The sequence below is a fragment of the Sciurus carolinensis genome, chromosome 5 (genome assembly GCF_902686445.1).
Source record: "Sciurus carolinensis chromosome 5, mSciCar1.2, whole genome shotgun sequence".
NCBI lineage: Eukaryota > Metazoa > Chordata > Mammalia > Rodentia > Sciuridae > Sciurus > Sciurus carolinensis.
The window spans coordinates 11,773,790-12,062,147 of NC_062217.1; the positions used below are offsets into that span (position 1 = coordinate 11,773,790).

Sequence of the window (288,358 nt, forward strand, 5' to 3'; positions counted from 1 at the left end):
CGTCCAGCAGCCTGAAGGTGGGTTTTTCTCTTGGCTCATCGGCCGTGCCCAGCATGGTGCCTTGAACAGGAAAGGCGCTTCCATCACAGCTGTCGACCGGAAGAGAGGAAGAAGAAGTGATTTGGTTAAGTTCGACTTCCTTGGAAGGAAGGGTGGCCGTGGTTGAGGCTAGTCGGTGGGAGGTTCTCTCTCTCCCTGAGCGTTCAGGGCAGGGCTGGCTGGTACCCCACACCTCCTTTTCCTTGAAAAACCTTTGCTCCAGGGCGTAGGTCTCAGGATGCAGGGAGCCTGGCTGACTGTGGGCTCCTTTGGCCTCTCTGGGCCTCTGTTTCTTCTCCTTGGCATGGGAGGTGTAGACAGGAGCACCCATGGGTTCCTGTGAGTCTATGAGGCCACGGGAAGGCCCAGGGTGGCTTCTCATCTCCAGCTGGCATCTGCATGTGGCGCACCATGTGGTTCTCAATGACACGCGGGCATCTCAGCTTCCGCTCAGCCCCCTGACTCTTTGTAGGCCATGTTGTGTCTTAGACCCTCCCTAGTGGCTGGCACAGGGTTCAAAGGGGATGCCCACTGCCCTCCTGTGGGAAGAAGCTTTGGGGGAAGCGGGGAGACAAGCCAGCTGGAGGTGTGGAAGGCAGGGTTGGGGTAGCATCGCCCCCGGCTCCTGCATCGGTCCATCGTTCACCAAGCACCTCTTCTGTGCGGACCCCGGTGCCAGGCCTGGAAGATGGAGATGGGGGAGAGCTGTCAATCCGTGATAGGGCCCCCAACCCACCAACAACATCGCACTGTGGAGACATCGTGCAGGGTGCCGTGGGGCTGTAGGAGCGGCCACGTGGCGGGAGGGCTGCTGGGAGGAGAGCTGACTCGTGAGTGAGGAGACGTGGGCAGCGTGGGCCAGGATGCACGGGAAGGGAAGTGCATGCCATGCAGGGAGAGTAGCAAGTGCCGGGTCAGGAATCAGGATTGCGTTCTAAAGAAAAGGCAAGGCCATCAGAAAATCGTAGGCCGCAAAGGTCACAGTCTGGTGAGTGTTTTAGCAAACTCAACCTCATAGCAGGATGCGGCATGTAGAAGGGATTGGAGGGCCAAGCTTGGAGGCCAGGAGGTGAGCAGCTGCAGCTCTCGTCCTGGAGAGAGAGACCGAGGCCTGGACGAAGGCCACAGCCTCCAGCGTGTAGTGGAGGAGATGGATGAGCGCACAGAATGGAGGGGACGTGGGGGCGGTGGTCCGTTGTGAGAGAGACGGGGAGGGTGCAGGAAGGGTGCAGAGGGGCTGCAGAGACGGTGAGCTCACCCGGCATGGGTGAGCGTGAGCCCAGATTCCCAAGAAAGGATTTGAAATGTTACAAGAGGTAAAAATTCTGTAGCCTGGGGGAAACGTGAGGCATGAGACCAGTCGCAGAGTTCCCCTGACCTGGCACAGCAGGTTCCTGTGGCCTTGATGTCGTCAATACAAATAACCCCACCAGAGCCTTGCCCTGCTTGTGCCAACTGCCTGGATCTTAAGTGACCAACAACTGATCAACGTCCGGTGCTATTCTCATCGACCCAGGCAGTTGCAACAACCTGTTTGCTGTATCTTCCTTCTTTGGCGGGAAGGGGATACTAGGGATTTAATCCAGGGGCGCTTTACCGCTGAGTTACATCCCCAGGCCTTTTAATGTTTTGTTTTGAGACAGGTTGTCGCTAAGTTGCTTAGGATCTTGCTGAGTTGCTGAGGCTGGCCTCACTTGTGATCCTCCTACCTCAGCCTCTTGAGTTGCTGGAATTACAGGTGTACACTACCACACCTGGCTCTACCTCCGTCTTTTTCTTTTCTTTTCTTTTTTTTAATCTACAAAACCTAGTGCTGTAGTTTGAATAAGTATTTCCCCCAAGTCCTGTTTTGTTGCCAGTCTATGGCATTGTTGGGAGATGTAGAATTTTTAGGAGGCATGGCCTACTGGAAGAAAGTTAGGTAACTGGGACCATGCCTGGAAGAGAGCTATTGAGACCTCAGCCCCCTCCTATTTTCCTTTCTTTCCTGCCATGAGGTGAACAGGCTTCTTCCACCATGTGTTCCCACTATGATATACTTCCTTGCCACAGGCCCAAAGGAATGAGGTCAACTGAACACAAACTGAAACCTATAAAACTGTGAATCAAAAAAACCTTTCTTCTTTGTAAGTTGACCATCCAGGTGTTTTGTTACAGCAACAGGAAGCTAACACCTAGACCCCTCAGATGCCATTCAGGAGCACTTATTGTGGAAAACTGGAGTTTGTGTCTTCCTCCTGTATCATCATCCTCATTTGAGCTCGAATAAAGTCTGTTCTAACTTCACAAGTGTGCTTCAACTTGTCTAAAAGTTGACGTCTGATGACCTTGAAGGAAACCCAAAGTGACTTTTCTTTCTTTTCCAGGTGGCTTTCTCTGAACTTAGCTCATATTACCGGAAAACAAACCCATTGTATTCTCAGATTCTAGGGGTTTAGCTGGAAGTTGGGGTAAGTCCTCTCAGGATCCCAAGTTTCCCACAATTTTGGTGGAGACTATGCTTTATTTGAACTGTTTTCTGACCCTACGTGAGAATTGGGAGTGGGGTTCTATCTCTAGGCCTGGCTACTGTTTTCCGCCTTCCTTTGCAGAAGATTCAGGCTTCAGATGAAGTCGTGCTGTTTGGATGGATTATGGGCACTGCTTTCTGTCTTGCTTTGGAAAGGTCAGGTCTCAGATGAGGGCAGGGTTGCTTACCAGCAAGGCTCTCAAGTTTTGTTTTGACTGATTTAGTGTAAGTGCTTTGTAAACTGCAGTTGCTATTTAACTTTGTGATTTGGATCTGCCCTTGGCTGTGACCAACCTGTTTAGCCTGACCCAAAGAAAACACGTGGGCGTAATCTTGCTGTGAAGGGGCGATGTGAGAAAGACAGACGGACAAACAGGTTATTCCCTCCAGGCTGAGAGCCTGCTCTAGAGAGTTAGCACCTTAGCAGCACAGTGAGTGGCCGTGTCAGGACATGGGTGGGTGATGGGCGGTGGTCTCATAGGCATTGCCACCAGCAGAACATTCTTAGGAGACTTTCAGCTCATGGGAGGAGCATGTGAGGCTAGTCGCCGGGCACCCTGAGCACCCTACTTTACATAGTCGTGTTTCCAAGACACATAAAAGAGCAGAATTGACTCAAGGTTGACTCCAGGACGCTTACAAGCAGCACACCCACCCCGGGGGGGTCACACTGTCATAGGACTGTCAATCATGGGGACCCTCATCAAAGGCTGTGTCTTCCCTTAGTATCTCCAGCAGGCTCCACATACAACATTATGCAGCCTCATCTGGCAGGTGCCTCGGAAAACAGTCTCTTCAGACCCAAAAGGATCTAAAGTCCAGTAGCCAAGAGGGTGATCTTTGGAAATTCTAAAATTGGTATATTTGCACATTTAATTGGAAAACCTCAGTTTTAAAGTCAAACAAGAGAGGAGGTTTATTTTCAAAGATACTCAAATGCTTTGAAAAGTGGGCCCGAAAAAGATTGCCTGCCTCCGAAAGGTAAATAAAAAATGAAGAGAGACCGTCTCCGGACTGAAAATCCTCTAAAGCTGTGCGGCCTTCTTTCCCACACGGCTGGGCCACTGCAGCTCCCCGTGGGGGAGAGGTTAAGGTTTGGTGGTCTCGGCATTGTGGCCTGGATTCAGTTCTGGCTGGGAAACTGTGACACTGTTGTACACCTTGTCTGCACCAGAGGACAACCACCATCTGCCCAGCACGACCATAAGGCACAAACGGAAGAATTATGTTAATGAAAATGATCACCTGTGAACTTACCAGGTTAAATCAGAAGCGCAGGGATACAGGGGTGTTTCAAACTCCTATCAGAGAAACCAGGCCCATGAGCTTATCAAACGCACCAGATGTAACCTCCCCACCTGAAACCAGCAAAGAAGCAGCGCCCAAGGCCGGTCGTGGTGGCACACACCGACCGTCCTGCCGTCTGGTGAACAGACTGTGAGGTCAACAGGTGACAAACCTCGGAGATCTGCCCGGGGCTCCAGCTCAGTTCCATCTCCCCGCCTGAGGTGACCTGCTTTGAAACTGCCTGATGTCTCGTGTTCTGCTCCGACAGCTCTGCGACCTGAGCGAGGTCTTCTGCGCCTGGTTCATAATCTCGCCAATGGCCTGCAGTGCCTCTTCTGCATTCGCCTCTGCTCTGTACCCTGCTCTGCTGAACCCCGCGGCCGTCTCAGCCCTGCCTCAGCCTCCCCGAAACCTACACTTCCCGGTGTGCGAAGCCTGACGTGTGAAGTGAGCGTTAACAGATATTAGTAATTAAGGTCGGAATCCAAGCTCTTGTGATTGCTTCAGAGGTGACACCAAGAGAATCCCGAGTCTTTCAGGCAGCCAAGTCCCACGAGCTTATTGTGACTTAGTGGATCTGACTGCAAAAGACGAAGCGTGCTCGGTCTGTGTTGGTGGCATGCTCGCCACCGCGGGCTGCTCCGCTCTCGCCCCTTTTTCTTGTCCAGTCTGCATGGTTGCGTCTTCTCAGTGGGAATTTCTGAGAAAGGCAACATGCACGTTTTCTTCTCTCCAAGGAGGAAGCGTTTTGGAAGTTAGAGCTACAGAGTGACCAGGACAACTAAAGAGCCTGGAGGCCTCTGCAGCCCCTCCCCCAAAGAGTGTGCAACTTGTGAGATACACAAGGAGAGCTTCGCAGAGCTCTGAAGGTGCTTCCTCCAAGCCAGCCAGGCGAGAAAATGCTCTGATCATCGAAGGGATGTACCCCAAAGTCAGAAATCTCATTAAAACCAGCCACCCGGGCTGGGGATATGACTCAGTTGGTAGAGCGCTTGCCTCACAAGCACAGGGCCCTGGGTTCAAGTTAGCACTAAAAAAAAAAAAAAAAAAAAAAAAAAAAAAAAAAAAAAAAAAAAAAAAAAAATACAGCTACCCTAGAAGTGCCTATTTTAAAATTCTTTATAAAATAAATTCATAGCCGTAAAGGAAATTTCCATTGATAAGGGGTCTCCTTCTCTACCGACCAAGACACTAATTCATTTCTGCATAGCTTTACCTCTTATTTTCTCAGCTGGTCTTTGTCTCCACCCTGCTCTGGGTCAGCAAATAGTGGTATCTAGAGCTAAGTTCTGTTTCTTTAAAAATGTAAATTCTCTACCTTCTTACATCAAAGCGTCATTCCTTTAAGAATGCACATTTAGGGTAGCCTGGCTGCTGAGCAGAGCGCAGGCTGTGTCCCGCTCTGAGCTGCTTCCTGGTGTTTTCAGGCTGGGCCTAACCTTTGTCACCCCATTTTGAAAAGTAGTACTTTGCCAGAAGCTACTCCACTTTAAGTTTAGGTGCTGAGGAAGAACGACTCCACACCCTATTTGTACAAGAAAAAAACCACCATCTGCCTGGCACAACCACAGGCACACACTGATAAATAGCAACCCTGTGGTGGTGGAGATACCAGGTTTGATTATAAAATGAAATGATAAGAGCATTATGATGAATGTGATTAGGGGCACAATGCCTGGGGAAAGGGTTAACCCCTCTCCCCGCCACACACGCCTCTCTCCAGGGAACCTAAGTCACCACGGGTCCCTCCCTAGCGGGCTGTAAATAGCTATCTCTAGGAGCCTGGCCCCTCTTTCTTGATACATAATCATCCCTGTGTCAGGTTTTCAAGGCTCGAGATACAACAGACGCCTGTGAAGTTACTTCTTAGATGTTGTCAACTTTTTAGGAATGCAGCTCTATCCCGTGCTTGGACAGCCCTGCGCTCTGAACAGGTTCTTTGGCTGGTTGGTGATCTCCACCACCTACAGTGACAGTTCACCTTCTTCTCTGCTCCCTGCCTTTGCTCTCAGTTCGGCCTCCCGAACTCCTGCAGCTGCCTTAACACCCTTTCTTCGCTTTTTGGCCATATAAATGTAAAGTGTGATGTCTGATCTGAGTGTTACAGATCGTAGAAATTAAGATTGAGCCAGGCTTGGGAGGCTGAGGCAGGAGGATCGTGAGTTCAAAGCCAGTCTTAGCAAAAACGAGATGCTAAGCAACTCGGAGAGACTCTGTCTCTAAACAAAATACAAAAAACAGGACTGGGGAATGTGGCTCAGTAGTTCAAGTGCCCCTGAGTTCAATCCCCAAAAAAAAAGAAAAAAAGAGAGAGAGAGAAGAAATGAAGAATTAAGATTGGAATAAAAGAACCTGTGATTGCCAGACTTATGACTACCAGGTGACCCAGAAGTACTCAGTGGATTGCCACCTGATGAAGTGGTGTGACCTGCGAATTTATTGTTATTCAATAAATCATAGCATTGTGGAAATACACAGACATGTTTGGTCTGTTAATGACAGCATGCTCATGACATGAGCTATAAAGATCTGTTACCAGTTATAATTCTAATCACAAAAATCACAGTATTCTTCAGAAATGACTGAATTTCTTTTTCAATAGTGGACAGTCATCAGATTTCTGCCTACAGCTATTTTAAGTCTTGTTCACAGTGAAACTGTCTTATCCTGACGATTTTCTGGAAGCTTTTGCCAAGACCTATAATCCTCCAGTGTTGTATCTTCAAGGAGTTTCCTCTGACAAGACCAGTTCTGATAACTTTTGTCGCGTCCCCTCTGGCCACAGAGAGAGACACGGCAAACGTCTGAAGCTTTGGAAGTTTATTGTGCACAGGTTCTTTCCTACGCTTCTCTTACCCCTAGCTTCTTTGCACTTTCAGCTTTCCTTTTCCCAGCTCCTTCCACTCCCGCGTACTTCCTCCTTCCAGCTCCGCTCCCGCTGCTGCCGCGGCCGCCGTCGCCGCCGCCGCCGCCGCCGTCGTCGCGCCGGTTCTTCCGCTTCTTCCTCAGCTTCTCCCCCTACTCTCCCACCCACCAGGCTTATATACACTTCAACCAATCAGGGGAGAGTACACGAGATAAACGCGGACAGCTGCAGGCACAGGATGGGTACACGAGGGGGGGCATGCTCTAGCCACATCGTTAACTAGCCAATCATTGGAATTCGCTGGTTGTTTACTGTATAGCTGGCTGCTTTTGGCTCAGCGTCAGGCGCCATCTTGACCACGCCCGAGGCTGGGGTTCCCGGAAAACCCCACAACTTTGAGTTCATTCTATTGGACTATAAAGATTTTCAGATCACTAATGAAGAACCTGATAGGTTTGCAAAACTACTAGACAAAATCAAGCAGATTAAGAATTAATTAACACAAGACTGAATGAGAGAGAGAGAGAGAACCACAGATTTCTGTGACCCTTGGTTAACCTAAACCCACTGACTCAATTTCCTGAAGAAAAATCTGATGGACTTGCAACTCTGAGGAAATGAGGCTGCTTCCCTCATCCTTTAAATTCCTGGGAGGGAAACATTCACATGGGACCCAGCTTTCCCACCGGGTCCTCGCGGATGCTGGCGCTCCCTCTCTGCCTTGAGCCCCCTGCATGCTCCTGAGTGCACCTCGAGATCGGGGCTCACGTGCTGGTGGTCTTCAGGAGCAGGGGCTCCCCAGGATTGCAGATGATTCTTTGGCAGGTTATCATTACCGGTTTTGTTTTGCCTTGTTTAAATTGCTAGTCTTTTGTGCATCCCCATGTTTCAGGACTGTGGGAGGAACTAGAATCCTGAGGCCCCAGGACACTTCTCCAAAGGCTCAGGAGCTTGCCACGTGTTCGTGACTGCACCCAGGCACCCGTGAGGCCCATGTTGCTGTCCATGATTCGGTCCCGGCCTCGTAACTGCAGCCTTCTCTTTCCTTCCCACATGGGGCACCACCACCGAGGAGTGAGCCTTTCTAGCGACGGGGGACCTTCAGCTCTTGTCCCGGGAGAGCCCTCTGTCAATCATCAATGCTGGGCAGAGAGTGATTCTGATCAAGAGGGGAAAATGAGAAAAGGATTTGAAAATGTCCTAAATATGAGGTGACAAAATTCTTCAGTCCAGAGGAAACATGAGGCATGAGACCCCAGTCCCCTGGGTCATGTTGACCCAGCAGGGCAGGTTTCTATGGACTCCCTGATGCCAATAAAATGATAAATGACAGCTGGCCTGCTTTTCCTGTTTAGTGCAGTTCTTACCTGGGTTATATAATGTAAGTGACCAATGAGCATCCTGCCCATTCTTGTCAACCAGTGCAATTGTAACAAAGGTTTGCTGCAAACTCCTTGTTCTTTTTTTAACCTGTAAAAACTCAGACCCCTTGCGTGCCGTTTGGGGGGCCCTCGTTCTGGGCAGCTGGAGTTCACGCTTCTTTCCAGGTGGCCGCCCTCATTTTGGCTTGAGTACATTCCTTGTTCTCACACTCAGTGTCCAGACTGGCTTTTTAGGTTGACACCCATGGGTGTGTGGGGACACAGTGAGCCCCCAGTGCTTGCCAATGGTGCTCACACGTGAACTTAGAGCACGTGCCTGGTTCGCAGTCGCCGCTCAGCAGAGTCCTTCTGGATGAATCACAGGTAAACCCAGGGTCAGGGACCAGTCTATAATTTCTTGTCCTTCTTGGTCTCTCCTTCAAACAGGGGACATAAGGGACAATTCTCCAAAGGCTCCTGATCTGTGTTTTGGTCAGACATCTCCAAAAACTGCTTTGGCTCTTCCTTTTGGGGCAGAGGGAGTAAAAATCTATGGTAAGACAGGACTTGCTAACCTATCTCCAGCAGACCTGGAGTTTGGGGGAATGTCTTTCAAGGCCCAGTTTACAGGTGGGAAAAATGGGACTCACTGCCTCTGTCGGTGGGAGGCCGGCTAGGGGTGTGTTGAGTCCTAGACTGGGGAAAGAGGCAGGGGGGCCTGTCCTGCAGTCGCAGTGGAGGGAAAGCACAGTTTCAGACCAGCCTGGAGAGCTGGCTGCTGAGAGACTCAGGCCTCAGGGTCGGAGAAAGCCTTGGAAGAAAGGGGTGTGCTTATGGCGCAATGGCGACTGTTTCTTGATTGAGGCACAGCCTTGATCAAACACTTGCAGACGCCTCATTCACTAGGCAGTCATGTGGTGGGGAGCAGCATCCTCCCGTGAGGGCCAGCTGCAGTCCCTGGTCTTTCCCTGCTGGGGATCGCCCGGGCTTAATTTGCAAGGCAACCAATGCACTCTGCAAATGCACCTTCGGACTCCATTAAGACCCTTTGCCCGGGGAATCCAGAGCCAGGGCTGCCCCTCTACTTGCCTCCTTGGACCTGAGCACATGTGTGTCCCCAAATACCCCTCTTGCTTTGCCCGGCTCATGGGTCCCAGTCGGGGCAGAATATGGCTGCTTTCAAATTTCCTGATGCTGGTAGCTTGATCGTCCTATCTGTGGTCTGATCCTAGCCTGTGGGGGGCACAGATCTAGAACAGAGAGGAAACGGGCCTCCTGGGTGACTTTCCTCCTCGCAGGGGCCTCAAGGTGGGGTGAGCATCCTGTGGCAGGGAGATCACCTTGGTTGATACCCTGGGGGTTTCTTTTTTCTTTTTTCAGCAGGGCGGTGGAGGGAGGAGGAGAGTAGAGTCTAGTCCCCTGAACAGATTCGGTTTCTGCCCAGGAGAGGACACAGGCACCCTTCCAGGCTTCGTAGCCCCCGAGGACGGCAACTGACTGTGGGACCGGGCTCTGCCGGCCTCCTCGTGCTTTGGTTGCCCTTGGTGAGTGAGGTAAGCCGGCCTGGATTCTTCTCAGAGCGTGAGAGAGGCCCTCTGTCCGTAGGCAGAGTAGCTGCCCCTCTCCCTGCTACCTGGCATCTCTGCTGCTCCGGTCTGGGCAGAAGCCAGGGCGGGCCTGAGCCAGCTTCAGGCCGGGAGTGAAACCTGCTGAGGGCTCGGGGCTGGCTCGCTGCGTTGTGCCCTGGGGGGCACCTTTCAGAGGCCTCCGGAAGTTCCCACGTGGTTGCACAAATTGATTCTCCCTGAACAGGACGAGGCAGAACTGCGCCTGGCACTCCTCTGTCACACCCCTGTGACACAGGCCGATCACCTGTGAGAAGGGAAAGAGCAGAGAAGGTCGCTTCCCTTTAAGGCTGAATGACCAATACCAGGTCCTTTCCTGGGGGCAGGGGCGTGTTGGGGAGGGATGCTCTGCGCCCCTGGGGAGAGGACCTAGGGCAGGGGATGCCGAGAGGGGCTGGGGAACCACCTCTGGCCAGTGTGGGGCAGGAGTCTATGACACACAAATCCCATACCTGGTCCTGGAGTTGGTCACTTGGCACCTCACTTTCTGAGGTTTGTACCCGTGTCAACGACACTAGCTGGGAGAGCAGATGGCCCAGTCTGAGGTGTTGGGGCTCACGGACTTGGTGGCCCCTGTTGGGGATCCACGTGGAAGTCTAGCCCTTGCCAACCTCCCTAGACCACTACCGCCGTGACACCCTGCCCGCTCCTCCTTGGGTGTGACATTTCCGTGGTCTCCAGCAGGGCCAACATGCTGAGCACTGGTTTTGTGCCAATACCAAGGAAAGAAGAGGCCTATGAAGGGTTTCAGGGGCTCAGGTCTGCTGGGGGACAGAGGTGCGATGAGTCCACTGCATCCCCAGCAAGGGCCAGGCCAGCACTGAGGGGACGGGCTTCATGCGTGTGGCAGGGTGGGAGGCTTCTGAGGGGAGGGGCACTTAGCTGCCTCATGGGGGATGCAGTGAGCGGCAGTGAAAGGGACACAGGAAGGCCAGGCTGAGGAAGCAGGTGGTACCGCGTGAACTGAGGACCTGGCAGAGCAGAGGCTGGGAGGTGACGGGTCCTGGGGAGGAACCCCGGGGTGGGGGCACCATCGCCAAGCGTCGAGGTGCTTGGGAGCCAACCCCAACGCTTCGCACTCTGAGCCCTGAACAAGCCAAGAATCAGACACACAAACTCCCAGCAGGCATCACTCTGACGGCTCAGATGGTGTGTTGACCTGTGGCTGGGACCCTCCTGAGCTGAACTTGCCTCTTTGTGGGCTTGCCTTGCCTGGCTCAGGCTCAGAAGTCCCCTCCCCGTGCATCCCACCCCGCATCTTCCTGGGTCCCTGCAGCTCAGCAGGGCTTGGGACAGGATGGTTATGGGGGGAGGGGAAGAGGAAGAGGCGCCTCCTCTTGGTTCAGGGCTGGTTGGACTGCTCCCCAGAGGGTGGTGAGCTTCGTGCTGTCCTGTCCTGAAGGAGTTTACCCTGACGTGGTCACTTCACTCGGGAAGTTGTTGGCCTGACCTTCCCTGGGGTTCCCAGTTCACATTTACACAGGGTGTGTGAGAGTGTGTGTGTGTGATTAAGAAAACCAGAGCTGGAGAGTAGTTAGAGTGGTAGAAACAGATTTTATCCAGAAATCATTGCAAACCCAGCACAGACAAGTGGGGGGTTACAGGCGGGGAGTGGGTGGGAGGGGGCGGAGGGAAATAGGAAAAGGAAACACGGGTGGGGGTGGAGTTCTTGCTAAAATGCCCCCGCAGGATTCTCCCTAAACGCAGGCCAGGGTGCTCAGATGTGGAGAGTGGGGCGAGGAACTTGCCAGATATTGAGGGTGGTGAGATATCCTGGGTGGGGCTCCTCTCTAAGTGGACTGAGTGGAATTCTCTCCAAGGCTGGTGATGCTGGCCCTGCAGGAATGGCAGGGAAGCCCACACTGGAGGCCTTGGCAAGAAGTGGGCTTGGTGTCTGACGGGAGTTTGGTCCAGGAGTGTGTCTGTCAGTGTGTGTGTGTGTGTGTGTGTGTGTGTGTGTGTGTGAGAGAGAGAGAGAGAGAGAGAGAGAGAGAGATTGAAACATGAGTTTGGGGGTTTGGGCTGGCCCTCAGGGAGGAGGGACCAGCCATGGCCACCTCCCCTCACCTGCCTTCCTACCTGTAGGCTCTGGGGGCCGCAGGCTGAGCAGGAGGAGAGGAGGGCGGCTGCTTTTGCCTGAGGGAATGGCTTCTGCAGGCTGGCTCTTCCAGGGAAGGCAGGGCACCACCCTAGGCACTGTTCCTCCCAAGGCTCTGAGCAGATTTAGATCTCCGAGCTCAGAATCCAAGGCAAGAACTTTGGGAAAGACCGTGGTGGGCCCGAGGAGGGCCACACGCCCTCGTGGTGCCTTAGTGCTCACGTGTGTACCAGGAGGACAGTCACAGCGCTCCGACTGGCTGCAGGAAGAGCCCTGGGGAGACCCACCCAGCGCTGCCTCTTACAGTCTGGGAACTAAGGATGCAGGATGATCACAACACAGCTGGGAGAAATGGAGGCCGGGCCCACTTAGACCCGGAACAGTGGGTTTGAAAGAGGAAATAGGAGAACACGAACAAGCTTGTGACAGACAACCCAACAGAAAAGGGACGACATGTTTGTACAGGTGAAGTCGGGAGGAAGAGATGGGCCTGGGCAGATAGGGAAATGGGCCCCGGGCAACTTCCTCGGCAGCAGAGCACAAACAACAGCAGCTGCTGGGTTTTGCTGAGAGACTCACAAAAAGGTTATTTTTAAACTGGGACATACGTGACCTGGAGTCCACAGCCTCTCCACAGAAGGAAAGGGCCAGATCAATACTGTGATCACACTCGAGGCTGAACAAATGCCTCATGGACAGAGTGCGATGGCAGAACCAGACCTGGTTGTGAAATGAAATTACAGGAACGTTATGGAAAGAGTTCACTGCTGGGAGGGCTGAGTCTGCTCCCCTCTCTCGGCCTTTCTCCAGGAAGCCTAATTAACCACGGGTCCCTACCTTTTGCATGGTCAATAACTGCCCTAGGAGTCTGACTGCTCCCTCCTGAGATGGAATGGAGTCTGTGGAAAGAGCCCTTTCTTTTCTCATCTGTCCTGTGAGCATGCTTTATGTTAGAGGCCCTGCACAGGCCTTCAGCTGCATGGATCAGGAATATTTCTTAAAAAAGAGGAAAAAGTCTCAATGATAGGATGGGTCGAAGATGACGTCAAATGACCTATAAATATTGTGAGAAACTGGATCAGGGCTGAGAAGTTTGAAGCGCTAATCTCCTCTGGACCCGCTGGTGTAAAATGAAGCTTGGTTTCTCCTACTTTGCGAGTGCCGTGCTGTCGTTTCCACAACAGGAGTGCCTTACCCAGGATTGGGCAGGGGCTGACGTCCTTAAACCACAGACTCCTAAAAACCCTGCACAACGGCCATTCCTGGCAATCCTCTCGGGTCCCCTCCCAGCTGCGGGAGCTTCGCTTCACTTCGCTTTAATAAATTCGTATATTTTGCTTTCACTGGCTGCTGTCTGTGAATCTCACTCTTTGAACTTGTGAGACAAAGAGCCCACTGGACTCCACGCTCCACGTCACGTGGGCACTACACAGAAGAGACACACATGGCCAAGGAGCGGGTGAGAAGGTGCTCAGCATCGGAAGTGGTCAGAGAAATGCCCGTTAAATCCCCAAGACACCCTCCCACACATCACCATGGCCAACCTGAGAAAGACTGACGAAGACAAGTGACAGCCAGGGTTCAGCCACCACGGGGGCGGGGGTGTGGGGGTATTAGGACAACTACTTTGACAAAAGCACTGCTGGAACCGACTAAAACTGGACCTGTGCAGAACCAGGGCTTCACCTGTTCCCCTCTCAGCTAATGCTCAGCAAAATGTATACATTTGAACATGCAGAGCTGAACTGAACCCGATTCCCCCCAAATTGGCCCCAACTTCAGTGGAAAGGATACAGCTCCGGTGGTGCATTCACACAATCAAGTCCCATTCTGCCACAAACTCCAGTCACGTCCAACGATATGGGTGAAACTCACAAACCATCATTCAGCCAGAGAAGCTACCTGAGAAATAATATGTGGTGTGACTTTATTATGCAAAGTTCAGTGGCAGGCAGGACAGAGCTGTGATGTAGGAGGGAGGAGAGGGGTTAACCTGGAATGGAGGTAGAGGTTGGAGGGGCTCGGAAAGCTCTGGAAGGCTGATGGGGTTGTGACTCCCAATCTGGGTGCCAATCACAGGGATGTGCCACTTTGTGAAAATCCTCAATCTACTTTTTAAAATTTGCATATTTACATGTGTCCGTGTTGTGTTAGAAGTGGGGACAATTCCACCTTCCTCTGGAATCGGGGTGGAGTCGTGACTTACTTGACTGATAGAAAGTGGTAAAATTGATGACGTGACACTTCACAGGCTAGACGAGAAAAAGTGACCCAGTGTTCTAAAACAGTGTGTAATAGAAATCTTGAATTCAATGAGGCCAACAGATCAGCAAAGGATTGCCTTTGAAAAATGTGTTGCTTACAGTCCCCGGGAGGAGGGGGTATACCAGGCCGTGCCAGGTCACGCGGGGAAGCACCACCGCGGTAGTCAGGAGGCAGAGGGGACAGGGGAGAACGTGAGCAGCAGTCTTTTCTTGTGGTTTCCTGGGAAAGCAGGCTTAGGACTGGTTCTTTTGAATCATTTCGGCGGGCTCTGAATTCCTATCACGGGTGCTGTCCCTTGTTGTTGGGTTCCTGGCCTGCAGTGCGAGAGTTTGAGAAAGGAAGTGGTTGATGGGAAGGGCTCTGAGCTGGTCGGTTTGCATTTGAGGTGCACTCACAGCGAGTTGTTGACTATCTCTAGGAACTGGCTGATCCTGAGAGGATTGGTCTCTTCAGGGTCTGCAAGTCGGTAAATGTCAACGCATCAAATGCAGAAAAGATGGTTAGTACATGCAGCTTCCACCATTTGGGGGGCCTCGAGTTGTACGTTAGAAGTCTAATGATCCGCAGCTGCCGTGCTGGGAGGGCGCCCAGGTCACGTGGACAGGACATGGGCAGGTGCTTCCATTGTAGCCCCAGGTGACCTTCCAGCCAGCTGCTGGCATCAACCACCTCACAGGTGAGTAAAGTCAACTCTGGACAATTCCAGCAACTCCCAGCATCTGAGTGTTCTCAGCTGAGACTCTCAACACCAGGGAGCACAGAACGGTCATTCCTCTGGGCCTTCTCCAGCATCCAGGTCCCCAGAACTCCTGAGTGCAATAAAATATGTTTTAAGCTGCTCTTTTGCAGGTCATGTTTTACACGGTGTTTTAGTCCGTTTTTTTTGCTGCTGTGACCTAAAGACCCGACAAGAACAAATTTAGAGAAGAAAAAGTTTATCTGGAGGCTCACAGTTTTAGAGATCTTAGTCCATAGACAACTTCATTCTTTGGGAGCATGAGGTGAGTCAGAACATTGTGGCAGAGGAAAGTAGCTGGGGACATGTCACCAGGAAGCAGAGAGAGAGCAAGCTCCACTCAACAAGGCCAAAATAAAAACCCCAAAGGCCGGCCACACCCCACCTGCCTACAGTTACCACCCAGTTAATCCTTACTGGGGGATTAATGCACTGATAGGATTAAAACTCAAAATCCAATCTTTTGGCGCATCGTCTCACACTTGAACTTTTGGAGGACACCTCAGATCTAAGCCATAACCTGCCGCCATGGTAACAGAGACAGCACGTTACACTTCAAGGACAGTCGACTTTGAAAATAGAGGTGTCTTTCATGGGCATGTTGCCCCAACAAAAATATCAATTATTACCATTCCAGAGGCATAACCCCACTGATGCAATATTGCACATTTATTTTTTGTGTCTCCCCAGGGACCTCTGAGATGGCTTCCAGCATGGCTGACCCAGGCAGCCTCCCCTACAGTTCCAACTCCTGCCTTCCCCACCTCCCACCCCGGGAGGCCAGTGTGGTGCTCTCTCTGTTCTACACGGCCCTCTTGGTCTTCAGCGCCCTGGGAAACATCCTTGCCCTTTGCCTTGCCTGTCAAAAGGACAAAAAGATCAACTCAACAGGTGTCTACTTGGCCCACCTGGCCGTGTCTGACCTCCTGTTCTCCGTGGCCCTGCCAGGAAAGATCACTTATTACGTGCTGGACTTCAGCTGGCCGTTTGGGGACGGACTCTGCAGGCTGACAGCGTTCATCATGTACCTGAACACCTACGGAGGGGTCTACCTCATGACCTGCGTGAGTGTGGATCGGTACCTGGCTGTGGTCTGTACCCATGAGAGCCAGCGGCTGCGCAGCACGGGCCGGGCCAAGCTCGTCTGCGTGGCTGTCTGGGTCTTGGCACTTCTGCAGACGGTACCCTTGCTCTTCATCCCTATGGCCAAGCCCCTGGCGGGCAAGCTGACCTGCATGGAGTATGTCAGCGTGGAGCCCGTCCTCGGGCTGCCTGTCATGGTCCTGGTGGCCTGCGCTCTCAGCTTCTGCACGCCGGTGGGCGTCATACTGTTCTGTTACGTGAAGATCGCCTTGAAGCTGTGCAGCACAGCCCGGGGGAACCCCCTGGCCAGCGGGAAGGGGCATCCCCGGAGGGCCTGCCTGCTCACGCTGGTGGTGCTGGTGGCTGTGGTCCTGTGCTTCAGTCCCTACCATCTCAACGTCATGCAGTTCATGGTGAGAGAGTTGCTGGGCCCGCCATCCTGTGCCGAGCAGAGGGCGTTCACGCTGGCTCTTCAGGTCACTGTGTCCCTCATGAATGTGAACTGTGGCATCGACCCCATCATTTACTTCTTTGCCTCTACCCGTTACAGGAAATGGCTTCTTGGTATTTTGAACCTCAGCGCATCCTCTTCCTCCTCCTCCTCCTCCCCAGGAAGAGCATCCTCAGAAACGCAGACTGGAGGCTCTGTCACCGTGGTGGAGAACCAGGTCTAACCTGGCACTGGCTGTAGACTGTGTATAGAGCGGGCCAGGGTCACATAGGCCTGGAGCTTATGTGATTTTGTTTATGGGGGTGGGTAGACTCTTTAAGAAAAAGAATGCAAAAAAAGAAATACAGGCCAAGTACCCCTTATTTGAAATGCTTGGGACCAGAAGTGTTTTAGATTTTGGCTTTTTGGGAAATTTTGGAACATTTGCAGATACATGTGATATATCGGGGATGGGACCCAAGTCTAGACATGAAAGTCCTATACCTTTCATACACAACTATATAGAGAACGCAAAGGTAGTTTTATCCACTATTTTAAGTAAATTTGTGCCTGAAATGAAGCTTTATGGTGTGAAATTTTCTACTTGTAGCATCATATGGCACTCAAAATGCTTCCAGTTTTGGCCAGGTGAGGTGGTACCCGGCGGCTTGGGAGGCTGAGGCAGGAGGATTGTGAGTTCAAAGGCAGCCTCAGCAAAAGTGAGGCACTAAGCAACTCAGTGAGACCCTGACTCTAAATAAAATACAAAAGAGGGTTGGCCGAGTGCCCCTGAGATCAACCCCAGGTATCCCCACCAAAAAAAAAAAAAAAAAAAAAAAAAAAAGTTTCAGATTTTGGAACATTTTGGATTTCAGATTTTCAGATTAGGGATTCTCAATAAAGTAGCTCCAGGCTCTTGAGTGGACTGTAGGTGAGGTGCGTCAGCCTCGTGAAGAATGTGCCTCTCATGCTCTCTAGAGACTGACGACAAAACTCCCCAGCCTTCGACAACATACGTGGCTTTTTTCTAGGAAAGGAGGGTTTCCATAGTAAGCACTGTCAAGTGCTTGGCTGAGTCCTGGGTCAACAATGTAGAATGTTTCAAACTCGGGGAGGTGAAGTGTTGTGAAGTGTTGTAAAGTGTTGTAAATTCCTTCCGCCTCCCCGCAGAACCTCTACAGGGTTAGAGTTCACATTCGCTGAAGTGCCCAGGCTGCTCTGCCAAAGTCAGAAGCAGCAGGAGGAGGTCCGCCAGGGGGTCAGCTGGGCGCCCCTGGAGAGGCCAGGACGCGCCGCCCTGGAGAAGGGCCCTTGTGGATTTTTTGCGTGGCTCAGCTCTCGTGCAAGGACAAAGCCTTCACGTGCTGCTCACGTGGCTGGGAACAACGTGGGTAAAGGCAGAAGCCACGAGAGCAGACACAGCTGGTTTCACTTTGTTTCGTGTGTCAGACTGGACGAAGCCATCTCGGCGTCCTTCATGTTAGATGTCAAACGTCCTTGCAACCTGGAGTCTGCAACACTCCCGGAGCGTTGCACCTGGGCGACTTTGCTTTTGTATAATGGAGTGTGTTTCAGCCACATGTCCCCAGTCCTTCCTGTTCATTGCCCGCATGGCCATCCCCTCCCCTGGACAGCCCCTCGTTCACCTCTCTGTCTCCCCAGCCCTCAGTGTTCCAACAGGGTCCTCTGTGAAGTTTCCCAGTCACTGTCCCCTGGGAACTCTCTCCTGGTCCTGGAGATCTCTTCTGTGCATCTTGAAATTTTTGTCTATATTTTGGACCCTTGAGTCTCTTTAGTGTGCTCTTTGGAGTAGGGAATGTTTTATCCTGTGATGTCGTGATATAAGAAATATATGCTTGGCCTTTGTCCTGGTGCCTGGCACAGAGTTCCTAGAGTCCCTGGTATCCAGAGTGACCGAGGAGCCTCTTTTGTTATTCCAGCCTTGTGCCTGAGTTGATGCTGATGAGGTGACTCTTGTCAGGACCTCGAGGAGGGGGGCTGGTTGCTGGAGGACCCAAACCCCATGATCTGAGGATTGGACCTCTTAGTCCTAGCAGCTGACCCTCAAAGGGCAGGGGCGGTAGGTGGAGGGGGAGAGTGGGAGATTGAGTGCTGTCGCCAGCGGCCAGTGATTTCGGCCGTGCCTCTTGGTGCTGGCAGGTCTCCGAAGGCTCATGTGTTAAAGGCTTGGTCTGTAGTGCGGCAACACCCAGAGGCGGGGCTTCTGGGACCACGAGGGCTCTGACCTTATGGGAGGATCAACTCACGGTTGAATTCCTAGCTGAATTCCTCTCGGGAGGAGATGGAAACTGTACAAGGTGGAAACACTGAAGGGCGTGTGTCCTTGGGGGCGTTCCCTTGAGGACTATATCTCGTCCTTGGCCTGTTCCCTTCCTCTCTCTTTGCTCTTTGGGCAGCTTTGTTCCACCACATTCTTCCACCATAATGTTCTACCTCATCACACTCCCAAGGACTAGAGCCAGCTGACCAGGAACTGAAACCACTGAAACTGTGAGCCGAAATAAATCTTTCCCCTTCTAAATTGGTCATGTCGGGTATTTTTGTCACAGCCACGAAGAGCTGACTAACACGCCAAGGTAATGGAACCTCCATAAAGCCCCTTTAAGAATGATCTCAACAGACTTAGAAGGCAGGAAGAGCAGGCACCTGCGGAGGGTCTGTGGTTTGTTGGACTGTGGACAGGGGAAGGGTTCTGCTTCAACTGGACAGGAGCAGGGTCAGGACAGAGGAGAAGGTGAAGGTGGAATGGAGGAAGCATAATGAGGAGTGGCAGAGAGGAAGACGTCATGCAATCAGCTCTGACCAGCCCACAGAATACTGCTAGAGGGCCTGGCCAGGCCAGAGACAGGGTCTCAGAGCACACACCACCGCGGCCCTGCCCCTCAGCTCTTAACCAGGCTCAGACCCTCACCACCTGGGTTCTTCTCAGTTCTTCCACCACAGATGTGGTTGCTGGTCTTGATGGGCTGCTGAGATTTACAGATGACACCAGTCGCCCCTGTCCTCATGACCAGCTCCTGCAGCCACACGAGAGCTGAATAGAAGATCCGAGGGCGGAACTCTCAAAGCAACAATGGCACAGAAGCTAAGCATGCACAGACGACTTGACTCAAGGCCATCGCTCTAGGGGACAGAGGCCAGAGCTGGACAGAACTCCACTCCGAGGAAACAAAGGGCAGGAGTGTTTTTAGGTGCTGGGGTGAGTTAGTGGGAAAGTCCTGGAGAGTAGCAATGGGAGCCAAAGGCTATCTGTTTGCTAGTTGGCTTTCTCCAAAGGTGAACTAAGCACTCATATCGTTATGGTAGGAGGGGGTTTTGGAACTTGGAGCAGTGTGCCCACCCTCCCACAGGGACTGGGAGATGGGGTACGATCTTCCCTGATAAATGCATTTCAAAGAGGTGCCCACTGTCCTTGAGAAAGTCTTTGCTGGGTCGTAGAGGATTTACAACTCAAAGGGCAGAGGCAGAATTTATTAAAAAAATTGCAGGTTTTCTAAAGTAAATGCACCGAGAAAGAGAAGGTCAGGGGCCTAGAGTCAGGAAGAAGCCCGTTGAAAGCTTAGTCAAGAGAGCCGGTGTCTAAGCAAGCAGTGAGTAAGAGAGGAATTGAGTTTGGTTCCAACAAGAGGATTTTATTCGTGCAATACACACTCAACTTACCATTCCCAATAATAGCAAGTCAACTTACCATTCCCAATAATAGCAAGTCAACTTACCATTCCCAATAATAGAAAGTCACGAATACATTAAAGATTCACCCTTTTATTCACCTAGAGTCCAACCCCCATGGAATTAGTCAATGCAACGTCTCTTAGCCAAGAAGTCAGTCAACAGGACCGAGGGGATTCTTCTCAGCCATAGCCTCTCTCAGCTCCTTGGATGTCCTTGGGTGTCTGATGAATCGGAGGCTGGATGGCAGTCGTCGTCGCTGGAGCCGTGCTTTGTCGTCCGGATTCATTGACAACGGTCGATCAGCAATCAGTGATGGAGTGGACAGCAACCGGGGCAGTCAAGAGACAGAGCGACATGGAGTCCTCTGGTCACGGTGCTGCTGACAGTTTGCTCCAAAAGTCCAGGGGTTTAAGTAGTGATTTTCAGCCAAGTTATGCTCTGGTCCTCATTGATAAAGACCAGAACACGATTGTACTAGGAGCCCCCACTCAAATCACAGATAAAGGTTCATATCAGCCTCGTTCAGGAGTGTCATCCCGCCACACAGCAAGTTTGTCACCAGGTGCCTGCTGCATTTTATGATTTTAGTTTTACAAGTCCAGGCAAATGCCCAATATAGCTTATTATTACTATATAACACACAACTACAGCAATTCCTATCATTTCCTTGTCTCATCACAGTGGGAGGCTCGGGCCACGGGTCAGGAACTCTGCAGCGTATGTCGGCACCTCCAGGACGCTCCGTCTTGTAGTAGGATCAGATGGTGCTGCTCATCAGTTGCCAACAGCAGTGTGTTCAATTTTCCAGGCCCTGGACCAAGCTATTCACAGGAATGATGTTTTTGTGTTCTCAGGATAATTCACATAGGCACGACTGTTATTGCTACTCAACAGCTTAGGAAATGGGTTTGCCCCTGAGTTGCACAGGGAGTAGACAGCAGAGCCGGGGCTCAAAGCCAGGTCTGTCTAACGACTAAGCCCATGTTCAAATTCACATCCATCACTACAGGTAGTATGAGCAGGTCCCCAGCTCATGACCCACACTGGGTCTTGCCCCGCAGGTTTTGTGGGGCTGGCTCTGTGACAATCTGCCCAACACGTAGTCGTTTTGGTAAGTTTTGGAATAAAGCCTCTCTGACTTTTCTGTGCATCGCTGCCCCTCACCTGGGTGGTTGGTAAAAGACAGATTCTTCTCAATTAGGTCTGGGTGGCCCCGAGATTCTGCACTTCTGACAAGCTCCCAGGTAATGCTGATCCTGCAGCTGAGGGACTGTGCTCTGAGTATCAAGTTTTCAGAAGACACGACATTCAGATCTGTTGGGCTTGTTTCCGTCCTTGCTTTTTTCCCACACCAAACCATTGTTCCTCAATTTTGTGTGCATGTTGGAATCATCTGGGGAAGTTTTTAAAATCCTGGTGACTGTTTGGGTCCCATTCCTAGAGATTCTGACTTAGTTGGTCTGTGGTGTGCCCAGGGCATTCGGATTTTTCAGAGGTCTCCACTGGTTCTGACATATGGCCCATTTTGAGAACCGTGGCAGTAAAGGATGGAAGAGATTTGAGAGACATTTTGAAGGTGAAACCGGAAGAGGAGTCCTACCCATTATTTATATATATAATTCATATATATCACCATATATATAATTTATACATAAAAATTGAGGAACAATGATATGGTGTGGGGACAAAGTAAGAAAGGAAACAAGCCCCACCAGCTATAAATTCCAGGCTGGAAACCTAGGCAGACTGATGTTTCTTTAGGGAACAACTGTCTTTGCTCTTAATGCCTTCAATTGATTCGATGAGGCCCACCCTTTCCCCAATTATGGTGAGCACCCTGCTTCACTGGAATTCTACCAGTTTAAATGTTAATCACATATAAAGGGTCTGGGTCTGGGGATATAGATCACTTGCCTAGTGTGCACAGGGCCCTGGGTTCAATCCCCAGTTCTGCAAAACCAGTCAGAGAAATTAAGAATCCCTTCATTATGACATCTGCACTGGTGACAGAGCCAACACTGGGCGCTATGACCTGGCTAACTTGCCTTCACGGTCAAATGCTTACGGTAACAGACAGACGGGCTTGGGGAGAATGCGAGTTCGGTTTTGTAGACTAGGAAGTGGGAGGAGCTGAAATCCGAGAGGTGGTGTAGGGCGGAGGTGGCCCTCCCTCCCTCTAAGCCTTTATCCTATCCCCAAATGACCCAAATCAGTGAGTTGTCCACGGACTTCCTGGGAAAGCATCACCTTTCGCCTTTCGATTAAATTGCTTTGCTCGGTTGGCAGACTATGCCCATCTGATCAAGCGTGGCTCAGGGTCAGCCAGGCTGCTCATCCATCCGTGGAAAGCCACGGCCTCCACGCGCATGGGCCAGGGGCCTGGGGGCCGCCGAGGGGCTGCACCCGTTAGTCGCCGGGGTCTGGTCTTGGCCCGCCTCCCTGTGAGTGGTGAGGGTGCGCCCTGCCCTGGGAGCTTGATGCCTGGTGCCGGGGGTGCCGGGACCCACTGGCCTCCCTCCGCGGGACTCAGCCCGCTTCACCTCTGCTCCTCCTCGTGGCGGGTGGGCTCTTGGTGACGCGGACGCTCCGTTCGGGGCCTGGCAGGCGGACATTCCGTCGCCCCGAGGGCATGACATCTTGGTCATGCTGACGGGCATGACTGGCTTGCACCCTGGCTAAGGAGCCCGTGTTGATGGCGGGCAGGGCCGAGCCAGCGGCTCCCAGGGTCTGCAGGCCCTGGGCAGTGGGCCCGCCCTCGCTGGGCCGCGGGTCAGTGTGGGCTCTTACGCCCCGTCTCCTCTGAGCTGCTCCCAGGAGAAGATGTGCCCTTCTTCCAGGCCCTGGCCAGCCTCTGATTCCGCTGCCCGCTGTCTTGGATTCCCAGAGCTGCTCGGTGACACGTGGCACAAACCTGTGGCTTAGGACGCAGAGACTTACCGTCTCACGGTCCCGGGGCCACAGATCTGCACCTCCGCTGTTCCTAAGCCTGCGGCCCTGCCACCCCACCTGCCTCTGTCACCATCTGGCCTGTCCCCGTGAGTACATGTCTTCCCATGACCTTGACGGCTTCCCGTGAGGACACCGGGCCCTTGGGTCAGGCCCACACTGACGACCTTACCTTCACCTGATCACATCCGCCAAGGCCCTGCTTTAGTCGAGGCCACACTCACAGGTACCAGGGCTAACGACCTCATCAAATCCTTTTGAGGGGCCAATTGAACCCATAACACCCCCCCATTTCTGAACACCCCTCTTTCCAGGACGTCCTCTTTCTGAGTCTCATCTGATCACCCTGGCTCTCAGCCTACTACACAGGTGAGGGAAAGAGGCAGTAAGGGGTGTCTATTATCATTATTATTTTGATGCTGGGTATTGAATCTAGGAGTGCTTTACTGCTGAGCTGCATGACCACTTTTTTATTTTATTTTTTAAATTGTGAGACAGGGTGTTGCTAACTTGTAGAGTCCGGCCTCAAACTTTCAATCCTCCCGCCTCAGCCTCCTGAGTGGTTGGGCTTATGGGCATGTGTTGCCGTGACTGGCAAGAGGGGTCTGCTTTAAACACTAGCTGACTAACCCATAATGTCCTATGGTCCCACTCATGGAACATCTTCAAAACTCAAGTTGACCAACAAATACACCTCTTAAGATAGCATCGAAATAAATATTTTTTAGAGTTCTTTGAGAAAAATAATAGGTGAATGATTAGCGACAATATTTGTTCATATTATTGATATGTTAATATTCTTAATGATAATGAAGTATATAATAATCTCCAGGATATGATTTTCAACCTATTTTAATGCACTGGTATTGGTTCTAATAAAATATTTGCAGAATATTTTAATATTCTGGAACTTACTGGGTTAAGAAGAGTTTAACCTCCGTGGTCGTTCCTCAGGTCCTGTCCAAACAACCCCAGGACAAAATGGAACCATCAGAGTGTCCATGTCTCAGGGACTCTCTGACCTGTTTTGTGAGCTCAGAACAGAGGAAGGACGAAGGCCAAGGGGGCCCTAGGTCCAGGCCTGTCATGAGCTCCAAGTCCCATTTCCTGAGACAGTGGCCACCCACCCGGCAGAGGGGTCCCGGGGATTCTGCCGTTGGCTGCAGGGGTGCACGATGACTTCCAAGAATTTTAATCCTTGGCGTTTCAAAGGGGAAGAAGTCTCGCGCATCAGTGTGTGGATCCTGGAAGGTTCCTCCGGGCTCTCGGCTTTCTCCAGAAAGCACGTGTGTCCCAGCAGCGTGGCTTCTGGGCATTGCCACACCCCACAAGGTGACCACGGCCGGCTTTCACTACAGTTTTCTGTCTCACTTTGCCAAGTGACTGCGTATGGGACAGGCACAGAGATCCGCAAGTTCCTCATGCGTGCGATGGCTGTGGCAGCCAGGCAGAGGGACAGGCCACACCGCCCAGGGGCACATCCACCTTGTGGTACCCGGGTCAGATCAAGCCCAGGCAGCAGGACCGCCTCATGAGCTTGTAGTGGGTCTCACCTCAGGGATCCTGCAGGCCAGCAGGCGACAGACAGCTGCCATCCGGCAATCTCAACGGTCACGTCAGGTGTGTTCTGGGCCCAGCAGGGACTGGTTGACCTGGGGAAGAGGCTGGGCGGCCGACTAGGGGGCCCCTGGCTTCAGCTGGATGGCTGCCGTGACGGTGCCGTTTCTGAGATGCAGAGTGTGGGGCAAGATGCAGTTTGGAGGTAGAAGCTGGCTTGCTGCCTCTAGGCGGCTGTGGAGGTGTCCAGTGTAAAGCAGGACACAGCAGGCAGGAGGCCTGGGAGGGAGGTTAGGGGCCGGGTACAGACTTGGCACGAGGGGTCACTCTTCCCCGGGATGGCCTGTTTCAGACTGTGGGTTTCATTATGATTCGGGAATGGCACGGCTGACAGATCGGCACAAGGTAGATGAGGAGGGTGCGCCATGGCACGGGGCCCCTCAGGGAGGGTTAGGGTCAGGGGCAGAAGGGGACCGGGAAACTGTGGGCGATGGCCTTTACTGTGGTTTCAGGGAGCGCCACCAGCAGGGCGGGGCCAGCGTGGTCGGGGGAGTTCGAATCACAGGCTCTGGGACACGGGCTGGCCTGGTTGTCTAGTCCCTGGCCCTGGTGTGATCAGGGCAGGGGACAGTGGCCTGGAGTGTGAGCGCCCACTGAAGCAGGCGGTGGGGTGTGGCTCTGGGTCTGCTTCCGGAGTGCCCCGGGCGGGCCTCTCCTCCCTAGGACGGGCGAACCCTGGGGTTGGGGTGCGGACTCTGCAGGGTCTCCCTGCGTGGCGTGGCTCTGCTTTCTTCCCTAGATCCAGTCGATGACCCAGCCTGTCTGGAGGAGCCCTGCCTGCAGCCTGGAGGTGACGCCCGTCCTGCTCCTCTGCGGCGCGGGCGAGCACTTCTGCAGAAGTCTGCTGGCCTTATCTCGTTTCAGCCCTTTGCTCATCTTTTATATCCGCAGCGGCTCTGGCGTGCGTGTGGGAGGGACTGAGAAGACCCATAATAAGCAGTCCTTTCCCTAGACGCCATGCTCACCTGCCCTGGTGAGCTTGTGAAACCAGGTGGCCCTGGAGGAGGGCAGAGACGGGTCGAGTTCCTGTGAACAGCCTTCCTCGTGAAGAGCCATCTGCCTCTAACCTGCCAGGTGAGTGTCCACTGCAGGGGGACATCACAAGGCGTGGGGTCCAGCAATTCACTGGCAGCTCTGGAAACTGGATTCATCTGTGAATGGGGACGTTAGTCAGCAGGGCCTGTGATGTCGTCCAGCTCTGAGAACTGAGGGCTTTCTGAGCAGGAGACCAGTAAGCATGTCAGAGCCCTGATTTCCCCAAGAGTTCCTGGCTTTGGCCTTGTCTGTTTACTGTGTTGGTGGCCTTCTGATTCTGTGTGGGTGTCCTGCCCGTAATTGCCATGTGACCTGTTGCTGGTGTGTATCTAGGAAAACTCATCCAGCAACACAGCAGCTGGAGGTGGGCCTGTGACCACAAGGTCAAAGGCAGACACCCAAAAGAGGGGGGAGCGGGGGAAGAAGGCCACAGCGGGGCAGGCAGGACCAGGGATCCCCCTGCCTAGATGTGACAGAATTGAAGGCTCTGGGTGGAGCCCTTCCCTGCCCCTCGATGTGGGCACAGGAGCTGGGCAGCTGAGCAAGAAGAGCCCCCAGTCCTTGGCACCAGGAGCTGGTCAGGTGCTGCTGCTACCAGTTTGCTTAGTGAGGTCTGGGGTCACCTAGGGAGCAGGGTAAGAAATGGGGGCAGAGGCCCCTCAGCTTCCTGGCCACTGTCCTTCCAGAGCCCCTCTCCTGATCCTCCCAGCCTGAGTGACTTGTTCTAGTCCCTCACCGACTGTGGCTGCCATGGGAATTCTAGCAACCTAACAGGCAGCTGCAGACTGAAGGAGCAGAGCTGGCCTCAGGTCACAGGTGGTGGGCAGGCCCTGGCCCCGGCCCCGCGGCCCGGTATCTGCACTCTCCTTCGGACAGCTGTGCTAGTGGCCAAGGCTTCCTCAACCCATCTGCCAACTGCTCATGGAATTAAATAATGTCATTATTATAAAAACTGATAAAGTGTAAAGGAAAAAAAAAGAGTGGTTTTCACAGGAACTGAGTTGGATGCATGGGTGAAGGGGTAACAACACCTGATCTGCTGCTGGCGGGCGGGGTGCCGGACACCCAGGGGAACGCTCCCCTGTCTCCACCAAGTTCTCCCACAACCTCGGTGCCAGGAATCCAAACGGGACTCGTGCATCCTGAGCTGTGGGCGTGGACTCTGAAAGACGGCGCATGTCTGACCTTTAGAACTGCACTTCTTTAGGAAAGGACCTTGAGCACATGGACACCAGAAGATGGGTGAATGAATCACATGGACGTGTTTGAAATCTAAGTACTTAAGCCGTGGGTAATAGGTGACATAGTTCTATACTTTATTCACTTTAAAAATATTAATTGACTAACTGCCACGACCAGCTGAGGATAAGAGAGCTTCCAGCAGGTTCCTTCTGTGTTGAGAGGGTGGCGGTCGCCATGGGGGCAGGGATCACGCTTTCTTAACACTGGGCACCTGACTTGCTCGCTCACTTATGGGGCTCCGGACCCGCAGGCACGTGCTGGAAGCTGGGGTGGGGTCCAATCAGCACAGCCCTTGGCCACAGGAGCTGCTGTCCACCCTCGGTATTCAGTGGGTTCCAGTGGAGAATCACTGGGCAGCAGAGTCCCTGGGCTGCCTGCTGGGCTTCATGGTCAGCTTCTGGGAGTGTCCCAGGAGGCCTGGAGCTTGTCCTGAAATGCTGCACTTGGTTTCTCAGTTTGGTGCTGGCCACAGACACCAGGAGTGACCCGCTCCCTCAGATCAGGGGACTGCACGGGGACAAAAGTGACTGACCACCAACCAAACCAAAAGCCTGGTTTTGCCACCATGCAGGTCAGCTCAGGTCAAGACCGCTTTGAGATATCTATCCAACTTGGACAGGAAGGGTAAAGTTTGAGATCACACAAGAACCTTCCTGGGGGGCTGGGGTTGTGGCTCAATGGTTGAGCACTTGTCTGGCATGTGTGAGGCCTTGGGTTCGATCCTCAGCACCGGATATAAAGAAATAAATAAAATAAAGGTTCATTGACAACTAAAAAAAAATTTTTTTTTTTTTAAAAAAGAACCTTCTTGGACGTGTTAGAATCTGTAAGTCCTAAGGAAACGCTGTGCTTCCTCCTGGGCCCCCGCAGGGCCTCAACACTGGAGTGAGGGGAGTGATACTTGGGGTTCCCAGTCTGGGTCCTTCTGACCTGGGCTGGAGCCCTTCACAGCACTGCGGGTCTGGCCCCTGCTCTCCAGCCCCAGGGGTCCAGAGCCTTCCAAAGGAAAGTCCTCTCATGCCTCATGTGCCCCAAGCAAGTGGATCCTTGAGTTGGTTTTCCTCGTTTTGCAGTGACTCTGAGCTCCAAATTTAGAAATCTTGCAATTTGAAATTTGTCATGATTTGAAGGTCATTCACACAATCACAAATAAGAGAGGCTGAGAGTGAGTATTTGACTTTATTCTTTTTACTTTTTTAAAAAATATTAACCAAACCGTTGTTTGGTTCAGGGTGCATGTTCTCTGAGCAGGAACATCATCACTTCTCTCTGCAGGTGGGAGAAGGGCCAGGCTTGGAGGGCCACTCTGCTTGGGGTTGGCTTTTTCAATTATTCACGGGACTAAATTTTTATGCTTACACAGGTGAGTTTAGGTGCGCCTTGCCCCTTGTTAATACAGGGGCTCCTGCTGAGAGGAGGCCAGGAACTCTCCAGACTTTTTCTTTGCAAAAGCCCCCCATGGTCCTGACAGCTTTATTCACATGGAAACTGAGGGTCAGTCCTAGGTTACACAATGGGGGGTTTACAAAATCTGCACAGATGTGCTACGCTGATCAGCTTTCTGATACAACCGGGTACTTTCCTCTAATACCACACTGGCCCAGGTTCTCAGTGAACAAGTGAAATGAAAATCTTCTCAAAACCAAAAGACCTCTTGGGCCTGAGCTATCCCTGGTGGGGCAGGGCTGATCAAAAGAGTAAGGAAGGGGTGGCTTTGAGGTCCCTTCTGATACCACCTCCCAGGGCCCTCACCCTTGGCACCCGGCTGCCTTCTGACAGTTTGTCCCTTGAGATCAGGGCCAGCAAACTCGCTGGACGGAAGCCAGGGGATCGCAGGTACTCCCTGGCACCCACAGCTCTCGACTGAGCCTGCGGTCCTTGGTCAACCACTGGGGATGTGCAAAGGCTCCCTGGGCGACCCGTCTGGTTAAAGACCTGGATATTGAGTACAGTTTTCACTGAGATTGCAACTGGCCACCTTTGTGAGGGTCCAGTGTCCTTACTGCCTAATCTCAGGGGACATTGCATCACCTCTAACTCAACTTAGGAAGTTGGGGCACACCATCCTCAGTGTTGGGAAAGCAACTTCGTCGCCTGTTTTCCACTCTGCCTGCAGTGTCTCATGAGTGCATGTGCTGGGGACAGCCTGCTGGACATGGCTGGAGGCAGAGCTAGTGGGTTTGGAAGAAGACTCTGGCCTCACTGGAGGAGTCCTGGCCCTGTTTCCTGAGGTGTCCCTTGGGGCTCCCCTTTTGCTGCAGACAGCAGGGACAGCCCTCTGTGGAGAGGGGCCACCAGGACTCCTGGACCTGCTGTGAGCAGGAGTAAGGGACCAGGACAGCCTCAGAGGACTCTGAGTTCTACCCCGGAGGACCTTCCTTCTCTTTCCCCATTGCCAAGGTGTGGAGTAGCCAGAGTTAGAGAGACAGCAACTATGCGAGACCAGGAGCCGCCGAGGGAGGGGCCCAGGGCAGCTGGCTTTACCCTCAAGGTCAGTGGTGTGACCCTGTCTCAGGAAAATGTGGGCTTAACTAGAAGAGGGCTCTTCCAGCCTCGACACTCCCTGGAACCTAGGAACAGACTGCACCTTTGGGAGGAGGGTCTCAGTGGGGCTTGCAGGAGCCTCGGTCCTGGGCAGGTAGAAGGTGGATTCTGAGGAGCTGTCATGTGTCTGGGCTGGAGAAGGACTTGGGAGGTTTTCTCTAGTTTTACTGCCTGGGCGGGGTGGGGGGCGTCACATGATACTTTTGCCGGGTTTTTCTGCAGAGACCCTGGAATGTCTGGGTCAGGCAGCTCCTGCGTTCGTCCCTTAGGGGGGCTTCTGTGTTTGGCCGAGGACCAGGTGGGTTTCCAGGAGACTAGAAGCACAGGCTTTAGCCAGGGAGATTTTATCAAAGACCCCCTTTCCCATACTCCTTAGGATTCCTCTTTCTTCCCTTCTACTACAGTCTACTCAAATTCCCAGGGCAGCTCAGAACATTCCAGAAAGGCTGCAGAACTATGAGCTCCCCGGGGAAGCTGTGGGTCTGCAGATACCAGGAGAAGCTGCAGAATCTCCAGTTTCTTGAGACTATTTGAATTCCTGTCTGAGACTCCGGGAACTTTGAGATTTTCACTGGGCAGATCACAATACTGGAGAGTAGATCAACAAAAATGGTCAAAGCTCCTGGCCATGGAGACCCTGCGGGCTTGTCTCTTGTTTGCAGGCCTTTTATCCACTCTTCTTGCTCCCAGCCCTTCCTTGGGCCCCACCTACCTCCCTTCTCTGTTAAGCATCAGGAAACTGTAAGAAATGAGCCTCTTCACCTCCCTCCTCTCTGTTTTACCCTTGATCTTCTCCTTCCTGGAGTCCTGGAGGTCTGAGGGGTTTCCTGCTGGTATCCAGGTCCACCCCTCCTCACGGTTCCTGCTCAGCCCCTGTTCCAGGCCTGCTTCTGAGTCTCTGGCCCTGGGTCTCCCCTTGCTCACATTTCCTGGATGAACCCCTTCTAGCACCTCCACTTTCCTGTGTTCCTCACCTTCCAGCCCTTGCCCTGGGAACCTGCCACTGCCTGGCCACCCCACCTTGCCCTCGCCCTTCCCGAGTCTTGCCCTCCTGGACAAACTCTCCTCCCTGACTGGGGCTGCCTCTCCCTCCAACCCAGGCCTGGGAGCGTCTCAAGAGCCCATTAATCCTGTCTCCTCTCTCCATATTCCCACGTTCCCAACCTACCCCCTTATCACCAGAGCAGGACCCCATCTGGCTGGTCACCAGCCTCTCTTCAGACTGATGTCCTACACCTACTGCCCACTCTCCCAGCCTCTGCAGTACAAACCTGCTCCAGTGCTTCTGTGATGGAAATCCCAACTCTAAAGGGAGCGTCATCAAAATTTAGCTATTGGGGTTGATTCTCCACCAGACATGGCTGTATCGAGCAGGTTGGTAAAGTCAGGTTGATCCTAGCAATTTTTCCCACGTGTAAGATTTCAGTTGCAGAACTAAATTTTTAGTATGAACCAAATCGTAGGGCTCTTTGTCCATCCCTTTATAGAAACACTGTATCAGTTAGGAGACTGGAAAGGGAAGAAAATAACCAAATTTCACAAATCAAATGTCATTAAATCTAACTGGCTAAAAGATCCCAAGTTTGTGGTTTTAGACACTTACATTTCAATTTATGAATTGTGGGGACATAAACTTTAGGACCCAGGAAGTATTCTGAATGACACTGAGATACGTCACAATTTTGTGCCCCATTTGCCTAAAATCTTCCCCTTCCTAACCTCACACCCAGTCCGGGCTTCTGCATCAGAACCCGAGGCAACATCTTATTTGCAGAAGGGAATGTCGCTTACAGACATTTTCCTCCTCTTTCTTTCTCAGTTCACGATCTGGAATCTTCTTGCTGAAAAATCAAGCCCAATCTGTGACCATTTGCATAAAATCAAAAACTTTCATCTTTTCTGGACCTTAGGAAATGGAATCAAATGGCTCACCGATGCCCCCCTCTGGCAAGGTCTTCCTTCGGGGGTGCCAACTCCACAGGCGGCGGGGCGATTCTCTGGTTCTGAATCCTGAGTTGGGCAGCTGAGTTTTGTGTCAATATCTTCAGGAAGCATGAGTGGCCAGCAAAGGGACCCCAGGAAGGCAAAGAAAAAGAGCCCAAGAGTGAAAGGGCAGACTGCATGTGAAGACCTGGAAGGTGGTGATGGAGGAGGAGAGTACAGGCCACCCTGGGGACGGACGCGTGCAGCTATAGAGGAACAGGGAAGAGCTGAACGGGTCCAGAAGAAACCCCGCGGCTGTCTCCACCCCATGCTGCCATGTATTTAGTCCTCAGCTCCCATTCTCTAAGTTCCCAGTCTCTAAAAGACTGAAACAGAGGGCCACTGAGGTTCCTTTGGGAGGACAAAGGTCTTTTCTCTATCAACTGAGCTATATCCCCAGCTCACAAAGGTCTTTGAAATGTGATCACATTCAGGTGGAATTTCTCCTCTTGAATTTGGGCCTCTCATCTGTGATCCTCACAGCGGGGTCTGGTTCGCCTGACCCAGGGAGAGCCAGGATGTGGCCATGGTCTGTCTTGCTTGGCTCAGGGCTCTGAGGCTGGGAAGGAGCAGCGTGGGGGCTGTGCTTTGGGGTGCAGCTGCTCTTTGCCTGGGAAAGTGCAGAGGGCGGTTTCAACCTGCCTTGGAGCTCACACCATCTCGGCTTCTTCGGCACTCCCACGGGCCCACACGGGGCCTTGGTCAGGGCATGAAGGTGACCAGAGATGACCATCCAACTCTCTACTATTCTTCGCCAGCTCAGATGGGAAAACCAGATTCAAGTAAGGGCTGCTGCTTGGGACCAACTGGGCGACCACAGTCACCTCAGCCACATTCTGAGCAGCTTGATGGCTCCAAGCAGCCTAAGGTTGGGGTCCCACTGAGCCCAAAGTGCCTTCGGAAAGGTGATGGCACCGATGGGCGTCCTACAGGAACCGAGTGCTGTGTTCACTTCAGAAGGCACCCCAGCCTCTGGAGAAGCATGAGCAGCCTAATAAAAAATAGAGAGAACCAAGATGGCACAGTGGAGGAAGGCTGCACTTCCCAGTTGCTCAGTGTTAGGTACTACTTCTCAAGTGAGGTGGGTGACTGAGGGAATTGACTGAAATTCAATGTTGGACAGTCAGAGACTCAGAGAGACCCAGTGATTCTGGTGTTTTGAACAAAGAACAATAAATCCGTTGCAGCGAAGCCAGTGGTGGCGGTAGCACTGGGTCACCACAGATGGAAGGAGTGACACAAAGGGAAAGAAACAGCACATGAATTTAGCATGAACACCTGTAGAATAGAAAGGCACTCTGAAGTTAGCTGGTTCAGAGGCTGCGCAGCAACCTGGTGTCTGAAAAGTGTTCCATAATTCTCCATTCATGAGCAGAGAGCTCTAACAGGGAGCCATCTTGGGAAGGTCATGCTGCAGCCTGGTGCTGTGGGAACCCTAAATAGTAAATGTTGCCATAGTGTCCCAGCCAGTGCCTACTGGGTGGCCTAGGGTGCATCCAGAGGAATGTAATTGAATCAGGCACAGAGATTATATTCACTTCTCTTTGAGTTCAGTGGCTCTTGCCATCAACTAAAGGTTAGGAAACCCAACAGGTGATGTGACATTTGGGGATTAAGCCTTGGAAGGCCATGTTCGTGGGTGTTGGAGTGTGTGAGACCTGCTGTGCCCCCTCCATCCAGGGAGGTGTGTTAGCCTGCACTATTAGTGGTATTCTCAGGAAGTCCCAGAGAGCTCAGGAGTGATCAGTATCTGCCTAGCCCTGGGGAAGTGCTGATCTAATCTTTCTGGAGTAGCTACCACCTGACAAAAGTTGTGAAGTTCCAGAGTTAGACCCAGCTGCTGGAACTTCACATTTAGAATTCTGCATCAGCCTTGCCTTGTGGGTGCATCCATCTAGTCTGTGTGGACAAAACTCCAATAGATCATATTTCCCATTCTATCCTACTTTGTACCCGTGAACAAGGAAGACTAGAGTCATTTCAACTAGCTTTGGGCCACTACCGTCCCAGGCCACTGTAGTCAGCAGCTTGGTGAGCAACGTAAGAGGAGAAAGGGCTTATTAGCCCTCAGCTCTTGGTCTCTCTAAGGGGTGCACTGACCAAGAAGAAATGGGAAGTGACAGTGTGGTGTAGGCAGTGAATATTTATCCTTGTCCACAGTTTCAACACCTCAGTGGAGACAATTATTTTTCATTAGCAATTTTTTTGTTGTATTTCCTGATACGTAGGTACACCTCTGTGTGCACTTGTGCACATACACATTCACATGTTTATCATTTTTTCTCTTGCTGTTGTTTTTTGAAGGTTAGTTTTTTGCTGTTGTTTTTACTCTCTTCTCCCTCTAAATGCTGAATTTTATTGCTTTTTCTCAAATTCTTTTTCTCCTCTCTCTTTATGGCCTTTACTTGCTACCTTTATTTTCTTTTCTCCTTTTGAATATTCTGAACTCTTTTGCCTTACTACTCCATTTTACTTTAATGAACTGTATTTTTACCACCTTTTAATAAACCATTTAGTTTATATAATTTAAGCCCCCACCATTCATGTTGTTGCAGTTATCAGTATTGTGGATGTCACAGTTGACACCTGCTGTTTACTTTAATGCTGTATCTAGTTCATGGTTGTTGGGTGCTGTTGCTATCTGCTGACCCAACCATTCCTGTTTTTGTGGTAATAAGTGTCATACATGTCATAGTAGGGAGATGGTATTTATTTTAATGCTGAATATTGTTCATTGCTGTTGTTACTGTTATTTCCTTCTTTTCTGTGAGGTCCTGGGAATCTAGTTTGATTATACAATGAGTTCACATGGTAGAATCTTGGATAAGGTACCGCAGGGTAAAGTTTATGGATACCACACCTATAAAGGGTCTCAGCCGAGATCATTCCCATATTCTTTTAGAACATACAGATTTAAATCCAGAAGAGCAATAACAGAGGATATATCATATACCATGCTAAGACCATTACCCCAATCTTGTGAGACCTTACAGAGAAAGTGGAATCCTTAAGTTTTGACATAATACACATTATATCAAAGTACACTAATTCTCACCAAAGAACTAGTAGGGAAACTATACTATGAAACCCATCTAGAAATATATTCGACAATTCACAACAACCTGATATCCCAGAGCACTTCCCCAAGAGAAGGCTGTTCCCTAAAAAGGCCTTCACAGAAAAGTAGAAGAGAAGTTCATCCCAACAGATGCACATATCTCAACATAGGAATACAGAAATGTGAAAAAGCAAGGTAACATGACATCTCCTAAGGTTCATAATTCATCAGCAACTGACTCCAAAAATACTAAAGTGGTTGAAGTACCAGATAAAGAATTCAGAAGAATGATTATAAAGAAGAATCAATGAATTCCAAGAGAACCCAGAACAACTGAATAAAAATAACTGAAAGAAAATAACTGCCAAGGCTGCTATATCCAGCAAACCTATCCTTCAGAATTTAAGAAATAAAAACCTTCCAAGACAAGCATACACTAAAAGAATTTATGAACACTAATTTACAGGAATTATTTAGATATATAATATATAGAAGGAATTAAAAACAAACTCCAGAATTCACAAAGGAATACATCTTATTGGAAAAGTAGCTAAGCAAATAAGAAATAAGACCAAATTAAACATTAGAAATAAATCAGAATGGCAAGAATAAATATATCTATAATAACACTGAATGCAAATGGTCTCAACTATAATTAAAAGACAAAAGCTGGAAGAATGGAATAAAAAATGAGATCAAACAATAAGCTGTTTGTAAGAGACTCATCTTATAGGCAAAGACAGCCTGAAAGTGAAAGGATAAAAAATGATATTCCATGCAAATGGAGCCCCCAAACAAGCAGGAGTAACTGCTCTCATATCTGACAAAGCAGATTTCGAGTCAAGATTAATCAGAAGGGACAAAGGGGGTCTCTCCGTATTGGTAAAGAGAACAATCAAACAGGAAAGTAAAATGGTACTAAATATTTATGCCCCAAAATGTCACCAAACTAACCAAAACAGAAGACCCAAATTAATAAAATTGGAGATGAAAAAGGACATATCACTACAGACATCACAGAAACTTAAAGGATCATGAGGGACTATTTTGGAAACCAATACTCCAATAAACTGGAAAAATCTAGAAGGAATGAAAAAATTTCTAGATACACATGACATACCAAAATTGAGCCAAGAGGATATAGAAAACCTAAACAGACCAATAACAATGAAATTGAAGCAGTAATAAAAGGCCTTCCAACAAAGAAAAGCCCAGGACTGGATAGTTAATTCTACCACATGTTTAAAGAAGAACTAATGCTAATGGTCCTCAAATTATTCCATGAAATAGGGGTGTGAGGTAGGGACACTTCCAAACTCATTCTACAAAGCCAATATCACCCTGATACTTAAACCAAACAAGGACACACCAAGGAAAGAAAGTTACACATCAATATCCTTGACACAAAAATCCTTATTAAAATATTAGCAAGTCACATTCAACAACAATTAATAAGACTGTGAATCACAATCAAGTTGGTTACATCATGATCAAGTTGGTTTCATTTCAAAGATGCAAGGATGGTTCAACATATGCCAATCAATCAATGTAATTCTCCACATAAATAAGACAAAAATCACATAATCATCTCAACAGATGCAGACAAAGCCTTCAACAAAATTAAGCTCATTTGGATGAAAACAATGAAGAAACTAGGGATAGAAGAAACTTACCGCAACATCATAAAGGTTATCTATGATAAACCCAAAGCCAACTGCATAGTGAATGGAGAAAAACTGAAAGCATTTCCTCTAGAATCAGGAACAAGATGATGATGTTCATTTTTACTACTCATATTCAATATAGTACTTGAAGTTTTAGCCAGAGAAATTAAACAAGAGAAGGATACAAATAGGAAAGGAAGAAATTAAATTATCACTGTTTGCAGATGACATGATCCTACACTTAGAAGATCCAACAAGTTCTACCAGAAGATTTTTTGAGTTAATAAAAAAGTTCAGTGAAGTATCAGGATATAAAATCAGAAGCTTTTCTATACACCAGCAATTAATCCACTGAAAAAGCAATCAGGAAAACAATTCTATTTGCAGTAGCCTCCAAAATAACAAAACCAAACCAACCAATCCACCTAAGAAATAAATCTAACCAAGGAGTTCTGAAGACCTCTACAAGGAATATTACAGAACTCTTAAGAAAGAAATTAAAGAAGGCATGAGAAGATGGAAAGACCTCTCCTGTTCACAAATAGGCAGAATTAATATTGTTAAAATGGCCATATGAGCCAAGCATGGGGGAGCATGCCTGTAATCCCAGTAGCTTGGGAGGCTGAGGCAGGAGGACTACAAGTTCAAAGCCAGACTCAGCAATTTAGTGAGGCCCTAAGCAACTCAGTGAGACCCTGACTCTAAATGAAATTCAAAAAAGGGCTGGGGATATGGCTCAGTGGTTGAGTATCCCCCGGGTTCAATCTTCAGTACTCCCACAAAAGGCCATATTAACAAAAACGATCTACAGATTCAGTGCAACCCCCAATAAAGTACTAATAAAATTCCTCACAAAACTCAAAATTCATATGGAAGAATGTAAGATCCAGAATAGCCAAAGCAATTCTAAGCAAGATGAGCAACACTGGAGGCATCATAATACCTGCTTTTACATTATACTATACTATAGAGCTTGGTAACAAAAACAGCAAGGTACTGGCATAAAAACAAATGCAAAGACCAACAGAACAGAACAGAAGACACAGAGACAAAGTCATACAGGAACAATCACCTGATTCTTGTCAAACGTGCCAAAAACATTTGTTGGAGAAAAGACAGCCTTCTTAACAAACAGTGCTAGGAAAACTGGGTATCCATATGTAGACGTCTGAGACTAGATCCATACCTCTTACCCTGCACAAAGTCAGTTCAAAATGGATCAAACATCAGAATCAGACCAGAAACTTTGCAACTGCTAAAAGAAAACATGGACTCAACACTTTAACATACAGATACAGGCAATAACTTCCTCGACAGGACTTTTAAAGCTAAGGAAAGAAAACCAAGAATTAATATAAGGGATGGCACCAAATTAAAAAGCTTCTACATAGCAAAACAAACAAGTGTGAAGAGAGAGCCAACATATGGGAGCACAACTCCTTCCAAAGAGGATTGATATCCAGAATATATAAGTAACTTAAAAAACTTCACACACACACACAACCCAACTAATACAGGGCAAATGAACTAAACAGACACTTCTCGAAAGAAACACAAATGGCCAACAAATATACTCAACATCTTGAGCAATCAGGGAAATGCAAATCAGAACTACACTGAGATTTGTCTTACTCTAGTAAGAAGGGAAATCATCAAGAATACAAATAATAAATGCCTGTAAGGATGTGGGAAAAAGGAACACTTACACACCATTGGGACTGTAAATTAGAACAATCACAGTGGATATCAGCATGGTGGTTCCTCCAGCGACTACGAACGGAACTACCATGTGACCCTGCTATATCTTTCCTCAGCATTTATCCAAAAGAATAAAAGTCAGCATACGATAGCAATCCAAGCATATCCTTACTTAGAGTGCAATTCACAACAGATTATGGAACCAGCCTAGGTGTCCATCAACAGATGAATGAAGAAAATGTATATATATATGTACAGTAGATTTTTTTCAGTCATTAAAAAAACATAATTATGCCATTTTGCAGGAAAATGGATGAAACTTGAGAGCATCATGAAAAGCTAAATAAGCCAGACTCAGAAAGTCAAGGGTCATATGTTTGCTCTCATATGTGGAAGCTAGAGAGAAAAAGAGGGAGGGGTGGGGCGGATTTCATGAAAACAGAAGGAAGGCCAGTAGAGTAGAGGAATGGGACCAGAGGAGGAACTGGGGAATCAAACTGACCGAATTATGTTATGTGCATGTATGAATATACATCACCATGAAGCCCATTATTACATATAATATTAATGTGCCAATAAAAATTAATTTAAAAATACTGAAAAGTAAAACACATTAAAAATTTTATTGTAAGTATCACACATCTAAATTTGCATCAATTTGATACAGTGCTGCTCATTTTGCGGAACATACCAGTTGCACAATTTGCTTACATGGTAATAGTCAACCTGTTCTAAAGCTGTTCACACCACGGTAGGCCCCCCTGCCTCCCCATCTCCCTGACTGCATTTCTGCAGTCTGCTCTGCCTCACCCACCACAGAAGCCAGGCCTGGGGCAGGGAGAACATTCTGCCAGAGGGGCTGGCTGTGAGTGCAGAAGGCCAGACAGGTTAGCCCTGCAGTGCCCTTAGGGTTGGGCAAGGTTTTTCTCTTCTCTTCTGGGGCTGAGCCTGCATCGTGCTTTCTGGTAAGGCCCTGCAAGGCTCCAGAAAGCAACTATTCCCTTTGTTCTATGTCACCCCCTAGCCTGAGTGGCTAACTCTGAATTGTCTGAGCAAAATTAACCTCAAGTGTCATGGACTATTCCGGAACCTCAAGTCAGTACTTGATTATTATCATTATTTTCAGTCAAAGTCAGGAGAAGGAGCTGGAGAAATTTCCTAGACTGGAATGGGCTGGAACAGTGTGGAGTGGGTTGGGCTTTCATTTCTCCCTCATCACTGAGGCCTGGTGGATACAGCTCTTCCCCTGGGAAGTGTGGACACCGAACAGCCAGTGGGATACGAACATAAGTTCAACAACAAAAAAATCGTGATTAAAAAAGTCCATAAAGAATAAGTTTACGTCCTTTCTGAAGTAGCATTACCTGTCCCCCTTCATGGTGACGATGATCAGAGAGAGGGTGTACAGGAAAACTCACTGCTGTAAAGACATTACGACAGCGGTGATTCCCCATCTGGACTGCTTTTCGACTGCCCACGGTAATCTTTAATTTTAATGTATTTGAACACATTAGGAATGAGTGATGATTCTCCAAACTAAGGAAAATGCCCAATAAAAAAATAAAGATAGAAAATACATGCTAATTTAATGGCAAACTTATTTGGTACTACAACGGTAACCATCTCAGAGACAGGGAGGAGGTGCAGTGGGGACCACCCTCTCCCCAGGAGAGCATCGCTGCCAGAGCCTTCGTGGTCCTCGGGCTGAGGTGGTGGCGGGGACCGTGCCACTGCCATTCAGTGGCTCCACTGGAACATCAGTGCTGCAGTAGGAAGTTGGTGGCCACATTGAGGTCATTGTTAGAAGCTCTTAAGGCTTCCAAAGCGTCACCTCTGGAGAATCCCATCTCCATGAGCCGGGCCACCTGTGAACAGAGAGCAGAAGCCTGAGAGGTTGGTGGGAACACTGCTTATCCTCCGATCCCCAAGATGTTCCTTACATGAACTTTGTGGGAAGGGTCAAAACTGAAACGACAACCACCCCCCAAAAGAACACACACCAAACCAAATGGTTTCTGTTCCAGTGTGAAATCTGATGTTCTAAAAATTGTAACAGGTACAAACTTACTATAGATGGTCAATAAACACGCATTACCTCATACAACCTTCATTTTGTAGGCGAGGAAACGGGGCTTCTGAGGGCCAGGTGACCCACTGGGACCAGGGCTGGGGAGCAGCTTGGCACAGGGGGCTGGAACTCACCACTGGCCACACTGCTCAGAGCCAAGCTTCAGCTCTGAGAAAACCCGGGACAGCAGGTGTCCGCACGCACGTGAACGGCCTCCCTGGACCCTTGTTCCTGGCGGTTGTGACCGCTTTCGGCCCGGGGCATGGCACACCAGCGTCCCGCCTCTGGGGGCTGAGGCCTCTGCAGCCGCAGTGCTTGCTGAGGCCGTGTCTGCCCTGGCTAATGGAGGCAGCGGCAGGGGTGGCCACGCGCACGGAGGCCGAGCTTGGCGTGAGGCAGATGAAGTCCGCGGGAGGGCGCCCCACCATCCTGGCGCCAGGAAGGCGCGTGCCCTGCACTTTTGTACAGTCTCCAACGCCCAAACTGGCAACATTACTCAAGTTCATCCGCAACCTACTTTCCCCAATTAAGAATGGATTATAAAAATATTTATAGCCTTGGATTAGCTACAGGAATCCAGCTTTTGTACTTATATTAAAATATATTAGGGCTGGGGCTGTAGCCCAGTGGGAGAGCACTTGCCTGGCACGTGTGAGGCACTGGGTTTAATTCTCAGCACCGCATAAAAATAAATACATAAAATGAAGGCATGTGTCCATTTACAACTAGAGAAAAAATGTTTTAAAAATATACCTATAACATGGTAAAAGATGACACTCTTATAAATGTTGATTTTCGATGACGCATGCGTTAAAGAGGCTTTGTGGACTGACCTGAGGACTGAGCCACCATTTAACATTTTCTCTCAGATAGAAAGTGATATGCTGGTTACACAGGGAAGAACAGGTCCACCACTCTTCTCCTGCCCCTGCTCAGGGACTCTGGGTGTCACTGAGCAGGGGTGAGATGTGCAAGCACGTGGCTGGAGGAGGGGCTGGCAGGCCCTACGTGACGCAAGGCCCCAGCCAGGAGAAGAGGGTGTAGGGCAGAAGGGACTCGGGTGACCCTCAGGCCCAGACCCCACCTCCCCTAATGAGCCCTGGGGAAATTGCTGAGAGGGCTCGGGGACACACGGGGTGGGGGGCGCTTCTCAGAAGCGAGGCTAGCTGGTGTTTCTCAGACTGAAGGTGTCACTCATTTTATTAGGGGGCTGTGAACATGCAGAGGGCGAAGACTAGGACCTAAGGCTGCAGTCGGCAGCACGCTCCTCCCCACATGTCCACTCCGGCCCACGCTTGCGGAAGTACGCCGTGCACTGCTTTCCCACTGTGGCTGTCGATGGGAGGACTGGCCTGTACTGTGACAGGGGCTGGCCCAGGTAGAGGTGGGCAGAGGAGAGCAAGGCGGTGCCCACGGGTGTCCCTTGGCGTGACAGACAGCCTGGAGAGAAGGCAGGAGTCTTCTAGCTTCGTTCCCCTCCCAAGGAAACGCCTTTTCTAGGATATCAGCCTTGGCCCAAGGCGCTCGTCACCCAGAAGACTGCAGGGCCTCAGGGCTGCTCTGATATCCAGGTGGAAAGCTCTTCCTCACAGGAGCAGAACCCAATCTTCACGGGACAGGGACGTCACAGGTCCTAACTCTGCCCTATGAAGTGGCAGAAAGTGGACCTGCCTCCCCTTCCTACGTGGAGGGTGTGACAGCCACTCTCCTTTCTCCCTGTCCCTTTGCTTCTCTGGGGAATACCCTGGGCCCCCACTGGCTCTGTGGCCCCGCACTCTGCTGGGTGCAGCCTCTGCCCGGGAGGGGGTCTCATCCCTTGGTCCTAGGCCTGTCAGCTGCCCTTCACCTGCTGGCTCTCAGAGTGCCTGCCCTCCCCCACGTCTCTTAGTCCAGAGGACCCAGAGTAGAAGTCCTCGGGGGCCCACCCTCCCCTGTCCTGGGCTCGCTGAAGCTGTGTTTACGGGGCCATTTCACAGTCCCCACCCCTGGACTGTAAACTCTGAGAACAAGGCCGTGGCGGCTTTTGTTCATGCCATGTTTCAGGATCCAGCAGCTTCCAGCCTAGTCCCTTCTTTTCCAAGCTCTCATTTATGTGTCACCCCAAAGTGCGCCTAGACATTTGCAGGTAAATGGATGGAGCTGCAGAATACCATGCTGAGTGAAATAAGCCAATCCCCAAAACCAAAGGCCAAATGCTTTCTCTAAGTGGATGCTGATGCATAGTGGGGTGGGGGGCGAGGGGAAATGGAGGAACTCTGGATTGTACAGAGGGGAGTGAGGGAAGAGGTGGGACCGTGGGGATGGAAAGGACAGTGGAATGAGGCAGACATCAACCTGTATACACTATGATTACACCGCTGGTGTGACTCAGCACCATGTACAGCCAGAGGAAGGAGAAGTTATGTTCCATTTGTGTACAATGTGTCAAAATGCATTCTGTCATGTAGAACTAATCAGAACAAATAAACTAAAATGTGCCTAGACAGAGCACATCCCCGCACACACGGGTGACCTGAGCCCTCGGCACTGGGCGGGCTGCCCTCCTCTGACCTCGCCTTCCACCTAGGTGAAGAGGCACAGGGAAGCTTCAGAGGAAGGCAGATGTGCAGGAAGGCAGATGTGCGCACACACGTGCCTCATGCAGGGAGCCTTACCCAGGGCTTGGTGTGCTTATCAGGTAGAGAAAATGACCAAGCAGAAATAGTTAGCATAGTTCTTTTAAAAAGTGCGTATTTACACTGAAAAGCTTCAGGAATTTTCACTGAAACTCTTTCAGACCAGGTTTCTCAAATCCTTACTTCTATCTCTGCCTGTTTTCTAGCCGACAAAAATAAATTACTTTTGATTTTAATTTTGCTGTTGACTGGGTAAGTTATCTCCCTCAAATTTGCATCATCTTGAAATTTGCTTATTAAACCGCTCAACTTCAATGGCATTAAAATGACAAGGCCAAACAGGCCCGATCCCAGCTGTGCAGAGAGCTCACAACAGCCCTCCCTCTGTTCAACTGGCCAGTGAGCATTTTTGATCAGTTTTAAACCCACTTCTGATTCAGCAGGTCACCAACAAAGCATCTTGGTGACATCCTGTGCCAGCAAGATTAGTTTGGTGCCCTTGGATGACAGCAATCTTTTTGATGTTCCCAAATCACCTGGTTTAGGCTCTGCCAGGTGCCGAATATCCATTTTGCCATCCAGTTTTTGGGAATCGCTTTCCCCTTCCTTAGCTGCATTTTCAGGCGGCATGTCACTCCCTGTCTTTTCTGGAGTCCGTGTGGTCCAGGTGGGGACCATGCACAGGAACGAGAGGGAGACCCCTGGACTGGGAAGGACTGAAACGAGCTCCTAAGTTGTTGGCTGCAACGGTCTGCATTTCGGGAACTCTGTCTTAGGCCCGTGAGCAGCTGGGCAGCCACCTCTTTCCATCCATTATCTCTGAGAACCACTTTGAACAGCTTGGAAAAGGCTCCCTTTACTATCCCTCTCTGAGGACAGGCTGCTTCTGTGCACCGGGCCAGCAGGAGCACATCTATTTGCTGTCCACAAGCACAGCTCTGGGGGTTGGCAGCTCATGATTCACTGGAGCTGGCAGAGGCCAGTTCAACAGAAGTTAGGGCACCTGACTTCTCCTCCACTGGTGAAGATGCTGATGGCAGGTGGTGACACGCAGGCCACCAGAGCAGAGCAGCAGCACAGGCTGCAGAGGCCCCGCTGTCTGGAGTAGCCACTGTGTCTCAGTCACATAAGCAACGTCCGGTGTGAGAACCAAAGCTTTTCTTCCTTCTGAGGCCAGTCCCTCTTGGACACCTACAACCACACGCACGCTGGCGCTGATTTCACAACGAAGCCCGGCTTTTCACAGGTCTTTGCAGAAGACTGCCATCTGAGCAGGCAGTGGGCTGGCACTTCAGGCTGAGGCTGGCCACCAGGCCCACTTGGGACAGAGCTGGTTTTGAACCTTGCACGTTCTTTAGGAGCGAGAAGATGAGTGTGACTAGGTAGACTGGGTATGTTTATCAGAGAAAAGGACTAAGTAGAAATAGTTAGCAAGTTCTTTAAAAAGGTGAGTATTTACATTGAGAAAGGGTTCCTGTCAGTCTCCTCTCACACGCAGGACACGACCTGGAAGAGTGAACGTGTGTGCTGGGGCTTGGGTACGTGGTGAAAAGCAGCCCGCCCAGGGGCACAGTCCTGCTGCCCCTTCTTCAGGCCATCCTTGGGTTCAGTCCAGGTGGTAAGAACGGGAGTAAAAACTGGTCACACAGAGAATAGACACCCTGGCTTTCTCCGGTGGGCACTAAAAATGACTGCTGTGGCCCTTAGCACGACTGACTCAGAGATGTCCTGGCTGCCCGATCCTAGGGTGTCTCATTCCTGCCTCTCCTGTGAAGGACTCGCTGGCTCCAAGAAGCAACTCCTGTGTTTCAATGGCAGAAAGACAAAATTGAGGCCCCTGTAGACTTGCAGTCAGGTAACCAAAACAGATGGGAAGCAGGGGTCCACACGTCCTCAGCAGAGACATCAGAGGCAAGGCTGGTGGCCAGGGTGGCTCTGCTGAAGTGCAGGACAGACGGCAGGACGTTTGGGGTGGGGTGGGGAGGGAGACCAGTGCCCTGGAGTAAGTCCTGGGTATGAGTGCAAGAGGCCTAGAATGGACACGAACAGGTGCCTGGTCCACCCACAAGAGCCTCTGGGCCAGGAGGGTGGTGGGCTCTCCCTCTGAACCTCGGAGGCCTGGTTCCAGCCCTGGGTGGCCCGCCTGGCATTTGTTTTCCACATTCCCTTTGACTTGCTTCCACTCCACTAGATTTATACACTTTGTTCATCAAGGACTGATGTGTCCTTTACAACAACAAACACACACGTACACAGTCATGGAACAAAGCCATCACACTTAGAAACCAAGAGGGCCACAGGTTGCCCATTTCTAGTGTTAAAATGACATAAACAAGAACTGGTCTATGAAATCTAACATGACGAGACCAAATGAAGCCAGAGGACGGGGATAGCCTCTTTTAAAAAGGTGAACGTAAATTTCTAACAAAAAGGCCAGCGTTATTTTAGTGACTCTTGGAAATATTTATCTTTATAGATTCTAGCAGATAATAATCCAGTGATTATGTAAAGAATGATATTTATAGGTACTCAGTCCACTTCCCGCCCCACCCAAAGCACATATTTTAGCTTCCACATGTATGACATCACACCAAAGCCTAAGCTAATTGGTTTTCTCTGGGGGCTGTTTCCTATCTGTGCAGTCTGGCTACGGGGTGAGAACCCTCAGATCTAAACACGAGGACCTGACCAGATTTAACCCCATGGGAGGGGACATTCTCACGCTCATCTCTCCATTAGATCTGGCCAGATGACAAAAACACATCATGGCCAGTTGAAACCGAGTGGTTCAAGCCCAGGATGAACAGGTGCAGTTGGCCCCCTGCTGTCTGGCTCCCGGGTGGGTGGTGACCTCCCTGATTAGGTCTGTCCACCCAAGGGAGAGGCCGGTGCACACAGTGCTCTGGCTGCAAAGCCTGAGGCTGGGGCAGCTGAGTGGTGCCAGTTCTTTAAGAAAGTCGTGGTCCTCTGGCAAAAATGGTCATGAACATCGAGGACAGACCAGAAAAACCTTCCAGAACAGGCATGGCAGACAGCAAGGCCACGCACACTCCGTCCAGTCACTGTCCACACTGCACTGTCCCAGCAGTCTGTCTGGAACACTTACACAATGCCCACGGAGTTTCCCAAAGTCCTTCCCTCAACACTGGCTCTCAGGGCGCAGTGACTACTCTCCTCCCGCTCCAGCTGCAGGGCTTTCATTGAAAATCCTCACCACAAAACATCAGCTTCGAGTGCAGCTTGGTTCTTAGTCCAAAAATCAAGACATGTTTTTCTCTAACTTTGTTTAGAAACCAGTGGTGGTTGGTTAATGTCCAAACAGGGTCCTCTACTCCCCTGTCTTACAACTATTTATTCAGACTCTACAGCTTCCCAAATGTACTATCCAATGTCTGTTTCCTGTGACTTTCCAGCGGTGAGGAGCCAGGAAAACTTGACTTTAAGGACACCGAGCACCGGCTGGGACTGCAGCAAAGGCAGAGCCTGGCGTCCCCTTGGGGCTGAATGTGATTTGTGGGCGTGTCCAGGGCACCCCACCAGGGGCCACTTCTGGATCAGCTGCCTGTGTCATGGGCCATAGGCCACAGCGTCAGTGGCTCTCTGCAACCCCCTGTGACGCAGTCTGTGGCAGGCTGACCCAAGGGAGGGAACCCAGACAGGAACAGGCGCCGCCACAGAGCACCGTCACCATCAGCTGATAACCTTCTGAAGGAGAACAAGGTGGAATGCACTTTTTCCTCTCATGGTTTCAGAGGGACCACACTGAACACGGAAAACCCTATAGAGATGGAGATAAATCTGTACCACTTTTCCTTTTTAAAAAAAATTTTTTTAGACATCGATGATTGGGCTACCTAGGCATCTCTACCACCTTAAGATAATTCTTATCAAGGAAACTACAGAAACCCCACTTGGTCCTCGCAATTCAACCCCTCTTTGTAACTAGTAAAATGGGACATCCATTTCAATGAGATTCACTACCAACTCCCATCAGGGACATCGGGGCTCTGAGACTGTGGTTTTATTTCACTTCCTTTTAGTTAAGTGTCAAAAACACATGGTGTCTGGAGTTCTTACTTCTCAAATTCTAAAACGTATAGAAAGCAATACCCACCTGACAGTGGCCCCCACCTGATTCCCAGGGGTCAGTCTTGTAAGGGGGTTGCCCTTGTGTGGCAGGTCACGTGCACACCGACAGGATACGGGGACCCAGCTGGCTCTGCCTTCACTCACCTTCATTACAACTGGCATCCGTTACCTGTCAGAGCCAGCTGCCCCTTCCTGCGTTCTGATGCAAGGTCCCTCCAGGATTCAGTGTGGTGTGGCTCTTCCCTCCCTGTCCTCTAACCTCTCTCTTCTTTCTGAGAACAGTTAATGTCACTCTCTCACACATCCTGGGTGAGGAGTGGTTCCAAGTTATTTTACATTCCTGCTTGGCCATGGGCTGCCCAGGGACTCTTCTCTTTGGCCACTGCTGCCTGGTTCTGTGTCAGGGAGGTAGGAGGTCTCCATAAGGACTGAGTGAACTCCTTCTCCACAGCTTTTAAACACCCAGCAGGGGTAGGGACTGCATCAAAGATGGTTTAATTATCTGACTGTTACCAGAGATTTCATTATAACAGGTCTACCTTTGGTCTTGTGAAGAAGCACACTCCCAGTCAACCAGATTCGCGGAGATGGAAAGATCTGACCCAGCATCCCTTTCCAGCACACCTCTGAGTGAAAACTCAAGTTCTGAAAGGGAGCCAAGGACCACATCTCCTCTGTCTGATGCTGAGCGTCTGCATAGGTCAGGCTTTGCAGGAGGAAATGGGGCTGACCCGGCCCCGGCCCTTGGGGAGCTCCTGTCTGTCAGGGAAACTAGGTGAGGCACAGAACCAACCCCTGCTTGCAGCAGCTACGAATGTTCAGACCAGAAGTAGAGGGTGCCCTCGACAGGTGAGCATCAGCGAGGGCCCTGCTTCCAGAAGCCCAGTGTTTAGGTGGGTTTTTGGAGACATGGCGAGGAAGCCTGCGTTGAGAGAACTTCATTAAGATGATGTTCTGATATTAAACACATTTTGCTAGTTTATCAGTTAAGACTAGAAGTCTCCTGTGGGCTTAAAATCATTCTCTCTCTACTTGGGCTAATGGAAATCTCAGAGGACATAAATGGAATCCACGGGACCTGTGTCCTGTGTTACAAATGTGTCACTAAGGCACTGAGTGGCACTTGATTGGGTCAGAGTCTTCCAAGCACCCAGGTGCACCATGTTTCCTGGACAGCCATGGTTATGATTAGGAGCCACCCCTTTTTCTATGTCTAGTCCACCATCCAGGGAACCCTGATGATGTCATTTCCTATTTAATCTTCCTATGGTTCTTAGTGCCTGGAGCCTAATAGCAGAGGTGTGTCAGGCCTTGGCGACCTGTCCTGTCCTGCCCACAGGCCACCCTCCATGCTAACTTCACCTGAGTCTGGTGACCTTCCACTGTGTCCCTTCCCTGTGAAGGTCACTGACCTGACCCTCACAGTGCCATTTCAACAGCAGATGAGCCTTTTCCTGGCGGTGGTTTCCTTGCACTAGGCTCTAAACTCCTTGATGGCAGGAAATCCTGCTTTATTTACCTCAGTATCAAGACATGAATGGAAGAGAGGAAGCAGAAATTTGTTTATCTTCCTTTTGTTAAGTCCTAGCTTTTTTTGTCCTGTTTAACTTCCTCGTCTGATTTCATCTGAAGGGTCATTTTTTAAAACTTGCAGAGTTCAAAAGAGACACACACTTGATAATTTTTTCTCCTTTGAATTAAAAATCTGATGTATGTCTGTCCACATTTCATCACTTGTTAATTTTGAGTATTAGTGTAGTATAAAAATATCTGCTTAAGAAAAAAGGGCAAAAAGAGAAGCTGGGTGTGGTGGCACATGCCTGTGGTCCCAGTTACTTGGAAGGCTGTGGTAGGAGGATTGCAAGTTCAAGTCCAGCCTGGGTAACTAGTGAGATCTTATATCAAAATACAAATTTTTTAAAAAGGGCTGGGCGTGTAGCTTAGTGGCAGAGTGCTTGTTTAGCATGTGCAAAGGCTCTAAATTCAATCCCTAGTTCTGCAAAAAAAGAACAAGAGCAAGAGGTGGACAGATACCCCTATTTTTAAGACAGCAGACATCTGAGCACATCTGATGGCTGAAGTGTGTTCACTGGCTGGCTCTTGGTTGGGGATGTGCTCCTCCTTTCTTTGACAGTCTTTACTCCTCCTCTTCCCCCTCCTCCATCCCTCCCTGGCAGGACCCTCTGCACTATCCGTCCCCGTTAGGCCTGGAGTGGTGACGCCCTCTGGTCCTCCCTGGCAGCTCTGCAGCCTCGCTGCTGCATAGCTGCTTCTCACTGTCACTTGTCACTCCACGGCTCACCCGGCTCCTCTGCCACGTCTCCCACCCCTTGGCACGCTTCTCGGAAAGTTCTGTAAGATGGACAGTGACCTCTGTTTTTTTCCCTCATGCTCCTCTCTGCCCATGCGTGTGCACAAGGATGGCCAGAGCAGGCGTCCTGTCCTGCAGTTCCTTGGCACTGCCTTTGGCCTGTCTGCCTGTGCAATCTGCCAGTCTGGGCAGCGTGAGGCCAAGGTACAGCTCAGGGCTGTGCGGCCTGGCCTAGCTTGTCTCCATGGGAGGGGACCCACCTTGTGGGCATATTACAAGGGACAGGAATGGAATCTCTGAGGCAAAGGTGCTGTGGGCGTACTCACAAAAAAATAGGAGTGGATTTTGAGGAACAACAAAATCCAGAATCTTAACAATAGCAAACAAAGCAAAAGTTGAAAAGGTAGCAGATGTCTGTGTCTGTAAGTTAAACTAAGACTGGATTTATGAAAGGGGGTACACTCTTTCTAAGAATATTCTGCTTTCAAAATCCATGGCATATATTTCTCATCTACTAGGTTTTCTTAAAGAACACTCACTAAAATATCTGAAGTGTATGCTTATAGCAGAAAACCTCATATAAACATTTCTATTTTTCTGGGTTTAGAAAATCATGAAGTTTCTTTAATGAATTATATGACTCTGATACTTAAAATACAAACACATTTAATTGAAAAAATAAGGATAAAAAGAAATTAAGGCTATCTTAGTATTTTATTAACATAATATTTTAGACAGTGGCTGGCACTAACAAACTAATCAAGAGCTCATACAATAACTTATTAAACTCCATCATAAACATCTTGAGAGCAAGATCAGTGTCTTTTCATCTTTTACACTCACTGTAGCACCTACCCACAAGTAATATGGAGACTGTATGATAAGTAACACTTGTGAGCCCTGTGTCTTTAATGCCATCATGGTTTGTATCTGTCATTTTCAGGATAATCAAGAACCACAAAAAGCCAGACTTGGAAAAAAATCAGTGAACAAGGAAGCATAAACAACCTCCTGTAGATGTACATCTTCTCATAACTCAGAGCAAGGAAGAATTAAATGCTGCCTTAGACTGATACTGACATCATGTTAACCTCACTGTTGTCATTTGGGGAAGATCAAGGACAAGTGATTCATTTTTTAAAAAACCCTGAAGACTTCAATTACACACATTCTCTGTGTTCTCTTTTTTTGACACTTTTCCCCAAAGTGCCAAAACCAAAAACTAGCTCACCTTTAAATACCTCATGCCGTTAACGGCTGTGTGAAGAATATGACTCATTGTTATACCAAGTAAACAGTAAGGGAACAGAAGTTTGATCTTTCCACCTGGATTTGAGACTATTTTCTTACTTTTCCACCTGTTACTATAAAGATCTTATCCCAACAGGTGGAGGAGAAGTGCCCTGGCTGCACAGTGCCCCCGCCCGCCTGAGCCAAGGGGCCGACAGGCACAGTCTGTCAGGCTTAAAAGCATTTACCTAACCCAGAGGTGCCAGCGAGCCCTGCCGAGGGCCGCTGCTGAGGACACAGCTGTCCACCAGGATGGGTGCCTTGCTATTTGTTATTCTAGGTACAAGGGATGAGGAACATTCAGGCAGTGGCCTGGACAGCGTGGACAGTTGGAAATGATAACCTCAATTGTTTTGTTTGATGAGAAGAAAACAGTATATGGAAGAAGAAAATTTTCCAGTTTGAAATAATTTCAAACTTGGAGAAGTTTCTGGAATAGTACCAAGAAACCCTGCTTACCTCTTCATCTAGATTTGCAACTGTTATTTTGTTAACCATTTTCCCTGTTTCTCAATCTGAACAAACTCGTGAGCATGCACACATTCTCTCTCACTCACGGACTGTTTCCTGAGCCACCCAAGGGCAGGCTGCACACAGGTCCCTTCAACCCTTAATGCTTCAGTGTGCACTACCTAAAAACAGGAGTCTTCTCCTTCCTAACCCGTCAGTATGGACACCAAATCCTGCAATTTAACATGAATGTGATACTACTGCTAATTTATAGTACAATTTCATTCTAAAATGTCCCCCCACCCCCCAATTTTCCCCCAAATGAATCTGGTCCAGGATCATGCATTCCATTGAGATGGCGTGGCTGCCCTGGCTCCTGCAGTCTGGAACGGTCTGCAACGTGAGTATTCCTGAAGGTATTTCACATTGCACTGGCGAGGCTGTGTCCTGAGTGTAGCCCCTCGCTGCCCTGTGCCTCTCAGGGAATGAGCATGACGCCTTTGTTCTGGCACTGCTAATGTGACTTTGGTAATTTGGTTAAGGTGGTGTCTGGTTGTTCCACTATAGTGTTATTGTTTTCTTTTTGTAATTAAGTAACGTGCAGACATACTGTGAGAGTGTATCAATTGCCAAGTCTTTACATATTGATGATTCTTCCCTGAACTGATTTTTATTTTGACCATGATGGTTACAAAACTGATTTTCCAATACTGCCATGCTTTCTGTAGTATGTGACATTCTACTAAAAAGAAAAGCATTTCCTTTCTTCTGTGTATGTATTTATGTAATATTTATCTATTAACATCAGTTTGAACTCATCCCTCCTCAAATGGATTATATCATACTACCCTCTTTATTTAGAGGCTCAAAGCTCGTGACAGATGTGGCCAGAGGGACCCTCCACTGGCTCGGGAGTCCTTACAACATGCCCCACCCGTTGCTGAGCACTTCCCCACTACCTGGCACAAGATGTTCCAGGTTATGCTGCCCCTCCCCACCTGGGCCTGGGTCCACCATTTCTCTAAAGAGGCCTGGTTCCGTTCAGTGGGGAAAACTACCTGCAAACAGATGTGGGCACTGGGTGTGTTCAGTGCTACTAGGACGTCATCGGTTCCTGATCCCTATCAGTCAGAGCCAGGGCAGGTGTGTATAAGTACACACACACACACACACACACACAGGATCACGATGTGTGCAGACACTGCCAGTTCCCACCCGGCCCCGAGGGTTCTTCCTGCTGTCCCGTGGTCTATATTTGTTCCTTCCTTTCTGCACAGTATGACACCTATTTCCTGGTTTGCCAAATCCACAATACACGTGGCATAATTTTAGAATGCCCATTTCCATGCTACTATGAGAAATAAACCTACCAAGAAGAGTTAAGATTTGTTTGCAGCTTTTTTCTTTAGTCTGTTCAAAAATTACTGAAATTATTTCCCTTTAATATGATGTTATTCATTTGAAATATAGTTCAACCATGTGTTTTTTCTTTTCAGTTTACCTTGGTGCCTGTCCTTATCGATTTGCTTTTCAAATATGTAGAATATTAGTATGATTTAAAATCACAAGTCAAAACCATACCAAAAGTGCCACTCTCTCCCCATCTGTCCACTTCTCTCCCACCTTTTGTAGGAAACCAACTTCATCAGTTTCTTGAATATATAAAGTAAAACATATTTTAAAATAAGTCATTACAATGCATTTCTTTTTCCTAAATCAAACCTTCCTCAAACATGTAAGACCCTACCATAGCTGCTAATAAAGTTATCATCACTGGGGCAATTTAGCTGCCTTAAAAATTTTTGCATTAATATGCTTGATTTCTTTCAAAATCAAGCTTTTATTTCTTTTTTCCTTGCCATTTTGTTCCCTTCTTTTTTCTTCTTCATTTTTTTTTTTTTTTTTTTTTTGTTACTGGGATTGAACCTAGGTTCAGCACTCTAAACACTGAGTTAATCTGCAGCCCTTTTTATTTTGAAACGGGTCTCACTAAGTGGCCCACATTGGCCTTGAACTTGTGATCCTCCTGCTCCAACCTCCTGAGTAGCTGGTATTACAGGCATGTGCCACCATGCCAGGATACAAAAACCAGGGTTTGACTTCTTGGCTAACCTGTTTTAAATCTGAAGCACAGATTTAGGCCGATTACCTGTTCCTCAGAAACCTCCAGAGGAGGGGAGGCCTGCTGTTCCGACCCACGACCATCCTGATAGTTTATATTTCTCCGCTGACGTAAAGGAGGGAAAAGACGATTCCAGTTGATCATTCCTCCCTGAAAAGAGAATAACACAATCATCAGACAGCAGGAGCAAAACCATTACAAGGTCTAGAGGTTTCTCTCTGGGCGGCCAGGTCAAGGCATTGAAGAATGGAGTGCACTCATTCACTCCAGGCAAGCAATACAAATCCTAAAGTTTCCCAGTATCCTTCAAACAACAGGATAAAACCAGCAGCCTGGTCCCAGTTGCAGAGTAACAGGAGGCAGAAAACTCGTTTGTGCAACTGGGCATGAAAGACACACCAGACATTCCAAATCTCAGCCTGCAACCCACTGATCCTGTCCCCACAATGATCAACCTAGGAGATTGGGGCTTTGCAGGGTGTGCCAGGGAAGCAGACAGGGAAAGGCAGCCATCTCACTACAGGCAGAAAGCTGGGTTTCTCCAGCAGCTCTTAAGGTGCCACTCCTCCTCCACACCCCCCATCTCCTCCTGTCCTATTATTTAGGGCGACTCTGAGTGTGTTCAGTGGAAGGAGACTGCAGGCTGTAATAAAACCCAGGTTCAGCAACAGGCCAGAGAGGAAAGAGCTGTCACACAAACAGAGCAAAAGACTCAGAAGTCAGGATCAGTGACCACCCTCTTGAGAGTAGCTTCACGGATACCTAAGAGTGATGGTAATGTCCTTTCTTGCTTAGTCTACATCACCAATGAAAAAAAGGTAAAACTATGTGAAAAAATGCATTACGTGATGCTTTTAAATCTACATTTTTAACTATGTGTCAATTTTTGAATTTGCTAATTTAAATTTCTAAATATGTTCTAGTTATGGCAAAACCATAGGCTAATACAACCTGAAAATCTGCCTATTATCAAGACCTAAAAACAGTAGATTAAATATCTGAAAATATTTTATGTGTACATGAACAAAAAGGAAGAGGTGGAAGGTTCCATAGTATGAGGAACAAATGGACATGGGGAACCAGAACAGAAACCAACAGGTTGCCTCGGCAGAGGTGTGGAGGTGAACATAGGCCCTGCTCCCACAGACCCACAGGTCATCCCTAGTAGGTTCAGGGGATATGGCCGTGGGTTTGAAACAGGCAGTGACCAGGACTCACTGTCTGCCTAAAAGGTACAACCTTTAACTGGCAGCTCCCCAGGGAAGAGAGGTTCACAAAAATCAAACCCCAACCTGGCATGTGGCACACACACATGATCCCAGCAGCTTAGGAGGCTGAGGTGGGAGGATCACAAGATCGAGGCCAGCTTGGCCAACTTTAGGAGACCCTGTTTTAAAAAGGGTTACATGGTAGATCCTTGCTGAGCATGCACAAGGCCCTGGGTTTAATCTCTAGCGCTGCAAACAATCAAATAAAAACAACGTAGAAACTGGCTCAGGGATGGAGATGGATGTATCCAGGGGGCCAACCAGAAGCAAACATGGAATTACACTGGAGAGAGCTGGGAGTGTAGCTCAGTGATAGAGCACTTACCTAGCAGGTGCAAGGTCCTGAGTTTCATCCCCACACCTCCAAACAAAAAGCCTTCAAAATCACTTTGGAGAGATCCTCTCTTGCCCTGGGATTACATGGGCTATATTATAGATAAGCCTCCAGTGGTAAAAGATCCAGAACCCAGAAGCACAAAATCCACAAAGAGACAACCATCTTTAGTAAGAATCAGCATGTATAACAAATAGGACAAGATCCCTAAGGACTTCAATAGAGAACACCTGAAAATGATTACAAAATCAGAAGTTCTAAAAAGACGAAGGTATATGAAGATGACTTAAGAAAAGAATAAAGTATCATGAAAAAACTCAGACAGATTTTGGGGAAAAAAATAAGGAAACTGAAACCATTCCCACCTCCCCTTCAACTAACAAACGTAAAACCTAAAGATAAATAACTTAATATAAAGAGATGGGAAACGTCAGAGAAGTATTAATCAAAGAAAGCTGATGTTGCTATATTCCTATCAAATAAATAAACCTCATGTCAAAGAAACCAGGCCCATGAGCTTATCAGACACACCAGACCAGCAAATAACAACCCCCCACCCACCTGAAACACATAAAAGAGCCACCCAAGCCAGGGTACAGAGGCGCACACTGATGGTCTTCTTAGACCACCCCAGGAACAAGCTGAGTCATGAGGTATGAGGCAACAGACTCCTGACTCTGTCCCTGGGACTTCAGCTCAGCTCGATTCCCTGCTCGATGTGGCCCACTTCAAAACTGCCTGCCATCCAGCCCCTCACCTACAAGCAGCTCCTCATCCTGAGCAGCTCTGCACCCTGAACAACTTCCCACTGGCTCATACTCAGTTAAGCACCTGTAGTGACTCCTCTGCTCTCTGCCTCTGCTCTCAGGGCCGCCTCTTAAAACCCAGTGACTACTATGAACCACTAACACTATTAGCCATCCTGCACTGGTGTGCCACTGTGTGAAATGTGGAGTGTGACTTGAGTTCTACACAAGGTAATAAGTGAGACTGGAAGGGCACAAGAGGACCCAGGGCTGCCTAGTTCACGGCCACCAATGACCCACGAATATCTGGTAAATTAAAGCTGAAAGTGATGTGGCTTGTCAATTTGCTGATATTCAGTAAATTCTGATGTTGTGGGAAGACATAAACACAACAGAGTCTGCTGTGTGTTGATGGCATAGCTTGCTCACAAAAAGATGCAATAGAGGGGATCAATAAAACCCAGTGTTGACTGTAAAAAGGTCAAATAAAATGGATGAACCTGGCAAGCTTGACAAAAAAGACAAAGAAAGAAGCACAAATAAATAAAATTAGGAATAATAGAAGGGATAAATGGCAGATTTTTTAAAAATCTAAGAATATTTAATTCATACCAATAACTGATAAAACAATTTTCCAGAAAAATATAACTCATTAAAACTTACTCAAGAAAAAATAGAAAATGGTAATCATTTCTGATATATAATCAGGAGCATTTGCTAAAGCTCAACGATGTGTGTGACTCAGCAATTCTGCCCCTGGACAAGAGAAATGCAAACACATGCTAGTCAAAGGAGGCTACCTTGAATGTCCTCAGCAGCAGTCTGTGCAGGAGTCAAAGACTGAGACCACCAAAAGGCACATCAGCTGTAGGTTGGGTACTGTATGGAACATTGCTGAAGTGAACCAAACAACTCCCATTTTGCTTTCTGACCCCATTTTGTGAAACTTATAAAAAACATGTTGTTTGCTGGGATAGATCAAAACAAAATGTGTGTGTAGCGTTAAGATAAGTAAAGTCACGAGCAGTGACGCACACAGTGACTATGCAGTCACTGAGAAAAACATTTGGCAGTTTGTTTACACCAAATTTACATTAGTTTTAATGGTAAAACTGGTAAAAATATTTACTAGATGAATTTGCAGAATTCAGGACTTGAAAAACAAATGAGGTAATGTGTGAACTTGTTTTGATGTGACTATATAAACTGCAGACTGACCAGGAGCGAGTGGGCACTACTCCACCGACAGAGTCTGTCACTATGTCCCGCTGACAAGTGACAAGATAGTGCTCCCCAGCTCGAGGCCCCTGGTCGCTGCATGCTGTTACTCCGATGACTGATTGCCGTTTGCTGTGAACCAAGCATCAATAAAACCTCATCTGAGGACCAACGACCGGCTACGTGAGTGTTATCTTATTCCTACCCGGTTCCCGATCCAGTACAGGCCGCAAGTGTTACGACGTGCTCGTGACAGGTACATTACCTGCAGTCACAAAATGTAATGCTCTACAGCAGTCAGAACAAACAAACTTCAACTCCAACTTAGCATTGAGCAAAATAAGTCAGCAAGAGAAAGTTTGTGTGATTACTAGCATATAAAGCATACTTTTTCCATGTATGTGATACATTAATTGAATAATTGAAATGGTACTTAAAAACCATCCCCCAAAATTCTATGAAACCTTTAAGGGCTCACTATCTTAGACAAACTGTCTACAGAGAACAGAACAGGAAGCAGAGACCCCACCTAGCCTAATATCTTGACACTGGTTTGCTATATGGTCTCCAAAACCAGACCAGCCCATTCTGAGAAAGAAGAATTATGGAAAAATTTGTTTTTCACTTGCAGGTACGTACAATAATCCTAAACAAAATATTAGCAAATTCAAACCAACAGTACTTACAAATAAGCATTTTATCTGGTATGAGGTATTCAGAATATATCTCAGTAAACTTAGAAAATATGTAATAAAATTCTCACACTGAGAATGAACCAAATGCTCATCTCAAAAGACAAGAAAACAATGTGATAAAACTTGGAACTCACTGAAGAGACAAGAATGCCTACACCTCCTGTACTCAGCACAAGTCGTAGCATAATGAGACTAAAAACCAAACCAAATGAAACCACATACAAGGATGGAAAGTGAGAAACAGTCGCCAACATTCACAGATGGTGCCTGACGACAAACAGGCCGGAAGGGCTGGATGTAGCGCAGTGGCGGGAGCTTGCCTGGCTGGCGAGTGTGCGGCCCTGGGCTCTTCCCCAGAGTCTGGGGAAAAGGCAAGAAATGCTGAAGACAAGTGAGGACACTGTGCTAGTTATCAGGACTCAGGGTTAGACTGTAGGAATTGTGGTGCTAACCCGAGACAGGCAGAGTGCAAAGAAGCAGAAGAGGGGTCTCGAAATCAGAGGCAAACCCGGCTCGTGTTCCGGAGACAGGAGACGTTACAGGCCAGCAGGGAAGGGTGGTTTTGTTTTGTTTGTTTTTTTTTTTTTTTGGATAATACTGGGGACTGAACCCAGGGGCACTCTACTACTGAGCTACATCTCCAGCCCTTTTTATTTCTCATTTTGACACAGGGTCTTGCTAAATTGCTCAGTCTGGTCTCGAACTTTTGATCCCCTGCCTCGGCCTCCTGAGCTGCTGGACACATTACAGCCATGTGCCACTGACCATTAAATGGTCACGGGTGTGTGCCACCGAGCATTTAGTAATAAACAGGATTGGAATGACTGGCCACAGACATAGCAAGAGACAAAATTAGACTGTTACCTCATACCGTGCACAAAAATAAACTCCACAGATTAAAGATTTAAATGTGAAAATCTGAAATGTTAAAACATTTAGAAGAAATGAGAATATTTTTATATCATTGGGATAGGAAAGGATTTCTAAAACAAAAATATAAAGCATAAATCACAACAAAAAAGATGGCTAAAAATTATTGCACTACCAGTTAAGAACTTTTTAATTAAAATTCAGTTGTTGACTTATATAGAACATTAATGAGAAAAGAATAAATGACGAGAGAAAAGTATATCTACTTTTCTTATCTATTTACTTATATAAATAGATAATTCACGGAAGAGGAAACCCTGAATTAATAAATATTTGAAAAGATGTCTAACTTCACTATGAGGGAAATACAAATGAAAACAATAAGTTATCTTGTACCCACAAGACAAAATTAAAAAGTCTAACAATACCACTTGTGGGAATAGTGTAAAGGAAATGTGAACTCTATAAATTGCTGATGAAAGTAAAAATCGAAAGCAAAGTCTTAAGATCTAGTAAAACTTCTCCATTCTATGATCCAGCAGCTTCAGCTGTAGGTAGTTACAAGTGCTAAAGGGGCAGTTTATGAGAATGTCCTGTGATACACTTATTATTATAATAGTAAGAAGATGTAAGAAATTCAGTTGTTCCTAAATAGGGAAATAATCAGTGTTTCTGTTACATAAAAAGACTTATAGGAATAGCTAGAATAAATGAAGTAGGTCTACATGGAGAAAACCAAAACTACAATGTTCAAGAATATGTAATACCATTCACATAAATGTTTACAATACTCGGGACAACAGTATATGACTTTAACCTTTTTTATGGACACATAATAGTGGCAGCTTTGCACTCTAGAGATATTTAGCAATATCTGGAGATAGTTTGGGTTGTCATGAGAAGAGTGGGGACAGGATGGGGTACTATTGGCATCTACTGGGAGAGGCAGGGACGCTGCTGAATGTCCTGAAATGCACAGCGCAGCCCCAACAATGAAGACAGCCTGGACCAAGCTATCGAGAGGCCCCGACAGGGACATGCAGTACAGATGCTGTGTGGGCACCACTCACGACACACCAGCCACGGGACTGTGGGAAGGGAACGAGTCTTTAGTTGCTCTGTAACATTTCATTTCTTGGTAAACCCAACCCAACCCAATCCTTCTGGCTCCTGTGAGATTTCAAAAGTACTTAAAAAGCAGAAGGTTTGCGGAAGCTCTGGGTTCTGGGATGTTTTGACATCAAATTGCTCTTCACATGGGGTTAAATACGAGCCTCCACAAACAGGAAACGTTTCCTTCACCTTGTCTTCTTCAAAAGCAATAACCACATACTTTAAAAAGGAGGAAGGAACAGCTTGCATTTTGTACTGACATTTTGTAAAATATTTGTTATTAGTTAGCAAGGAGATTTTCAAATGAAGTAAAAATTCTCGAGAAAGTAAATAAATGATGAATTTTCCAACAGGGAAGCAGCCAGTTACTATCACCTATGGAAGAGAAGTTATGCAGAGACACACCCATGCTCCACAGGCTCTGGGAGGTTTCTGAATGGGGAAGCCAGGCCAGGAGAGCGCATTGTGGCTTCCCTGGGTGCTCACAGCTCCTGGGCAGGGAGCACAGACTCATCCTCACTCACACAGAACTCCTGATCTCCTGGGGGAAGGCAAGCTGTCCAGACACAGAGAAATCACAGCAATTCGAGATGGCATCAATTGAGGAGGAAGCTCTCCTGTGAGGCACCTGTTCAGAGGGCTAGATAAGGTCAGAGTAGGCACTGACCAACTGCAGCCAAAGTACAGGGTAAGATTCCAGAAAGGATTCCGACCCTTCCAGAAAGGGTTTAAATATTTTCAATTTTAAAAGGAGAGAATAATTTCAACAATGGAAAAGAGCACAGACAGTTTTTCAAGGTGTTTGAAGATATGTACCTATTTCAAGGAACAAAGCAACGCTAGAGAGATTAGGGACAAAAAGGTAGAGGAATGGAAATGGTCAAGAGCATTTCCACAGGGTCAGAACACCTGGGTTCAAATCCCAGCCCTGCCTCTTGCTGTGGGACCTGAGGCATGTTTCTTTGTAATGTGACTCTCAGTTTTCTTATCTGTAAATGGAAATAATAAATGCACCCACCTCATAGGGACACGATGACAATTAAATGAGTTAGTAAAGCAATTAAAATGAGTTAGTAAAGCAATTAAAACAGCCTGAAAACAGCTTGCGGAATGTTTTAGACTGGCTCTCTAATACCGGCCTAATACTTACAGGGTTGTTTCTGATCTTCCTAGACAGACTCTAGGACCCTGGAGGGCTGTGATGGGTGCAGGATCTGTACACACTCCTCAGGTGGCCAGCACACCCCAGCTCAGTGCAGCCTGAGTCGATTCCTCAAGCAGGTGCACACGGAAGAGTGAAATGGAGAACAGGTACAGATGGGCACTATGTGACGTCCTAGGAACGTGAAAGTTACTCCACAGAGCACCCTGACCTTATTTTTAAAAGGTTGCCAACTGGGTGAGAAGGGTTTTGCTTTATTCTCTGGCGCTGGTGCCCAGTAAGTGTTTATCGGCCAGTCACGTGACGAGTGTAGAGGAGGCGGGTGGGTCACCTGCAGATCACCATGCAAGGGGCGTCCCAGGGAGCAGAGTGACGACAGGACTTCTTGGCCATGTTGTGCTCGGGTCCAGAGGAGGCGAGGCGGAACTCGTTAACCCTGCTGTAGACCCAGGCTTTCCAGTAAGTTTCACCTCATGGCACAGATGAAAAAACAGATTTGCATGATGCACTGGGACAGCCCAACCTGCTCATGACCGGCCTGACAGCTTTGGGCCCTTCCCAGCTGCCCCCAGGGACTGCGGGATCAACCTCTCAGCCCATCTGTGGCCATGACTCGGTGGCTGGAAACCTTTAACCCAGAACATCAGGGGATGCCTGTGTGTTCAGGAATGTCCTCATTAATTGGAGTATTCACAGTAGGGATGGCCTCTCATGGGACTCAAGGGTAGGACAACAAACAAACAGATTTAGATGCATCAGTTGGAAGCAAAAATCAGAATCACGGAGTCTCTACTAATACACCTTGTAATACCTTCAGCAATGAAGCTAGAAAGAGAAATACGACAACATTCTTATCTTCTAGAAGGCAAAGGTCCAGTATTCTAATCGATAAAGTGTTTCCTTCAGTACTACCCTTCACGCATCCAGTGGGCTCCGTCAGACTTGATCGACGGCAACAGGAATGCTGACCATTCCTTGACGTGGTCTCTTCTCCAGGTTTTGGCGGTACCACAGTCTCTTGGTCCTTCCAGCCCTATGCCAGTACCTCCTAGTGTCTTCAGAGTCCCACTCCAGCTTGTGTCCTTCATGTCCTTAAACACTGGTGTCCCTTCAGGTTCTGTTTCAAGGAGTATTGCTCTTCTGTCCATGGGTGCCCATTTGCCCTAAGGCTTTAACCACTGTGTACACAGTGAGACTCCCAAATCCAGATGCTGGGCCTCAGAGCCACAGAACCAACTCTCCCTGGATACACTTGCACCTAAATGTTCCAGAGACATGGAATGTGCCTCCAACCCAAACTCATCTTGGATCCCGTCTTCCTGTGTCCTCAGTCTCAGGGAGTGAAACCTACATCCATCCTTGGCATGAGCCCCACCGCTGGGCTTGGTCACTTCTAACTCTCACATGCCTTCTCAATTCACTCGTAGCTCCACTCTCACTGCCTGTTTTAGACCACTGTCGAGGGTAGGGGTAGCTCCAGAGTGATTTCCAAAGACACAAGTCTTATGTTCCTCCTCTACTTAAAAATCCACCAATAGCACCCTGCTGCCTTTTTATTAATTTAAAAATACTTACTGAGTAACAAACACAAGCCTCTTACTTGCTAACTTATTTTAAAATAAAAAAATAACCATGTTTTCTAAAGTAGAAAAGGAATAGATGAGAAAAGTGGTATTGTTCTCTATTTTTGAAAATCTCTTTCATGTCTGAATAGAGAAGGGCTGGATCTTCGCATCTGCTTCTCATTCATGTCTGTTGCTACCTGGTTACTGAAGTACAGGAAGAAAATCCACACACAGATGGGGGCAGTAGGTAAAAGTCTTTTCTGACGACCACAGCTATCCATCCTTCTTTGATGCTACTCAGCAAATCCCCATTGCTTTTAGGACACAACTGAAACATCTCCAGGGCCTACCAGCCTCCTGCTTCCAGTGGCCTTTTACACCGCTGCTCTCACGTGCTCGTACACGACCCTGGACCTTCTGAGTACGGCACTGAGCACATCTTACTCCAATTGCATGTGATCTGGCCTCTCATGGGGCTATGAGCTCATGAGGGCTGAGACTCTCCACCTGTCCTATGTGGAGACTCAACCTAGTGTATGACCTGGCCTGTGTGGGTACTCAGGAATCCGCTGAGTGGACAAATGAATGGACAACACGCAGCAAAGCATGCTGCTGAGTTACATTCCACAAGGTTTTCTCAGCAAAGGCCTCAGTGAGTTGTAGTGTGGAGACCAAATGACAGGTCAGTGACGGGTGGGAAGGACAGGCAAGGAGGCTCACAAAGCAGAGGCTGACACCCCGGGGCACTCTACCCCTTGGCTACATTCTGTCCTTTCCTTCTCTTTTAAAGATGGCTTTGACCTTGTGATCCTCCTGCCTCACCCTCCAAAGTGGCTGGGTGCCTGGCTCTGATTCATCCCTAAAGTGCACGGGGACTCTCCTCCTTCTCCCGAAAGACCAACTGTTATAAGAACCACCATGGGAGACTGCGGTGGGCAACAGCGAGGCCTCGGACATCTCCTCATGGAAGAGAGTTGTTGGTAACTCCCTGCACTGCTTCCCAAGCTCTGTGGAAGCTGCAGCTGTGGTGTAAGTGTGAATGTGCTCAGTGTCACTCATTTACCTCCTGTGAACAGCACACTGCCCTGGGGCTGGGTGAGGAGGGTTGCAACCCAGAGAAGTGACTAACTTCCGACAGCTCTGAAAGGCTTAGCTGAGTTGACAGAACAAATGAACATTAGAAACGGAACAGAGGCACCTAGGATTAGGTGAGAGGCACCTCCTTAGAACTAAAGGCAAACGCTACCGGTGCAGAGCAAAGAAAGTCACTGAAGTCAGCAAAGGCTTCCTGGCCACACCTTTAAAACTCAGAAGGGAAAACAAAGCCCACCACCACCACATACACACCAGCAGAGTGCTCGTCACCGGGGTGAGACGTGGCAGGGATGATACGAGGTGCAGAATAAACCCTATTTCCTATCTGAAAAACTCACTCCATTGGTAAGGCCTCAAAACCATGAGCCGTAAGAGAAAAGCTCGGAGGGCTGAACCTCAGCATGCCCTCACACTTGAACCCAGCCCCACAGAACACCATGTTGTGTCTCTGTGCTGCTCAGCAGCAGTCTGGGCAGGTGTTGGAGGAAACAACACACTGGGGGACGCTGGATGACCACCTGACCAAAACCCCAGGCCAGTCTGACAGTTCTGTGGCACCTTTTGGTGTGGTTCATTCTGCTGGCCACTTTGGGGACTGCGAGCCTTCAGATCACGCTTGTTCTCGGCCAACAGAAGCAGAAGGCAGTTTCCACCGCGGTGAGGCTGAGACGGCTCATCCTGCTGCTCAGTTCTCAGCCTCTGGCTTGGGAGATGGGCTTCTGATGATTCCGCTGCCCTCAGCACGGATCTCCTTCCCCTTTCCTGCTCTAGTCGGCCAGAGATCTAGAGGTCGCGGGTCTCCCTGCCCACTCCATCCTTGGATTGGCAGGGCCAGAGCCAGGGGCACTGTCCTAGGGACTGAACTGGGGGAAGCAGTGAGGAGGGGGATGTGGAGGCCTCTAGATGGTCTATCAGAAAGCTGTGCCACAGCCCAGGAGGTCACTTGCCAGTCCCAGTGTGGGAACTTCTGATTGTGTGCTAGCTGGTGGACTTGTTTATTTTGACTGATGACATTTTTCTTAGGAGGTTGAACACTGAACACTCTCCTGAGACAAGAGGACCATTTTAGAACCAGGTTAAATTAGTTTTAACATCAGATGAAAATTCAGGAGACATATATATTTTCCCTTTGATTCAACAAGCAGGGGACCGGGAAAATTCCTGTGTGGGGAGTCGCAGTCTTAAGGGGAAAGGACTCGAATTCAGACTGGTCCTTCATCTTGGCCACAGGCGTTGGGCACACGCCTGGGCTCCTGTGGGGGAGGGGCTGAGCCCTCCCTGGCCGTGACAGCTGAGACGCTCTGGATACTCTACAGCTGGGTGAGTGCTCCTGGGCTTGGTTTGGAAAAGGCTGGCCAGTCAACCAGTCTCCTCCAGTGGTGGCCCTTTTCTTCTGGGGAGTGTGGGGACCGGAGATTGGTTTGGTCCTGGTAGGGAACAGGAATGCCCAGTCTTCTTCTGAGGTGTGAGGGGCCCAGAGCTTCCCACAGTCCCAGCTTGGCTGGGGCCATCTGCCAGGAAGATCACAACAGTCCTGTCTTCAGGCATCTTTACCATCTTCTTTTGATTTACACACTCGTGACACTGAACACAAGTTACGTGAGGACGGCATAAGGTGAGGATTCGACATGGTTCCCTGAATTCTCGTGGATGAGCGTGACCTCTTGGAGAGCACAGCCTGACTGTGCCTCGTGTCCTTTGTTTCTCTTTCCTTCATCTACCAAATTTTTGGTCTTTTTTTTTTCTTACCTCTACAAAAAATTATTAAATGTAAGTCAAAATTAAAACGAGTTCTGATATTTGTTACCAGTAAATGTTTTGACACAAGAGAAGTGAAACTCATTATTAAAACTGAGATTGGGCATTACTCAAGATTTCCTCTCCTTTTGTATCAACTCCCCAGAGTTCGCCCAGCTTCATGTCTTCAGGGATCGGCTCTCATTCCCATCTTAGACCCCCAGCAAGCAGCGCCAGGGCACAATCGGCTTTCCCAGCTCCCGTCGGCCCGGCATGGCCCGCATCCTCTGCACAAAAATTCCACCGACTCTCAAAGACTGCTGATTCTTCCTTTTTGGTGGGGGGTGGGGAAGAGGTCTGCCCCTGTTTGTTGTCATCCCACTTGGAGATTATGCCACGGCTTCTTGGATGACATAACTACTGCTCATGTCCCCCAATCCAGCACTGCAAGAGCCTCAACCGAAAATCTTACAGCATCATATCTGAAACATTCTGTCCTGTATTGAAGCTCGGCCCAACCAGCCCATCCTAAAGGATTTCTCACCTTTCCCCAGCATGTTCCTTGGCTATGTCCCCCCCACTTCCTGCAGACTGGGAAAGCCCAGTTCAGGTGCTGTCACCCTGCATGCCCTCCCTGGTTCCCAGCTCATTTCATGTGTGTACTTCAGCTAGCCACATCCTCCCTGCCCCCCCCCCCAACAGTCAAGTCACCAATTCAGCACCGAAGAAGAGTCTGAGCCTAGGTTTCCCCATCTACAGAATGGAACTGGAGTCGATGATCCTCCAACTGGTGACAAGCTGCCTCTTTCTTGCCAGTATACTGAAGAGTGTCTTGAAAACCAAGCAGTTATCTCTCAAAAAGAGGTCTCTGCTGAGCTGGCAGGAGCCCTGTGACCCTGCAGGGCTGCGGCAGATGGGGTTCCTAGTCAGGCTGCTGGTGTGACCTCTCCACCTTCACTCAGTCGCTCACAGGTATCACCACGTCCATCATGGATCTGCCCCGAGACCTGAGCACCTTGGGTGCCCGACCCTACCAGAACCATGGCAGCGGAAAGTGGGGCTGAGGAAGGCGGCAGTGGGGGCAGGGCGGGGCAGTGCCTCTCGGCCTACAGCAGCGAGAACACTACTGAGCCTGCAGCCCGGGAACAGGCACGACCTGTGCATCTCGACTGCTTCATCAGGAGGATTTGAACGAATCTCAGCACAGCTAATCTGTGCCCTAATATCTGACAAGAGATCATGGCCCACAACTCTGGAAAATCATGGCCTCTGGCTGCTTTATTCACAAAACCATGTTGGTCACCCAGAGTTCCAAGATATGAGCTCTGAACCTGGGCAGTGGTGGCAGCAGGGTTTTTCCCAGATGATCAGAAGGATTTTGCCTCAGATATTAACAGATACTCCAATGGTCTGTTCTCCATTACAAATGTTTTCTGTTTTTGAATGCCTTTTTATGGGGGCGGATTTCAGAAATGATTATGAGAATATTTCTAAAATATTATATTATATCTATAAATTCATTCAAGGTTTTAAAAAGTGATTAATAAGTGGACAAAGGAAAAGTCAGGAAAGAATTAGAATTTCTTACAATTTTTATCTCTAAAATGTGGAGTACATTTACATTCGTTTTCTTATGTACCATGAGACTGTACTACTCTCTTCTTTCTCACAAAGATACCAAGGCAGGATGGAAAACAGAAATGATCTTCTCAAGGTCACTTAATGAGTCAGTCTTGGAAAAGGATTAGAATTTTGATTGAGTCTATCATTCTGTGCTGAATTTTGTCAAAAAGGCCAATATGAGCAACTACAAAGCACCAAAAACATAACAGTAGTTCCTGCACAGAGGTACAGACAGAGATAAGCAGCGTGGCTTTAACCTTACTTGAAAACAGAGTTATTGCACCTAATTTTCTTTTAATTGCAGATTTTTATCGACTAAGCACTAGTAACTTATTCCACATCTGATGCTACACATTTACATGCTTCTGTAAAAAGAGTCATAAAAGAACTCGTTCTCACTAATTAGACTGCTTTGTTGACAAAGCAGCACAGCAACTTGACAAGAATGGTTTTCAAATCAGATCGCATCAAAAAGTGAAAGAGCTCAGCAGAAAAGGAAAAGTGCTGAGAACGTGCCTCAGGCCAGCTGCTGCCACCAAGGCTGCCCTGGCGGTTCCTGGCTGGGGCCAGGTGAGGTCTGCTCCTCTGGATTCCAGGGATCCCTCTGTGACACACGCAGGCACAGGTGGAGGTGTTCCCAGCCGGTGCCTCCTGCAGACGCTGCTCTCTGCTCCCCCTGGCTGGGTCAGGAACTTCTCCAGAAGTGCCCCCCGTGACCCGTTCCGCGTTCCCCTCTCAGCCCAGGGCGAGGGAGATCACACTGCCTGGTTCCCGGAGGCCTGGCCCAGCACATGGTGGGAACTACGTGTATTCTGTGGCATAGATGCTGGAGGGAATGACACTGTGGGTAGGTCAGGGGCAGTGAGAAGCGTCCTCTGGAAGGTAGGCAAAGGGGCAATGCCCGAAACGTCCCTGCAGATGGCCCCTGCCAGCAAAGCTCTGCTAAGTGAATCGTATTCTCTAAAACACGCCGAGGGCAAATCATGCATGCTGCAACATACGCGGGCCTTGAAAATGTGATGCAAAGTGAAAGAAACCAGTCATAAGGAGCAGCTGGCACAAGCTTCCCTCCATACTGTGAACAGGCAAATCTACAGAAACCGAAAGACTGGCGGTTGCCTGGGACTGGGAAAACTGGGGAGTGACTGCTAATGGCATACTTTCTTTAAGGGTCTAAAAATGTTCTAAAATGGATGGTGGTAACGGTTGCTCAACTCTGTGAATATATTAAAAAACACTGAATTTTACATTTCAATTTCAACCTCAGGAACTTAACAAGACCCTGCCTCAAAATAAAAGACAAAAAGGGCTGGGGATGTAGCTCAGTGGTAAAGTGCCCTGGGTCTAATCCCCAGTATCAGGAAGACAAAACAAAACACTGGAACCTGAGGCCACTTTTCATACACTAGAAGTATTTTACTAAATTATTAACACTTGATTAAAGATAGGAGCTCCTATAATGTGCAAGGCAGATGTGACTCATAATGGACACGTCAGATGGTTCATAACAACTGTTGCCAGGGTTGGGTAAAGAGAGAAACAATTTTCACAGCCACAAAATGTTACCAAGGGCAGGTGAGAATGTAGTCGATTCACTTCAAATGCTGAAAAAAATCACTGAACTGCATGTGTGAACAGTGTATTGACACCTTCTGTGCTCACAGGTGTAACAGACTGTTCATTACTGAAAGCAGAGCTGGACCCAGGAAACAGGGCTGCCCACTGCAGCGAAGGGCAGAGATGACACAAGCAGATGCACTGCTGGTGGCAAATGTCCCACAGGGCTCACAACCAAGCACGGTTGGGTGGGTTTCATGTTAATTCTGTTCTAAAATAAATGGAGATGTTACAGGAATACCTTAGGGTAAGTTTTATCCTCAAGACTATGTTGTGATATATAATGACATTTTCTTCATCAGCCAACAGAAAAATGATGGTTCACGAGAGTAATGGATTACTAAGACCCAGAGAACTCAGAGTTGCTTTGAAAGCAGCTGGCTACATAATCTTCCAAAGAAGTTGCTGGCATTTTCTTTTTTCTGTAAGGAGCTAGATGGTAAATGTTTTAGGTTCTGAAGACCAAGAGGCAAAATTGAGGGTATTAACAGGTACATATGTTTAGTTTAAAATTAAAAAACTATTCTTAGCTTCAGACTATGCAGAAACGGGCCATTTGGCCCAGGGGCCACCGAGTGTTAACCCTTGTTGTATAAGTCAAAACTTTTAAGAATAACTATCAGCTTAGTTCCCAAATCAGGACTACCTCTCAAACTTCCTGGGAGCCACAAAACAAATGTCTAAGCTATGAAAATAACTAATACTTAGTAGATTCTTCTGGTTCATAAAGTAATTTTACCTAATTTTAAGCTCTTCTCATTATATTATGCTGCTTCGTACTGTGAACATCTGTGTTCCTGAAGGAAAAAACAAGCTGTTTTCCTTGACACTTTCACACACCAGTCAACGTGCTTCTCTGACACCAGATGCACCGGGGCAGGAGGGTTACTCACACCCCAAGCAACTGTCCAGCAGACACTATCCAGATGTCTCAAAACTTAATCCCAACATGATGTACAAGGAGTTGGTATCAGATCCAGCCTTGGGCTCAGTCCCACCAGATTACCCCTTTATCAGGTGTGATCCAAGCCCCAGGTTCTTCTGCCTGTCTATGGCCTACTAACTATAAACTGAGGTCCCACAACCCTCTCCTCAGTTTAATTAATTTGCTAAGACAGCTCCGAGAACTCTGGGAAACACTTCTATTTATCCTTTTATTATCAAGGATCTCACAAAGGCTACAGATGAAGAGGTAGACGGGATGGTGTGAGCTTCATGCCCTCTCCGGGGCTGAGCACAGGAACTCCCGTGTTCAGCTCTCTGAAGCTCACCCACTACGAAGGCACAGATGATTCCATCAGTGGCCACTGACCTGCTCTACCTTCAGCTCCTCTCCCTGTGAGGGCAGGTGGGAGGGGCTCTAAGTTTCAACCCTCTAATCACAAAACTGGCTCTCCTGGCAAACAGTTCTTCATCTTGAGGCTGTCCCGAGTCTCACTAGGATACAAAAAGACACTGATCCCTAGGGAGATGCCAAGGGCTTTAGGTGCTGTATGCCAGAAACTGGGGCAGAGATCAAATAGATATTTCTTATCATATCACAGCAACCCAGGGTTTCTCCCATCATGACCATGGAAACAGGCACTGGAAGCCGTGGAGGCTGTGGTAGGTCAGCCACCCTGCAGGTGTTCTCACAGGAGATCTGGGTCTGCCTGGCTTGCCTTGGTCATTTCCTGACCCACTGAGCTAGGTCAAGCTCATCAGCACAAAACCCTGAGGACACAAAGAGCCTCCCCTGTGTCCTACTGCTCTTCTTCCCTAGCATCACGCTCGTAATCCACCTGTTCAGCCAAGGCATCTTTCTTAAAGACAAGTCTACAGTACTCTCTCCAGTTTCAGAGGCCTCACTGACCCACTGCTTCTTGCAGGATAAAAGAAAACACAATTCTGAGACAGGTGTAAGAGCCCCTCTGGTGGCCTCTACTCCATTCCCAGCCTCTTCTTTCACTGTCTCTTCCTGCAGTCACCCCTGATCTTAGGCAAATGCAATTCCTTGCTGTCCTCACAGCTGTTCTGGGCCCCTGCACTTTTCCTTATGGACTGCTCTGTGCCTGAACTGCCGACCCCAGGGTTGGTCCCTTTAAGATTCCCATGGCTGGGCTGGGAAGTGGGGAGGACTGCCACGCTCGCCGTTTGTGCTTCAGGGCTGCACACAAACTCCAGTAGAGGCCTGTTCCTACTCTACTGCCTCACCTTCCCCAGCAGCTGCAGACTTTGGGGGACCTCGACATTGTCTCACAGACTCACCAGGGCAGCACACAGCATTAGAGCCAGAAAGTAAGATCCACGCTTCCCGAACTTCGAGAGTTCCCATGCTGCTGCTGGACAAGTTAAAAACAGAACCACGGAACATTATGTGACCGTTCGGTAGTAGAGAGATGGCTCAGCTGCAAGTACCCAAGTGACTGCAAGGTCGCCCACTCAGGAGCCAGCAGCTGTGTTGGGGTGAAGTGTGAGTCAGGGGACAAGGAGCCAGAGAGCAGAGTTAGCATGCCTGATAAGCAGTCCCTGCATGCATCCCAGAAAGAAGTGACTGTGCATGTGGAGACAGGGGCCACAGACAGCAGTAATACTCGTTGGTAGGCCCAGTTTTCGCCACTTGCCATGAGACAATCGGCCAAAGGCTTTTGAATAGTAACCACTTGTGGAAGTGTCCAGAAAGATCTGAGAGATCAAAGAACATGTGGAACATTTTCACACGGCTGGGCTGATGAACATAAGGCCCCAGCTATAGAGAAGAGGAGGACTATGAGAGTTGTCACCCTGGCCACAGTTCCTCAGAGCTTGAAACTGCGGATGCTGCACGGCTGAGCAGAAACGCTCTCAGTAGTGAAGGTCAAGTCCACTTTCTGCAGTAAAAGTGACCCTAACGAACATGGGGGTAAGCACCCGGCTGTGCTGGAGTGAGTGGTGACCTCGAGCAGGAGAGACGCCCGTTCTCCCTCCACCAGCAGCTCTGCGGAACCTCTCAACACCCACTCCTCCCGAAACCCTTTCCAAGGAAGGGGGCGGTCTCCTCTCTCCCACTCCCGGTCGGGTGGGCTCTGAAGTGCTGCACACGCACCCCTCCTCCTGCAGACACCTGCGCCGGCTTCTGTTCAGCAGCTCAGGCTCCTCCTTCCTCCTCGCGCTGCCTGAACAGAGCAGGGTCTGTCCTTGCCACTCATCCTTGCAGAGGACACTGTCCCACCTCGATTGCTCATCTGTATCAAGCTGCCCTCAGGACAAGAAGTAATTCTGCCGATATTTATTGTTCACATATTTACTCATTAGGTTCCCAAATATGTACTGAGCTCCTGCTACATGCGGCGTTATTTACGAATTAGAGCTACAAAGAAAAACGGTCTCAGCATCTCGAGCCACATTGGGCGGGATGGGGAAGTCAATTCATAAAGAGACTCAGGCCGGTGCTCCTGGGCAGAGGAGCCTTGGCAGCCCTGTGGAAGCCTGTCAAGGGCTTCCCAGAGGAGGGGCTGTTTGCCAGGAATGCTGTGGAGGGAATCGAAGTCAGACAAGCAAAACAGGTATCTGTGGTGTCAGGGGGAAGGTTGCACAGGAAGAGTTTGTGTCAGGCTGAGGAAAGGGCAGGTGTGAAGGCAGGAGAGCATGGAGCAAGCTGCAGCCGCCCTAAGTGCGAACAGCTGGGCGTGGCTGGCTGCAGCTGCACAGGGCTGGGAAGGAGGGGCGCTCAGAAGCAGGCAGGGGCGCCACTGAAGGATGTCAGCGGGAGCAAGAGCCTAGGCTGGGGTTGCAGAGAACGCTGGCAGCTGCTGGATGGGGCAGGTGGGGAGGGAAGCAAGGCTGCAGAGAAGGGGCAGAGGTTTCTCTGGGAACCCAGGCAAATGATGACATGGGCCTGGACCATGACGTGGGGGTGAGGAGGAGACACCACGGGTCGGGTGAGGCAGACGGATGGGTGCGAGTGCGGCGTCTCAGTGGGGCCTCAGGCTTGGGCCTGAGTGGAGTGTGCAGAAACAGAGGCAAAGAGGCAAACTGGGAGCACCTGGGGACACTCCGGAGGTGGCAGGACGCATGGCGTCAGAGCCCAGGGAGAGGCAGGGCCAGTCCGGAAGCCCAAATCCAGAAGCCTGGGCTTAAGGAAGAGAGCACGAGGGCTGTGGATTGGTGGTCCCTGCAGAGGGTGGGGGAGGGCTTGGCAGGGGAGGACTGGCGCTGGAAACAGCCTGTCGGGGGAGAGGGGAAGAGGGGCTGGACAAACGGCAGCACCGTCCTGATCTGAGGGCTGGACTCGGAATCGCCTGCTGGTCTGGCAGCTCCTCTGTGGTCGCTCCCCTTCCCATCCACCTTACACGTTACTGAGAAGACCTCCTGTCACAGTCACAGCCCCCAATGTCAACACCAAAATCCGCCATCAGGTTTAGCAACACCCCTCCATTATCAGCTGCCGATACTCCTCCCCACCCTTAACTCCACACCTGCCACATTTCTCTCAAGCAGGGTTCCTGGAGGTCTCTCCGGTCCTCCACGCCAACTCTGGTGCATCTGCCCCGAGTGACGTGCTTGTCCTCTCCCCCAGTCCTGCATGGCAGTACCAGTCCCCACCTGAGTCCCTGACTCTCAGGGGACTGAAGGACGTGTTTCACTGCTATGGACTGTGTGTTTCAAGTGCATCTGCCCACAGTCCCTGCAGCTGATTGCAAACTTATTAAGGGGAAGGACATGTCCTTTACTTCTTTTGGGTCATGGGGACCCCAGTCTTGGTCCGAGCTTCTCAAGCAATTGTAATACAACCCCAGAACCAAAGTGAGAGGCTTGGGGAGGGGTGGAACAGAGGGCAACAGGGAGCAGCTCAGGAGCTGCTGGAAGGAGATGAGAGAGGACAGAAGCAGGCAAAGACACCCACAGGGACAGCTGGGACAAGGTGGCTGGGTTATTTGGGAAGCTCAAAATGAAAGACTGGGAACAAATGATCTTTGACATATAGTAATTAGTAACTGAATGACTCTCTGACCATGTAACATCTGGGTTCTATGGAAACATCTGAAAACCAACAGCCTTTGTTTTTATTTTTATGCATCACTAAGGATCGAACCCAGGGCCTCACAAATGCTAGGTGAGCGCTCTACCACAGAGCCACAGCCCCAGCTTTTAAACAAATAATGGATTTATTTTTAAATGGAGAAACACTCTGAGGCTTCCTACAAGGATGTTAAAACAAAAAGATACACTTGAAACATTAAGGAGATAGAAGTGAAAGTTCTGAATTTGGATTAAAGAGTTTCTCTGACTGAACCTTAAGTCTGGCATTGAGTTTCCTGTCAGCCAATGCAAAAAGGGGGAAAATCACCATGGAGCTCTTGGTGTTAGTAGCTAGCATGATGTAGGGATCTGGGGCAGACACCTTGGATTCCCAATCCAGAATCCCCCATCAGCAGCTGCATGTCCTTGGCAAGTAAGCACCCCTCTGAGCCTTGAGGGTAAAGAAAGAAAACCTGTACCTCTCTAGGCTGACACTGGAAATAAATGAGATGATGAGAGATGCCAAGTACTTCCACATGATAGACACCGCAAATGGTGGTCCTTTCTGACTGACAAAGAGGGAAGCACGGTGATTCTGAAGGACAGACAGGCCCGAGGCTCCACCACGACCAGGACTGGTGGCTGTCCCTTTCACAGCTGCACCCTCAGTGGCTAGCTGTAGACCCAGCATATACTAAGGACTGAGTCCTGACTGGCTGACAAATAAATGAAATAACTCACCATGCCATATACAGTTCTCATGCACGCACGCACACAGTAACTTCTTCAGTGGTGTTTTAACACGAGCTCTCTATGTGGTGACTTACCAGGTATGACGGCAAACACGACTCAGTGAAGAAGTTCAGCAGGATGCTAAGCTAATGAGTTCAGATGTATACATGAGAGAGCTTATGAAGCTAAAGGATAAATAAATAGTATGCTCTTTGCTGTCCAGCAGACCATCCCATGCAAGGGCCCCAGCAAGAGCCCAGGGCCTGGTAACCCTCTCTGAACTTCAGACCTGTGGAAGGAAGACCAACCTATGAGTGGAGGGGTCTGGCAGGCAGTAGGAAGAACCACAAAGAAAGGCAGTGGCTCCAGAAGGGCAGGGGATTGGGTGACTCATTCACCGAGGCTTGGGCTAGCAACCTGGCAGATCCTGTAGTGTTAAAAATAACTATAGTGGAGAAAGATACTGTGGCATCTGCAGCCAACCACAAGGGAGGGGCCACACGCAGACCCGAGGACCCTGGGCCAGGCACGCATCTACCCCAGAGACGTACACTCCTGCACTACCAAGTGCCTGTCCGAGGGCCAGAGAAGCAAGGTGTCTGCAGAGGGAGACCCTCATATGAGCAGGCCAAGTGGACCCAGCATATAGCCACTGTCGGATGGAAAGGAACACCTAGAATCAGCGTGGGCAAGGCCAGGGGGCACAGATGGGCTGCAGAGGCAGGCATGCCACATGTTGCACTGAAACTTTTCCCCAGCTCACACCTTTTCCCACAGGCTGGTGAGTCCTTGAAGACCAAGTGACAGAGAACAATGGCCCAATCTGGTTGAGAGTCAGTTGGTGGAAAGGGATCATGGCTACACCATGGCTCCACTCAAGGGGGACCCCCCAGACAGCAAGGTGGGAAAATTCTCCAGTGGGCAGAGCTGGGTGGTGCATTTGGTTGGCCACTTGGTGTGGAAAGAGAAGGGCCTGAGGTGACGATATACAGTATATGGACCTACTGGATGTGGTCAATGACTTTGTGGGTTGGTCAGTGAGCTGGACAGTAGTGGACAAGAAAAAACCTGAGGAAGAGGCAAGTAGACACAGTCAAAGGAACACGCAGGAGTATGATGGCTTTGTTCTACAGATTACTGCCAACTGTGGTCATCCATCACAGAAAAGGGACCAAATAGGAGGCAAACAGAATGACCTGGCAACCCTGTCACTGGATCCCAGTGTTGGCACAGGAACAGGGTAGCCAGGGTGGCAGGATGCAGGTTATGCAGGGGCCCCACTCACCCAGGCTGCGCTGGCGACTCCACTGTGAAGTATCCAACCTGCTACCAACAAAGACCACACAGCCCAATACACCAGTGTCCCCAGAACAAACAGGGCCCTTTACGCTCTGAAAGGGGCGGTGTTCTGGACAGAACCATGACCTCCCACATTCATGTGCTGAAGCCCTACACCACACCATGACTGTATCTAAAGATAGAATCTTCGAGGAAGTAATGTAGGTTAGATGAGGTCATTAGGTGGGCCCTAATCAAACAGGACTGGTATGCTTATAAGAAGAGTGCTGGGGCTCAGAACATGACATCCCAAAATATGATACCTTGACCAGCTGAGTACTTTGAACTGAAGGCATTGGAAGGTCTCCAGAAGCAAGGTCTCTTTGACCTTCTGTCAGCCTATCTCCTATCCCTTCTCCCCTGAAGCAAATCCTGAAAACTAGAATTTCTCTTCCCCAAAACAGGTTACAGAAACTGATACCCTCCCCCTCAAAGCAAACCAAAAAAACTAGAAAGGTCATCGTCTCCTTTCCAGAGGCATCTGAGGAGAAAGGAATCCTAACAGTACACAGACCAAGAAGAATATGAGCAGAGGCCATGCTGGGTTCCACATCTACTACCGTTAGGTCATGCTTTTTGCCCTTTCTTTTCTTTTTAAGTACGGAGTGCTCTACCACTGAGCTACACCCTCAGCCCATCTTTCCGTTCTTCTTCCAGTTTCCTATAGGATCCACCTCCTCGTGCCAAACACAAAGCTTCCCCTACAGCCGTGTTCACCTTGACTGCAGCTCTCCCTTACAGTTCATCTAGTTTCTCACTCAGCTTGCTTCTATGTAGAGTTGACTCCTTCACCTGTACCTCCAGCTCCAAGAGAGAGACATCCATCCTCCAACCTTAAATACATCATGGTTACCTTTATGGTATGCTCCAGAGTCACTTCCAATTCAAATATGTCTTTAAGAAACAACTTCTGCTTCTCTTGCTCTCCCATGCCCTCCTCCTTCCCCAGATCTAAATGCTGGGACCTGCACCCACAATGGCCCCCAACAATTTCTGAGTTGACTTCACTTCTCCAGGCTGCTGTGAGACCTGCAGCTGCCTCCTGCACTCTGGGCTGGTAGAAGACAGGGATCCTGCAGGAGAGAATCGTATGTCTCTTGCTGCTCTGAAGGGTGATGAAGACGGAGGTAAGGTGTGAAGAGCCCAGTGTGCTGGGTGACAGCCACGTCCAAGCACGAGTGGGCAAGGATCTGGCTTGATGTACAGCACCTCTCTCTCCTGCCTCCCTGAAGGGCAAGTGCAGCATCAGACTGCCTAGGCACTACGGTGCTTCGCCATACACTTGCAATGGTTCCTGATGACAGTTAAGACAACATTGCATTTATTTGGTTTGCTCATTGGTTATTCCCTTAAATTTTCTCATCTTCACATTCTCTTCATTTCAGCTGAGGAAAATCATGAAGCTTTACGATTGTTCTTCATCCACAGCACACAAGGAGCATCTTTCACAGGAAGACACTGTGGCTTTTACAAGATTCTAAACACAGATAAATATCCTATCGTGTTAACTAGGTTGGTGTTTCTCTAAGAAACAATGCTTATTTAATATAAGTGGAAAAAGAATGTCCAGTTTGGTCAATTGTTCAGCTGCATTTTTTTTATCTTTAAAAAAACACTAAGAATAGCCACTATCAGAGACCAGTGTTCTATTTGGAAACATGTCAAATCCACATCACAAAGCAAAGGAATAAAATGAAGTTGCTATCACACATACGATCACAGGAGAGAAGTGTGCTTAGACCGTGGCGTATTTACACCTTTAATTACCTGCTGTTGTCTCTGTCGCCTCACTTGTGCAAACTGGGAGAGCATCAGCTGTCGATCAAGCTGCTCCATTCTCTGCTGCCTCTGGATGTCCACTGTGGCTCCCATGCCAACTCTGGCCTCACTGGTGGGTTCTGAAGATGAGAAGATGGGTTCAAGTGTCCAAGAGAAGAACTGGGCCACCCAGTTGGGGATGCAGAGCACCTGGTGAACTTGCAACATTTTGCGGTCATAGCACAAACCCGAGATCTAAAAGAAAAAAGTCCAGCTGGATGTTTAAATATAATAACACTTTAAAGAGTATATTTAGGATAGAATTCAATAACCATAAAACATTTCAGATGGCCTTTTTCTTACTTTTAGCAGTGTTAGATGATAAGCAAAACCCCTATCATGTTGTGGAATACTAAGTAATACAAACCAACAAAAATTTAATTTACTCAGTGAAACAAAATTGTTTTTATTAAATTAGGAGATAGTAAAATTCTAGCCATTTAACATTCAAAGTACAAACCAAAATTTTTTTAAAAAGTCCTCATTTTTAAAAAAGTCATAAATGTGAAAATCCAAACAACTTCATACTATACTGTGGTTATCCTTGTTGGCAGATGGCCATCAGAAAAAGACACCAGTAGAAGATAACTCTGATGAGCCATCAGCTGTCCCAGTCACTCATGAGAAAATAAGGACAAGCGAAAACCTTGTCTGTTATTTATATAGTATTTTGATCAATTTTTCAAGTACTGATTTTTCTAGATGCTTGACTCCTCATCAATATTACTTAGCAACTGATGGTTCTTTTTACAAACAAAACTATTTTTTATCTTGAAGGTCATTTATATGGAATGAAAAGTCTCAAGACTATGTTTTTCTAGGTAAAAACAACTGGTTATTACTTTGTAAAAACTTTAATCTTATGAATTTGATTCTTAGGATAAGAAGTTCTTCATGCCAAATAAAAGCACACAGCAAATGTCAGCTTACACAACAGTGCAGTTTAATGTTTTATTAATGCCATTTAAGTTAAGCAGGCAAGGGCTTGCTCAGTTCCTGTGCTGGGAATGCTGCTGAGGATAAGACAGATCTGGTCCTGTTCTTGTAGAACAACAGTGGTCACTATGGAGAAAAGACAATAAGCAAGTCTCACATGAGTTCTATGAAGGACACACTGACTTGGAGTGGGATGTATTTCAGTCTGGGTGGCAAGAGAAGTCCTGGAAGGAAGTGATACCTGAGAAGACCTTAAGGAGGATGGTGCTAGTGACTTGAAGAATTAAGGGAAGACTACTTCTAGGTAGAGAAGACAGCAGACGCTATGCAGGACTGAGCCTGGGAGTATCTATTAAACATTTCAGTGAAGCTCCCGGTGGACAGTTGGAAGTACAGATTGGAACTCGAGGAACAAGACAGAGGTAAGAATCTGCAAGTCTCTGGATATTACATGACATTAAACTAGTGGGACCAGATAACATAATATGGGCAGAGAGTGTTCAACAGTACTAACAAATGAATTCAGAGTACACTGATATTTTATAGATGGATGGATAGACAAAATAGAAGATGCCAGAACAGAAATCTGAGAAGAGAAACGAGAAGAGTTTTATATGAGTGAGGCCAAGAAAGCATGTTTGTAAGAGGGGAATAGTTGGCTACGTTCAGTGCAGCTGACCACGAGTTGCCAAACAAAGCAGTGCCTCTGGATGTGCCCACGGAGGCCTCGGATGACCTCACAGGAAAAGTCTGGAGCAGTGGCCGGAGCAAAAGCGCCGAGGGGGTTGAAGAGTGAATGGCAGTGGGCTTTTGGTGTCAAAGTGTTTCCAAGCACCTTCTCTCAAAAATAGTACAAAACAACAAAGAAAATGAAAACAGAAACAAACTCCACGCTCAGAAACTAGAAAGCATCTGTGATCCTGAACCACACTCAACAAAATGGAAAGTACGATGCACACTTACAAATCACTGGGCACGAAAGGGGTGTCCTGGACCACGGGCTCTGGGCTGAGCCTGTGAGAAGCCCCACTTCCTCCCACAGCCAGCAAGCCCTGCCTCTGCCCTCCCTCTGCCACAACAGAGTGAAAGACTGGGGGGGCAGGAACCCACGAGGGTCTGAGCAGGCAGGGCAGGCAGAGCGCACACGCAGTGTGGCCCAGGAGACGAGAGTGGGAACCAGGGGCAGAGAGGGACTACATTTAAAGAGATGACAGCTGACCAAAGCAATCCTGGGCAGGAAGAGTGATGCAGGAGGTATCACGATACCGACCTTAAACTCTACCACAGAGCAATAGTAACAAAAACGGCATGGTACTGGCACCAAAGTAGACAGGTAGACCAATGGTACAGGATAGAAGACACCGGGACGTACCCACATAAGTACAGTTATCTCATACTAGACAAAGATGCCAAAAACTTAACGGAAAAAAAGATAGGCTCTTCAACAAACGGTGCTGGCAAAACTGGAAATCCATATGCAGTAAAATGAAATTAAACACCTATCTCTCACCCTGTACAAAACTCAACTCAAAGTGGATCAAGGATCTAGGAATTAAAGCTAAGACCCTTCACCAAACAGAAGAAAAAGTAGGCCCGAATCTCCATCACTTTGGCTTAGGACCAGACTTCCTTAATAAGACTCCCATAGAGCAAGAAATAAAAGCAAGAATCAATAAATGGGATAGATTCAAACTAAAAAGCTTTTTTTCAGCAAAGGAAGCAATCAATAATGTGAAAAGAGAGCCTACAGAGTGGGAGAAAATCTTTTCCGCACACATTTCAGACAGAGCACTCATCTCCAAAGTTCATAAAGTACTTAAAAAACTTTACACCAAAAATACAAAGAACCCAATCAATAAATGGGCTAAGGAACTGGGCAGACACTTCACAGAAGAAGGTATACAAGTTATCAACAAATATGTGAAAAAGTAATTAGAGAAATGCAAATTAAAACCACCTTAAGATTTTATCTAACTCTAATTAGAATGGCTATTATCAAGAACACAAGCAATAATAAGTGTTGGTGAACGTGGGGAAAAAGGCACACTCATATATTGCTGGTGGAGTTGCAAACTGGTGCAGTCACTCTGGAAAGCAGAATGGAGATTCTTCAGAAAACTTGGAATGGACCCACCATTTGACCCAGCTATCCCACTCCTTGGTTTATACCCAAAGGACTTAAAATCAGCATACAACAGTGATGCACCCACATCAATGTTTATAACTGCTCAATTCACAATAGCTAGACTGTGGAACCAACCTAGATGTCCTTCAGTTGATGAATGGATAAAGAAACTGTGGTATATATACACAGTGGAATATTACTCAGGCACACAGAAGAATAGAATTACGGCATTTGCTGGTAAATGGGTGGAGTTGGAGAATATCATGCTAAGCTAAATAGATGAAGCCCAAAAAACCAAAGGCTGAAAGTTTTCTCTGATAAGTGGATGACAATACATAACGGGGGGGGGGGAGGGGAGAAGAATGAAGGAACTTTGGATGGTGTAGAGGAAAATGGGGCAGGAGAGGGTGGGGGAAGGAAAGATAGTAGAATGAGACAGACAGTAATACCCTATGTATATGTATGATGACATGAATGGTGTGAATCTACATTGTGTACAACCATAGAAATGAAAAGTTGTACCCCATTTGTGTACAAAATGAAACAAAATGCAGTCTGTAAAAATAAAAAAAAAAAAATTAAGAAAAAAAAAAAAAAGAGGGATGATAGTTGAGTTTTTTCCAGAAATTAGTAAGGAATATAAATCCTTAGATTTAAAACAAAATGAAGTCTAACAAAAATAAACTGACTTCTAGATCCACTGTAGTAAGGTAAAAAGAAATCCTTAAAAGCAACCGAGGTGAAACAGACTTCCTAGAAGGGAAAGACAGCTACGAGATGCTCAGAATAAATAAACAGAAATTTCATGAGGCCTTGATAGAACAAACTTAAATGTTTGTATTAAGGGATAACTTGAGAAAACATTAGTAATAACTAAAGATACCATCATCCATGAATGGGAAGATGCAGAATTAAGATTCCAGTTTTCACCAAGTATATATCAATAGAATGTATTTCAAAATAAAATCTCAAGAGGGTGTTGAATTGGAATGTAAATGTCAATCTTCAAATTCATATGAAATATTTAAGTTTAAACTGTAAAAACATCATGCTGGGAGAAAGAAGTAAGAAATAAAAGAGTGCATGCACTATGATTCCATTTCTGTAAGCTGACCAATCTCCAGTGTAAGCCATGTGATAAAACAGTGAAGTGGAGCCACGTGTAATCACATGTGCAGGAGCAGTCTGCAGGAGGGAAGAGTCACCCATCCCTGCCTCTGTACATCAGCACAACCTTAAGTTGTCCAACAAAGACAGCACTACTTTAAAATGTTTTGGATATTCACAAAGGATTAAAATGTGTAGAGCTTAAAAGTTTAGTTTCCCATAAACATTTGATAATCACACCACCCATTCCACAACATCATGGGGTCAAAGTTTGATCTAATCTCTAACAAAAAATTTCAGAGTATCATGTTATCACTACATTACATTTACAAATTACTTTTAACTTGAATTTTTATTATCTCAACGTTTCTTGTATTGAGGCTTATGAATGAAACTGTTTTCTTGAAAGCCACACAGCTTGTCAAAAATAGGCTTTAAAAACAGATCATGGGCTGGGACATAGCTCATTGGTAAAGTGCTTGCCTGGCACAGACAGGCCCTAGCTTTGGTCCTTCCCCCTGGGGGCGGGAACCAACACAAGTAAAACCCAAAACAAACAAACAAAAAACCCAACCAAAGAAAAAACAAAACAACAAAACCCCAATGCTGTAATTTGCATGTCATAAGACCAGGGGGAACTATCCAGGGACATGTGAGGCCCTCCAAAGGTCAAATGAAGGGTCACTAATAGTGAAGGAGGCAATCGGTGAACAGATAAGCAAAAGGGAATGGAGGATGAATGTCTGGGAAGGCCAACTAGAGTTGGAATCTGAGCACTCAGGTGCAACAATCAGAACTCTAGTTAGGAAAAGGGACACAGAGATCAGGAGACCAGAGAACATTCTGGCCCATATCCCAATGAAAGCGTTAGCTAAAGACTGAGGCTAGGCTCAGGGCTGGAGGGAGGAGTGCCCCATATGCCGACGGTGGAAGCTATTCCCTCCTAAGTCTAAGCACCAATACAAAACACAGGAAAGCATTTTCTTTTAAGCCACTAAAGACCATGGGTAACAAGTGTATGCTTATGCAGGTTTTTCAGACTATTAAGTCTTTAGAAAGGGAATAATGAAATAATGCTCATTAGGCAAATTAAGAACTGATTTGCTGGATGGAAAATATGAACCCTCTTGATTACAGAGTCAACTTCAATTGTCCTCTGTTCCAGTTTAGTGTAAACCTGAAACAACTGCAGGCAAAAATGAGAAGCCATGACCTGGCATTGACACCACCAGGTGCTGCTCTCTTCTCCAGCCAGATGTAGCTGAACAAAACCTGCCAGGCAAGCTGCACAGCTTAAGTCCCTGTGGACCACAGTCCCTACATTCAAGAAACCTTCCATCTTAATGGTACAAATGCATAAACACAAAGGGCTTCTTTCCTTGGAGAATGGCATTGCTTCTGCATGACGGGAACAAACATTCCCTTCTGCCTGGGCCTCAGCAAGCAGTCTCCATGTCCTTCTGTACTGAAAACATTAAAAGAAAGAAGGACCTCTGGAAAGTCCTTAATTTATCACTCAAAGAATGTGTATGCAAATTAGGGATGCCCGAAGTTATTTCTGCCATTTGCGATTGATTTTGAAAAGATTGTTCTTTTCATGACACAAAGAACCATGAGGCTTTAGTGTTTTGAGAGTTTGGCTGTCTTGTTCTTCAAGTGCAAAACTTATTCCGACAGAACTCTAGATGGCTGCCCTGCTCTTTCATGTTAGGGGAGATTTTGAGGCATCCAATTAAAACACTGATATCCTTCCGATTGTTGGAATTCTGAATCGGAATGCAGTTAGATTTAGACTGGCCACAGATTATTCATTTCTAATAAACAGTCTTATCTGCTCTAAACTTTCTTTTTTTGGCAAATCAGGCATCAGGAGGATTAAGTCAGTTGCACAAAGCAGAAAATCTCAAACAACAACAACAGTGCCTTAAATACAAAAGAATTTTATTTCTCCCTCATATTAAAAAAACTTCAACCATCTTAATTGTACTCTAGGGAGTAGGAAAAAACTAAGGAAAGAGAAAAAGGGTGAAGGCTACTTTAAGGAAGCCTTTCCAGAAACTCAACCAACTTACTGGTCAGAATGCCAAAATTTAGTCCAATGGCCATACCTAGTTAAAAGTTAAGGGGAATTGGGCTTATGTTGAAACCTATTTCTTATATCAGACTAAAAATAAACCAAATGTGAATAGAAAGATTTATAGATTTATAGATATAAATTCAATGGTGAAAAACTCAATTTTTCAATCTAAGGCTAGGAACAAGGCAAGATGTCCATTTATCAACTTTATTTAACACTGTACTAGAGGTCTTAGCTAGTGTAGTAAGACAAGAAAATAAAAGGCACACACTGAAAAGGAAGAAGTAAAGCATACAAATAAAACTTAGGTCTTTTAAATTTTTTAGTTGTAGATGGACACTATGACTTTATTTTATTTATTTTTATGTGGTGCTGAGGATTGAACCCTGTGCCTCATTCATGCTAGGCGAGCACTCTACCACTGAGCTACAACCCCAGCCCCAAAACTTAATTCCTGATGTTATAATCATGCATGTAAAGAATTCGCAGTAAAGCTACACAGAAATAGTAAATGAATTTAGCAAAGTTGCAGAATATAAACAAATCAACTGCATTTCTACATAACTAACAACAAATAGTTGGAGAAAAATTATAAAAATAACTAATAGTATAAAAATCAGAATTAGGAATACATTTTATGAAAGATGTGCAAGGTCTGTACATTGAAAATTCAAGAATTGCAAGGAGGAATCAAAGAACTAAATAAATATGGAGGCATACCATGTTCATGAACTGGAAGACAACATTGTTGAAATGGTTGTATAAGCTATTAATTACTGAACAACAACTTACTTAAAACTCAGTGGCTTAAAGTATTCTTGTGAGAGGAATATTAGAGCAGCTTAGTTGGGTGGTTATAGCTCAAGGTCTCTAATGAAGCTAAAGTCAAGATGTAGTATATTTGCACTCATCTGAAGACTCAGGTAGGTCTGGATGATAAGATTCTAAGATGGTTCAAAAACACACCTGGCAAATTAATGCTGATTGGCAAGATGCCACAGTTCCTGGCCATGTGGACATGACCATAGGTAGCTTCAGTGTCCTCTTGTTATGACTGCTGGCTTCCTCAAGAGAAAGTGATTCAAGGGAAATCAAGACAAAAGCAGTTGTGTCTGTTACGACCCCACCTTGGTTGTCTCCCTCATCATTCTTGCCACATTCTATCAATTACAGGTGGGTCACTAAGTACAGTCTATATTCTAATGGAGGGGAGATAGACTCACCTTTTGGAGTGTAAAAGAATTTTTGGACATATTTTAAAATGATCACTATGGCAGTTCTTTCCAAGTTGAACTATAGTTTCAATGTAAAACTGAGTAAAATTTCACTTGTTTTTTCTCTTTTTTGAAGAAATTACAAGTTTAATTAAAAGTGTATACAAATAGTCAACATTCCTAAGACAGGTAAACCAGAGTGGTTGTACCATTTTACATTTCTTGAAAAAGAAGAAAAAAGTTGGAGGACCTATGTTGCTTGATATTAAGACATCATAAAGCTACTATTATCAAGATGGTATGGTACTGGTGTAAAGATAGATTGGTGTAAATCACTAGGATGGAAAAGAGTCAAGAAATACACCTATATTGGTCACAAAGGTTTTCACAAAGGTGCCAGGATAATGCAAAATTCAGGAAATAACGATGGAACAATTGGATAGCTATATAAAATAAAATAAATCTCAACTCTTACCTCACAAGCATTACATTTGAACTTTATCAGAGACCTAAATAAACAGCCAAAACTACTAAATTCTATAACAAAATGTAGGAGAAAATCTTTGTCATAGACTTGCAAAAATTTCTTAAGTATGACATCAAAAGCAGAAACTTAAAAAAATTGCTAACAATATAAGAGTCAGCACTTAAAAATTTTGTTCTTTCAAAGACAATTAAGGAAACAGGCAAGCTATATATTGGGATACATTATTTTAGAAAACATGTCCAACAAAGGGCATTCATAATACAGAAAGTGTTCTTTTAACTATAAGATGAAAAATAACCCAATGGAAAAAAATCCGTAAAAGATCTGAAAAGACACTTCCAAAGTAGATATGCAGATGACAGATAAGCACATGGAAAGATCCTTACCATCACTAGAGAAATGAAAATTAAAACCACAAGATACCACTACACACCCACTAAATGAAAATAAAACCACAAGATACCACTACACACCCACTAGAATAGCTAAAGGTAAAATGACTGACAATACTAAATGTTGCCAAGGATGTGGAACTACTCTCCTGCATTGATGATAGAAATGTAAAATGGTATGAACACTCTGTAACATAATATGGTAGAACCTCTTAAGGTTAAATATTCACTTACCATATGAGCCAATAATCTCGCTTACGGGGAAGTGAAAATATATGTACACCCACACATGAACAATGATGTGCACAGCAGAATTCTACATAAAAATTAAAATGTGGGAGCAACCCAGATGTTGATCAACTAGTGAATGGATAAATAAATTGTGGCATACCACAGATTAAACTTAAGATAACAAGGAATGAACTATTAATAAAAAATAAATGAATCTCAGGACACTGAAGCAGGAGGATCACTTGAGCAGAGGAATTAGAGGCCAGTTTGGGCAGCAGAGCAAGATTCAGTTTCAAAGATGAACAAACAATCCCCCCACCCAACAAACAACAAAAAAATCTGCAAAGAAATATGTTAAGAAGCAAAATGTAAAAGACTATAAGATTCCAAATGTACAAAATTCTAGAAAAGGCAAAATTATAATGACAAAAAGAAGATCCATGTGAACCTGGGTCTAGCAGTTAAGTGAGAAAATATAGAGCAAATGGACATAAAGAAACTTTTCAGGGTGAGGAAATGGCTTTCCATCTTGAGAAACTGTACACTTCAAAAACCTGCAAATTCAACCAGGCACAGTGGCACACTCCTATATGAGGCAGGAGGACAGTGAGTTCAAAGCCAGCCTCAGCAACTTAGTGAGGCCCTAAGCAAATTAGTATGACCCCATCTCTAAATAAAATATTAAAAAAGGGTTGGGGATGTGGCTCAATGATTAAGCAGCCTGGGTGCAATTCCTGGTACTAAACAAAAACAAAAACAAAAAAACTTTGCAAATTTTACTGTATGTAAGTAACATCTTAATAAACAAAGAGAAAAAGAATCTTTTAAAATAAAACAAGTGAGTATGAAGATCTAAGTATTTATAGAAACACAATTTTTAAGTTTCATAAAAGATATGGAGTTATTACAAAAAAAATTTTAACAATAAAAAACTTTTGATACCTTGAAAATGTTTCCACCTGACAACATAAACTAATGTAAGTTACAAATGTGTTAATTAAGTCACATTTCTAAAAAACTAATAAATTCAAAATAATATTTATTGATAGTACCATAGTCCTTTCCCAGAGGCTATTATCAAGACAGAAGTATCAACCGTCAGCCCCACAGAGGAAGGAACACCAGAGTCTTCTATTAAAACACACACACACACACACACACACACACACACACATTATCTTTAAGAGATAATCAAAATTGATTCAAGATTTGAATCTTTTGAGAGGAGGACATCATAGGACCCCATGGGAAAATGCTCTGTGCTGCAACTGACAGGCTAATCAACCAGCAATCTCACCATGGGAAAGCACGGGTCTTCGCTGTAATCAGTTTAGTTCCATTGTTTTTTTTTTTTTCTGTAACAAACAGCACCACTAAATCAGCCTAATATTTTAAAATCATATTTTCTCTAAGCCATTCTTTATTTCAGATTCTTGTACAGGACAATGTGAGAAATGCAGGTCAAGAGTTTGTTGAAGGTGAGGTACTTAACCCAGCACAGGGAGAGGACTGGTTAAATATCTGGACACCTCTGAAACACGGCCACAGGCCAGATTCTTTACATCAGGAAGAAAACAGACTGTCAAAGAGACAAAGTCGTCTTAGAGACTGGTCATCCCACAGAATGCACAATGAAGGCTGCAGAAAGTTGTTGATGATGTTGTTCCGTTCTTGGATACTTTAAACCTTCATATGCAAGACCACTCTTCAGAATCCTGTCTCCACTGATGATCAACAGGTACTCATCTTGTGGTGTGCTGAAGGGAAAAACAGAACATCTTTGTGTGTAAGCATCCTGTGGCTGGAACAGACCTGGACAAGAGCTTCAAGATGTGCAGTGGAAGGTGCTGGACTCATTGGACCAGGATGCAATACTGGCCTCTGCCCTAGCTCAACCACCTGAACCTCAGCAACATCATCTCTAAAATGGGAAATCCAGGTACTTCACCAATCAGAAAACCCAGGAGGCAGTACAGATTGAAAGCATCCTCACACATAGTATTATAGCATTTTCTAGCATAGACTTTTCTCTTTTGACAATGTGAAAATTTTAAAACTCAACATTTATAGAATGTATACCAAATGTCATATATTATGCTAGGAACTGGGAATTATAAAGAATAATTTATAATTCCTAAGTTGAAAGAGGGCTCTCCTATAACTCAAACGTAAAAAACAAAACAAAACCCTAATAACCTGATTTAAAAATGGGCCAAGGACTTGAATAGGCATTTTTCCAATGAAGACATAAATGACCACCAGGTACAAAGTAAAACACTCAACATCATTTATCATCAGGGAAATACAAACCAAAACCAGAAGAAAATATCATTCCATACTTGTCAGGAAGGTTATTATAAAAATGAGAATACCATAAAACAAGAATCAAGTGTCGGGAGGATGTGGAATAATAGGAACCCTGATGCACTATCGGTGGAAATGCAATTGAGGCAGTTGCTATGAAAAACAGTATTGAGGATCCTAAAAAAATTAAAACTAGGATCACTGTACTGACACAGCAATCCCACTTCCAGTTACACATCAGGGTCTTGAGGAGACCAGAGCACTCCCAGGTTAACTGCAGCATTACCCACAGCAGCTGAGACATGGGAACCATCTAAGAGTGCACTGATAGGTGAATAATAAACAAAATGTGGTGTATATATACAATTAAGTACCATTCAGCCTTAAAAAAAACAACTGCAACAGTCAACAACATAAATGAAGTGTGAGGATCTCATGCTAAGTGAAAACAAATCAGTCACACAAAGACAACACCGCATGGTTTACATGAGGAATCTAGGATAGTCCAACTCACAGATTCAAGGAGTAGAATGGTGGCTGCCAAGGGCTGGGGGCGGGGAGGGGAAGGAAATTGCTAATCAACAGGCATGAAGTTTCAGTTCAGCAAGATGACAAGCTCTGGAGAGCTAGTGTACAACACACACACACACACACACACACACACACACACACAAAGGGATTAAACCCAGTGCCCCACAATGTTAGGGAAGTTCTCTATCACTGAATTACACTCCCAGTCCTTTTTACTGTTTTAATTTTGAGACAAGGTCTCACTAAATTTCCCAGGTTGGCCTTAAACTTGAGCTCCTCCTGCCTCGGCCTGACAAGTAGCTGGGGTTATTGGTATACAACACCATGCCTAATAATAATGTATTTTAAACTTAAAAAAAACAAACTTGTTGAAAGCGTAGATCTCACGTTAAGTATTTGCACTAAACTTGTGAATATATATGTGCATGTATACGTGCATGCATATGTATGTGTATGCATGTATATATGAAGGTGGGTGTGGTGGCACAAGTCAGCTACTTGGTAGGCAGAAGCAGCAGGATTACTAGTTTAAGGTCAGCTGGACAACTGAGTGAGATCCTACTCAAAATTCAGAAAAGGGGCTGGGGATGTAGCTCAGTGATCCTTAATAACACATGCACACACACAAAGGATAGGACTGACTGAGTAAAGGAGAGAGTCAGGACTTGAATAAGATTTTGTTAGAAAGGGGATATGTGGGAAGAAGGAATTCAGTTGGAAAAAAACTACATGTGATTATGCAAAGCTATTTTTCAAGAATATAAACACTAAGGCTATACGGTTTCAACAACTGTCTACCAATCAGCTAGTGGGTTTGGGAAATTACTTAAATTTCTTTGTGCCTCAGTCTCTTCATCTATGAAACAATCATTCCTACTTCATAAAGTTGGCTTTTTTTTTTTTTTTTTTTTTCTGGTGCTGGGGATTGAACCCAGGGACACTCTACCACTGAGCTATGTCCCCAACCCCTTTTATTTTAATTTTTTTTAATTCTTAATTGCCCAGACTGACCTCCAACTTGCAACCCTCCTGCCTCAGCCTCCTGAGTTGCTGGGATTAGGGTGTATGCCACTGCATTTAACTTTATCTGATTTTTATGAGAACCAATTAAGATAATATTTGTAAATTGCTTAGAAAAGAGCTGTTGGTCAGTTTTCCCTAGGTTACACCGAGGTAATGAAGCGTCTTAAATTCCATCAGTTTATGATGAAGACGCACTTGTTGTCATGTTACATGTATCATCTGTATTTGAGGGTCGCAGGAACAGCCCCTCCCGGGCCTGGCTTTTCTCATGGCAAAGGGAACAGGCAATGGCGGAACCACACGCGGCTCTTCAGGCTGCTGAGAGGATAAAGCTCTCGGCACTCCTTTTCCGTAAGACACAGAACACAGTCTGATGTCAAGAGGGCGGGCTGTGCACTTAGGGAGTGCCCAGAAGACAGGGGCTAAACAAATGTTAAGCGGATGTGTTTGAACAAACAAAAACATATGAGCAAATAATATAATCTGCTACGAGTGCCTGGTACATAGTAAGAGCCATGTGTTTATTAAAGAAAAATAAGTGATGCACCACAGCACAGAACCTGAGGGAGGCTGAGCCATCTGGGAAGAATGAACACCTGCACTGTTGGAGCATGGGACACACAGGGTGAGAGAGCTGGCATGGAGGCCAAGCCTGGACAGGCTCCGAAAGGAGGCTGCGCTGTGGCCTCTAAGTAAAAGATAAACTGCAGAAATAAATATATACTAGTACAGTCTATAAGGCACCTCTGTTTTCTAGCATTTCTAGCATATTGGCATCTCATTTATCTTGCATGGAGCATTTTAAAACTACAAGTCCTCTAGCTGCTGCCTCCCTGTGTAAGGCCTGCCTACTGGGATGTCACCCACCAGCCTTGGACTCTGCTGCACCAGGCTGCCTGAGGTCAGGATGAAGGAAGGGAAGTGCAGAGGAAGGGAGGGATGAGTGGGGAGAGAGCACCAGTGAGTCACCATAAACCAGTGTGAGCACGTGTGAGGGACCAGGGACCAAGGAGCACTTGACTTGGCCATGGGAGGGTGGAGGCTCCTCCACGTGGGGATGCTTCCTGGGGGGCTGCTGCTGTCTTCCACTTCCACAGGGTCCTCCACACACCCAGCAACCTTACAGCTTTGACCAGTCCTGACTTCTCCCACAGCCCCATCTGCATTTCCAGTTCAGTGCCAAGGAGCAACCTAAATCCCTGAAGTTTAAAGTGAGGGCCTTGAGCAGCAGATGAGTTACCCTGTATCCTTGTTTAGTTGGATCTGGAGAAGAAACCTAAGGGAAATGAGGGTAAACAGAAAAAAAGGAAGCATAAAGAGAAGAGAAAGACAAGGAAGGCAGGAGAAGGCAGAGGACCCAAATGCCACTATCACTACTGGGAAGCAGCTTGGGTCCCAAATTTACTCCAAAGGAAGCTAAACTTACCACAGTACATGATGCTACTTCATTTTTCCCAGTTATTATAAGGCAGTGTTTTATTTTTTGTCTTTAAAATGAGACAAAGGCAAATTGCAGCCCACCCACAAGTCATCTGTCAACTCCTTCCAGGAGCCTCTTCCCTTCACCCTCCTACGATTCACAATCTGGTGAGACTGCTATAATCTTGCACCATCTCAAGTGTGTTCAAAAAGCTTTAAAGATGTTGCCTACAGAAAAGGATCCAAACTCAAACCACATTCATAATTTTAAATAATCTGCTTCCATCTACATTTCTAATCTAATTGGGTAGAAGAGATTTTTTTTCACACAAGATCACTTGATCACAAGATAATTGTACCAAAGAAGGAACAAAGGCAGCATTCGCTGTGGGAACAGGGTAGGGACATGCTGAGGCACAGAAGCCTAGAGACTGAGAAGTACTGGCCGGACTGGTAGCTTGCTCTTAAGAAGCTTGAGAAAGGACCAGATGATGATAGATATGTGAATTGTAAAACAAGAAAAACTGCATAAGCAGCCCCTTTCTATTTCAATCACACCAGAATCAGATCAGGTGACAAGACCTCAGCTTTTAGAATCTGGGGCACATCCCAGTGGTAATGACTCATTACTATGATTCATAAAACTTCGGAAAATGAAGAAGTGCTGGGCCATAGATGTCTTCAAGGCTCTCTGGTAGAACCACAAAAAGAATTTAAAGTTCAATAAATAAGAAAAGTTTCTTTAAGGAAAAAAAAAAGTATAAATGTGTAACAAGACTAGCGGAATTATGCATGTAGAGAGTGGCTTCAATTTTTGAAAGTCTTCCACCAAAGACATTCAGAAGAACAACTGAAGCAATGGTGCGACCATGATGGAAGCAGGAGCTTTCCTGAAAAACCTGAAGCACTTGCATAGACTGTAATATTTCACGTGGCTGCTACAGCCAAGCTCTCCAATCACAAGTTTGCAACCTTTCCTGAAAACTGTCAATTTAAAATATTAAATGTTGTATTAAAAATCAGAACTGCCAAAGGAAGGACAAGGCAGCAAAATAACAATAATGTGTGTGGATGATATCAAAGTACTCATGCAACATGAATGACTGTCCTGCAACATTCCTGAGTAGCAGGAGGAATGCCCACGGGGTCACAAAGTGGGACTGAAGAGAGTCAGCCATGCAGGTGAACTGCAGTCCTACTGCTCCTGGAGAAATAAAGACAGCTTTCTTCCGGCTCCTACCTACAGCCCTACAGTGTCTGTATTTCATCTAACCACTGAGGTATCATACAAGAGATATATACATATGTATTACATATACAGAGACATCTATGCTCATAGAAGAATGAGTGATACAAGGAGAGGCTTGCCCAAAGATATCAACCAATAACTAACCAAATAAAATAAATTCAATTCAAAGTTGGCAGCTTTCCAGGAAACCATGAGTACATTTTTTGGTTTCTATGACAGAAGATAACAAATGACTTATTTTTACACAAAATTTTTTTTTAAGTTCTTTCTCTTAAAAAAACACACACAAGAATTGTCAGAATGAAAAAAAATTACTTCTGTGTATGTTAAGTGAACCACTGGTTTTGATGCTGAAAGATGAAATTTCATCAACAGGTTTTGTAACAATCCCCCCAAATACTGAATACCATCTGTATTTTCTTTTGGTAGTATGAATTTGATTTTTTACTATTTTACTTAGTATGAAACCAAAAGAAAAAAGGGAAGTCAGTTGATCTACATGGGAAGAGAAGTCATATTGAGCAACAGACATCTGGAATAGGCACACTGTGGCTTTGTGATGGCAGACAGGGACCTTGCAATCAGTGTGTGGCAAACCAGGCATTCACAGATGATTTTCATATCCTCCTTTATAATCACCCTTATCAAAAGCACACCATGTTACACAAAATATTTCCTAACAAAAATGTGGATTTGCTAGGCACAAACAGAAAAAATAAGTTCAAAACAAGCACAAAGGGAAACCAGCCATGATTATCACTATTATCAATCATTTCAAATAAACATGGCTAGAATTGTCTAATTATGGTGGAATAATAATAAAGAACAAGGTTAATATGAAAATTTATTCAATTTTTGATCATAGTAGGAGTCAGTAACTTTGGTTGAGTTGATTACTGTAAAAGGTGAAAATTAAATTGGCTTGGAGGTATTAGTGAGACTCTCTAATATGCCAGATCATCATGGAATTACATTTCAAATACAGTGCAATAGGATTTCTGTGTTGAAAATTCACTAATCTTCTGATTACTTTTAAAAAGTTAAAATGGGCATCTTACTACCTGTCAGGAGGCGTGCTGGAAAGACTGATCACAACATGCATATTTTAGTTTCTAAAAAGACAACAAAGAGATGAAAAGTGCAACCTCCAATTCTAGAGCATCAAATGTCACAAAATGAAACTTTCTGAGGTGATAGCAAGCACTTAATTGAAAGCCAGGTGTCTAAAAACAGAATAAGGAAAGAAAATGGGATGTTTTAAAACAAATGAATCACATAATAAGTTATCAAAGAAAGGAATGGATATTCAGAGTAAATTAATCTATAATAAACCAATACAGTGAAACAGCATACAATAAGGTAGTTCTGAAATTCTTTTAATGCTTTAGGAAAATAACCATAAAGAACTCAAGATCACTGCTAAGAAGTCACTGTCAATCAAGCTGGCAGTTCAAGTGGTGATGAACTTAGATTGGGGAGACCTGACAACTGTGCCCAAGAATCAGTCTGATCCCAGGATGTTTCAAAGTCACAACTCTAAAGAATAGCAGATGGGTCATGCAGGGTGGCACATGCCTATAATCCCAGCGACTCAGGAGGCTGAAACAGGCAGATCACAAATTCAAGATCAGACAGGGAAGAGCCAGACTCTACTGCAAAATGAAAATAAATAAATAAATACAAACATAAATAAAGGGCTGGGATGTAGCTCAGTGGTAGAGCACCCCTGGGTTCAACCCCTACTACTGGGAAAAAAAAAAAAAAAAAAAAAAAAAGAATACCAGATGGCTTGGATGGTTTGAAGACTTCACAATGGGATCCTGGGTAAATGAGAAAGTATTTAGGGAGAGGAAAACCAACTGACTTCAATACCCAGAAGCACATCAGCTGAGGGGAGTAAATGATCAAGTTCTAGATGAAAAGCATGAACACAGAGGAGGAACAACTGAGCTGAAAGTGAGGAGTGAGGTGAGCAGGCTAAAAGGACGGCACACTGGCCCCAGACACAGCCGCTCGGGAACCAAGGGCAAACAGCAGCAACTTCTGTAAAGGGTCTGCAGAGGGCTGCAGTATTTCCAAGTCTCTTTTCTTTGATGATACACATGTTCATATGAATCTATTCTATACTTTTCTTAGTTTTTTCCAAGAAAGAAATTAAAAGTACACTCCATATACACTACTTATAAATTTATTTTCATAGATTTGAGGGTTCATATTCAAAGGATGGAATAATAAAATTCAACTTCATGGTCTAAATTTCCTTTAAAATACCCCCTGAAGAGTTTAAGGCAGACAATTATTATTAAAATATAACAAAGTTCCACGGGTGTGGGACAGAGATGGAAATTCCAGCCCACAGGAGAGGACCCGAGTCCTCCAGTCTGCTCCCCTCCTCCCTCTCTGGCCACAGCTCCGATGAGTCTGCTGTCAGTTCCAACCCACCTGACTTGCTGGTTGGGTTTATTTTCTTCCCTCATACGCAGTCTCTTTACAAAACAAGCACAACAGTTCTCCTTATTTTTAGTAGGTCCAACTTTGTTTTCTGTCATTTTTTTTTTAACCATGAATTAGACTATGAATGTGATGTAAAAATAATACTGATGAAAACAATTTAGCTAAAACATTCATCAAGTTACTTTGAAACCTCAGACCAACTGGCCTCCTTTCCTCAATTTTCCAAGTAACTGGCCCTTTTTAGTCACTAATGTGGTAGAACTGAGCCAGCCCTGCCATGGGTAGGAGAATGTCAGGAACAAGTGAGTGTTGCCCACAGGTTCAGCATCACGCTTCCCCCCCCCCCTTTTTTTTTTCCCAGAAGAGAGGGGGAATTGCAGGGAGGGGAAATCAAACTTACAAGTCCACTTATGGCTACAATCCAGATGTAGGAACCAGAGGTGAAAAGCTATAAAAGAAAAAAAAGGCAACTAAAAATGAAATTCAACTGCCAGCCGCAGGATACTTATTTTTACACAATTATGACCATTTACAGTATCAATTATATTTGCTATAATACAGATAAGCAAATAGAAAGTTAATAAATGGAAATTTTGGTTGATAATAATGTTATTTTTTTTTAACCAAGACTACAGACTTCAATGCTGAAAACACATTGCTTGAACCTGGCCCACACCCATACGAAGAAAAACAAGTGAAAATCAAGCATATTATTATTTACAAATGGGTATTGACTTAAATTATTAGAATCGACAATGTAAAAATATGTCGCCATCCATGCTTGGTGCTAATGATGTGTGACACCTGTTAACCTTTCTCATTCTAATTGTTTATTGTTTCTCTAAATTTAGATGGGAAGAATTCTGACAGCTTAGCGGCCTGTACCCAATGGTATTCTAGTTCACCTAAGGAAGAGTAAACTTATAATAACAATGTTACTTAATGGCAAAAGTAATTATTATTAAGTCTGAAGAAATCTCTCCTTTTGCTTTCCAAATTATATCTCAGACTTTGTGCTTAGGGTAAAAAGAAACAAAAACAGCAACACCAAACAAATCTTAAAGCATCTCGAAGTGTCCCTGGAAGAAAGAAATGGTTTATGTCCTAGTGTATATTTGGGAAGCTTGGGCTGGGTGGTCAGGACTTCTGATCTTCGAGGATAAAGCAGGGCACTGGAGCAGAGCAGCAGTGTTCACTGCAACTGCGAGATGAAAACCCTGGAGTTCTGCACACTTCACGAGGACACTCAGAGCAGACAGACATGACGGGTAAGAGGCCAAGGGACAGGGAGAGGAGGCTGGCGGGCTGTGTCCTGGTGCAGGCTCCCAGGAAGGAGTACCAAGTGCCACTTCCAATTTCATCTCTGATCTGGCATGGTGGCTTCCTCCATGTAAATGACTTTGATAATAATAAGGTCAAGAATTATGCAGAAAAGTATTTTGCTGTTGTTCTCCTCTAAAAATATGAAGGATAATAAACTAGCTATCACTTTCTACAACTGGGCATTTCTCTCAAGGCTTTCCATAAACTGAACTCAGGCAATCTTCCTTATCACTTGAGGAGGAAGCTCTATGAACTCAATTCTACTAGTGAGAAAACTGGGTCTGTGTGATTTGTACCCCCATCAGATAGTGGGGATGGTGGAGTTGGGCCTGTGTGCAGACAGGCCGGCTCTGCAGCCCTGTGCTCACCACCCTGCTCAGATACAAGTAGAAGGAGTCCAGCATCCTGCCAGTCAAAGCTGGTTTCCTTTGGACCCTCAGGTCTCTCCTCCTACTGTGCCTTCGGTGCCAACTATGTTGCTTGTGTTTTGACAGGTACAGGGAGTGAGTTTTCCTAGCCTCTGGGTTCCTGCAGCACAGGCACCTCATGTTGTATTTCACTCCATCCTCCACAGCTCCCGGCACAGGGTAGGCACCACAGGGTTGGCTCTCGAGCCATTTGATACGTACATGTCCCTAAATAAGCATTTTGGCTTTTTCTGGTAAAGATTAAAGCCATTCATTCATCCATTTACTCATTCATTGAAGAAATGTCCCTGGCTTCATGTAGCTGTGGTAGAGAAAGTGAATGGCACAGAAACATGCAGAGGCCCAGAGGGAAGGGAGGCAAGGACAGGATGCAGACTTCAGCCACCCTTGCTGCAAGAAGGGGAGAGCTGATGCTGGAGAAGCAAGAAGAACCCTGGATGTCATCCATGGCAAAGACTAGACTGCACCAAGAAGCAGAGAGGCCCCTCCACTTCTACCCTGATATCCACTTCTACTCACAAAGTTATTGGAAATACTATGACAATATTAGAACTTTACACTACTTTGATAAACTGTGGTAGCAAATCTTCATTGTGTCTTTGAGAAAGGTTATGAGTTACTTTCTTTTTTTTTATTTTATTTATTGGCTCTTTTTAGTTATACGTGACAGAAGAGTGCATTTTAAATATAATTATAAAAGCATGAATATATCTTATTCCAGTTAGGATCCATTCTTGTGGATGTACGTGATGGTGGGACTCACTGTGTTGCTTTCAGAGACTACTTTCATTGCAGGCCATGTAACTGCTGAAATAGCACTAAACATAGAGGCTCTTGTGACAGAGGTTATGCAGTGCCTCTTTATCCAACAGAGGCCCTTTTCTTCTGAGAAATGAAACATATTACTTACTTTGCTTTTTGTCAAAAAAAACCCAACAACAACAAACAAAAAAACCCCACATAGTATAACAATACATTTACAATGTCAGAAAAACCAGTGGGGTTAGTCATAGAAATAAATTAAGAATTAATAATAAGAACCAGCTGACTTAGCTATTTTTATCTTTTCAGATACATCTCAACACTTAAGCTATGATAACTAATCGTTAAAATAATCTTGTAATACAGGCATTATTATCTTCAATTTACAGGTGGGAAAATGGGGGCTCAGTAAAAATAAGTGACAAAGCAAACTGTCAACAGACCCAGTCAGTAATCCAAAGTCCACTGAGCCCCGAAGACCTTCCATAGTGCCACACAGAATTTCTACCCGATAATTAAGGGAACAACGTTTTTCATCCTCAGTGATGCTATACAGCTCTAGAGTTGGAAGGAATCAGAGTCAAATGAGGCGTGAAGGGTCGTGACCTGACTCGCATCCCAGAGCCAGTGAGGGACAGGCCAGAACGAGGGCCAGTGTTCTTCTGTGGTTTCATACTGCCTCTGTCACAATGACTTCAGGGGGAAAAAAAAAAAAAAAAAAATCGAACCTGCTACAGCAAATCCTAGCCATAAGAATAAACTGCAAAAACAAGTTATTTGGTTACGTGAATATTAGGTAGGCTAAGGGGGAGTTTCTGGGGGCTGAGGGATGAAGAATAACGTATTTCATGAGAAATGGTTGTAAAAGTGCTAGGGAAACAGCCGCCCCCATGAGCCACTGGTGAGGCAGGGCAGCAGACCAGAGAAGTTAGAGGAAATGCTAAAGGTTAAAAGGGGAGGGGGAGGGCCTCGCACTGCGACACTAGTATCCGGTGTGATACGTGTGGGATAAGGAATGCTGTGAGTGTCGACTAGTGGATCAAAAGGCCACGCCACACATGGTGCCACAGGAAGCTGCAGGAAAAAGCTTGACATCAAAAGCCAGGGGAGTAGAAGAAAAGTGACAACACAGTTAGAACACTGAAAATCCTGTGTCTTCCAGTGCAGCGCCTGGAACCCAGCAGGGAGCCACTGATACTCCCTGAGTTATTAGCAAGGACTCGGTCAAGCTCAGGTTTCTAAGTCAGACAGTAAGCACTCCCACCGTCTTCAGAGCAACCCACTTAGCGAACAATGACACTATCAGCGTAGGTGCACAAACACAGAAGTAATTACATTGCCAACGCTTCTTGAGAACACCAAAGCTCAGGTGGGCAAAGTATATTGGGTTTCTCCTTCAGAGCTTTCTTTGTGACCTGTATTCAATAAATTAATTTTGACATTGATTTTTCCATTTTCCACTGTTCTCATGTGTTTCCACTTCGAGCTATGATTTTTAAAAAGCACTTACACAAAATTGTACAATTAAATGAAAATATTTTCCACTGATACAAATTACAGTGAAAGCTCTTATCAGATTTCTAAAGGCTATGAAAGTATTCTAGTACCTTCTACACCTTGATGTTCTTGTTCAGTAACACTTCCTTTGAACATTTGATATAGATCATGAAGCCAAACTTATGGGAAAAAAAAAAATCATTGTTTTCAAGGAGATCAAATGAGAAAAAAAAGACCAAAAAAAAAAAAAGATTTGGTTAAAGAAATGTGAACATAAAATGCATACTGTACCTGTAGTCCCAATATATAAATCAATGTCTTGTTTGTGATGGACAACGGGCCCAGAATTTGTGCCACTTGGACTCTCGGTATGGAGCAGTAAAATGGTACAAACAGAGCAAACACAGGTGCCAAGCTATGCAAACAAACAAAGAAAAATCACTATAGTATAAAGTTGAATTTAAAATACCAATGGCAGATGGATATTTGAAGTAACACTGCTTATAACTGATTTCAGTCTAAAAGCAAGATTCTTCAATACACAAGTTGGTTTCCAAACATAGATCATAAATGAAAAAATTTGTAGTGATATGAAACACTTTATGAAAACTCTAATTATCCTATCCTGTTGACACTCCCAAAACACCCCGCAAGGAAGTGGTTCAGCATCTGTTGATTGATAGTCAAGCACTGTGAGAAAATTTAAAGTGGATAGTGTTTTCTTCCCATGAATGACTTAAAATCAAATGAAAGAGACCAGATGGGCCTTTAGAAATCCTCCTGGTCAGACCCAGAAGCTTCTTCTCAGTCGCTGGCCAGCAATCTGTCACCTCAGCCCCAGGCACTACTTCCCGCCACCCTCCCTCCCTCACATTCCCCCTCTTTGCATCTTAACTGTTTCTTGCTGATACCAATGACAACTTTTCATGCCACTCTGCCACCTCTCATGTTAGCCTTTCCTTGTTCTAGTCTCTCCCTGAACAATGGCAACCCCTTCCGCAGCTTCACCTAGGAAAATGAGCAAGCACTCATGCTGCCTGCCTGTCCTCCGCTCTGGCTCTGAAACTTGATACCGTCAACCTGACGTGTTCCTGTTCAGAAGTCACACGTAACCTTCTACTCTTGCTTCTCTCTAATCCACCTCTCACACTGTTAACAGTAGTCTTCTAAAACAAGAGGTTTTCCCTGCGAGGTTCCAGGCCCTGTGCTAGCGGACGGGCATCCAATCACATTACTCCAGTGCTCAAGACCCTTCCTTCCACAAGCTCCCAGCATCCACAGATCACCTACCATGAAACAGCAAAGACCTGCACCTACCGCCCCCACCCTTCCTGGGGGACCGAACACGCTAGGAAAGCACTCCACCCCTGAGCTGCAGCCCCAGCCAACCTGCAATCCTGTCTTATCGGTGTAGCTTCCCACAACCGTCTCCTTTCCCTTCCCTGCATCAGGCCATCACAGGCAAAATGCACTCCCCTCCCAAGCGCGCACACACACACACACACACACACACACACACACACACACACAGGGCCGCTCCCTGGACACATCAGTCTCCTTTCACTATACACTGACACAGGTTAGTCTTTGAACCCCAACAGTCCTTTCCACCTTGCTGCTTAGGAAACGCATCTTGCATGGCCCTGATCAACTCTTCTTAGAAAATGTCTCTGACTCTTCCTGGCATTAGCAGCTTTCTTCTTTGCCCACGCCCACAGCCGCCCAAGCCATTTTGGTGTCAGTGTTTCAGTGAATCAGCTGGGCACTGACTATGCCAAGTCAAGATGCCCAGCATAAGGGCTACATATCCATAAGGCCCAACCTCAAGGGACTCATCCTGGGATGGCAAACTCACACTCCGTAACTACTGAGGCTGGGCGGGTGAGAGGACCACACCTTTGTACCCATTTTTCATTAAGCAGCTGACTTAACTGGTCTATCATTATCTTCCATTTTTTTGAGGAATGGCATCAATATAAAGAATTATTTCATTACTGTAAGAAAAATGCAAGAACTAATTTTCGTATCTATAAAGAAATGTCCTTACTGCTATTTTTAGGAAACACAGGAGCATCTTGGCCTCTTGTACACCTTCTCATCTCTGGTGGAGACCATGCTATAAAAATCATCCAGTGTCCTCTCAATCCTACTACTCTACTACTACTACTACTACTACTACTACTACTACTAGTACTACACACACACACTCCACAAAACTGGTAACTGGCCGAGCATCAACAGACATGTAGGAAAGTGTAGCAAGAGCTGGAAATAAGGAAAACCCAGGCAGGAGACACCCAGTGTCAGCAGTGTGACAGGGCTGTGAGCTAAGCTGGCTCCCCACCAGTAGGAGATGGCAGGGGGGGAGTAGCAGAGGAGCTCGCACAGCAGGCAGGGCACCAGCAGCCTGGTCAGTGGCTGGTTCCTCACTTGCCCATACTCCCCAGGTTGTGCAGCAGGGCAGGGCGGGAAGGGAGGGCATCCTTCTAGTCCTCCCAGCATCAGGACTGTGCTTGGTGCGGCTCAGGAGTTGATTAAGTCGGGGAAAACAAAATGATCCTTACTCTTGAACAACGGTATGGCCCACATTTTAATGGACTATATAGGGTTTTAACAATCTCCCAATAGATTAAATCTAAAAACAATTCAACCAAAAAGACCCCACTATAATTTTCTTAGTGTTGCATTTCCCAAGTGCCTAATATGCAGATTCTTACACATAATTCACCTCAGTATTTGTTGGATTAAAAAAAAATTAACAAAGTAATTTCTGGCTGGGGAGATAGCTCAGCTGGTAGAGTGCTTGCTTGCCTTGCAAGCATAAGGCCCTGAGTTCGATCCCCAGTACTGCAAAAAAAAAAAAAAAAAAAGTAATTTCTAAGCATTACACAGAGAACTGGTTTTGTGCAATCCCAAGCCCCCACACAGTTGATGAAACAGTTGTTTTCTTTTTATTGAAAAGTATAAGTTATTCATTCCTGGGCGGGATTTACTCCAGTGACTTCCCACCTCAGAGAAAAGGCCAACGTCACTAGACTACGAGACCCCTGCGTACAACGTGCTCGTCTTCCACTCCAAGAACGGCACCTTCCCAGCAATCCTTAGTAAGAAAGCGAAGAAACAAAGGCTGAAGGTTTTCTCTGGTAAGTGGATGATTATACATAAACGGGGTGAGGGGGGTGGAGGAACTCTGGATTGTGTCGAGGGAAATGAGGGAAGCAGAGGGCGAGGGAAGGAAAGATGGTGGGACTGAGACAGACATCATTACCCCATGTACATACATGATTACACAAATGGTGTGAATCTACATCGTGTACAACCATAAAAACGAAAAGTTGTATCCCATTTGAGTACAATGAATTAAAATGTAGTCTGTAAAAATGTTATACTACATAGCCGTAATAACAAAAATGACATGGTATTGGCACCAAAACAAACTTGCAGACAAATGGTACAGAATAGAAGACACAGAGACAAACCCACACAAATACAGTTATCTCATAATAGACAAAGGCGCCAAAAACATACGTTGGAAAAAAGATAGCCTACCCAACAAATGGTGCTGGGAAAACTGAAAATCCGTATGTAGCAAAATGAAATTAGACCCCTATCTCTCACCCTGCACAAAGTGGATTAAGGACCTAGGTATTAGATCAGAGACCCCATGCCTAACAGAAGAAAAAGTAGGCCCAAATCTCCAACATGTCGGCTTAGAAAACAATTTCCTTAACAAGACTCCTAAAGTGCAAGAAGTAAAATCAAGAATCAACAAATGGGAAGGAATCAAACTAAAAAGTTTCTTCACAGCAAAGAAAACAATCAAAAATGGGAAGAGAGAGCCTACAGAGTGGGAGAAAATCTTTGACACCTGTACCTAAGAGTATTAATTTCTAGGATATATAAAGAATTCAAAAATCAAAACACTTAACACCAAACAAACAAATAATCCAATCAATAAATGGGCAAAGGAACTAAATAGGCACTTCACAAAAGAAAATACAATTGGTCAACAAATACATAAAAAAACGTTCAGCATCTCTAGCAATTAGAGAAATGCAAATTAAAACTACACTGAGATTTCATCTCACTCCAGTCAGAATGGCAATTATCAAGAATACAAGTAACAATAAATGTTGGTAAGGATGTGGGGAAAAAGGTACACTCATACATTGCTGGTGGAACTGCAAATTGATGTAATCACTCTGGAAAGCAATATGGAGATTCCTCAGGAAACTTGGAATGGAACCACCATTTGACGCAGTTATCCCACTCCTTGGCATATACCCAGAGAACTTAAAAATCAGCATACTATAGTGACTCAGTCACAAACAATATTTATAGCAACTCAATTCACAATAGCTAAGCTATGGAACCAACCTAGGTGCCTTTCAACAGATGAATGAAGAAAATGTGGACCCAATGGACTATTACTCAGTCATAAAGAGAAAAGAAATTATGGCATGTGCCAGTAAATGGATGGTACTGAAGACTATCATACTAAGTGAAATAAGCCAATCCCAAAAAACCAAAGGTCAAATGTTCTGTCTGATATGTGGATTGCTAACTCACAAAAAGAGGGATGGGAGGCAGGGGAAAAAAAGAAGTACTTTGGATTAGACAAAGGGGACTGAAGGCAAGGGGTGGGGATTGGAAGTAAGAAAGTTAGTAGAATGATTCAAACATACTATCCTATGTTCATATATGTCCATATATGAATGCATGACCAATATAATTCCACATTGTGTACAACCAGAAAAAAGGGAAGTTGTACTCTGTATATGTATATGTCAAAATACATTCTACCGTCATATATTTTAAAAAAAAAGATTAAATTAAATAAAAAAGAACAGCACCTTCTCTGAGCAGCCCTCCCTGACCTCCCGCAACCCACACACCTCACAACCCTGACCCACCCCACATTCTGCTTCTTTCACTGATCAACTGTCCCCACAGCACCCATCGCCCTGTACTCTACTGAGTGACTCATGGATTTATCATCTCTCCAGTTGGAGTGGAGGCTCCACGAGGCTTGGTCTGTTTTGTTTGCTGCTCTATCCTCCCTGCCACACTGTCCTTAAAGAAGAGTGCTCAATGAATACTTGCAGTACAAATAAATTTTTCTTTAAACAACAGAATCATCTAACAGATTAAAAAATATTTCTTAAAAAAGTCCCTTTCCTTATTTAGCATTTTAAATGGGATGAAAGCACATGGTCTCACATATGTGCTCAATATGACCAGGTGGTTGCTCAGTAACACTAAAACCCCACTGTGGTCAGCCAAACTCAGTAGACCCTCTCACCCCACAGGACCCGCCCCCTGAGGTACTCAAATTCATAGAAGTTCTTCCGTTTACAACTGCCATAAAGCACAAAAAGTGATGTTATAATTAAATAACCTGAAGCAGAATTCTTGTTTGAGGTTATGTTTCAATATAAACAAAAGACACTGATAGAAATTTTAATGACCATAGTTTACAACTTATATGCTAATAGAAGAAGTTTAAAAATTCCTTAAAATTTATTAATCTGTACACTTTTAAATGATGACTAAATACTAGACCACAAGTACACACAATACAGAAACACACACTTTAGATCAGGATTATATGGGTTGTTTTGTAAAAAATTTCCATTGCTATTTCTATACACATGGACTTCACAAAATACCATAATGTTATTAGTCACCAACCAGCTTTTCTCTTTTCCTTATTTTATGGCAACATCTGGTCTTTATCCTTGCAACAATGGTTCAATTTGACCTTTCTCATACTGTAAACAGCTAAGTGCCAGCAGCCTGATCTTAAGCATGTGAGATCAGAGGTACAGAAAAAAAGGAAATCAGGTTATAAAGAATTCACTCATTTCTTTAACTAACCTTACCACTAACAGCAACTGAGTACCTACTATGTGCTCACAGCTGTACTCAACAGAACAAATAATGGAAACAGTTAAGATCTCAAATGTCAGGCTGGGGTTGTGATTCAATGGTAGAGTGTTTGCCTAGCATGTGGGAAGTACTGGGTTCGATCCTCAGCACCATATATAAATAAGTAAAATAAAGGTTCACATATATAAAAATCACAAATGTCAATCTCACCTCTCCTACAGAAGGGATAGTCAATCACAGCTAAAGAAACCCTGGTAACTTTCAACAAAAGAAAGAAGGTATGTGAGCCCACGAAATTATCTTACATGAATCTTCAATGGCATCACAGGATACCACCTCTTCTTTACACACTTGACTATGTCAATGGCAACAAAAGGATGGAGCCGCTTTGTTAGAGGAGCGACTTCAGTTGAGTCTTTCATTATGTAACAATGTTCGACTTAATAATTATTAATATTTCCAAAATTATAAGCCATAAGGTCTCAACAGGATGACCTTCCAACAAATTGAAAAATTTCTCAACATTGTCAACCCATGGTTTGGTTTGGTTTGGTTTTTGGTGGTGCTGGAGATAGGACGTGGGACCTCATGAGTGCCAGCAAGTGCTCTGCACTGAGCTGCACCCCGGGCCTCAGTCCAGTTCTGCATGAACTAGTTCTAGAATACTACACCATGTCCACGGAGTCTTAAAATCTCCGCACTCTCCCAAGGAACAGTCTTGGAGATCACCTTGTTCAATACTTTTATTTTACAGACACCAACACGAATTTAAAGAATTCAGCTCATGTGTTGCTCACTCTTCTGTTTGTCAATGATCCTCTGCATATTCTCAGCACTGAATAGTTTATAAGGACTTAATGACACCACAGAGAGGCTATGGCCACATGTCCAATTTTACAGAATCCTGGAGCAAAAAGTCCTCTTCCTCTTACTGGTCCTCCTTCTACTCTCTGGAGTTAGGAGAACAGACAAAAGCCATCTAACCCCTTTTCTGTGACACAGTTTCCAAATGCATAAGGATGACTATCCCACCCATGCAAAGCCTAATAACCCTTCTCACTTTACGCCATCAGTTCTCCTCAGACCAGCTCTCCAGCACCTTCAGTACCCCAGGCACCATCTGAGTGACCTCTGCCCTTCCTGGGAATGGCCAGGTTGATCCTGGGCAAGGATGAACACCACCCACCTCTTCTGTTCTGAGCAAATCGAGTTCTCATCTTTAGTCTACAAATAAACTGCACTTGACAACCCTCCATTATTGGTTCAGATGGAGTCAACAAGGACCTCAGCAGGACCCTCTAAGATGAGCAGCACAGGTCCCACTCCCCCTTTTCTGTATTTTATTTATTATTATTTTTTTTTAATTTTATCCTGCACATGAAAGTGGGTTGGTCTTCGTGTAGAAGTGCTGCTTCACCTGCTCCTCGCCCCTCCAGTGTCACGCAGTCACTGATGCAGTCAGTCGGCCTTTGGCGGGAACACCTCCACTAGCCCAGTCTGACGAAGAGACCTCTTCCCCAACTCACCACAGAAACCTGCTTCTTTGTCATAAGCTGATAAGATTTCAACTGAGTAAATTACATTGCCAAAGTGGACTTTTTTCCTTAAAACATTTAAAAACCCATACTTACACAGAATATCAACAGAAAACCTCAGTAACTATGATGATGATGATGATTTTTTACTTAAGGTTTACTACTTCAAAGATTTTTTTTCTTGATACTTAAATCTTTATGGAAAAATTTATAAAGTTCCAAAGATATCAACAATTCATAAATTCCAAGGGGCTTTTGGATAATTTTTTTTTTAAACAGTATCAGAAAAATTTCACTTCCCATTTTTTTAAAAAAAGTGCACAGGCATGTTTGAGGCTAACTGATCATCTCTACCCTCAATCACAGGGCGACAGGAAGAAAGGCGGGGCCAGCGGCTCTTAAAGCAACAGGCTGGCTTAGCTGATTTCAGTCTGAGCCAACACCGGCTGCTGCTACCCAGGCCAGGCCAGGTCACTGACAGGTAAGGTAACATACGCTCTTAAGAAAAACGCGAAAACCTAACATTTGGGTAAAAGGTAAAGGAAAAGAATCTGTTAAATAGCTGTAAGCATTACTAACAAAAACCATGTTATTAATATAGATTAGATTCTCTGGTTACTGGCACTTCTAATTAGCTATTATTAAGTGAGATGAAAGCAATGAATGGGTCATGCCGGAAAAATCACGGCCAAAAAACAGGGCTTATTTTGGATGTTTCTGTATGAACTCAGATGACAAAAAACAGTATCACAGGTAATCTGCAAATAATGTCAGTTTTTCAGGATACATGAACATGGAGGGAAAGAAGCATTGTTGCATTTGAATGTATTTTATATACAATATAATTAGCTCTTCAGCACAATTTAAAGTAAAAATCATGTTTTCCTATGTGACCATGTATCTACGTATATGTCTTTTTTATACTTAAGATTATTTCTCAGGACAGAATCCCAGTAGTAGAATTCCTGGGGCAAAGAGTATATTTTCTAAAGCTTTAGATACAAAATAGTTAGTTTTGGTTTACAAAAACATTTTACCAATTTACCCTCCCATTAGCAAGGAGTAACAGCACTCTGGGCTTTACTGCATCTCTGTGAGCGTGGATCTTTTAGTTCTAAACTATTGATTAGATAAGTGCAAAAATATCATCTATGTTGGTTTGTGTTTATGATCTGTATAAACATGCTTCATATTTTTTCCTAGAACTTCTTGCCTCTTTTAAAACAAAATCACAAAACAATGCAGTGATTTGCCAATATTTATGTCCATGTCGAGAGTGGAGGTAAAGAAAACGGCAAAATATGAGTCGTGAAGAGACTTCTTCTAAAGAAGGGTGTGGATTTTTTTGTTTTGTTTTCCTTGTTTTGGGTGAGGGTTCTGTCTTGCTGGTGTCAGTCTGAGCACAATATAGTGTAATGGTTAGGAGCAGGGGCTCCAGGATCAGACTCAGGCCTGGGCTCCCCTACGTGCAAGCTGCACAGCTTCGTACAAGTTGCGTGATGTCTCTGGCTTCAGTTGCTTTGTTTGTAAAATGGGGAGCAATATTTCTGCCACATCTGTCTAACACTGTCTCTCATGGTGAGTGTGAGACAGTGTTAGACACCCATTAAACTACCAAAGGATGAATCCAAAAGGCAAAATTTCCTAGCCCTATTATTTCTGTGAAGACTCTTTTTTGAACATATGTGAAGACCTTTATTCTATGGAATATTTTACATAAGCGTTTGAGTCTCTAGGAGATCATACATCTAACTGTGCTTTCTGGAATTCTAGAGCATTCTTTGTCTTTGGGGGGTAAATTGTACTTTTTGAACCTAAAACTGCAATTGCACCTGGCTCTGTAAAGCAGCCTCACTCACATGCTCACAGGTTATGTGGCTGACTGTGGTGAGGATTCCTTTTAAAAGTCACTTTCAGCAGGTTGCCTAGAGTTTATTAGTATCATGATCAGTCATTCCATGGAATAAATGCCAACTCAGGCCACTACTGGACTTCGTGCACATATTTTAGGCATTTGCTAGATATACTGCAGGCTGCTTTGTAGCAGTCTACGGGATAAAGATGGTGATTCAGTCTTCATCATTAAAACATCTGTATCTAGAAGGGAGCTCAGCCCTAATGAAGGAGTCCATCAGGGGGCCTTTCTCTCTGCCAAGGTTAAGGCCTGCCGGGGTGGGTGGCTCCAGAGGGTGGCATGTGCTGAGGACAAGCAGCATCCCCCAGTCTGCACAGTCTATCAGCTTCCTAAGAAGTCTGTGAGATACCGGGGGTCCGTACAAAATGAGATAATACATAAGAACATTCTCTGCAGAATATAGAGGTAAGAGATTTTGTGGTATTTTGGAAGCCCAAAAGAAATAAAAAAAAATATTTTGCAAATACCTACAAATACCTTAAAAGCCGTATAAAAATAAATTAATAGTATAAAAGCTATGCTGGGTGTTCACCATCTGTTTTCAATTAAAATTTCAGCCTAAACTGTTATTAAAATGTAGATTAAAACAGTAAAATCTAAATGATTTATACAACCTTTATTTTAAAAATATACTACAAATTAACGAACTCCACTGAAATCCACATATCTCCCTACTTCCCCCAGCCCTTGCCTCTCTGGTTCAGACAGGAATGAGCTGGTATATGTTACAACTTTGAGATTCCTTCCTGTTTTACTTGTTTTCCACCCACATCAGAGCATGCTGGAAACAGGAAGAGGGATAAAACATACCAAATGTGATTTCTGGAGTCAAAGAGCCTGAGTTTGAACCCTGACACTTAATAGCGATATCTTTAGGCAAGTCATTTATGTGCTCTGTGCCTCAATTTCACTATCCACAAATGGACCAGTGGAAGTTTTTTGAGCAACTATGTAGGATTCCCTGGGCAGTGGCTGGAATAGTCTGCTGAACAGTATGGGTATTATTATCCATCCAGGGCTTCCTGTCGACTCAGAAGGAACCTTTCAGTGAGGATTAGGAGGGCCAGATTTGACTATTCTTTAGCAAATGAGTATTTCCTGAATGTCAATTATTGGACATCAACATCACCCATAGGTGGCAAAACCAAGAAAATCTCAGTTTCCCAGCAAAGACCCCAGCCCTGCCTTCTCCTGGGGCATGGGGTAAAAATCAGGAAAGCTTCCAGAACAACTGGTTTCTAAGCAAGTGTCAAAGGAAAGTACAAGCTGAGGTTGCAGGACAGGGGCAAGGGGGGCAGAGCGCCAGAGGGCACCCATGTGTGAGGGAACAAGGGGCATCCAAAGACTGCAAGTGGGTTAGTGTGGCTGCAGCCAGTGACCCGAGGAAGAGGGAGCAGAGCCCCATCAAGAAGGACACTGCGACCAAGGTTTCAGCTTGCCTGGGGCAGACAGTCACCATCTGAGTGCTCTTGAGAGGATGCTGCACAGCAGCAAAGAGGGAGGAGGACACAGAGAGAGAGACAGTCACGCTGGGAGTGGGTGCGGAGGTGAGCACAAAGGCCTGCCAACTACAGGAGGACCAGAAGGCTGGCCACCTGCATGACCTGCCATAGAGGACCCTGAGCAAATGACTGACTTCCCCTGGAATTCAGATTATCCATAAAACAAGGAAATTTAATGTCCTGCCTAGTTTACATGAGAGAATAAAGATAAAACTTGAAACTCCCCTGAACTTTGAGGAAAGGTACATACTAATTCTAAAAACATTCTGGATTCAGGAGAAAGAGTGTACAGACAGCCCTTCACCATCAAGAGCCTTCTGTGTTAAGATGTGTGATCCCACATTAAGGACCCCAGAGGCATGCCACATACAAGCAGAAGGTCTTTCTCATGCTGGAATGAGTGTCCCTGAGAGGTGGCTTCTTACAGTTCTCTAAATGTTATCTTCATCTTCTATCCTTCGTAGTCAGCATTAAAGCCACCAAAAGCCACACAAGAAATAATAATCAGGTAAAGATGAAAGAAAAACAGTCGAGATACATAAAACCCCAAGTGTGCAAGCGGGTGTCACCAAACAACCCACGCTCAGGCGCCTTTCACTTCCCATCAATGCCCTGGGCAGGTCTATGAGCTGAAGCTGGTCTTCACAGAGGGCCCACCAGGCCGGGACACTGTGAGTGGCACAGAGAAGGAACTGCAGACTGGGGAACCTGTTGTTCTACCTTGAAAAACTTCTTTGTGTTTTGTCCTATCAATGACCTTCTGCAACCCACTGAAAGACAGTTTGAATGTCATGGGATCAGCAGCATCACAGAGCTAAGAAGGTCTTGGGAAGGCTGCCCACTGCGGCCTGTCAGTCTGTCACACCTCCACAGGCCAGAGAAGGGTAGACCCCTGGGAGGCAGGGGAGGTCACCCTGACAGACTGACCAGATCAACTCTGCTGATATAGTCACTCTTGTATTTTTGATTTTTTAAGATACAGGGAATGCTGAGAAAATGTTCAGTGGATTATAGGAAGCTTACCAATTTAGGACTCAAAATGTGGGGGAAAAAAAATCACCTATACAAAGATTTATTTAACTAGGTAATAGGGCAGGTGCTGACTTACAGTAGTGGCTCAGCAACACAGTGGAAGGGACAATCTGACTCTACCCATGCAGTGGCTGCGGCTGTGCCTCAGGTTTCTTCTCCACAGCAGGAATTAAGGTCTCCCACCTGCCCATTTTACAGGCAAATGGCACACCCAGCAGCTCGGGGATACTTGTTTAGTCAACTAAAGAGAAGGCAAGAACAAAGCTGACTGAGTGCTAGGAACCTATGTGCATGACACCGGACCAAACTCGGATGTCCCTGTTTGAACAAGAACAAGAATATTTTTCAATTACTTGAGAAGGGCTTACAAAACTAGGTAAATGGAGAAAGAAGTCATGAATGATTTCTGTCTTCCAGGGAGCATGTTTGTTTGTTTCTAAGAACAGAAACAGCATCATCTAGTGACCTGGTCCACCTGCTGATTTTTGTTTCCGCAGTTAAGACCACATCTCTGTTACTCCACTTAACCTTGAGCCTTCATCTTCCCCCTCCTTTCTCAATGATGCTACTTCTCCCTGCTCTGGAAACATTTCCTCAATCTTACCTTTCCTCGGGAAAACAGCCCAAGAAAGTATGTCAACAGAAATCAGAGAAAGAATCGAGTCAGACACCATTCATCGTTTAACAATAAAAATATAACGAACATCTATCTGTACAGGCACATTTTGGTGGTTCCCATGGTTGTTTCTAAAACAAGTTTCTGGAACTTCCTTTTGGCTCTTGGAGCCAGGTCACCTCTCTGTGTGAGGTGGTCTGGACCAGACCTGACCTTACAGAAAAGTCATCTCACTTGATGCACTCAAATCATTGATAAAGCCTGAATTTAAAGAAACTTCCTAGCAGTTTAGTCCTACTAATCAACACTGAAGGTATTATTAAAATAAACATTAGTGGATCACGGTGCCATTTCAGAAATCTTAAAGCAAAAACCATTCTAGTATGAATTAAATCTTTGGATAAAAACAGCTTTTATTCTGTTTTTGCCACGAATAAAAGCTAAGAAGACACTTTAGTTACCAAAGCATGTAACTAGGACAGGAGAAGGTGCATGTGTCTTTCAAAAGTCCCAAGTGCCTTCAAGTTGGTTTCCAGGGCTAACATTTTCCAGAGCAGAGATCACACTGAAGCTTAAACACTATTTTCTTAAATACTAAGAAGATGAAGTTTTCGTGATTTTTTTATTGGGGCAGGGGGTGTTTTTCCACTTTTTTGTGGCCAAAAAAAGAAAACAAAAAAACCCTGTCAGTTCATGTCAACATGTCCGGTTATGCAAAAATAAGGTGATAATATCTCAAGAAATGTTAGCAACCCTACTGGCAATGAAACAAATTTTACAGAACACACACACACAGGCCAGTTTCCAAAAATGTAAGTGAAAATACTTTGGAAGATATTTTGATGAGGAAGAAATTTATTTATTTTACATGTGTTAGGATTAGAAATTTATTATTTTGCATGTGTTAGGAAAACAAAAAAGTTAAAATGATCAAATATCTCATTAGAGAGGCAAAACAGGGATTGAGTCTTTTGCTTATCAATAAAGAGGACAGCACAATGGCCTCCAGGTAGCTCAGCCCCTGGATGAACAGGTGTTTTAGAGGCCAGTTGAGGCCTGTTCTTCAGGTCAGACCTGAGTAAGGCCTAGTCACTATCCATGCCCACCCTGACTCCTGTCCCTACGTGTGGAGCACGCAGGACAACTGAGGGACCAAGCACACCTTTTAACCAAAAGCATCATGAGTACACTGCAGTTCTTACAGCTATCAGTGTTCTAAGGAAAAATGATTTAGGACCAACACTTCTGTGGGCTTTTCCCTAGGCAATATAATGACGAGTTCAGGTACTTTCAAGCTTAACTCAGAGATAGATAGACAGATATTATATGTACACATGTCAGAATCTGCTTCCTAATAATTAAAATGCAAAATATTTAAAATACAACCAAGAAGAAACAAGTTATACTTGAAAGTGAATAAAATGGAATTTATAATCCAAAGGCTGCCCCCAGCATACTGCAGAGCCAAGACTGAACAGAATCCTGGTTTGCAAGAGAAGGAACACAGCAAAGACTGCAAGCCCCCGACAGGCAGCACTACGTCCCCAGCGTGCTCTGTCCTTCCTTGTGCTCCAGAGGCTCTGACATAAAAAGGCTTCATTTCTGTAGCCGGGATCTAGCATGTGCAGGCCCTAATGGTGAGGTTGGCAATAAAAGAGTGGAGCTATTCCAAGTTTTGGGAAAATAATCCATAAAATGATTAAAGGAAGGTATAAAGTAGTATCTCTAAGAGATTATAATAAACTGGGGATTGGTTAATATAAGAATGGCAGAACAATTGTTAAGGATTCCTTAATTTGGAGCATAAATTATAGCATAAATAACATGGAAGAGATATTGGCAAGAACTAAAGTAACATTAGAGTTATCATATGAAACCAGTCCTCCAAAGAGTTTACTAAATATCCAAAAGGAACATATTTCAAAACAACCTTGAGTTCTTTTACCTAAGACCAGTCAGTTTTGTTTTGTTTTTCCATTTCAAAAATATTTATTGAAAGTTTTCTGTAGGTAAGGCATTGTTCCTGATGTTTGGATACCTCTGTGAATAAAATGGAAATCTCTGCTCTTATAGCATTTGTTTTCTTTTTCTGAAATATTTTTTATTTGTTCTTTTTAGCTGTACCAGACAGTAGAATGGCATATCATACATACATGGAGTATAACTTCCCATTTCTGTGGTTGTACATGATGTGGAGTTGCACTTGCTAAGACTAGTTTGACTCATCTCATTCACACGTCCATATTCTGCAAGAGCCTTCTTCGGCCAGTTCAGGAACCAGAGTAGTCAGTAAGAGGGCCTCTCAATAGTCTTCCCCTCGGGGCTGGCTTTGTACCTGGAAGGCAGCTCTCCTGGAGGCAGGACTCCCCTTGCCCTTAGGAAGAGTCACTCATCTACTCTGGAGAGGGGAGTCACTCCATGACCATGCTGTATTTTGAAATCACACATTCTTCAAGGGTTGCATGAAACAGCTGCCCCTGCAAATGACTGGACAGAACATCAGAGAAGGACCAACATGACCTGTAGCCTCCTGGGCTCTCAGCTCCTCACCTGGAAAGCAGGGGGGGGGGGGGCACCAATGCTTAGCATGTGGGTTTTCTCCCTCAGTTAAAAAAAAAAAAAATCATTTACTTATTCATTTCAGTCAGTTCATGTTCGGTTTAGGCTCTATGGATGAAGTCCTCAATTTACTTGCACCATATTTTACTTGGCATCTATAACATCCACACAGACATCTTTCTTAAGTACTATGTTGTGCAATCTGCTTTCCTTAGCATAACTCAAGAAGTAGACTTGCACACTGCCATTTTCAGCAGCTGCATGAAACCCCATTTTATGGCTGTACCATAAAATATTCAACCAACTCCCCCAAGGGAGACATGGAGCTGTTTGCAGATCTTCACCTTTGTAACGAACACGGGTGCTAAACACTCCTGCTGTTCCTGGCTCTATCAAGTGGTGTAGTTCACTCTGGGAAGCAGTCAGCCTTCATTTACAAGCTGCAAAGAGCAGCACCTTCTTTGCCGAAGGTGAAGTCACGTGAATAATCTCTATGATAATAGTTATTCTCATGTAGGCTTCTCAGACTCCATGGTGCGGGGTTAAAGGCATCTCCTATGACTGATTTGAAATATGCCTCAAAACTTTTATAAATTGAGATTTTCAGGAGAAAAGAAAAAAAAAACCACTTTTTTCATGGATGTTAGAAAAATAACAATAAAAGAAGTTCTTGATGCCTAATCACCGCTGCAACCCTTGCCTAGAATTTTCAACTCCTGTGTCTGGTCTTGGTTCCTGGAAATTTGCTTCTTGCAGAAAGTGTTTCCCAGAGGAATAGGTAATAGTTTTTTTTCCACTTTATTTCTACAATGTGATTCCCATGACTTCATATTTAGGAACTACTCCATTTTTCCCCCCACACAATATACAACGTCTGTATTTATTGTCTTTGGTTTACTCTGTTGTATCTTTATTTCACTCATTTCCACAACTGAAAACTCAACTCTTTCCTAGCTTCTTGAGCAGTATATTCAACTTAACTATCTTCATTCTTTTCTTTTTAAATAATGCACTCAAGGCTTTGCCTTTATCTTGGATTAACTCCTTAGGTGCACTGCACAGTTTTGGCAAGTATTATTTTCGTCATTTAGTTCTAAACATTTCAAAATCCCCACTGTGATTTCTTTTTTAATCCCAGAGTTCCTTAGAAATGTATCATTTTAGTTTCCAAATGTCTCCGTTACCATGTTATTTCTGGTTTCTAATTTAACTGCACGGCAGTCAGACAATGTCATCTGCTCAATCATGGTTTTCTTGAAAGCTGAGGCTCCTCTGATGACCTACTATGTAGTCAAATTTACAGACATGCTTACATGCCTTCATCAGAACTTCTAATAGCCTTAAATAATGTTGCGTAAATCTTCAAAGTCTTTAGTCTCTTTTTATTATCTGTCATATTTCAATAGAAATGTGTAAGATTTCCCACAATGACTGTGGATTTGCCCATTTTGTTTTCAAATTTGGTCAAATTTTGCTGGAACACACATGCATCGTGATTATTTTTATGTTCTGTGTGGTCTGTTCTTAACTTTTGTAATAACCCTCTGTTTCTATTCCTGTTAATATTGAAATAGTCTTGCAGTCTGGTGTTAAGATTGCTACTCTACTTTTTCAATCATTGAGAGTTGTCTGATATGCCTTTATTTTCTATCTTTCTGAGTTACTTTGAGTTATATTCTCTTCTAAGTAGCATACAGTTGTTAAAAAAAAAAAAATCCAAACTGATACTATTTTCAACAGGTGAGTTGAATCCATCTAAGTTTGTTGGGACACGTTTCTACCCCCTTTTTGTTTTATACTTATCATCCTCATTTTTGTGTCGTTTCGCATAGTGTCCTTTCTGATCTTCTTGTAGATAATGAAATCTTCTATTTCCATGTCTGTTCTCTTTTGTTTTAGGGTTCATTTACATGCTATAAGGATTCACCTATCTACACTACACTCAATGCACAGCTAGGAGGGCAATCCTCTGATACACCTCAGTGCCTGTGAGTCCCTGTTTCAAGATTGTTACAATGTTGGCACAGACCCAATTCACTCTTACAGCAGGCAGACAAGTGGATTTGTAGTCCGTTCTTTCATTTGGAGTAATAAGGATAGTGTCCTTTTTCTTTAAAATATAGCAAACACAGCATGACTAGAAACATTAAAATTTTTTCTTTAATTTTGATGATTTCACATGAGATTTATTCAGATAATTCAATCAGAGAAATAACTCATTTTCTAAAAATAACCACATACAGGTCTGGGTTGTGGCTCAGTGGCAGAGTACTTGCCTAGCATGTGTGAGGCACTGGGTTCAATCCTTAGCATCACACAAAACAATAAATTAATAAAGTTATTAAAAGTGACTTAAAATCATAATAATCACACAATTTACTGCTCGGCTTTTCCTGCTTTTATCAACATTCACCCTCTTATGTGGAGCTTACTGCAGGAGTTTTCAATTTAGGATCTGAAGTTTCGGTCTCAACATCATTTATAACAAGAAAGGAACTAAACGTGCATGAAGTGGGGGCTGTACGAATCATGCATCGACACCCCGGGACACTGCACAACACCTGTCAAATACCTACACGGACTCTACCATACCAACACACAGCACCCACACGGGCCTGAAGCAGCTCAGCGGACACAGCAGGACACGCAGCACCTGAGCGGACGGCAGGACCAGCGTGGGCACCACACATGCACCAGTGCTGTGGACGCAGCTTAAAGCTTATGATTTCCAAAGCCCCTGAAGCAGCTGCAGTCTTCTCCCCCGTCCCCCTCGCCTTCGTGTCCCTGCAGGCCTGGTAGTCAGGGGCATCGTCATCTTCCTCCTCTTTTTTTTAAACCCTAACTTTCAGTTCCTAGTAAGGCCTGCACGTATTTCTCATTCTTTTCAGGTTGACACAAATCAGATCACTGTGGTACGTTCACATTCACTACACAAGTGACTAATTTCATTTCCTGGCAGTGATATACACTTGGAAAACAATAACGACAACAAAAAGATTCAACCGAAATTCAATTTAGAATAAAATTAAATGTGGGGTGCTTTACATGACTTTATTCTTAATCAGACAATGATTCAGTAAAAAGAAGGGGAATTTCTTCAAAAAGTTAGCGCATCCTCTCTTCTCACAAAAATGCATTTGTCCTATTTAGATGGTTCCTGTTCCTTTGCCTGGGCTTTACCAAAGCCACAAATTGTGAGAACAAAAACATACATTTTATTCTCTGTTCTTTCTGTTATCATATATGTAACCATATGCTGTATCATAGATTTTTAAAAACAATATCAATAGTGAAACTTTAAAAACTAGATATATAAGTGGCAGATTACGTTGCCTTAAGTATGCTTTTAATTACACAGAGCCTTGTTTTCTCCTAGAGATCCTGCCTGCCACCGCTGGGTCAAGAAATGGCTAGCAATTTCACTACCCTGACACCTCTGCAGGGAAATGACTGTGACCTTTACGCACACCACCACACAGCCAGCATAGTGATGCCCCTGCATTATAGCCTCGTCTTCATCATCGGGCTGGTAGGAAACCTACTGGCCTTGGTCGTCATTGTCCAGAACAGGAAAAAAATCAACTCCACCACCCTCTATTCCACAAATCTGGTGATTTCTGACATCCTTTTCACCACGGCTTTGCCGACGCGGATAGCCTACTATGCGCTGGGCTTTGACTGGCGGATGGGCGACGTCTTGTGCAGGATAACGGCTCTGGTGTTCTACATCAACACTTACGCAGGGGTGAACTTCATGACCTGCCTGAGCATCGACCGCTTCGTGGCCGTGGTGCACCCTCTCCGCTACCACACGATGAAGAGAATCGAACACGCCAAAGCCGTGTGCATATGTGTCTGGATTCTAGTCTTTGCCCAAACTCTCCCCCTACTCATCAGCCCCATGTCAAAGCAGGAGGCTGAAAGGACCACTTGCATGGAGTACCCCAATTTTGAAGAGACACAGTCTCTTCCCTGGATTCTCCTGGGCGCGTGTTTTGTGGGATACGTGCTTCCCCTCATGATCATCCTCATCTGCTACTCGCAGATCTGCTGCAAACTCTTCAGAACTGCCAAACAAAACCCACTCGCGGAGAAGTCCGGTGTGAACAGAAAGGCGCTCAACACCATCATTTTCATCATTGTTGTGTTTGTGCTCTGCTTCACGCCCTACCACGTGGCAATCATCCAACACATGATCAAGAAGCTTCGCTTCCCTGACCTCCTTGAGTGCCACCAAAGACACTCGTTCCAGATTTCTCTGCACTTCACAGTGTGCTTGATGAACTTCAACTGCTGCATGGACCCTTTCATATATTTCTTTGCATGTAAAGGGTACAAGAGAAAGGTCATGAAGATGCTGAAACGTCAAGTCAGCGTATCGATTTCCAGTGCAGTGAGGTCAGCCCCCGAAGAAAATTCACATGAAATGACAGAGTCGCAGATGATGATACACTCCAAGACTTCTAATGGAAAGTAAAGGGACTGCATCCTCCTGGACTCAGCATGAACTCTGCAGGACTTCTCTCCCAGAGCAAAACAACTATGCAGTTTCCAATCAGGATTCCTTTCAAATGGACACTATTTCCCACTGCCAACTTGGATGAATTGATTGAGAAACATCAAGCTCGAGCTCAAGAGAACAGCATGAAGCCAGTTCTAATTCATAAATGAAATAATACATCAAAAGGAAGCTCTCTAAATAACTCTTGAAGAAAAATTTTACATTAATACAAACTCAAACATTATTATTATTTCCTACCAGTAATGTGCCAAAGAGACTGATTAGATTGTATATTGTCAGTGTAAAAATGTTAATATTGTAATATATTTTTGGTAACGGATTTCTTAAATACATACTTCCTTCAATTTTAGATTTTTGTCTCCTCAATAACATGGTTTTTCTTTTGTTCTGAGTCATAACCGTTTCAAAGAACACTTCTGGAATAAAGAGCAGGAAGCTACAAATTATGAATATGTCCCTCACTGTTCACCACCAACTACCAGCAGAAGGTAAAGGCAGAGTAAAATTGGGAACAGACAGATTTGAGGAGCAACACTGTAAACGTTGATGGTGACTAAGGCAACACAGGTGTCCACCCTTCCCCACACAGCCAGGGTGGTGTTTAAGGGCACTCCTTAGGAATATGACAAGGGAGGTCCCCACTGGGAGAAGGGGTCACTTCCTAAATTCTCCTTGCCGGGAAAACATATGCATATATACTTGTCTCCCTTTGGGCTCTTAGGGAACCATTCTTTTTTATTCCCAGATTGGACGTCCCTTATATCTGTGTTTCTGTAGTTTGGTTTATGAGAAAGGGTTTGGGGGGTGAGCAGCAGAGGTATGGCTGATACTTGCCTAAATAAGACAGGAGTAAAATATAAAATTATAAGAGTTCTCAGGATTTTTTTAGTATCTTTTTTTAAAATATTTTTTATTTGTTCTAATTTGTTTTACATGTCAGTAGAATGCATTTATACATTTTGATAGATCACACATAAATGGAGTACAATCTCATTTTTCTGATTATACATATTGTAGGATCACATTGGTCATGCAGTCATATGTGTACATGAAATAATAATGTCTGTTTCACTCTGCTATTCTTCCTACCCCCACACCCTTTCCCCTCTTTTCACATCCCTCTACCTAATATAAAGTAACTCTATTGTTCCCTATCCTCCCTGCCCCTTATTCTGAATTAGCTTCCGCATATCATTTGGCCTTTGGTTTTTTGGGTTTGACTTATTTCACTTAGCGTGATATCCTCTAACTCCATTCATTTACTAGCAAATGCCAGAAGTTCATTCTTCTTTAAACCTGATGAATATTCCATCATGTATGTATCTATGTATCACATTTTCCTTATCTATTCATCTGTTGAAGGGCATCTAGGTTGTTTCCATAGTTTAGCTATTGTGAAATGAGCTGCTATAAACATAATGTGGTTGCACATCACTGTATTATGCTGATTTTAAGTCCTTTGGATATAAACTGAGGAGTGGAATAGCTGGGTCAAATGGTGGTTCCATTCTAAGTTTTCTGAGGAATCTCCACACTGCTTTCCATAATGGTTCCATCATTTTGGATTCCCACCAGCAATGAATAAGTGTACCTTTTCTCCCACATCCTCATCAACACTTATTGTTGCCTGTATTCTTGATAATTGCCATTCTGATTGGAGTGAGATGAAATCTTAGTTTTGATTTGCATTTCTCTAATTGCTAGAGATGTTGAACATTTTTTCCTATATTTGTTGATCAATTGTATTTCTTCTTCTATGAAGTATCTGTTCAGTTCCTTAGCTCATTTATTGGTTGGGTTATTTGTATCCTTGGTGTGAAGGTTTTTGAGTTCTTTATACATCCTGGAGATTAATGCTTTATCTGAGGTGCATGTGGTAAAGATTTTCTCCCAATCTCTAGGCTCTCTCTTCACATTATTGTTTCTTTTGCTGAGAAGAAGCTTTTCAGTTTGAATCCATCCCATTTATTGATTCCTGATTTAACTTCTTGTGCTTTAGTGGTCTTGTTAATCAAGTCAGATCCTAGGACAACATGGTGAAGATTTGGGCCTACTTTTTCTTCTAGTAGTTGCAGGGTCTCTGTTTTAGTGCCTAAGTCTTTGATCTACTGTGAGCTGAGTTTCATGTACAGTGAGAGATAAAGGTTTAATTTCATTTTGTTCTATGTGGCTTTCCATTTTTCCCAGCACCATTTGTTGAACAGGCTATCTTTTCTCCAATGTATATTTTTGGCACCTTTGTCTAGTATGAGATAACTGTATTTATGTGGATTTGTCTCTGTGTCTTCTACTCTGTACCACTGGTCTACATGTCTGTTTGGTGCCAATACCATGCTGTTTTTATTACTGTAGCTCTGTAATATAGTTCGATGTCTGGTATTGTGATGTCTCCTGCTTCACTTTTCTTACTAAGGATTGCTTTGGCTATTCTGGGTCTCTTATTTTTCCGAAGAATTTCATGATTGCTTTTTCTATTTCTGTGAAGAATGTTACTGGGATTTTAATAGGAATTGCATTGGTCTATAAAACACTTCTGGTAGTATGGTCATTTTGACAACATTAATTCTGTCTATCCAGGAGTATGGGAGGTCTTTCTATCTTCTAAGGTCTTCTTCAATTTCTTTCTTTAGTGTTCTGTAGTTTTCATTGTAGAGGTCTTTCACCTCTTTTGTTAGGTTGATTCCTAAGGTTTTTTTTTGTTTTTTGTTTTTTTTTTTTTTGAGGCTACGGTGAATGGGGTAGTTATAGCTCTCTTTCCATGGATTCATTACTGATGTAAAGGAATACATTTGATTTATGGGTACTGATTTTTATATCCTGCTACTCTGCTGAATTCATTTACTAGTTCTAGAAGTTTTCTGGTAGAATTTTTTTTGAATCTTCTAAATATAGAATCATGTCATCAGCAAATAGTGATAGTTTGAGTTCTTCTTTACCTATTTGTATACCTTTCATTTCTTTCTTCTGTCTAATTGCTCTAGTTAGAGTTTCAAGTACAATGTTAAATAAAAGTGGAGAAAGAGGGCATCCTTGTCTTGTTCCAGTTTTTAGAGGGAATGCTTTCAATTTTTCCCCATTTAGAATTATGTTGTCCTTGGGTTTAGCATATGTGGCTTTTATGATGTTGAGGTATGTTCTAGTGTTTTGAACATGAAGGGGTGCTGTATTTTGTCAAATGCTTTTTCTGCATTTTCTGCATCTATTGAGATGATCGATGATTCTTGTTTTTATGTCTATTAATATGATGAATTACATTTATTGTTTTCCATATGTTGAACCAACCCTGCATCCCTGGGATGAACCCCACTTGAAGAAATCTCAGGATTCTTTACCACACTGTACACTTTGCTAAAATGAATACCTCACGACAAACAGCATCGCCTTTCAAAACAATCTGTCTGACAGCTCAGATTGGATTACGGAGCCCCTGAAATTTCCCTAATATTGTCATCTCAATTGACAATGATACCAATTTTGATAACAGAGGATAAAGAAATAAAAGACTATATTAGAAATCATCCTTTACATTTTTAGTGGGTTTTATTTAGACCCTAGGACTATTTCAAATTCTAATCTTGATCATTTTTTACCCCAAAAGGAAATTAATCTTAATGGTTGATGCAACAATAGTTGATGTATGGTTCAGATCTGTGTCATATTAATTTCACAAAAAGCCACATGGTCTTTGAAAAGCCGTCCAGAGACGGGTGATGAACAGGTGAGACTACATGGACAGAAGTCGGGATTTTACCACCTGTCCTTCATTCCATCAGCAAACTTTCCCAAGTGGAAGGGAACAATGGGCAGCACTAAACACTTTGTGCGAGGTGGCAGCAGATGGCTATTTGAGTCAGATCTCTAAAAAGAAACCAGTGTGAAGACCACTAAAGGAAGAGCAGAAAACAAGATTTCCTCAAGGTGCTGAGGCTCTGGATGGTAAATGAGTTCCAGACCACCCTGGAACACAGGCCATTCTACAGAGGGGCCAATGACAAGGTGCTCGTGGAGCCAGTTCTGAGGTTCCTTCCAACGACAAGGTCAGTTCCTGTAGCACTTGACAGAGGAGCAGCACATCTTTCACCTGGTTTCCCACCTTTTCCCTCCGCCTCACCTCAAACCTATAGCCAGGACTGTATCTAGACTTCAGAAGCCACTGACAAAGGGTAAACTCCAAACAAGTCCCCAGTTAATCTTTTCAAAGTCTACAGTCCAGTCAAACCCAGTCATTCACCCTCCCTCCCAAGGCCCTCAGTTTACTCCACTCATCAAGCCAACACTCCCTGCAACCTTGGCTCTCCCACTACCTTGTATTGTTAGTTAACTTCACTTTTATTTCTGGCACAGTCCCTTCACCAGGAGTAGGTTAACTTGGAGCACAGAGGCAATGCCAGATAATTTCTATGTTCTGTTACAGAATAAAAGAGGTGACCTACATATAACATACTGTCTAAAAAGTGTGCTGGACAGGTGGGCACCTGTAATCCCAGCTACTCAGAAGGCTGAGGAAGGAGGATCACCAGTTGCAGCCAGCCTCAGCAATTTAGTGAGACCCTGTGTCAAAATAAAAAATAAAGGGGGGGACATAGCTCAGTGACAGAACAAAGGGCAGGGGGATGGAATTACAACCTAAAAGTATTTTCCAAATGAATCAGATAATACATTACAAGTTTAAATAAAACAGGGAGCTAGAAAAACTCCATCTGAGAAAGTAGATAGTTATTATGGCAGCTGACCATATTTCTTTCATAATTTGTTTTTATTTCTAAAAAGATCATTTGGTTAAAATTTTTAAAACCCTGATAGCTACTGAGTTTAAATCCATTACATGTATCGACTAGTCAGTGGTGGTATAGAATAACAAGGATCAGATGTTAGAAATGGCATCAGGTATACCTAAAGAGCTAAAAAATGTACAAAACAATCCAACATTATGTGATGTCTTCACTTCCACAATTCTGTGAACAGGATGAGCAGGGGGATTGCCCATACTAAATCCAGAAAGGCAGCTAGTCAACTGCAGGCAGCAACAAGAATAACTCCACATCCAAGCCAGAAAGAAGATGGAACTGAAGCTGGGAGGGATGGTACACACCTGTATTCCAGCAATGCAGGAGGCTGAGGCAGGAGGATCATAAGTAAAAGGCCAGCCTTGGCAACATAGCACAAAATTTAAAAAAAGAAAGGGCTGGCTCAAAATAAAAAATAAAAAGTTCAGTGATAGATCACAAGTGGGTTCAAACCCCAGTACTGGCCCCCCCAAAAAATAAATAAAATAAAAAGAAAGAAAAAATAAATCGTGTGAACTCAAAATAAGTATGAGAAGGCTGACATATCATTTATGCCAGCAGACTGTATAATCTTTAAATAATAGGACAAAAAACTCAATGATGGATATAAACTTGGTTAGGCCGTGGGCTCCCTGAGGACAGGGCCCTTGCCTGGCCAACGAAGAGCTCTCAAGTACCCATATAATTGACTAGCACATTTTGTACTTTTACTAACCACACTCCAAAGCCCCACTGGAACATCTGCAAAGTTCTCAATACCATAAATGCTAGAATGCATGTATCACTGAAGATAGACAAATGTGTGCAATTTAAACTAGACATAGCAAGAAGCAGCTAATCAACCAGCAAGTTATTGACAGAACTAGATACAGCAGTATGTTCTGCTTGGAGATAATTTCATAATTCAAGAAGTAAGGGCAGTGTCTCCTACCAACCAGTCAACAGCGGCATGCAATTTTAAAAGGGGAAGCGCTGATCTTAAATTAGCCTTTAAAATGCTCTATTTTGGTTACTTTTCAGTCCATCGTAATCTGTTATTCTCTGGAAAGCTAAAAATATTTGCTCACTGACTATTCAGGTGAAGAATGAGAAATGAACAGGCATGAGGACTAGAATTGATGTGGGGCCAACCAGGTCCACAAGTACTCACCAGACTCAGGAAACTCATCACAGAAGAAAGCCCCACATTTCTACTCACTGAACCTCTGAGCTAAGAGTGACCATTACCCATCATGTACCACATACTCTGACACTCTCCAAGCACAGCGCAGCCGCCTGACACCTAAATACCACCTGAATCCTGTGTTTGCCAGCCCTGCTGTGCTGGCGGGAGGCTGGGTGCCGAGGCCCTGTGTGAGGCCCTGTGTCGTGCTGGAGCTGGGATTTACATCCCAACCTCCTGGCCCAGTGCTGCAGCTAGCCAGAGACTGGGAGCAGTCCCCTGTCACCATTGCGGACATGTGCTCAACAAGAACCGGCTCCAGCTCCTCCTCCTACCTGGGCCACGTGCCTGAATTTCCTGCAGCCTCCTGTGCCTGTCCCTCTCCACGTAGCCACATCTGACGTGGGCCCATCTCCCACATGGCCCCTAACTTGCGTCAGACTCCAGCTTCACTCTCCCAGTCACTCAATCCTCCTCACACCCCAGGCAGTTAGTGGTGGCGGTAAGCAAAGTCTTTGCTGGGGTTGCTCCTCTTGCACTCTGTTGCCCATCTTTTCTTTACTCAATGTCACCACCATTGTCTAGACATCAGTCAGTCCACACCTACGTTACCACCACCTCTTCCCCTCTGGCTGCTCAACCAGAGTCAGAACTTCAGCCTTCCTTTAGGATGCTGTCCAGGAAGCCAACAGATTACACTAACAGTGCCACCCGTAACGCCTGCCAACAATTACACGGCAGAGCTCCAAACACTCGAGGAAGCGCGTCAAACCGCACAGGAGTTCTATGAGGCTTGTCTTTCACACTCTCCCCATTTCACAGACTACGAAACTAACTTGCCAGGGAAGTGTGTAGCTTTCCCAAAGCCACAGTCACTGGGGAGGCCAGCATCTGGATTCCGGCAGTCTAGCCTGTGTCTCCACTCTGACTAAGTCAGGGCCCCACACAAGTTAGGCAAGCACTCTGCCAGGAGCTACATCCCTGGCCCTTTTTTTCTTTTTTTCCTGGCCCTTTTTTGAATGTTATTTTGAGATAGGTTCTTACTAAGTTGTCCAGGCTAGCCTCAAACTTGTGATTCTCCTGCCTCAGTCTCCAGATTGCTAGGATTTCAGGCGTGCACCAGGGTACCTGGCTATGCACTCTTGTCACTATATTTTCTCTTTTTCATGGGTAGTATCACACGTCCCTCAGAGAGTCTTGAAACACTACTCCCTTGCTGGGTGCAGGGGATGTGACTACTTCTGGTCAGTGAGTTGGGGGAAGTGATATACATCACTTCCAGGATGAAGTGAGAGAGGACTGACAGACATTCCACCCAGCTCTTTTCCCTCCTGCCACTGTGGGCAGTGATGCTCTGGATGGTGGACCTTTGTCAGCCTGCGTCCCTGAATGAGTAAGTGCAGAACTCCCAGCCCTTGCACCTGTGTTGAATGAGCAGGGCACACAAGAAGCACAATTGAGTACTAAGCTTCTGGATTCCAGGATGCATTTGTGGCTGCAGCATAAGCTAGACTACTCTGATTGACAAGCAGTGTTTAAACTACTTGGAATGAAAAAACCAATACACAGAATATAAGAAAAGAAAATGCAGACATTCCTCTGGAACACAAACTCATTGTCCCCTAGTGCCACTTTCACTGGGGTCATTTATGCTCAAGGATGGAGACAAGTTCCCCACAGTCTACAGCATCAAGTCCCGCTTCCTGAACCCCGACACTTTCAACCTTTCCAACCTAATTTCTTGCACTGCCCAGTACATGCCTTTCAAGTGAGTCTGGTTAGTTCTCTCTCTGACTCAAGAAGAGAATACAGATTTGGTTTTCACTGGCTAGATTACTGTTTCCTCAACTTACTGTTTACACTTTACATGGTCCAAACGGCACCGCCTTCTTCAATTCTTGCATGACTCAAAGCCACTCATCTTCCTGTCCTCAACTGATTTGGCTTTTATAGTCTACACCACACAGCCTGAACTTGGATATATGTTATCTTACGACAAAGGAAGAACATACCCTGCTAGCCAGGGCTCCGGAGGCCTGGTTCTAGCTGGCTGTGACCAGCTCCAACCCACTATGCCCAGTCTTTGAGCCTCTCTGGACCTGTTTTCCTCTCAGTGAAGCCAGCCTGTCAGTAAGGCTGGTCATCAGATAGCCTATGGCCTATACTTCATGCTTGTGTCCCTTCCTTAGCTGAAACATAAGATTCTACTGGGGCAGACACACTGACTTTTCCTGGGCAGCTCTGAATACAGCCCATAGTACCTGGACAAGGTTCAGAAACCATGTTAACAACAGGCTGTCGTACATCAGCCACGTGCTTTGCATTATTAAAATCTGGAGGACGTGAGATTTATGCTATTGTATGTGATTATCTGTTAGGCACAGGAGATAAGACACACATGCTTGGTACTAAAATATTCATCATAGAAAATATATTAAGTTAGAAACTAGAACAACATTTGTATTAGGATTTCTTTTCACTTTCTAACAGTGTAAGAAGAGAACACCAGGTTTCCCATTTTCTTCCACATACAAAAAAGACATATTTGTCTACTTACAATTATTTATCTCTGACAATGCATATTCAAACTGAAGAGAAATCTCTGCAACATTTTAGTTGTTAAGAAAGGCGAAACGACATGAGAAGGCAACACAGATGGAAATACAGAACACAATTTTTGTTTCAATAGTTATTCTTCCTCAAAAACCAAGAGCTTCTGTGTTTCTTCTCCTTGCTAATAATACTTTTTAGATGTCTTGTCTACTCAGCTAACCTGTAAGCCAGTCATGGGCAGGAACCCCGTGACCTTCTGTCTCCCAAGGGACCCAATGCAATTGATCCAAAACAAGAATGTAAGTACTTTTTGATTGCCTTTTTTCCGTCTTCTCAGAGCGTGAGAACATTTATTTCTGGTTTCTGTAACTCGTAAGAATGACTTTTCCCGTGTAGGTTTTGAGAAGAAAAGAGCGTGTCAGAATGAAACTACAGAGAGATGACAAAAGGGCTGAGTCCTCTACAGAAAGCAACGTGCTAATATGGCCTTCCTGCTCCAGGGCAGCAATCCACAACCTCCCCCTCAGGCCCAGGGTGAAACAACCTTTTTTTCCCCTTTGGCGTGTAGTGAAGACACTAGGGTTCCTGCCTGTGCCAGGGCTAAAGAAGAAGAATGCACCTGTGTTACCTATCACTCGCTCCCACCATGCATGAAGACCAAGACCCAATGCGAGTGCTTCCCGTGCCGTCTCCTGTGCTACTGCCGATTTCTGCCCCATCAATAGAGCAAGGGCAAGAAGGAGGTCGTGAACTGGATGTTATCCATTTTATTTAAAGAACACTGTAAAGAGGAAGGCATTAACCTCACACACCTGACACTCACATGACAAGAAAGGAAGCAGTCCTTGTTTCCAGTCTCAACAATCTTTCCAAGGCTCCACTGTGCCTGTCTCCACACACTCAGGCCTCTCCAGAGACCCAGAGAGAGACTGGTCAGTACGAGCAGGCACAGGGTTATGGGACACTGAGGATTTAAGGAACAAACAGTGAAAGGAAAAACAGGGAAAAGTATCTCATTAGGGATTGTCAAATTCTTTGAAGTTTGTATGGCAGACAAAATGCTAACGAGACAATGGGTACGTGGCAGTCATTACACTATTCTCTGCATTTGTGTATGTTTGACATTTTATGTATAAGTTTTATAAGTTTTTAGAAATGTAAGGACAGCCTCTAACACACTCCCACACTCTTGTTACAACAGGGGTGGAAGCGGAAATTCTCAGAGAGAGATGGGCTACTGTCTCTGACTCTCATCAGGTAACTGCAGCAGCCTGAATGATGGGGGACGGGGACGCACAGTGGCCACATTCACACGCTAAGAACACACGTGGGGGAGTCTCAGCAGAGCTTCCAGAAGTCCTAGTAAGGGGGTCTGATGGCGCCAAAGTCACCAACGAAGAACAGGTTTTACCAGGAATCCACCTGGAGAGACCAGCAGGGTTTCATAACACGGACACGCACACGCCCCAGGCACCCGGAGTGACCTCGGCTCCTAACAAGGAGGCCCACGGTAAAGACCATGTCAGAACTGGGTACACAGCTCCACAGACACACCATGAATAGAGACTAGGGAAAGGACCCGAGGAGCAGACCCGGGGTGCCTCCAGGGAGAGTTCTGGAACATCACAGAAGAACTGCTCCCTCAGCCATGTCCAGGGGGCTCCAAGACCGAGTCCTGACACCCACTGGGAGCACCACCTCAAACCAGTCAGGGCGCTGCCTGACCCTGTGCCCAGAGTCCTGCTGGGTCTTTAGAACAGTAAAGTGGGCATCTCATGTGCTCCGGCCTCGGCTCACACAGAACTCAAGAGCCACTCACGGTCTAAAGACTGGCGGAGCCTGCGCGACACCAGAACTCTGGCGCAGGGGAGCTCGGGCACCAGCGCCTCAGCCTCCCCCGTTGCCCCGATCTAAGGGGCCGCACGCCGGGAGGACTTGGGGACACGTGTGGAGCAAGCCAATTGAGTGTTTCCGTCATCCTTCTAATGAAACATTATAAGGCTGATAAAATACTAGCAAAGGGGAGAAAGAAATGTTGAGGAGCAGCAGCAGCTTAAGAGCCACCGCAATCGCATGCAAAGAATTCCCGCAGCGTGGCAAGAAAAGAAATTTGAATACACTTTTAAAAAATAAACACAATGTCTTTATTTTACTTATTTTATGTGGTGCTGAGGATCGAAGCCAGTGCCTCGCAGGTGCCTGCTAGGCAGGCGCTCTACCACTGAGCCCCAGCCCTGGCTCCTGAGTACACTTTTAATTGTATATAATATTAAGAAATTACAAATAATCTGTTAGGTAAGGTAACATTATGGTTATACAAGCAACGTCATTTTTTGGAATTTACTGACATATGGGATAAAATCCATGATGTCTGGAAACTGTTTCAAAACACTTCAACTATAAACACTGGGGAACATAAGAAGGAAGAACAGGAAAACGCAACGACTGCTGGGTAAGAAGGCTCATTGCATTATTTATCATTTGTTATTCACAATAAAATGCTTTAAAATATATTGGAAGAAACATGGAAAGTACAATTTATTTTAATCTACTGCATCACCTACAAAACCTGTTACGACAGCATTAAAATAAATGCTATCTTCTACAAAGAACTGGCTTATCCTCTTTGAAAAACATGAAGATCAGCCTGACAGTGGCACATACTTCCAGGTAGACTCTCAGGGACTTGGGAGGCTGAGGAAGGAGGATCAAGTTCAAGGCCAAGGCCAGCAAGAACAACTTAGCAAGACTCTGTCTCAAAATAAAATTGAGAAAGACTGGGAGTGTAACTCCTTGGTAGAATGCTTATCTAGCGTGTGCAAAGGCCCTGGAATCAATCCCAGTAACATGTCAAAAGGAAAAAAAGGCAAAATTAAGAAAGACAGACTGAGGGATGTCCAGATTAAACAGTAAAGGAACATTCAGCTAAATGCAAGATGTAAAACTGGACTGGAGCACAGACCAGAATTTTTCTTCTTTTTGCTATTAATATAGGACATTATGTTTGTACAAACGCCAAATATGAATAAAGTCATGCATACTGATATACTTAGGAGTAAAGGAACGTCATGTGTACAACTTGCTCTCAAAAGATGCAAAAAAATACCATGTGTGCACAAAAAGAAAATGATAAAGCAAATGTAGAAAATGTTAATAATCAGGGCATCAGGACAACATTTTTAGAAGCTTGTTATTTTAAAATTTTTGTTATTTTAAATTTTTTTAAAAAGAATGCAATGTAAGTGGCAGCACTCAGAAGCTACTGAACAGAAACAGCAGAGTTCCTTCTAGCCACTAAATTAAAACAAAACCAGTGGTTAACGGCCAGAGTGTCCTGTAACTGGGGCTTCTTTAGGCCCCATTCCCGAGGCCCCCACACGCACCATCTCAAACTCTTTTTGGAGCGTGTTGGTTTATTCTATACTTCTCATTTTAGCAGCAAAATTTGAACAATCATAAAAGTTGTCTTTGGTCACTAACGTTTACTTTTTTTCCCACCCAGTACTGGAATTGAAACCAGGGCCTCATGTGTGCTGGTAAGGCAAGCCCTCTACCACTAATCTATATCACCAGTCGTTTTTTATTTTATTTTAGATAGGGTCTCCATAAATTGCCCAGGTTGGCCTTGAACTTGCGATCCTCCTGCCTCGGCCTCCCAGAAACTAACATTTACTGATACAAGCATCTGTATCCCCATAGCTGAAAACACAGAGAGGAAGCATCAGTTTGCTAAGTTTATATACTTGAATTATTTTCTGGAATAGTGAATAGATGACCCTAATTAGACTTTTTGCCTTAAAAAAGAAAGCAGCATTAAGGGTACTGCCTGGTGGGAAACATATGCACTAAGAGTCAGGGGTGTGGGGTTTCTTCCAGTCTCCCGCTTAAGCAGCCACAGCCCAGTGACTCCGTGAGTGCTCTGGGCCTCCACTCCCCCATAGGGACAGAGCAGACCCAGCAGCTGCTCCCGTGAGACTGTGGTGGACATCCACCTAAGTCAGGAGCACTGTAAAACCAGGCTCTACAGTAGAACACAGTAATTCAACATATATTTAAGACTTCTTAAGAGAAAGGGTAAAATCCCACCATTAAAAAAAAAATCTCCAAATGGAATAATCTTAATATGTCATAATATTTCTCTGTATAAAATTTTTTCCCGTGCTGTTACTGAAGTTGACAAACATATCCTTCATCTGGTTAAGACATATCGCATATCCCTTGTCTTAACCAGCAGCAAATGTGTGCCAAGTGCCTGCTATAGGAGCCAGCACTTGCCTAGACACTGGGGTGAGCGCTGAAAATAAACCCAGACACGTGCCCTCAGAACCTCTGCCTCTGTGCTGTCAGTCAGCACTGACTACTCAGCGAATGAGCGACCGTCAGGGAGGGAGAACTCAGTGTCGACTCGAGCTCTGCAGCATCCAGGACTGGCTCTGTGACCAGCCTCAGAGGCTCTGTGCTGCTTTAATAACCCATCCCCTGTCCACTGCATCAGTCAGGATTCACTCATTATTCCAGCAAACTGTCCAGCCCAAGCAGGCATGCCGTGCTCTGAAAGCTCGTCAGGCCTTCTTTAACTGCAGATAACAGAAGTGCAGAGATATTTCAGAACCCAACATACAACAGGGACAAAATACTCAATCCTAAGAGAGGTATGAGATTATTTTTGTGTGTTGTGTATTTGCTATGGTTACCAAGCCAAGATTAGCATTTTGAAATTTTTTTCTTAGAATACTACAAATGATCTGAATCTAAAATCTTTCATAAGGTACAACTTTCCAATGACAAACAAGAACAGGAAGTGAATCTTGAATACAACCAGACTTCTAGTTCCCTTTATTATTAAATTGATCTACTACTATGCCACCCCTGAGTCTGACTTAACCAGCATTAAACTTCTCATCATCCTATCCTAACCGTTATTAATACTTTTATTCCTGTTTGAACAAAGCACATTTCCTATTAGACTGGAAATTCTGACACACTCAAATATTTTAAGCCCCAAGAGGAAGATAGCTAAAATACAGGAATTGAGTAGCAAAGCAACTTACAAAAGCAGAAACGAAAACAGATGTTAAACTTGGTTGAAACAAATTTTTACTAACAGCCTCAACCAAAGCTATTTTAGTCAACTACTAGAAATATTCTATCTGGTTAAGAGAGCTCAAATCATTTCATAAGCCATGAATGAGCTCCTGAGCATGTGGGCTAACTCTTTCCAAGGTTCTATTTACTGCACTGTACTATGTGCAAGCTGTGATCTGCCATCTGAGCTGATTTTGCCCCCACAAGTGTCAATCTGGCAAAATCTGGAGACATTTTTAGTTGTCATGACTGGGGGAACAGCTATTAATATCTACTGAGTAGAGACCAGGGGTGCTGCTAAACACCATGCCATGCACAAAACAGCTCCCCCCCATGATAAAGAGTTATAAAGCCAAAATGTCACATTTCCACCATTGAGAAAACGCTAGTCTGGGTCAACTGGACCACCACCCTTCATGAAATCACAGATCATGTGGCTTCACCCAACTTTCTGGTGATAACATACAGACCTTTTTAAACAGGGTACATTAATTCCGTCCCCCGGAAAGACACTCAGGCCACCGGGACTCCAGTGGAAATCCCTGTAGTGTTAAAAGCCTGAGGTGTCTTTTACATTAACTAGCAGTCCCCTGGGTAGTTGTATGCCACTCTTGAAGCAAGAATAAAGGTCAGGCAGTTAGTGTGGAAGGACAGAAGATGGAAGCGACTCAAGACTCAAAGGGAATGGAATGCTAATATCTTCAGGACATTCCCTGTCATCTGCCTCTGGGGCACTGAGATGTCAACACCTTCAGGACACATCCCCCAACCCTCACCAGGGGTCACAAAGTCACCTGCCTGGGGGTGGAGGGGACTGTTCCTCCCACCAGGCTGTTACAAATGCTTCCTGGGCGGCTCCGTTCCTGCATGGATCCCTGGGTGGCTTCATTTCCCCCATGGTCCACCTTTTGTCACAAGTCACTTTGCCCATGAGTCACATTTGCAGGAAGACGGGGAGGAGAGGCCAGGAGAACAAAGACATTCTAAAATGTATAAAAGGGGCAAGACACCCCCACTTCTTTGGATACCAGCTCCGGACCCCTTCTCTGTGGAGAGTCTATCTCTGTTCTATCCTTTAAATAAGACTTGCTTTCTGTGCTTGCCTCAGCGTTTTTCAGGTGTTCCATCTTCACATCTGGGGAAATGGCACAGGGCATCAAATGTCACCAAGACCTTGGTGAAGCTGACTAGCACTCTCCTGTCCTAACCAGTCCTCAGACGATGCTGAAGGCATAAGTGAAGCAGGAACAGCACCTCCTCTAGGTCCACACCTTCTACCATCGTGACTTTTCTCCATCACTTTGAAGAAGATGGTGCTGAGGACAGATGTGGCACATCACCATGCACACTCTGAGGACCAGGACAGCAGGGGTGTGCTCACTGAATGCTAAGGTTTACCTCAGCACAAGCACAAGGCTGGATACGCAGCATCAGACATCCAAACACTGAACTGAAAGTCTGAGAACTTTTGGTTGCAAAAGGAGATATTCTGAGAACATAAGAATGAATGGATTATGTGTTTTCTCGTTAAGATTCTGGAAATGTTTTCGTACAACCACAACATTTTAATCCTTTTAAAATATCATTGAAGGGAGGGAGGAGGGACAGGAAAGGGGAGAAAATATGGAACTAATTTAACAAAATCATGTTACATGCATATATAAATGTACCACAGGAAATCACGCCTTTATGTATATGTACAAAGCTCCAATCAAAAATACATAAATGAGTGAAAGGAAGATCAGTAGAGGAAGGAGAACAGGGGAAAGGAAGAGGGGAGGGAAAGGAGGGAAGGAACAGAGATTGAAATGGAGTAAATCAAATTCCATGCATATAAGATTTTGTCAAAACAAACCCAACTACTATGTATAACTAACTGTAATGCTCTAATTTAAAAAATGTCATTGACCCCTAGTTTGTGTGTATGTGTGGTGCTGGTATCAAATCCAGGGACTTGCATGCATTCTATCGCTGAGCTACATCCCCAGCAGTGAACCTAAATTTGAAATTCAATTTTTGTATATTTTTCATAAGTAACAAATTTGAGGTACCAAGGAGAGAGACAGGAGGGAAGTGGAAAGGGGCATCCTCGATTAGTACAAAAGAATAATCAAAGCAACTAGCATGTGGCACAGCAAAATTTCAATCACACTCAGATTGCTGGTCTTGAAGAACACTTCTCACTATTCCGTGTGTAGGGAGCTAGAAGAGAGAATAAGATCCAGCTCTTTCAAGAAGATCAAGCTGAGAGAGTGGCCAGTTAAACACAATCCCATGTCATAGATGTCCTGTGTGCCTCCCAAGCACCAATCACCCTCGAGCAGAGGCGAAGGGGTGCACTCTGGCTGGGGTAGGGCTTCACAGAGCAGCACCTAAGGGGGCCTTGGGCTCACCCTGGCTTGCGTGGCAGAAGTTTGCTCAGCAAAGACAGAAAAGATGTTACCAGAATTGTCAGCATAATGAATCCAGAGAGTTAAGAAATGGCACAGGAGTGACAGATAGTGGTGAGTAGTAGCATTTTGCTGGTGTGCTGAGCACAAGGGAAAAATGACAAAAAAAAAAAAACGAGGCAGGAGATGTCGGCTGGAGTTCAACTTTAATGCCACAGGAAGTTTCTCAAGGTGTAGAGGAACAAGGCCAGACCTCCTCTGGAGATAAAACTGGGGGATGGGGTGGTAGAGACGATGGCATTATGATAGGGAGTATTATTACGCAGTTACGAGGCTACTGCAAACAAAAGAAGATAGAATGGAATCAAAAGACCAATAACTTTCCATTCATTTATTTACTCTATTGAGATCCATCCATCGTAAGTGTCCACTATGTGGGAGCCACTGTGTTAACCAAGGCTATCAACAGAGTGTGTCCCCAAAATCTTAATGTGATGGTAGCTGGAGGCAGGGCCTTTGTGAAGTGATTGGGTCACAAGCGCAGATTCCTCATGATTGGGATTAGCGTCCTTATAAAAGAGGTCCTGAAGAAATCTCTCATCCCTTCTGCCATGTGAGGACCCAGAGAAAAGGAGGTCAGTTGTGAACCAGGAAGTCTTACGTGCACATGGCAGGAGAGGCACACTCTAGCTGGGCAGGGCTTCACCAACCACAGAAGGTGCTGGTGCCTTGATTTTGAACTTCCCGGTCGCCAGAATAGTGAGAAACAAATTTCTGTTGTTTATAAGGCGCCCGGTCTATGGTATTCCTTTACTGCAGCCTCAGCAGACAGACACCAGAACATCAGGAAGAATGACACGGTCCCTGCTTGCGTGAAGTGTATGCTCTGGAGGAAGAGGCAGGTAGCAAGTCTTTCATTACATGATACTTAGACATGCTCTAAGAAAGCACGTCACAAGCAACTGTGACCTGGTCTGCAGGTGAAGGTAAAAAGAATGCTTCTCCAGAAGTGACCTTTAAGTTTTTCCTGGAACCACTGAATAGTGGCTGGCGCTCTCTCTCTCTCTCTCTCTCCCTCTCCCTCTCGCATCCCTCATTCTAAATAAAAATCTTGAGGAACATTCTTCATTTGTCATCTCTGCTCTGCATCTTGTTCACCTCTCATATTAAAACCTCTGGCCAGCCTCATCAAACCAGCAGGTTTTGGTGGGAGGAGAATTGGGGGGGGGGGGGGGCAAGAAGAAGGGTGGGTGAGGAGAGGTGGGAAAAGGAAGGGAAAGGTTCAAAATCCAAAGCTTTCAAACAGATTTATAGTGAGCCTCTCATTAAGGACAGGAAGTTCTTTTTGCTGAGATCAATACTTAGAAACATAATCTACAAGAAGATACACAGGATAAACCATAAACCTGTCAACCTCTATTGCTTTATCTTGTTGGAAGGCACTGTGGTTTTGGATTCCAGTGATCCAGATTCAGTCCATATCTGTCAAGTGGGTTATATGTTCCTGGGCAGATTTCCTAGTCTAAGAAACAGTTTTCTCACCAGTAAAACAGATATAACCATATCAACTTAATGATGTTTTCTTTTTAAATAAGAAGGAGAGTAGAAATCTAAAGGGCCTATTAGTTTACCTCACCTAATCTACTATTTTAAACATGTTGATGTGATCATTCCAAATCTGCAGGCCCTAGTGGCGCTCTATCTTTATTTTGGAAATAACAATTTCCTTCTGAATTAAAGACACACATCATCTTTCAAGTTATGATGCTTACCATTTTTTTCTGGTCCAGACAAGGGCTCCAGCCCACTCACCCAGATATACTTAAAATGTAAATGTCTATTATTATTATTTATATATTGAATATTTGGCCCAATTTCAAACCCAGGGTCAAGTAACTTAGAAAGTTAACTGTCACTTATCGCTAACTTTGCCCACAATACCCACTTCCCTTAAAAATATTCCAACGGTTGATATTCGAAGTGACCACAGATGGCTTTTAGGTGAGCTGCTGCCTGCGCTGGCCCTGGTCCAGACAGCCCCAGCTCTCAGAACTTTTTTTTTTTTTTTTTTAGTTGTTGATGGACCTTTATTTTTATTTATTTATATGTGGTACCAAGGATGGAACCCAGTGCCTCACACATGCTAGGCAAGCGCTCTGCCACTGAGCCACAACCCCAGCCCTTTCAGCACTTTCAAGAGAATGTACACCACTGCTCGGTAGCTGCTGCTACAACATGTGCCCATGCAGCCCAATCACAGGGCTACAAAGTTGATAAAGAATTCACATAAAGTTTCCATGACTGATTCTTTTAAGTAGATCTAAATAACCAAATGAGTCTACAAAATAATTTGGGCAGCACCACAGTCCTTGTTTCTTGGCCTCCTGAGTCACCTGTGCAGTCCTCGAGTGCCTGCTTTAGCCTGTGCGATGCAGAGGCACAACTGGAGAGTGTCATGACCAAGATACGTGACGAGCATAAAATCTGCTCATCAAGGACAATAGTACAGGCCCTTCGTGGTGAGACTATTAGAAAACGTATCCCAGCAGAAAGTGGGTATCTGTAGAAATGAGGACATCAGATTCCTATACCAGATACTGAAACCCACCAAACTCCCTGGGCTCCCTGTACTCCCGCCAGTTCCCAGACTGCAGGTTAACAGTATGCAGATGCTCCAAAGACTATGTGCAAAGGTGCTCACGCATGAGACAAAATTGACCGAAATACTAAAAGACCTAGGAAACACACTAGCAGAGTAAGACAGTAGAGTGCAGAGATTTCAAATCACTTTGAGTAAAAGAACACTGTTTGAGAATGACACAGGCATTGAATACTTACAGAGGAAACATAATCAATAGAAAGAAAGTCTGATTTCACAATTGCAAATATTTTTAAAACACATGCTGCTTAAGAAAACAATTCCACCAATTAAAGATGATAGACTGAGTACATTATCTCCTCTATGTTTCACCCAAAGTCTCATAAGAATGACATTGAAAGAATTTTTTAAAAGACATAAACCCACAAAGATAAAGAAGAGCTGATGATCATAAATTTTTCCTAGGCTGGAAAACAGAAGTACAATATAACTAACAGTGGCAAATCTGAGGAAGCCAAACATTACATCAGCCCTGTGAAATCGGAGAAGAGACCTAACTCAGGTTACCCAAGGGTGCAGTGCCAGGGTTTTCTGGAACGATGAGAGCAGTCAGACACTGAACCCCGCCACCACTCGCCCACCTGCTGTCTGTCTGCCGCACACAACTGAAAAGGTATGTGGCCTTTGGCTCCCATTCCTAGCAGAGAGCTCCTAAAACCCTTGGAGTTTCCAGGGCCAAAGAAGCATCTTTTCTTACTCAAAATGAGTCTCTTTCAGCCACATTTGGGTTATGCTGATGAGGACACTTAGGGTAGAGTCCCAGTTAGCCTCGGATGGAGCTGGTCACCAATGATGAGAGCAAGTGATTAGAGGGCGGGGACTTTCAGTCCTACCCACCAACCACCAGAAAGGGGTGCAGGGGTGGGGAGCTGGAGACAGTACTCTACAGAAGCCTGAATGCGGAGATTCGGGGAGGGGGTCTGCTGGAGAGGGCTGAAACCCGTGCACTCCCACCCCGTGCCTTGGCCCCTGCATCTCCTCCATTGGCTCTTCCTGCATCATATCCTTTGTAATAAACAAGAACATGTAAGTAAAGTACCTTCCTGAGTTCTGGGAGTCACTCTAGCCAATTAACACTCAGGGCAGGTAGTGGGGGAGGGGGTTGGGGGGTTGTGGCAACTCTTAATTTACAGGCAGTTCAGTCAGAAGTAGGGGCAGCCTGGGGCCTGTGACTGGTACCTGAAGTGGGGGCAATCTTCTGAGGCACAGCGCTTCAACTTGTGGGATCTCACTAGCTCCCGGTAGCTGGTATTGGAATCGACTTGAACAGCTTGCTGGACACCCAGACTTTTGATGCTGGAAAACACCCCTCATTGCTTCACCTTGTCCCAGCAAGGCCTGGAGGTATCCTCTCTGGAAATGGTCTAGGGATTTGGGGACCTGCATGCACGACTGAGAGTTCAGACAATAACTGAAAATCAAAATTTATAAGTTCAAGTGAAAGTTCCTATATTAACTGCAGAGGATGCTCAGGAAATCTGACCAACTCAAAGGGTGGAAGTGACTTATAAATTCACAGGGCCTGATGCCGGGCATTCCCAGTGAATCATCCCAACAGGGGACCACACAGTGGAGTCCATGGTCACCCAGAGACAGCAATCTGCTGCTCTTTTAGAAGCTAGATCTTAAACAGATAGGGCAAAGGTTCAGAACTATTTAAGGAAAACCCCTAGTATCAAAAGCAGAAAACGAGGAGGTAAAAAGGAGTTCAGAAGAAAGAGAAACTGTGTAGAGAAATGAAAACCTTAGGGGATCTGGAAACTATCCTTAATATCATGAGAAGATAAAAATTGCTGTCTCCATGAAACTAAAACAGGATGTCAGGAAAACATGAACGTTCAGGAAATTTAAAGACCTACTGAAAATTAAAAATAGGATATAAATATTAAAAAAAAACAAATCAAGAGATGAAAAGGCACTGGATCTCATTAGTTGTCAAGGAAATGCAAACTAAAAACCACAGTCAAGCATCACCACACAAGCATCAGAATGACAAGAACTGAAAGGACTGCTACCGCTCTGGCTGGTTCCCGCCGCGGAAGTCAGCTGCCCTGTCAAGAAGACACCAAGCGGCTCCACCCGAGCATCTAAGGCTCCCTACCCACTGCTACACTATGAAGATGAGCCATCTGGAAGAGGGTCCTCAGACCAAAAGAAGTCTGCAGATAAGCACTGACATTCTGACCACGACCACGTGAGGCAGGTAAGCTGTTCCGGAACTCCTGACCACAGGGAAGGGGCTACGTCTTTCGAGGCTGAGCATGTGTACACTCTGTGGTCCAGCTCTCAACTCCCAGACACATACCGACAGAAACGTGTGCGTGCATGCAACCAAAGACACCCTCAGGTGTGTTCACAGCAACAGTATTTGTAATACCCCAAGTTACAAACACCACCAACGTCCATTAAGTGTCAAGGGGACAAATGGTGAGCTCACACACCACAACACTACACCAGTGGTGAGAACGATGCCACATCACCAAGCATCACAGATGGAGCTAAACATAAACTAAAAGGAACAAGCCAAACACAAAGAACCTCCACTGCCATTTACATAAGGTTCAGACCTAAACACTAAACACAGACTAATCTAAGGTTTAAACCTAAACTAAACACAGACAAAACTAAACTGAGGTGTAAAAAGTCAGTATAGACTTTGGGGAGAAAGCAGTGATGCGAGGCAGCAAAAGTGGAACTTGCAGGTACAAGTGATGGTGTTCAGAAGGTCGTCATCTGGAAAAAGTTAATAAGCTCTGAAATCGTGGACACTTTTTTCACGTGTGTGTTCACTTCAATAGAAGTTTATTTTACAAATATTAATTAAAAGAGTTGGAAGTCAAAACTCAGGAATCTCCCAGTGAGGAGAGCAAAATTACAAAGAGAAATAGGAGGAAAAAGAAGAAGTTAGAACTAGACCTGTCTATGTGGTTGGACATTTAGTTATAGCATTTGAAGGACGAACAGAGAAAACAGAAGGGGAATCAAAACAATTCAGGAAAAATTCAAGAGGAGAATGCAGGAGTCAGAAGCTTGACAGAAGATTGACAGGGCCTGCACCAGGCACACAGCCCAACAAACAGAAACTGCACCACTCCAAAGTGGGAGTGTCACAGAGCGTCACAAGGTACAGATAATCAGGTCTCCACGAAACCTGCCAACAGCCACACTACAAGGCAGGTATTAGAGGCAAAAAAGAGCATTCCCCACCCACCTTTTCTTCTCCCTCCTTCCTTTCCCCCAGGATAGGCATATTACCCTACATAGAAACTGCTTCCTCTCACTATTGCTTGTTGAATACCAGGCAACAGGAGTGAGTAAAAACGTTCTGTGAGACTCTGGGTCGTCTGCCCTCTCATCTGATGTGACACTGCCCAAGTAGTTTAATGCTCCTCAGGGGAACATGAGTTCAGGGGTCAGAATCACCAGACATCCTTGGTACATAAGCACAATGAAAGAGAAACAACAAACTGAACATTATTACTAATGGAAGCAGAATTTTTAGAACATATGAATCCCAAGTTACAAAATGTAGTAATTGCTGTACTATTAGAAAACACAAAAACTCAAAATCAGGGCTGGGGGTGTAGCTCAGTGGTAATGTGTGTACTCAGCATAACGTAGGTCCTGGTTCAATCAAAGGTAGAAAGGAGGAAGGGAGGGAAGAAGACAGACTGCGTGGAAATACTAAGTACAGTAAGTATGATCAGTGGGCTAAGCAGTGGGGTTCATACAGCTGAAGAACAAAGTAGCAAGCTAGAAATATAACAGACTGAGGAACTTTCCCAGAGTCAGAATAAAAGGCTAATGGGGGAGAGAAACTATTTACAGAAATAATGTCATTTAAAGAATACAAAAAAATATTTCAATTAGAGGTCTCTTAGAAATCCCAACAGTTCGGGCTGGGGTTGTGGCTCAGTGGTAGAGTGCTTGCCTAGCATGTGTGAGGCACTGGGTTTGATCCTCAGCACCACATATAAATAAATAAATAAATTAAATAAAGGTACTGTGTCCATCTACAACTAAAAAGAAAAAAAGAAATCCCAACAGTTTAGGTAATTTAGAGCGAGACACATTTTAATGAGATGGTGAGAAAAACAAGAGAAAAATTCTGGAAGCTTCCAAAGGCTACAAATAAAACAAACCACAAAGGAACAAGAATCAAATCAACATCATATTTCTGAAAAGACAAAGGGGATTCAATAAAAGAGTGGAGTAAGAGTATTAAAATACTAAAGGAAAGAATTTCAACTTAGAAATTATATCAATGAAAATTATCTAAAAGTGATAGTAAATGGAAAAAAAAAAAAAAAAAAAAACCTTAAAATATACAAAGATTCAGTGCTTTGCCAAACACAGAGATTCCTGATGAGAAAGTTCTGGAGAAGTGCTGCACAACAGGGTGAATGCAGTCAGCACTAAGAGTACACCTAAAAAATGGCTGAGATAGCAAATATTAGGCTGTGTGTTACACCATAACTAAAATGCGGTTCTTTCTAAAAGAACAAGAATCCATTGCTGTGTTTAAGAATGAGTCTGAATGGATTATTGGTGAACTGCAAAATGACCATTTTTGCAGCCTGGGACCTCATGATGTAATGAAATACATGATACATGCTAAAAAACCTGTTTGTATTGAACTATGCCAGCATCCTTAGAGTAAATCCTACCTGAGTCACAAAATCAATTGTATATCCATATGTAGCAAGTAATCATTGGAAATAAAATAATTTAATACTACTTCCATAATACCAAAAAAACCCCCATAAAATACTTAGGTATGAGTCTAATAAAATACGTACATAATTTATATGATAAAAACTACAGGGTTGGAATTGTGGCTCAGTGGTAAAGCACTTGCCTCACATGTGGAAGGCACTGGGTTTGATCTTCAGCACCACATAAAAATAAATAAATAAAATAAAAATATTGTGCCCATCTACAACTAAAAAAATGTTTTAAAAACTATAAAACATCAATGAGAAAAATGTAAAAGACCTAAACAAATGGAGATGTACCATGTTCATGTATGAGAAGGCTCAGTATTATTTAAAGGTCGATTCTCCTTGAATTATCTATAGAATCAATGTAATCCCATTAAAATTCTCAGCAAGCTTTTTTGGTAGAAATTAACAAAATTTATAATGAAAAGCAAAATAACTAGAATAGCCAAAGCAATGTTTTTAAAAGCTTGAAAGTTCACAATACCTTATTTCAAGAGAGTATGATACTATGAAAAGAATAAACCTTTGTGTCAATGAGACTCAGTAGACAGTTCAGAAATAGACCCATATGCACATGGTCCAGCAATTTTTTCCAGTTTCCAAGGCAATTCTACTTTAAAAGATTACTTTTCAATGAGAGAGGCTACAACAACTGGACATTCACCTGGAAACAAAGGCCTTCCAATGTACATGGAGGGCTACACACAAAAGTTAACTCAAAATGGATCATACATTAACAGGAAAACCTAAAGCTATAAAACTTCTAGAAGAAAGCCCAAAATCTCTGAAATCATGCATTAGGCAAAGACTTCTTAAACAGTACATAATAAATAAAAGTTATTAAAAATCTGACAAATTTGGTTCCATCAAAATTGGTAAATATGCTCTTCAAAGGTCACTATTATGAAAATGAAAAGATAAACCAGACTTAGGAAAAATATTTGCAAAATACACATCTGATAAAGCTGGTATACAGAATATAAAGAACTCTCAAAATTAGCAATAAGAAAATAAACAATCCAGTAAAATACAGGAACAATTGAGAGATTTGAAAGAAGGACAAATAGCAAACAAGCATGTGAAGAGATGCTCAATACCTTGTTGGTCATTGGGGAAATGCAAATTCAAGTGACCCTGGGTGCCACTATATGCCATTAGAATGGATTAAAATTTTTTCAAATTAACAAAATCCTGCAATCTTAAGGACTTGAAGTAAATGGAACTCTCATATACTGCTCATCAGAATGCAAAATGTTATAAATGCTTTTGGAGAAAAGACTGGCAGTTTCTTTTTTCTCTTTTTGGTAACATTTTTTTTCCTTTTTATTGGTACAATTATACATAACAGTTAAAATTCATTATTACATATTTGTACATGCACACAATGTAATGGTACAGTTTGGTCAATTTTATCCCCTCCCCCATACCTTCCATTTCTAGTTTGACTGTTTCTTAAAAAGTTAAACATACAGACATTCATCTTACTATCTAGGAGAACAAACAGAGTCATGAAAGAATTCAATGACTGCTAGATGCAAGATTAACTTACAAAAATCAATAGTACTTCTCCACTCCAGTAACAAAGTACATTTAGGAAACATAAATAAATACAATATAATTCACCATGACAAAAACTATATGGTATTGAGGAATAATGAATTTAATGTTTTCTGAAATTCTAGCTGAAAATTGAAAGATAATGGATTAATTTAGTTTAAAATTTATATGGAAGAATAATAGTATGTGGAAAGTTGGGTTAATCTTTTGCAACAGATAAACAAAAAGAGTGACATTCTACTAGCTATTAATAGATCTTGTTTAAAATAGTTTTTATTTAAAACATTACAGCATAAACAGATAAATGGACCAATGAAATAGAACAGGGAGCAAAGAAGGAAACACACACACACACACACATACACATATACACTGCTATGAACTGAATTGTATCCACAGCACAAAAATTCACACAGTGAAGTCCTAACCCCCAATGTGATGGTATTTAGAGGTGGAGTCTTTGGGAGGTGATTAGGTTTAGATGAGTTCATGAAGTTGGGGCTCCTGTGATGGGATAGGTGTCTTTATAAGATCAGGAAGAAAGACTAGACTAGAGCTCTCTCAGCCACATGAGGACACAGCAAGAAGGTAGCCATCTGCAAGCCAGGAGTGCGGCCCCTCACCAGAACCCAACCACGCCGACACTCTTATATTGGGACTTACAGCCTCCAGAACTGGGACAAAACAAATTTTTGTTGGGTAACTACCCAGTCCATGGTATTTTTGTTATGGTAGACTGAGCTACAACATATACATATCCTATACAGCCTACATTTCTCCTCCTGGGTCTATATGCCAAAGAGAATTTATCACAGGCCTGCTAGATTCATGTAAAAGTAAGGACACAGGTAAAACATGGTGACCATAAGCTGATTATTGCTTAACATGGATGATGCTAAAACACGGCTTCATTATAGTGGTCTCTTCACTTTTGTACATGCTAAAATTTTTCAGCAATAAATCCAAATACAAGGAAAAAAGACGGAAGTCAAAACATGGGCTGCTTCACTGACCCACAAGGATCCTGACCTAGATATAAGCACCAGGAGCTGTAGGTTAGGATTTTAGACCTACCAAGAAATGGCCTCAAACTGCTCAAGGAAGGAGAACTGAGACCAGGACCAGGCCATTCCAGGTCTGTATCTTTTACAGAGGAAGCTAAACATTCCATTCACAGTCTGCCAAAGCAACCAAAATCCACCAAATACGAGTTCCCAATAAGAACCATAAACCATGAGACAACAAGCTACCCTGGGGGAGAATCTGAAAACCTGAGAACTAGAGTGAAAAAACCATTGGAAACTATAAATATCTATAAAATGATTAAATACTTAAAAAAAAAAAAAAAGGAATAGGAACAACAATGACAAAACAAAGCAGGAGAGACCAACAGGCCTCCATCTCCCGAAGAACCAACCATGCAATGGCTCCTGTGGCCCTCTGAGCAATGGCCGGTTTGTAGGCCGGCAGCTGCACACCTCCCCTCCAGCCCTGTAGCCCAGGCTTCCTGAGGTGGCGACTACTTGCTGGCCTTGGTGCTGACAGCACTTTCCGCCTGGAAGGCCCATCCCTGAGAGCCCACGGATTGTTCCCTGACTCCTCGGGCTCTGCTCCAGTGTCACTGAGGTCCAAAGGCCACCCATTAAAAAGCAACCCCTCTGGCCCTGGCATTCCCTTCCCTGGCTTATTTTTACACAGCATGAATGGCACATAGTACAGTGGTGCTGTCTTTCACTTCCAATTATAATGTAACATCAATGCCGACACACATTTTGTCTGTTTTGTTCAGTGCAGGATTCTAATGCCCAGAGATATGCCTATTAGACACTAGGTCCTCAATAAATGTAACTGAATGAAAGAGAATGCAAACAGAGATGGTGATGTTGGAAGGCAGCAAGGGCTCTCGGTGCACAGGAGGTAGAACCCTCTCGTTCTCTCCTGCATGGGTGTGCTCAAGCCTTTACTAAGGGCAAGGGCATCACCAGGGGTTCCTTTCCTCACTCCCAAGTTCCTCCTCCTAAAAGTGAGTAAGACTGGCTTTTCAAGAATGATTTGCCATAAACGTGAACACCTTTTCTAAGTTAGTAAAAGTACACAGTATAATAAAAGTCACTTTCACAGTTCATCTTCCTGTTCCTTATTTTTAATCCTTTCTTAGACACACGTGCACATCCCCATCACTGGCCATCAACTCCCATGTGACAATGATCCACAATACATTCTCGCCCAACTTACTCCCTTTCGGGTTTCAAGAAGATTTATTCATGATACCAATATCACTAATGATAGAGAAATGCAACAAGTAGGCATTCAAACCTACTCCTCCATCTGTACCAAGAATTAGCAATGTACGCTATTTGGGAAGCCAGAAGCCGATGTCTGTAACACAGATTTATAACATCCACTCCACTAAACCCAACTGTTCTGAGACTAATATAGCTTGTGGTCATGCAAGACTTCAAAAGGCACAATAATGCTAAACAATATTACTGTCTCCCCTTGACAAAAATCCCTACTTGTAATTCTCTTTGGTTTGTCCATTAATTTTCAGATAACAATGAGTACCCTTCCTTAAGGTTAATATTAAGGCCAAGGAGCATGCCATCTCACCTTACACAGTTAAAATCTGTCACTGTACTATACTGAGTCCTCAAATAACCATAACTTAAAATTATTCTCAGGTTTACATCATGAGAGTTTCACAACTGTTATACAGTGGCATTTAAAATACTTTACCATGTAGTTTAGGAAAAAATAAACACAAATACACAATACTAGTTTTTAATTTTAACTACAGCATGTATGTCTTAGAAATAGTCACATGGTACCCAAACTATTAACACTGTTTGTATAAACCATAACATCACTCTCTTATTTACTATAACATGGTTTCACCATTTAATAATAGTTGAGCCCCTTTTAGTAACCCCATTTAATATCATTTTGACTAGGGCTTCAGCTTTTATCAAGTTCTGCCTAACACTGCCACCTAGTGGTTCTGAGTGTGATTACAGGCAAGGTTTTTTAAACTGTGCTCAGTTCATGAAGAAAAGCTTTCTGTTAAAGTTTTCAACATGGAAATTACACATTCCATATTAAAGTTCTGTAAGAATACTAAGTAACAAATGAAAAAATCTTTCATTTTGAACATCTGATTTTGTGTTTCAAAAGGTCTACCAGTTCACTATTTAACTTATTTTAATGGTGTCAGGATTTTCTCATTCTGTTGCTCTTAAGTATTTATAAAGATCTTCTATAGAAGTATGTACATCAAACTTTAAAAAGTCTTTGCTTACTAAGAAAATAAGACCAACCATTTATATTGCACAGAAAACCAAACCTCTCTGATTACAAATAACTTCACTAACATAGAAACTCTCCATGGCAAGGGGCTACATGTCCTGCTACACCCTTAGCAGGCTGCACAGTTTCTAAGACACACTGTCCCTCTGCTGGACACTGGTTAGTTTCCCAGGTCCCAAGGCCTACCTGTGACTCCCATGATTCCTAAAGAGGAGAAAAGAATCAAAGATGCTCAGGGTTTGAAGGGATTTCACAGGAACTTCACTTGTGTTCTGACCAGTGTGTGGATTTTCTGATAACATCCTTGCCCACTGCTTTTCTTCAGTGTCCAATTCAGAACCTTCCGAGGGCAGTCACTTCATCTTGCAATAGTGAGTGTTGCAAAAAGTTCAAGAGTATTCTGAACTCTCCCCAGGTCACTCCTTTAACTTCTCCTTCATGGACAGCCCTCTCAAGAGCTAAACACAGTCCTCTTGCCCCACCTTCTGCTCTGCAAGGTGACCGGCCTGTTCTCACCCTCTGTCTCCCAGGGAGGTCTAAAGCCCCGCCCACCTTTAACCATCAGAGCTGTGCTAGTTGCAGCACATCAATGTCGAATGAGCACTCAAAGATGGCATTTCACAAATCACAGCTTTGCCTGTCAGTTGTCTCTTTAGCAGATTTCTAGGCTCAAGAGAAATACCTGATGAATACAGAGCCCATGACTCCCGCCTGCAGAACCGGCTTATGTGGCAAAGCTACTGCTCTTGAGGAGACTGCAAAGCAGCTCCCTCCCAACCTGCTGCTCCCTTATCTCCAGGGACGGGGATGACCACCTCTAGTTATATTTCCCAGCCCCCCTACGCCTGGAAGCCCAAGTTCTTGCCAATGCTTTGGGGCAGGTATGGTATCTGCAACCTCAAGTCCCTGGAAAAAGGCAACTCTTATCCTATGCCCCTTATTTCTTCCGTGCTGGTTGGAAGTGGGAAGAGTGAGAAGCACCCTTCAGGGTCCATATGGGGAAGGGCAGAGCTGCCCCATCAGCCCAAGCCCTGGATGACTTACTCCCTAGAACAGAGACTGCCCACCCATGAGCAAGGGGAGTGCAAAGAGAAGCATACCCACGCTGTCACCAGAGTTACTGGGTCTGTGGTTTCTTTGTTATGGGAGCTTAGCCTCTTCCAAGACGAAAATATCCTCCTAGGTTTTGTAATTTGCAAGTCTGATGAGCAAACACATTATATTTTTGTTTTAATCACTGATAAAAATATTAATCAGACAGAGCAGGGAAATGAACGCCATTAAGAGGCAAAGTGTGCTTCCGTGGCCTATTACCCTAACGATGAAGGCAGGTGGTTTCCAGAGCAGGAAAGGCAGGAGCAAGCACCAGGCCCTGAAGAAGCAGGTCTGGAACAGAGTCAGTTTCTCCCTGCCCTGCCTCAAATCCTCCAGGAGGAAAGTCAAGGTATGCAGGCCTGCAGGGAAATGCCACTGCAGACCAAGCCCCTGAAGAGGGTCTCCAAAGACCACTGATTTCTCAGGAAACCCTCACCATTTATATGTAAAGTTTTTAAATTCACCTTTATCGTGAGAATGAGATCAACAGGCAGGACTAAAACTATACCAACTGTGCATCAAAGGACAAATCCTGAGTGAAAAGGCAGCTCTGCAGTAAAAGGAAATACCTGCAATCACACAGCGGATTAGAGGTTAATAGCTAGAATGTATGAAGAGCTCCTACAAACCCCACAGCACAGAAACCTGAACACAGTCCTCCAAAGGGGAGACGCAATGGCCAAGGAGCTCATGAAAGGCTGTTCAACACCACTAATGCTAAGGAAGTGCAAATCAAAACCACAGTGAGACACCCCCTTCATGTCCACTAGGATGGCTGCATCCGAGAGGAGAAAGAAAATAACAAGTAATGGGTGTGGGCAAGGATCTGGGACCTGCCACAGGGGCAGTGTGGGTGGATGGGAGAGGGTGCAACCGCTACGCCAGCAGTGTGGCCATGCCTTAAGTGAATTAGGGAGATCCTGTCTCTAAATAAAAAATATTTTAAAAGGGCTGAGAATGTGGCTCAGTGGTGAAGTGCCCCTGGATTCAATTCCCAGTATCAAAAAAAAAAAAAAAAAAAGTAAAAACAGAACCACCATGAGGCTCGGCAATTCGGCAATTTCACTTCTGGGCATGCAACCCAACAGATCAGAAAGCAGGTCCCAGACAGATCTGCTCACCTATGTTCACAGCAGCACTATTCACAAAAGCAAAAGATGGTGTTCACTGACCGAGCAAAGCATGGTGTGCACGGACAACAGAACATCACTCTGCCTTAAAAAAGAAAGGAAATTCCGGGTTGGGGATACAGCTCCATTGGTAGAGTGCTTGCCTCACATGCAGAGGGCCCTGGGTTCAATCCCCAGCACCACAAAAAAATAAAAAAAGAAAATTCTGACATAGGCTACAACATTGATGGACCTTAAGGAATTTGTGGGTGAAATAAACAGTCACAAAAAGGACAAATGCCGTGTCTCTACTTACATGAGGCAGAGTAGTCAAATTCATGAGGACAAAAAAATGGCGAGGTCAGAGGAGCAGGAGGGAGTGAGGGCTGGGAGTTGCTGAATGGGTGTTGAGTAGCAGGGAAGGTGGAGGAGGTTCTGGACACTGGCTGCCCAACAGTGCCAGCAAACCTAGCCATCCCGGGCTGCACACTTGACACTGGTTAGGACGATGAATGCTGTGTTTCTATGTGTGCACACACGTTTATATTTTATGTGAATATATACACACACATACATACATATATATATATATGTATTTAAAAAACATGCCAAATTTGTTCCAAGGCTTCTTTACATTTAACTCTTAGTAGAATATCAGGCACAAATAATATTTAAAAATGGAATGTTCTCAGGGGCCTAGACCAGGAACACACAGTCAACACATAAAACCATTTCCTGAAAAAGGATGCTTCCAATGAAGAAGAACTAGCCTACCAGCCAGGGAACAAGGACAAGTCTATTACATAAAGCCATATAATATAAAAGTGTTCATAAATTAACAGATATTTTTATAACCTAACAAGACTTCAACTCCAATGAAGGTGAAGAGTTCCAAGACCACAATCACCTGTAGGTGGCAGTAAAAGCACAGGATTTACGTGGAAGCACCTTGAACCATCAGTTTGTGAAACGAGAAAATGTACATCAGGAACCTAAGCCACCTCCTGCCAGTTAACACGCAAGCACTCCTGTACTCAGCAAACTGAAGGGACCTCTCTGAGGGAGACCACTGCATCCCGCCCACCTTCCCTGAAGGCCTCCACAGCCACGGCCAATCCTAACACACGGATTTCTTCTTGGCGTCATGCTTGGAGTCATGACACATCTCTGTAGTCAGACTTACCTGAAAATACTAGCCACTCATTTCTCAAGACAAAGCATAACTTTCTTTACAGTAAAACACAACCACTAGTCCAATCACTAAGCCTGTTTATTGAGGGTCTGTGTATGAAGCACTATCATGGGGGCACTGAAGATGTGCTGAGTCCTTGCTAACCGTGGTGACCAGACAACTGCAAAAGACAGATGTTACAATTTACTCCAGACCCAGGTCTAAAACCTGTGACTACTGATTTTAAATAATGTGACACTAACATTAGAAAAGTAAGGTCTATGGCTTTATTTGGTGCAAAGAAACACCAGCAGGCCACCCGTGTGTCTGAGGATGGTACTACCCCCCACTTCCTTCCCCATTTTGTTAGGACTCTGTTTAGACCATGTGGCCTGCTGGTGGCAAGGGGCTATATAAGCTGAAAGCCATGATGTTTCATAAAGAATATTAGTATGCAAAGCAACAGCAGTAAGACAAAAACACTACTGTAACGTTGACTGATTTATCACTGCTGCTAGATTTATAAGCACAAGCAGGGAGTTCTGGTACACAGTATAATATAATATAATATAAAGCTGCTGCCCTGCCCTTTACGCTGCAGTTGTTTCCCTGCCTCCCAACTTACAACCTAGCTTGTCAGTCTGTGAACATCCTAGCTAGCTATTGGTTCATGAGTCAGCCTGCAAGTCTCCTTCTCAGTTATTGGTCCTTGTTAACCCGTAGAATTCTACTACTTAAGGATGGTTCCCCCGCCATTCTTTCTTCCTCTTCTCCTCGATTTCATGCTCTCCTCCTGGCTTTCACTCTCCCTCTTTTCCTCTCATTTTCTCTCTTACCCTACAGGGAGACACTCTGCCTGTTTGCTTAATAAACTCTCTTATGCGTGTTCCCACATCTGGTGTGGTTTCTGGGTTCTTACACACAGCTCTTCTGAGTAACCAGATCAGTACAGTTTATTCTAAAGCAAAGAACAAAACATGCATGATTTTTATGTCTTCCTCTGCAGGATGATTATAATATCTCCACAAGGTAAGTTTAAAATAAGGTAAAAACACACACACTAAACAACAACACAGTAAGACACAATGAAAGTGAAGCCAGAATTGAGGACAGGCAGTTAGTGTAGAAATAGGGAATGTGACAGATTGAGGAAATGGAGGCCATGAAAGTCATCTGCATCTGGAAGTTGAAGACTGTCCCTGAGAGACTGGGAATGTCAGTGTCACCAGAGCCCTTTTGATCACCAAGGTTACCTGCCTAACTACCCCTCCCAAAATACTGCAGGCAGGGAATTGCTAATTAACGTCCCCTGGGTCTCCACCTGAATCTCTGTTTGGCCCTCCCCCTGCCATCTGCTGCTCATCTTTTTTGCTATGTCACTGGCAACTCCTGAGCCTAATCATATAGGCAGGAAGGAGAGATAAGCAGGGAGAACACAACAAAGAAGACCCTACTCTATAAAAGATGAAGGGTGTGCTTACTTCTTGGGATTCTAGAACATCAGCCATGGCCCCCTTCTCCCTCCTGGGAGAAGTCTGCATTATTACCTTTAAATAAAACATGCTTAACATGCTTGCCTTGACGTGCTTCTCTAATGTTCAAACTTCAACATTTGAGGAACCACAACGCGTCACTGGTAAACGCCAGTATCAAAAGGATGACCAAGGCCAGGTATTAATGTGACCCTGTCGGGGGCCTTGCTCTGGTTTCAAGTAGGCCCTGATGTCCTCCCAGAATGAGGCATTATTAAATGAGCCAGGGACACATTAACACTTCCACGCAGAGAGGCCCAGCTCACATCCTGCTAGGTTTCATCTACAGAAATTCAGAAGACCACAGATAAAATACCTCACTGAGATGGAAAGAGGTAGGAAGAAGTCCAGTAAATCACACAATGCAGGAAGTGGACAGCCCCTAGAGAAGGCCTCGGCCAACTTCCCCTTCCTTCCAACCGGGGGAGTGGTGACCAGAGAAAATGATTTGTTTAAGGCAACTCGGTCCATTAATCAGTGGCACAGAGCTCCAGCACAGTTACCCAGTCCCAGCGTAAGAACAGGAAAAATTTAAATCTGCTGCAAAGAAAAAAGGGGACACTTTTGAGGGGACAGGGATAGAGAGAACTAGCGTGTCTACAGCACACGCCTGACCCACACTGCGAGCCACGAGGCAACTCCAAGAATGAGATTCCAGGAGGCAAGCAAGTCTCGCTCCGAGGCAGCTTCCCATGGCAGGGAGGCCCTCACACCCAGCTGTTGCCAACTCCAAGTTCGAGTTGTCTTTAAAAAGCCTTAGCTGACTAAGGAGTGTACCACCCACTGAGAAAAGGGTGGCAGACTGGAGAACCCACTTGCTTCTTTCCCTTCTCCACCCTGCACCCTGTCCCTGAGGCTGCAAGCACAGATTCCACCAACGAGCCCAGGCCCCTGGCTTCCAGCGGGGTCTTGGAGTGGAGCTGAGGGGTTCGGTCAGGGTTGCTTAAGTGAGTCTTTATTCCCCTGGCTCCTTCCTGAAGGGGAAACTGAGGCTCACGGTCTCTACAGAAAGCCACCCCTCTTCCCAAGGCGGCTTACTTGACAGGGGTCTCCCCTGTCCAGAGTCCAGTGTCCCCTCACTACCTTGGTCTCTGGGGTACAGACAATAAGAGTAACAAAGCAACAGTCCAGGGTTCTGCCACATAGGTGTCTGAAGCCCTCATTGTTGCTTCTCCCAATTTGGCTGCTTCTTGAAATTCATACAAATGGAACCACCCAGTGTGAATTTCTTTGTCTCGCTTTTTGACTTAACACCCTGTTTATGGGACCATTCTCGTTTGGATTGTGATGTATTCTACTCTGCCTACACCACAACTTACCAATTCTACAGCTGCTGAGGAGTTTGGTTCCTAATTTGGAGTCTTATAAATAATGCTACTATGAACATTCTTGTCCGCTTCTTCCGGTGCACAAGACCAAGCATTTTACCAGTTAGGGAGGTGTGAACTGTGTCACGGCACGTGTGAATCCACATTAGTACTCCACATCAAACTGTCTTCCACATGTAAACTCCCACCAGCAACGCATGAGCGTTCTCGATGGCTCAATACCCTCACCACCACATTACAACGTCAGTCTTTCTCATTACAAGCATTTTGCTGGGTGGGTAATGTCTTTTTGTGGTCTTAACCTTCATTTCCCAGATTACTAATGAAGCTGAGCAGATGCACATGTGGGTTCGAGCCTCTGCCCACAGATGGCAGCATTCTTCTGGGCACAATCACCTGTGCAGGCTGCAGAATCCAGCTGCAAAACATTTCCTTGGGAATAGCAACTCTAGTGAGGAACAGGGAGGAAAAGATGGTCTATTCCATTGGGAGACTGTTTGCTACAGATTAAGTGATCATTTCTGATATCCAACTTCAACAAAATTTACTAAAATGAAGATAATATGACATGTAATACAGAAAGAGCACATAGTCTGAGACTCATGAACAACACCCCCGGGTCAAATTTCGTATCCTACAAGTTCTATGTCTTCAACACACTCTGGAGTCAGCATGGAGGTGGAACTGAATAATGCGTACAGCACTCAGAACCCTGCCTGATGATGATTCATCTCCATTACCTTTGATAATACAGATAGGAACAATGTCATAAATAATTTTAAAATTCTGAGTAAGTCATTGTAAACCAACAACCTTACACAAAAGTGGCTACTTTTAGTATACAGATGCCTAAACATTAAAATCTTCAAAACCCTCACTCTCACGCACTAGAATATAGGTTTGTTTTTAAAAAACTTCATATCTCTCATTTCTTTACCAATCCTGGCTATGTTAGTCAGCTTTCTGTTACTGTAACAGATTTCTGAGATAAACCAACTTATAAAGAGAAAAGGGTTATTTTGGTGCACAGTTTTGCAGGTTTTAGTCCATGACTGACTGGCCCCATTGGTTTGGGTCTGTGGTGAGGCAACCCATCAACAAAGTGTCTCATGGAACAACTCATTCACTTCATGGCCAGGAATGAATTGGAGAGAGAAAGAGATCAGTGCCTCATAATTCCCTTGGGGAGAATGCCCCCAATGACCTAACAGGATCCCATCAGGATCCACCTCTTAAAGGTTCCTACCGCTTTCCAACAGTACCAAGGCGAACACCAAGCCTTTAATGCGTGGGGCTCTGGGGCCCATGTTCTACGGCATGAGACTCTACACATCCTCTTTCGCCTGAACTGCTACTTCCTAAGTACAGGTGTTTCCCCATAGACTCACCTCCATGTGCACCTCTGTGAGATCAGAATTAGCAGCAGAAGGTCAAGTACATCACAATAACCATGGAATTCCCAATCAGCTGCTATAGGGCCCTTGACTGTGCCTCTGTTCAGTCAGGGAACATTACACTGTGAACTCTTGGCCTGGGGTCCTACGGGACTTCAGTGATTCCAGGACTGATCAATTGCCATGCAGGGCTTCCCCTCTGAGGACCTTCTGGTGACAGATTCTTTAATATCTTTTAACTCTAACTGTTTATGTAGGTCTATTTAATTATCTATTATATATATGATCATATCTGGGTTCGAGTTATCTGCCAAGAGATAAATAACTGTTTATATGCCTTTAAAATGTTTCAAATGGTCAAAAGATGCTAAAGAAAAGGAATTTGGGAATACTAAATTTACAATACAATTTCGGAAATCAAACTGAAAGGAGTTTCATACTAACTTGGCTATAAGATCATAGCTATAAACTTTTGGGATTTTAAACACATATTAAAAAGCACATTTAAATACAGTTTCTCAATTTTTATCCAGAAATCCCTTACCATTCCACATAATCTCCACCTCCCCTCAGTCCCTCCAAAAGAACAGTCAGATCAGATACAAGTTTGAGACAGAGAGGAGCAGGGGAGAAAGGTTCCAAAATATCAAACTGGAGACCTTCAGGGCCACATGGTGACTCTCCCACAGGTCAGAGAATTCCTCTCCCTGGGACAGGTTATCTCACAACCTCTCAGAGCTTCCTGCTGAGGGACAGATAATAGCACTGCAGTGGTACCCTGGTCACAGTCCTGGTGGGGAGCAATGATAAAGCTGCCCTCCTCACTCTTGCTATGGAACTACGTTAAGACAAAGAAATAGCTCTAACATAGGAGTATGCTTTATCAGGGGAATCTGCTGTATAAATCTATTAAATAGTCTTTCTAATAATTATATAACTGGCTTAACTGAATCATATTATATGCACTTAAAAACTGGACACTTGTGCTAAAATCAAAATTCACTTAGAGCCTTTAACATTTAACCAGAACTCAAAACTGGAACTAAACTGTTCTTTGTCTTATTTCATAGGGCCTGTGACACTTCATGAAGGGAATCCTGCAGTCTCTGGGAAAATGTGAAATCCCTCTTTGGCAAGGAGTAAAATTTTTCTTTCACTTACATGAATTTAAAGTTGCATGAATGATCCCTGAATCAGATAAGTTCCTCTGTTCGAATAAAAAATTCATTAGGTTTAAGTATTAAAGAAGCAAACTAGACATGAAAATTTAATCCTTTTTTTTTTTTTTTTTTTTCTTCACATAAGGGAATTTATTAAGCAAACAGAGTGTCTCCCTGCAGGGTAAGAGAGAAAATGAGAGGAAAAGAAAGGGAAAGAGAAAGGGCGTGCACTAGAGAGAGTGTGAAAGCCAGGAGGATAGAGAAAAGTGAGGAGGACAGACAGAAGGATGGGAAAAGATCGAAAATTTAATCCTTGATCCACTGTTTATCAGCTGAACTGTTTGGGGAATTTTACTTTTTCCCTTAATTCCTTCTCAACATAAAATCATGGTGAAGAGCCGAGCAGAGCCCAGTGTTCACACTGCCTGGCCTGCAGGGGAAGGAAGCCTGGGCCAGGCCCTTGCCTGTATCCAGGCCTCACGAGTTGGCAAAGGGCCCAGGAGAACTCCGGGCTCAGAAACCGGGCTCAGGAATTCAACCTCGACTTCACCAATGCTTCCATTTGCTCACCCACTTGTTCAGTCACACCGTCAACCAACGTGCAATCACACACACACACACACACACACACACACACAGAACGCTGTGTTGTGCAGCACGAAGGCAACTCAGCGTGCAAGAGCAGCAGGAGCACGTGCTGCCACGGGGCCAAGCTCAGGGCAGAGAAGACTTCCTGGAAAGGTAGCTTCCAGGATTCGCTGCAGCAGCCAGACCTCCCAGGAGGTGGGAGTGCAGGGTAGGAAGGGCCTGGGGGTGGAACAGCATGCAAAAGGTTGGAGGAGAACATGTAAAAGGCCCCATCTGGCCGAAATGCAGAGTATGGTGGGAAAACAGTGAGTGTTGACCCCAACCTTACCCCCGCCATGTGCGGAGTTCCTACATTTGTCTTTGGATGCCTCTAAGAAACTGGCAAATCAAAAATAAGAACGTCAGGGGCTCCGGCTGTAGCTCAGTGGTAGAGCACTTGCCTAGCTTCTATGAGGCACTGGGTTCAACCCTCAGCACCTCCTAAAAATAAATAAAATAGGGCTGGGGCTGTAGCTCAGTGGTAGAGCGCTCACCTAGCATGCGTGAGGCACTGAGTTCAATTCTCAGCACCACATATGAATAAATAAATAAATGTCTACTGACAACTAAAATAAGTAAATAAATAAATGTCAGTTAATAATAAATAAATAAAATAAAGGTATTGTGTCCATCTCAACTAAAAATATATTTTTTTAAATGAAATAACAACATCATGTATAGAAAAGGACGCTCCTGACATCCTAGATGTATATATCACTGCATCCGTTAATTTACACAGCACAGGAATCTAATCAATACATAATTTCAGAAGATGTTGTCACTGGCTGTAAACAGATGAGGTCTGCAGACGAGGTTTCTATCTGACTGAAATGTCACACTCCTGGGCAATACATGAAACTCCACCGATTAATGACTGCATGAATGTAAGTCAGTAACGAGGAAGTCATATCCAGGGGATAAATCACGGTAGCCGCCTCAAGAGGAGTCACGACGGTGCTGGAGACACTGAATGACCATGAAGCCAGGCCTGGCTGTCACTCATTCTCTGGCCCTCGACTTCCTCATCGACACAAGAACACTGCTGTGGTTATCTCCAGTGCCTCTAAAACCCATCATTCTGGTAAGCTGACAGATTCACAGGTGTTTCATCATCCAAGGCAAGAACTTCAGTAACCTCTATGAAGACGACTATGGTTTTGCCTGAAGGAGAACACAAGTACACACACACACACACACACATTCTCATTCATTCTCTCTCTCTCAAATGGTTTTGAATTCAAAAACAAATACAATTAAGTTCAAGCACCCTTTAAAAGTTGACAAATCATGCATACCTGAATATAAAGATAATCAAAATTTTAGGATAAGCAAATGAGTTTTTGTTTTGTTTTGTTTTGAAGAGAGAAAGTTAAAAAAACAAATGTACATAACTAGTCAGGCAATGTTCTGCACTGCTCCCTTCCTCTTCTGCTGGTTTCATTTCCCTTCTTATGTAAATGTCCTACTATGTAAATCACTTCACTGCAGACTCCAGTGTCCATCTCTGCTATAACTCCCATGGAACTTCATGCAAAAGAAATGGTTTCTAGACTTCCATGTGACAAAAAGGGATGTGAAGCATCTGGAACTTATAAAACAAAGCAAACCAAAGCAGGCAAATGTGTACAGCAAAGCAGAAATGCATGAATCAAGGATTCCAACTTTAAACATTTAGAAATGTCTCAATAGAGCTGGGCATGGTGACACACATCTGTAATCCCAGCTACTCAGTTAGCCAATTCAAGTCCAGACTGGGCAACTTAGCAAGCCCCTATCTCAAAATTTAAAAAAGGATGTAGCTCAGTGCAGAACAACCTTGTGTTTCACCCCCAGTATCGGGGGGAAAAGGTTTAAAAGTAAAAAGTGGATATTCTATGATTTGGGGAACTTGATAGAAAAGTGACACTGTTTAGGATACTTGCTAAGTGCCTAGGTACTTTTTTAAGCACTGGGGGTTTTTCTGTATTAGAATCTTCACAATCCATCCCATCAGGTGGGTATCACATCTATTTTAACTATATAGAAACTAGAACAACGGCTCAGTGTAGTTAAGACAAAGTTGCACAACTTAGAAAGTAGTTAAACTTTGAATCCTGTTCTGCTCAACTTCAAATCTCCTCTTTCTATAAACGATGCACACTTTAAGCATCAAAGGAAAGAGTTAGTTCAAAAAACATTCCCCTTTTGACAGGACTCTTATCTATATGCCATCATCTCAAGAGGAGCTTATGCTAAGTGTGACTTCATAAACAAATCACTTGTGAGAGAAAAAAAAAACCACATCTAGGGTCGGGCTACAAGTTGAAAAGCCTATTTCAGAAAGCACTTCCTGAAGGAGACAGAGCAATGACTACAGCCCAGTAGCGCCAACTCCTCCAGCGAGCCAGAACCACAGTCAAACAGCCTTTAATACGACAAGTGAGTCTAACACAAAAGAAATACTGCATGTCTGAAGTGCAGCATTTCCATACAGAGCTATTTTAACACAAGCAACTCACAGATACCTCTTTTTCAGACTGGGTACACCGGAAAATCATCACCTCTAAGACAGCGCTTTGACAGAAGGAGGTAAGCAGCATTCCTTTCACTTCATCACAATCACTATCAGAAGTACTAAGCTCAAGATCATTTAGAAAACATTACAGAAACTATGTTGGTGAAGGATCTTGAAATGTTATCTTTCCACATTTAGTATGGTTTTGTACTTATTTTCAATATTAGACATTAATGCTGATTTTTCAAATTAAGGAAAACACTGACATGATGAATCATAAATATATTCAAGTGTCTTTGTTCACTGCTTCAATTTTATTGATTTATGAAATTATTTTTTTGTTTTGGTACTGGGAATTGAACCTAGGGGCACTCCATTATTGAGCTACATCTGCATTCCTTTTTATTTTTATTTTGAGACAGGGTCTAAATTGCTCAGGCTGGCCTTGAACTTGCAATCCTCTTGCCTCAGTCTCCCAGGTCACTGCCATTACAGGTGTGGGCTACTCCACCTGGCATGAGATTACTTGTTTAATTAAGGAAAGAAAAACTATAGGTGATCATGGACTCTAAAGCTTTAAAAAAGTTGACTTGAAAGCCAATTACTTTTCAAAATTTATCCAAAATTTTCTGTTGGTAGAGCACAGCCTTTACAGTAAAGGTTTTAAGACGCTTGCATCACTCATACTGTTTCTAAACTGGAATGAATGAATGAAGACAAGTGCAGATGGCAAAAGGACTGCACCAAAGCAGCCTGAGCCCAAAGAGGGGAAAGGGTCCCTGAGCTGGTTTGTAAACATAGGCGTTATGTAACAAAATTAGGGATGAAGATAGGTGAAGGGAAAAAAAAAATATAAATTTCATTTACATTACATTTTCTACTATTTAAAAATTCACTGAGAGTTAAAATTTAAGATTCAACCTCCCAAGTTCTTCCAGAGATCTGATATTCCTATGCAGTACTTTTCTCATCTGATAATTAGAAATTAATACCGGAGTTACATTGATATTTGAAAATTTTAACACAGGGTTTAAAATTTATAGAATTTTAGACCAATATCATGTTCAATCCAAATAGTTGAGAAACTAATTTAGAAAGTTACAAAGGAAGGAGGAAGAGGAAGGGAAGGAGAAAGAAAGAGAAGCAGGGAGGAAAGCAAGTTTGCATCTTGTACGTGATCTCAGCCGCTGCTCAAGCCGTTCTCAGCAGCCCGTGATGCCACTGACCACACGTTTCTAATCTCCCCCATAATTCTCACCAGAGAAAGTCAGGGCTGCATTAGAGACAAACCACTCTACAAAGTGACATTTTTTGAAGGAAACTTTATACACCTCCATATTTCAAAACGATGCCTCAAAGTTCCATCTCTTTGTAGTGAGGCTGTTTTTAAAGTCTCTTGGTGGCTACATCATGGTGAGGGAGTTTCACTCTGAGGGTCAGTGATATTTACAATCACAACTCTTTCCATTTGAAATGGACACTTTTTTTGAAATAAACTCCTTCCATTTGAAATGGACTGGAATTTATCACTTTTGACATACACATCCAAGTTACTGATGACTTCTTTTTTTTTAATTTTTTTAGGTTAATGGACCTTTATTTTATTCATTTATTTATATGTGGTGCTGAGAATTGAACTCTGTCTACACATGCTAGGCAAGCGCTCTACCACTCAGCCACAACCCCAGCCCCTGATGACTTCTTATTAGTATCTACTTCTCTTAGTTACTTCTTTTTAACATAATTTGACAAACAGTATTCATGCTTCTGGGCCGAGGTGAGCGCAGCATGAGAGTTGCTCTCCTGGCCGGTGACGTTTTCAGGTTTCATTGTTCTCTGTGCACCACGGAGGCCCTGTATTCAGCTCCCAGGACCTGGGACACAGGGTCTGGCAGCTTTATCCTTAGGCACTCCCCTGCCCTGAGCACGGCTCAGCTGTTGCTCTAGGAGCCCAGTTCTTGATCTGTAGACCATGACACAAAACTGATATTTCTAGACTTATGATAAATTTAAGAGAACATGAGAAGACACTATGAAGAGGTTTTTACCACTTGAAATAAATAAATAAAAGGTTTGACGGGCAACTGTGCAAGTCTTCACTGTCAAACCAGAGAACAGCCGTCACCTCATCAAACATTCTTTCCTTCACTCTCCTTCACTGAGCAAGTATTTATTTACTGAACACCTACTATGTGCACAATTAGAAAGAGGGACATAGAAGTGAAAACAAAGTTTCCACTCTCTCTTACATGAGAATTATTGCAACTTTTCAGTAATCGGTTGTATGGTTCTTTTGTCAGTTTTCCAATATATGTTTGCATATTAAAATTATAATTAATGAATGGCTGAGCACAGTGATGCATGCCTGTAATCACAGCTTCTCAGTAAGCTGAGGCAGGAAGATCACAAGTTTGAGATCAGTCTGGGCATCTTAGCAGACCCTGTCTCAAAACAAAATAATAATGGCTGGAGATGTAGCTCAGTGGCAGAGTGCTCCTGGGTTCAATCCCCAACACCCTTACCCATTGTATTTATTGAGTAAAAATGTACTATTTTGACATTAATAATTTGGTTACAAAATATTTAAACAGAATGGTGATGAGAAAAAAATGGGAAAACATTTTATAAGATTGAAAATACTGACTGGCCTTTTCCCAATAGGTCCAAATCAAAGAATGCTCATTATAGAGGACTGACAGCTACCCAGTTTCACACTATAGGGAAAAAAAAATTTAAAGAAAAGCCTGCTCTTTGGGGCAGAGGGCAGGTGAACAGGGAGAGTGAAATGAATGGATCTCGCACTGCATGGAGACCCTCGGAGCCACGTTCATGGATTGGTACATAATAAGGGCTTGGGTGAGGCTCAGGGTTAGAGCATTTGCTTGAGTTCAATCCCCAGCCCAAGAAAAAAGATGAGTACAGCACAGCAATCATCTCTAGGGAATGCACTCCTAATAAATGCAGACCCACATGCTGAGTTCATAATATTAAAAGCTCTCAAAATGAGACAGCAAGCTGAGTGTGAGAATGTTAATCAGCTATTTTCCAACCAAGAGATTTATTCCTAGTTTTTTCAACTATTTTTACAGCTTCTTCATACCATGCCTACCAACAAGTTATAAGATGACTACCCCACGTGATCAAGATCAACCTGTCCCTTATAACAGCTCATACCCAGATGAATACAAAATCGCGGCCCTTGTCTTCTACAGCTGTATCTTCCTAATTGGATTATTTGTCAACGTCACCGCCTTATGGGTTTTCAGTTGTACCACCAAGAAGAGAACTACCGTGACCATCTACATGATGAACGTGGCATTACTGGACTTAGTATTCATAATGAGCCTACCCTTCCGAATGTTCTACTACGCAACAGGCGAATGGCCATTTGGAGAGTACTTCTGCCACATTCTCGGGGCTCTCATAGTGTTCTACCCGAGCGTTGCTCTATGGCTTCTTGCTTTTATCAGTGCTGACAGATACATGGCCATTGTACAGCCGAAATATGCCAAAGAACTTAAAAAAACATGCAAGGCCATGCTTGCCTGTGTGGGAGTGTGGACAATGACCCTGACAACCACTGTCCCTCTGCTGCTCCTTTACGAAGACCCAGATAAAGCCTCCTCCCCCACCACCTGCCTAAAGCTCTCTGACATCATCCACTTCAAAGCCATCAACGTGCTGAACTTCACTCGACTGTTCTTCTTCTTCCTGGTCCCTGTGTTCATCATGATTGGGTGCTACTTGATCATCATTCACAGTCTCCTGCACGGCAAGACATCTAAGCTGAAGCCCAAGGTCAAGGAGAAGTCCATAAGGATCATCATCACGCTCCTGGTGCAGGTGCTGGTCTGCTTCCTGCCCTTCCACACGTGCTTCGCCTTCCTGATGCTGGACGGGGAAGAGAACAGCTACAGCCCCTGGGGAGCCTTCACCACCTTCCTCATGAACCTCAGCACCTGTCTGGATGTGATTCTCTACTACATCGTTTCCAAACAATTTCAGGCTCGGGTCATTAGTGTCATGCTGTACCGCAATTACCTCCGGAGTGTGCGCAGAAAAAGCTTCCGATCTGGCAGTTTACGGTCACTTAGCAACGTGAACAGTGAAATGTTATAATGTGAATTTTCTTCAACCTCTTTAAAATTCATTTTTCTAACTACTCTAGGGTCAGTGTATATTCTATATAATAATATCAAATCCCCTCTCTGCTTTAAAAAAAAAAAACTAAAAACTTATGGGATCTTATTGTGGCAATGTTATTACACATTCTGATTTTTTTATTTTCAAACTTGTATAAAACATTTTTATGAATTATTGGGGAAAAAACACCCAAACCAGCATTTCATGGTCAAGTCTTATCTACTTGATAATAAATATTTTGAATTTAATTCTGTGTCTCAAGAGAAAAAAATCCAGCCACTGTTCAAAGTAATTGGGTGCACTATTTTCAATCCGAAGCACGTCTCGTGCCTATTTTAATCTCAGGACTTAAGATATAAATTCAATATTTCTACACAAACAACTATGTTCAACACATCCCCACTGCTGCAGAGCAAAACCGGTGATGGCAAGCAGCCGACGGGTCTGGGAGGTCTCGCCATCAGACCCGAACCTGCTCTGAACCTGGTTTCTTCTGTAAAGACTAGTCATTCAACAAAAACGTTCTGACAGCCTACTATGCGCCCAACCCCACATAAAACTAATGATGAAAACTAATGATCCTTTTCCGCCCAATAATCCAAGGATCTGAGGTGCTTACACTGTGGTGAAATGCCATTCTCTGAAGTTCTGAGAGCCTGCTGCTCTTGTGTGTTTCAGTTACATGCTAGGAAAGGCGTGTGTTCCACGCTATAGGTCACAGTGTGAGCAGTACTGATCAGGGACCTCAGAGCTTTACCCCAGCCTGGCCACTTAATTTCTCCATTAGGTTACAAACCAAGTAACTTCTCCACACAAAAGAGAGGGAACCTAACTATAATCTGTAAAACTCCTGTCATCCTAAATACTATGGAAGTAAAAAAAATGATTCAACTGTAACTTCCTCTCTGCCAAAACACCTTTATTACTCTTAACATGACCCATTCCAATGAGACTAAGAATCAAATACATGCATTGGTTGTAAGTGGATTTCTAGAAATAACATGGGTAAATGCACATTCTTTTTTCTAAAAAGAAAAAGAAAAACGCAAAGGAGTCTAGCATTAAAATAGCACTTCAGCCCTAGCAGATTTCTCAGATGAAGTAGGTCCAACTTTACTGATGGAAATACAAAGAAACTGAGGTTGAAAGAACTTATGGAACTTGCTCAGCTGAAGGATTAGAAACCCATTTCAGCTCCCCTTTCAGGTCCAACACTAATTTTTCAATAACGAAAAGCAAAAAGGCTTATGAAATATAAACACTGTCATAACAGTGGTACTGAGAAAGTTTCTCAAGAGAAAATAAAGAAGTTTTTAGTTTGAATAATCAAGTATGAGTTTTTAATAAGTATCTTTAAGTGAATAATTACAGCTAAAACAAGATAAATAACTCCTGTATCTGGTATATGGTTTTATGTACACATATACAAAGTTGGCTAGCACTGTAGCTCAGTGGTAAAGCGCTTGCCTACCATGTTCAAGGTCCAGGGTTTGATCCCCAGCCCTCAGGGGGAAATAAAGATACATAATGATAGCCTACTTTCAACCAAACAAATGAATTCACTCTTAGGTAATTTAGTAAGTGGCAAGTTCTCTGCAATAGCTTTTCTTCCTTTTTTCCTTCAGTTTTCATTTTATTGTAAAACATCAAGATAGGATGATAGGACTTCTCAGAGTCAGGTCCATATTCTAACTCAAGGAAAATTTATAATCTTCTCAAATGCCTATCAAATTTATTCCTAAATCTTCAACCATAATTAATTTTATAATCTTTTCAAATTAAGCAAAGAATTGGAGTCACAACTTCTATTTCCTGTCAGTTTTCCCTATATTAAGTCTCCATCATAAGCCCACTGGAGTAGTTAATCCTTTCAAATAAATAACAGCTTAAAATTCCTCCATATTAGGTAGCTGCCCTTCTGGGTTTCTTCCTCTGACTAAATAAATAAATAAACTTAATGCCTAAAAATTCCTACTTCAGGCTCTAGGAATAACTTCTTGATAAGAAGAGTTTGGGTTGAGAATACAAAGCACAAGAGACTTTGTTGACAAAATATTAATGAAGCAGGCTGGGGCTGGGGCTCAGTGGTAGAGCGCTCACCTAGCATATGTGAGGCACTGGTTTTGATCCTCAGCACCACATGTTTAAAAAAAAAAAATAGAGTAAAATAAAGGTCCACTGACAACTAAAAAATATTTTAAAAATAAAAAAATCAAAATACCAACAAAGTGAAAACATAAGTCTTGGGTGTCACAATAAACTTCTAGGTAATCTAAAACAGTTAATGAAAATTTATTTAGCATTGAAATTAGCCTTTTTTTTTTTTTTTTTTTTTTTTATCCCTTTGGTACTAGGGATTAAACCCAGGAGCCCTTAACCACTGAGCCACATCTCAAGTCAAACCCTTTTTATTTTTTTAATTTTGAGACAAGGTTTTGCTAAGATGCTTGGAGCCTCACTAAGTTGCTAAGGCTGGCTTTGAACTTGTGATCCTCCTGACAGCTTCCTGAGCCACTGGGATTACAGGCATGGGCCACACACTCAACACAATTAGACACATTCAAACTTAGTATATAAAAATTCATTTAAAAAAATAATAAAAATAAAAATTCAAATTCTACTATTCTGGAAAACAATGTAACATCCACACATAAACACTGATAATTAAAAAACAGAAGCATGTAAGGACAGATGTGTGACCAGAATGGGTTACCAGACATAGACTGTAAGAAAAGCTACATATAAGTTATGTCTTTTCATATAAAGTATGTCCAATGATGGAGCTTCTTTACTTTGCAAACAACAGTTATATTTTCTGAATTGAAATAATAGTCACGAGCATCTATCATGTGTCAGGCACAATTTCTATGCAAAGCACGAGATGAACAGGTCTCTATAGAGTTCAATGACCTTATCCTAGTCTGACTAGGGCTCACTGTAATCAAGATTATCCCTTAATGATACTGAGTGTAAGGAAATAAACACATAAAGTAAAACCTAGTTCCCTCTCCAGGAACTAGTAGGTAGCACAGAAGGTATAGATAATGACAAAAATCACTATGGTATAATAACATTAAGATAATAAATGTAATAAATACTAATAAGAATATTAATATGTTTGTTCTAATACACCTAAAAGGACAGTTCATCTTGCCAAAGGGCAAAAAGGCCAGGCAGGCATGAGAATACAAATACTATATACAGCAGGTTAAGAAAGATGAATGACTGATGGGGGAGAGGCTTGATAGAATGGATGGTGGTCCAATCACACAGGCTTTAAAGAGAAGAAAAACCAAACGTGCTGCAAGGATCTCCGTGCGAGCTTCCTTAATTCTCTCCACACCTGTGAAGTGCAGTGCCTCCAACTGGCCCATGACAGCCATTTATAAATAGCTCAGAAGTGGAACTTGAAAGAAGCCACCTGCTTAAGATTTCACACAACCAGCTAGAGGCACAGATGGAATCTCAATTCTGTGATGGCAAAACCCATGCCATTCCTGTTACTCCAACTGTCATGATGACATCTTGGAGGAGTATGAGCTTTGTTCTGAAGGAAATGGGGACTTAAAGGTTTTAAAGACAAGGTCTAGCATGGTCAAGTGCATATTTTAGAAACATAACTTCTGACTGCATCATATGGAATGCTTTGAAATTGACAAAGTGGCTTGTTAGAGAATTTTTGTCAAAATTCAGGCAAGAAAAGATCAGAATTTAAACTGATATGATGATGTAAGTAAAGAAAAGGGGATGGATGAGTGTGCTATTGAGGACTTTGGATTACACACACTCAGAGCTCTGTCCCATTGAAGGGAAAGGGAAATATTCCCTGCTTGGAAGACTGAACATATGGAAAGCCAGTAACTAAAGAAAGGATAGCAGGAGGAGGGGGTAAGGGCACACAGAAAGGAGACCAAAAGAGAGGAGAGCTTCAGAACAAGATGAGTTTTCTTTGAGTCGAGAAGGCATTAGGAACTAAGACTCCAGGCAGATCAGGAGAGTAGTTCAGGCTGGAAAGAGAGGGCTGGGAAGCAAACAACAGGTTGGAACTGTCACTGAAGTCCTAGCGGTGAATGAAATAGTCCAAGGAAGTCACAGGGAGTGAGCAGAAGACAGTTACAGATGGTAACTAAGAACAGAAAGGACTGAGAGAGACGATGCTGGGACTTGAAGGAGCAGGTGGTTTCATGAAATGAAAGGAGGTTAAAAGCACTTAATGTGTTACTGAAGTCAAACAGGATGACCACTGGCTTCAGAAATCACGTGGTTGCTGGATACTTTATAGGAGAAGTTTCAACAGCGATGAGATTAAAAGAGAAGTAAATAGAAAGTGAAGAATTGTAGAGAGTGCACACAGAATTGGCATTGATGGGAAAAGAAAAAGATGTCATGTGAAAAACAATGTAAATGTAAGGTGTGTTGATTTAAAGAGTAGTTTCTTCTCTTGAAATTTTTTATATTTTAAAATTTTTAGTTGTAGATGGACACAATACCTTTATTTTATTTATTTATGTGGTGCTGAAGGTGGAACCCAGCGCCTCACGCATGCGAGGCAAGTGTTCTACCACTGAGCCATGACCCCAGCCCCTCTTCTCTTAAATTTTTGAAGTTTTGCCATTACCAATAAAAGATATTTTTACAAAATCCAAAGTTTACTTATTAAAATAATGGTTTACTTTTCAAGAAGTTCAAGATTCTAAAAAGTCATACTATCATGTTTTGTGACTTGAAAAGAGAAGATGGCTGAATTAACATTCACATTGTTTTTCAAAGGACATGCTATCATTTTTTAATTCATTCACATTTGCAACTCTTGGTACAAACTGAGATTTAAATAGTTCTCTCTTAAGAGTAAGTAAAAATTCCTGCCAACTTTAAAAATGAATCGGACTTTTTGTGTACCAGTTGATAGAATTCCATAATAAACTAGACGAAATGAAGGTTCTACTGTCACCCAACTGTATGTGCAGTAGGAGAAATATCCTCAGACAAGGGGACAATGTAAATGAGAATAACTATAATTGTTCTTCATCCCCAAGACTTATTCTAACAAACACACGACACACACGTGCCCTTCCAAAACTCGGTAGGCTTCACAGAAAAACAAAAATAATTGGCCTGGGTGAGAAACACCTGGAGAAGAATGGCAGCCTCGGCTCCGCTGCCTCTTTCCTGAGTTCACCTGACACCTTCCCGAGACAACCTGGGCTCCCAGGGCAGAACAGCAAACTCAGACTGATTCAAACACAATCCGTGGCGTTCAACAGAAACTACATGATAATTATCACAAACAACCCTGTACCTCCCCTCGCAAAAATTATTCAGAACCAAACATCATTAAAACAGCTACAGGTCAACATTCATGTATATTCATGCCAACAATTCTGTAAATTGCAGGAAGGCGACTACACTGTCAATACCAACAATGTAAGCATGAGAGCCATTAGAACACGAATCACATTTGAAAAACAGGGATCCAAAGTGGATTTGAATCCAGATATGTGCAGTGGCCTGATCATTCTCAAACCTGATATCTAAAATTAAAACAAGACTACAGTTAGCACACAGAATTTTATATATCCAGTATCTGTCTTTCAAATTATCTCATCTCTCAAATCCAGTCTCCTATACTTACTTAGGTGGTGCTTTAAGGCCACTTATATGTGCTGACAACTCTACTGCTAGCTACTAGTAACTGCACACAGTAATACAGAGTTTTCGTTTCTTAGAAAATCAACATGATGTGGAGACCTCTACACACTGAGTCAAGTTGGTCCCTGCAGACTGGGCTTAAATTGTGACCTGTGTACTGACTTTGTTTTACCTTTGGTGGAAATATTTAAACAATATCAGCCTAAAAAGATTTCTTTAGAAACTTAACTTTCTACAAAATGTATTTTCTAATCTAATTAAAATTTCTAATTTGTGTTTGATTAATTTATAAAATTACAAAGACAAAATATTATTATAAAAACACAAAACAGATTGTCTTTAAGACCTGCATAGCAAATTCATTAAAAATTCTCTAAAACATAGAATGTCGCAGTTTAAAAGAAGAGTGAATATAAAATTAACTATTTCAAGAGCATAGTGACTAGATAAACATATGCTGGATTTACTTTTACAATATTCTTTTAGTGACTTTCATGAACAATAATGCTTTCAGTAAGATTTAAGAGTTCTAAATTAAGCCAATCTCTAAGAACTACTTACAATCCAGAAGGCAAATTACTGGCCACAGTGATACCAAATGAATACTGCATAGCTTCAACAAGGAGAAAGTCAAACAAGGCTGACAAAATCCAGCAACCTAGCAAAAAGGACTGAAAAATAAAACAGGAGAAAATGTTAGAGAAGTTACCTAAAAATAAACTAACATTTATTTAGTTAGAATCAGCTCATTTATATATATATAAATAATATATAAACAACATAAATATATAAGCAATATATTTTTTAAACATTTGTTTTTATTAGAACAGACTTTACAAAATTGGGAAGTAAAATCATATTGTTCAAATGCATTAACTTTCTTAATTTCCAAATTGGTTGAAAAATGATATTTATAGCAAGACATACTTATAATAAGGAACACAAAAACCATTAAGAATGTAAGTGACGATGCCAGGCATGGTGGCACAAACCTGTGATCTCAGCAACTGAGGCAGGAGAATCACAAGCAAGACCTCAGCACCTTTGCAAGGGCCTGAGCAACTTAGCAAGAACTTCTCTCAAAAAATTAATAAAAATGGGTTGCTCGGGAGGCTGAGGCAGGAAGATCGCAAGTTCAAAGCTAGCCTCATCAACTTCATGAGGCCCTAAGCAATTTAGCAAGATCCTGCCTCAAAAAAAAAAAAAAAAAAATTTTTTTAAAAAGGGCTAAGGATGTGGCTCAGTGGTTAAGTGCCCCTGGGTTCAATCCCTGTTACCAAAAAATAAAAATAAATAAATAAATGTTTAAAAATAAAAATTTTAATAAAAGGACTGGGGACTCAGCTCAGTGGTAAGGGGCCCCTGGGTTCAATTCCAGTACCAAATAAATAAATTTTAAATAAAAATAAATTTTAAAAAAGTATACAAGTGACTAGAATTTTATTAAAGTAAAAGTCCTAGTTAAAATTATTACTGTTCACACTTCATATTGTCTATTACCATTACTATCATCATCATTTTATTATTTTATTATGCTATTGGCTTAAATTTAAATTTTTTCTTTGGTTAATGTCCGTGCCCCAAATCAGATACAGGATCATGTACTTAAGAAGATAATTATAAATAATAAACCAAGTTTAACAAAATAAAACCTATTATGAAACAAGGAAAAAGAACAAAATTTTTTTCTAAAACCTAAGTAGCAAAGGCAAAATACATAAATACTTACTGCAAATTTTCTGCTTCCATATCTTCTTTCAAATATCCTAAAATTATAAATAAGCAGACTACTGCAGAAAGTATCTTTTAAATCAAGGCAAATTATTCTTCCACATACCAACCTCCAAATCTAGAAAGGATTTAAAAAAGAACAATGAATAAAAGCAAGAGTTACTCGGTCTCTGCCTTGGCAAATTGATTGTTTACTTTATACTGCTCATTTGTATACACTACTTTAAGCAAAACCATGATGCACGTACAAAAGGAAAACTAAGTGCTCAATTCTGTGACACTAAACATTCCAACAGCACAAAGGGTGTAGAGGGAATTTTTATTTTGCTTAGTACAATAAGAAAATGTGCTCTTATTAAGACGATAGAAGACTTTCTGTAATGAAATTTGGAACTGTGTTTAGATAAGATTTTTTAAAATTATATATATATGAGGGCTGAAGTTGTGGTTTAGTGGTGGAGCACTTGCCTACCATGTGGGAGGCATCAGGTTCAATCCTCAGCACCACGTAAAAATAAATAAATAAAATAAAGGTATTGTGTCCATCTACAACTAAAAACAATTCTTTTAATTATATGAGTTGAAATGAAAGGCTAACCTAATGTTCATTTTATGCTACTAATAAAACAAAGGAAAAAATGACTATCTAGGTATAAACTTGAAATATAAATTTCTGAGCCTAATTTTGACAACTCAACTACTTAATAGCAAGGTAATTTGTCAGAAATGATCAATATTAGCAGGCTTAGAAATATCAGTTTTTTACAATCGACTTCTAGTTGAGTGAAAAACATATAAGGAAATATATAAAGAGCTACTCAAATATCAATTTTGAGTCTTAAACATTTTCCAGATTTTTAAAGATTAGCCCAGTGACATTTGCAAAACATTCTGATCATTTTTTCCCCTTCACAATTACCTTACCTTACAAAGTTGGTAAAACAAATTTACCCTATCTTTTCTTTGAATTTTTATTGTGGTAAAATAGATGTAAAGTTTACCACTGTAACTATTTTTAAGTACACATGCAGCAGTATTGAGAATATTCACAATACTGTACAACCATCACCATTGTCCATTTCCAGAATGCTTTCAATATCCCACACAGAAATTCAGCATCCACTAATTCCCCATTCTCCCTCTGTCAGCTCCTGATAACCTCTGTTGTACTTTTTTGTCTACAAATTTACCTATTTTGGATACCTCATTTAATTGGAATCATACAGTATTTGTATTTTTGGGTCTGGCTCAATTGCTTGATTATTGTGTAATCTCTTCAAGGTATATGTTGAAACATGGATCAGAATTTCATTTTTATTGCTGAATAATATTCCATTCTCTGTATATACCATATTTTCCTCATTAGTTTTTCTGTTGACACTGGCTTGTTTCCACCTTGGCTATTGGGAATAAGATTGCCACAAACACTGGTAATATTATCCCTATTTTAAGATCAAGAAGAGGCACAGAGGAAGTATTTTACTTTCTAAAGTCATACAACCTCTTCTCTTGCCAACTGAAATAACAAGAACACAAAGAGAAAACTAACTACAGCAACTGACAAAACAGTTTGCTTCTGTCTCCTCCCCAAGCAAGACACCAGGCATCTCTGTAACAGTGTACTCCAAAATCTAAGGCACTGAACTAGCTCATGGATGTCCCTGAGAGTTCACTTCACCTGCTGCAAGTCTATGGAGAGGCCACATCTGGGTTCAAGGAGAAAAGCCCTTGGCAAAGAATTATGAGGCGGGAATGACCACCATGAGCACATACATGTTACAGAGGACATCTCCTAACTAATTCTTCTCTCCCTCAGAAACTTCATGCTTGCACCAGAATCACAGAAACTATAGGCCAGCATATACTACCATCCCTATGATCAAATCAGACAGTGTACACAAGAGGGCTTCAGACACTGTCAACTAATTTACAAATGTAAACCGATGTGACTGTCATCTCTTCAAATTCAAAGACTATGACAGACAACTCCAATCATCTCTCCGCACATTTAACACTATAGTGAAAGCACTCACTGGGAACCACGAAGATAATCTAGGGATTAAGGAAATTAAAGATTTTATAATTTCTAAAATACAACAAATTATGATTATAGAACACCATTTATTTTGTTTTCCTTGGGTTAATGGCAAATGAAACTAGTAGCTACAATTTTAAACAATTTGTTTTGCAACCATGCTCAAGGACATGAAAATCTGAGAACTGGTGTGAAATAAACTATTACTCACTATTAAGAAGATGACCACCCCCTAAAGACTGGTCGCTGGCTTGGAATCAACAAAGACCTAAAGGAAAATGAAACAGTACCTCAGCCTCTCCTGTCAAAATCTGGAAGATTCAGAACCTATAAAATAAAGCCTTTTATCAACTGCCCCTCAGGACTCCTCCTATCCAGGCCTGTGTTAGTCTCCAGCCCTGCCTCCTGCACCACACTCCTGAGGGTCTGAAGTTCAAATGGCTTCCTGAAGCAAAAGGCCCTTCTCTCTCTATTGCTAATTCACAAGTTATTCATTCTTCCAGACCAAACTGGAAACACATCCTCAAACCCTCCATCTGAGGATCTAATCACATCACTGAAGAAAAGGTGTCAGTGTCTAAGAACTAGACTGTTATTCTTAGAAATCGCTAACCAAGTATTTTCCAAAGAGAGGCAGGTTACACAGCATAATTTGTACCAGCACTCTAATTCAGACAAGACCTGAACACCATCATTTTCAATGAGCTCCATCCATAAATCTTGAAAGTCACCCAGTCCTGCTATTCTAGAAAGCAAAAATTCAAGACAATTTTTCCCTATTTGGTAATCATAAGTAATCACAAATTCACAATGTATTGCAGCTGAAAGAACTTAGACCATCTAATCAAATATTCAAACTGACAAGTTTTGGAAAATGTTAAATATTCAGACTGAGATATATATACATGTGAATATGTGTGCGTGTGTGTGTGTGTGTGTGTGTATACCCTTATAATTATAAATTGCCTTTCCGTAAGTAAAAAGTGAAATTGAAACATGCATTCAGTAAAAGGAAATAATGCAATTTTTCATTATACTCTGCTTTGCTTGAGAATGTCAATAAATACAACTAGAAAATGTACTTGTTAATAGAATATTAATAATATTTCTTACGAATCCAGGGGCTTTGAAGTACCAATAAATAGAAAGAAAAGGCAAATATGGAAGAGAGGGGAGAAAAAAAAAAAAAAAACCTTCTCTCCGGCCAGAGACCAATGGACACCACTCACCTGGAAGTCGTTCCTGACTGCGTGGAGGTCATACACAAAGAACTTCTGACAGTGAGGCAGCAGGAGGGCCAGCAGAAGGGACAGGGCACTGGGGACCAGCAAAAGACTCTTGGACAGAGGTGCCTTGTCTGGGGAGAAAGGAAACACATTCAGAATGATTGCTCCTAAAATTTAAAAAAGCACGTGGATCTAGAGCAAGAGAACTCAATCTTCTGAATCAGAATGAAGACAAAGTCCAGAAGCTCTGACATTTAGTTCCTACTAGAACATCCACATGCGGAAGTGAGTGACTGAAGGACACTGGGAAACAAGAGGAATCCCCTAGAGGGGCTTCCCTCCCAGCTGGCTCTTACAGGAGACTGAACCAAGTGAACAGCCAGCCACCTTCACAGAGCAATTCCAGAAAACTGTTACTGAAGGGTAAAGAGATGCACCATTTCCACCAGGTCAACCAGGAGACTTGCATACAGAAACACTTGTTTTCAAAAATTAAAAAGAGGTTAAAGTGTTAACACTGTTGATTATAGTGGCCTCCTGAATTTTGCACTGTGAACACAACAGGGCTCAAGCTGACTTTCCAAGACAACCTGTGGCAACTTGTTCTGAAAGCAGACATCGAGTTTGTGATAATTTGTTATAGCAACAATGGGAGACTAATACAGTGACTGTGAATTAAAAAAAGAAAAAATGGATTAAGATACTCCAGAAGAAAGGATGCTGGAAAAAAATCTTCCTATTAAGGACTCTCAGAAATATTTCATGACACTAAAAACAGAATAAAATATTGAAAATTCAGCCAGGTCAGAAAGGTAATGGCAATTTATAAGATATAAAAAAAATATATATATCATAGGCTATGCAAGAAGGCAGCAAACTCTGCTCAAACTACTCTCGATATATTTCTCACAAAGAAAACACTTGTATAACTCACTGATTCTTATTTTCATTGTCCTTAATGCGATGATGTATAATTATAGCATGTTTAATTCAAGTTTACCCTTCTTGTTAACTAGTCATTTGACTGGAAAAACAATAAAGTACTTTTAAACAGAAAAAAAAGAAAACACTTTGATTCTGTCTCTAATATTTTTAACAAGTTACAGGGCACTAAATATTAGTTTTACTATTTTCATTTCCCTATATAACTACACATTTTAAGAAATTTTTAAAGTTTAAAAAGATATTATTTCAACAAAATTTTTTAAAGGTCATGAAACTATCTAAATTTTCCCCATTATTACTGAAATAGCTTTGTCTGGTTTCAGCCTGTAGTCATTTTCATGGTCCTATATTACCTTGAGGGGCAAGGACTGCATGCATGTGGATCTTCTTTCTAAATCAGCATTCAACACTGTCACTTTTCTGCTTGCTCCAAGGCAGGATGATAAGCCCTGCACTTGTTCCCCGGATTCCACAGCCTGGGTCTGCCTGCCTCTCCAGCATGACCTCCATTGGTTGGATCCTGTACTGCAACTACACTGCCCATCTCACTACCTCCTGAACACAAGGTTTCTGTTTCAGTGCTTTTGGAAAGTTTTTTTCTGGATTTAACATCCCAAATACTATCCACGCCTTCCCAGTACAAATGCTCCCTTACAGGCAGCCTTCAAATTACAGCTTCGACTCTACTTTCCTCCACCTTCCACCTGAGTGAACCATTGCAGCCTAAAGGACTTTTGCATACTGCTTTCCCAGTTGGTTCCAAGTAGTTTGCCTTCCCATCTGCTTTCCAGATTCCTGAAGGGAGACCACACACCTTCCCTTCTCCTATCTGCCAGGAGCTGAGCACAGCCCCTGGCCCGGAAGAAATGCTCAGATCACCCACAGGCGAGACCACGCAAGTACCACTGATGGGAACACTCTCAGATTCTGTCAGCACACCTTAATCTTACTCATAAGAAATTCCCTGGGGGTGGTTTACCAGTTACAGTTGACACTGTGGTTCCTTCTTGTTTAAGAACAGCCCAAGTGTTTCCTCTCTGGCGAGGTCCTGCATACTTCTACACTGGAACCAGTAGAAAGGGGCTGCATGCTCTTCACCAAGGCACCACGGATCCAAAATCTCACGAGGTACACAGAAAGACCATGGCCACATGCATGACAACCTGAACTGTGCTGTGAACAGCAGAAGCCTGTTTTCCTCACCTGCCAAATGAGAACCTGCCTCAAGAGTGCCATGAGAAAAAAGGAAAGAAAGAATGAAGAGTGACAAATGGCCCCCACCACCACACCACGGTGGCACCCCAGGAAGCAGGCTCCCCCCTGTGAAGGCTTCTCCTCATTCTGAGGAGAGGGAGCAGGGGTGCTGCAGGCGCACCTGGGAGGGACAGTGGGGTCATACTTCCTTCTTCCACTTGGGCTCCCAATCGTTCCTGCCTCCTCCTTGCCACTCCTGAGCAACTCCACACGCCTGGCCGTCATCACGGCCGAACCAAAAGCTTTCCCTGCAAACTCATGATGGAGTCACACTAACTCCACTGCCTCTCAGGAAGTCTGATCGCAGCTCTTCCTCCTGCTCCTCCAAACTCCCTACTCACACTCCTAACTTGGCTCATGTGTCACCAAATGAAAACCGATTTGCCTTGGTATTCTCAATCACTCTTTAAATATTTATAAGCATCTAATATATCCCAAGCATTTTTCTAGGCCCCAGAGTATAGCAGTAAAAGACAAAGCCCAAACCCCTGTGGTATTTATAGTCTAGAAAGGAGAGAAAAGAAAACAAATAAAACTATGTAAGATGGAAACAAACACCAAACAAAAGCAAGTCCCAGCCTCTGGCCTTTATCTCCCAATACTTCCTGGTCTCTTCTCAGAATCATGGTTGGATTGCTACCCACCCCCCACTCCCAACTGAAGTTAGGCAGCAATGTGACTTGCTTGGGTCAAGTAAATGTACAGCACGTCACTTGCAGGCAGATATTCTACGAGCAGTGAATCACACATTCTCCTTCCCTCTGCCAGCGCTCAAGATGGCAGCCTCCACATCGGCCAGATCCCAGGGCTGAAAACTACACAGGGGAGGCCCTCTCCACCCAGGTGTCCACAGTGGCAAGGTGGTGCTGGAGAGAAGCAAGCCTTGTTCTTGTAGTCCAAGCCTCTGACACTCTGGAGTCGTCTGCTACTGGAGCATAACTCAGCCCTCCTGCTCTCGGGTAAGAGTGCTAGTGGGGAACAGGGGCCTCCGTTTAGGTAGGGCAGTTGGGGGAAAGCCTTTTGATAAGGAGAGATTTGCAGAGCCCTTAGAAGTGGGCTTCGCAGACATCTGGGAAAGAGCATTCCTAGGGCAGGAAAAAGCGTGTCCAAATGCTGAGAGGAAGGGACACGTTCGACATGCAGCGAGGCCCACGGTGCGGCTGGGAGCAGAGGTCAAAGCAGTGCGCAGCAAAGGAGGCAGCGCCCTGGAGACTGTCAAAGGGAGGCCAGTCCTTCCTCCTCAGTGACTGAGGGCCACAGGAGGACTTCACTGGTTTGTTTCTTTCTTTCTTTCTTTCTTCTTTTTTCCCCGCCTCAGTAATACAGAATGAACCTAGGGCCTTATGTGTGCTAAGCAAGCATTCTACCAGGGAGCTCTGCCCCCAGCCCACGAGGCTTTAAGTTTAAGTAGAACTTAAGTAGAGGAAGAATACCGTCAGAAAAATGATGTTTCATGGTCACTCTGGTTGCTAAATTGAAAAGACAAGATTATAGGAAGGCAAGGGTAGAGGAGGAAGACCAGTTAGGAGGCTGTTCTGATAATGTAGGTAGGAGACAACTGTAGCTCCATCTTGGGATGGAGATGCAGAGAGAGGTTAGAATTGGGGTGTTTTGAAGGTACAACAGGCAGGATTTACTAACGGTATAAAACAGGAGAAAGCAGAGAAGTCAAGAGTCACACCAATGAGCAACTAGCCAGGTATAGAGAGGGTCCCTTCTGGATCACTGTGATGTTGTTTTCATCAAACCTGCGAATCTGGGCCCATCTTGCAAAATGCTCCCATATCCCATCCGCCCAGGTTTTACACTCCAGTACCATTCAGTGAACCAGTCTGCAAACCATTACCAGCCCACAAGCAGGTAAGGAGTTTGTGCCAGAATGCTAATCAACATATTGTCTCAATCAGGGATAAAATCCTGCTATGGGGCTGGACTTGTGGCTCAGCGGTAGAGCACTTGCCTAGCGTGAGTGAGGCACTGGGTTCGATTCTCAGCACCACATATAAATAAATGAGTAAAACAAAGGTCTATCTAAAAAATATTTTTTAAAAAGCCCTGCTATGAAAAAAAATGTCATCAGAGCTAAACAGGTGCTAAGCTCAAATGTCACCTTATTTGTGAAGCGCCCTTTACAACTGTCCTCCCCATGGGCCTGACTTAATAGCAGACTTGAGTAATTCACCAACTCTAATTCAAGCTGACTGTAAGATACACCATAAAATTTAGTGACACTAAAAAGGAAATATAATCAAGTATATTTTAAAGATGTCATCAATTACAAGGCACATCCCAATTTAAAAAACATTAAAATATAAAAATCCTGCATTTTAGAATTAAAAAAAAAAATATATCCCTTTGCTACTGTCCATCTTCCCAAACTTCAGTTCCACTGGCACATAGCTTAGTGTGGGCAGCGGCTTAGTGTGGTGTGTTCACTTCCTCGGCGGCCCTCTGGCTTTGACAGGACCCAGCCACTGAAGGCCATCAATGTGTGTTTGCCACGCCCTGCTCAGGTGACTGACATGTAGAGCTGCCCAGGAACTTAATGGTGGGAGCAGCCAGTGTCCACTGACAGAGGAGCGGACACAGATAAAACAGGCTACACTGCATGAGCAGATGAGATTTGATTCAGGATGAAAAAGCAAGGTTATCCTTTCCCATGCACAACATGGATGAGCCTTGAGGACAGGGTGCTCAGGGAAATAAGCCTGTCACAGAAAGACAAATATGACATGATTCACCCATGTGAAGTAACTGCAGTGGTGAAATTCATAAAAACAAAGAAGCGGCCCAGAGCAAGGAATGAGGGATGTGTGGTTTAACGCACAGAGCTTCAGTCTGCAAGACGAAGAACAAGACTGCACAACAGGACTCTACTCACCACTGAACTGGACCCTTCAAAATGGATACGACTGTGAATTTTACGTTATGTACATTTTACCACAATTAAAACTTTAAAAACCAGCTGGGTGGGGTGATACACACCTGTAGACCCAGCTGGGTGGGGTGATACACACCTGAAAACCCTGCTACTTGGGAGGTTGAAGCAAGAGCATCACGAGTGCCAGGTCAGCTTGAGCCACCTGGCAAAACCTCGTCCCAATATAAAACAAAATCCAAATGGGCTGCAGATGCAGCCGTTGTAGAGCACCCTCTAAGGGGCTCAAGGCCCTGGGTTCACTCCCAGAACTGCAAGGGAAAAAACTAACAATAAATGCTTATTGATTAATAACTAATCCCATTTATACAACCATTTTAATTCTGTCTAGAACTAAACAAACCCCCAAAAGAGAGATCTCATAAATCTGAAAAACGCCTTTAAAATCTCCTTTTAAGAATGAAAAACCAGTTTTGTTTTGTTTTGTTTTGTTTCCACAACGGGTTTGCCATCAGAACACAGGTGTTGTGAAAACCACCGCTAAATCAAAGCCAAAATGGGAAAGGAAAAAACTCATATCAACATCATCATCGGACACGTAGATTTGAGCAAGTCTACCACTACTGGTCATCTGATCTACAAATGTGGTGGGATCGACAAAAGAACTATTGAAAATTTTGAGAAGGAAGCTGCTGAGATGGGAAAGGGTTCATTCAAGTATGTCTGGGTCTTGGATAAACTGAAAGCTGAGCGTGAGCGTGGTATCACCATTGACATCTCCCTGTGGAAATCTGAGACCAGCAAGTATTATGTGACTATCATTGATGCCCCAGGACACAGAGACTTCATCAAAAATATGATTACAGGCACATCTCAGGCTGACTGTGCTGTCCTGATTGTTGCTGCTGGTGTTGGTGAATCTGAAGCTGGTGTCTCCAAGACTGGGCAAACTCGTGAGCACACCCTTCTGGTTTACACACTGGGGTTGTGAAACTACTAACTGTTGGTGTTAACAAAATGGATTCCACTGACCACCCTACAGTCAGAAGTGATATGAGGAAATTGTTAAGGAAGTCAGTACCTACATTAAGAAAATTGGCTACAACCCTGACACAGTAGCATTTGTGGCAATTTCTGGTTGGAATGGTGACAACATGTTGGAGCCAAGTGCTAATATGCCTTGGTTCAAGGGATGGAAAGTCACCCATAGAGATGGCCATGCCAGTGGAACCACACTGCTTGAAGCTTTAGATTGCATCCTGCCACCAACTCGTCCAACTGACAAGCCTTTGCGTCTGCCCCTCCAGGATGTCTACAAAATTGGTGGTATTGGTACTGCCCCTGTGGGCCGAGTGGAGACTAGAGTTCTCAAGTCTGGCAAGGTGGTCACCTTTGCCCCAGTCAACGACACAACTGAAGTAAAGTCTGTTGAAATGCACCCTGAAGCTCTGAGTGAAGCTCTTCCTGGAGGTAATGTGGGCTTCAACGTCAAGAACGTGTCTGTCAAAGATGTTCGTCGTGGCAATGTTGCTGCTGACAGCAAAAACGACCCAGCAATGGAAGCAGCTGGTTTCACTGCTCAGGTGATGATCCTGAACCATCCAGGCCAAACCAGTGCTGGCTATGCCCCTGTCCTGGATTGTCACACAGCTCACACTGCTTGCAAGTTTGCTGAGTTGAAAGAAAAGATTGATCGCCGTTCTGGTAAGAAGCTGGAAGATAGACCTAAATTCTTGAAGTCTGGTGATGCTGCCATCGTTGACATGGCTCCAGGAAGCCCATGTGTGCTGAGAGCTTCTCTGACTCTCCTCCTCTGGGTCGCTTTGCTATTCGTGATATGAGGCAGAGAGTTGCTGTGGGTGTCATCAAAGTAGTGGACAAGAAAGCTGCTGGAGCTGGCAAGGTCACCACGTCTGCCCAGAAAGCTCAGAAGGCTAAATATTACCCCTAACACCTGCCACCCCCGTCTTAATCAGTGGTGGAAGAACGGTCTCAGAACTGTTTGTCTCAATTGGCCATTTAAGTTTAATAGTAAAAGACTGGTTAATGATAACAATGCATCGTAAAACCTTCAGAAGGAAAGGAGAATGTTTTGTGGACCGTTTGTTTTTTTGTGTGTGTGTGGCAGTTTTAAGTTATTAGTTTTTAAAATCAGTACTTTTTAATGGAAACAACTTGACCAAAAATCTGTCACAGAATTTTGAGACCCATTAAAACAAAAATTTAATGATAAAAAAAAAAAAAGAATGAAAACCCAGATCCCTAACACCCACGTTAAAAGCAACAACATGCAATCATCCGAGAAGACTCACGTCACAGGGCAAGCAGTATTTCTAAGGACAGCAGGATTTACTGATCAACTCAAGATCTGTGTATGTGATTTTTTGAAAAATTTACTTTAAAAAAAACAACTAAACAATTCTACTTTATACACACTTAAATTTATAGAAAGCTACAACTATAACTTACTTTGAAATGAGTCAAAAAATAAGGTGGTCCTATCAAACGAATATAGGGATGAATATTTGGTAACAAATTCAGCGAAATGTTAATTGTAGAATCTAGGTGGTGGGTACCCAGGTGTTTGCTATACCACTATTTTCAGTTTTCTGTATGTTTGAAGTTTTTCATAATTAAAACACTGGATAGAGGTACACAGTGAATTACAGAATTTGAGAGCCAAGACAAGACTTCAAAATACATGAAAACTGATAAAACTAGGCTGGGGGTATAACTGAGGTAGAGCACTTGCCTAGCACACGAGTCCCTGGGTTTGACCCCTCAACCCCAGCACGCACAAAAAAAGTATTCTTAAAAACAAAAACAAAAAAACTGACAGAACTGAAAAGAGAAACAGATAAATCCACAAATACAGATGGAAGCTTCAACATTCCTCTCTTAGGAATGTTGTAACTGACAAGACACAAAGAAAATCACTGTTATGGACTGAATGTGTCCCCCTAAAACTCACATGCTAAAGCCCTAACCCCAATGTGACTATATTTGGAAAGTGTCCTCGTAGCAGTGCTTAAGAGTGGGGGGACACAGATGAGACCCTGACCCAATCTGACAGATCCCCTTGTGAGAGGGTGAAACACCAGGAATGTGTGTGTTCATGGAGGAAAGGCCATGAGAGGACAGATGTCTGCAAGTCAAGGACAGAGGCCTCTGAGAATGCAGACCTGCCGACTCCTGCACCTTGGACTTCAGCTCCAGAACTGTGAGAACATTAATTTCTTTCATTTTACGCTACACTCTGTGGTACTTTGTTATGGCAGTCCAAGCTGACTGGTACAGTAAATAAGAATACACAAGACCTAAAAAGCACCATTAACCAATCTGACCTGACTGGCATTCATATAACACTCCACCCAACAACAGCAAGTCACATTTATTTTCAATTGCACATGGGACATCCACCAACACCAGCCACATACTAAGTCATAAAGGATACCTTGATAAATGTAATATGAAATCATATAAAGTATGCCCCTGACCACAACAGAATCAAGCTAGAAACCAATAAGAGATAGATGGAAAATCCCCCAACTATGTGAAAATTCAAAAGCACAATTCTAAATAATATCTGGGTCAAAGAAAAAGTTACAAGGAAAATTAGAATATATTTTAAATAGAATGCAAATCAAACAAAATTTGTGAACTTCAACCAAAATAATGCTTACAGGGAAATTTACCTCACTAAATACTTGTAATAGGAAAAAAAATAAATGTTTTCAAATAATGATGTAGGTTGCAATCATTTAAAAATTAGAAAAAGAACAAATTAAACTATAAGCAAGCACACAGAATGAAATAATAAGAACAGAAATCAATGAAACAGAAAAATCAAAATATCATAAGAGAAAAATTAGTGAAACTAAAAAGCTGGTTCTTTGAGAGAATCAATAAATTTTGATAAACTTCCTTCAAGACTGAAAAAAAAGAAAACTCAATTACCAAAAGAAGGGGTCATCGCTACAGATCCCAGAAACATTTAAAAGATGTTTCAAAACAATGTGAACATATATAATGCCACTACACACTTCAAATAGTTAAAATAGTAAAATTTCATGTGTTATCGCAACTAAAATAAATTTTAAAGGATTAGAAGGGAATACTAGGAACAACTTCAAACTCAAAATTTGATATTTTCAATGAAATAAATTCCTCGAAGATACAATCTACCAAAGTTCACTCATGAAGAAATGAATAATTTAAAGAGTCCTATAGATATTATGAAACTGAATTCATAGTTTAAAAAGTCTTCGAAGAAAACTCCAAGACCGATAGTATCACTGGAGAACTCTACCAAGCATTTAACAGAAAAGAATAACAATTCTACACAAGCACTTTCTCAATACAAAGGAAGGACTACTTTCCAAATCATTTTGAGGCCAACATTATGCTTACACCAAAATCAGACAAAGACATTAAGTGGAAAAGGGAAAAATACCCTTTATGAACATAGATGCAAAAAAAAAAAAAAAAAGCAAGTCAAATCCAACAACATATACGAAGAATACAGTGACCAAATGAAGTTTATACTGGGTATGCAAAGCAAATCAATGTAATTCACCAAATTTACAGATTAAGGAAAAATGCACTATGAAACCCAGTTCACATTCTGCCCAAGAATCTGCTTATGAAACCAAATTTCTGGCGATTCATGACGCAAAAGTAGTCTCTTGGGCTGGGGGATATAGCTCAGTTGGTACAGTGCTTTCCTTGCATGCACAAGGCCCTGGGTTCAATCCCCAGCACCACAGAAATAAAACAAAAGTGGTCTCTTACTGTTGTATGGTTAATGACAAGGCTGTCCCTTTGCTCTAACTCACTACCACTAACACTAACCAACATTTATTGAGCACCTGTCAAGGGCAAAGTACTACTAAGCACAGCACTTTATATTACTACCTGGGTCCTGACACTGATTCCCACCACAGGCCTGTTTATAGCTACTTCTCCTTCTACCCAAACTGCTCTTCCCATGTCTACCTTATTCCTATCCTTTAGTCACAATTGTGTTTACTTTTGTTATTCACGGCACCATTTTGAATGGAGATATAAAAACATTATAGTCTGGGAAGAGGGCAGCACAGAGTGGTGGGTACTTATTAAATGCTGAAATTATCAAAATTTTAAACACACTGGGCCCAATGACACATACCTGTAATCCCAGCAACCTAGGAGGCTGAGACAGGAGGATTGCAAATTCAAGACCAGCCTCACCAACTTAGTGAGGCTCTAAGCAACTCAACAAAGCTCTAAGCAACTTAGCGAGACCCTGTCTCAAAAAATAAAAAGGACTGGGGACATCGCTCAGTGGTAAAGTGCCTCTGGGTTCAATCCCACAAAAATAAAATTTTTAAACATGCACACAAACCCCTTCTGATTCAAGAAAATTTATGTCTAGAAATTCAGCCCAAAGTAATTATCATAGACATACACAAAAATTTTTCTACAAAGATGTTCATCACAGCATTGTCTATAGTAAAAATACTAGAAACAACCTGAATATCCAATAGGAAAATGGGTAAATTATGTTCTACCACAAAATGGAATAATATTCAATGCTAAGAAATAGGATGTTATCAAATATTTCATGCCTTGGAAAGACATTCCTAAAAATATTCCTAGGGGTATTATCATATAATACTTTTAAAAAATATTACATAATATAAGCTTTTTAAAGCATTTACCAAAACATTAACAGTGGTAATCTCTGATCTACTCAAAAGAGATTTTAACTTTATACACACATCTTTTTTTTAACTAGTTACTAATTGAGGAAAAAGGTTCATTAAATCCCCATGAGGTAAGATAGTCACTAGCAATCTTCCTGTCTGTAAGTGCAGTCAGGAAGTGGTTCACACATAAAGAACCCAAGCAGTGATCAAATAGGAGGTTAAAAAGGTCGCTTTTCTGCAAGAGGTTCTTTTACCTTTGAAAACAGCAATGCTATAAATTTTAAGAATAACAGACAATGAATCAATCTACAACTACAAAGCATCTATAGGAAAGATAATATAAAACATGTAAGATTTCCTTTTGGGTCACTCATCTCTTATATCTCTTTCCTATGACCAAAGTACACAGCCAGTTCCTTGTGGCAGTGAACAGCAGTCAGGCTTAGGTGACAACACTGAGGTAAACGGTGACTACAGGAGCTGTGGGTTAGTGGGTGCCAGCATTGTGAGGACAGGAGCATTTTCTGGGTGAACCATCTTGGTGAGTCCTTGCAGGAGCATGGAGGCAGGATTGTCCACACACCTAAGAGAGAAAAAGAGGCTACGAGACTCAATGACTTGCCCAACATCATAATTTGTTAGCGGAGAGGCTGGCATGGAACCCAATTCTGCCTGTTGTAAAGAAACAAAGGTTTCCCTACTATATAACAAGAAAATAAAACTTTATACACTATTTTCATACTTAAAATGCATTTTTGTTCCTCAAAAAGTCAAACATAGAATCACCATATGACCCAGCAATTACACTTCTAGCTATATACCCAAGAGAACTAAAAAGAGATATTCAAACAAAAAGCTATATACAAATGTTCAAAGTAGCAGCATTATGACTGGCCAAAAGCGGAAACAACCCAATGTCCACCAACAAAGGAATGGATCAATGAAGTGCACTATGTGGACAGACCTGAAGAACATTATGCTAAGTGAAAGCCAGACACAAAAGGCCACCCACTGCAGATCCCATGTATATCAAATATTAAAAATTTAAAAATCCATAGAAACAGAAAACAGGCAAGGACAGGAGGAACGGGGAGTGACCACTTAATGAGTACTGGGTTCTGTGTGTAGTGATGAAATGTGCTGAAATTACATCGTGGTTTCTGTTAACTGCTCAACAACACAAATGTTCTAGAAGCCAATAAGTGTACATGGCGAATGTTGTTCTGTGATAGTGACCTGAATAGCAGGCTCGTTTTCTGGTCCTGAAGACACTAACCACAGGTTTGCAAAGCTCAGCCTCTGGGCTGTTACAGAAGCACTCTAGCTGAAAACACGGTGGGGGCAGCAGCCCAGCAGCTCCAATAGCCCCAGAGTCTGGCATATAAGAGAACACAGGACAAAAGCCAGTGTGGTTCACACCTTGAGAGGAGGGGCCAGTGTCCTACCGCAGGCTGGTCTCCCCGATTCTGAATGGTTAACCACTTGCTCAGGGTTCTCACAGGAATGGGGTGATCTGGTATCTCATGAAGCAACTTTCTTAAAAGCTTTTCATCAAAAAGGAACTAAGTCCAAAATAAAGGTAGAAATCCACAGAAGTGCAGCACGCCACGCTTAGTAAGGGGCACCTTCCGCTTCCATCACAACGCACTCCCAAGCCTCCCGGCTTCCGAGAAGAAACCTCAGTGACCACTCTAGGAAGGAACGTTTGCCTCCTGGTGGCCTTCTCCACAGGTCCCGTTCGCCTCTGCTGTGCCCATTTCCCTTATAGTGTTAGAAGTAAAAGGCTGAAAGCCACCTGTGAATTGCATCCTGTCCCTAATGCCCTAGGGAGAAAATGACACCGGGTGCATGCACACTGACCATTCCTCATGTGGGTCCCCATACAATGGGGCAGAGTGCCTGGCTCAAGAAGGTGGCCAAGACACTTGTGACTGTACCAGTGGTTATAAAGTATCAGGAAAATAACCAGAAGAAAATGCTAAGACGTCTCCAAGAAAAAAAAAAAAAAAAAGCCAGGAAGGACTTGACCTCTAGATACAAAAATGTGTTCTGCATCTAAAACATTTTCTGTGAATGAGGGGGCATTAAAATTTGAAAAGGAAGCTCTGAAATAGTATTTTCTTGGGCATTTGAGGTGCCCGAGAAAAGCACATCAAATCTGCAAATCTGCAAGGCCCCAATAACGGCATCAGGCACCTACATTTATTATATTCTGGTCCTGTCACTGTGCTGGACACTAATCAAATTTACACTTCTCAGGGAGATTTTATACCAACATTAACCCTTTCATTAAATGTAATACAGCAGTAATTGTTAAAAGTGCTAATCAGACAAGACTTATAATGAAATAATTTTAAAAGCCAAAGAGGTAAGAAAATTGTGAATATTACATATTAATATAGAATAAATCACGTTCATCAGCAAGTGCAACTATGAAAACAAGTGAATCAGGAAGCTCATGGAAAGCTCTGGACCTGTGCAATAAACCGTAAGAGAGAAGAAATATAATTTTGAAAAGTGGAAACACCCAGTTACTCCAGGCAGCATCGGAGCCACAGGCAACTCATGGCAAGTCCAGCACATGCTCAGTGGGTTGCTGTCATGTAACTGTTCAGCCCTGAATTGCCATGTCACTCACCCCAGGAAAAAACAGAAATCTGGACTTCTGCGAGAATACCCCCATTTCAAAGTGTTGGCAAACAACTCTCTTCCCCAACCACTCCCCGCCACACACACACACACACACACACACACACACACACACACACACACCAGAGACCTGTGTGGCCTGCCTGTCCCCAAGCCTGGCCTTGAGAAGCATCAGAGAGGTGGCATCTATCAACAATCCGATTTACAAGAGGGCTGAGCTATCAGGTCACATGACAAGCCAGGGATGGTTCCAGGTAGGCAAAGACCCAGCAACTCTCAACCAAGCAAAGGATGCCCTTTGCCACAGCAAGGCTGACAGAACTGCACGGGACATGCACGGGACATCCCAAAGACCAATAGGAGGGGCTGCATGGAGACTACGGCAGTCTACTTAGGGAAGAGATGGAAGACAAAACAGGAGTTCAACAAGCCCAGGGACCTTCCCGCTTCTATCTGATGCAAAAGCGTAAGAGAACCAGGCTGAAAGCCCTTTGAGTCTGGACTTCTCTGTGACCCTTCAGCATTTTTTGTGAGTGGATGATGGACCAAAAGCTTCCAAGAACCTCCAACCAAGAGTGCTGAGAAAACTGGCTGGCTGGAGAAGAGGAAAAGTCCCTCTTAACTCCCAAACACCAACATTAGGTCCAAAAGGAGTGAAGAGTCAAATGAAGAAATGAAACCAGAAAGACAGCCAGACAGAATTCCAGTTTAGAACAGCAGTCAGGACACCTGTCCACTTTTCCTCCCTTCCAAAGCTGTACTGGAATAAAGGAACACCCAAGACACCAGAGCAATGTGTCTCTCAATTGCATCCTGGGAACTAACCAATAAACCCAAGAGCCCGGAAGAGCACGAGCGGTCAGGGCAGCAGCTCAGAGCACTTCTCGAACAGCCATCCCTGCCACATCCTACTGTTACCTATCCTGTTCTTTAGTATTTTTCTCTAAGTCACCTTACTATGATTTGCATAAAGAAATATATTTTAAAGGGAACTTTACATACCACTATAACAAATGGAAAACAAGTGTCACATTGTAATCAGTAGGTGGTAACCACAAAAATAAACACTAACAACAGAATAAAGTTATTAAATTCTAACTAATATTGTTACTGACAGAAAAATCTAGGCCTGCCTCCTGTTCTCATTGTTATGATGAGAAACCATCTGTCATTAGAGAGGCATTCACAACCAGAACTGAATCAAGATTCTTCTCTTTAATGTAATCAGGAAAAAAAAAAAAAAAAAAAAAAAAAAGAACCTCAATGATAATCAGGACTAAAATAAACTGAATGATAATATAATCAGGACTGAAAAAAAAAAAATGCATGGTGTTTACTGTTGGGTTTAACATCATTTAAAGTCACCTCCAGTAGTATTAAAGCCCTGAACACATGTCATCAGGGTCATCTGGTCCTTCCACAAAACCCCATCCCCAAATCCAGTCTCTGACATTCTTTCTAACCAACAGTCATTCTTTCCTCCATTCCACCACCCTAGTAGGAAAGAAGGGTTGGATAAAATCCTACAAATTCTCTATAAAAGAAGGGGGCAAATGTGCTTGGGGAAAGGGTTGGAAGACAAGTAGAAGAGAACTTGGGGTGATTTCAAATCTTCCACAAGAGATCAGAGAATGGGATGACAGGGAATGGACAACTTCACCCAGAAGAGAAATTCACCACAAGCGCCAAGCCCACCTAATTCTGACAACTGCAGGGGGTTCTCATGGTGTCTGCCAGCCTTCGTCCCACCTCTGCACTCTGTGGAAGCCAGCCTATTCCCAGGCCCTGCATACTGGGAAAGGGCCTGTGGTCAGCCCTGCCTTCTCCCTCAGGATGAAGAAGAAAGAACGGGAAAAAAATCTACCCTTAAACAAGGAGGCCCTCATTAGGTAATTAAGAAAGAATCAATTCATTCAGTACTGTATAAGAACGGCCACGGAAGGAATCCAGAAAGTTCAGCACTTGTATCTTCAGATGAAAAAATGTATTCCAAGAAGGTATCAGAAAAAAAAAACAGTGCCAGGACAAAAAAATGATGCAGGATTTCAGAAACAGCAGTAGCTGAATGTGAGCTCACAAGTAAAGAAGACATTTCAAAAGAAATTCAGACTCCCTGAAGCAGCACAGTTTTCCTGACCAAGGACTTCACTTCCTTCTATATGTCCAATCTCGAGTCTGGATTCCACAGTAAATATACAGTCACAGTAACACCAGTACAGCTGTTGGTTTTGATGTGCCTTATAAAATCAACCCATAGACAAGCATGGAAGGCACATTGTTACAGAACAGATTATAAACACACATAGCATGTGTATAACACAGAAATTAGGAAGCAGAGTACAGAAGAGGTGCACTTGTTTCCTGTGTTAATTTCTCATTTTCATAGCAGAGTCTCCTGAGTATGCCAAAAATTGGTAAAATCAAAAGGGGGGAGGTTGGGGCTGGGAAGATAGCTCAGCTGGTATAGTACTTGTCTTGCAAGCACAAGGCCCTGAGTTCGATCCCCAGTACCGCAAAAAAAAAAAAGGGGGGGGGGGGTAAGTTGTCCTTTGTTTACAATTATAAAGGTAGCCACAACAAGTGGTAACCAAACCAAATCTGAAAGATGAAAGGCTAATAAAAATGAAAGAGCCCCAGAAGCTAAGGAGGCTGAGGCAGGAGAATCACAAGTTCAAAGCCAGCCTCAGCAACTTAGCAAGGCCCTAAGCAACTTAGCAAGACCCTGTCTCTAAATGAAAATATAAAAAGGGCTGCGGATGTGGCTCAGTAGTTAAGCACCTCAGGGTTCAATCCCTGGTACCAAAAAAGAAAGAGGATAAAGATTCACTTTCCCAGGCATTCAAAGAAATGCATATTAAGATAACAATGAAATGACATTTCTTAACCTACTGACAAAAATTATTGAAAATCATTATTCTCAATTGTTATAATAGTTTGGTAAGAAATACACACTCCTAGACTGCTAAAAGCATAAAGTGACACAGCCTTTGGAAGGATTTGGCAAAACAGATTCCCAATGCTGCTTCCCAATGCTGTGATCCTTTCACTCTGTAACTCCACGTTAGTGATGATTTCCTTAGGACCAAGTCAGAGATGTGATCGTAACCTAGGTATAGAGATTATTCAACTTAACATGGTTTCTCAATGGAAAAGTACTGGGGAAAAAAAACATTTTAGTCTGATAAAATGTTATAATCATTCAAACTCATGATTTTTGTACATTTTATGTTCAAAGATAATGTTGGGAGAACAAAAAATGTACATTCAAAGGTCATTTCTATATAAAACTAAATATACATACATATATGTGTGCACATATCTCTATGCATCTGTGAAAAGAAAGGGAACTCATAGGCAAGTCACACATGGCAAAGTCCAGGAGAATAACTAAGCTATCAATGCTGGTTATCCACATGGAATGGTAACTATGTGAGACTATTCCTTTCTGTTACATGTTTGTATAATTTTTAATTTTTTTTTCAGCAACCATGTTTCATTTTTGTAAGAAAAATTTTTAAAGATTTTGAAGATTGTTAATGTCATGGTTAAATTCATTTAAGAAGGCTAAGTGAAAAAAGCAGAAAACAAAACACACCCTAATTTTGCTTTTTAAAAATGTTTACGGGAGCTGGGGTTGTGGCTCAGTGCTGGAGTGCTTGCCTAGCATGTGTGAGGCACTGGGTTCGAGTCTCAGCACCACACATAAATAAATGAATAAAATAAAGGTCTATTAGCAACTGAAATATATAAAAATAATTTTTAAAAAAATGTTTACACACACACAGGTGAAAATTTACACAATAGCAATATGCAAAGATCAAGTCTGGGCAGTACAATCAAAAGAAGTTTATGTTTCTTCCTTATATTTTATTTTTCATTCCCAATAAGTTTTAAAAACTGTTAATAAAGTTAAAACAACTTTCTTTTGTTGCTGGGTTCAAGGGCCTTTGAAGGGTGAGTGTGCACTATCAATCATTAAAAAACAATACATCCAATAACATTCCTGACCTAGTTGGCCACAGAACCCTTTCCAAATATAAGTCTACTCTTTCCACTGTGCCATTAAACATGAAAGGGACCAAAATGACAAATGACTGGAAAATGGCCTAGAACAATGGCAATGTGACTTACAAAATCAGGATAAACATCTGGGGGAAAGAATCATGATTTAAATGAGAATGAAATTTTAATTCTCATTTATATTAATAATTTAAATGGGGGTTAAAATTTCAGGTACCCCTCAGAAAGTACCAGTGTTTCACAGAGTTTATTTCAAAAGAACACTATTTATTAAGCTGCACTCACTAAAATTCTACAGAAATACATTTTTAAATTTGCTTGATGTAAGGTAGGTTCCACTCTAAATACTGAAACCGATGCTGACACAAGCAGAGGAAAGTCTGAGAAGGAAGATGTGACTTGGTAGAGAAGAGGGAGGGAGGCAGGAACAGGTACACAGTGAGAGTGTGGAGCGTCAGTTACCACAGGAAGGTCCTAATCAGGTCAGAACTTCTCCACTGAAAGCAAACTGGACCCTGGTCCTGATGCAGGAAGAAAGTGGACTGAACGCCAGCAGGAAGGCAGGGCGGGTTCAGGGCTCCGGGCGCGAGGCGGGCGGCAGGCCAGGGCAGTGGCGCAGAGGCCGAGCTGGTGTCTTCACCAGCGGCCTGCGAAGCTCGAAGCTCAGTTCGGGGCCAAGAGGGACACCTGCCGGCACGTCTCCAGGCCTAAGAGGCAGCAGCGTGCAGAGCGCATACGCTGACCCGCCGAATTCTAGTCCCGCTCCCCTGCCTGGCTGTGCCTCAGTGTCCTCATCTGGTGCTGCAGAGAAGAGGAGGGAACTGGCAGCAGCGCAGCGCGGAGAACGGAATGAATACGCGTGAACTGCTGAGAGCAGCGCCCAGCGTGTGGTTAAGCGATCTCTAAACAGAACTAAGAGTCCTCACATACTAGTTATTGGTTGAAAAATGGCCAGAAACACAGAGAGTTTCATTTAAATCATGATTCTTTCCTAAGGTTTGCGAGTTATACTGCCATTGTCATTTTCCACTAACCCATTCGGTCCCATTGTCCTAGATGTGAATGACCAATATACCACACATGGTAACTTTGAATAATTATTATGCTCACATAATTGAAAGCTTCAGACATAACAAGTTAAAGGGACTCAATTTATGTCCCTTTATTTATGACATTTCCCTTAAAGGGACTAAACTATTAATGTGGCATGATACAGTGGAAAGGATACAGGCTTTGGAGGCAGGCAAAACTGGGACAAATCTCAGCTCTTCTACAAACTAGTTACATGATCCTGGACAAACTGTCTTCTGAGTTTCAATGTACTCACCTGTGGGGGGCACAGGGAATGAAACCTATCCCCCCACAGGGCAGCTGTGAAGATTAAATGTAGTAAGTATAGCAATATTTCTCCCTTAAACTGCTGGTGACATTTTAAATTCCACAGCTCCAAGTGGAATGGAGACCCCTTTGGGGTTGGACTTCAGCAGTATGCATCAAAAATTATGAGACAATGTACTTTCTTTAAACTTTCACTTCTAGGAATATCTAAAAATGAAGATACTCTCAGCATTATGACTACAGCAGCAAAGAAAGAAGAAAAACACCTAATTCTGAAAGTACAGCCAGCAGTAAGGGAGGTGAAAAGCAGGATGCAAACAACAGAACACAGTCACCAAGATTACACTTTAGGAGATCCTGTTTGGTGAAATAAGCATGTTACACAGTCATTTGAGTGTGATAAATTTATTTTTACCTATCTGGTTGTTCATTTTTGCTGGAAAAACAGAATAAACACCCAAATGCCAATAAATGTCATTTTATTTCTTCCCATGTTTTTCTACATTTCAGAAGTTCCTTTGATGAACATGTACTTGTTTTATAACAGAATCAGTTATTTTAAAACGAGTACCTAAGTGAGTAGGAAAAGATAAAGAAAACTAAGTGAAATACTAACACTTCTATAAAGTAGCTAATCCCACTTTTAAAATGTTTAAAAGCATCTTCTCTTAAACTTGTCCCATCCTGGTTAACATCTACTTTTCCTTCTTAGCTAAAATGTATGAATAAATAGACTGGGCATTTCAGAAGTACTCAAATGCCCAAAGTCCCCAAAATCTTCAGCTATGTGGAGAACAGCTTACCCCCAACATCAGGCTCTAAAGGCACTTACACAGGGTTTGGGAAACCCAGGCCTGGTTAGAGCAGAAATGAGTAGACCTAAAGTCACCCTTAAAAGGGCCAGCAAAATGACTCCTGGCTCATAAAACAGACACCCAACTAAAACAAATGATAAAATTGGGAGTTTCCATTGAGTTACCAAAATACAAGGGCTGCAGCCTACCAAACGGAGGCTCCACCCCAACATGCAAAATTATAAGGCTGCCAACAAGTCCAAACTGGGAGAAAAATTCTTACCTTTGAAGGCTTAAGTGTTGATTAATATACTGAACTGAAAACTTGATTTTTTAAATGAGCCTATTTCATGGCTTCTGTTACCTAAGATTACCACCACTTGAATGGTCTTGTAATTACCACTAAATCGTGAGAACCCAGAAGAGTGGCAAGATCATAAATGCCTACCTGCTGACTCAGTGAACTGAAGCAGGAGGGGCAGCCCACAGGCCTGACACCTTCTCACACAGGCACAATGCTTCCGTCTGGGTAATACTTACAGGGCTGGTGAGACCAAAATGCAGAGCTACTCCACCTCCCACAAGTTATACATTCAACACAGTGAACACGTCCTTAGGAATATGTCAGTAAGAACATGGTTTGGTCCTTCCTGTCAGCACAAATAAAGGAGCAGCCGTGCTAAGCACTGGAGGTGTCCGTCTCAGCATTACATGGGGACACGGTATTCAGGTTCCGGAGCAGGATCCCCAGCTGAAATGAAGGTCCACCAGTCCTTAGGGCTTGTCCATCTTTTCAGTGAGATAGGCCCATGTCACAGGCTGACCAGTGGACCTCGGGGTCATCAAACCTCTCTAACTGCCTCTGACACAAGGTTCACTAACAAATAATTTGGATCAGGTAAACAGTTTCCTCAGGAAGAAGTGGCAACCCAGGTGAGCACTGCACCTCCCACTCTAGACTGAGGCACTTGCTCTGGTTCCCTCGCAGCACGGTGTGGATTTTAGTTACAGGACACCCTGCGTATTGGAGGACTTCTGAGTCCTCAAAGGGCTGAGTCCAGCTGTGTCTCATTCAGATTCACCTGGCTGTCTAAACGCACAGGCATCCCTCCAATCTATTTCTACTCTACCTCCGATTCACTTCGTACCCCCAAAGAAAGCCTGTTTGACCCTGATAGACATTCTGAAACTGCTCTCCTAAAGCAACCAATGACCCATTAGTGCCAAATAAAAGAAGATAATAAATGAAATTAAGTAGATGTGCTCAGGAGATAACAAGGGAACCAAGGAAGCACAGAAGGGGATGGAGAGTCAAGAAGAATTTCAGAAGCAAGCATTCAAGGCCAAACGCAAGAGAACGCTTCACCAAGATGAAGACTGAGAAGCACCCATTTGATTCGCTGGTATGGATAACACTGGTCACCTCATCCAGGGCAGCTTGAGCTGCAGTGAACCAAGAACACATCCCCACACAGCAGGTGGCACTGAAGAACAGCAGCCCAGCTACAGAGCACTAAGGAGTGAAGGGAGGCGAGCCACGAGCAGAACTGGTGAACAGAGAGCAGAATTAGAGAAAATCATCTTTCAAGAAGTACAGCTGGAAAGACAGCAGCCCACAACTGGGAAGGTGCGGGGAAGGCCAAGGAGAGGCGATGCTTTTGTATGTAGATGCTCAGGAGAAGGATCCAGTTAAAAACATTCGCCAGGGCAAATTCCAGAAGTTTTACTGTGTTAACTCTCTTTGTCCTCCTTTTCACCATCAGAGATCTGAAGGACAGTTCGACTCACCAAGACAAAGATGCACCCCCAGGAGAACAGAGCAGCAAGAGAGAGGCTCCCCCTCAGGGAGTCTCAGAAAGTCACTGGGGCACCCGCAGGAGAAAGCATCATCAGCTCTAAGCATGAGCCAGGCTCACTCTCAGAAGAGAGGATGGCAGAGAAGAAATGAGTGGCACTAGAACAGGCAGGCAAGGAAGAGTCAAGAGTAGGCAGAGGCAGACCCCAGTCAGAAGGCCGCTTCACTGCTTTAAAGAGAGGAAAGAAACCAGGCAGGGAGGACCCAGGAAGGCGAGAGAGCTCTGTGTATCTCCAACTGGACTTTGCAGGCTCTTTGACCTTACATGGGTCCAAGACTGAACTCATCTTTCCCCAAAAGTAGCTCCTCCTCCTCTCTGCGTTGGTAACTGCATTATCTACCCAGTTGTCTAAGCCACTAACCAGAGTCATCTTCAACTCCTCTTCCACCTGACAATCCGATAACTTGACTGACACCAGCTACCTGCCTACACACCTTTTAAATCCTTCTCTCTATCCCACCCATTCTCACTGCTAAGATCTTCATTGGGCCTTTGGCATCTCCCCACTGGACTGTTCTCCCTGCCCTTCCTACTGGCCATCCTCTTGCTTTGATCTAAATGTTTGTTCATTTGACTCTTCTAGGGAGCCTGTAAAAATACCAATTTCTGGGATGGGAATATAGCTCAGCTGGCACAGTGTTTGCCTTGCAAGCACAAGGCCCTGGGTTCTGTCCCCAGCACTGAAAAAAAAAAAAAAATTTCAGATTTCTGATATCCACATTAGCCCTTCTGGATGTGATTCTGGGGATGGGTCCCGGAGGGTGTACATCCTGAAATTGCCCTGATTGCTTTTTTACTGCTGGAACAGGCAGCATTTGGAATTCACTTCCCCATCACCAACAGTAATTTCCTGTCTTCCCTCTCAAGGCAATGAGCAGCACACCTGCCTTGGCCCAGGATGGTGATTACCTTCTGCTTCTCGGGACTTTGTCCCATCACCCATTCCTGTATCTTCAAGCCATCCTCCCCACTGAGTCTTTCCCAACAATGAACAAGCTAAAGTCTCTCTCAACCTGAAGCAACCTTCCCCGCAGCTGAGACTAGCCCCACTGCAACTCGCTCACCGCCCTTCAGGTCTGATGCTCTTGAAGGTGATTCCCAAGCTCATTGCCTCCATTTTTTTTTTATTCTTCTCATTCCTTAGTCAACCATAATCTCACTTCTCTCCCCAGTTACTGGACAAGCCATTCTGGAAAGGCCCTAGGCTTCCTCTTTCTTTCCAGAAAGGTCACTTTTAAGTCCTTTTTTGGAAATCTCTGCAGCATTTAAGGCTACTAACTACTACTCTGGAGTTCTCTGCTCCCTGGCATCCTTCCACCTCCTTGGCCAAGACTCAGTCTTCTCCCCAGCTCTGCCTCTTCTCCCTCTTCAAAGATTAAAATGTCTACAGGTTCCGCCTCCACCTTCCACTGCCCTCTGGCAAACGCACCACACACCAAAGGAGCTGCCCACTACAGCCTAATCAACAACCCCCAGGCTTTGCTCCATCCCTCACAGAGCCTCTCTTCACTGTTAGGCCTGATAGATTCTTACTTTTTCCTCAAAAAACATCAAGCTAAGTGAAATAAGCCAGTCTCAAGAAAATAAGGGTCAAATGTTTTTCCTCATGTGGAAGCTAGAGCAAAATAAAGATGGAAGGGAGGATCAGATATCATAAAGACATAGGGAAGATCGGTAGAGTAGAAGGAGATCGAGAGAGGTGGATGGAAAAGGGGGGAAAATGCAGAATGAATTTTTAAAAACCATGCCATATGCACATATAAATATACCACAGGGAATTTCAACTTTATGTATGAGTAGAAAGAACCAATCAAAAATAATTAATTGGTGAACAAAAGGAAGATCAGTAGAGGAAGAAGAATGGGAGAGGAAGGAGAGAGGGGAGAACATGAACATGAGGAAAATTAAATTCCATGCATATAAGAATTTGTTGAGATGAACCCAACTACTAAGCATAATTACAATGGTCTAATAAAAAAAGTGACATGTATATCACCTGTACTGTGAAGTCCTAACAACTGTGCCCCCCCACAAGCAAGCATCCCACTGCAGTAAACCCACTGTCCTGCCCTGCACTGAGCACAGCTGTTTTTGTTTTTGTTTTGTTTTTTTTAATCCTACCCTGGACACTGAACTGCTCAGGAACTACACCTGGATACATAAACATGGAGGTGTTGGCTGAGTGCATCACTGCACAGTGAACATACTGTGAAGTGAATAAATAATGGAAACGTTAATAAATGAGATATATTACTCAACACAGTTGAGTGACAGCACTGCTATATAAGTAGGAACCTAAAGAAGTCATGAACATTACATGCACTTTTACTCAGGCATAACTGGATGATGGGCCAGAAAGCAACAGTTTCAAGTCATGAAAGCCCTTGCCCTGATTTTTTTTTTTTTTTTTTTTTGTGTGTGTGTGTGTGTGTGTGTGTGTGTGTGTGTTGCTGGGGATCGAACCCAGGGCCTTGTGCTTGCAAGACAAGCACTCTACCAACTGAGCTATCTCCCCAGCCCCTCTTGCCCTGATTTACTGCCCTGGCTGAAGTTTTCTTTAACTTGAAAGTTTTCTTTAACTTTAACTTGAAAGCACCCGGTTGCACTTGGCTTTGCTCTTTGTGTCTGATATTCCCTTTCTTCATATATATAATAGTTGGGTTCATCTCAACAAATTCGTATATGCATGGAATTTAATTTCTGATGTGGCTGGATTCTTCACACTATTTGGGTTCAAATGTCACCTTCCCAGATATCTTGCCTGACCACATGTTAAAGCAGTATTCCACATAACTTCAATTTTTGCCATTACTCATAACGTCACTATGTAATTTTAATTACTTGTTAACCTATATAATGCCAGTCTCTACCTTGTTTATCACTTTATCCTCTGTTCATAAACTGTGTGTGGCTTATAAAGGTATTCAACAGACACCTGTTGAGTGAATGAATGAGGAGAAAGTTAAGTTTAACACTAAAACACTATTATCTACTAGTCATAAAATGCAGGAAATACTCAGGTGCAAGAAGTGGCAGGGATTTCTTCCTTAAAGGAGATTGTTGTTCTCCTGAGTGCAGGGATAGGCCCATGTATTAGCCTTCTTTAGGATACTTAGGAGCAGAGCTATGACTTACAAAATGGACACACAACTTCATATCTAAAGGAAATCACTTCCCTCCCAGAGGGTATCTTTGCCAGGAAAAAAAAAAAAAGTCAACACAGAGTAACTGCTAACATGTTGACTTGTCAAATGACCAGTCCGGGAAAAATGGCCTAAACTCTACTGTAAGCACCAAACACAAGGATTAAGACTTATTCATCATTGTGTTCCTGGTACCTAGCACAGTTCACAGCCCACAGTAATGTCCAAACTGTTTGTTAAATGAGCACATAACACACGGCCTGAAGAGGAAGGGCCATCCTATCAATCAACTCTTACACTGCAGATACACTTATTTTGAGACAAGACAAGATAGCTGAGGAGGGACCCTGGGAACACGCCTCTCCCCAGGCACCAGTGTTTTTCCTAGAATTCACCTGCCTGTGCCATAAGAAATAAAGAATTACCTTCCCCAGAGTCACCCTGTATCTAATTTGAATACACTTTGCCCATATAATCTAATGGTCAATACGGTTCATCAACTAATAATGGATTTCCCCTTTATCTTTTTGATTTTTTATATGTCTACTGATCAGCAAGGATAACTCAAAATGCTGAACAACTAAAATTGAAGGATCCTATTGTTCATTTCATATCCAGTGTAGTGTGATCCCAGGAAAACCACATTACCTTCTTGAATATCAACTTCATCACCAATCATAAGTTCTTCATTCAAAGGTAGTTTGAGGAAGATTAATTCACTAGTTGTTGTGGACTCTGGGTCCATTGCATGAAAGTCTCCATAAATCAAATTAATTATGAAACAAAGGAAATCATAAATATTAAACTCACTTCAAAACCTGAGAAGTTGAGAAGTGAGGAAGATTTAAAATGATGCCTGTGGTTGAGACAGTAACTCACTCTCAGACTTAAAATAGGTATACTCAGAAAAAGATTCATGACATTCACAGAACTTACTATTTAGAAATGTCAGGCTTTTTTGTGTTCTGGCAACATCGACTACACATCCATAGAAATAGGAACTACTAGCAATGATAAGCGACTGCAAAATTATAGCTGTCAAACAGCTCACTGCTGGCATATCAATGTCTCATCTCCGCACTGTTCGGCTGCCACACTCCACTTTACCGAAAGTCAATGAAGCAACGCGATGATAAAAAGTTGTTTCAAAGGCTGCACACATCTCCCTGCCCTCTACCTGCTGACCACGGCTGACACTCCAGCAAAATAAAGCACATCCAGCAGCAAAGTGTACGCTCTCTGGCCGGATGACTTCTAACTCCCCTACACTTTAAAGCACTTTAATCAGTTTTTGTTTGTCTAAAAACTCTTCACGAAGACTGAGGAAGAAATCCATCTAAGTCAACTGAGGGGTCGGCTCCTGCAGCAGAGGTGGAATTCTGCATGTGGGGGAGTCCATCGGTCCCACTGAACCCTAAATGAATGGGGCAGGTGACAGTGAAGGGGGCAGGCTTCCAGCACCGCCTCCACCAGGGCAGCCCCTACACAGCCAGGCGGCCGCGCCGCCAAGGGCACGGGGCCGGGCCACGAGCACACCAGGACACCCAGCCCGAGCCTAACTGCCCTGCCCACCTGCAGCAGCCACTGGAGCTGCTGCGCATCGCACCTGGGGCTCACGGAGGGGGCCCGGCTGGCGGCGCGACTCCGTGCCCACTCGCCCCTCCTGGCTGAGGTGGGGACGAAGCCCGGGGACCTGAGGGGCAGGAACTACCAAGGTTGGGGCGCGGGGATGAAGGGCCGGCCCCCCAAGCTCCTGCAAACCCAAGGCTCCCCGCGGCCCCCAGCCTGAAGGAGGTGCCCAAGGTAGCGCGTAGGCGGCAGCCAGGACGACGAGGGCCAGTACTCACAAAGCCCACTGGAGCCGGTGCTGGTGAACATGGTCCCGCCGGGCCGGAGCCCCCGCGGGGGTCAGGGGGAGGGGAAGCGGAGGTGGAGAGCCCCGGCCACGGCGCAGGCGCACTCCCGGCGGGGTGGCGAAACGGCGCGGCTAAGCCGCTCCAGGGCCTCTGGGCGAACGGCGCATGCGCGTCCTGTGGGGCGCACCCGCTCGCCCGGCGCCCGCCCTTCCTGCCGCGGAAGGGAAGTGCGTGCGCAGCCGGCGGGGCCCGGAGTCGGGGCTCTTCCGACGGCGGCGGCGGCGCCGTTGGGACCGGGCGCGGGGTGGCGCGGGGCGCAGCCCTCGGCGGCTGCACACGCGTGCCCAGCGCCGCCCTATGCGCCCTGGAGCCGCGAGGGCAGCGGAGTCCTCCGTAACACGGCGCTGGGCCCTCCTCGCGACCTCTAACCTCCCTGGACGGGGCTGGGGCGCCTTCGACGCATGCTCGGCGTTTCTGGGCGGGTCGCCGAGATCGCTCCGCGGCGACTGTTTACCAGGGCCAGCGGCACCTGGCCTCCGGCCTCCCGCAGGGTGCCGGAGGTCGCGGGCTGTTGGTGGATAGGGAGCCCCAGGTGACCCTCCATCTGGGCACGGGGACGAACCCAGTGCCTCACACATGCTAGTCAAGCACTCCACCGCTGAGCCAAGACCCCAGTCCATTAAATCCCAGCTACCCGGGAGGCTGCGGCCAAAGGACGGCAAATTCGAGGTCAGCCTCGCAACTCAGCGAGACCCTGCCTCTAAAGAAATACATGTGAGGAATTGGCCACACATCTAAATGAAAAGGACAGGCTACAAAACTATCAAATACTTTAAAAAAAATTTTTTTTTCCGAGAGTTAGGGAGTGCCAGCCAATGGCTAAATCTGAAATTCATAAATTAATAAAATACAACCGGTTCTTGAGAGATTCCAGTGGGTCAACATGTTTATATTATATCTGGAAGGCAAAAATAGGTGATTTTTATTTCCTTTGGGTCGTATTTGTTGTTTGTTTACAGTCTTAAACTTCGCACTTAGGTTCGTTCAATTTAGTTAAATGAACTCAACTTTTTTTAACCGTCTCTGATGTTTGCAGAAGTTGATTGGCTACAAAACCTATAAACAATGTAAGAGAGTGGTTCTCAAAGTGGGAACCTGTGACCCATTCATGGGGTTCAAAAGACAATTATATTCTTAGATATTTTTCTTTTCCACTCTTGTTCACTCAAATATATGAAACAGGGTTTTTTCCACTGCACATTTGGAAAAACTGCATAACTTTGTGAACAAAATGTCCAGTGACCAGTGCATGATGTTATTGATACTGCCCTTTAGGTGACTAATTCTGCTTCCTCATATGTTGAAGTTTGAGCATTAGAAAAGCACTGCGAGGCAAGCATGTAAAGCAGGTTTTATTTAAGGTAGTAATGCAGACTTCGGGGAGAGGGAAGGGGGCCATGGCTGGTATTCTGGTATCCCAAGGAGTGAGAGCGCCCTGCCTCCGTGTTCTCCTGCGTTCTTCTCCCTTATGTTGTTCATCCGCGCGCCCCCCCCCCCCCCCCCCCACACACACACACCCTGCACAGCGACTGGGAGACGGTGGAATGGTGGAGGTGGAGGGGCGTAGTGAGCAAATGGGCTGGAAGGGCCTAGATGGAGTGATCTGGACGAGAAGTAGCCTAAGGGGCATTAATTAACAGCTTCCTTTTGTGCAACCTTTGGGGAGGGGTAGCACTGGCAGGTAATCTTGGTCATCAAAGCACTCTGGAGACACTGACATTCCAATGTCCCAGGGTCAGTCTCGACTTCCCGACTTCCCAGATCAAAACCAGCCTCCATTTTCTCCATCTGGCCTTATCTACACTAATTGCCTGTCTTTAATTCTGGCTTCATTATGAAATCATGAAAGAGCAATTTGACTGCAAGACAAACCAATAAATTTCAGTGTATAAGGTACAAAAAGTTCACTCATATGGTTTCAGTCTCTTCATTGCACTTAATCTTTAAGAAACTACCATGGGTGGCTGGGTTTGGCTCAGTGGTAGAGTGCTTGTCCTCCATGTGTGAGGCACTGGGTCAGATCCTCAGCACCACATAAAAATAAAGTATTATGTCTATCTACAACTAAAAAAATATTTAAAAGAAAGAAAGGAAAGGAAAGGAAAAAGAAACTACCACCAGCACTTATCAGGGCATGGTGACATGCCCTTGTAATCCCAACCACTTGGGACGTTGAAGCAACTTTCATGGGACGTTCATGAATTGGAAGCCTGGGCCATACAGTGAGTGTATTGTATAAAGCTGCTCCCCGGCCCATTCCCGTTGCAGTCATCCCCCCCCCAACCACTTGTCAATCTGTGAACATCCTGGCCAGCTATTGGTTCATCAGTCAGGCTTGCAAGTATCCTTCTCAGATATTGGTCCCCGTTTACCCAGCGGAATTCAACTGTTTACTGTAGCTTCCCGCCATCTTTTCCCATCCTTCTGTCTGTCCTCCTCACTTTTCTCTATCCTCCTGGCTTTCCACTCTCTCCCGAGGCGCCCTTTCTCTTTCCATTCTATTTTCCTCTCATTTTTTCTCTTACCTTGCAGGGAGACACTCTGTTTGCTTAATAAATTCCCTTATGTGATTTCCTGTGTCCAGCGTGGTTCCGTGGGATTTCCCTTACAGTGAGACCCTGTCCAAAAAAACAACAAAAACAAAAAATAACTTGTACATTTATGATATAGTCTCAAAATGGGTATCTGAAAAGACTTAAAATGCTTGCTTTCCCAACTCTTTGTGAAATGGGATTTTCTTAATAAACTTCATCCCAAAGAATGTTTTACAGCAAACTAAAAGCAGAAGCAAATATGAAGTTCCAGCAGACTTCTTCCAGTAACGACACTTGCCAAAATGTGATGTTTTTCCCCATAATTTTTTGTTTCATAAAGTACTATGGTATCAGGCTGAATGGTACCTCAGAATATTCCTGCATTAACACAGGAGCTTTTGGGGGATAGCTCAGATTCAAACTATAAGAATCAAAATACACACACACACATTAAGCTACAAGCAAGTGAGATTAATATAGCGAGGAGAAGAGAATTATAAGATTTTTGCCCCTACTTTTCACAGTTTTATTGTCTGCAGCAGGTAAGACTAGTTTAAGGTTGAAAGTTGGTATCAGATTGAATATGTCTGTGGGACAAGACATTTTTTTTTCTAATTCATCTAAGAGATGAACCCATCGTGATTAAATGAACCCTTTATAAAGAAAAGATAAAGACTTTAGAATTTTAGGGAAAGGTTGTCAAATTTTATGCTCCTATGAATATGTAACAATGAATCTCACTGTTATGTATAACTATAATGCACCAATTAAAAAGTGGGGAAAATACCAGGAAAAACAAGAAATTTACTGAAAGCTTAAAAATTATATTGTCCCTGAATTTTGTTTTGAAGTTTAATCTGATTAATATAAGGTCCTGTTTCTTACAGAATAGCGCAAATGATAGCAATATGTAGTAATCTAAACAAAATTGGAGAAAACATTACTGGGTATAGATGAGTTATTATCATGGTAAGAAACTTAAAAATAATTTTCTTTATTCTGTTGGGCAATGATATATGTAGAAGGATCTATGTAAATCTGAAAAGGTACAATCAGTTATGAAATAATGGGCCATCAGAATTTTTGTTGCAAGTGAATATATGTAATCTACATAATAATGAAGTTTTACTTGAAAGTATGGATGTGGAGAATGGAAATATTAAGTGGAAAATTTATTTCCAACTGAACAGACAATGGATGCTGAGCTGCCAAAATGTGAAACTCTTCAAAATTATTCCACAGGAAAACTTTCTTCCTTTTTCAACGTCATTATGCAACAGATGAAGCAGCAGTTATGATCAACTGATATCGTGGGTTTATGAACTAACTGAAAAGTAGTAACAGTCACCAAGCAAGTCAACAAATTATTCAATGACAACCTCAGTCACCAATAATCCTAAAGACCCACAAATTAATGAATGTTATCAGTGCTACTAAAAAATTAAAAATGATGCCTTCAATAAAAGATCATTTTTGTAATCTTTGTAATGATTATGAAGAGTTTGATTTTCTTATTCTAGATAGGAAAAAAAAAAGAGACAGCTTTCCAAAAATTGTTCTAAAATATTTTATTTATTCTTTAACATGTATAATTTTTGTCTCAATAAATGAGAAGTTGAATAGTGATATCAAACTGGTGTTAAACAGTCAATCACCTTTTCATCATTGTGACCAAGAACATCTTAGAGGAGAAAATTTTATTTGGGGCTCAGGAATTCAGAGATTTAGTCATGGTCTGCCCATCCCATTGCTCTGGACCCAAGATGAATCAGAAGGGCGAGGTGGAGGAAATTTGCTCAGCTCCTGGCAGCCCAGAAGCAGAAAGAGGAGTGGCCAAGAGCAGATGCACCCTTCTAGAACACACACACACACACCACCACCACCACCACCACCACCCTATCCACCTCCTAGTCACGCCCCACATTCATGCCTAGTCAGTCCATTCAAACTAGATGGACTGATTGATTAGATTACAGCTTTCACAATCCAATCATTGCACCTCTGAATATTAATGCAGGAATAGCATTAGCTTGTAGCTTTTGGGGGATAGCTCAGATTCAAACTATAAGAATCAAAATACACACACACATTAAGCTACAAGCAAATGAGATTAATATAGCGAGGACAAGAGAATTATAAGATTTTTCAATCAACTTAATTATTTTAAAAGAAAGTTGCTTGCCCCTACTTTTCACAGTTTCATTGTCTGCAGCAGGTAAGACTAGTTTAAGGTCACTGGTTTGGAAATACACTGTTAATTTTAACACTTTTAAAATGTGTAATGATGAAATCTAAAACTCAATATGGATTTGTGATGCCAGATGACATGATTAATCCACTTGAAAATGATGTGACGTATTAGGCCAAGCTTGCAGGAAATGTTAATTAAGCTAAAAAGTTATTTAGGGTACAAAAGAATTGTTTAATTACAAAAAAATTTTGGATTCAGCTAAAACTTTCATCTGTCGTGTAAAATGAGAACAACATCATTTAGGATAGTATTTCCTGCTGCACATTTAGGTGGAAAGGGTTTCTGTGCAGTACAACCATTACTGCAAAAGCAACAATGTAACAGAACATTTGGGGGTCCTTTGAACAGTTTTAGAACCTCATTAAATTCCACCAATAAAATTAAAGTGTTTCATATTAGTGCTACATGTCTCAGTTTGGGTCTCTCCCACAGTCTCTGAGACAAAGTTTTAGGTACTGTTTGTCTTGGAACCTCACAATGGGAGAACTGGAAGTGAGACCAAGGAAGGGAAGGATGAGAGTTTGTAGAGGTGAATGAGCAAACCAGCTAGCACAGCTGGAGCTTAATCACACTGGGAAACCTGCGACCCGAGTCTCAGAGTGTGGGAGTCAGGCCCCCACAGTGAGGGAGCTGGGCATTTACCCACTGAGGCCCGCAGGTTACTGAGGCTATCCCCACACAGTGCCGCTTCCACACCACTTCTGTTTGCTCTGTGAGTAAGCTAAAAGGTGACGAAGACTTGGGGATGGAGTGGGGCCCCAACAGTATCTCCCGCACCAGGCTCCGCGGCTCTTCCTAGTTTTATACTACAATGATAGGAAAGATATGCCAAGAAACTTAAATATGGAAGTTATGGTGTGGGGTTTTGAAGAGGCTAGTGGGGGGTGTCCAACCGTCCACCCCATCGGTCTTCCTGAAGCACACACCTCAGAAGTCCACCCGCTGTGTCTCTAGAGCCTTTTCTCTTTCCAATTCTTCTTTTCCCCATCCTATTGCAAAGGATGTGGTCTGCAGAGTCTTTTAAGTTCTGGAAATGAACAGATGTCCTCACATATGGTGGGATTTCATAATAGGAGTAACTTTATCACTACCCCATAAAAACAGGAAAACATTTTCAAGCCACTTGCACAGAGTCCATCACACGTGTGAAGACTCTCTACTTCCTCATCTCAGCTGATGTCTGCTTCTTGCTGGAGATAAGCTAGTTATTTCCCTTTCTCACCTCACAGGCGAGCATGTCTCATCTGTTGGTACCAGTGTGTGTTCGCTCATCCTGCACTAGTTTTTATTCTGCTCTGCATCATACTTTGGCTCTTCCTTTCTCTATTCATGGTGGATGCCAAAGCCCCTGGTCTTCTTATGTCTTCTGTATAAACTAATATATTTATAGGTGGGGGCAGGCATTGTCTGCTATTGTCATTATACTCAAAGACCTACAGATCAAAAGATGCAAGATTTCATTATAACTTTTTCCTTTGTCTCTCCTTTATATCAAAATAAGGATGCTATGTTGATTATCAAAATTTTATATTGTGTATTTAAGATATTAAAAGCAGAACTAAAGAATATGCATTATAAAAGGCAGAACAGGGTTTCCTGTGATTGAAAATCATTGGACAGGATGACTCATGCATGACACAGTATAATTGAATTCCCAACAGCCTACTGTGATATAAAGACAATACAACTGTAGATGATGTTCAAAATTACAAATCAAGTACATAAGACATTTTCTTATACTTTGTTTTTAGGTATATGACCCAAAAAGAGGGGACACAAGAGCCTTTTTTTTTTCACCATGCCGGAGATTGAACCCAGGGCCTTGTGCTTCCCAGGCAAGCACCCTAGCAACTGAGCTATATCCCCATCCCTTTAATTTCTTAATATGGCCATCTAGCCATATCCCATAATACTGACCATTGGTTAGAGCATTTATATTTTATGTACAAATATAGGGTTATCCTGTTCCTTGGGTATTTTTCTTTCCCAAGCATCATTTTGGTCAGTGGAGCAGTTCTTACTTGCTATGGTTTGGATCTTAAATTACCCTCAAAGGCCCATATGTGAATGGATGGCTGCCAGCCTGTGGCACTACGGGCAAGTCGTGGAACCTCTTAGATGTAGGGTCTAGTGGAAGAATGTTAGGCCACTGGGGGCATACCCTTGAAGGAGATGTTGAGACCTGGGCTCCTCCTGTCCCCCACAACCCTTCATGAGGTGAAAAGCCCTCTGCAGCCATATACTCCTGCCATAATGCACTGCATCACCACAAGCACAAAAGCAGTAGGGCCAAGTGACCATGGACTGAAACCCCTGAAACCATGAGCCAAAATAAACCTTTCTTCTCTTTTGATTATCTCAGGTATTATGTCACAGCAGTGGAAACCCAGCTAACACATGCTCACAGTCATGCTGTGATGATGAAAGTAGAATTGATTCCTGCCTCCCATTGCAGCGTTGTTGCTAGCACAGCTCATTTCCTGATCCCTCCACACTGAACAAATTGAGTACTGTTCATATAACATAATGCCATGGGTTTATATTCTCCCCAAAGCTGCTCTTGAGACAAGGATTTGGGTGTAAACTCCACCTCTCTAATAGGCCATTCTAAGAAGCCTAGTGAGGTACTAGGGAAGGGAAACAGGGGACTGTCATCTGTGGTCAACTGGAAGTAAGTCCTACCAAAGACCCTCTGAGAGACTAGGTAGAACACATCCCCAAACTGTCCTAACAATGCACAGAGAAGCTGGTCTATTTGCCAACTCCTTTCCTGTATAAGTCATCTTATTGTGACAAAATATTTGACCAAAATATTTGACAAGAACAACTTAGGGGCTGGGGGTGTAGCTCAGTTGGTAGAGTGCTTACCTCCCATGTGTAAGGCCCTGGGTTCAATCCCTAGCACCACCACCAAAAAAAAAAAAAAAAAAAACTTAGAAGAAAAGTTTATTTGGGGGCTCATGGTCTCAGAGGTTCAGTCCATGGTTGGCTGAGTCCATTGCTTTGGGCCTGAAGTGAGGCAGGACATCACGGCAGAGGCAAGCTACTCAGCTCATGCCAGCCAGAAAACAGGAAGAAAACGAGGAGCCAGGGACTAAATATAATTCCAAAGGGCACGTCCCTAGTGACCTACTTCCTCCAGTCACATCCGACCTCTACCGTTACTACCTAGTAATCCATTCAAATTTTAATCCATCAAATGGATTCATGCACAGATTAGGTCACTGTTCTCATAATCTAATCATCTCCCCTCTGAACATGGCCACATTGCCTCCTGTGCTTTTGAGGAACACCTGGTATTCATTGATTGAGGGGTTCTACACTTTGAGCCTGCTTCATGCATGGACTGAGCATACCCCCAGGTCCAGAGAAAGCCCTCAGGCAGAGACAGAAGTGGCTGCGTGAAACTATGCACCAAAGCTCTCTGACTCCCTGAGCAGGCAAAGAGGACAGCAGCACCTCCTACAAGTAAAAAGAAAGAAGCTAGTTCAACTTGCTTATTCTCCCATCTTCCCTCTGGTCCCAGGCAGGACGTTTTTGTGAGGCCAATATTTTCCTCTTGATGGCTACTGATAGGTGCTATGTAACTGGTTCCTCTTGGACCATGACAAGGCTGCCTTGGATCCTTGCCAAGGTGCAAGCTAGATTTCAGAGAATGATCAAAACAGAAAAGGTGTGTCAGACATAATAATCTCATCCCTGAGCAGGGCGTATCCTCTTATGGAAGTGCCCTGCCACCTGCCTTCACAGCAAGAACACCGAAGATAAACCTCCCCGAGGTTGTTCCCACAGAAGTAGGAGCTGCTCTCACTGGTTTACTTTTAAGGCCTACTCAGAGATGCAAAGATCATCATTGGCTCAATAGCTTAATCTTGTTTGTGCTTGTCCATGACCAGTTCATGCCAATCAGCACACTGATTCAAATTCATGTTCTTAACATTCAAAAGTAAAATGTTTATCTTAATTTTTTTTCTCTCTTTCCCCAGGTTAAATAATCATAAAAATAGTATATAGGAAATCCTTCAGAATCTCTTGTGCCAGTTTCGGCAATATTGATCATTGTAAATCCATAGAAATGTAATCAAAATATACCTTCACATACACAGGAGACAGCATCATTACCACAGCAACTAATGAAAAGAACCCAAGGACTGGGGAGATAGCTCAGCTGGTAGAGTGCTTGCCTCGCAAGCACAGGGCCCTGAGTTCAATCCCCAGCACTGCAAAAAAAAAAAAAAAAAAAAAAAAAAAAAAAACTCTTGAAAATATGACCTAAATTTCAGAAAATAAGTTGAAAATGAAATACTAAAAACTTCCCATCACTAACTACCCAGTTAATCTTGCTTCTTAATTTCAGATTTTTTCCTTTCTTTTCTTTCTTTCTTTTTATTTTATTTTATTTTTTTATGGAAAGTTAAGTCCGGGACTTCAGGCCTCTCTTTCATCTACATCTTTAATTCTCTCTGTGTGATGAGTTGAACTATTTCCCCTGAAAAGATACATTAAAGTACCTCAGAAAGTGATCTTCTTTGGAAATAGGGTTGTTGCAGATGTCATTAGTTAAGATGAGGTCAAGTAGGGCACGGTGGCACATGCCTGTAATCTCTGCAGCTCGGTAGGCTGAGGCAGGGGGATGGCGAGTTCAAAACCAGCCTCAGCAAAAGTGAGGCACTAAGCAACTCAGTGAGACCCTGTCTCTAAATAATACAAAATAAGGCTGGGGATGTGGCTCAGTGGTTGAGTGCCCCTGAGTCCAATCCTTAGTACAAAAAAAAAAAAAAAAAGATGAGGTCAGACTGGAGTAGGGTGACCCTTAATCCAATATGACTGGTGTCCTTATATGAAGAGATACAGACCCACAAGGGGAGAGGGCTATGTGGTGACAGGCAGAGGTCTGAATGATGCAGCCATAAACCAAGAACTCCAAGAACTGCAGACCACAGCCAGAAACTGGAAACTGGACATGGAAGGACTCTTCCCAACAGGTTTCATGGGGAGTGACCTAGATTTTGAACTTCCAGCCTCTGCAACTGTGAAAGAACAAATTCCTGTTGTTTTAAGTCACTCTGTTCATGGAACTTTTTATGACAGTCCTGGGAGAGTAATCCAGTCAGCTTTGCCTTTAATTCTTATTTTAAAATGTCTTATTCCATCTGCTCCTTATCTGTTTCCCTTTCCTCTCCCTTATTTCTACCTATGTGTAATCTGAGACTTCCTTTCTGTCCAGCAACCATAAGGCACAGCTTACCATGCTCTTCATAACAATCCAGTGGTGACATCGTGTGTCATCTCATATTCTGTGTTTATGATGAGACTGTGGAACAAACAGTGCAGGTAAAAATCTTTCTCCCTGTGATTTCAAACAAATCCAAATTGATTTAAGTAAGAGCTGTTTTTTCTTGCTCTGTCCAGTGTCTAGGGAAGACTGTCAGTCACTGACTCACCTGGTTCCAGCCCCCTGCAACAGCCTCTCCCTCTGCTGGTGAGTCTGCAGTCCAGGCACAAGGACCAATTCTGGTGCTTGCTAAGGGGAGTAGAGAAAATCCCACCCCCTGCTCTGCCCTTTCTGCTGGATTTCATGTATTTCGTGCCTCTGTATTTCTTGATCAAAGTTAGCACACACTATCCAGTGGTCATCATGTGATGTCTTATCTCCTCTGCTCAACTGTGATCAGCAAATGCTTTTATTTTTGTTCCCCAAGGTTTAGTATACTGATTGGCCCACAGTAGGGTCTCAATGTATATATATATTTTTTTGATGAAGGAGGAAATAGAGCATCAAACCACACTTCACTTGTGGTTTCCCCAGCTTTGACCCGGGGCTTCAGTTTTTCCAGAGATCCAGTGTGTACTCCATGCTCCAGTGAATGAGTGACACGTGCCTGTGCTTCCAGACTTCTTACTCTTGCAGTTATTCTCCACTATCCCGCTGCAATGGTGAATTTCATGGGTTGACGCAGCTGGACCCTTGTACCCAGATATTGCATCAAAAACATCTGAATGTGTGTTAGTCAGCTTTGTATCTCTGTGACCCTGACCAGGATAAAAAGTTTATTCTGGTTCACAGTTTCTGAGGGTCAGTTCATAGCCAGTGAATCACAGTGCCCTGGTCCAAGATGAGGTGTAGCATCATGGTTGGAGGGTGAGGCAGAGGAAAGCTGTTCAGCTCCTGTCTGCCCAATTAGTGACCCAGGAGTCAGAAGCTCTCACAGCCAGGACTCAGGACTGCAGAGTACTGTCAGGATTGAATTAAATTAGAGGACACCAAGCTGGTGTCTGTTGCAGAATCCGTTGCTTAGTTGCTCTTGGGGAGAGAGTTTTGCACATTTTGGAACCACACAAGTGATCTGGGTTGTGAGTATAGAGTAGGAGAAATTGAGTTTGTTTCTGTTCCACATTCTCAAACTTGAAGGTTTTGGACTCACCAGGCCCAAAAATTTCATGAGCCAATTCTTTAAGGTAAGTCTGTCTCTGAACACACACACACACACACACACACACACACACATACTATTGGTTCTGTATCTCTGGAAAACCCTAACTAGTACATGCTTCCACCCACTTCCAAGGACTAATGACCTGCCTGGAAGTGCCATTCTTGTTGGCTCCCTAGCTAACAGATGGCCTCCATCTGCTTGGCCCTTCAAATACAGTGTGCTCCTGTCTGCCCTCTGCCATACTCTGATGGGCCAACACCCTTGTCACTGTGTACTCTGACAGGTACCACCTGTGGCCAGTCATACCCCTCCCTGGATGGTGTGTGGAGCCTGACTGCACTTGCCCTCGACTTGCCATGCAGGTTACTCAGATGTGAATCCCAGGACTCTGGACCCTCCATCCCTCCCCACAGTATGGCCAAGGGATTCCAGAACTGTCATAGGATGAATTACATTGCAGGAGCATCTAAGAGTCTATGGCTAGTCTCCTTGATGTTGTTACAATGATGTCATATATGTATAGGAGCTGGACTTGCTTAAAAATGTTCAACTGAGATGGTTGCTCTAATTTGCCAAATGTTCCTTAGTCCTGCTAGGAGTCCAATATTTATTTATAAGGAAATGATTTAGCAATGAGTACCTCACCCAAAATACAAAAGAATAACAGCTTGGGCACCAGCAGTCAGCAGCCTCATCTGGCCTGCAGGGTGTTTGTTTTGCTTTAGTGTTTGCAGTGCTGAAAGTGGAACTGGGGCCTCGTACATGCTAGTCAGGTGCTCAACCATGAGCTGCACCCCAGCCTCCAATGCGTGTTAAGGAGGGTTTGCCCTGTGCAACGTGCCAGGTGGACAGAGCAGAACCTGTGTGAGGGAGTCTGATTTCAAGGACAGAAAACCTTAGTTGGTCCTGATGTCCGTGTGTCCACCTGGCTAAGTATCTTTTGACAAACCACTGTCGATGTGCTTTGACCAGCCTTCCGTTTACAGCATGCCGTCGTTTCTGGCACCAAATCTCCCCATTTTATTCCTTTGCAGTTACTCTATGTAGTGACCTTGACCAAGCCTGCTCTACTAGCCAGAGATGACTAAAGCCTCTGTTCAATATCCTTTGGACTCATCTCTTCATCTATTTGAAATGAGCCTTTCAAACAGCTTTCAGCCTTCTCTTCTCCAGACCAAATATTAACTTCCAACCCTTTGATCATGTTCATTTTTATTTTGAATCCTCTCCAGTTTTCCTTATTATTCTTACATCAGAGTGTTTAAATGGTACATGAGACTCTACCCATAAGCTAGATGTCACTGATCATTACACATTTGTGATGGTAACTGGCAAGGTCTAATCCCTTACTCCAGATTTCCTAAGGGAAAGAAAGAGACTCCACCTCAATTCACTAAAAACCCAAAGTTTGTGTTGCTAAGGGAAAAAAATCTACTTGAATTTTTAAGACAAAAAGTGCTATTTAAAACAAATTATTCCAAGTAAATTCCCAGCAGAACTTTTTGTTCTGGTTTTTAGAAATTCCAGCCAAGAGTCCATCACACCAAATCTGAAAATGTCAGGTCCTTTATCAACAATTCTATTAAAAAATTTTGTCAGGATGGAGGGTCCTCAAAGAATAGGCATGGAAACACTGTATATCCCAGCTATGGCACTCCTCGGAATTTATCCTAAAGAATTAAAGTCGTCATACTACAGTGATACATGCATACCCAGGTTTACAGAAGCACAATTCACTTGAGCCAACCTAGGTATCCATCAGCAGAGGAATGGATAAAAAAAACGTGGTACGTATACACAATGGGGTTTTATTCAATCCTAACGAGAAACGAAATTATTTCATTTGAAGGAAAATGAATGGAACTTGAGACCATTAGGTTAAGTGAAATAAGTTACACTCAGAAGGTCAAGGGTTGTCTATGTTTTCTCTCATATGTAGAAGCTAGAGAGGAAAAAGAAAAAAAATGTGGGGATATTCATGAAAATCAAAGGGAGAGCAGCAGAATAGAGTAGAGGGACCAGGGGATTGGAGGAAGGGAGAAAAAATGAGGAAAAAAATAAATAAAATGACCCCCAGTCAGGAAAAAATGATTCGTATTTTGGTGCCATATGTTATGTAACATCCTCAAATGTGGACACAAATGTATGTTATGTACATAAAATGCATATTTAGGGGCTCGGGTTGTGGCTCAGTGGTAGAGCGCTCTCTTAGCACGAGTGAAGCCCTGGGTTCGATCCTCAGCACCACATAAAAATAAAATAAAGGTATTGTGTTCACCTACAACTAAAAAATAAATATTAAAAAAGTATAAAAATGCATATTTATTTAATTAATTTTATTTTTTTTAACTGTGCTGGGGATCAAACCTAAGGCCATGTGCATGCTAGGCAGGTGCTCTACCACTGAGCTACATCCCCATGCCCAAAGTACATAAATGGTACTCCCTGTGTCATTCATACCCTAGATACACTGTCAGAGTGAACGTTCTAGACATCAGTTCAGTCCCTTAGATGGTCGTGAGCATATGCACTGTGACGGCACCTGGAGCCTGGCTTAGAATCCCAGCTCCACACACATCAGCTAGACCCTTGGGTAGGGCTACTTGTCCCCTCTGACCCTCAGTTTCCTCATCTATGAAAAGAGAATGATGATAATAATGATGCGTGCCTCTAGGGGTTTTCTGAGCAGTAAAGGCACTAAGAAAAATTTAAAATACACTCAGGACAGGTCCTTCCCACAGCAAGTGCTTGCTCTTATTATTACCATTGTCATTTTAGTAATCATACTCTGAACATTGGCAAGGACGCTGACTCAGATCTGAAAATCAAGTCCATTTCTGCCAGAATGCTCATGAGACTGTTTGTCCCTAAAGTGGTAATTAGAAATGAAGATCCGGAACAGAATGATCCTGCCATTTGCAGAAGGACCTGAGAACACAGCTCCCCAGGATCCTGATTCTCTGGCAAGTCAGGCTTCTCTTCCTGTAGTGTTCACAGGCTGTGATAAAAACAGGGGACCGAAGAGTCACTTTCCCTCCTCCTCCTTCCTCTATGGTCCACCTTGGGTCTGTGTATGGCTGCAGCATCCCTCACTGGCCCAAGGTCCAAGTGGGGCCTGGCACACTCAGGTGTTCGCAGGTGTGTCAAGGGAAGCAGGTGGTGTGAGCAATCAGCACACACATCTCTCGTGCATGTTCATTATGCAGTAATAGCCTCCACTTACACAACTAAAGGACTCTCTCCCAGTGCTTAAAAACACAGGCTTGAGCACTTAGCTTTTATTTTTCCATTTTTGATAGTAACACAGAAATAAAGAATTCTTATTTTCCCCAGATTGAAAGGTAGCAACACAGACATGTCAACAACCTCCCCTAAAGCACTGGGAGCAATAGGGCGTGGTGGAGATTGTGTTGAACTGATTGACACATGTCCCATCTGAAGAGTTGAGCCACTTCTAAGCTCTATGTGGGAAAGCCACAGGAAATGAGGGATCTAAAATGTGGCCCAGAGTTTTGACTTTAATGAAGAATCTTCCAAGAGTTAAATGGTGGTTCACATCAATATGTATGTAGGTCAATCAAACTGATGCCACAGGCAGACCTACAGCAGATGAGTACCCGTGAGGCCCTCTCCATAGCCGAAGAGCACACCACAAACACTGCAGTGGAGCAGAGTCCATGGTTACCTGGCTGGCGCAGCATGGTGACCAGGTTCTACCAGCCATGGTCAGCAATGATTCTTCTTGTCTCTGAGCCGAGTTCTCCAAGACACTGTTTAAACTTTCACATGCACAAACACCACAACATAATTGTTTCAAATGTGGAGTCCTGAGACTCACTACCTGAGATCCTGAGGAAGCACCCAGGAATCTACATCTAAAAAGAAAAACCTGGGGTTGGGGAGATAGCTCAGTCGGTAGAGTGCTTGCCTTGCAAGCACAAGGCCCTGGGTTCGATCCCCAGCACCCCCAAAAAAAATAAATAAATAAATTAAAAAAAAAAACAAAAAGAAAAACCTAATAGACTTTATTTTTTACAACAGTTTTAGATTTATGAAAAAGAAAACTGAGCAGATAGTACAAAGAGTTCTCATAAACTCCATATCCAGTTCCCCCTTTATTAGCATCTTACATTAAAGTATGACAATTAACAAACCAGTACCAATACATTGTTACTTAAAGCCCATACTTTCATTATGAAAGTCCATACTTTATTCAGATTTCCTGACTGTTTGCTTAATGTTCTTGTCCTATTCCAAAACTGTCCAGGTTTCCACATTACCCTTAGTTGCTGTGTCTCCTTGGGCTCCTCCTGGCTTGTCAAGGGTGCACACTATCAACCTGACTTACCACTGTTGACCTTAACCTTGATCCTGGATGAGTGACATTTGTCAGGTTTCTCTAGTGCAAAAATCACTCTGCCTTCCACACTATAGTCCTTGGAAGAAGTCACAATGCATGGCCACACTTACAGAGTGAGTTTTGCTCTCTGTCTTTAAGGACAGAGTATCTACATAAATTACTAAGGATTCTTCTGCACAAATTTGTCTCTTCCTCGCCCCCATTTGTTTCTATCAGTATGAACTCATGAATATTTATCTTATACTTTGGATAATAATCCAATACTACTTTGTTTTGTTGCTCAAACTGTTCCAACATTGGCCACTGAAGTTCTTTCTGTGCGCTCCTGTGTCCCCTGGATAATCTCCCTTCAGTGTGGGTTTGGGCCTGCCTTTGTAATGATCTCTGCAGGTTATTCTGATGCAGGTGGTCCCAGAGTCACACTGTGAGAAATGTGGCCCTAGGAGTCAGCCCTGAACTCTACTATATACACAATGCTGCCCATTCAGGGATTCCTTTAGCAGAACTTGCACGTGGGTGTGCAGAGGGAGAAAATGTGGGTGTAGTTCACAGGAGAGAGCAAGAGAAGTACCCACCAATCCCTTCACCTGACCTTAGCTGATCCTCCTGGAGATGATAGAAAGCAGCTATTAAGACCTGAGGTCATGGTTTGGGGATATAGTTCAGTTGGTAGAGCACTTTCCTAGGATTCACAAGGCCTTGGGTTCTATCCCCGGCACCACCAAAGAACAAACAAAAAAAGATCTGAGATCAGAACAAGGTCCCAGAGGACATAGGAGGGGGGCTGGACTCAAAAGCACTGTGGAAAGTTTGGCATTGAACTAGAAGAAAGTTCTTTATCTTTTGAGATTGAAGGCAAGGACACTGACTATAGAGATGTTTATGGATGGTGGAGTCAGAGCAGGGAAGGGGATTTAAGATCACTTGTGATGGTTCTGATTTTCTGAGTAAAACGGGAGACCAGCTCATCCTTCCTAGAAGATGCCTGGGAAGGACACCGAAGGTTTGAGACGGTGGTAAGGACTTGTCTTGCTATAGCAGAGTACCCGACACTGGATAATTTATAAAGAACATAACTGTATTTATCACAGTTCTGGAGGCTGGGAAGTCCAAGATCAATGCCAGCTGATATCCATGAGGACTTTTTGCTGTGTCCTCCCATGGCAGAAGAGTGGAAGAGAGCAAACCTACTTCTGCAAGCCCTTTCTATGACAGTCTTAATCTAGTCGCAAAGGCTCTGCCAAACAACTCCCAACACAGTTGCACAGGGGGTTAAATTTATAACACATGAATTTGAGGGGACACATTCAGACCATAGTGGAGGGTGGGGTATCAGGGGACCAGCAGTACAGAAAAACTGAAAATAGAACTAAACACATCCTGAAGTGTAATGATGGGGATGTGTCCTGGGAATTGTCATTAGGAGATTTCATTGCAAAAACCTCAGAGTGCTTACCAAATCTAGATGGTACAGGTGAGTCACTCACGTAGCCTCTCTGTGCAATCAAGGCACACTGTAAAGACCAGATGCAGGAAGCTGCTGCTGGCACCACCCCACACTGTTTTACAAGGAGCTTCTTTTTAGTAAGTAGAAGGAATACAATCTAAAATCATGATAAAAAATATGGTAAAGACATAAACCAGAATGTAGTCATTTATCATCAAACCTTAGGTACTGCACACAGCCAGCTGCACACGCTGTGGATTTATGACTGGCAGCACAGTCGCTGTCCACACCAGCGTCACCACAAACACCTCGTGCTCTAACAATACAACAGCTGCAACGCCACTGAGTGATAGGAATGTCCCAGCTCCCTCATTATCTCATGGGACCCCCATCATATGTGTGACCTGTCATTGACCACAACATCCTTATGCAGCATGCGACTGAAAAAAGAGTTGCTAACTACATATAAAGCTAACTAGGTAACTGGAAGGGTAAAAAAATAAAATAAAATAAAACGATATCACAAAAGAAGCTATTACCACCTCTTGGGATGGGCTGAGTGAACAAAGAGAAGCAGTTAGAATTCTTAAAACCTTGAAACAGAGGTCCCCTGGGACTGAGTCCTCTGGGTCCGAGACCAGATCTCTGATGGGTGAGAGTGATGAAAACCACACTCTGCAGGTGTTAGGAACTCTGGCAACTGGAATCGACTACTGCCTCAGGCAGGAAGTGCCCCCGCTGGTGAAGAGTGTGACAGGGTGTTGCTTGCTCAGAGGGGCCACAAGCAGGAAGGTCACAGGTCCCTCCTTCCTCCGCTGCTCTGCTAACTGGTGGAACCCAACGCATAGCTTACACAGTCTCAGTCCATCACAAAGCCAGGCAGAGAAACCTCGGTTTGGAGCTGAAAGGCATCGGCTTAAGAACTGTCATGGAAAATATGCAAAGCCACATGTGACATCTAGGAACTATATGTGCACTTGAATCTGTACACTGGCTGACTTTCTCTTCTCTAGTCTGCTGATTATATCTTGTTCTCCTAAGTTCTTCCACATTGGAGGTTCCTTCTCATCCAGGGGCCAGTCTCTGGTTCCCTTTGTTACTTGGCCTTCTCCAGAAAATTCTTGATGGTTCAAAAGCAACTGAACAAGTGTCCATCAATGAATAATAGATAAACATCATATAGTTTATACATCAATAAAATATTATTTAAAAATTTTTTTTTTCGAAGTTGTAGATGGACACATAACTTTATTTTATTTATTTTTATGTGGTGCTGAGGATCAAACTCAGTGCCTCACACAGGCTAAGTAAGCACTCTGCCACTGAGCCACAGCCCCAGCCCCTCGATAAAATATTATTCAGTCTTAAAAAGAAAGGACATTCTGACACATGCTATGACATGGATGAATCTTGACATAATGCTCAGTGAAAGAAGTCAGACACAATAGGAAAGATATTCTATGATTTCACTTATGTGGAGTTTCTAGAATAGGCAAAGTCATAGAGACAGAAAATAGATTGGTGGTTGCTAGGGTAGGAGAGAGAAAAAGGAGTTACTGTTTAAGGAATCCAGAGTTTCAGTTTTGCAAGATGAAAAATGTTCTCTGGATGAATGGTGTTCATAGTTGCACAATAAAGTGAATGAAATAAATGCCACTCAATTGTACACTTAAAAATGGTTGATGGCCCAGGCAGTATCTAGGATGGCATGAGTTCTGCAGCACATTAAAATGTAAATTTTGCCCAGACCGTAAGTCATGATGTCAGTCTTCATGAGGCGACGTTGCTCTATCCCAACAACACATTTAGAAGAGATCTAGTAGCAAGGAGTTCACAGGCACAGGGACCATTTTTGCAGTTGAGTTTTCATTTCAATCCTGAGCAAACCCTTTCAGGAACAGGATTCCTTCCCCCCTGTTGGCAACTAGATGAGTGTTGCGAGCAGCAAGTAAGAGAGGAATCAAGTTTGGTCCCAATAAGTGGATTTTATTCATGCAATACGCACTCAACATTCCTAATAATAGCAAGTCACGAATACATTGAAGATTCACTCCCTTGTTCACCTAGAGTCCAACCCCCATGGACTTACTCAATGCAACGTCTTTAATCAAGAAGTCAGTCAACAGGACTGAGGGGATTCTTCTCAGTCAGAGCCTCTCTCAGCTCCTCAGATGTCTTTGACTGACCTTGGGTGTCTGATAAACCAGAGGCTAGGTGGCAGTTGTCACCACAGGAGAGGTGGTCAGTCATCTGGTCTCGGTGACAACGGTCGATCAGCAATCAGTGATGGAGTGGACAGCAGCTGGGGCAGTCAAGAGACAGAGCAACATGGAGGCCTCTGGTCACAGTGCTGCTGACAGTTTGCTCCAAAAGTCCAGGGGTTCAAGTAGTGATTTTCAGCCCAGTCATGCTCTCGTCCTCATTGATAAAGACCAGAACACAACTGTACTAGGAGCCCCCACTCAAATCATAGATAAAGGTTCATATCAGCCTCGTTCAGGAGTGTCATCCTGCCACACAGCAAGTTTGTCACCAAGCACCTTTATTTTAGTTTTATAAGTTCAGGCAAACACCAAATACAGCTTATTATTACTACATAACACACAACTATAGCAATTCCTATCATTTCCTTGTCTTATTACAATGAGGAATCTAGCAAGCTGAGGCTTTTTATATGACCTCAATGCAAACATTTGATAAGATAAACTTGCTGTCATTGGCACCTAGAAGGTTTCGATTCAATGGAAATTTTTCAGCTTTCTGAAGAACCAGTTTTGGATTCTGGCCTTTCATTTAATTAAAGTCACTGTAGCTCCTCTACTACCAAGTCCAATTCTCACCGTGAGAAAAGAAGTACTAAAGGTTATAGTAGTGACCTTGATTCTCCTTCCCATCATAATTAGAAGAGGCTGTAGGAGGCTACTACTCAGAACTCAGTAAACTTTGTCACATGGGCAAAAAAAAAAAGTCGATGGCAAGTTTTATGTTATATTTGACCACAATTAAATATATTAATGACTTTTAAAAAAATATTTTTAGTTGTCAATGGAACTTTATTTTATTTATTTATATGCAGTACTGAGAATTGAACCCAGTACCTCACACATGCTAGGCAAGCACTCTACCAATACTTCGCCATGACCCCAGCTCACAATTAAATTAAAAAAAAAAAAAATTGTAGCTGTAGATGGAAAGCATGCCTTTATTTTATTTGCTTATTTTTGTATGTGGTGCTAAGGATCAAACTCAGTGCCTCACATGTGCTAGGCAAGTGCTCTGCCACTGAGCCCCAGCCCCAGCCCATGTTTTTATAAAATGAACTAGAAACAAGGTAGTGCATGCCTGTACTCCCAGTGATGAGGAAGGCTGAGGCAGGAGGATTGTAAATTCAAAGTCAGACTCAGCAACTTAGCAAGCCCCCAAACAACTCAGCAAGACCCTGTTTCAAATTTTAAAAAGTTAAAAAGGACTGAAGATGTGACTCAATGGTTGAGTGCCTCTGAGTTCGATCCCTGGTATTGGAAAAAAAAAGAACTAGACAAAGGTTAAGGAGAGTGTGGGTGGGCAGGCCCCAGTCTGATGTATGTGACACATGTCCCCATCTTTCCATAGTGATTCATTCCTCAGCTCACCTTGTGAGCAGCATTTTCCAGGCTTTGCTGAGTAAGTACCCAGGTGCTGTGTGCTCATCAGCCCTGCTGCACACCCACCCCCCAGCCTTCCCCTCTACTAGTCCTATGAATGATAAGCTAATTCAGCAGATAACAATAGCTAAGATGGAGTATTTACAAACATGCCAGACCCGTGCGTTATCCACAGCTGTACTATCCGCAATATCACCTGTGTTGCCCATACTGCTATCATTTCCATTTTACAGATGAGGAACCTAAAGTTCAGAAAGGTTGTGACTTGTTTCAGATCACCCATCTGCAAAGTTGAGCAGTTGCAAAGTTGAAACAGGCTGTGTCCCGGAGTCTGTGTCCTTAACCATGGGACTCTATCACCCCCTAGTGGAACACCTGGTCTTGCGTTGCCTCACCTATAGTTTATACCCGGGTTGGATCCCCACCCTTTCCTCAAGAAGTTAACTCTCCAGTCATTTTCTGCTCCACACCAGGCTTCCTTCCTGGTGCCACACTCGCTGTGTTATGACAGGTGGCATTAGGGGCTGAGTTCTGCTAGAGAGGTGCTCATGACCCTTGTCCCCCAGGAGCATCACTGGTGGCTTCAGAGATTCAAGCAGGATTCATATGTGTGGTTACATTCCTCAAAGACTTAAGAGGCTTCTTACATCTTTCTCACAATCCTTGGAATGGATTTCCGGGATCTCTATATTATGGGAATCTCCAGGATTTCTATATTCTCACTATCTGGAGTGATTTTGGAGTTAACAGCTTCGCCACGGAGGCTAGGTGGAGTGGATAGGGTTTTGTTTTCCTGTTTTGCTTTTTGTGTGTGTGTGTGGGGGGGGGGTCACATTTATCTGTTACTCTTAGCAAATCTTGTTCAACTGGACTGAGACTTGGAGGCAGAAGTTCTTAGAGAGACCACCTCTGTTTCCTGGCAATCTGTTCCAGCTGTTCTTCTTTAGTGTCCTTCTTTCCCTTGGTCAAAAGATCAGCAAAATATCAGCTGTATCTTTAGAGCAATACAAATGTATTTCTGTTGCAGGATGCACGGAGCAACAAGACGCTGAATCTTAGGCCCTTTGGTCCTGTGTCTCTCACCTTCTCTGTTTAAGGGTTTTCTAACACATTGGCAGATATCATTTTCTGCAGAAGTTCAAAGGTTTGTGGGTTTGGTCAGGTCTTTTGGGCCTCGGGCAAGCAGGCACAGGTAGTATCAGTTAGTCTAAGATTATCCTCTCCCTTTTTTACAACCAAATTGGGAGTATTTTCATCAGCATCCACAATGCAAGCCCAGCCAGATTTGTGTTTTCTTTTCTCAATTCTCCTTGGACAGGAATGCCACTTACTTGGTAGCAGGCAAACATAGCCACGGATCGAAATGCCCTGCTTCTTGGAAAAACCTTGTTCATTATTCCCATTACTGACTTGGCCCACATAACTCTTCCTTTCCTCTCCCAGAGCGTCAACAGTAACTTCTGTGGCTGGATGCTTCTCAAAAGGGGTCTGAGGTATGTGTTCATTGTCCATGTTGATAAGTTTCTGGAAGCCAGTTACCAAGAAGGAGATGTGCAGGTTCATCTTGAAGTAGCTGTCACCTGTAAGGGACCACACAAAAGAGAAGGCAGGGGCTGGGGTTGTGCTCAGTGGCAGAGCGCTTGCCTAGCACGTGTGCGGCACTGGATTCCATCCTCAGCACTGCATAAAAAAATAAATTAAATAAAGGTATCCATCTACAGCAAACAAAAAAATTTTAAAAAAGGAGAAGGCAGATCTAGGGGGCCAACTACACAGATTATGTCTTGGAATTAGAATTCCTGCAAGCCATAAAAAGACTGGCAGTGCCACAGTGGTGGCAAGAAGTCACCGCCAGAACTGGTTTTACATCTGGTCAATAAGTCAATGACCACTTGCCTCCATGAACATACTTGGCATCAGTTAACCAATCTGTGGTCTGGGGCCTTAAAGAAACACACCTCTGAGTGCCAACCAATGAACAGCAGCTCAGGTGGAAGCCACACCTCCACAGTGGAGGACAACCCACTGAGGCCTCTGAGTCCTCTGATCCCTGAGCTGCTGTTTTCCAAACCCTATGCAAGACAGTTTGTTCTCTCTCACTCTCTTTATATATGTATATATAAAATATGCTCTCCCTTTTATGTATATTTATGTATATATACAAATATATACATACACATGTATATAGGTACAAAAATACATATAAATATATACAAATATATATATTTGTTTCTTTGAGGCTCATTCTTAGTTTTTTTATTATAATAGTGGAATAGGCGCATTATAATAGTGGAATTTGTAGTTACATATTCATACATACACAAAATAAAATTATCTAATTTTGTTTTCCATTACCTACCCTTTCCAGCCTCTCACCCCTTCCCCGGTCCCCTTCCTTTATTTACTAGTCTCCCCTCTATTTTGTGAGATTCTCCCCCACCCACACACCCCTTTCTCTTTCTCTTTCTCTCTTTCACATACCAGAGAAAACACACAATCCTTGACTTTCTCAGTTTGGCTGATCTCTTTTCACATAAGGGTCTCAAGTTCCATTCATTTACCTGCAAAGACATAATTTCATTTTTCTTTATGGCTGAATAAAACTCCACTGTGTCTAATACCACATTTTCTTTACCATTCATCCACTGGCAGAGACCGAGGTTGGTTCCGTAGTTTGGCTACTGTGAATTGTGCTGTTATAAACATGGGTGGGTATACATTCAACACTCTATTCTGCTCAGAGAGACTGAGCCCAACCAGCAGAGCTCTCCTTTGCTATGGTCAGCAATAAATTCAGTTCTGTTTTTTTTTTTTTTTTTTTTTTTTCTTTTCTATTTGGTACCTGGGATTGAACCCAGGGGTGCTTAATCACTGAGCCACATCCCCAGTCCTTTTAAAAATATTTTATGTAGAAACAGGGCCTCACTGAATTGCTTAGGACCTCACTGAGGCTGGCTTTGACCTCACGATCCTCCTGCCTCAGCCTCCCGAGCCACTGGGATTACAGGCATGTGCCACCACACCTGGTCAGTTTTATTTTCTCCTTTATTAAATAGTGGTCCTGTTGCAACCAAACTAGAATCATACTCTCTAACTTGTTCATATCCCTCATGAATAAGTCATTCCCCAATCAAAACCTTTAGACATCTCCACCTATAGCCCTGGTGGACAGGCTTCAAAGCATTCAGAGACCTCTGCAGTGCAGGATGATGGGAAAAGAGACAAAACAAATACCCAGAGACTTGGGGTTTGGGAACCACCAGGTGCAGGGTTGTCCTCAGAGTGAGCAACCAAGAAAGAATGTGAGAAGTTTAGGCCTGATTTGACACTCAAAGTGTGCATTCTAGAAGGGGCAAAGTATGAGGACTTTCCAGACACAAGTTACTACACGGGAGGACAGGAGCTAATAATTACAGGTGATCTGCCTGTTTTAGAACAGGTGTCTTGCTTGAATAGAAGAGGGACCTGTTTTAGTCAACTTTTTCACTACTGTGACTTAAAGACCCAACCAACGCAATTGTAGAGGAGAAAAGGTTTATTCAGGGGCCAACGGTTTCAGAGGTCTCCATCCATAGTCAGCAGGCTCCATTCCTTGGGGCTCGAGGTGAGGCTGGACATCATGGCAGAAGAGTGTGGCAGAGGGAACCAGCTCACATAATGACCAGGAAGCAGAGAGAGACAGAGACTCCACTTGCCAAATACAAATCTATACCCCACAGCCACACCCCAATCCCCACCTCCTCCAGCCACACCCCACCACTTCAGTAACCACTCAGTTAAACCCTGTCAGGGGATTAACTCACTGATTGGGTGGAGACTCTCACAACCCAATCATTTCTCCTCTGAACCTTGTTGCATTGTCTCACACGTGAGTTTTTGGGGGATACCTCACATAACAGGACCCCAACAGTTTAGGGCAGGGTTGGCAAACTATAGTCAATGGACTAAACTTCCCTCTTCTCCCAACCACCTGCCCTCCACCTTCGTTTTTATATTTATTAATAGATTTAAAAAATATTTTTACTTATAGTTGGACACAGTAACGTTATTTATTTATTTTTCTATTTGGTGCTAAGAATTGAACCCAGTGCCTCACACATCCTAAGCAAGAGCTTGCTGAGCCACAACCCAAGCCCTTCTTAATAGACTTTTAAAAGTTGTGGAAAACTATATATAACACAAAGCTTATCATTTTACCCATTTTTAAGAGTGCAATTAAATACATTCACAACAGTGTGCAACAGTCACCTCTATTTCCAGATCTTTTCCTTCATCCCATACAGTTTCAACTCTGTATTCATGAAATCATAACTTCCCATTCCCCCTTCCTCCCAGTTCCTGATAACCAATATTCTACTTTCTGTCTCTAAAAATTGTCTATTCTAGGAACCTAATGCAAATGGAGTCACACAATATTTATTCTTTTGTGTCTAGCTTCCTTCACTTAGCAAGTCTTCAAGGTTCATCCGTGTTGCAGCATGCATCAGTGTTTCCTTCTTTTTCAAGACTGAATAGTATTCTGTTGTACAGATGTGCCACATTTTGTTTATCCATTCATCCATTGATGGGCACTTGGATTCTGTTCTTCCTTTTAGCTATTGTGACTAGTGCTATGGTTACATAAGCATCTACATAATATTCTTTCTTTTGTCTCTTTTTATTCAAAGTCTAAAATGTTTACTAACTGGTTCTCATAGAAAAAAAAAAAAATCTGTTGACCTCCAGTTTAAGGGATGGGTTCATGACAGAGATTGGTCCTAATGGTCATAGGGGCTTGTTCAATGAGAACAAGAAAAGGGAATCACTGTTACTTGGTAGGAATAAATTACTGGATCCTGAATTAATCTCCTAAGCTTCCATAACAAGTGCCATAGACTGGTTGTTTAAAGAACAGAAATACGTTTTCTCTCAGTGTGGAGGCTGGGAGTCTGAGAACAAGGTGCGGCAGGGCTGGGTTCCCCTGAGGGCTCTGTCCCTGGCTTTTGATGGTCCCCTCTTATGGTGACCTCACTCAGTTCAACTGTGTGTATCTGTGCCTTAATCTCCTCTCATAGGGAGACCAGTTATGTTGGATTAGGAACACTCTAATGACCCCATCTGACCTTAATTACCTCTTTGACTGACCTATTTGCAAAAGCAGTTAGGACATCAACATATGGATTTTGAGGAGACACAATCCAGCCCACACAGGATGTAACCGGAGACAGTGCTCCATGCAGGACATAACAGGTCTTCAACAGCACAACAGATTCTTGACCCAAACTGGCAGCGACAGTATTAGAAACAAGTAGAGATATTTGGATGTCCTCTTGTCCTCTTAAACACTGACTCCCAAACCAGGCAGCCCTGAGCCTGTCAGTGAAGAAAATCTTTTCTGGGGTTTGCAAAGGACAAGTGCTAAAGACTTCCTGATTTTATTTTTGTTCATTAAGCAATTAATTGCAGAATTTCCTAGATTTTTTTTCTCTTATGACAATAAAGAGTGAAAAAAAAAAAAAAAAACCCAGTATAATTTTAGCAGCAATTAACCTGGATTCACACAGGCGTGTTTTGCCCTGCTGAGTGCAGGCTGCAGTAAAGGATGGCCGGTCCTGGACTTCTGCTCGCACAGCACTCTCCGCTCTGCTGTGGAATGTCACTACCACCCTCACCCCCAGCCGCACTCACTGTTTCTCTATTTCCAAAAAATAATGACTAGATGATGCTTTGTAGGAGCATGGCCAGATACACAGTGGGACCAAGAAATGACCCCTTCCCTCACTGGAGGCAACTGTGGAAGTCACAATTTTCTTTCTCCTCACTGGTTCAGAGGCAGAAAAATGCTACAGTTTCTGACCTATGGCATGGAAACAAGAAGAGAAAAAAGAAAAAAAAATGAAAAGCGTACAGATCCCTCTCCTTGGAATGCCTATTGATGGAACAAGAATAGAAACTGAAATTTTTAGAACAAAACTTCACATGGACTGACCTTATTTCAGTCTAGGACACAAGAATGGATTCTAGTCAGATGAATTTGAAGCAATAGAACTGAAAGATCAAGGTGTGAGAACTATGATAAGAAAGTCCTTTTAAAATACTGTAGAATCAGCAAAATATTTCTAGAACTCTGAAACTGGTTCGGGGAATGTAGAACATTTTATCAGTGGTCATGTAGTTGTTTTGGTGTAATAGAAGAGGCTAGCTACTTACTTCCAAACTAGATTTAAGTACAGGGTATGAAACATGAAAAATACAAGATTTGGGTTACCAATATTTAATTTCAAACCTCTAATGCTGTTAGGAAAATAATTCCTTTTTTACTTAAATGTAATGCACTCCTTTCTTGAATCTTCTCTCTAGGTTCTTTGTTACTGTAGTTTCTATCAACATTGTCATAGTCCTACCAAAACAGAATACCATACACTGGGTAGTTTATAATGAAGAAAAAATATATTGGCTCATAGTTCTGCAGATTGGCAAATCCAAGATCAAGGAGCCGGCCTCTTCTGAGGACCTTCTTACTTATCATCCAAGGTGGAGAAGCAAAGATAGGGCGAAAGAGTAAGACAGGTGCTTGTCCAGAGATAAGGAACCCACTCCTGCGATAACAGCAGGACTTCTTTGGTGAGGGCAGAGCCCTCATGACCCTAACAACTGCTATTAGGCCCCACCTCTCAGAACCACCAGACTGGGGATCCACTTTCTGACACATGAACTTTGGGGGACACAGCAGTTTTCATGGTCTGTCTTTAAGTACATTTTCTTGGACCTCCCTTTCCTCTCCAGGTTTTCGTAGGTAGGTCTGGCCTCTTTTGTCTCTCTTAGCTCTCAGGTTCAATAATCTTCTCTATCTGGAGCTCATAGGCCCTTGGTAAGGACATACCAGTGCCTCTGAAGATCAGTCCCAGAATTAGAGTGTAGTGCATGGAGTGACTGGCCCAAGGGCTTCTGTGTCTCCTGCGTGTCCCTGGCCCATGGTGGGGCATCTCTCACATTGTCAAGTGGCTTTATATCTGGAAATCAGAATAGTGCCTGAACACGGCATGTGCTTAGTAATGTTAGACACTATTTATTATCTCTGAGATGAACTGGAGCTAGCAAAAATTTCTTTGTCTTTCTCCCAGGCATTTTGCATCAGGAAATTATTCACCTTTCAGGTGACACTACCTTCCTTTCTCAGGTGTGATCCCTGAGCATAGAGATGGTTTGGCACCATCTTTAGCACTGGTCCAGTTGTGTGGTGTCTGAATCCTCTGATATTCATGACATACCCATTCAACTCTACCTATCCAAGAAAGAGCGGTGGCTTCCTCACAAATGGGTCTCACAGCCCACCATTTAAACTATCGTATTAACACCTGCCCTCCAGGTGACTTGAGTTGAGACGATGTCTACTTAAGATTTCAAATTCATGGACTCACGTATTAGAGGAAGGAGAGACCAGAGATTCCAAATTAGACCTTCAACTATGGAACTGAATTAAGTGCCCCAGCTCCCAAAAAGGCAACTTGCTAACTTCTTGCACCTTAGTGCGATTTCCTCGACCAGATCAGATTGGGAGAGGTTGAATCTGCAAAAAGAATCTGAAAAGAAGGAAGAGGAGAGAGGTAAGCAAGGACAAGGGAATGGTCAACGGTGGCTCCTGCAAACAAAGTATCTGCTTCACCATTTTGTCTTCATTCCTGTTCTTAGATAATAGGGATGGTTTTGATGTCTTCCCCATCACCCATTTTCTCACCTTAATTAAGATCATGTAAGACTGTATTCTCTATTCTCTGGCATGAAAACTGCTATCCAGCCTTAGCACTACCATGAATCCATTATAATATCAGTGTACACAACTTGTGCTCTTATCCAAAGCTGGCTCCATCTTTCACTTTGGAATTGAGTCTTATCATCTTGCAACCATTCAAGAGCAGATACAATCTTGCTTGTCTTTCTGACAAGCATTTTTTTTTTTTTACTTTCTGTTGGACCCTATAAAAATATCCTATGCAAAAATGTAGATCCTTTTATTCCACTCCTGCTTTCACCCGCCCTATTTTTCTGCTCTTCTTTGCAGTCTCACAGCATTTGCTAGTACTTGCTGTTTGCACTTCCTCACACCCATTCTCTTCATCTGACTCTAGACAGGCCTTGACCCCAATTCACTAACTCCTGCTCATTAAGGTCATCAATGACCTCAGCCTTACCAGATCCAATGGTCAGTCCTTTGTCCTTAATATCATTGATCTCTCAGAAACTTTGCACATAGTTGATCATTCCCACCTTTGGAAAAAAAAGTTATTATGACATTTTTTTCATAGACCCAAAAGCTATAAAAATTAATATCATAAGCACCAGCGAACCCATCACGCAGCTTAAAATGTAGAATATTTCTACTTGAAAACTTCACGAGTCCCTCTGACTGCTTGTCCCTTCCAACCCCCTCACAAGTGGTTACACTCTCCTGAATTTTGTGTTTATTATTCCCTTGCCATCCTACATAATTGTACTATACATGTGTATATATCTCTAACAGTATTATGAACTTTAATATATAAACGGCATCAACTGTACATATCTTTGCAACTTGCTTTAATTCTCAACATTATTTTCCTGATTGTAACTTGTTTTCACTGCTGTGCAATATTCCATTGAATGCCTGTATTAGCTATCTTTCGCTTTGCAAAAAATTGCTCCAAATTTCAGCAGCTCAAAGCACAATAAAATTCTTCTGTAAGTCTGAAACTTAGGAAAGGTTTAACTAAGTTGTTGTAGCTCAGAATCTCACACAATGTTGTCATGAAGATATACGCTCAGTCTGCAGTAATCTGAAGGCTTGATTAGGGCTAGAGGATTCTTTTCCAAGATGGCTTATTTATGTGACTGAGAGTTGGTTCTGGGTGTTGGAAAGAAGTCTCAGTTCCTTTCCATGTGGCTATTTCTACATGGACTGGTTGAATATCCGTACAACATCGTAGCTGGTTTCCTCCAGTGAGAGATCAGGAGAGGAAGGCAGAATTCATAATGACTTTCATGACCTAGCCTTGGAATACCTTATTGGTTGCGCAGGTCAGCTCTACTCTGTTTAGGAGGGGACCACATAATCACGTGGATTTCAGGAAATGATGTTGGAGGTTGGCTACTACCCTGACTATATTATAATTCATTGGATGACATTTCATTTTTTTTGTTGTATTTTTGGTATCATGAATTGTGGTGTTATGATCATGATCATTTTTGCTCAGGGTTCCTGATACATGCGGGCAAGAGTTTCTCCAGATTACTGGGCCATAGGGTATGTGCAACTTTAAATTTGTTAGAAAATACCAAAATTGCTCCCCAAGTGGTTGTGCCAATTTATACTACCACCCAGCAGTGAATGATATCTCCCACGTGCTCTATATCTTTGACAATGCTTGTTATCCTTTGAGGATTTAAATTTGCATTTTCTGAATTATTAAGGAGGTGAAGCATGTTTACATATGCTTATTTGCCCATTCATTTTTTTCCCTAAGGGGATAATGCCTAATTTTGTCATTGGCTAACTTTTCTGTTGGGTTATGTATCTTTGTCTTTCTAACTTGCAGGAATTCTTTACATAGTCTAGATTACTAAGAAGCTTCTGGTGATATCTTCTCCCAGTTGTGCTTTGTCTTTTTACATTTTTAAAAGTGTTTTTGATGAATAGAACTTTTTAATTATTAATTTTTCCCCTTTGTACTGTGTGCTATTTATGTCTTTTTAGAGACATACTTTCATTCATTGAGGTCACAAAAAATATCAGCCTGCAGTGCCTCCTAAAAATTTTGGTGCGTTTCACCCTTCACATTCAGGTGTTTAACCCAAGTGAGATCTGTTTTTATGTGTAAGGGGCGGTGGGGAACTAATTATGCTTGTCTCTGTGTGGAGATGCTTGCTCAGCTCTCCTGAAACATTTTCTTCACTTGATTTCAGGGACATCAGGGGCTCCAGGTTTTCCTCCCACTGATTTGTTGCTTCTTCCTGGTCTCCACTGATGGCTCGTTTTCCCCTTTGCACCTTCTAAGTGATCGAATGCCTCTTCTCTTGTCTATCTAGATGCTTGCAACAGCTCTTTCTAGATAGCCTCATTCAAGTCCATGGATATGAATAACAACCACATGCTGACCTCTCCACATCTCTAGCTTGGCTCTCTTCCTTTATGTTGCCTCATAGTTCATTCCTTCCCGTCTCTGGTCACTGGTCAAATGCACCTCCTCAGTGAGGTCTTGCCTGACCACACTACTTAAGAGAACAGCGCCTACCCCCCTATTATTTTCCACATTTTGTTTTATACCGCAGCCTTATAAGTGACCTTCTGACCTTACATTAGAAATCTATTATGTATTATCTGTCAAGCACTAGGATATATGCTTCATGGACTCTGATTTGTCTGCTGAGGAATCTAAGTGACTAAGGGCAGTGCCTGGCATATTATAGATGCTTGATAAATGTTTATAGTAAAGGAAGCAATGACGGCTGGGGGTGTGACTCAGTGGTAGAGAACTCACCTAGCATGTCTGAGGCACTGGGTTCGATCCTCAGCACCACATAAAAATTAATTAATTAAAGGCATTGTGTCCATCTACAACTAAAAAAGTATTTAAAAAAAAGAAACGATGATAACTATTTAGTATAATGCTCCATAGCTTGCAAAACTCTTACATGTAATCATGTTCCGCCTGGTGCCTATTCAAATTCTCAGAGGCAGGAATTTGCCTATATTTGTGAATATTGGAGCAATGACATCTTTGGAGGCCTCTTAAAAGTTTTGACTCATTATTAGGTGTGTGACTGTCATTTGAAGAGATTGAACCATAACATCTCCAAGATCACTTCAGGCTATGTCATCTGTCATTCAGTATTTCACATAAAAGGAATGTGAAAAAGTGACAAGCAATTAATTAATTATTTTATATTAATACATGCACAAAAGTGTCTGAATGTATTGTTTTGGAGATGAGGTGTCCCCAAATAAGCTCATGTGATGGACAATGCAGAAATGTTCAGAATGTTCAGAGGTAAAATGATTAGATTATGAGAACTATAACCTAAATGGTGAAGTAATCCATTTGGTAGGTATATGATTCGAAAGGACTACTATACTGGGTGGTAACTGTAGGCAGGTAGTGTGTGGCTGGTCACTGCAAGTGTGACTTTGGAGTTTATATTTTGTCCCTAGTGGTTTGCCCACTCTCTGCTTCCTGGCTACCATAAACTGAGAAGTTTTATTCCTCCATGCCCCTCCGCCATATTTATTCTGCCTCACCTTGGGTCCAGACCAATGGAGCTGACTGAGCATGGACTGAACCTCTGAAACCATAAGCCCCAAATAAACTTTTCCTCTTCTAAGATGTTTTTGTCAGGTATTTTGGTCACAGTGACAAAAAGTTGACTAACATGGAATGCCAGGGGCTGGGGCTGCGGCTCAGTGGCAGAGCACTTGCCTAGCATGTGTGAGGCACTGGGTTCCATTCTCAGCACCACATATAAATAAATACATGAAATAAAGGTCCATCAACAACTAAAAAAAATTAAAAAGAAAAACAACATAGAATGTCAGAGCCTCAAGTAATCCAGAGCTATGCAGATAAACAGTTCTCAATTGTTTTCAGTAAAAATACATGTCCCTGGGCTCACTCTGATTTTGATACCACCAAATAAGATACTACAAAGCATTCTTATTCATCAAGACCATCAGCAGTTAATTTGCAGGATTATAGCCTGCGTTTATACATAAGGCTATTTTGTTTAGGGTCTTCTAGGAGACCTATAGACAACAATCTGCAGACCTTTATCACCTTAAATTATTCCCACACCAGTGAAATCTACCTGGCTATAGATAAAGATACGCATTTGGCAAATTTGAGCTGCCAGAGAAATCCATTCATTTGCTAACTTTACTGAGAATGTTTGAGCTTAATACATGAGAATTTAGTCATTTGTGTTCAAATTACTGGTTTGTACTCTTTGACTCATTACCCAAAAAGCATAGAATGAACTTGTGCACATCTCTCCCTGAGGACACAAAAAGAGACCTTAAGAGTGACATGAAAAATAGATTTCTAATTCTCTGTGAAATCTGTGGTCTGGTGATGTTATGGAAAGTTCTGGCACTTTGGGTTAGGCTCTACTATGCACTGACAGTTTGTAGTCTCAAAGCACACATTCAAGAAAATGTGGGAAAGATTCAGGGCACGTTTTAAGGGGAGTGAAACTTAACCAGAGATGTAGAGGCATAAATTTGCCTACATTTGTGAGTATCACACCAATAACATCTTATTTGGAGGTATCTTAAAATTTTTGACTTAGAACCCTTTATCTTTTATTCCCAGTTCTATGCATTACTATTTGTGTGACTGTCACTTGAAGAGACTGAGCTATAACAAACTGGTAAAATGGAACCCCGAATAAAGCCTCTTACCAGAAACACAGCTCACTGCCTTCACAACTGCTAAAGCAGTTGATCTGATTGACAGTAGTTACCAGTGAAATAGAGTTTGAATTGGAAGAACTCACCCTGGGAACTGAAAAGTATAGCACAAGTGTTAGATAAATCTAAAAACAGCCTTTGAGTCCAGTGCTCACAGACTTAGTGTTCAGATACATGGTAGTTGTCTCCCAGAGCATCATTCAAAATATCTTCAGAATCTAAGAGTTATGATGTGGATTGTCAGGAGAAGCTCACTCCTTAACATACAATGCTTAAATCTGATGGGCTTAACCAAAAAAGAGTCCTCAAACAACATGCATTGGTGGGAGGCAAGGGCTCTGCTCCATACAATCAGTCATTCAAGGACCCAGGCTTCTTCTTCTAGATGGAAACCCAGGCATCCTTTGAGGATTTTCTATTTGTAAATTCTTTTAACTTTTGTTTATCATGGAAGAATTTTATTTTGTCTTCGAATCTGAAGGTTAGTTTTGCTGGGTATAGAATTCTTGGTTGGCAACCTTGTTCTTTCAGAGATCTGGGATATTGCAGCTTCCCTGTTATAGGTTTGTAGTGATCATATAGGTTTCCAAAACCTCTTCTTTAAGGGGAAGATCAATATTAGCAGCACCCAGTACAGACAATATGCAGCCCTAAACCAAATAACCCCTATGAAGATGTTAACAATATTGTCATAATAAACAGAGGATGAGTTTGATTATTATTTACAATATAACAAATAGATTTGCAATAAGGTCTGCAGTTTCTAATGGAGGACAAAGAGGATGGGGAGGGGTGTAGGATGTAACTGTCAATGGGATAAGAAAAGAGTATATAGAAGTTCTAGATAGTAGAAAGAGTGAAAGTGTAATCAAAAGAAGTTGGTTGTTAACATGAGAAAAGGGAGAAAAACTCTGAGGAAACAGGTAAACAAAAAGAAAATAGAGCAAGAAAAGTAAAGAAATAAAAACTTAAAAATTTTCAAAAAGGAGAAAAAAAGAAAAAAAAAAATTACACTGTAACAGTCATACAGTATTCAAACCTCCCAGTCTTCAGTAACCTTATGCATGAGAGGTACCTGACAATGAGTTTCCAGTCTCCAGCAGGCATCTCAGGATGGGATTTGCCCCACCTAAAGATGAGAGCTTCTGCTTCCAGGATAATCCAAGATGGCCACACTGGCTTCTAAATGTGTTGGCAAATGGGGAGCTGTAGCTCGGGGGTGTGGGCGTGGTCGGTCTGGGGACCTGGCGGTTGGGTGTGTTCAGTTGGTCCGGGGGTCCTGGAGGCAGGGCGCGGTTGGTGGGGCTGAGGGGTCCTGGAGATGGGACTTGATCAGCTCGGCCAGGGGTCCTGCAGGTCCTGGTTGTTGTCTCAAATGGCAGCAGCCACGTGTAACCAAACCGCGGGTACTGTGACAGTGGACTTCCAGGCAACAGCAAGCAGCTGGTGATCCGTTGGCGATCTGTGGTTGGTCTGCAGGTTACTGGTAGTTGATCAGCAGGTGAACCTCGAGTGGTGGGTGATGAGTAGGTAAAAGGCAAGAGGCAGACAAACGGGCAAGTGGCAGATGATAGGCGCCAGTCAGTGAACAATCTGTACTCAAAAAGTAGTCGATATGCTGGCAGACTGCAGGTGATCACAGTGGACAAATGGGGTAAACAGCAGGGGATCGATAAGCAGTAAAGACTGCCTCACAGAGAAACACATAGCCTCTGCTTGAAACCCGAGTTACGGAGCTACAAGGAACGCAGCCTCTCTCTAGTCCACCATCTTGGATCCTCTCCCTTTGAGGATTTTCTAACAGTCGGGGGAAAATATACACATGGAGAAATCAAAGAAGGGATTAGGGACTAGGACTGGAAACACCATACATCACTTCTTTCCATACTTCTTTGGCCAAGACCTCAGTTAGATAGCAGAAGCTCAGGAAGTGTAGTCTGATTGTATGAGCAACAAGGAGAGGGGAGTTTGATACTGAACACTAGCATCTTCTTTTACACAAATCCCGTAAAAGATAAAGTACATTCTTAATCAAGCATATGGAAGCAGGTACTGTAAGCAAACATATATGTAATTCATGTAGGGCAATCTGGTGTCAAAATATTCTTTGGAACTTCACTCCTCAAATTTCCCTTGGATACAAAATAGAGCTCATTTCTTTGTAGTCACTTAATTTAAGCCTGCCCTCAAAGGATGACTTTATTCATTGTTTGATAAATTCTGAATAAAATGTCCTGGGTTTCATGGATTTTATACATTCAGAAACTGTAAATAAAATGTCTCTTCAAAATATGAATGATAGTTAAACTTAAGGTAAATTAAACTTCTCAGGGGTGTTCTTAGAGGGAAATCATCTTATCTGAACCCATCTGTAATAGAGATTCTAGTTGAGCTGGGGAGGGATTTGGGAGAGAGAAGGTGGTAGGGTATGAGAGATGATTCCAGTCACAGGTCTTGACCCTCTAGGCTCTGGAAAACACAATAGGTCAAAGTATACCCCTACATATTAGCCTTCTGAAAGGGAATGAAAGCAGCTTTTTTTCTATTTTAATGTCTGCTTTCCTGACACCCTCCCAACCCTGGGGTACCACTCACCTCCCCAAGTTCTCAGTGGGTCCCATAGAGACCCATAAGTATGGACTCTGGAGCCAGATGCCAGAGTCCAAACCCTGCCCCACCACTTACTAGCTGTGAGACCTTGAGCACATTACTGGCCTTTCCGGGTCTACCATGCTGTGCAATGACACTAATGAAGAACTTCCTACAAGGACTTTTTATAATAATTATGTGAGCTAATATTTTTAAGTGCTGGGAGTAATCTGGCCCTTATATGTATCTGCCAAATTAAAATTGCTACCTGTGACTACAGATGCTACATCTGAAGTTAAAGACACTCAAATATACAGTGTTTATAGAAGATAACTTTGGTTTTCAAGTTTCTTATACCTTCCAGATAACATCACAAGTGGCAGAAAGATCTTTCAAAGTGATACTGAAATGGAATTTGGGTCTGAGTTGGTTCTGGCCTAAGGCACGTAGTAATCATATTTGTGAAATAATAACTAGCTGTCTTCCCATATGGAAGGAAATTTCCTATATAATTCAATACTGCAGAAGCATAATGCTTCCAGATCAATCATCCTGAAACTTCCTCTAATTGTGTTCTTTCAGGGATAAACCCTTCGAGCCTTCTCTCAGTGGCTAAGGTTTCTGTGCTCTGTCCCCCAACCAGCCTTTCCAGGCTGAGCTCCAGGAACTACCTTGCCACTATTTGTGCTGCAGACAGACTGAATCATCCTGTTCCTGCATGCGGTCCTCGCTCTCCTCTGATTCTGTGTTCTCCACGACCTCCACCTGGAATGAGCCTCACCCTACCCCCTCTCATATTTGCCAGTTGAAATCCCATTCATCCCTCAAGGTCCTGGATAAATGGCTCCTCCTCTGTGAGGTCTCCCCAGATGTAACTCAATTTCCATAACCCTTGGTCCAACCTCCTCTGGGGAAGTATTTTGCTATTGACTTAATTGTCTTCTCCAATCCCTAGGAAAACTGATGTTCCCCTCAATGGTAAATATCTGGGATGGCTCACTTTATGTGCCAACCTTGATGGGCTAAGGACTGCCCAGATGGCTAATAAAATGTTATTTCTGGGTGTGCCTGCAAAGGTATTTCTAGAAGAGATTATCAATTGAATTCATGAACTGGGTAAAGCAGATGGTTCTTCCCAATGTGGGAGGGCATCATGTAATCTGCTTAGGGCCTGAATAGAACACAAAGAGAGCAGGAGAGTGGATTCACCCTCACTCTAAGCCCATAATATGGATGGGACTTCAACTGGCAAGTATGAGAGAGGAGGCTGAGACGCATCCCAGGTGGAGGGAGTGGAGAGCACAGAATCAGAGGAGAGCGTGGACCGCATGAAGGAACAGGATGATCCAGACTCTGCAGCACAGATGGCGGTGAGGGAGCTCTTGGAGCTCAGTCTAGGAAGGCTGGTTGGGGGACAGAGCATGGAGATACTGAGAAAGGGCTTGAAGGGGTTTGTCCCTGAACTGGGGCATCTATCTTCTTCACAACAGTGACTTTCCTGGTTGTCCAGTGTGTAGATGGTAGAACGTGAACTTCTCAGCCTCCATAATCATGTGAGTCAATTCCTATAATAAATAAATATACACATACTGATATATAAAATATATGTGGCTAGTTTTCATTTATATAAATACACACAGATGCATGCATCATATATATATATATATATATATATATATATATATATATACACACATACAACCACATCAGTCTTGGCTGTGATTTGAGTAGTTCATGTGTTGGAACCTTAATTCTCAAATCGACAGTTTGGAGAGGTGGGTATGATGATAGGATCTTAGGTCATGTGGATTTATGTTATTGGAGTGGTTGGGTTATCCAAAGAGTGGGCTATTGGGAAGCAAGTCTTTTGCTTTAGCACTTGTTTACCCTTTCTCCCCTCCACCATGCTACGATCCAGCACAAAGGCCCTCACAGGCCAAACAGACACCAGCACCATGCCCTCGGACTTCCTGGCCTCCAGAATCATGAGTCCAAATAACCTTTTTTCCTTTATAAATTATCCAGAAACCGAAATAGTTAGATTGTTTTCACCATCTGGGATCAGTGACCTCAACTCCAATTAGATTAATTTTGACCCCAAATTTCTTCTTTGTTGGGGTGAAATCACTCATGATCATCCTCTTTCTCCTTAAGGATGATAATTTGAGTTCTTCTCTTTCCTTGAATGAAACTCCTTCTTCCTTCTGTTCAATATGGAGTTTCTTTTGAGGAAATTAGATTCTACAAAAAGCAAATGACCAGCTTATAAGATTATATACACCTCACAAACAACTGAAATTATCTTAGGGTTCTTTCTTTGGAAACCTTCATTTCATGGCCTTGTGTCTCACTGATACACAGATTGCTCTTCAGTATACAACTCTTGCACTAATCTTGCTTTTGATAAGTGGTTTTGCTTGTTATTCAAGACCAATCCAACTTTATCACCTGCTACATGAGTTCATAAATTCTGGGTTCCAGTCCAGTGAACCTGTTTGGTCTTTGAGCTAAGGCACATTTCTAAAGCGATACGTACATCCATGTTGTACCCATGCTGCATGCTTCTCAGCCTGAATGCTTCCCCCTACCCACTAATTTGCACTTCAAGTCCCTTCTCCCCCATGAAGACTTTCCAGCTTGTAATGACCTTTTTATCCCTTACCTGTCTCTACTTAAGTGTCATGTGCTACCTTAAATTGTCTGTTACTCTTTTATGTAAATGTCCCATCTCAGCTACATACATAGTGTTTGTATCTTCCAGGAAGTCATATGCCTAATATATTTTTGTCAACTTTATTTTCCCTGGCCCCTATTGCATCCACAATGGCAGATGTTTCTGTTCCATATTACTACTTAACAAGTCATTAACCATTCTTTGGGCTGAGTGAGCTCAACTGGGAAGTTCTCTCACTTGGGGACTCTCATGCAATTAGATGTCAGATGGGGATTTAGTCCTTCCAAGACTCAACAGGAATGAATACCTAAGATCCCTCACTCTCATGAAATGCAGTTGAAGCTGGCTATTGGCCCAGAGCTCAGCTAGATCTGTTGATAAGAGCACCCAGACATGTCCTCACCATGTGGCTTTTCACTGCCTAACAGCTGGGTTCAATGAGGGAACATTCCAAAAGACAGGGATCCAAGATTCTCAAGCAAAGGCTGCAAGGCTTATTAAGACCTATGCTTGGAAGTCCCAGAATATCACATTTGCCATATTTTCTTAGACAAGCAAGTCACTAAGCTGGTCCAGTTTTAGAAGGAAGGAAACATGACCCCAACTCTTGATGGGAGAGTGACAAAACGATACTTCACAGGAGCACAAAGGATGTAACCCAGTGTTACCATCATTCTGGGGAAAATGCAATTGTCTAAGGCAGGTAATATGTATGTCCCTACCCTAGGGTCACACTAACCTGTAGCTTAGCTGGTGAGGAATTTAGGCTTCCTCAGTAGATAAATCTGTTCTGCCCTCTTAGCATCTGGAACATTGTTAGAAAAGTCAACAGCTGAGAATATTTGATGGCTCAGAACCAACACAAAAGAAAAGCAAGTATCATATGTTATGGTTTGGATGTGAGGTGTCCCCCAAAAACTCATGTGTGAGACAATGCAACAAGGTTCAGAGGAGAAATGATTGAGTTGTGAGAGTCTTAACCCAATCAGTGAATTAATCACTGATAGGGATTAACTGAGTAGTAACTGAAATAGTAGGGTCTGACTGGAGGAGGTGGGAATTGGGACGTGACTTTGGGTATATATATATTTGTATCTGGCAGAGTGGAGTCTCTCTCTCTCTCTCTGCTTCCTGGTTATCGTTTGAGCTGTTTCTCTCTGCCACACTCTTCTGCCATGATGTCCTGCCTCACCTTATGCTCTAAGGAATGGAGCCTACTGACTATGGACTAAGACCTCTGAAACTGTGAGCCCCTAAATAAACTTTTCCTCCTCTACTGTTGTTCTAGTTGGGTCCTTTAGTCACAGCAGCAAAAGAGTTGGCTAAAACATAACTATCCACTCTTTGAATAATGACTTTCTTCTTTTCCCTCATTTAGAGAATATGTCAGGGATGCTGGGAATGTTCAATATCTGTGATGAAGAAGATTGGTTGGAAAGCTGTTTAGGATTTGGGATTGGATGTGTGGAATAAGCGGTCAGGATGGTGCCTGGGGTTCAGATAATGCCAGGAGTGGAGGGGGATGCTCTTCATTGTTGGGATGGAAAATAACAGGAAGGTTGAAGGTTTGGGAGGGGGGATCTGAATTAGGTTTAGTCAATCCTTGCCCTCTGCACTGAGTGGCTTCTTCCTGAATTCCAAGTTCCACAGGCTCCTGATGACCTATTTCTAGATCCTTCATCTCTCCTTTTCCTCTTGTTTCTAGTTACTTCTGCATGACTCCTACTTTCCAGGTTCCCTCTTTAGCAAGATCCTGAGTGTAACCTCCCCCAGGACAAGGGCTATCTCACTCAGCACTATTATATCCCCAGCATGGAACCTAATGCTTAGCACATAAGAGGTCCTTTACAAGTACCTATTGAGCCAGGTGCAGAGCTACACACCTGTAATCCAACCTACATAAGAGGCTGAGGCAGGAGAGTCACTTCAGCCAAGGAGTTCAAGACCAGCCAGGGCCACATACTAAGACTCTGACTTAATAAAACAAACAAAAAACAAATAAGTATCTGTTGAAAGGAGAAATAAAGAAATTAGACCTTGACAATGTACTTAAAGCCATGGGAGGGGAACAGTCACATCTTGCTAGACTGTAAAACTAAGTATTTCACTTGAACTTTTGTGAAATCCAGCAAGCAAGAAAGTAAGCCTGCAGCCTGTTTGAAACTGTCATTTTAAACAGTTTCCCTAGAGCTGTTCACTTAAGATTAGTACACTTACTATATGCATATTTTATCTCACTCTAACAGTAAAAAAAAAAAAAAAAATTGACGATTGTTACCAGTTTTTCCTTGCAGATGACTTTTTTTCTGATTTTCTTTGCAGATGTCATTTTGTTTCTTCTCATTTTCCCAGAAACTGTCATCACACCCTTTTCTTTTTAAGATTTTTCCTAATCCCACTAGATTGCTTCCAGAGCCAGTTTGGAAGTTTGGAATAGGGAGTGCTGGTACAGAGCAGACCCTTGTGTTCTCTGTCCCTTTATGAACACTTACTCTCCTCCCTTTGCCCAGTTCACATTTCTTCACCCAACCAATGCTCGAGAACGGTCACCAAAGCGTCCTGCATGGCTTTAGCTGTCAAGACACTGCTGTGGACAATGCACTTGAGGCCTCTCTCCTTGGGGGTACTTACAGCCTGGCAGAGATGCTGACTGTCCATTGTTCTCCACCTGGAACTGATCCTCTGTCTCCTGGGACTCTTGGTGTCCTGTATTTGGCAAGTGAGAGTCAATTCTAGTCAATCATCTACGTGGATATGTGACTTACCAGGTCTTCCTAAACTCCAGGTTAAAATAAGCATTTCCAGGGCTGGGGAGATAGCTCAGTTGGTAGAGTGCTTGCCTTGCAAGCACAAGGCCCTGGGTTCAATCCCCAGCACCAAAAAAAAAAAAAAAAAAAAAAAAAAAATAAGCATTTCCACAGCAGACATCTTGCACATAACTTACACACATCCATATACTTCAAATAATCTCTTGATGACTTTTAGTAACTATGGGAGTATTATGTAGTTGTTATACTGTATTGTTTAGGGAATAATGACAAGAAAAGTCTGTACATATTCAGTACAGATGGCAATATTTTGCATCATGGTTGGTTGAATCTGCAGATGGGGACCCTGCAGATATGGAAATGTGTGAGGTCCTGGGTTCAATCCCTGGTACTGCAAAAAAAAATAAAAATCTTGCAGTGAGTCAGGAAATAAAATATATTTCATGGGAACAGCCAGGGACCAAGCAAAATGATCACAAAAAGAGTTGATAATCCACTCCAGCAGTTGAACCAAATTTTTAATTGACCATAAGCATGTCCAACAATGCTATGCACTAAATTTACCACCAAAGGGATACATGAAAAGATACGGATTAAAACAGACTTTCAAATATTTCCTTGAAATTCTCAGAGGAGATCATTCCATAACATTGTTTTTTTTTCTCTTTCAATAAGATTTTCTTAATATTGTGTGCCAATATCCACTACATTTCACAGAAGTATTAATCATCCATGAGGAATTTCATATTTTCAGCCTCTTAAAAATCAACCTTCACCCTTGCCTCTGCCAAGTAAGCTCAAAGATCATGGCCCTGTGGACATGTACAAACCAGTCTAGTTTTTTCTTTTTTGTTGTTGGTTTACTGGGCCAAGTTGCTAAATCAACTTGACTTGTCAGTTAAGCCTGTGAATTCAGGAAAAACAGGTCCCAGACATAGAGAGGGGTCAGTATGTCCCCACCCATTGCAGAGTGTGCTAAAGTCCTCAGAAAAGATCAAAAGCAGACACAAGGTGAGGCCATACAGGACAGGTTCGGTGCTGGCTCTCCAGTATCTGAGTCATCACCTAGGAATACACGCAGCATAGGAATGACTATTCCAGACCTGCCAGAAGCTTTGTCTGACTCAACATTTTACTTTGATGGCGAGAACTCAGTAGACAATGAACGAGCAGGCTCGATATGCATCTCTTCATGCAACCAGGCAAGTGGAAGCCTGTTGGCGAGACAGGTTAGAGACTTCTCCTCCCAAACACTTGCCCCTGTGTCAGCAGCACCATTGTCCACCTGACTGGTCAGGTCAGAAGCTGCAGAGTCAGCCTCTCTTTGCCTCCCCTCACCGTCCCACCATATTTAATACATCAGCCGAGTTCAACAGCTCCAGCTTCCTAATACCCTCCTCGATCTACCCCCTCATGCCGTGTTCACAGTACCCTCCAGCCCAAACCAGCTGACCTCCTATCCGTGGAGCATTGTGCAGTAGCCTCTACCTTACTAAAAAAGTTAGCCAGAGAACAAGGGAAAATCAGACACTATTTTTTTTTTTTTGTTTTTTTCGGTGCTGGGGATTGAACCCAGGGCCTTGTGCTTGCAAGGCAAGCACTCTACCAACTGAGCTCTATCCCCAGCCCCAAATCAGACACTTTTGCAAGACAAAAATTACTACAACAAAATCAGTAACAAATGACAAAACAGGAGAAGCATCTTCCACCCATAATCAAGGTTAGACTACTTAATAAGTAAATAGCTAATACAGATTATTATGAAAATAAACACTTAAGTAGATAAATGAGCAAATTATTTGAACAGTTTCTAATAAAGGAATTATATTGCATTTATAAACTAACAAAAATGCTCAATCTCATTCTCATAAGAGAAATACAAATCCAATGTTTAATGAGATATAGATACAAGATTAAAAATTCAAAAAGTTTAATCATTCCTTCATGGTTATAAGGAGGTCTGATATCATGGGTGGGAAGGCAACCTGTCCATTCTCTTTGGAGGAAAGATACTTTTTGACTTAACAGTTCCACATCTAGGAATTTATCTTAATGATGTTTGCACTTAGGCATAAAGATATCACTATGTACTGTGGTAACAAAAGAAACCAGCCAGATGATCATGGTGGGGAGCTAGGCAAGTAAATTCTGGTACTTGGGATAAAGGAGAAGAGATTTACTCTTTACTATAGTTCATTTTGAGATGTTTGAATTTGTATCATATCCAGGAATTACCTATTTTTTGTAAAACCATTAAGATACAGAGAAAAAAACTAGTTATGTTTTGTCTTCATTTTGTTGTTCTTGAAGTGCTGGGGATCTAACCCAGGGCCCTGCTGATGCTAGAAAAGCTCTCTGCCTCTGAGCTGTAGCTGGGACCCTGTCCCATCATTTTAAAGGAAAATATTAGTAATAGTTTTCTGGAAAAGTGTGAGTATTTATCTAAATAGATAACAAAAAATTAGTTAATTACATCTTTTCATTTTCAAAATTATTGTATATAAACTAATACTTCAGACAAAATAATAGCTAATAAAATTTAATTAGTGTTGACTTTAAATAAAAACTATACAAAGTGCTTCAAAATGACAGTACTGTCCTCACCTCCCCATTATGGGCTAAGGCATGAGAGCTCACAGAATTTAACTAACTTGGTGAAGATCACATGGCTTGTGAGTTATGGGGCCAGGGGGCAGTCTCAGCGCTCTGACGTCAGAGCCCACATTCTTAACCACTGTATGGTGTATTTATTGTGTTATTAATGACTCATTTGTTTCTTACAAAACAATACTTAAGGGCACATAATTTCCATTTCAAATCAGGTACTTAGAAAAATAATCCAATCTTAACTATAGGAAGCAAAAACACCTATGTCATAAATTCACAGGTTTCACAAATAAAGTCATACTACTGTTCCTGGTTTTATGGCCAATGATTCAGAAAAAAATTAAATAATATTTTAAGATTTTTTAATAACAATTGGGAAATATGAGTACTGTGTTATATATACAGTGCACACTATTTGTTTGGTATTTATATTCTTGACCTTCACAAAGTATTAAAATAATAAATAAAATGTCTTAGTTTGGTGGTGTAAGTTGAATGTTCCCGCCACCCCTATTCATATGTTGAAATCCTAACCCCCAAGGCCTCACATGTGACCTTATCTAGAAATGTCTTTATAGGGTAATTGAATTAAAGTAAGGTCATGAGGGTGGCCCCTAATCCAATATTACTGGTGTCCTGATAAGAGGGGAGAACTGAACACAGGAACATCATGGGAAGACAGGCAGAGATTGCAGTGTATCTACAAGCCAAGGAACACCAAGCACTGCTGGCGCCACCAGAAGCTAAGAGAAGACGTGGAGTACTCTCCCCTAGAGAGCTGCCCAACACCTTGACTTAGGACTTCAAGTCCCCAGAATAAGTTTGCTTTAAGCCGCCAGTTTGTGGTACCTTGTTACAGTAGTCTGAAGAAGTGACCACAGTTGATTTTATAGAATTAGATTGGTGTGGGAGTAACTGGGCAAGGAAGTGTCCACAAGTGAAACCATTAAGGACCTGGGGAAGTAGAGAGAGAAGGGAAGAAGAACCTGGAAAAATGCAAACCGTGCCAATCCCCAGAGCCAGCCATGTAGCCTGATCCGGGAATGGTTAATATAAGCAATGCCTGAGTGGGTTCTCCAGGTGAAGGGCTGGGCTTCTTTGCCCCAGCTCCTCATCAGGTTACAGACCACCTCCCAGGGACTTCACCTGCAGGCAAGTGGGATTGCCCAGTAACTACAAAATGCTTGCTATGGTTTGGATTGTGGTCTCCAAAGATCCATGTATTAAAGGCTCAGTCCCTGGCATGGTGCTACTGAGAGGTGGTGTAACCTTTAATAGGAGGGGCCTAATGAGAGGTCTTTAGGTCATAAGGGGTGTGCCCTCAAAGGGGATCATGGGACCTTGGTCCCTTCCTCTTTCTCTTATGCATTATGGCCACGGGGGCAAGCAATTTGCTCTGCCATGTGCTCCCCTCCATGATGTGCAGCCTCATCACCAACCCCAAAGCAAGAAGCCTAATGGATCATGAACTGGAACCTCCAACTATGAGCCAACATAACCCTTTTTTCTTTATAAGTTGATTATCTCAGGCATTTGTTACAATGATAGAAAGCCGACTAACAGTAATTCTGCATCAAAGAGCCGGAGTAGATGCTTTCAATCAAGAGCACCCCAAGAGGAGGAAGCAAACACAGATTCAATGACCAGGAATAATTACGCACTAAATCCGCCATCCCAACATATAAAATGCGAACATTCCTGGAAGAACAATTGCAAAACACTGAGCAGGGGCAAGGGACAAATTTTCAGCTGTGACTGGTAAGTTTCAGTGAGGCTCTGGGATGTTCCAATTAAAAAGTCAGTGGTTTTGTTAATGCAGTTCTCACCACATTTACAGTTTTTTTTTTTTTTTTTTCAGAAACAAATGAGCTCTTTTCATAATCCACCCGAAACCTATAAAACTCTGTAATCTTTGTTTTCTGTAGCACCATCTGTGACATGTTCAGGTCCAGCAGAAAGAGGCTTTCTCAGAGGGGAAAGGAATAACCAATGAAAAGACACTTACCATTTCCTTAGCATGATCCAAGCCACACTGGTAGCAAAAGGGAAGAGCAGATGATGACAGGCCAGCAGTCTTCCCGCCAAGGCTTTGAAATATAAATTCAGCTCCACTTTGGGGTCAGAGCTGGACCACAGACCAAGGCTATCAGGGTGTTTTAATGAAACCACATCGATGGGCCATCTGAGTTGCAGTTGGCCCACATGCTCACTTCGTTTTCAGTTTTCTGAGATGTAAAATATGACCCAAACCTCCCCAGGATGATTGCCTAATTGTTAGTGTTCTCGAAGCACACAGAGACCCACAGCGTCACAGCCAGGGAGTGATGAATTAGAGCCAGAACTTGAGTTAGGGTAATTGGTAACAGGCCTCAGGGAAAAGACTTGTATTTTTCTGAATTCCTGGTATTTTGTATGGGCATCGCAATTATTTTATGCGCAAAATATTTCTTTTCTCCTATATTTTAATTATGGCCTACCCGTTGATTACCAGTATAATAAATGCTTGAAATACAGTCACTTGTTCATTCCCATGGTGACTATGGAAATTTCAACTCTCTGACAGTGTTTTCATGGAGAGGTAGTGTCTAGACCCCTTGTATAACTCAAAGGGTTCCTGTGTCTGTTTTCTGAGTCTGCTTACTTTTTGCCACACATGAGATGTGTTCTCCCATAGTTCTGTAGTCTAGAAGTCCAAGATTAAGGTATTGGCAGGCCTGGTTCCTTCTGGCATCTTTCTGGGTGATGGTATCATACCTTGTAAACAGGAGTTGGGTTCTACAGGTGTCTGCTTTTAAGCAACCTTAAATGTCTGCTTTAGAGGTGAACATTTGACTGTATGTTAGTTTTATCTCAAAAGAAAAAAAAACTGTCAACAAATATTGACAACGATGATACATATGCTGACATATTTAGGAGAAAATATGCTGAAAATATGAAATTTGTTTTGAAACTTACCTGGATTGACAGAAGGGAGGGACATATAAAATGATATATAAAAAAGCAAGCTTAACAAAATAATTATAGAATCTGGGTAATGGCTATACGTATTTACTGCAATTTTTTCAACTTTTCTGTATGTTTGGAGTTTTTCATAATAAAATATTGGAAAAAATTCACTGAAGTGCTTCTCTTAGGTGAGAATTTCTTCCACCAGTTTGCGTATTCAGGGAATATTAATTCCTGATGGTCTTGTTAGAATTAATGCTGAACTAACCATCAATTTCACACCAATTTTCCTCTTCTTAAAACATTAAGCATAAGAAAACATTCACAGTAATTAAGTCGATGGGAAAGGAAGGAATTGTGCTATAGCTTTGTCCCTTGATTCTTTGAGCCCTTCTAAATTGTGCTGCTGTCCCCACAATCACTTAATGATGTAACATCAAAAATCACAGGCCTTTAGTGCCTGCGAGCTGCTTTCAAAACATGACAGGCTTCCACGTGGCTTTCACCTGTAAAACCAGGTAGTGCCTGGTATACAGAAAGTGCTGGCTGAATAAATGAGTGAGCAGCTGGTTGAGGAATGCAGATTTTGTTTTGCCAGTGCTGGAGCAGGCGTGCCTGGGGCACACTCATGGGAAGCCCTCCTGTCCTCCTTGCCTTCAGTGCTGATGTGGTCACATATTTGGATCTGCCCTTCCAACCTCAACACATGCCTTTCTTCTGTGTCTGCTCTAGTCTTTTCCTAAGCCTTGCCCCACATTCCAGATGGCTCTGTGCCTTCATTACGTACCTGGCACCTGCGTCATGCAGGGTTGCTGACATAGGTATCTTGTGTGGCAATCTTGCAAGGCCTCCCTTCCAGCCTGGCTCTCATTCCTGCCAACATAATGTAGGACGTGGTCCATTGAAATGGGCTTTCCTGGTCAGTTGACTTTGCACTTGTTCCTGAGCCTCTGAAATTTTTTGGTTCTCAGGTGTCCTCCCATAGCCTCTGTGTGTTCTGCAACTTCTGGATTGTATCACTGTCCCCAGGCTGTCTTTATTCATCCATTTTTTTTCCCCACTTGATACAAATTTAGGAACACAGATTTGACAGGAAGTAAGACCCATATTAGTTTCCTATTGCTATGCAGCACATTACTATAAACTAAGCTGTTTGAAACAACACAGATTTATCATCTCATAGCTTCTAGGCACATCTTAATGGATCCTTGTTGAAGTTCCCACCAGGCTGAAATTCAGGTGCTGGCCAGGGCTGTAGGCCCATTAGACCCTTGAAGAGATCCACTTCCAGGGTCCCTCAGGTTGTTGGAAGCTTCATCTCCTCCTGGAGTCCTCCTCTGATGGACTTAGGGCCTGGCTACCCTGCTGGCTGTTGGTCAGGCATTGCTCTCAGCCCCCACAGACCGCCGATTGTTCCTGTCATCAGCCCTCTGCGTGTGTATCTCACAACACAACAGTTGCTTCTCTAAACCAGAAATGAAGACAGAGCCTCTCCAGTGTGTGTTAGCAAGATGGAGCCACTGTACAATTATTTTGGAAAACGTGGGTGTATAGAAAAGTCATACGAGTGTTACCTTTGCCATATTCTGTCATTTGGAGGGAAGTTACAGGTCCTACCCATGCTCATGCAGAGGGGCACATTCAGGGCATAAACACCAGCAGCACCCAAAGCCACAAAGTGCAAGTATAGAGAAACCTGGACACCAAAATAAAGAGTTTAGACTTTTCCTTACAATTGGAGAAGCTACTTTTGAGAACTGGTAGGCCAAAAGGGAGGATGGACTGATATCAACATGTAGGAAGGATGAGTTTTGAGAGAAAATGGAAGTGGAGAGAAAGGCATCCCATTAGGAGATGAAGAGGATCCGACCAGTATTGGTGGATGGGAAGGAAGAAAGGCGTGGACATGGAGCCAACTGCAGAGGTAGAATCTCACCATGGAGAATGACCCAGACTTGAGCAGCAAATGCCTGTTTGGGGAGAAGTCAAAGGCATGCCAGAGTTTTATAATTCCAGGCACAGTAAAGATCGTGACCCCATTAACAAAGAGAGGGAGCACATTCTGGAGCAGAATTCTGGGAGAGAAGTCATTCCTGGACATTTTTATCTTACAGTACCAGAGGGGAATCCATGTGAATATGCTGAGCAAGAGTTCAGAAGTGTGGATGTGAAGTTCAGAGGGGAGTTCAGGGACCAGGAAGATCATTTGCGAATGGATGGTCAGCTCATTCAAGGGCTTTACTCCCAATTCCTGTGCTATACCAGGAGCCAACTCTTTCGAATATCACCTTGGGAGTTAGGTATATGGGGAAGTAGGTACTTTGAAGGAGCAGTCAGAAATCAGATGAAATCATTAAAAAACACATTGGAGAGGGCTAGGAGGTGGCTCCATGGTAGAGTACTTTCCTTGCACGTGGAAGACCCCAGTACAGGTATTAAAAAAAAAAAAAAGGACAAGTGTGGGGACTCTACATATCTGATCATGGGGATGATTGAAATGAAATAAAATAATAGGCATTGAAGGGGAGGGGAATCAATGCGCAGGGCAGCACTCCCCACAGCAAAGCATTGCCTGGCCAAAGTGTCTATAGTGTCAAGGTTGAAACCCCTCAGAGGTCCTGATTTCCTTGGATGACTCTTTTTCACTCTTGTCAGAGAATGTGTCTCACATTGGGGTTTAGATGACCTCCGTCCGTTTAAGTATTGTGGTTAGAGTAACGATACCCACCTCCAGAAAACATATCCACATCCCAATCTCTGGAACTTATAAATGTGCTACCTTCCATGACAAAAGGGACTTTGCAGATATGATTAAGTAAAGGATCTTGGGATAGGAGATTATCCTGAATTATCTTCGTGGGCCTTAAATGTAATGACAAGGGCCCTTGGGGCTTCCTTGAGAGAGAGAGAGAGAGAGAGAGAGGGAGGATCATGCTGTTGATTCTATTTTTCTGAGAACCCCTGACTGACTCAGGATTCATGGATCTCCACAGGCCAAACCTTCTCCAAGAAGTCTTGTCTGCTCTATCAAGTGGAGATCCTTCCTTCTGTCTTCCTGGTTTCCCTGGTGTTGGCTGGAGCTGGGAGGGGAGCAGAGCAGGGCATACTTAGGATAATTTTCCCTCAAACTTTTGTCAGAATTCTTTTGAAAAATAGACTTTAATATTTAGAGCACTTTTAGGTTGACAGCAAAGGTGAGAGTACCAATATTTCTCATATATCCCCCACCCCTACTTATGCACAGCGTCTGCCATTACCAACATCCCCCAGCGCCATGGTTGCTGGGATTGCAGGTGTGTCCCACTGCTCTGGTTTAAGTCTACTTTTGTTCTCCTTTGACTTTGGGAACCTTGATGAGCCCTTCTCCATGGGCCTCAGATTTAAAGAAAGAGATACCTCTCTACCTTTACTTCTCAGAAATGGATGTTTTCTTTCTTGGAGATTACTCGCAGTGTGACCTGACAGATCTCTTTGCCTCTGTACCTGCCCTCCCATCTCTTAATGGTCTAACATGCCCCCCAGACCCGTGAACGACTTCCACGTCCCCCCTCACCTTTGGGGCCAGCTTGTCTTTAGCTTCAGGGGAAGCCCAAAGTTTATTCAGTCGCTGGAGCGTCTTTGCTACGTGGCTGGTTTTTCTTGAATCTTGGTTCTGGTTCAGTCGCCTGAGCTCCTTCCCCTTTCTTAGCACTTAGTCCTAGTGTTTCTTGACTAGCAAACTCACTTCTCTAGTCTGACAAGTGACCATCCCTTCAGTCAGTCCTAGGGCTGCCAGATACATTCATTGCTTGTCTCTTTGGAGAACGCGTATTCTATGTCTCAGGCTGCACGACACCTACATATTACCACTTTTCTGAACTTCCAAAGTGCTGAACACTGCCCAGTCCATTGACAGCCACAGTCCTCTCAGGCGATGTGCTGCCTGCACGTGGTCCCCTGCCACAAGCAACTCCCTTTGTTCCACGAGCATGTCTAGACTCCAGGTACTGAACCTTCCTGGGCTATCCTGTCTCATCAACTCCATCTATAGGTTCCCATTTGGATACAAAGGATATGGAATGCATATCTCATTGTACATATCCATACAAAGAATAGGGAATCCAGCTCCTAGGAAGGGGGAAATCTTATTTTGCACATGCTCAACTATATGGAAATCTTAGTTGTTATGCAAAAAATCTGATTGTGCTCAACCCTAATTTATACTCAGTTGCTGCAAAAAAAAAAATCAGATTTTCACATTCTCATTCAAACTCAACAGTATATAATTTCATCAGATTCCCCTTCACAAATAGTCCTTGTATAGCCCACCACTAGCCACAAGGTTTGTACTCTTGTAAGAACCTATCAGAAAGTTTTGGGAGTCTGAAACTGGCATCAGCCTGAACATCTGAGTGGTCAGGAACATTCTCTTCCAGCTCTCCTCAGACAGCAGCTGCGGAGTCTTCAGCACGTCCTTTCTGTGACTCATTTCCTCATTGGAAACACAGCAACACTGATGCAGTGCCAAGCAAACAGGAAAGAGTGTTAGAAGAACGTGGGTCACAGGGTAATTACAGTTTTATTTTGTATATGATTTTGATCAGACGTATTTATAATATAACACTCTCGGGTTTGAATATCTTATATTATTTTTGGCTCTGCTGTGAACTATATAGAACGTGATGGAAAATCACTCCCTGCACAGCAGTCTAGGCTGCAGCATCCATAAAAGGCAATGTGTTGGCTGGAGAGATTGAATGATTTCATAGCCAACCTGTGAGCCTCGCTTCCCCCTTCACATCTCAAAGCATGTCGGCACGCAGGGGAGAAAATCACCTTTTTTTTTTTTTTTTTTTTTTTTTTTTCACATTTTCATCTTAAGCTCTTTTTCCAGGACTCCTAGCTGGAAGACCATTTAGTTCTACATAGGAAGATTGTTGCTCCTGAAAGAATCCTTTATGATTAAAGTGATAACCCCCTCTCACAATGTGGAAATCCCATCTGTAATATGGTTAAATGACCAGATGAGGATTGATTGATCAATTACTTGAGTGCCTACTACGTGCTAGACACATATCTCATGGAAGATGCTGAGATAAGGATACAAAGTGCAAGAAGTTTGTTTAAGAGAGGATCCTAGGAAACACTGGTAGTGGCAGACGTGAAGCCAATAAAGGATACATTGTTGAGCAAGCCAGTGACCACTGTGGACAACTAGAGCTCAATCCTCTGGGGAACTCATCCATCCATCCATTCACTCATATTCTCTCTCTCTCTCTCTCTCTCTCTCTCTCTCTCTCTCTCTCTCTCTCTCTCTCTGACATGGTGGTTTTACTATGTTGCCCAGACTAGACTCCTGGACTCCTGCTTCAGCTCTTGCTGGTCCTCTTGCTTCCAAGTAGTTGAGACTACAGGCATACACCACTGTGCCCACCTTCTATTAGGAAATTCTGAAAACTGTGACTTGGAATTAACCCAGCCAGAGGGTCAGGGAGCTGGCACATTTAGCTGACAATCCTCCATCTGTCATAGGTTTAGGATACTTTCAGGGGAATGACCTGTTCCTGTGCACAGGTATAGCATATTCCTAGAACCAGAAAAAAAAAAAAAAAAAAAAAAAACCATTGAGTGGAGATTTGGGGAGTCAGCTATCTATTAAAGTGAACCCTAGGGCCCTTGGGGGGACACTGAGAGCCCCTTTTGTATACAAGTGGACAGAAAGAATTAAGCTCCCTCCCTACTTTCAATCTGAAGGAGCAGGTGAGCATTCACCCCAGAAATGTCCAGGGTAGGGAGGAGTATAAGGGAGAAGGGAAAACCCCTGGAGCAAGGGAGGTGACGAGTCTGAGGGCACATGGGCAAACCTGAGTCACCTTGGGATGCAGATGAGCAGTGAGGAGAAAGGCAGTTCTAGACGGCATCATGCCATGACTAGTCACCAGTGCCACATAACACAATCGACAGGAATGACATGGAAATACCAGCCTTCCAGACCTGGCTGACTCAGTATATGGTTGTTCCCCAGGGGTGAAAAACCCTGGCATACAGGGTCAAATGTTGGGCTGGCCAGGGCCTCCAGCTGCTGCCCCTCCCTGGGGAGAACTAGTTGAACGTGCCAGGAGGGCCAGCGGGGCAGGAGAGGCTCAGGGCTCGGGGGAGCCAGAGAGGCTTCATTGCAAGGTTTTCCCCAGATTCTGTGGCACACGGGCCAGAGCAAGGGATGCCAAAACTGGCCTAAGCCTGCTTACTTGCAGAGAGGGGTCACTAACCACCTGCTGGCTGTGGATTAATCTGGGTATGAGACCTGGCAGGGTTGAGCTGTAAAAAGGCACAGTCATTAGGGGAGCTGCTGGGTGCTAGGGCAGCAGGAGGTGACTTTCCACAGGAAGGCAGCTGGGGCCCAGAGCTCCAGCAGTTAGGATGCCCTCTTCCGAGCTGCACTGAAATTCACCTCCCTTGAACATCTCCCTGGTCCTGTTGCTGCCCTTTGGAATCCCTTTACCTGTCCCAAGAAGGTTTTTGTCAGTGCAGTGCCTGGATCATGGCTGCCAGTAACAGCTCCCTTTTGGGTATTTGTGCTTTGTGGGAAATGAGGAAGCTCATGACAAAAATGTGACTAATGGTTTTAGCTCGACTCTTCTCTTCCGTATGTTTCTGGAAAAGCGACGGACTCAGGTAGTGTCTGGAGTGCTTTCCTGCCAAGCGACTCACCCCTGACCTTCTGCTTCCCATCTCAGGCTCACAGTGCTGGGCGCTGGCCCCAACAGAAACGTTTCCTCCTTCCTTTGATCTGCCCCTGCCGCCCGCTGGGACCTCCCTCCACAGCGATGGCCATTCTTACAGAATCTTACATGTGCTCCATGTTTGCTCTGGTTCCTCTTATTGAAAAAAAAATGTAGGCTTGGCCATATGGTGAGATGTCATGTTGACAAAGAAGGGCTTTCATTTATTTTGTCATCTGAAGTTTAAGGCATAAGAAATTTTTAAGCAGAAACGCTTGGCAGGATAGATTGATAAAGCACAAGAATGAAGGTCAATGCTGCCATCTCATTCTATTGCAGTCAAATGGAAGAGAAGGCAAAACTCCTACCATTGTTTTAGCCCAAATAGCAATAACATGATGTACACACTGAAGCAGGTTGGCCCTATGGCACATTGCAAATATGTATAAATTAAGATTTGAAACATTTTTTTTTGGGGGGGGCCTCGTGCATGCTAGGCAAGCACCCCAGTAACTGAAGTTCCCCCTGAAACTTTTCTTCTTCTTCTTCTCTTCTTCTTCTTCTTCTTCTTCTTCTTCTTCTTCTTCTTCGTCTTCTTCTTCTTCTTCTTCTTCTTCTTCTTTCTTCTCCTTCCCCTCCTCCTCCTCCTCCTCCTCCTCCTCCTCTTCCTTCTTCTTCTTCCTTTTGTGGTATTGGTGATTGAATCCAGAGGCACTGAGCTACATCCCCAGCACCCCGCCCTTTAAAAAAAATTTTTTTTTGAGACAGATTGGCCTCTAACCTTTCATCCTCCTGCCTCAGCTTCCCAACTTGTGGGATTACAAAGTCAGGCTTTTGTTGTTTGCTCTGCTGTTTGGTATCACCCTAATGTCCAGACATAAATACAGACAGATGACTGATGATTTCATTAATCTAGAAATTATAAATAGGAATTGAAAATTTTGGCTAAGAGAGTATGTGCCTTTCATTTCACTTTAGTTGTATGTTTACAGGTTACTGAGGAATTAAAAATGCTGGATTCTTGTTATGGCAGTCACCCACACAAAAAGAGAAAATGAGCAAGAAAGAAAATCACACACACACACACACACACACACACACACACACACACGCACACGTGCTTAGAGGGGGATAGGATTATTTTTCTTCCTAACCAAAAAGGAGTCAGGAGAAATGGAGTTTTCCCAATATGGAGGGGAATGGCCTCCTCTTTCTCAGCTGTCCTCAACTCTCATTCATGTTACTGAAATTCAAATAATATATCTCAGTCAGAAAATTTTAATCACAGTTCCATTAAGATTGTAGTTTCAAAACTTAAATCTGGAGAATTCACACACACACACACACACACACACACACACACACACAAGTTCTACGAGAATGTCAGTTTTGATAAGACATTTTCTTTTCCTTAATGCTACTGCCCTGAACCTGACTAACGTGAACTTAGTGTACGTGTTGTGTGGGTATGTTTCTTCCACGTGTGATCGTTCCTCTTTCCTGCTTTCATTGACAGCTCATTTCCCGTCAATCTCATTCCACTAGAGAAGCAGGCATTTTAAAATTAGGTTAGGAGCATTTCCCCGCTTTCTTTTAATTCTTATTAATAATGGACATAAAAGTAGGTTATGTCCTACTTCCAGAGGAGATCCTGTGCAAGCCAAGGAATATATGAAAGGGGATATTGTAAAAAAAAATTATCATTCTCTATTTTCTAAAATATTGGAAAGAGCAAAGTTGAAATCATGCATCACATGATCTTTTGTTTCTTCTACAATAGGGAAATATGAATTCATGAACCTAAAGAGAAAAGGTAAAGACAGAAGGAAAAAGTGAGTTCTTCAAAATAAACAAACAGAACAAACTATGGTCGCTTTATAAAATGAGGTCAAAAGAGAAAGAACATGAAACATTTCTTGATTTTAGTCATCTAGTGCTTATGTTGTTGTAAGAATTTCCAAATTAAGTGGGCCTAAATTTTTAAAACTGACTTTCTGAATTTTCATTGATAGGTAGAAGGGAAAGAAAGCAGAAATCTCGCAAGCTGTGTCTCATAATTTTTCTCATTCTTGTGAGTAAAGGTAAGATTTTTTTCTGTCACCTTCACACTGCCAAGTATATCTTATTTAGGTTTTCTGAAACAGGAATTTAGATGGATGTTTCTGGGATTGAAGGCTGGCATGGACATCATAGAAGTTCTAAGAATGTTCATTATACCTGCCGACCTGAAACACCCTTCAGACTGTCTGACCTGAAACACCCTTCAGACTGTCTGTGGCTGTCTCAGTTCTTCCAAACAGTCCCATAAGGCAGGTACTTTAGTCCTGCTAGGAAAGGGGAGTCTTAGAGAACAATTTGCTGAAATTGGAACTAGAATTCAAGCAGAGAGCTCCCTGTCTCTGAAGCTAAAATACCAAACAGCTCCCATGTTGGGCTAAATGAGCTGATAGAGAGGAAAGGATGGAAGAAATAGGGCTAAAAATAGGGCCTTCTCCTAGAGATGTAGGTGAATGGATTTGGGAATTAAAATTTGACATAGTTGTTAGTATGGGAATTAAAGTAAATCGTGGGCTAGGACTAAGTCTACGACTGGCATTGGAGTTAGCTTTCCGTTGGGGTGGGGAATGCCTCCTTATTTGAGTGTAGGTTAGAGTTTAGATTCAGAGTGCAGTTTGCAGTAAGTCCTGGGAAGCGATTGGAACAAGGCAGTGTTAAGCAAATATCCCTGCTGATAAGACTCACCTGGGTAATTGTTAAAATGGCAAATTCCTTGTCCCTCTAAGACCTACATCCCTGTCTCCCAGGGAAAACCACACTATTCACAATGGAATCCAGTTGAGTTGATTCATCAGGAAAGGAGGGAAATCCAAGGCACTGGCCACAATGCTGGCTTCTCGTTAGAATTATCTGGAGAGCTTGATAAAAATACTGATGGATTAAGTCAATGCATTTAAATCAGAATTATGTTTAAAAAGTTCCCTCAGTTGCCCTGTGGGCTACTGTGCTTGCCTGTAATCCCAGCGACTTGGGTGGCTGAGGCAGGAGGATCACAAATTTGAGACCAGCCTCAGCAGGCTCTAAGCAACTTAGCAAGACCCTGTCTCAAAAAAAGAACTGGGGATGTAGCTTAGTGGTAAAGTGCCCCTGGGTTCAATCCCCAGTAACAAACAAACAAAACAAAACAAAACAAACAAAGTCAGGTGATTCCAGTGAAATGCAAAGGTTAAAGTCACAGAGATGAAAATAGTTATTTTTCTTGAGTTCATAAAGCTCTTCAACCCTCATCTGTTGCAATTTTTGTACAGTGCTTTATTTATAAATACCTGCATACTTATTTTTATAACAGCATTGTAACCTTAAAGGGAAGACAACAGAAATTAACTTTGTCACCCATAATGCTTTGTGCTGTGACAGTGAATAAATATATACTTGCTTTCTTTTCTTTTCTTTCTTTCTTTTTTTTTTTTGGTACTGGGGATCGAACCCAGGGCCTTGTGCTTAGAAGGCAAGCACTCTACCGACTGAGCTATCTCCCCAGCCCCTATATACTTGCTTTCTGTATATGACTTTTGAAGGACATCTGCAGCAGCTCTGATCAAGGACACTGCACAAATTCACCCAACAAAAGGGAATTTCCTATTTGTTTGGTGACTTATCAAGATGTAGTCAATGCTGAGAGGTTTGTTCATTGACTGGAGTTCAGGGAGTCTTGGTTCTCCAGGTCACTCTCTTATCCACAAGCCATTCCTGGCACCAGCCCTTTCTGGGACCAGCCCTTTCTGGGCAGATCTCCTCCTCATCTTCTCCTGAGTCTAGGCTGCTCCATAGTGACTTTCTCGATTAAACAAATATGGTTTGGGGACTTCCAATGCTAGGTCATAAGAATTCTTACAGCAACCTTCTGGAACTCTTGGAGCTGTGAGCTGCCAAGTAGTTCAGCTACCCAAAGACCACCATGCTAAGAGAACACATGGAGAATCCCCGAAATTACATGAAGATGGAGATGCCTGGCCAGCCCCCAAAGTACCTCTTGCAAGGGGGAGTGTCAAAAGATCGAAAGCTATCTTTAATCTGACAAAAAAAAAATCATTTCAAAAACATCAAGATGATGCCTGATCTATAATATAAAGGAAAATAAAAGTAACATAATAAAATAATATGTATTTCAATATTTTGATGTCTCTGGCAAAGCACAGAGTGTAGATGAAGGAAGAGTGCATGCATGTTTATAATCCTGGGCCAGAAAAAACTACAACTGCAAGCTCAAAAGGGTGTGTGTACTAGCAATCCAAGTACCTTAGGTGGTATTGCCTTTGGTGACTTTCAAAAATGCTAACCACATTTTTGTACAGTTCCAAAAAAAATCGAGTATACTATCTCCTGATTTTACATGACACATTCCTGGGAATACTGGTCTATACTGTAAAAGATGTCCTGTGTTCAGGAATTCTGGACTAGGTAGGATGGAGAAAGCATATCCTGCCCTGTCTCTCTCACTGAATATAGCTGTAAAATCTGCATGAAGAAGCTATTTGGGGACTCTGAAAAGTAAATGGTAGCAGATATATTGGGAGAAAAGACTAGAATTTGAGCGACCAACTGGAGATGAGTTTCCTGTTTTGCCCCTTCAGTAGGCCCCATGTCTGAACTCAGGGTAGTCCTAAAGCTAGAAGTGGGTCCAACCCATGAAAAGAAAGAGCTCCAGGAAGATCTCTGAGTCTGGGCTACAACAACTAAAAGGGAATTCTCAAGAGAGTTTGGAGTGAAATTCCATTTTTTTTCTTCCTTTCTCCAGTCTCTTGAACCCCAGACCTCAGGTAACCCGTCACAGTAGCAGTGGTGGGAGCCTTCAGGTATTTAAAGCTCTGGGGCAAGGGAGACAGGGTCGGAGGAGCCCTGAGCCCAGGGTTGGAGAAAGTCCCCTTGCTTTTTCTTTGTCCTCCCTTCTCAGGACACTGTTCTGAGAAGTATGTAAGAGTGGGACAACCAATGCCCCTGCTTTCTAGATGGAAGACCCCAAGCAGCAACGACCACCCAAAACCAAAATCACTACCACCACAACAAACCCACACACACCAAACCAGAGGGAGAGGAAAGTTCCAGGGACACCACAGGAAGGAAACATCTTGGGAAAGTTCATGAACTCCTGGGCTCACCTCCAAGATGCATAAACATGGGTCTCACCTGTCTTAAGACAGTTATGTAAGATACACAGGCATACTCAGTGGATACTGTTGTATTACTTCCTAGAGTCTTATTAGCAGTGTGTTGTCTCTGTTTATACTGCTCATATGCTCTACTCAGGACACTTAAATTTAAGCCTAATAGGAAAATTGGGAGTTTTTCTATGAACAGACACTGTACTTTTTTTTTTTTTTAACCAGGGATTTAACACAGGAGTGCTATATCCCCAGTCCTTTTTATATTTTATTTTGATACAGGGTCTTGCTAAGTTGCTTAAGCCCTTGCTAAATTGCTGAGGCTGGTCTTGAACTTGTGATCCTCCTGCTTCAACCTCCCAAGCCATTGTGATTATTGGCATGCAACACTGCATCTGTCCAGAAACTGCATTTTACCTACTTATTTACTTAGTGTGTGTGAAGTTCTACCACTGGACTCCACCCCGAGTCCCAGACCACCTTTTGCAACTTTTGTGAGCATGCTGTTATTAATAATTTATTGAACAACAATAAATTCACAGGATACACTACTTTCATCAGTGGTAGTTTACTGAATACTTGTGGGTCATCTGGAGTCATAAGTCAGGCAATCACAGGCTCTTTTATTTCAATCTTAATTTCTAATATCTGTAATACTCAAGTAACACTTTATACACACACATTACAGAAAGGTGAGGGAAGAGTTCAAGTGGCCTCAGGGGTTCAGGAGTCTGAAATGAGAGCAAAGGTAGAGAGCAGATACGAATGAAGAGTCACTGTAGGTGGTCAGGTAAGATCACCAACTAGAACCAGTCAAAGAACTGGGTCAGGGTGCAGAGCTGTCAAAGTGCAGGAACTTATTCTAGGTCAAGGTCAGGATGGAAGGCAGTTTCACAGTGTCGCTTGGAGAGGGACTTGCCTGGTCATCAAGGGCAGGAGAAACATTTTGCTAAAGCCTGTGGAGAGAGATTTGGAGGTTTGTCCCTGTGACGATTTTTCTGGGCGAGGTTCATGACGAGTGACCAGGTGACAGGGTCAGGGTGCCATCGTGCCCAGTCTTAGAGTGCCCCTTCTTTTATGGGTCTCAAGTGAGGCGGTTGCCTTGTTTGGTGGTCTGGTGTGTTTGATAAACTCATGAACCTATTTTTTCCTGATATAAGTTTGATGTGCCATGCATCCGTGTGCTTCTGATGGTAAGTTCACAGGGGGTCACTCTTCTTAGCATGATTTACTTATCAGTTTGTACTTTATGGTTGTGCTAGGCAGACGGTAGTTGTGTAGCATGGATCATGAGGTTGGGTTCTTTGTCTCACAAATCCCAAGAACGAGATCCATGGACACAAGGGAGAGAGCAAAGTAGCAGGATTTATTAGAGTAATGGAAAGAAAGAAAGCAGAGCTCCCAAAGGGGAGTGTTCCCAAGACAGGGTACTGGAGAGTGGCTATTGCCTGGGGTTTATATGGATCTACAGGGTTAAGGAAGTTAGCCCCCTATCCAGTCCTGAGTAAAGCATTCGGAGTCCATGAGCTCTGAATCCAATCCAGTTGGAGCTTTGGTCCAATCAAGTTACTGTGTCCCCTGCCTTTTTTTTGATGAGGGTCTGGGTACCAGGTAGTAGATGTCTCACTATCAGTTAGTTCTTTTTTTCTCTACTTACACAGGCATCGGCCTGACCTTGGTGAGGTCTGGCTTGTGGCTGTAATTTCTCAGCCCGGTCACACAGAGAACCGACCTGGAAGGAGCCCAGGTTTCTTGCCTGTCCATTTTAACTCTCTCTCTCGCCTCAGTTGTTCACTTGTGCAAACAAGGTATGGAGTCATTCCACCTCAGCACTTACGGCAAACTACTGCTCTACAAAATGAAGTAACTCCGGTTCAGGCACAGTCTGGAAACTGCTGTTCTGTATGTTATGGAGTAACTCAGAGAGGGCACAGCCTGCTCGCCACAGAAACCTTTTTCTTCCTGGCACTGAGAATGGAATTCTCTTTCACATGTTAAAAACTATGATTGTGAGACATTGAAAAGGCCCCTGACAGTTGGATATCACCTTATTTAAAGCCTGTAGCGCTCTGAATCTTCAGTTCCCTCAGGCATAATTACAGACATGTAAAAAGGCAGAGGGGTCAAGACACAGAGCTCAGATTTGGGGCTTTAGAAGCCCCAAATATATATTTTAATGTAATATATATAATTAAGATTATATATATTTTAGTTGTAGGTGGACACAATACTTTTATTTTTTTATTTTTATATGGTGCTGAGGTCTGAACCCAGGACCTCACGTGTGCTAGGCGAGCGCTCCACCACTGAACCCCAGACCCTGTGTTATTTTCTCTGGTCAAAATATATTCTTTCTTCATGTGAGTTAAAGGGAGGTTGCCAGTTGGATTTCCACTGACTGCCACCTGCTAATCCATCACGTGGACAACATCAGCTGCGACAGCTCTGCTCCGGTTGGTGTTGACCTGAGCTGAGACTGCCAAAGGAGGGGCTGAGGAGAGGCATTTCCATCAGGCTAATGAGACCTGTCAGCCACAGCAGGGGACCCAGGCATCTTCTCCCAGGATGCTAGAGGAGCAGGAAAAGCAGCCAGCGGAAAAGGAGAGCGGAGGGGAGTAGGAAGAAGCAAAGAATTCTTAATTGTTGTACCCAATTGTAGCAGGAGTAGGAGGCGTTTGGCAAGAGATGGTCATGAAACAAAACAATGACAGTGTTCTACAACTGCAAACTGCGGACTGTTCTCCGAACGCTGCTTCCGGGGAGCAGCTTCTGCTGGGGCTGGTGGCAGAGGTGGGTTGGCTCAGCCTCAAGGCACCTCTGCACCGCACTTTCCTTGGAGGGGCCTAGAAACCTGTTGAGATGGTCTTCAGTTTTCACAAAGCTTGAGGATGTCACACATTTCAGCTGCAGTCAGGTAGGCCAATGGGGTCCTCCCCTCCCGACACACCTCAGGAGCAGCTTTGGTGTTTGCCAAGGGGAGGTGGAGCTGGAATACACAATATTAACCGCACAACATTCAATAAACACACATGAGAAACTGCAAAGTCCTACCTAGGTTACATAGAGGGTAGCTCATTTTACATTCTTTACATTTATTAAAGGTCTGAGAAAATTCGGGTAAAAATTAATTATCTATGAAACAAAACTGTGGATGAGTGAGTGTCAACTGTTATTCTGACATTGAGAAGGAAAGGGTAACACCTTTCAGATCTATCTAAATCAATCATTTATTCCGAGGGAGGGACGTTCTATTAGAAGAAATGAATGATATCTGTATTATTTGGAAATATGATTAATCAAGAGTTGTGAATTATATTAACTAATTTAAAAAGAAGATAATACCCTTACGGATTAAACATGAAATATTAACACTGGTAAAAAGAACACAAAACTCTTAATACTCCCATAGAATGAGAACTTTGACCACAGACAGTCTAATGGATATTATCAATTCAAAGACATTAACACACACAAAAAAACTAAAACACATCCTGAAAACTTTGTAGCTCATATGTATGAAATAAATTGGACTTCCCAAATTTGATGAAATGCAAGAAATGTTTAAGACATTACTAACCACTACTTTATTTGAAAGAAGCTTTTTCCCTCCTGTGGTATTAGGGATGAAATCCAGGGGCTCACACATGCTAGGCAGGCACTGTACCACTGAGATACAGTCCCAGCCTGAAAGAAGTTTTTCTACACTACCAATAATTCTAAAAATTTCAATTAACAATGCTTAAGAAAAGACTGAATTTTCTTTCTAGTCTCACTACGAAAAATGTTGTAAAATAACTGTCTTTCAAAAAGGCTATCAGAATGTATGTAGGGAAAAAAGCTTTTTCAAGATGTGTGAGAAAATTAATTAATAAAATCACCTATTTTTTGGATTTTGTGATGTTCGTGCTTCTTGACTATTGTGGGATTGTAAATTAGTACAACCACTATGAAAATCAGTACGGAGGTTCCTCAAAAGACTAAAAAATGGAACCACCATAACTGCTACACTACTCTTTCATATTTATCCTAAAATATTAAAAGTCAGCATACTATAGTGATGTATGCATAGGCATGTTTATTGTAGCACAATTCTCAATAGCCAACTGTGGAACCAGCCTAGGTGTCCCTCAGTGGATGAATGGATAAAGAAAATGTGATATACATACAAAATGGAGTTTTATTCAACCATAAAAAATAACCCAAAATAATGTCATTTGTGGAAAAGTGGATGGAACACGAGACCATTATGAAATAAGCCAAACTCAGAAGGTCAAGGGTCATAATTTCTCTTGTGGAAACTGTAGAGGTAAAAGGAAAAGAAAGGTGGTGTGTGTGTGTGTGTGTGTGTGTGTGTGTGTGTGTGTGCAAGGAATATCATGAAAATCAAAGGGCACAGTAGCACAGAGGATAGGGACCAGGGTGTGGGATGTGCGAAGGGAGGGGCAAAGTACACAGGAGTGATAGTGGACAAATTGTATTGTTATATTGTGTGCATGTCTGAATATGTAACGACAAGTCCCACTATTATGGACAACTATGATGCACCCATAAAAATGTGGGAAAAAAGTTACAGCTACTGTGGTTTTTCTTGACTAAGTATCCCCTTTTGTAATCAATTTGATATTTAAAATGTTATTCTATTTCTAAAAGAAGGCTGCTGGTGCTGGTGCAGTGGCACAGCCCTGGCAACCTAGCAACTCCACTGGCTGAAACAAAGGGAAGGGCAACCCAGGCAACTTCACGAAACCCTGCCTCAAAAAATGAAAAGAGCCAGGGTGTACTCAGTGGCAAAGCACCCCTGGGTTCAATCTCCAGTACTGAAAAAAAAAAGAGGACTCCTCTTTTTTATGCTCTAGGCCCCACACAAGGGGATTTGTCCCTTCTTGTACATTTCTAGATGTACTGTCTTAAGAACAGTCCCTCTCACATGCTCTGGACAATGGCTTCATCCTCCCTACTTTTCTGTTTGCTGATCCCTTGTTGAAGATAGAGCATAAATACAATAACAAATGCATATAAATATTAAATTACAGCCATGCACCACATAACAAAGTCTCAGTCAACAAAGGATTGAATTGACAATGATGGTTCAGGTCTCATAAGAGTATATCACTTAGTGACATCATGGCTGTCTTAGTTTGTGTAAGTACACTGTGATGTTGGCACAACAACAAAATTATCTAGTGACTTACTTCTCAGAACATATCCCTGTCATTAAGTGATACATAGCTATATGTAGATACATATCCCTGTCATTAAGTGATACATAGCTATATGTAGATACATACATACATACGTACATGTAACTTTGAATTGTGTAAAATATACTTAAATTTACCATTTAAAGTATGTAGTTCAGTGGCATTAAGTGCATTCACACTGTTATGCAACCGTCTCCACTATCCATCCACAGAACTCTATTCATCTTGCAAAACGGAACCCTTTATTCTCCCCACCTTCCAGCCCCTGGCTGCCACCCCGCTACTTTGTTTCTATGAATTCGACTACTAGGTATGTTATAAAGTAGTCTCAAACAGTGCTTGTCCTTTGGGGAAAGGCTATTTCATTTAGTATGAGGTCCTTTAGGTCCATCCATGTTGTAGCACATGCCACAATTTTCTTCCTAGTATGACTGAATAAAATGCACAGTATGGATACACTACATCTGTGTATCCATTCATCTCTTGATGGACACACTTGGTTTGGTTCCACATTTTGGCTCTTGCGACTGGTGCTGCTATAAACATGGTGTATAAATATCTCTTTAAGACTTTGCTTTCAATTCTCTGGATATATATACCCAGAGGGGAATTGCTGGATCATGCAGTAATTCTATATTTAATTTTTTGAGGAACCTCGATGCTGTTTTATATAGGGTTGTACCATTTTATATTCCAGCCAACAGTGCACAGGGTTCCAATTTCACCACATCCTCACCAATAATTTTGTTGTTGTTGTTGCAGTAGCCATCCTAATGGACATAAAGACTTTTTTTTTTTTTTTTTTTTTTCAGTGCTGGGGATTGATCAGGGCCTCATGCATGCTAGACAAGCACTCTACCACTAAGTCACATCCCCAGTCCCCTTAATATGTATATATGTATATATACATTTTTTGGTATATTTTTTAAGTCGAGGCTGGGTTAGTTTTGCTGAGCCACCTCTGTGGTCACACTTAGAACACAACCCTATAAAGCCTTTCAACATTGTTGCTCAGTACTTCTGTTCTCCTTTTTCTCTCTCTTGCAGTCCTTGGTGTTAGCTCATTCATATTTGCTTTTGGGTGACATCCCAGATCCCAGCCTTGTGGGTTTACCGTTTCCACTTTAGAGTTTACTGTTCATACACACATTTCTATTCTATCAGGCCAGATCTATTCTGCATCCTTATCCATTTTACCATCTGTCTGAAAACTTCAAGGTTCATTCCCATACACACTCAGTGATGATGCTCTTTCTATGTCTGGCTGATGTTAAAACTGGTAACCCAGGATCTGTTGTAAGAATACTAGACTCTGTACTTACCCTCTGGTAAATAGTTACTTCCTTGAAACTCAAGGCCTCCCTACTACCTGGGAATTCTCCTTCAGGATCTTCCATGATTCAGTATCAACAGGGTTAATGGCTGATGGAGAAGGGGGATCATGCTTAGAGGGGCCCTTGTGCTCTGGAAATCCTTCATACTTTTGATTAAGAGGCTCCACGTTCTCCTTGTGCAGTAAGTTCTGTAAATTACGTGGCAAGTCCTGAACGGAATCATTGTCCTTCCAGACCCCGGAGCTTTTCCTAAGTGGAAAAGAGATTCTGCCTCCAGGGAACAATGCAGGGGATGCCACACCATAACCACAGATTCCCTTTGGCCCTGCTCCTCTGCATTTATCCTGGCCAACATTTTTCTAGAAACCATGCCTGGAAAAAAGCATTTAGAGATCAACATTTTTCTGCTATGAGAAGTGGTGTATTTTAAGAGGCATAACCTTTTTCTAAGCTCAAAAATTTTTTCTGATTCTCACCCCTTTAATGTCTATATTTTTACTTTATTCTCCAGATAAAAATGTGCAAATTTTGCTAAATAAATCTTTTTCAAAGGAAACTGGGTCCTGTTTTAACTGGTTAACACAGATATAGATGTTTATTTTAAAATCATGCAGAATTGCTGCTTAATCTCTGCTGTATCTACCCATTGAAGAGCCTTATCTACAATGGAAATAACTGAGGAGGAAACTTAATGACTTCCTAGGATATGACCTTCATACCCATGAGATAGAGTTTGAAGTGTCAACTGACATGGGATGCCATGATAGCAGATGAAACTATTTCTGGGTGTGTCTGTGAGGGTGTCTCTGGAAAAGATGAGCATTTGAGTTGGGGGAATGAGTAAAGCAGATGCTCTCCCTCCCCCGTGTGGTGGGTGCATCCATTCTGTTGAGGGTGTGCATAAAACAAAAAGGTAGAGGAAGGTTGAAAACTTGACTTTTGGAGCTTGGACATTTATCTTCTGTTCTCAGTGCTTCTGAATCTCAGGCCTTCAAACTTGGACTGGAATATACACCATTGGCTCTCCAACTCTCAGGCCTTCAAACTATGTCATGGGCTTCTCTGAGTCTCCAGCTTGCAGGCAACAGAGAGCTTCCATAATCATGTTAACCAATTCTTTATAATAATTTTCATTACATATGTGTGCACCCACACACCCACATTTCTGTTTCTCTGGAAAACGCTAATACAATATGGAAGTCCCATTTCAGCCTGTCTAAGAAACACTGAGTTACTTAGGAACATACCTCTATTTCTGTTTGTACACTTCATCTGTGACATGAACTTTAACCTACCTTCCAAGAATATTGTGAGAATTAATTTGATAGGTAAAAATGGTTTACATACAGCAGGTTAAAAACCAAATGATTATGATTATGCAGTCACTGTTATTATGTATGATCATTATGTGATTATATACAGTACAGAAATGATAACAAGGTACTGACATTCAGTTGTATTAAAGACAACTGTCACTCAACATCAGTCGCCAACCCTTTTATTACATGATGACATGTCAGACCTAGACTTTGTAATGCACAATGCTACAAAGAATATCAATACTGTTCTGGAGTACACATTAAAGATCAAAAAATAAATCAAACAATATCATTTGCTTTTTGGTTATCCAATTTATATAGAATATGAGCATTGTTCACAAATAAGAAAACTGCTAGTTAAAAGTAGTGGAGACCCAAAAAACCAAAGGCCGAAAGTTTTCTTTGATATGGGGATGCTAATTCACAATGCAGGGGCACTAGGAAAGAATACAATTACTTTATATTAGGTAGAGGGGAGTGAAGGGAGGGGAAGGGGTATGAGGGTAGGAAGGACAGTAGAGTGAAACAGACATTATTATCTCATGTACATATATGACTACATGACCAAAGTGATCCTACATTGTGTACAATCAGAAAAATGAGAAATTATATTCCATTTATGTATGATTTGTCAAAATGCATAAATGCATTCTACTGTCATATATAACCTAATTAGAACAAATTAAAAAATTAATAAAAAAAGTAGTGGAGAGAGAGCATAAATCTAAGGCAAAAAGAGAGAAGTTGGTAAGGAGATCTCCCTTGTCATGGGGCAGGGAGTTTCATCTCAGTGTCTGGACCTTCTCTATATGTACACTAAACAGCTCTGCTAATAATTTCTTGAAACCCTTTATTATTTAACAGCCAATAATCACTGATCCTTTGCTGTGAGATAGACCCTGTATTCCTGTTTTACAAATATCATCATGTAAACACATCACACTTCAGGTCCCACATGCTGGGCTGTTGTCAACATGGGTTGCAAGACAGTGTCCAGTGAAAGGTCCAGCTCTAACTTCACCCTCTCTGTGAAACGCCCCCGCCGGCTCATCCTATAAAGTTAGCTGCTCCTCCTCAATAGGCCCATCTTCTGGCAATTGGCTCATGGGTGATGGGTCTCTCTTCTCCACTAGACTGTAAACAGCTTTTCAGAAGCATGGACGTTAGATTTAATGAACAAATTTAAAATAGTCATAGTCACTTTACCCTTGGCTGCACTGTTGTCACCCACTTGGTTTTCCTGTGTGCATTCTCCTTCCCCAACCCTGGTCTGTTTGAATGCAGCTGTCACAAAGCCAGAGTCACCGTCCGTTTCTGTATGGATCATACAAACCCAATATTCCTTGCCGGGAAGTGCTCCTGAGGTGCTCTGTTCTAAGCAGTAACTCAGGCCAGGGTCCTTCCACTGGAGCCCCACACCTGTTTTGTGTGGTTCTCATGTTACCGGAGCACAAGGAGGAGAGGGCGTGAAGGATCGACCACGCAGGGAGCTTTATGCTGGGCATTGAAGTGGTGGGCAGCACTCTGATCCACTTCCACTGACGACCCAACTCCCGGCGAGGAGGGTGGGAAATGCAGTCTTGTGCTTGTGTTCCAGGAAGAGGGAACAGAAGTGGCACACATCTGGTGACATCACTCCTCTGCTCAGAGCCCTACTGTGGCTTCCCAGTTCACTCAGAAGTTGGTAAGATGCCACTTACCATCTGTACCTTAGGGTTCTGGCTTTGGGTTCTCTACCTTTCTACTTCCTCACCCCACTGCACCCCAGTCCCACTGGCTTTGGCTGCCCCTCTACTACTCTAGGCTGGCCTGCCTCAGTGCCTTTGTATCTCTAGTCCCTTGTCCCATATGTTCTTCCCCAGACACCCACACAGCTCAATCCTTCTCTGCCCTTATATATTCAGTGACTCCTTTCTCACTGAGAACTTTCCTGGCCTCACTATTTGCATTTCATTCTAGCTCAACCGCAATATGTCAGAGATCCCCCCCTCTTGCTTCGTTATCTTAATTTTTTTTTTTTTTTTTTCCACCGGGGCTGAGGACCCAACTCAGGGCCTTGAGCGTGCTAGGCAAGCACTCTGCCACTGATCTAAATCCCCAAGCCCCTGTTTTTTTCTTTAATTTTATTTTTAGTTGTCAATGAACCTTTATTTTATTTATTTATATTCGGTGCTGAGAATTGAACCCAGTGCTTCATACATGCTAGGCAAGTGCTCTGCCATTGAGCCACGACCCCAGCCTGACTATTTCTTATCTTAGCACTTAACTTTATCAGAATTCTCTGCCTTTCCATCATTTGGAATTGGATATTGACTGCATCTGGCACTAGAATGTAAGCTCCACAAAGGGCAGAGATTTGAATCTTTTAAAAACAACATTATGTCTCAAGTGCTTAGAATTGTTCTTAGCACAGAGTAGGTGCTCAATATATGTTTAGCAAATGAATAAATTTGTGTCAGCTTATAAAAGAAGAGGATAAATTTAAAGTCTTATAGAGATAGACATTTCCCATTGCTAACTATCATTTTTAAACCATTCCATATATGAAAAATAATAGAAAAACAATACATTTATATTTTGATTCATGTTAGAAAATTATGGATCACTCTAATTGCCTAAGAAGTTTTCAATGAGAAAAGAATAAAGAGTTAAAACAGAATAAAATGGAAAAAATGAATCAAGAAATTCCACACTATTGCCTCTTTCTGTAAACCCCAGATCACTTACTTAAAAATAAATCTTTGCAAGTTAATAGAAAAATGTCACTAACAATTCTTTACATTTTGTTTGTATATTGCAACTTACCTATTCCTTCAGCTTTATGATACATTTTCATCCCTTCAGAGTCGGGTGTTCGGGCAGTTGGATTTTTTTCCCTTGCTTATTGAATGGCAGAGGTAATGAGATCAGGGTATCAGGCCAAGCAAGGAGAAGGTGCTGGGTAACAGATTCCATGTTCCTGCAGGGAGGCGGGAAGAGAACAAGTTAGGACTGTTCAGTAACTGTTTCCTTTCTCCTGTACCCTCAAGATGTAGCTTAACAAGGGAGGAATCCATGGATTTAGAATTTTATCAACAAAGAAGCTGCAGGAGGTGCTAGAGCTGTCATTAGGTTTTCTGTTGGGTAAACTACTTTGTTGAATGAAAATATTTTATAATAAATGTGGTTTAAAATATCAAGGCCATGAGATCAAAATATTTGGTTACATATTCTGTCAGAGTAACACCCACTGTACTTACCATAGTAACCAAGGTCACTCAATGCAGCTGTCTCTATATAAATATTTGGTTGCAAATGGACACTGTTTGGGAAGTTTGACAACTATGACTCTAGTGATTAAACTGGTTTATGCAAGATTCTTTTTCCTGTCTCTTATGTAAAATATCTGTATTTTCCCATTAATATATGGTTATTTCTTCCTTCTCTCTCTGTCTATTGCTTCTTCCTTAGCATTTTCCCATGTTTTATCCTTTGTATTATTGAACAGAATTGACACAAACCCGTAACTCCAGTTATTAGTCTTCAAAGAACCATTATACTCCCATGTTTCATTGTACGAAACCCAAGAAGTTATGATAAAGGGGCAACCCATGGTAGTAAATTACTCTTGATTTTGGTCTTTAGAGCAAACAGGAATTCCAAACTGGAATTCTGAGACACAGGCTAGGAATACCTTTAGGAACTCCTATACTGTGAGACTTTCTCCATGAGACCAGCCCCAGAAGTTCAGAAATGAGAAAAGTCCACTCCATTGGTGTTCTCAACTGTCTAACACTTTCAGGAACATGGGTTACAGTACATTTGGGAGAGCTGATCATTAATTCCAAACCTCCTTTTCATTTGAGTGCATTTGCCTGTCAGAGATGGGACTAGCTTATTTTTAGAGAGGAAAGGATGCTCTAAGAGCTTAAGAACAAAATCTCGAATTCTGCCAGGAAGAATCAGAATTCTCCTCCTCTCCCAATATTTAGCTTGGGCCAGAACAACCCTGGACCTGCTCTGGATTAATTTCTGGTTGTTCATTATGGGGGTGGAGAGTAGGATCTGCAACTTTCATCACAATCCCAAGGTTATACTTTGAAAGATCTATATTTTGATATACTATTCTTTGAAGTATATTACAGAGTGATATACTAGTCACTCTGGGATTTAGGGATTTAGATGAAAGTCAAACAGTACCTTTCTCTTACCCTATGAGTTTTTATTTTTAATGCAAAGATACATTTCCTTAAAAAAAAAAAAAGCTTTAGTTGGTGCTGCTTTTTTAAGAAAGGGGGATAGAATTAATCTGGCTAGTAAGAAATGTTTTCTATATACGTATTATACATATAGCTATTTATATAAGTATTATACATACATATGAATATAATCATGTTATCTACAAATAAAGAAAATTTTACTTCTTCCTTTATTATTTGATTAATTTTGGTTGCCTTTTCTTGCCTAATTGCTCTGTCTAGGATTTCCAGCACTATGTTGAATAGAAGTGCCAAGAGTGGGCATCCTTGCCTTGTCTTTGATTTTAGAAGAAAAATTTCAGCTTTTTACCACTGAGTTGTGAGGTTAGCTGTGGACTTGTCATAGATGACCTTTACTGTGTAGAGGTACCTTCTCTCTGTAAATAATTTGTTGAGAGTTTAAAACCTTATTTTAAATTAGGGCATTCTAGCTATATGTAAGAGCGGGGTTCATTTTCACATGTTCATAGATGCAAACAACACAGTTTGCTCCATTTCAATCCCCAGTAAGGCCTTTTTCCCTCCCCTCCTTCATTTCCCTCCCTTCCTCTACTCTATTGGTCTTCCTTCTACTTATTTATTTATTTAAAAAATTTTTTAGTTGTTGATAGACACTTGTTTGTTTATTTCTATGCAGTGCTGAGTATTGAACCCAGTGCCTCACACATGCCAGTCAGGCACTCTCCCACTGAGCTACAGCCCCAGTCCTACTTATTTATTTTTAATAGTCATTAAAAATAGTCATGTAAAATTGGAACACACTGTGATTCACACGTGGACGTAGCACAATTTGATCAACTACCTTCCCCAGCTCCTGCCCTTTTGTGGAGAGTCTGTTATCCTGAAAGGATCTCGAATCCTCACAAATGCTTTTTCAGCATCTATTGAGATGATCATAGGATTTCTGTCCTTCATTCTGTTAATGTATTACATTGATTCTGTTTTTTAAATACTTAAATTTGATTAACATCATGTACTTTCACTTTCCCTGAGATACTCACTTTATCTTAATTAAGGAAAAGGGAAACTATTATGACTTAGGATATGTGTGTTTAGACAAGTTTAGGCAAACAGCATGATTTTAAAATCCTATCATCAAACCTACAGCATTTTGAAAATGCTTAAAGCTAACTCCATTCTCCAGTTCACAGTTCATTATGAACTGCCAAAATTTAGTCTGATTAATCCTTCCACTCTAAATAATTTAGCAAAAAATTGGAGCAAAGCAACTATTTACTATGAAAGGGATAGTTCAAACCCAAATTAATGCAGATGAATCATAAACATTAACAATTACGAGAAATATAAGAGATCACTGGATATGGTTGTAATGACTATATTTTAAAGAATATTGAATGATTTCCTTTTGAGTGTCTTTTTATGATTTAATAAGTTCTGTTTTGTTGAATCCCCTTTCAGGGTGTACTGAAACACTTCATATTTATTTTTAAAGAATACATTTTAGAATATTTTCAACTCTTTTATTAACATTTGGATCTTACTGAGATATTTTAAAAGTATAGTCTGAATTTGAAGCTTCAGGGAAAAATACATTTGATAATTTGGGGTAAATCTTATTCTTTCCAAAATGTCCTTTATATATTTTGAGGCAAATATTAGATGCACGTGTGTTTAGAATTCTTATATCCTCCTAGGGAATTAAAGCTTTGAACTTTTCCTTTCGTCATTCTTCAGCAAATCTCTTTAACTCTGTAATGCTTTTTGCACCAAATCTCCTTACTCTGAAAATAATATAGCTGTGCTAAGCTTTATTTTGGTTTGTATTTGACTAGTATAAATTTTTCCATCTTTCTACATCCTTAATTCCTTCCTTTCTTCCTTCTTTTTGCTGTACCTGGAATTGAAACCAGGGATGTTTTACCACTGAGTTACCTCCAGTTCTTTTTATTTTATTTTGAGAGAGGGTCTTGCTAAGTTGCTGAAGCTGGTTTTGAACTTGTGATCCTCCTGCCTCAGCCTCCTGAGTAGCTGGAATTACAGGTGTGTCTCACACACCTGGATCTTTCACGATCTTTATGATTTAGGTGTACTTCTTACAAATAGCAAATATGTGGCTTTTGTTTACTGCACTGGCAATCTTGTCTTTAATGGTAGTCTTAAGTCCATTTATATTTAATTGGTAACTGATATATTTTAGGTTCCATTTTATTAGTTTATTTTATACTTTCTATATGTTGCACTTCTCTGGATTTTTATTCCCTCTTTTTCCTTCCTTTCATACTGATTTTTTTTTCCTATTTTCATTTTATTTTTTTATATTCCTTGTTTGGAAGATAAACACTCCATGCAGATGTTTTGAATACCACAGACATTTTAGTATTTACATTTAACAATTTCTAGAATTGATCACTTCCTCATGAACACATGCCATCCTTGTTTATACCGTGCTGTTTAGTTTTCTTTGTTGATATAAATTCCACAACTTAGGTATCACTATTTCTGTTTGGTATGGTAAAAATTTTTTAGATTTAGATCTTCTCACATATTTATTAATTTATTGGTTCACCATTTTTGCATCTCAGATCTTTCCTCTTGGGGTTACTTGATTCTTGCCTTCAGTTCCTTTTTATTTTATTAAGATATAATTCATATATTCTAATATTCACCCATTAAAGTGTACAATCAGTGGGCTTTAGCCTATTCACAAAGTTGTGCAGTCAGTCCCACTACCTAATTCCAGAACATTTCCTTACCCCAATAAGGAAGTCCATGTTCAATAGCAAGCATTCCCCATGCAACCCTTTTCCCAGCCTCTGGCAACCACAAACTTACTTTCTATCTCTACGGATTTGTTTATTCTGGACATTCCATTTAAATATAATCACATGGTATAAGGTCTTTTGTGTCTGGCTGCTTTCACTTAACATAATGATTTCAAGGTTTACTTATATTATGGCATAAAACAGTACATGTCCCTTTTTATAGATGAATAATATTCCATTGCATGAACATTTCACGTTTTGTTTGTCCATTCATCAGTAGATGGACATTGAGTCATTTCCACTTTTTGGCTATGATGAATAATACTGCTACAAACATTTGTGTACAAGATTTTGTGTGCACATGTCTTCAGTTCCCTTGTGCATATGACTATGAGCAGAACTGCTCAGTCATATGGTATAACTCTATGATTAAAAATTAGAGGACTAGGGCTGGGGAGATAGCTCAGTTGGTAGAGTGCTTGCCTCGCAAGCATAAGGCCCTGAGTTCAATTCCCAGTACCACAAAAAAAAAAAAAAAAAAAAAAAATTAGAGGACTAGTTCAACTTTGTCCAAGGTGGCTCCTCTATTTTAAAATACCCACCCACAATGTATGAGGGATCTAATTTTTCCACATCCTTACCCACACTTGACATCGTCTATCTTTTATTATGGCCATCCCTGAGTATATGAAATGATATTTTATTGTAGTTTTGATTTACATTTTTCTTTTTTAATTTGCATTTTATGATGCAAATGATGTTGAGCATCTTTTCATATATTATTGGTAATTTGTATATCTTTGGGAAATATATGCTCAAATCATTTGTCCATTCATTGTGGGAGGAGTACCAGGCATTGAACCCAGGGGTGCTTACCCACTAAGCCACATCCCCAGCACTTTTTATTTTATTTATTTAAATTTTTATTTTTATTTTTTTTTTAATTTTGAGACAGGGTCTTGCTCAGTTACTTAGGACCTCACTAAATTGCTGAGGCTGGCCTTAAACTTGTAATCCTGTCTCAGCCTACCGAGTCACTGGGATTAAAGGCATGTGTCACCACATCCAGTTCATTTGTCCAGTTTTAAATTGAATTATTTTTAATTTTTTATTTTTATTGTGTATATTTCTTTATATAATCTGGATACAACCTTTATCAGATATGTGATTTAAAAATGTTTTTTTCTCATTCTATGGTTTATCCTTTCACTTTCTTGATAGTGTTCTTTGAAAAGTATGAAAGTTTTTTTATTATTATTATGATGAAGTCCAACTTATCTATTTTCTTTGACTTTTGGTGTTGTATTTCAGAAGTCATTGCCTAATCCAAGTTCACAAAGATTAATACCTTAATTTTCTTTTAGGAGTTTTGTAGTGTTAGCTCATGCATTTAGGTTTTTGATCCATTTTGATCCAGAGACCTGATTTTATTCTTTTACATGTGGACATTAAGTTATCCCAGCACCGTTTGTTGAATAGATTTTGCCCTCGAATGGCCATGACATTCTTGCCCTTAATGTATTGGTCTATACTGGATTATAATTATATTTCATTGATCTACATTTCTATCCTTATGCCAAGACTGTACAGTTCAATTTACTGTAGCTTTATAATATGTTTTGAAATATGGATGTGTGAATCCTTCAACTTTGCTTTATTTTCAGAACTGGGTTGGCTAGTTCCTTGCAATTCCATATGAATTTTAGGATCAGTTTGTCAACTGAAATTGCAAAAAGTCAATTGGGATGTTGATAGAGATTGTTTTGAAACTGTATATTAATTTGGGGAATATTTTCATCTTAACAATATTACGTTTTGCAGTCTAATATCATGGTATGTTTTTCCATATATTTAGGTCTTACTTAATTTCTTTTAATTATGTTTTCTAGTTTTCAGTTTGCAAGTCAATTTTGTCAGATTTAGTCCTAAATATCTTATTATTTTGATGTTATGGTAAACAGAACTGTTTTCCTAATTTCATTTTTGGATTGTTCTCTTTTAGTATATAAAATTAATTTTTAAAAATATTTTAATCTTGCATCTTACAACACTGCTGAACTGGTTGTTAGCTCTTACAATTTTTTTCTTTGTGACTTTCTTTGTCTCTGTTATGTATAAAACCACGTCATGTCTTTAAGGGAAGTTTTACAATGCTCATTCAATCTCTAAGGGAGTAGGCCTATTCAGATTTTCTGTATCTCCTTGATACCATTTTTGTTGTTTGCATTTTGCCTTCATTTTTGAAAAGTAGTTTGCTCAGCATAGAATTCTCAGTTGGCACGCATTTTCTGTGAGGACATTGGTGTTATTATTCCACTGTTTTCTAGCTTTCATTGTTGTTGTTGAGTTGTCATTTATCTTTGTGAGTAGTCTGTCTTTTCATTCTGGTGGATTCTCTTTGCATTGTTCTGCAGTTTCAATATGATGTGTCTCAGTGTGGATTTCTTTTTCTCTCCTCTTTCAGTTTCATGTTAGATTTTTTCCCACTCTATCTTTTCCTCATGTTTTCCATCTGATTCTTTGCACTGCAGCCTTGATTGTTGCAGATGGAGTTCTCCATAAACAGATGCTGAGGTGAAGTTTGCATATAAGTTTGGGAAGATGTTTACTAGGGATCAATACCTGTGAGGGGAAGGGGAAGGTATGGTTGTGGGTAGAGGGAGAAATGGACAAGTAATGCTTTGCCAAACCAACAGAAAGATTTGGAAGAAATATGTTCTATGAGAATGTTCCCATTATCAGCCCAAACTGCCCAAGCCTTTCTGCTCCTACTTCATTAATTCATCTAATGTGAGTTTCCCTGGCAAGTATATGAATGATCCTTTCTATAGCTGTGGCAGACCCTGATAAGAGCTAGAAGCTAAGGCTGTCTGCTTACTATCCTTTTATTAAGTACAAAAGTAGTAGATGTTTATATATAAAACTCAATTAATTCAAGGACAAAGTAATGAAAGTCCTCTTCCCTAGATGCTAGTCCTCAGGAGTACCTACTTTACAGGTTACTTTTTGTTTTTGCTAAAACCAGATATGCTTTTTCAAGATACCTTTTGAAACACTTTTAAACTAATTATGTGTCATTAAGTCATGTAAATCTTAAAGCAAACTTAACAAGGAAATGATATAGTAAGAGGTTATCATTAAAATGTGCAATGCTTGGACTATAGATATTTGGGCATAGAACAGTTATTTATGTGTAAAGTTTCAAGTCTGGCTACAATTATATTTCATTTCCACTACTTACCGGTCTCATCCTCAACAGAAAGGAAAGTGTGCTTCCTATAGTTTTGAAAAAACAAAGTTCAGGTTCCGCTCTCAAGCCAAAATAGATGGCTGTGTCTTCTGCCACACATTAAACACCACACATCTGGTCTGCCTAGATGTCAGCCTTATCCCATGCAGGCCCTTACCTGAGCTGATACACCTCCTCCTATCAGGCAGTCATCTCTTCCCAGGGAAGAGCTGATGTCAGAAGAACTCATACATTTATGGTCCTGTTCTGTTAGCAATTAAAAAAAAAAAAAAAAGCATTTTAAATGTATTGGTTTCCCAGAGCTGCTGCAGCAAAGGACCCAAAACTGGGTACTTCAGAACAACAGCAATTTGTCGTCTCACAGATCTGGAGTCTAGAAGTTTGAAATCAAGGTGTCAGCAGGGCCATGCTCCCTCTGAAGGTCCTAGGGAACAAAACTTCCTGGCCTTCTCCAGCTTCTTGGAATTCACCGGCTTGTAGATACATTGCTGCAGTCCCTACTGCAGTCCTTTGTTGTCTCACGTGTCCTCCTGTGTTGCTATCTGTGCCTCTTCTAATAAGGAACCATTTGTATTGGATTCAGTATGACCTCATTTAACTTTACTGCATCGGTAAAGACATATTTCCAAACAGGACATATTTCCACATTTACAGGTGCTAGAGTTAGGACTTTGACGTCGCTTTTCTTTCTCCCTAGAGTATAATTCAACCCATAGCAGTGAAGATCATGTTTCTGGTGAAACTTAAACATGAGGAATGCCCCATTTGCCATCAGTGCACTTCACTCCTTCACGAGGATGAAAAGGCTAAGCAAATCTGCCTTCCTTGGTCTAGTTCACATTTCCATGATTGTTAGTTCTTGCACTTGGCTAGACATTGTCAATAATTACTGTTAGGACATTAACAGTAAGAAAAGAATAATTGTCAATTCAGGATATACGGAATCAGCAAGCAAGTATGGAAGTGGTAGAATCATGGATGAAATAGATATTCTTTTCTTTTATAATTTCACACTTTAAAGGAAAGAATAGAGAAAACAAAACCCTAGAACTTAGGGTGACTTTGCTGCTTCTTTTCTTTTCCTTCTTTGCCAGTGATATTTGGCAGGTTGAAAACTAGCATCAAAATACTGACACTGGACAGAAAAAAGAACTTACCACTTAAGATTGTGGACTGATTCCCTCTAGAATCCCATGAGTCAGAGTGGAATTGTTTTTAATTAAAATACAAAGTCTGTTTGCCTTCTATGAAAGTAGATATGGTTTAGAGAACAAAGTAACACAACTGGGGAAAAGTTTATATTGTTTAGGACTTTTAAGGGAGTCAGAAGTTCAAAGAGAAAACCTTAATTCATGATTCAGACTAGTATCTAATAGTTCAGATAAGAACAGGGCTGACCTAGTCCAGAGTAGCTCAGCATGATTACACAAAACAGCACCAGTTCCCCTAAAAGGCAGTGTGGAGGCTGGCCTGCAGCTGCTCTCCCTGCCACCGGCTGTGTTGAGGGTCACTCTACGCTTAAGAGGGCTGAGCCTTCTCTCATTTCACGAGGAAGAAATGGGTTGGTGTGTAATTGTTTTTATCACATACGCCTTGTTTTGTTTATCGTCCAACCTGTCAGGCTCACTCAGTGTTACCAACCCACTAGGAAAACAATCCTATCTAGTAAGCATTTATTGAGTGCTGACTGCAAGCCTAACTTCCAGTCTTATTATGTGCCAGACCTGCCCATTAAGTCCAGAATGGTGGTGTTTTGCTCTCTGCACTAGATGGTATTTTCCCCACCGCTTTAAGATTACGCTTAAGGCCGGCGTTTGACTCTTGTGGGGTGGGACGTAATGTGGCAGTTTCTTCTACCGCGGGGACGCGAGCTACGAAGCCTCAGGGATTTTGCGCAGGAGGTGAGGCTAGGAATCCCCCAAGATTGGGTTCACAAGACCATCCGGCGCTGCGGAAGCCAATCCCGCAGGTAAGTAGCTGTCCATCGGGCGGCGACAGGCGTGGCCTAAGCAGGTCGACCAATCAGAAGAGCTCCTTTAAGGCAGGCTCCCCGCCCCCGAAACCCTCCCAAAGCGAGACCACGGAGCATGCGCTGCACGCCAAGCGCAAATCTGCCCGCGCGCCCTCTCAGAGATTCCGACAGGCTTAGGCTGCGCAGGGTTTCCTCAGAAAAGAGGGAAAAAGGAATAGGAGTCGTGGGGGCCCTTAGGGACGGGAAGCGGGAAAGGCTGGGTGAGAAGTTCCTGGGAAGGGAAGGCGGTTGCCAGAGCGCCGGCTCTCGGGCTCACGGTGGGCTCGCAGGCCGGCGCATCCCGGGTTTCCCGGGCACTGTGCCTGGTGTCGGGCTGCGGAGCGGCAGCAGTCGGAGCCGCTGTGTCCCTTCGACCCCTCGCGAGCAGTTGTTCTCAGGCTACAGACAGATGACTGAGAAGTTTTGCCCACGTCCAAGGTGACGCAGCAGGCGGGCCCGGGTCTGCGTGTCTCCCACGCCCGTCCCGTCCTCGTCCTGGTCCCACCGATGCCTCCGGGGCGGCCCGGCGGAGTCAGGTCCGGGGCAGGGGCGCTCCATCCAGATGCCCGGGCGGTGGACTCTGGAGGGCCTTCTGCCCTCTCGGTGACGCATTAGGGCCACTTTCCTTAGACGTCCGTCCCGGACAGCAGGGTGTGGTGTCGCCAAGCCCCGACCCCGCCGGGCCCTCGCGGTGCCCAGGAGCGCGGCGGGCTCCATGGGCAGCGGGCCCAGCTCCCGGGTGTGCGCTCTGCCCGGGCGTGGCGACCCTCGCCCTGGGTCTTCGCACGTGCGCCCCGCACTTTCTGGGACAGCGTCCCGCGCTGCCCGCGTCAGTCCCGCCGCCTCGCTGCTGCGCTGGGCCGCGCGGACCTGCCCGGCCCGCCGTCTCTCCGTCTCGGCCCCTCCTCCGCCCGCCGGCCGCCCCGCCCCGCCCCGCGCCGCGCCGGACACCCCGCCCCGAGGAGGCGGCCCGGCGAGCAGCCGCCGAGGGAGGCTGGTGGCATGGGGGAGCCGTCCCCACACGCACGGTCGTCCCGAGCGAGCCCGAGCTCTGCTGCGAGCACTGAGGGCCGCGGGCGCCTCGCGGGGCGCCTCGGGGAGTGACACGGCGCGGAGGGCGCGGCCCCGGCTGCGGCGGCCGGACGCGCGGCGGCGGCGGCGGCGGCGGCGGCGGGGGGAGCGGGCGGGCGGCGGCGCCGGGAGCTGCGGGCGGAACGGGTCGGGCGCCGAGGGCGCACCTGGCGGCGGCGCTGCCGGGCCCGATCGCGGGAGCGGGAGCAGGAGCCGGTGGCGGGAGGATGTCGCAGCCGCCGCTGCTGCCGGCCTCGGCGGAGACTCGGAAGTTCACCCGGGCGCTGAGTAAGCCGGGCACGGCGGCCGAACTGCGGCAGAGCGTGTCGGAGGTGGTGCGCGGCTCGGTGCTCCTGGTGAGTGCGGCGCGGCCGGGGACCCCAGAGGGACGGCGGGCGGGCGCAGGTAGCCGGGCTCGCCGCGGCCAGGCTCCTCTAAATCGGCCGCGCTGGGGCTGCGGGATTAAGAGGTTGCGCGGAAAGGAGAAGAGGAGGTTGGACCGGGAGAAGGGAAGGTCCTGGAGGGGCAGCGGCTCGCAGACCGTCCCCAAGTCCCGGTGTTCTCTCCCCATTGCTGCCCTTTCCCTCCTGGGAATTTTCCTCTGAGTGAGAGCGCCCTTTGCCTCAACCTCTCCACCCCACTTTATCTGTTCTGCCGCCTGGGAAATTACGTTGCTTATCCCCCATCCTGAGGCGATGGCACCTGTGGCCTGGACCGGTGCGGGGAGTGGAGGTGGGGTCTTCCTGATCCCGCCCTCCAAGCTTGGGCGATAGCCCCTGCGGATCCGAGGATGGGCTAAACTTCTGGAGGGAAGGGGCTCAGCATCCTCTCCTCCGCCTGGTGCCGTAAGCTGGAATCTTGGGGTTTGGCCTCCTCTTTTGGGTTAGGGGACCCATAGGAACTCTTAGTAATTTCAGCGAATTACTGCGAAGTTTGGGGATTTGAGGCAAGCAAAGCAAATAGCCCAGGTCGAATCTGGCCATGGTGGAATGTCTTAAAGGAATAGGCCTCTGGGTGTGAGGAAGATGAAGTTTGAATCAACTCGTCCACAGCTAGAGCTGGTCCTGCAGTATTTGGAAAAGCAGCACACTCAGATGGCTGGATGGTGCGGGAGTATGGCCATGTCTGAGCAGGAGCGAGCTCTGCAGGGCAGCTGGAAACTTTGAGCAACTCCTCGCATTGTCCCAGACGTGTTTTCTTAAGGGGCTTGTTTGTGGGTAGGTGACTTGTGCTGTTTGTTGGAACATTGTGAGAGAAGATGGGCCTTGAAAGCAATTCTCTGGCCTCTGTGGTGCTGTGTGTGGGGGGTTGTCCAGACGTTCTGGGTCTCTTAACAGGAGCAGATTCATCATTTTGGTGACTGATCCATGCCCATCCTGGGCAGAGGCAGAATTGCCATGAATGATGTTTGTGGAGATTGTTGCTGATTTCCATATCCAGTTTGCTGAGTTTGAATTTTCTAGTGTTTGCCAACTCCAGATTTCTCAAACTTCATTTTGGTCTGTAATAGGAGGGGTTTTATTTTTCTGTTTTAGGGAAACTGATCAGTTGAGGTAAGGAGTAGAGCAAGAGTTGGACAGATCAGAACCTGGCCATCTCTTCCAAAACCCCAGCTAACATCTGTTGCTTTGGCCTAAGTATGACTGCTTGCATCTTCTTGACTTTTGCCAATGAGAGCGTATTAAGGATAAAGCCCACAGCCTCTGTGGTGTCTTCTCTGTTTTTAAATTGGGACCTGTTGTGCTCAGAAAAGTTTTGAGGCAAAAAAAGAGTCCATGGGAAATCTTACTGTGCTATGACAGACCCCAGTTGAAGTGGAGGTATGAGTTTAATAAGCCATTTAGATGGAGCACAGATGTGCCAACACAGGTACGACACCACTTATTACTGATGTACAGTGTTCCTTGAACACATGCCCTTCCTGATAGCGGAAGGCCTACTGATAGTGACCTAGTAGTGTTCACTCCCATGTGTAACATGCGTCTACTGTTACCTCATGACACTTTAGTAGAATGTCTCTTCTCCCTGGACACCCTTAAGCATGACCAGATGCCTGGCTGGTGTCTCAATTCTTAGTCTTATCTGCTGGGGGTAACTTGTCTGATAGAACCTGTGATGAAACAATTACAAAATGCAGGAGAACATGTGGGCCTCCTTAGGTTGCATGTGGGCCTTCCTGGCTTTCTGGAAAATGCATTACGTGGTTCTGCATTGCAGAAGGAGAAATCTGAGAGAGCTTATGGACACTCAGAATTACCCATAAACCTCCAGCCCCTCACCTCCTACCTGATACTCTGCCACCGCTTACTGCTTGTTGCTGCTCCAATGTGCCAGGAAGTCACAGCAGGTACACCTGTCACATAAATTCTGGCCTATCTCCGTTGAATAGGATCTGTGGAGACAAGTACATCAACCAAGCCTTACCTTCTACCTTGGATAGAAGAATTATTATTCTGCTTTCTTTGATAACTTGGGTCAGCGCTAATACAATACCCACAACGTAATAAATGCTCAATAAATATTCTTAACTGGCTGGCTGATAAAGCAGTTCTGCAGATGGCCTAAAAAGAAAATTAAAACGTATGAGAGTAATTAGATCTTTCCATACTTCAAATATTGATGAGTGGACCGTTGTGAGATCAGATTGGAAATGATGAAATTAAATAGTTCAGTGGGTAATAAAGACTGCCATTAAAGAATAAACTTTAGAATATAAGAGTGATATGTGTTCATACAATTTTCATTATTTGATAACTTCATTTTTCTTGGACTCAGCTTTATGGGCCTTTATAAATTATTTTGTATTAATTTGACAAACTTGAAAATAAACATATGAAAAAGTAGAAAGAATAATATGAACCTTCACGTTCCATAATCCAGATTCACTAATTATCAGAATTTTGTCTCACTTGCTCCGTCTGTCCCAGTTTTCCTTTTTTTTTTGTGATCTCGAGTTCCAAGCCTTATAACCCTGTATACTTAGTATATATTATTAAAAAACAGGAATATTTTATTATATAACTATAATGCCATTATGATACAACAATAACACTTGATGTGTTATTCTGATTTCCCATATTTTTAAATAAGATCTTTGATTATTAGTTTGTTCTAATTAAAATCCAAAAAAGTTTTGCAGGCCTTTTTAAATGTGGTTTGCTCATTCATGAGCCTTAGAATTATTTATGACTGAGAGAACCTTCGTGAGGTCAGGAGTTCTGGGTTTTAATCCTCTTGTAGTTCAGGGCAGGGATTATAATTCCAGTTCTGCCCTTTCCACCCATGCAGTCTTAGGTATTGTACCATAACCTTGCAGGATCTCAGTTTCCTCATCTGAAGTAGAGATACTAATTGTATTTACCTTATAGAGCCGTTGGGAGGATTAAATGAGCAGTATAGACAAAGCATACATTCTTGCCAGCTACTTACGTTCTCTTGGAGTAGTTACATTCACTTCTTTGAACCTCAGGGTTCCTGTTCTGTTAAATAAGAAGCTGTATTAGTTGTTTCTAGAGTCTCTTATCTACCAACAGGCTTCCACTCTTAGCTACTTTTTATAAGAGTAATAGAGGTTCTATTAGTACTAGTCCTAGCTGTAGGGAAAGTAATTTATGATATCTTGGTAATGAATAAGAATATTCACAAATTCAGAATTAACTTTCCACAAATTTACAGTAATCAAGAGGGGTGGATAATATTTAAAATGTCTGTGACCCAAATAGAGAAGCTAGAAATAGTCGGGTGCAAAGGTGCCCACTTATAATCCTAGCAACTCGGGATACTAAGGCAGGAGGATCTCAAGTTCCAGGGTAGCCTCAATAACTTAGTGAGACCCTGTCTTAAAATACAAATGGTTGGAATTGTAGCTCAGTAGTAGAGTGGCCCTGAGTTAGTCCCTAGTACCACACACAAACACACACACACACACACACACACACACACACACACACATTCCCTGATTGGGTTCTGATTTCTTTTTAGAGTTCCTGAAGGAATTTTACCTCAGAACTTTCAGATATATTAAAGACAGCATCATCATGGCCTTACATGTAAGAGAATGTATCACCCAAGGCCTAAAAATATTCTTCCTTGGAAGATTTGTGTTATATTGTGACACTTTGCAAGGGTGCACAGACCACCTTGCACTTGGGTATTAGTATGCAAGTCATCTGGCTGCCCATCTTCCTTACTGATCTTATCTTGGTGTGTTCAGCTTCACACTCTCCATCGATGTCAGTCCCTTGCCAAGGGTATCATTCCACATCTCTTTGAGATCCAGCAATATGAAATGAAATGACACTGGGTCAGGTCATTGCTGAATTTTCCTTTGTGTCACTGGAGGAGGGTGGACAGAAGGCAGGGTGATAATATACTGCACTCTGCTTGAGGCCTTCCCCACCCCGCTCCACTCCTCACCTCAAGATTCCAGTGTTATCTGAGGTAATGTGAGACCCTAGTAGGGTGGTTCTCTGAAATCCTCAGGTAAGGTAAAACCTCATTTTGGCTATAATTTAAAATCAGTTAGTTTAGTAAGCTGACAACTGAAACTCACTGTCTTTCTACCCTCTTGGAGAGTCCTAACAAACAGAAATGTCCTAAAATACAGGAAGCTGGGTGGAGACCCATCTCCAACAAGATAATCAACAACAGGTTCCATTTCTTTGGTTTCTAGTATGATGAATATTAGACGGGAGAGCATTTGAACAGGGAGGGAAGGAATTGCGAAATCTTTATCCACATTTCCGGAGGCCTGCTCTAAGTTAGGACTCGCTGCTGAGTGCTGAGAATATGATGTATCAGTTAGTGGGCTTTTGCTCCTGAAGGATTTATGACCTAAGCAGGTGGACAGGTCACTCATCTACAAAAACATGGTAACAGTATAAAGGAGCATCACTGAAAATATAAAATATGTGGCTCAGAGACTAGGAAGAGAAATGGTGTACTTGGGGAGGGGTTGATGAAGAATTGAATTGAACTGGAAGATACAGAGATAAGGAAGACTTTTAAAGTTTTTATTTTCTGGGAAAGAATAAGAAATTGAGCACATGCTTCGAATGTCAAGGTAGGCCAAGAAGCAGCACAGTAGCTTGGGCAAAGATGGGCAAGTTTTAAGAGGAAGGGAGAGAAGCTTTGAGAAATACAGTCGCTAAATTTGGCAACATACTCAAGCATTGGCTGAAGACACATCACAAAATAGATTGTTTTCCTTGTCTTTTTGAAACCTATTTTAGGACAGAGGTTTAAACCAGCCCATGAACATATGCTTCTTAGAGAGATCTTCCCTTAAGTGTAATCCTGGAAGTAAATAATGTGACTATTTTGTATTATGCAAACCTAAGAACGAGAAGAGGCCTGTGAGAAAACGCCAGAGATTTAAGCATTTAGGATGCTGTGGGAGCGGTAGTCAAATATGGTGGGTGCACCACTCATTAAAGAGTGTTGAAAAAATGTCGGAGGCCCACCTTATATCACACACCTAAATAAATAAATGTAAAACAGCACAAAAAAGAACCAGTAATCGTATAAGTGTGGAGGTATTTTTAAAGCATGAGGATACAGGAGAAAACCAATTTGCCTGGGCTTTGGAAGTGAACCTTGGTTTTGCCACTGTTAAGCAGAGGATTTTGAGAAACTTACTCTACCTAGGCCTCAGTTTGCTCATCTGAGAATTAGGAATTTAAGGTATTTTTTATCTTAGGGAGTTTTAAAAAATAAAGATTAAATAAGGTAATGTGTGTAAAGTACTTAATAGTAAGCACTTAATAAATGTAAGCTTTTATTGTGTTAATAAAGGAAAATATTGGTTATCTTGACTATCCTTGGAGACAGTATTTATTGAGCACATATAATGTCCTAGGATGTGGGTAAGAGCTTCACATAGGGGAGATTGAGTCACCTTAAGGTCATGGCTGGGTCTTGAATGCAGGCATGGTGACTTCGTGCCCTGAGTTTTTAGCGATCTGCCTTCTGCCTCCCCATGTTAACACTAAGTCTGTTCTGTGTGTCACCAGTACCATATAAAGTCAATCAGTAAGCTGAGAAACATCATTTGCCTTCTGGTTATTTATCTAGCACTCAATCTCTGGCTTAGAGTTAAATTAAAAAAAATCATACAAATCAATTTTAAAAGGAGAAACACTCTAGTAGAAAAATTGGAAAGGACATTAATAGGCAATTCTTCGCAGAAAGGAATATAGTTAGCCAATAAAGAGCAGGAAAAAAGTATTCAGTCTTGCTAATGATGAAAGAAGGGTTAAGTAAAACAAGATGCCATTTTTGTCTGACACATTTGCAAAGATAGAAAAGATTCTCTCATCGATGGGGTGAATCGAGCACTTCTGTTTGCAGGATCCCCCATTCCAAGGCCAGGGCCGCTCACATGGCTCTTTGGGAGCCCTGTCGCTCCTGGAGTGTATAACATGATGGATGGTATAACCGTTTTGCAGTGGGGCTGTGTATATATGTATCAAGAACCTTAACGGGGTTCCTTAAACTTCTAAGCATTTCTGACCTGAGGTGTGCATAAAGCATGGTGCCTGAAGCCACAGTGTTGAATGGCTTCAGGCACTGTGGCATGTTCAAGGCAGAGAATGTGGACTACTGATGAACTGCACACTATCTGAAGGTCATTTCAGTGGCTTAAATAAATTCTGGAATGTGGACCATTTATAAAACCATCACATTTTTGTATTAGAAGACTAATGACTTGGGAGCATTCTTATGTGATGGCATTGGAAGGCAGCGGATATGGGTGCGTGGTGTGGTTCAGGGGCAGTGGGTCAGGCTGCTTAGGGTCCACGTCCCCTTTGCTTTGTTACTAATGGTGTGTGACCTGGGCAAGGTGCTAACTCCTGCCTGATTTTTCCGTCAGAAAAATGGGGATGCTAATAATACCTCTTCATAGGGTTGTTGTGAGAATTAAATGAATGAATTCTTACAAAACTCTTAGAACTCTGGCAATAAATGTGGCTGGTTATATTTATAATTACTCTTAAAGGGAGTAGAACCAGGTTACAAAATTATAAGCACAGCTTGAGCCAGGTTGTATTTTCACAAAGTATATGTGTAGAAAAAAAAGGCTGGGAGGGATATAAAGAAATAAACAAAACAAAACTGTCTAGCCACAATGTCTGATCAGGCATGTTCATTCCCAAGAATCCTGAAGATTGAAAAAGATTTATGATTTTTGGACATATGACATACTGTATGATATGAATGTAGGTTTGTTAAGAATGAAGTTTAAAAAGTGTGCCTGTCATAAAATCATTTTTCTTTAGCACAGATCCATCCTGCACAGCAGTTGACTGGCCATCGGCATGAATCACGTGTAGCCTTTGGCACCAACCATAATGCCACTGTTAGCCGTGTTTATCTCCGGATTTGGGGATATGGAGAGCTTCACAGTTTGTCTTTTCGATTTTCTGTTCTTTTCAGATTTCTACAGTCGACATGCATTGCTTTTACTGGTTTGAAACAGGTTGACAGGAGACATGGTTTTGAGAATGTGCTGTGATAAATGGACTCTTGTCACAGACCACACTTGTTACAATCCTCAGAGGAAGGCCAGTTGTGTTTACAAGATAGTTAATTTCATTTCTGTTTCATTCTGTATATTTGAGCACCGGCAATTTTATTTCATCTGAAAAAAAGTTGTTCAGATCTTGGCATGTGAGGGAGAGATGAGTACCTGAGAGCCTACTGAGACCTGGGGGGCTGCCAGACCGCTCCCCCTGCCTTTAGCCACTCCTGGCCTTGGCTCCTTCCTCTGATCCTGCGACTCCACTCTCTTCTTAATTCCACAGTGCTTGTTGGATCTGCCTCTATATTCTCACCGCCCCAGCTCCCTGGCCCCTGTGACCTACTTCTGTCTTTAGTGTCCCTGATTTCACTCTGCACCCTCCAGTCCCCTTCTGTGAAGCAGGGTTACCTTGCCTTTCCTCCTTCCTCCTGTTTCTACCTCTGTCTCTTGGCGCTCCCCCCTTGTGCTTTCACCACAGTGGCGGGCCTTCCTAAAGGGGGTCCTCTCCACCTCCTCATCAGCGTGTTCAATCTCTTCCCTCCACCCTGAAGCGAGCACCGTGTCATTGTGATTTCTGCAACTTAGTTCTCATTTGTTCCCCAGCACAGCCCTGCTTTTCTTTCATCTTGCCTGATACCGACATGTTTCTCTTATTGGCCCCTATAGTTCAGCATCTGTGAAACATAAATTGTCACTTTTCATTCCAAACCTCGTGGTCCTTTTTGCATTCTTTTTTTCTTTAATGAGAAACACCATTTCATCATCACCAATTCTCTGTCTCCTCCTTTGTTTATTTTGTTCATCTTTTTTTTTTTTTTTTTTTTTTTGGTACTTAGAATTGAACCCAGAGGCGCTTTACCATTGAGCCACATCCCTATTCCTTTTTATTTATTTATTTATTTTATTTTGAGGCAGGGTCACCCTAAGTTGCTTAGGGCCTTGCTAAGTTCCTGAGGCTGCCCTTGAACTTGCGATCCTCCCTGCCTCAGCCTCCTGAGTCACTGGGATACAGGTGTGCAGTCTCCTGCTGATTGCCCCATTCAGGCATTTGTATCTCCTTTATGTTGCGTTGTATCATAAGTCATCCATTATAGGCTAAGGACTCTCAGCTCTCAGTGGCTTAAAGTAGCTAGGTTTGTTTCTCCCCCTCACTACCATCAGAGTTTACTTCTATCCCCCACTATCCCTCAAGGGTGTTCTGGAGACCAGCTTCCATATTGTCCTGGGACCTGAGTTGATGGGACAGCCAACTATGGCAGGTTTTTGTAGGGACAACTGAAATGTGGTGACTCTCATTTGGCTAAAGCAAGCCCCAGGGCCACATCTAATTTCAAAGGGCAGGGAAAGACAGTCTTTACTGTATGACTACAAGGAGAACTTAGATCTTCGGTGAGTAGCACTAAGGTCTTCTGCAATCTGGCATCTCCTGCTCTCCTTCTTCTGCTCTGTCCTGGTCCCTCAGTAGCAGGGGACAGGGTCCTTTCTATCTGGTCTCTGTTGCCATTCTTGCTCCATCTGTAGGGTTCCGTTCTGACTCCTGAAGACACCAGTACTTGCCCACTGCTCCTTGACTTGAAGGTGCTGTTCTTATGAGGCACCTCCCGCCCATTGCTTACTGGCTGGGCTTTTAGATGGTCCTGTGTGTCAGCCTCTCTCAAGCCCCAGGGCCTCAGCAGAAGTACTTTCCTCTGCCAGGGACGTCATCACCCCCTACGTCCTTCCTCAGCTGCCAGGCCACTCCCCTTGGTCTCTGGAACCGAACTCAGTCTTTGCTTGTCCACTCAAACTAAACCGTGCCCGCCTGTCCTGTCTTTTCTTTGTACCATTCAGCACTGTTTATGTTCATTTGTGTGCAATAAATAAAACTTCCCTCACGAACAGTTCACCACGGTTCCCCCTGAGCCTGAAGTATAACAGTGGCTCAATTTTTTTTGATGAATAAACAAATCCTGAGGATTGTACACCTCATTATTTCATCCTTTTTTGATGCTACAGTGCCTCTGAT

The 288,358-nt window shown here is 43.5% G+C and overlaps 5 protein-coding genes, 1 non-coding gene and 1 pseudogene across 12 annotated transcripts in view; 5 read left to right on the forward strand and 2 right to left on the reverse strand.

Annotated features, from left to right (window-relative positions):
- The first annotated feature begins 9,582 nt into the window (after positions 1-9,582).
- On the forward strand, positions 9,583-16,958 carry LOC124984396 (G-protein coupled receptor 183-like). The gene is made up of 3 exons (XM_047551939.1): positions 9,583-9,615; positions 15,477-15,967; positions 16,322-16,958. The coding sequence occupies exons 2-3, from the start codon at positions 15,488-15,490 to the stop codon at positions 16,541-16,543; spliced, it is 702 nt and encodes a 233-aa protein (XP_047407895.1). The 5' UTR covers positions 9,583-9,615; positions 15,477-15,487; the 3' UTR covers positions 16,544-16,958.
- Positions 16,959-38,376: 21,418 nt separating this feature from the next.
- Positions 38,377-199,495, reverse strand: Ubac2 (UBA domain containing 2). The gene is made up of 9 exons (XM_047554529.1): positions 199,087-199,495; positions 172,679-172,806; positions 169,413-169,532; positions 168,245-168,354; positions 98,486-98,609; positions 94,585-94,632; positions 76,585-76,830; positions 52,752-52,874; positions 38,377-39,644 (listed from the first exon to the last, which is right to left on the reverse strand). The coding sequence occupies exons 1-9, from the start codon at positions 199,115-199,117 to the stop codon at positions 39,537-39,539; spliced, it is 1,038 nt and encodes a 345-aa protein (XP_047410485.1). The 5' UTR covers positions 199,118-199,495; the 3' UTR covers positions 38,377-39,536.
- Positions 106,034-118,240, forward strand: LOC124985897 (G-protein coupled receptor 183). Its single transcript, XM_047554528.1, has 2 exons — positions 106,034-106,099; positions 116,619-118,240. The coding sequence occupies exon 2, from the start codon at positions 116,649-116,651 to the stop codon at positions 117,717-117,719; it is 1,071 nt and encodes a 356-aa protein (XP_047410484.1). The 5' UTR covers positions 106,034-106,099; positions 116,619-116,648; the 3' UTR covers positions 117,720-118,240.
- Gpr18 (G protein-coupled receptor 18) lies at positions 157,713-162,282 on the forward strand. The gene is made up of 3 exons (XM_047554530.1): positions 157,713-157,815; positions 157,913-157,965; positions 160,981-162,282. Exon 3 carries the CDS (start codon positions 161,015-161,017, stop codon positions 162,008-162,010), a length of 996 nt encoding a protein of 331 aa, XP_047410486.1. The 5' UTR covers positions 157,713-157,815; positions 157,913-157,965; positions 160,981-161,014; the 3' UTR covers positions 162,011-162,282.
- LOC124984771 (elongation factor 1-alpha 1-like) lies at positions 178,309-179,703 on the forward strand (annotated as a pseudogene).
- A 56,499-nt stretch (positions 199,496-255,994) lies between the features above and the next one.
- Positions 255,995-256,063, reverse strand: Trnar-ucu (transfer RNA arginine (anticodon UCU)). Its single transcript has one exon. It is a non-coding gene; the product is annotated as a tRNA-Arg (tRNA).
- A 22,875-nt stretch (positions 256,064-278,938) lies between these two features.
- The window catches only part of Dock9 (dedicator of cytokinesis 9), a 273,347-nt gene continuing 263,927 nt past the window's right edge, over positions 278,939-288,358 (forward strand). For all 7 annotated transcript variants that reach the window (XM_047553251.1, XM_047553252.1, XM_047553253.1 and 4 more), the window contains exon 1: positions 278,939-279,190. In XM_047553251.1, the coding sequence (XP_047409207.1) occupies positions 279,062-279,190 (129 nt within the window). In that variant the 5' untranslated portion in view covers positions 278,939-279,061. The remainder of the gene's footprint in view (positions 279,191-288,358) is intronic.

Bases quoted from the DNA above. Each gene is read 5' to 3' on its own strand.
- LOC124984396 (XM_047551939.1), top strand. From the start codon at position 15,488: ATGGCTTCCAGCATGGCTGACCCAGGCAGCCTCCCCTACAGTTCCAAC. The intron at 15,968-16,321 runs GTACCCTTGCTC...TGTGCCGAGCAG, and splicing joins TCTTGGCACTTCTGCAGACG to AGGGCGTTCACGCTGGCTCT.
- LOC124985897 (XM_047554528.1), top strand. From the start codon at position 116,649: ATGGCTAGCAATTTCACTACCCTGACACCTCTGCAGGGAAATGACTGT.
- Gpr18 (XM_047554530.1), top strand. From the start codon at position 161,015: ATGACTACCCCACGTGATCAAGATCAACCTGTCCCTTATAACAGCTCA.
- Ubac2 (XM_047554529.1), bottom strand. From the start codon at position 199,117: ATGTTCACCAGCACCGGCTCCAGTGGGCTTT. The intron at 169,533-172,678 runs GTGAGTGGTGTC...AATCCTTTCTAG, and splicing joins CAGTCAGGAACGACTTCCAG to ATTTGGAGGTTGGTATGTGG. The intron at 76,831-94,584 runs GTAAGTTTGATT...TTTTTCTTTTAG, and splicing joins TTGTAGCCATAAGTGGACTT to ATCTCGGGTTTGTGCTATGA.